Source organism: Grus americana, chromosome 18, assembly GCF_028858705.1.
Source record: "Grus americana isolate bGruAme1 chromosome 18, bGruAme1.mat, whole genome shotgun sequence".
NCBI lineage: Eukaryota > Metazoa > Chordata > Aves > Gruiformes > Gruidae > Grus > Grus americana.
The window spans coordinates 9,702,371-9,933,588 of NC_072869.1; the positions used below are offsets into that span (position 1 = coordinate 9,702,371).

At 42.8% G+C, this 231,218-nt stretch overlaps 6 protein-coding genes and 3 non-coding genes across 33 annotated transcripts; 5 read left to right on the forward strand and 4 right to left on the reverse strand.

Annotated features, from left to right (window-relative positions):
- The first annotated feature begins 92,169 nt into the window (after nt 1-92,169).
- LOC129214607 (urotensin-2 receptor-like) lies at nt 92,170-114,596 on the forward strand. Of its 5 annotated transcripts, XM_054846539.1 has the most exons (3): nt 92,170-93,370; nt 94,556-94,737; nt 95,243-97,281. In XM_054846539.1, the coding sequence occupies exon 1, from the start codon at nt 92,219-92,221 to the stop codon at nt 93,317-93,319; it is 1,101 nt and encodes a 366-aa protein (XP_054702514.1). In that variant the 5' UTR covers nt 92,170-92,218; the 3' UTR covers nt 93,320-93,370; nt 94,556-94,737; nt 95,243-97,281. The 5 variants fall into 5 exon arrangements, with proteins under 5 accessions (XP_054702514.1, XP_054702512.1, XP_054702516.1 ...); XM_054846537.1 differs by lacking the exons at nt 94,556-94,737; nt 95,243-97,281 and adding an exon at nt 114,463-114,596; XM_054846541.1 differs by lacking the exons at nt 94,556-94,737; nt 95,243-97,281 and adding an exon at nt 98,706-98,795.
- Nucleotides 110,398-159,885, reverse strand: OGFOD3 (2-oxoglutarate and iron dependent oxygenase domain containing 3). The gene is made up of 9 exons (XM_054846546.1): nt 159,767-159,885; nt 159,202-159,419; nt 151,404-151,479; nt 150,421-150,463; nt 144,018-144,082; nt 143,378-143,434; nt 135,549-135,702; nt 128,146-128,269; nt 110,398-114,644 (listed from the first exon to the last, which is right to left on the reverse strand). The coding sequence occupies exons 1-9, from the start codon at nt 159,853-159,855 to the stop codon at nt 114,508-114,510; spliced, it is 963 nt and encodes a 320-aa protein (XP_054702521.1). The 5' UTR covers nt 159,856-159,885; the 3' UTR covers nt 110,398-114,507.
- Nucleotides 159,877-169,765, forward strand: HEXD (hexosaminidase D). Of its 5 annotated transcripts, XM_054846526.1 has the most exons (13): nt 159,877-160,287; nt 160,367-160,476; nt 160,548-160,635; nt 161,092-161,256; nt 162,401-162,584; nt 163,912-163,983; nt 164,748-164,943; nt 165,614-165,696; nt 166,506-166,584; nt 166,662-166,763; nt 167,284-167,373; nt 168,175-168,304; nt 168,839-169,765. In XM_054846526.1, the coding sequence occupies exons 1-13, from the start codon at nt 159,877-159,879 to the stop codon at nt 168,998-169,000; spliced, it is 1,872 nt and encodes a 623-aa protein (XP_054702501.1). In that variant the 3' UTR covers nt 169,001-169,765. The 5 variants fall into 5 exon arrangements, with proteins under 5 accessions (XP_054702501.1, XP_054702503.1, XP_054702502.1 ...); XM_054846528.1 differs by having other exon boundaries at nt 168,175-169,765; XM_054846530.1 differs by lacking the exon at nt 160,548-160,635 and having other exon boundaries at nt 159,918-160,287.
- Nucleotides 169,766-170,055: 290 nt separating this feature from the next.
- LOC129214616 (cytochrome b-245 chaperone 1) lies at nt 170,056-183,089 on the reverse strand. Of its 2 annotated transcripts, XR_008579755.1 has the most exons (9): nt 182,936-183,089; nt 179,964-180,090; nt 178,773-178,814; nt 177,426-177,499; nt 176,300-176,396; nt 174,901-175,045; nt 173,794-174,329; nt 171,213-171,540; nt 170,056-171,132 (listed from the first exon to the last, which is right to left on the reverse strand). XR_008579755.1 is itself a non-coding variant. In XM_054846554.1 (7 exons), exons 2-7 carry the CDS (start codon nt 180,046-180,048, stop codon nt 174,200-174,202), a joined length of 573 nt encoding a protein of 190 aa, XP_054702529.1. In that variant the 5' UTR covers nt 180,049-180,090; nt 182,936-183,089; the 3' UTR covers nt 170,056-174,199. The 2 variants fall into 2 exon arrangements, 1 of the variants encoding a protein (XP_054702529.1); XM_054846554.1 differs by having other exon boundaries at nt 170,056-174,329.
- A 5,644-nt stretch (nt 183,090-188,733) lies between these two features.
- Nucleotides 188,734-209,047, forward strand: NARF (nuclear prelamin A recognition factor). Of its 3 annotated transcripts, none has more exons than XM_054846533.1 (12): nt 188,734-188,914; nt 189,596-189,684; nt 190,232-190,312; nt 191,297-191,440; nt 193,133-193,265; nt 194,556-194,690; nt 199,631-199,749; nt 200,614-200,743; nt 201,446-201,518; nt 204,088-204,225; nt 204,623-204,780; nt 205,329-209,047. In XM_054846533.1, the coding sequence occupies exons 2-12, from the start codon at nt 189,658-189,660 to the stop codon at nt 205,568-205,570; spliced, it is 1,380 nt and encodes a 459-aa protein (XP_054702508.1). In that variant the 5' UTR covers nt 188,734-188,914; nt 189,596-189,657; the 3' UTR covers nt 205,571-209,047. The 3 variants fall into 3 exon arrangements, with proteins under 3 accessions (XP_054702508.1, XP_054702506.1, XP_054702509.1); XM_054846534.1 differs by lacking the exon at nt 188,734-188,914 and adding an exon at nt 189,460-189,476; XM_054846531.1 differs by lacking the exon at nt 188,734-188,914 and having other exon boundaries at nt 189,421-189,684.
- Nucleotides 209,048-211,550: 2,503 nt separating this feature from the next.
- TRNAQ-UUG (transfer RNA glutamine (anticodon UUG)) lies at nt 211,551-211,622 on the reverse strand. The gene has a single exon. It is a non-coding gene; the product is annotated as a tRNA-Gln (tRNA).
- Nucleotides 211,623-212,281: 659 nt separating this feature from the next.
- On the reverse strand, nt 212,282-212,353 carry TRNAQ-CUG (transfer RNA glutamine (anticodon CUG)). The gene has a single exon. It is a non-coding gene; the product is annotated as a tRNA-Gln (tRNA).
- A 2,051-nt stretch (nt 212,354-214,404) lies between these two features.
- On the forward strand, nt 214,405-214,511 carry LOC129214852 (U6 spliceosomal RNA). Its single transcript, XR_008579831.1, has one exon. It is a non-coding gene; the product is annotated as a U6 spliceosomal RNA (small nuclear RNA).
- Nucleotides 214,512-219,446: 4,935 nt separating this feature from the next.
- Nucleotides 219,447-228,562, forward strand: LOC129214614 (uncharacterized). 14 transcript variants are annotated; one of them, XR_008579747.1, is made up of 8 exons: nt 220,288-220,607; nt 221,220-221,423; nt 221,523-221,648; nt 221,891-222,016; nt 222,476-222,585; nt 222,711-222,782; nt 222,878-223,075; nt 223,490-228,562. XR_008579747.1 is itself a non-coding variant. In XM_054846552.1 (6 exons), the coding sequence occupies exons 2-6, from the start codon at nt 220,456-220,458 to the stop codon at nt 225,941-225,943; spliced, it is 675 nt and encodes a 224-aa protein (XP_054702527.1). In that variant the 5' UTR covers nt 219,447-219,976; nt 220,438-220,455; the 3' UTR covers nt 225,944-228,562. The 14 variants fall into 14 exon arrangements, 1 of the variants encoding a protein (XP_054702527.1); XR_008579745.1 differs by having other exon boundaries at nt 220,283-220,607; nt 221,891-222,585; nt 225,877-228,562; XR_008579751.1 differs by having other exon boundaries at nt 220,284-220,607; nt 222,534-222,782; nt 222,875-223,075.
- Nucleotides 228,563-231,218: the final 2,656 nt, after the last annotated feature.

A 231,218-nucleotide genomic window follows, 5' to 3' on the forward strand; every position in this document is an offset into this window, starting at 1 on the left:
TGCAATAACAGCTTGATCTCCTCTACAATTGCACTGATCTATGCACAGATCTATAACAAAGATGAGAAGGTTCAGTAGAAATTATAAGATTTCTAGGACAGATCATACAGGAACTTGTTCAATTCACAAGGCTCTGGTGCCTAACGCTTAAAGAAAAATTTAAAAAAAAAAAATACAGCAGGGCCAGATACAGTCAGTAGCCAAAGTTTGGTAGACAAAGGATGTCACTAGCCTTGTGGGTGTCCTCTAGAAACCTAAGGGAAACCTACAGAAAATGCCCCTCAATGACTGGCACATATAGGGACACCCTTATTTAGATTCTGCTGTGTCTTAGTTGGGCTATGGTTGCTCCAAAAGACATCAGCTACTACTCCCAGGATGCTGCTGGAATTACCTTTTATTAGCCCCCATTGAAATAAAGCCCCAGAGCACTGAAACCAGCTCCATAGCCTGGCCTGTAACACTTGCATGAAAAATAAAGTCTGATATTAAGCTGTGGATAGACTGGAGCTCTTCTGTAGAGCAGAAGTGCTCAGCTGCATACTACGAAAGAGACCTTCAGAGTGGCCGTAGCTCTGAGCGTAACCCCACACCTTTTCAATAAAAAGGAGGAATTACAAAATGTAATGGTGTTTTTGAGCATGTACTCAGTGTTTCTGTCCCCAGACTCCGCTGGTCTCTGGACTGCCCTCAGCTGGGAATTCAACACGGAAGGGCAAGGGATGAGAGTGTTGGAACAGGAGAACTGAGTGGAGCAGCATCACTGAAAGCCAAGAGAGAACGTTGCTGTTTAGTTCAGTTTCAGAAAGTTTTGGGACAGTGTGGCTAGTGCCCTAAAAATACAACTTAAAGCTAAGTAGGACCTAGGCCACACACAGGGATTTGGGAGTTATAAGAAATGCCAAGAATTTCTCCAAAGGAAATAAAGCCAAGTCTACCCTTTCCCCCAGAACCTACAGCTGATACAGAGGCCTCATTTACCATCAACACAAAACACGCAGGCACATGAATATTCATGGTGAACCCAAAGCAAGCGTGAAGCGCTGTGCAGAACCTGCTGGGTACTGGCAGGCTGCAGTGCGATGCGGAGGTACCTGAGCTCGCAGAGGGACCAGAGTCAGTCCAGCTGTGAAACTAGGGCGAGCGCAAGCCATATGCAGACCTTCAAACTCACAGCTCATGCTTGCCCTCAGCAGATCCTCCACCCCTCCCAGCCAAGGATCCAGCCAGCCTACTTGCCTGTAAGCGCATGGATGTTAAATTCTTATTATGCGTTACAATTGCCAGTTGAGTTGCACTGAGCAGCAAGAAGTACAAAAAATCAAGCAGGACTACAGCACAGGTCATAAAAACTGAGCTCAGTAACATTTTGCATCGCAAACTAAGCAGCCTTATGGCTTCTCTCAGATTTTATCAGCCTGTTCAGGGGAACAGCAGTAGTAGTGATGTAGGAAAAATCAGGGTTAAGATTGTGCAAAGTATACGCCACCTCAAGTATCCTTGACAGCATGTTCTGAAACTATAGTAATCAGGATAGGATCTCTCAATGGACCAAGGATTTAGAACAATAGGACCCTTCAAAGTATTGTTTCCCTATTGTAAATGTATATAAAATATATCTAGCCTTGGAATAGTATCAAGAAATGATGTATCCTCAGCTAGCCTGTATTGATTATAATACTAAAATGTACACCCCTTTGCGAATAATGAGCATGCTAATTAGGAGACTTCCCCAAATGTTTGAAACAAAGTGAAATGCATATGTATGATGAGGGCAGGTGAAAGGTACGTAAGGAAGTTTAACACCACCAATCAGCTACATCTTGTTATTATAAAAAAAGGCACGCGTGGTGCACTCGGTGTGCTGGCTGCTGCTAGATGCCTGGCACCCTACTCTGTAGACTAGAAATAAAACCAGATATCTCGATTCTGTGTGTTGATTGGCTTTTTGCACACTGGGTAAAGAACCCAGATTTTGAGACAACAGTACTAGAGGTAGTTTTGATTAACTACTGTGATGTGACTCAAATGTGCAAGTGTAGAAATGCATCAGTGTGGCAATGTCAGCTCAATGGAACAATCTAAGTCTCTTTAAATGAAAGCACAAGGCATCTTCTCACACTTATTTATCTTCCTCCTTCTCTGACATGAGGATGAGAGATGGCATGAGTCAGATTTTACCTCTCCCATTTGTTCTGGTTTCTCACTGGAAAAGAATTCTCAAACAAATTCATTAAACACAGGTGAGGTGGCTCAAGAGTTGACACCTACTCATCACTCACCATGCCCCTATGCCATGAACCACCCCACGGAGGAGAATCAGCACAACAGGACCCGGGGCTGTAACTCCTCATCACTGCCCACGTGAGTAGGGTCCCTGCCTAGGACAGCCTGGGATTCTCCCAGCTCTCACCTTGCTGGGCAATAGCTCCAGACAGATGGCGGGTCTCAATCTGCTAAGCCGGAGCGGCCAGGCCTTCTGTCCCAGCCCCTGGTCCTCCAGGGCAGCTGACGTCACAGCAATCTTTTGGGTCACTCCATAAGGGTACAGTAGGTACTGTAGCAAGACGAGAGGTTTCACCTGGCACTTCAGTTTTGCTTGTAAAGGTCTGCTAAGGTCAGCCTGGGGTGAGGAATTCCTCAGTGGTGGTGGTGGTGATGATTTCAGGAGGAGTCCAGTGACTGCTATCATTAGATCAAGACTGGCTTAGCCAGCGTGGACATAACGTCCTGTGAACCTTTGTACACTGTTCCCATTGCAAAAATAACTTCATGTGGGATCGCACTTCCAGGAAGAAGTCCTGGTAACACACACAGCTCGGACAGTCCTGTCCCCGAGCTCAGTGGGGATGAGCATCCTATTGCTGCTTTTCACCGTCCCACCTCTGCTTCCCCAGGCCAGTGGGTGCTCTCTCTCAGCCATCTGCTCAACGCAGGGTAACCGGGCTCCCCGGGTCACCTCCAGCTGGTCTTTCCTTCTGCACCTCCCCTGACACAGCCAGAACAGCCATCCCTCTGCCCTCATGTCCCCGACTGAGGCAAACTCTTCATTGCACACACCATCTCAGGTTTTATGCCAATTCTTGCCTGATTCGGGAGATAGTCGCACACAGGATCCTAGCCTAAGCTCTGGGATGGATATGCTTGCTCTTACAGACATATCCAGACAAAGCACCTCGTTAATGCTGTTAATAACGTACCGAAAGGTGTCCTAGGCACTCTCCATAGAGCGCTGGTAATTAACGCGTTGCATTTCACAAGCTTCACAGAAGACATTCATGATTAACCTCTTTTTTTTCCCCCGCTGTATGATGCAAAATTGATTGTTATTCTAGTAAGAGCCCAGGAATACATATTAAGCCCTCTCAGCCAAAGCAAGGCAGAAGCAATTTAAAAGACAACAGTAGCAGGAAAGGTGAATTCTACTCTCCTTTACTCGAGACATTGCACCAAAGAACAAAACATGCCTTGACTCCCAGGCGCTACTCCAAGGGTAAGCAGCACACGAAGCCCCCTCCAGCCCACAGTGCAGCTTGGCAAGGCCTTAAATTGGAGAGAATATACCAAGACAACTGAAAACCCCGGTTATCTAGGACTGACTGTCCTTGTAATCGTTTGTTTCCAGGTTTACAGTGAAAGCTTCAGTTGTTCATGCTTTAATCTTACTAACGAAAATCTTTACTTGTTCTCCTGTGAGCCTCATCTTGCATTTTGGAATACCTGACGAGTTGAGGCAGAAGAGCTGAGTTTGCCGAGCACCGTTTCGGAGAACAGGTCAATGGCAGCGCGAGGAGGCTGCTGCTGGAGGGCAGCCCTCGGGGCGCAGCTGGGGCTGGAAAAAAAAAAAACTAGTGCCAGCCTGCAAAAGTTTTGTTTATGAAGCTTATGCTACCCACTGCACGCTTTGTGAGGAGGCACATCTGTGACCTGCAGGACACGCAGAAATCACTTTTCTTTGAGTGGCTGTGGCAGCGAAGCTATTCCCACATCCAGCGCAGACTCCTGAGTGATCGCAGGAGGTAAGAAGATGTGTCAGAGCAGAGATCTGCACTAAGCAAGAAAACACGCAGTACCTGCAGGTAAAGTACAAAATAAGAACATACACCAGCAGTGGTTAGAGGCAGTGTCGATACTGGCTGAAAGTCACGTAGAGAAACCCTCAGAGCAAACCAATACAGTCAGTCAGTAAAAGCACTAACATTTGAGATCAAAAAATAACCAGCATACTTAGCAAACATCGCACTACCAGCTACAGGGGATTTTATCTCAATCCTTGTTGCAATTGTATGAAAAAAGATATTTTTCAGTAAATCTGCTTCTAATTTATTCAAAATAACATATTTGTTTTCAAAGTAAACTGCATGCAGCATCCGGGCCAACGCCCCGCCACAAACAAGGATAAAGCTTGATATTGCTCCAGAAAGCAAAGGGGACTGTGCCACGCTCACGGCTTGCTGCACTCATTGCTGGCACTTGCCGATGCTTCCATGGTCTTAGGAGTCCGTCTGGAGTACGAAAAGGTCCAGCAGCCCCTTCGGTCATAAGTGCTGTCACCTTTCATGTCTTATAAAAGGTAGTTTTATTCAGAAGCAATTTAGGAGTTAAACAAAATACGACTCTGATATTAAAGTTGTTAGTCATACAGTGTGTAGTGAAAGGAACACTGAAGGAAATGGAGAAAATAACCAGAAAGAGAGTGAGGCTCCCTTGGTTGTCACGGGACGGGGTTTCTTGTTCTGCACCACAGATTTTCCTGGTCATCTTTGACATGATGCTCCTTCCTCTGAGCCTTCCTCCCACCCCCAAAACGAGGGAAGAAAACAAATCCAAACACCTGAAAACAGCAGCAGCAGCACAGAGAATAATAAAACCACCATAAATACTTTCTCAAATGAGAGCCACGTTCCGCTCCTGACACCGAAGACGTCTCCACAACCAGAGCACGAGCATAACCTCACTGCAGAGGTCTCTGCATGCGCTTGCAGAGCAAACCTTTGCAGTCCTGTTTTCCACCCGTCAACCCACAGCGGTCGGTGGCATCGGCGCAGGAAAGTGAAGCAACTTTTGCAAATTCACTCAAGAGGGCAGTGGCAAAGCTGAAACGGGATTCCAAGCCCCGAGTCCCAGTCCAACGCTCCAGGTACCGAGCCACGCGTTCCACCCGGTGCCAGAGGGCCGACGGGGACAGCTAGCACAGGACGCACCCTCGCTGGGAAGGGAAGCAGCATCAAGCGGTAAAAGGGTTTAATATTTCATTATCACATCATTCCCTGCAGTTTCTAATATTAAATTAATCCCTGTCTGTCCAGATCAGCTAAGTTCAGCCTCTACATAAATTAGGTCAGCAATAGCCTGAATTAAAAAAAAAGAAAATATCTCATTGAGTGGTGAAAGTTTCTGCCGTGGCTGATTACTCTATGAATTATTCATCCCAGCAGCAGCTCTGCATTGCTCAACAGAAACATTCCTATAGTCAGGAAAGCACTTCACCAGCAGAGCAGGGCAAAACAGGCCAAATTCCCCCAAAATACGCCGGCAGGGCCACACCCTGGCCCGCCATAAAGCATCCCTTGCAGGGCTGCATCCCTGCCCACCCCCCGCCTTTGCCCTGTTCAGCAAGCACAAAAGCATTTGCCTTTGAAAATTTGGCTTGCAGTTTTAAAAACAGCTAAGAAATTCCACTGTGGCTTTTTTTTTTTCATGCTACCAAGAGCGGATTGCTGCAACAGTCATTGATAAAGTGACTCAAAGCCTCTGTGCAGCTACAGAAGAAAAATGAAGAAGTAAAACCTCAGCTGTTCTGAAATCTTAAGAAGCTGCTGCGAAGACCCACGTCGAATCGTTTACTATCTGTAGTTACAGGCACTTTAGTCGGTCCTACAAGATTTTAAATGCCTCCTAATCTAGTGGTGACCCAGATTGTCTTTTTTTACCTTATAGAGACGAATTAAAAAATAATTTAGATGGCTAGGCAATTCTCTGTACCCAGATGAATGTGCCTGGAAACATGCCCTAATATTTAAAAATCACCTCTTCTGACTAACACAGACCTGGTGGGTTTAGAACTGTGCAGCTTTTGCTTTAAGTAGTAAACTATCCTCCAGGGCTTAAAACCTGCAAGTTTTAAGATAAAAAATGGTCTCAAAGATATGTTTAATTATTAGATGGAAGAATTAAAGATACTGGACAGGAGATAAGCCCTTACAGAGACAGAAGCTGTTTTCTAGTTCTAGGAGATAATAAATTGTGCTATCGGTCTGTCCCTGGGCTTTGCTGGTAACAGATCCCATGCATTTTCATGCAAGTTCAAATAACACACAGAAAAACAGCCACAAACTAGTCACGTTGCCAAAACGCATCTTAAATAACACACCAAAAACCGGCCACAAACTAGTCAGGGTGCCAAAATGCATCAAATGTTAAGCAGCCTGTGGTCTTCAGGATGTCAGGGTGAGACAGACTGTTTTGATGATGGCTTTTCAAGAGAAATTTCAGGGGTTTGCATGCCATTCCTGAAACAGCCATGCAAAAGGAAAACAGCGTTTGGTTAATAGTGATCATAATTTGCGGAGCCATTTTACAAAGCTCCCTCTGAGATGGCTGTCTTGAAAAGGGTGTAAGTGATGCAAAACATTCAGAGTTGTTACGGCTCAAAGGCAAAGAGGGCAAATGTGAGGCTGCGTGCAGCAGAAGTTGGCTTCTGCAGCATTGGTTTGGGCAGCTGCTGCCCAGACCTCTCCTCGTGGGGACAAGGGACATCAGGAGGAAACACAGGGGAAAAAAGAAAGAGGGACAAAATTATGAAATGTGGTGAAAAATAGCATCCTGGGATTAAAAATTCAGCATCTCTGAGCTGACAGCCAGCTCCGAGGGCAAGGAAGGCAGAGAAGTGAGTCGGTGTCAGGACTCAGGGACACACGGCACTGAGGAGCACAGCAGAGACCTCACACGGGAGTTAAACATCACAGAGCGGTGACCTTCAGCTGGTTCTCAATGCATCCCTTAGACCAAAGCAGACCCTTTCCCCTCTACAGTGTAAAATTGCAGCATGCCCAGGGTGGCACCGGAAAGCCAGCACCCGAGCGCGATGCGTGGTACGCAGGTGGTGCACACGTGTCACCACACGTGCCAGCACGGTCCCACCGGTGCACAGCATGCGACGCGCTTGCTTGTTCTGTAACCACAGACAAAGGGAAGAAGCATGACTAAGTCCTTGTCCAATTCAAAGGAAAACAGCAGGATCCAGCTTCAAATAACACCGGTGAGTCAGCCGTGCTAGGATGCGAGCCGGCGGCTCCGGGGGCCCTTGGTGCTTCACCCTAGGCATGGGTGATGATTGCAGCCGAGAGACTGGGAACTGGGTTGGTACCGCGACGCTGGCCTTTGCAAAAATTGTGATGCAGACAAAGAGCTGAGGGAACAGTTCGTGCCTTCACCCGCTATTTCCAGCCCTTACACAGCTCCAGAGCAGGAACTTGGTACCCAGCCCATGAGCACATAAGAGGGCTATGCTGTCACTCGGAAGGACTCATGTTACTGTAATTCTTCTGTGTTGAGAAGAGATGGAAAAATAAAACTCCATTTTCCTGAAATGATCCTCACTCTCCATACTTGCACGGTATCCGTGGCATGTGGGCACCACACCAGCTCTAACGGGGTCAAGGATACAGACTCTGACTTTGAGAGCCTTTCCCTCCTTCTGGTAAATCAATCCCAGCTTGACCTGCTAGTAAAACCAGCACGCACAAACGCACTGAGCACCAAGGGGGTGGTGGTTAGGTCAGACAGGGAGCATCATCTGCAGACTGCTTCCAGTAGCCTGCATGCACAAGCAGACAACGGATGCTGTCCCATCACTTTGCATTTTTACTTCTGTCATACCTGCAAGTTCTCAACAAAGCAAGAATAACCCAAAGGAGAAAGCGGCAGATCAGGGGATCCCTCTGCTGGTCTCTGCTGCTTTAACGTGCCACGGCATAGTCTACGCGTCTCTCCTGCTTAAACGAGCATCCCCTTTGGAAAATCAAAGGTCTCCTTAAAAGCAGCAAACAGTTATAGTATGCAACCATTTCTCCTGTTTTTAACGTGGATGCTCGGTAACAAATGTACTATCACGTGTTTTATTCCTCAGCTCTGTTTTTACTCCTCATCTCCAAGTTTAACACTCCCTGGAATTAGCAAAGCCAGAAAAATAATCACTCCACATACATCTGATTGAGAACCAGGGGGAGAGAGTGCTGACTTGTCTCAGATGTTATCAAGCACCATGGGTTCAACGCTCAGACGGAGCCAGTGGCAGGGCAAGCGGCGAGGCTGAGACAGCTACGGTACAAAAATGGGTTTGAGTTGAGCGAGAAAAAGAGCAAGATTAAAATGGAGAAAACAGGAGACAGTCAGAGAAGGAGGCCGAGGACATAGTTAACAATATGAGGAAGATAGTATCCTAAAACGTTCCTATAAAATAAGGGTCCTGTGCCTGGCAACTAGTACTCTCGAGGCGGCTGCAGCCCCCACGAAGGGGTTACAACTCTCCCTGACACACAGAACAGGGTGCCCTGGAGCTACCAAAACTTTTCACTGTAAGAGTAAGTCATCGGCTAGGAAGATAAAACCACACAAAGTGACAGTGAAAAGGTGTGAGAATCCCAGTCAATTTGACAACTCTGAAGCTGTTTCTCAGGCCCATCCTCTGAGAGTGCAGAAATTAGCTTTCCCTTTCCAGCTTATCCCCGGCGTGTCTCCACGAAGACCCCAGAGATACAGCAGGAATAGAGTTGGTCCTGTACATTTTGAGCTGCCTTTTATTTCATATTTACAACTACCTTTCTAATTCCACTAATCCCAAGGGGACTCTAAAGATCACAGCTAAGCCGTACATTAAGCTCCCTCTGCAGAGCCGTACACAGGCACAACTCCTAACTGCCGGTCTTAACTGAGCCAAGGCTCTGGAATATACTAACATTCAGTTTAACAATAAAACGGGGGAAAAAAAACCACCCCAAAACCAAAAAACAAACAAACAAAAAACCCCAAACAAACCCACACACACACACCCCCCCAAACAAACAAAAAGCCCCAAAGTTAATCCCATTCTTATTGGCTGCTTTGTGATTCATTGAGGTTTTGGTTAAACACTTGCAAGCAAAAATGAGTTGACAAAATCAATCTCTCAGCTTATCTTCATGTCAAGGTTACAAGTAGTTGCACCTAACCCAGGTCACGGATGCAGCTGGCTGCAAAGGGGACCAGGAGCCAGTTGGTCGGGCTGCCTGGTTGGTGCGTGGATGAAGACACCTGAACTTAAGGCCTTCTGTACCCTCCTATGGACGGTATCATCTAAAGAAAAAGCAGGACCTCCCTGAAGGATTCACTGCTATGTTTAATTCTCTCCAAGATAAAGCTAAAGCAAAATACTTTAAAGATTGCTCCTATTGCCAGCGCGGGCTCCAGCTCCAAGGGAAGCTCCTCACCCTCCTCCCTCCATACTAAGAAGACATCACGCCTTTTCTCCCCAGACCCGCTGCAAAAACATGCTCTCTCTCGAGTCACAGGCTGGTTTTATAAACTGCCAAATAATTGAAGAACCTTCACCTCAGACCCTTTTGCCCTCAACACGGAAGACCAGCCTCTTACAACAGATCACACCAGTTAACTCTACGGTGACAGTAAGACCTGTGACACCTTGCTGAATCTCACGGTCAGAAAATGAAAAGTCAAAATCTTCTCAAATCGTCAGGAGTCCTGCTCCAAGCATGCTACACCCAAAGGCTCAGACCAAGCTCAGGATGAGCCTCTTCTCACCCAAACATTGACCTTTCTACTCTCAGCCCTGATACAGGTCTTGTGCTTGCCCCTCTCATGCTATTTCTTAGCCAGCAGTTGCTCCTTTTCCAGCCCAGGCTCTCCAAGGTAGAAGGTTTCATATTTATTCATAAATGCAAATCATATTTCCCAGCGTGGAGCAAGCTAAGCACCCCGTTCCCATGGAAACAATTCAGATGCATTTATATGAATGGATAATTTTACAAACTGCAGAAAAATCCTTGACATCGTCACAGTCAAGGGCAGACTCAGGGACTAAACAAATGAAGTTCTTAAACCTCAGTAGCAGCTGTGGGGAAATAAATAGCCATGCAGCAGCGGCAGGCAGATAAAATGGAGTCAGAATTTCCACTGGTGCTGACTTTGAGCAGCCACAATCAGAGCAGTGGGATACAAAAGGCAAGAGTAACATAAGCTGAGGGTGGCTGGAGGGCTTCTTCACCAATAGTTTCTTCTACAGCTGATACCAGGTTTTGGACTACTGTAAGTGGCAGTGAAATCTTCCCCAGCACAGACCTACACCCACCCCCCCCCCAAAAGGTTCTCCATCACCACCAAGCAATGAGGTACTGAAGAGGGCTGATTTTCATTACGGGGTTGCAGAACCAGCACGAGGGACTGAACAGGAGAGGAAACTACAACCCAGTGAGGTCTCCCAGTGCTCAAGTCTGCTTTGGCAGAAACACTGCTGTGTGCAGGGGAAGCCTTTGCAGGAGAGCCTGACACTGACGGTCACCTGTGCTGGTCCAGCACTCAATCCAAAAACGAAGCCGGGGCTTAAGCCTTTGCGTGGTCTGTAAAGAAATTAAGACTGAAAAGAGCAAGTGCATGTTAATCAGTACACATCACTTGGTCACTAGGAGACCATTTACTGAGGACAGCAGGAACAGAAGACAGTGGTCTCAGTGCTGATGCTTGGTGGTCTTTCAGGAGTGTTAGCTACCAATATACCAAACAGCTCTGAGGCAACGACCGCATTTATAAGCTATCACTCTTAGCACTCTTTCTGCCACCTCAAAATGGGTGTCCAGTCTGCACTGGTCCTTCTGTGTGTAAGTCACCTTACCTCAGCCAACCCTGAGTTAGATATCCAGAGAAGAGGAGATGGCCTCTCTTCACCAGCTCCAGAGGACCCCAGCTGTCCCACTTATGTGCCAATCTGTCTTCACATGGCCAGATTAGATGGGGTGAACCTCACCCCAGCTCTCAGCAGAGCAGATACTGCTGATATCACATGGCTGTGAAGAGCAGGAGCACCACAAACAAGTCCAGAGACAAACTGCTCGGAAACGCACACCGGCTTTCTGCAGCGTGACACCGTCCTGCTCTCCTCTGCCATGGGCTCTCAAAGGACTCCAGTGCTGGAGAAGAGGCAGTAAAGGCCATCCTTAGCTGGGGCTGCTGAATATGCAGACTTTGCTGATGCTCTGGTCCTACAGCTCCAGATATAACTCACTACAGCTTGCATGGCCACCGTCATCACCCAGACATCCCTGCCAGCCGGGACAAAGTTGCCATGAAAGGGTTTACTAGGCAGATCCAAAGATCATGTTCCCAGTTCTCAGCTAACCCCATTCAAAATCCCTCGTACTTTGAAAAGCTCCTTAGGAGGCAGGGAGGATGGGCTCAGGAGCCTGGCTGTAAGCAGATGTCAACTCAGCCTGCCAGCTGTTTTCCTCCTTTCATTGATATATTTTATTGGGCAGTGGAACGATGAGACTGTTACTTCCTTCAGCTGGGATTTCAACAGCAACTCTGCAAATGCCATCTTATAAAACAGAGAATTTCAAAGCAACAGATTGCCAGGATTATCATATTTGGACAGCACTTGCCAAATAACACATGCAATTTTTGGAGGTCGGATTGTTCTAAGCGGGAAAACAAGTTTCAATTCTTCAGTTGGGAAAGAAAAAAGTCTTTCCTATTAGAGATAATTTCTTTATTTGCATGTTAGCTAAGGATCTTTTGACATTCATTTTAATGCTACTCCAGAAAACTCTTTTTGCTGTGAAAAATTTAAACTGGTAGCACTCCAAACTGCACGAAGAGCAGGCTGTGTCTCTGCAATGCCAGCCAGCACTAAGCAATACGGATCCAAGCTCAGGTTTTGCATATGAGCTCCTGCACTGTTTGCTCCAATTTACAAACCAGAAATTATTTTGTGAACTACTTTAAATTATATACAAGTGTCAGAACTACTTTAAATTATATACAAGCATCATTGAATTATAAATTGCTCATGGATAATTCACTACAATGAAGCAAAACTCATCATATAAATTCTGGGGCAAAAGTAATTGCTCCCATGGGTTTGCAAAGATACCGTAAGTCATGAGAACTACTAAATATGGGGCAAATTTGCACTCTGGATTAGTACCAGCCTCACCCATGGCTGTGGCTACATCAGTGGAAACCTCTTGTATTAACATGGTGAGCAATGATTTCCCAAATACTTTTGACCCAAGAGTTACCCTCAGAACTTGCACAGATCACTACGTGCTGTAAGCACCAGGCAGATTTGCAGCCCCTTTACGGGGATGTCAGAGACCACTTACAGCCCACAGTTTGGAAACCACTTGTTTGTTCCAGTAAAGCTTTTCCCCTTTGAAATCGAGGTGAGATGAGCAGCCAGTAGCTTGCAGCAGCTGACAGCAAGGCTTGGTGCTCGTCCCCACTGCCGGGTACGAAGGGTTGCTGATCCTCCTCGCCTACGCAAGCGCTTTGCCTAACACCGACCCATTTTCCATCTGAATTCCGTACAGCTCGTTTGCCACTACATCAGACCTTAATGCACCAAGTGTTCCTAATTTGGGGGGCAGGGGGACATTGGAATTAACCAAAGGCTTTAATATATGATGAAAACAATTATCAAAATGCGACAGCTAATGAACAACCCTCCGGTAATGGGGTTGATCTACAACTCCACAAGAGTTTGCCAACTTAGATTTCTGAATTTGCATTGATTGCTTTTTGCATATACCCAGAGACTCCTTCAGCTTCTCAGCTGCTGAAGCGTAACAGTTTCCCATCTCCAACGTTTCTTGGGCTTTAGACTTTTAAGGAAACAGGGTTTGCAGGGCTTTTCCAGGTAAGAGACTGTCACCTACCGTGGGGGGCAATGGAAGGAATCCCTGCAGCCACACCAGAGCCCAGCTTGCTGCTTGTGGACCGTGAATCATGATTCACATTTATTTAAAGGAAAAGGGACCAAGACATCACTCAGTGCAGCTGGAGCTAAAGGAGATGCGTTTGTTTACATCTGTGGTATATCTATTCCATACATAAAATCTATTAAATTCTTCATCAAGCTGCAGGACAGATTTCTTTAGGCACATGTTCACCAGGGAGGAAGGATTCTAGGCCCGCTGCCCAGAATGGAGGTCTGGGACTCCTCTCTCCGCTCCTTTGGGACACCAGCTCAGAGGCTGTTTGCAATGGCTGTTCCCTGCGATCTCGAACGCTAAACGGTCTCTGAAGTTGCTGCCAGGTTTCCTTTTGTAGGCTCAGACCACTCTGCTGCTGACAGCACAGCCCCTGTACAGGGCAAACTTGTTGCTACAGCTGCAAGAAGCGTCAAAAGATTCTTTTACTAAATAACACCAAACCCAAAGATTTTGAAGAATTCATCAAGCAGATTTAACCAACCTCTTCCTCCAACTATTTTATTCGTGCAGTAGAAGACACAGTTGTCTACTGCACAGGGCTCCACAGCAGAACTGGTCTGTGCTAATTGTGACTTTACTGCATGCTCAATATATGATCTTAGCTAAGACAGTCTCACTGATCTACAGTTTATCTATCCCAAACAGATGATAGGAGTCCAATAACGTGCATAAAAGCATTTATTATCGGCATTTGTATAACAATAGATTTCTGAGGCATCATTGTGTTCAGGCACTGCTCCATTAGACTGAGATGCTGATGGCAGCTGCCCTAAGAATTCATAATGGGAGAGGAGGAGAAAGTAAGCCGGTGCGTGCCCAGGTGGGGAAGCGCAGCACTGCGACCTGCTCGCGGTGGCAAAGGAGACTTGTGGCGGGGCAAGAGGTGAAGCTCTCCCATGCTCCCTTGTAATGAGACCAAGATACTCCTATGCCTAGAGATCCTTCGCTATAGAATACAATACATTCCCACATGCAAATGAGAAGCCAAATGCAACATGGAATCATCATCTTGCAATGGTTTCTTCACTGTTTGTTAAGAAGCACGCCTCTAGCTGTGATCGGACTCCTGTATTTCCCCTCCAGAGCTCCCTTACCCAGCCTTTGCCTGAAGCAAACACCCAGAGCAGCAGGGATAACCCTACAGAAGGCTGCAGCACTTGGAAATAGCAATGCCACCCCGCTGGGTGACCCCAAGGCTGCTCCTCACCAACACCACAGCAAATGGGAGCTAAATAAGACCCCTGATCCCAAACAAGCCAAACCCAGACGGTGCACGAGAAATTCACGGTGCTTGCTTTTGTTTTTCGCAAGCCGTTGCACTGGCTCTGTGGGATTCCTGAGAGCAGAGAGCGCTCTGACCTTTGTGCAGCCACTTAGCTCCCAGGTGGGGACAGTCCCCCAGGGAATCACTTTGTATAATTCAGTCTCATAAACACCTTGGTAAAAGAAAATTATCTCAGAAAACAAAACAAACAAAGCAAATGATGAAACAGCTGACATGATTCAAATTCTAAGAACAGCCTGAGATCTCAGAGAGGGGAATGTGGAGATTAAAGGCATTCCCATGAAGACAGTACTTAAACCAGGCGTGATTTCCTTCCAAATCAGGTCACTCGTCCATTATTTTCAGACTACTGCTTTGCATCTATTCCACTTGATAGGCCAATTCCTCCTCTCAACTGCATCCCTCAGGGAAGTCATAACCTTCTGTCTGCACTTTCCCTTTCTGCTTCCCTGGGAACAATATCAGCTGCAAACCCAGATTTATGACTTGGCTAAGAGACGGGAGCTAAAGAAAGCAGACAAGGAACAACTTGGTCAAACAAGATATCGCGGTGATCAGTAGCAGAAGTGCCAAGGGAAGCGCTGGGGCAGGGGAGAGACAGATCCAAATGGGCTCTGCTCAAAAACACGTGCTGATGTGTGATGCTTTGGTAGCACTGGAAAGAAATACGGAGACACGTCCAGTGAACCTCTACCCCAGCCCAGTCCAATGGCTCTAAGCACCACATCGCAATATACCACTCTAGGAAGAAAGATGACTATTTTGTGCATGTGACCCACATACTTCTGGCAGTCCCTACAGCCCAAAGCAGTGTTTTATCTCTGTGACTCCAAAAGATGTAGGCTTGGGAGGGTTTGTTGCTTTTGGTGATTTCCCTAAGCCATTCTGGCTGGTCATCCCTTGGTGGGGCTTCCTGCACTACAGCCAGCATCTTCTTTCCTTGCAACCCCAAAAAGGTGGTGATGGGGAAACCAGTCACCCACTGCACTGAAGGAACAGACCAACGCCTCTGCAGCCATTGCTCAGTAGTGCTTGTCTATATATATACACATATATATTAAGAACTATACTCTCCCATGAGCTCTACATCTCAGTCAGGAAATTGCACCGATATTTCTTTCCTACTGACATTGCCCGTATGTAAAATCCAACAGCATTTCCTACCAGCTCTGTTCCTTTGACACTTCTCTCTATCATCATCAAGGAAAGCACTTAATTGTCCTATATATTTTACACACAGCCACACACTCTCGCACACGTCCGTATCACGGCACAGACACTGTTGGTATTTTGCGATCAAGGCACAAGCTCAGGCAACATAACTGCCCACTTTCAAAATCCAGCCTGTGATGCCAAAGAGCCTACAGAGCATTCACCTTCAATTGGGTGGATGTGCATGACAAACTCAAATTTTTGACTGTATGAGACAATGATATGTAACATTTTAAAAATCCATATATTCATTTCTTTCAATATTTTTCCTCTTTAATCTCTGCTTTGAGGGACATGACATCCCAGGCTGAAGCTCCAGTTCTAGACCAGCTAAAATATCATAATCTACTCTTTTGGCTAATACACCTCGGTTCTGTTTTCCACCTGTGTGCTCTGCAGGGGCTACATTCATCCTGCTCAGCTCCAAGATCCAAGCCATGGCACGTAGTTTTGGACCACAATCACTAGGACTCACCTCAAGAAAGCCAGGGCTGACCAGGGATAAATTAAAACTTAGGGTGATTGAAGCATCCTCTGGAAGTGCTTGTCTCTCCCTTCCTTGACTAGATACAAAGCAGGAGTTTCAGATGCTGAACGTACAGGGGATAAGTCCAGGCTGCTGTGTGTGTTTGGACCCTGGATAAAATGAACCAGGCGCTTTCTGGCCGATGAGTGGCTGCCCCACCTCACAAGGTTAAGGCAAGAAAAAACAGTGGGCATTTTCACGCAGGAATGGTTTAAGAGGCCACAGGCACATTTAAGCAGCAAGATTTAAACCTCATAGCTTTCTTATGCAAAATGGCTGGAAATGCTTCTCTGACCCCAGTCGACTTCTCTCGATCAACAGCCTGTGTCACTTTTATTTTGGTTACTGTGAACGCAGTTGCTATTCTGTGCCCTGATGCAACATCACCAAGATCCAAGGAATCAAACCAGCTTGGGAAGTGGCGTGCACTTAAAAAAAAAAAATAACCAAACCAAAAAAACCTAACAGTTTAAGACTTACCAGATGAAGAATCAAAAAGGATGAAAAATACTTTGTTGGCGCTTTGAAAAGTGGGGAATGAATGGTGTCATAACTCATGACATAACCAAAACTCCAGACAGTACAGAATTAGCTCTCCGCAAGCTCAAATTAAAGCTTCTCTCTAACAAACCATGATGTGACACAGGCTGGAGGTGCCAGGAAAGCAGCAGCCCGCGCCCGCCAGCCCCTCGGCGAGCACAGCACTACACGGCCCTGGGTGCTGGCAGCCACAGGCTCTCTCTCAAAATAGCTCCTGGAGTGTGCGTTCCCAGACCATGTGGAGATGGCACGCAAAGATAAAATGTGACATTGGACCAGATCCCAGGTATCTCCTCAGCTCTGTGATTACAGTATAAATCCCATAGAATATTTATCACTTTAGAAAATTGATCACATCTGAAATTAGTTAATAGGTTTTCCCCAGGGAATAAAAGCCTCCTCCCTTTCCTGTACCACACAAGGATCCAAAAACACGACACAGCCAGAGCTCTTCATTTCAGACTATTAATTATTTTGTAGATACCCTGCGTGGACATGGAGTTAAATGGCTGTCCCTATGGAAATAATCCAGCCACTACCCAGCGGTGCGGAGGGTAATGCTGCTGGAGGAGCCCGTGCAGCCCCAGAGCTTCTCTCGGCTGCAGGATGCTCCACTTCCACAGCCAGGACACGGGCAGAGCAGTTTTAGCCAACGTGTTTCATTCCTGGGCTGAGATAGATAGGCGCAGCAGCATGGGCGTCAATCAGAGCAGCAAAGTAAAGCAGGAAATTAAAAGGAAAACAGGACTGACTTGCATTAACCCAAAACATTTCAGGGGGAGAGGAGAGCTTGAGCCAAGGCAAACCATATTTACATTCCTGTGGAACAAGTTAGGTACAGGGCATCAAGACCAAAGACAACTATTAAAAGATAATTAGTCCGGAGACTGGCAAAAATATAGCCACCTGTACTCAAGCTCTGATTAAGCACAGCTTTCTGAACTATAATCTTTGATTGAGTGCTAGTGGTTTGGGCTCAGACCCAGGGTCTTCCGTCCAAGTTCTGATTAAGTATGAATCAGAGAAAACTCACAGCAAAGCCGGCCAAACTCCCAAAACCCTTCTGACATGCTACCAGTCCGGGAGGAGAGCAGGTCGAGCACAACAAAGTGGTTTGGGGATTTCAGGTGGATTCTTTCAAATTGTTTAATTACAAGCAGAACTGATGGAGAGGGAATTTCATTTTCACTGTAGCAGGAGGTTTCAGCGAGCAAGCTGAGCAAAGGTACCGCACAGGGACAGAGCCTGACAAGAAACACTTCTTGAGCATTTCACTTTCATTCCCACCTTCTACCCACCTGTTGCTTTCTACTCCTTGTCTTGCTCTTCCTTTGTCTTTAAGGGACTTTTCAGGTGTCTGTTTTGTTCTGATTTGTAGCTCAGGTTTAACTAGGTTGTTTCTGCTCTGTGACTGCTTTCTGCATCACTGCTCTGATCCCACGGCAGACAGAAGAGCCCCGACCACAGAGTCTTACACTGCTATTAAACTCTTCTCAGCATGAAAGCTGAGAGCTTGTGCCCCTTCCTCTCCTACCCTGGGGAGACTTTTCGTCTTTGTACGTCTTTGACCTTTAAAATCATGTCACAGAGTATTTCTGTTGGGGTGCTCTTAGAGCAGCACGACCTCACGATGCTCAGCTACCTTGGAGCTACGTTTGGCAGCTCACCTCCAGCCTAGATTACGGACCACTGCCTGTCCACACCAGCTCCTCTACACCTACAGACCCTCTCTTCCTTCCCTTTCCTACTCAGGATTCAGCCCCTTCTTTGCAACGCCACGGGCAGCACATCCACCCCTCCCAAAGAAAACCAGAGAGGGCTTTGGCGCGAGCCCTCCGCCTTGCCTCATGCCTTCTCCCCGCAGGCAGCTGGCAGGCGGATCCCAGCCTCAGGCACACTACCACGCAGTCATTTTTTTTGGAGCCCAGGCTTATTTTTGCAAGAGGCCTTGCCCCATGAACGTATCTCTTGCAAACTATTTAAGAGCTTAGCATTTTCCCTGCTGAAATGACCTTCTGCCTGTTGGTTCACCTCCCAAAGCCCAACTTGGGACCCCTCTTCATGCGTACTGTTAAGTTTAACAGTTTATGTAGCAAATTTTATGATTGTGACCTCGAGCAGACTTACCGTGGCTCCCAGCACTTTATCACTCCTTGCTGCACGAATGGCACGAGCCAGCTATGCAGGGGAGTATTTAACCAAGTAACTGAAGCCATGTCCTCAGCATGGTCAGCTTGGCATAGAAAAGTGTATTTTTCTTGGTAGCAAATACCTGGCGGGCAAATCAGTTGCCATCTTACAGCTCTGTCTTGCCTCAATTACTGTCAGCAGCATCTGCTTTGTACAAAACTAGCAAAATATGACCCTGTGCATTTCTCATTCCTGCTTGTTTTGTCTCATTTACATCAAAGACTCACATGGTACTTGGATTTATACTTTTTACAATATTTTATGTCTGACAGTGCATCCTTTGCATCAATATCAGGCTCCATCGTGTGAAGTATATAATCACTTTCATAGCCCATTTCTTGGCAAGCACTGCAAATAAAATACAGAAGAGATTTTTTCAGTCTATTCCTGTCTAGTGTATTTTTCCCCACAGACATCCAAGCATTTTATAAGCCAGCAATACAGAGCAGTCAGCATGATTTTATGGCCAGGGCAAATAAAACAAAACAAAACAAGAGGCAAAGTGACTTGCAGATTTTCAGAGTCTGAATAGCCAAGTCTTCTGCATGCTGCATTAAGAAGTTTGCTATTAAATGCTACAATAACTAGACTATGAAGCAAAGCACTCCAATTTGCCACCACGGGAACACAGCTCGAGCCACCTTCTGCCCTCACCTCTGTGCACGGTGTGGCTTTCCCTGGTGACACCCCAGTCTCCTTGCTCTAGAGCTCCCCAGTAAATCCACTTAGATTGTATGGCTCAGATCCCACGCCATTCCTGCGGTCTAGCTGAATAATAAACCCTGTAAGGTTTCACTAGCATTTAAAAGACAATTCTGACCCTCTTCTCCTTCAGGTACCGTGCCTTCTCCAAAACCTCCCCAGCCAGACCCCATGCTACCACCTTCCCCTTGATCTGCTAGACCCCCCCTCAGCCACTTGAGCCTTCAAAGTTTCATCCTCCTACGCTCGTGAATCAGCTCTTTGCTACACATCCCCTCCACAGCCCTTCGTTATTAATGCCATTGCTTTTTTTGGCCTTGCAAATTTCTCTATCCCTCATTCTTTTTTGTTTTGTTTTTTCCATTTCACTTCCCTAGACATTGATATATTCCTCTCCCTCCTCCTGGAGGTTCCTATTGTAATCCACAGGTCTAGTGGTCAAAGAAGTCAAAATGCACCCTTTTTGTTACCATACTGGGGACATTTCCCAGTATTTATGGACATTTTTCCCTCCTAGGAGGTGCACAAATACAGAAAAGCTAAACACACTGAGCTCTGGAAGGGAGGAAATCCATCACAGGTCAGAAAAATCTAGAAGTGTATCTCTCCCTAGAACTGTTATCCACGTTCCTAATTGGACTTAATGTTTATAATCACTCTGTGCTTGTTGAAGGGCCCCATTAACCCACCAGAGAATCATTATGCCAAGTCACCTTCATCTTTCTCATTTATTATATTCCAAGAGATAACCAAACAAATTAGCAAAAAGCCAATTACAAAGGACAATAAGTAAGGGGGAGATGGACAATCGAGTTGGTGACAGGCAAGGACTGCACAAAGACAGATCTAGAGATGCCAGAAGGCCTCTGCCCAGTGAGGGTTTGAGAAGGGTCTGGGAGCAGGGCTGAAGCATCACCTCCCACCACCGAGGACGACCGAGCCCGCGTGCGTGCGACCTGAGGACACACGCACTGTTCCTTAAGCACGCGTGGAGATGTGATATCATGTCAGTCTGGTCAAACTGGCCCAACTCTCCGCACACAAGATTTTATACCAGTTCAGCTTAGAATAGTTTACTGAACGTTGATGTAACCAGTTATGAACAGGCACAAGTCTACAGCAAAAGCTGGAGATAAAATTGAGTTAAGTTAAATGGCAGAAGTGAGTTATTAACCTCATCACAGACCAGTAAACTCGAGCTCTCAGATGAAACACCTGATGCCAAAGGTCTTTTCTGGAAATAGACCCAATCCAAAGCTCAGCAACAAGCTCCCTTTCTTCCACGAATTCTGTTTGCGCTGGCTGCTGGCTCCAATGTACGGGAGGATGTGCAGAAGGTGAGGTGCTGCTGGGGGCATGTCTAGCTGCCCATATAGCGAAAACCTGCAGCCCTCGTGCTGCTGCTGCTCTGTCAACCCTCTGAAGACGGGTTGAGTTTTGCAGTTTGGCCTAACCTCCCCATGACACAAGACAGACTGAGACTTCTGTCTTTCTGCTGCTGATACCCAGCTGAAAATTCTCTCTTAAACAAACAAACGAATCAAACCACCACTAACAAAAAAAGTCCCAACAAACAAAAAACCACAAAAAAAGCAACACCTGAAACACTTGACATTATAAATTAACATCTCTGGGTGCTGCAGGCTCTAAGCACCACGTAAAACACTTGCCTGCTTTTTGCTGCAGGCAGATCTCCAGCAACACTGACTTGCTCCTCAAGTCCAAGGTCTTTTATTATGTGATTTTTCCCAGCTATATATAAAAAGGATCACACAAAAAGTGAGATGGTACCACACATCCTGACAGGAATACACTGAATTTTTGCATATCTAAAAGGTGGATGAGAAGTGAAAACAGTTCAAAGAACAGAAGGCTCAAAGTCAAATACCAAGAGAGGGAGATTCACGTTTTGTGTGTGTACATATACACACACAGGAATATCTACTTGGCCATGAAAAACAAGTCTTGAGTGAAGGATTTCAACTTGTACAATACATCCCAGAGTCAGAGAAACTGGACTGCTGCAGGGCTTTATTCCCCCCCTGCCCATTATCTGGACTCCGTAGGAGCACACAGAGAGGCAAGAGCAGCAGGCAGCATCTCAAATGCACCGACATCAGCCAACGTTACATGACCTTGCACCATGTACCTGGCAAGCTCAGGTGTTCTGCAAGAGCTGTCAGTGATTTCTTAAATGCCAATGAGGTGCAGTAATATTGTCTTGCCTGCCCAGCTAATGCTTCTCTGGTATCCCAAACCCAGACAGTAGTGCTTATTTGGCTAGCTGAGGATACACTGCCCAGCAAAGATAGCGATATCTCATAATATGGGAAAACTATCATCCAGAAAACAAACAAAAAATTAAAAATATGTTTGCTTACAATTTCAGATTCCATATTTCAATTAATTTAAGATAGTGTCAACATTTCTGCCCATCTAAGGACACTTTTTCTAGTAGCTCCTAGAGCTGTCTCCTCTTCCAGTTATCCCAGTCATTTAGGACCATTCCTAACAGACAATTCTTTCCATGACAAATAAATTTCTAGCAGCATCGCTGACAACTAGCTGCAGTTTTTCCACACAAGAAACAGTTGTGTAGTACAACTGCCACTTCCTATATCAGACCCAATATTTCCACAATGTGTAAGTGTTGACAGCAACATTGTCTAATGCATTTTTAATCTCATGGCTCTTAAAATGACCTAGAAGGATTTAAGTGACCAAAAAGAAACACATCTACTTTCTATTCCTGCTTATTACATATTATGAAAATGTAGCCCATACATCCCTCTATTTCTTTTAAATACTGGCCTCAGACACTCCTTCAAACCAAGACACCAAGTTTTCTCTCTGAGCAGTGAGTTTCTCATGTAAACCAAAGAGCCACTAAAATTCACACTTTTTTTTTTTTCCTTATCTGTGGATGGGTCCCAAGCTCTTCTCCACCTAAAGCCCTTCACAAGCTGCCACCCTGGGACAAAACATGTTCTCCCCAGCCCTCCCTGCAGGCTCATGGGCTATGGAGCTCACGTAGGCTTTCTTAAAAGATTTCTTATTTGTACAGTCAAAACTGTTGATATCTTTCCTCTTGTGATTAATATTAAACGATGTTTTGTCTGCATTATAAAAACATCCATTATGATAGGCTCATTAGTGCACTTCCTGACTCTTTTTGAATTAAATGGCTTATAAACTCTATTCTTTAACTTTGCCTTAGTAGAGTTGATGGATGAGCACTGTCAATGACTAAGAAGAAAACAAGCCACTGCATCTCAGCCACAGCCATGAGCAGACACAATAGCCCCGCTCTGTTTGCACAGGAAGGGCAGTGAATGCCTTTAATGCCCATGCCTTGCTGGGCTAACTAACGTCATCAAAGTAGCTTACACACAGCCCAACATCATTTCATTTAAAGAGGAAAGAAACTAATAAAACTGCAGCCTCAACGCCAGCCCATCTTCCCATGCATGCTTGTGCCTCAGTCTGATGTGCCAATCATCATGATTTTCTGGGGTTAGATATATGCAAGACATATTCGCCAAATATTAGCAACCGATTTAATTCTTTGCTATACCTTACTTTCCTTCTTGCAACCAGGCTTACACGCACATCTGCAACACGCATTTCCTCCCTCGGTGTGCACCTTTGCGCAATTTTGAGCAGCTAAGTGTCAACGATGGCAGAATGTTTTCCATACCCATATAACCTCCAGCATTTTGAAGGCTTGTAGCTCAGCTGGTTCTGAGTACTGTATGAACAATCTTCATCTCTCAAGGGGGCTGGTTGTGGCGTTTGTGTAAAACTAGACAGTATCTTCAGCATTTGCTAACCTAGGTCAGACAGTAGAAGTCAGGCTGAAGCACTTCAGAACCTTTGACTCCGTTATAGCAGATGACAAATGAGACACTACTTTTTCTGAAACACCCCAAGAGTGGTGGCTGTCCCTCAGTGAGGGACCACTATCATCTGGTAAGACAGAAGACTTGCATTTCTGTATAGTCTGAACGGCCACTGCAATTCCCAATTATTTCTAAGCAAAGGATTAGGAAGGACTCATGCTTAAATGAAAGAAACCAAAACCTGCTCCTCTCTCACCCCAGATGGTACCACAGACTCCCATCTGAACCATTTTGCAGTTCAGAAAACCACTCTGCAAAAGCCATTTAATGACCCAAACGTGCATGTGTCCAGCTGGTGGGAAGAAGCTTTGCAAATCTCTCACTTTCCATCCAGCAGCACCTGCTGTTTGTTGGCACGTTATCGGGGCCAGTGCATTAGGGAACCATATGGCATGGGGAAGGCGCTGCTGGAATGAGTCATCCTGCACTAATGAAGTAGCAGGCCATCCATGAGGACTTGGTTACACAGAAGCTGTTGAGGTCAAGAAAATGGGGTGTTTCTTAGAAAGCTGTGCAACATTTGCTGGGACTCCTTGGCAATAATCATCAGTTTTTACAATAAGGAATCATTCTTCAACTTTTAACTAAATGAAGATATCACCAAGTTGTCTCTAGGGGGTTCCATCCTCAGGCAGAGGATGGACTTTCAAAGAAACATAATGAAAAGAAGTCTGAAGCCAGAAGGTATTGCCACATTTCTGAAAGATTACTCAAGAAACATGGCTTGGTTTTAGTCTATCTTCCAGAGTCTGGGACTGTCCAATTGGGCTTTTGCTTCCCCCCATTGCAAAACTAGGTTAGATGTGAGGTCCAGTTTCAAACCCATCAGAGGCAGAGCGAGCACAACCATTCCTGGGCTGCTGCTCTCTCCCTTCAGAGGAGCACTTTGGTAAGGAAGGGGACGTGGCATTTCTGCTGTCTCTCTCCATCACTGCCAAGAACTGAATTATTTGCCAATTACATACATCAGACCTTAAAGATCTCAATTTCTGTGATCAAGTGCCTGTTATTGCCTATTAGTAACACATTGTACCTTGTTAATGGCATAAAATGAAAACTAGGAAATTCAGCATTTCCGTTGGACATAAGTGAAAGAAATAACTTCTGCAGTAAGAGATCAGTGCCTGGGATCCAACAGCCTAAAATATATTTGTGAAATGTCCATGTTTGAGGATGTAGCTTTTCAAATTACTGAAGAGGGCAGATGCCAACATCAGATCCAGATCTCAGTTCCTTGACATATAACTGGAGGTGGACTTGAATCACTGTCCCAGAGTTAACAGCACATATTACCACTGAGTTTGCTCCTCAGGGTGGATAACACATATCAGTGTGCACTGGGTGTGCAAACACAAGGTACCCAACAAGTACCTGGCCAATGCACAGCACCTGACATGCTGCAGTTCTCTCATTGTTTAGTAACTACCACGAGCAAGAAAAAAAGAAAACCACACCAACCACATGGCTAGTATTTCTGACTTGTAATTTTACATGCAATCATCTGATCGGTGTCTTATAAGGGCATATATAATCGTACAGGACTGATTTATCTAATGATAAAACTGCTACCTACTTTGAGGGAGGTTACCATTCAAGTGCATAGCAAATGATTTCTGGATCTGAGACAGAATGTGTGATTTTATCATAAAACACCAGAGCAACTTGCCTTAAAAAATGTCACTATTCTAGTTTAATATTTACCATATGTATTTTAAAATGGAAATGAGGACCAACTGTAGTGAGGTTAGTAGATTTGCCCTGGAAGTATATCAGTTTAGCCAATACAAGAGTATGTCCCCGATGACTGTTTTTTAAAAACATCAAGCAATATCTATTCATTCTACCCTCGAATCTGAGTTTCCAGAAGTGAATGTATGAATTTACACATCAGGCAGTGACAGTGAACACCTAACGTCAACCCAAAGCTGACCCCTAGAAGACCTTCATGGTTCACTTGAGTGACCACTAATGGTCATTCAGGTCTAAGAAATCGGCTTAAACCAGCTTGCAGCATGTGGTCTTCATTGCTCTTTCCTATGTAATGTCACCTCCAATACCTTACTGTTGCCAGAAAGAACAAAGTCGACACTGTTCATAAAATTTGACTAAACATATTTCAGTGTTTGTTGGGTTTGTGGGTTTTTTTTGGAAGATCATAAATCACCTAAAAGCCTCCAATTTAAAAGCCACATTTAGCGAGCAGCAGAAAGCCATGTCATAAATTAGAGGAGTTATATATAAAAACACCTAAGAATCAAACTCTATATTCCTCCTACGGAGTAGTATCACCAGTCCTTTCCCAATCTCATTCCACTGATCTCCAGAGTACACAAAAACAGAGCAGAACACAGCCACAAAACGAGCAAGTCTGAGGACACATAGTTATTTCTGAAAAAACACACACACACACAAAAATCCTACAGCTTCCTGATGATTTTCTCTGGATCTCACCACCGCTGCCCAGACATCAGCATGGAGACCCTCTCTGCGACCCCTTCTCCATCCCTGGGTTTCACTGTAGGTAAAGCAGTTGCGAGCAGAAAGGACAGTGTCACGCCTGGACCTCTCTCAAGGGCCACCTGAGCAATGGGCAGATGGAAAAAACCTCCCACATCTCAAACACAGTCACATCGCAGATGACTCGAGTAACCGCACAAGATACTCCGCACAATCTTCCTCAGCAAGCTAACTGTCCATAAAGGACAAGGAGATGCCTCAAGTCCCCATGTGGTTTGCCCCCACCTTACACCCCAGGGGTGCCTGCAAGACGAGGATGAGACGGGGGCTGAATAAAGCTGAACATGGGTTAGTGACCTTGGTGGGAGCAGATATGTCCATTCCCACCGTGAAAGCCGACGGCAAGATGTTTTATAGCTGGGATCCTCAGACAAGCAGGGCACAGGGCTGATCTCTGCTCAGGCGCTTGCCGACTGCTTTTAACTGGGCTGTTTGCTCAGTTTCTGAATACCTGGGGGCACCCTGTGCTCGGCTGATAATTTCAGAGACGCACTTGCTAGGAAGGAGCTCAGAGTTGGGAAGCAGGCAAGGTATTTATGCTGCTGAACCAAGCAATAAAAGTGAGAGGAGAAAAAACAACACATAAAAACAGGTAATGTGAGCAAAGCACATTTACATGCAGAATCCACACTTCCCTCCAGGGATTCATTAGGGAAGGAAAGGAAATTTGCTTCTGTTTGTTTGGAAAGGCAGATTTATTAGTGGCTGTGAAGAAATTAAGAATTGCTGGCATTTCCCAAGGTAATATTTATTGTAGACCAAGTCAGATCTTAGTTTAAAGGGCAAAGAGCTGATCTTCACAGTTCAAAGTGAGAAAGGGATGAGCGAAGATTCAGGCTGGCCCGAACTCTGTTTCGAAAGGGGCCATAAGCCACTACAGGACATTACCACCACTATTAAAGGGAGCTTACACCATCTGTGATTTGTTTGTTTTCTAACCAAAATATGCTCAAACTGTGATTCTTGGAGTTCAGTCTAGTTCTGGATATGAATTTCCAAAGATCCTAAACGGCGCTAAATTATTCCGAGAGAGGAACATTTAAGCCAATTCTCAATTTCCCACCTACCAAGAGATATTAGATTTGATCCACAGCTTGGGATTCATGTCCCCCAGACCCTTGGGACAACTGTACTCTTTCCCTGCAAATACTGTTTTTATGGATTGCCATACAGTTGCTCATTCCTGGGACAAGAGCAGCACAATTTTCAGCCTCTGATTTCGAGCACTTTCCCTGGGCCTGTCTGCCTCGTCTCTCAGGGCAGCACTGACCTGGTGCCTTCTCTTGCCAGGGCTGTGGTTCACCCCAAAGCTGCAATGAAGCGATGCTCAGACAGCAGTTCAGGTCCGGTGGGTGGGAGAAGATGCAGCGATTCATGAAGGTACCACAACAGACCTTCGGCAGAAAGGACAAGCAGAAGCTCCCTGGGAAAACAAACTCTCCTCCCTCACCTCACGTTGCATCTCTTAGGAATATTCACAAGAGGGAAGAATAAAAATCACTCTGCCAGAAAGAGACATGACTAGCATGGACATCAGAGCACAGGCTCAGCTCTCACTCTTTCCCCAGGAGAATAACGAGCACAAGAATTAGCAGTGAATTCACAGCCCTCACCCAGATCCATCCTCATCTGGGGCTCAGTTAGCGAGCTCACCGCTAATTGCCTGCTGCAGATTACACTTGACAAACAGCGCACCTCGTTTCTCCCAAATCCATTTCCCCATCGCTTCCCTGTACGACTCCATTCTTTCCGACCCAACCAACGAGAAGGAAATTCTCCGGTGTGTGGTCTGCTCTCCTCCCCTCCCTGAGGAGCCTCAGAGCCTCAGCTTCCTCCCACGGCACCTCCCACAAGGGGTTATCCAAAAACCTAAAAACTCCAATGAGGCTGACTGTCTCCAGGACATAGCAGCTGATAACTGTTATGGGTTTCCTGTATTTTTTTGCTTGTAATATTAAAGATTTCCATGTAAAGCCTCTCCACAAGTACCACAGCAGAAGTTTCAGGTGATGTTCACCGTGTACAACAGCACCCGTAATGCCAATCTATTCATTCTGGTGCTTGCAGAAAGAAATGGCCAAACAGTAACACTCAGCAACTCACCCATAGTTATTTTCCTCAAAGGAGGCCTGGGAAGGACTTGTACATTAGTTTTTGCTGACCATTTGGAAAACATAAATGAGCTGTTTAATAAGAAATGCTTCCTTTCCACTCTCTCATCATTATCAAATGTCTCATTGTCATTAGATCAGCTTGACTAATGGGATCCTAAATCCTAATTAGGGACTCTAGATGTGTCTTTCACGTAATATAATCATGAAATGAATGCTAGTCAAACGGGCATGAAAGTGCTTTCCATTGGAAAGTGTAATTCTGTCAGAAATTACGTCAGTGACGTGGTTTAGGCCCAGCTGGCAGCTGGGTGCCACACGCCGCTCGCTCACCCCTCCCCCGGCGGGATGGGAACAGAAAAACAACGGCAAAAGCTCGAGGGTTGGGGTAAGGGCAGGTTACTGGGACAGCAAGGGAGAGGGAAACAATCAACAACAGTACTGATAACAGATATTCACAATGGGTGAGAACAGAGAACAATTTACCGATCCCATGACCGACCGGACACTCAACCCGTCCCGGAGCCGCCGAACCCACCCACTGCCCGACTAGCCCCCTTCTATGGTGAGCATGACGTCGTGGTATGGAATAGCCCCCGGCCAGCTTGGCTCATCCGTCCTGGCTCCTTGGGAAGTTAACTCTGTCCTGGCCAGAACCAGGACAGTCAGACAAAAATTTCAGCAGGAAATGGTGTCCTGGTTCCTCAAGCCCCTCAAATCAGCTGTTAAGGAGCTATGGCACTGTGCACATCTAGAGCACGAATACTTAAACAAACATTCCTAAAATCTTACAAATAAGGGCAGCTGAAGTCTTTAAAAGAGAACAAAATTCTGTATTTCTCTCTCTGAACCAGAAACCCCTCGCTATTGTTATTTCTGTATTGGTGTAGCCCAGGTAGCTCAATTGCATCCTATTTAAAACTTCAGAGAACTTGACTGGACATCTGTGGCAGCGTAACTGTGCAATTGCAGTCTGCAATAGCAATCCAGGCTGCTCAATTGTTCCCATACACTCATCAGTCATTGAGGTGTCCATACGTTCCAATAGAGAAATATTTCAGTGGTCCAAGCTCCAACCAGAGAACTAGCAAAGAGGGATGACCTTTGCATGTCTGGAACATCTGCAGGTAGATTCTCTAAATGCACAACAGGGCTGGGAAGCTTCTGCCAAAGAGGTCATTGTTTTCTATTTCCAGGTGTGCGTCTGATCTGTTTCCCTCTGGACCCATAGCTGCATCTGTTATTGTTGTTACAGGATACTGTGCCGAGAAATGAGTATTTTTGGAGTTTGCATGAATTATTCCACTTACCAATGTGGGCAGAGTTTTTGGTCCACTGGTTTTGACAATTATCTCCATTTCTTTAAGACTGGTTGCTATTAAATCTTATAAATAATTTTGTTCCTGGTCAGAGGAGTTTCCAGCAATACAATTACCTGGGAGAAGCCAATAAAGGCCATAGCTACAGTGCAATAATGAGTTTATAAATTAAAGTTTGCTTTGCCCTTGAGTCAGCAATTAGCATCACAGGACCCTCTTGCAGAGCAGTGATGCAAGACTTCTCAGAAGCCACTTATTGTGAATGGAATCAATAGCTTACACTTGGGAGGCCATTGTGCACCTTAAACAGCAGTTTAGATAAGCTCAGGCAACAGCCACTCCAAGTAATATGATGGCTTTGGTTAACCTGGTTGCTGACAGAAGCATCACTTTAACACCTCAAAGACCTGCGAGCAAGGAGAAGTTGGGAAATGCCGTACAGCAGAGCTGTGAGCAAGGACAGCTCGGCAGGTGCAGTGCTAAGCAGAACAGCCCATATTCCAGCACTTCCCCTCTGTTCACTGCAGGCTTCAGGTTCTTCTTTCCACATATATCTTAATGAAATTGTCCAAAGTACCAGTGTCACCTCTAGCTTTGACTGTCCCCATACTTCACAATTAGCACAAGAAGTGACAAGACAAGTTATATCATGGCAGCCTAATAATTCATGAGAGTTTATATAGAGATCTGGCAACATCCTCCTCTATGCTCATCAACAGCCACCAATAAAGCCACTCCAACCAACTCCCATCCAGTCTATATATTTTTCTAGAGTGAACACAGGACCGTTATAGTGCTGCTACCCATCCAGTTTTCCTACTATGAGGGCAAAGAAGCAAACTGAGTATGACACACCACAGATTGCAAGACACCGAGGTTCTCATAAACCAAAGAGGACTTATTGCATCAACAAAAAAATGCTGAGCAACAGGAAATGAAATACACGTTCTGCCTGAATCCCCTTCCAGAATAAGATCACTGTTGCCATTGGAGACAGAGCCAAGTCAACATCAGGATCATTTGAGAGCAGTGGTTGCACAAGCCCAGCCAGAAAACAAGACTAGCAGAGAAAGTCCTCCTGACACCACCATTATGCCTCCAAGTCAAATGCCTACCAACCCGGCACGGCCATGAAATTGTCTCCACATGAGGCTCCTACATATCAGTAGATACAACTGATACTCAAGCACATGCCTAGAGCTGTGGAGACACAGACCTGGGGACGGAGATGAAGCCAGAGAAGTCAAATGAGGACTGCAAAAGCTCCACTGCTCAGAGAGAAGGAAAAAGCCAGAAGAAACTGGGACATACACTGCAACAGCAGCAACACTGAAATTCTCCAAGAGGCAGAGTCTGAATCTGGGAGATTTGTGGGGGGGGGGAGGATAATTGCAATGGCAGAATCACTTAGACCTCAAGAAGGAAACACTATTAAAACAAACACCTGCAGATCTGGATAGAAAGTAAGAAAGAAGAATGGGCTTGATTGCCAACTGGATCACAGCTCTCGATGGTAATAAGAGAGCAGATGACTGGGGAGCACATTGGGGTTTTCTAGTCTGATCGTGTTCAGCCTCACGCTAGGACTACTACTACTGCTAACGTGTACTGGAACACAGATTCAGGATCTTAAGTTAGACTTAGGACTGTTCATAGCACTGGCGACCAGACCTAGGCATGTTTCTGCAGTTCCCTAGGGTTACCTACTCCCAAAAGCGATCAGTCCTGAACCTGTTTGTTTGCGAATGCTGATAAAACTGCTAATCAGATAAAACAGATAGCACCCACAGTGCTCTAATGGAAGTTGTGTTCTTTGCTCCTGTTACATTACAAAATTCCATTCTGATAAACGCAGATACTGAGATTATTGCACAGAAAGGCATAATGGAATCAACTCCTTTAAGACTAGAAATACAACAGTTCCTCTTTTTTCTTTTTTTCTTTTCTTATTTGCTGCTAAATTTCATCACATCATTTTTACACATTCTTTGTCAAGACTAGCACCTTGACCCTGCAAACCAGGAAAAACATAGATTCCTCGCTTCTGTTCTTATGTGCAAAACCCCCAAAAGTCATATCCTTCCCATTGCAACATGATCCAAAACACACCTCCAACATCCAGCGTCATTTCCCAGGCTCAGCATGACAAAAAAAATTATTGTAATGGCTCCACTGATGCACACAAGCTTCACCCAGTCATTTTACAGCACAAAAAGTACTGTAGTGAAAACATTTTACCTCTAAAGATCAAAAGGACATGTGAAAAGGGATTTTTCCTGAAAGACCATTCCGTGGGGACCTACAAACTTCACACTATTACTGGAGTCTGAACTACTCCAACGTGCAAAATATACAATCTTGAAAAGGAATAAATTCTGGGAGATGAAGAAAAGAAGAAAATACAACTTTTGAGACTGGAGTGGTGGGTTGCTGGAGCATTGAAACTTTAATTAATGGTCTTTTCCTGACAGAACTGGAGAGAGAAAAAAATAGCTATAGCACAGCAGTAGCACAGTCATTTGCAAGTCTGCACTTCTGATTACCATACAATAGCTAGGAATAATTGTAAAGTTCCCACATATATTATAACCTTGGGAAACGCTCACTGTGCTGTGTTACTTTAAAGCGCACTACTTAGAGCACTGTTCTCTGTCAGCATTACCAGCAGAACTTAAAAGCCAGTTTTACTTTTCAGGTCTTCATGACTAAATATGGTTTTATTTCATGGCAAGAGTCAAGAGCGGTTCCCCAAAATTCTAGGAAAATAAGCCCTGCTGGAGAATTCATAACTGAGTGAGGACAAAGAACTGCTTTAAATGCGGGGGGGGTTTCCCCTCAAATGGGCAACGCGCACAACCACATACTCAGCAAATATATATCACATAGTGGTATAATGCTTTCAGAACCATTTCCAGGCCTTTTATTGTAGAATTGGTGCCCGATTGGAGGTGATGCAAAACAGGACTCACCAACAGTTATCAGTTTGAACGCTCCAGGCAGCCTCAGCATGAAATAATCACCAAGAAATATATTTATAATGACACCCAGCAACTGCAATCTATGTCCAAAAGGATCCTTATCTCCTTTTGAACACAAAATGACAAAAATTAGTATTGCTATAGCAGCATAGTAATTGGTTCAGAGGTCTCTCTATTGGTTATCCCTCATCTCACGTCCAAATTATTAATAATGACCCATCGGGAAGTCCCTAAAGGGTATCAGATCAAGTGGTAGATACTGCAGTTGAACTAGAAGTCATCTCTGCAAGAACCCTAAGGCTGAAGGAGTAAGGCTAAACTAATAAAGGAGGTACAAATTAAACAAGCAATCCTCCCCTCAGCTTGCGTCAAGCTTATTCCACCTAAGACCAGGACACAGCATAGATATGGAAAGATTTATTAAATCATCTCATGGTCTCTTCAGGTTAAGGAAATGTTTCTACCAAATACGGAACCTCTAACACATTCTTTAAAGATTATCTTCTCTTTGTTTCTTTTTCATTCTTTCCAAGCAATAAATACAGCTTAGGGTTTATGAACAATTAGTACAACTATCCCATTTGATCCTTTGGAGCAAAGCATTTGCTAAAATTTATTTTTATGTCTAAAAAAATTTGCCCAACTGATATGTTTTCTAACATCAGGAAGCAGAAAAACAGAAACATTTTGGCTGTGCTGTTTAGACTTTCGAAATAAGGCCATTAGCTTAGTTTTCAAAATGTCTAGGTATACAGCTTCACATTCACGACAGTCTTTGTAAGGGAGGATCTTTTGTGTCTTCATGACACTAGTTCTTTTTCAACCTCTTTTAGTCAAAAGTAAAAATATGGCTTTTCATCCACTTTTTTATGCTTTAGGTTGTTGATAAATGTGGAAAGCAGCATTTAGAGATCATTTTGCAGTCATCATTACAAACATAAGAGCATTCTGAAAGAAAGTCCATCAAACACGTTCAGTGAAAGAAAAAGAAAAAAAAAAAACCACAAAGGTGAACACTAAGCACGTTTTTCCACTGAGTTAGTTTCCAACTTCTTGAAATAAAAATGAAATGCTCACTTTTTAAGAAGCGATGCTTCCGAGCAGGTGACTTGTGAGATAACTTCCCTACAACAAGGGACAATAACAGGAACCCCAAGGAGCTGGGACTCTGTTTCTAGGGTGAGATTAACATACCACAAGTCTTCAATACTTTTAATTCTCATGGAGTCGTAGAAAAGCAGAAGGATGAAGGGTACATTCAAGAAAAGCTACTAAGGTCACTTGAGGTTGTTTGTTGGTGGAATTATGTTTATTCACTAAGGATGTGTCCCACTTGTATCCAAGAAAACTTCCAAAATTAATAAAGATATGTCTATATAACAACGTTCACATGAATGAGGTTGGTTGTGCTCTCAAAACAGCTACATTTAGGCTGGGCTTTTCCAGACAGCCAAAGGAAGCTTGGAGCCTAAATCCCATGGGTGCCAACCTTATTAGCATAGGCTCCTTCAAAACAGCCCAGACTTCTTACAACAGCATATATCCATTCCAGTTTTCAAAGCACGTATGCTTCTAGGGAAGAAAAACGCAGTCTTTTTGTCCCCATTCAGAAAGATCCTTGAAATGCTGAAAGGTAAACAAAGAGATCAGTTCTACCTTTTCAGAGCAAAACCAAACACTAAGCCAGGCTCCGTTTCTCCTGAGTTTGCATGGCAGGAGGAGTCCAAGCAGCAAGGACCGTGCATTTTTCAGCTCTCTCAGGGCTGAAAGCATATTCCTCTATCTGACAAAGTCTAAGAGTTAGCAATGAGCATATATATTCAGATACTAGGGGTTTTTTGCCGCCACTTTTCATCCACACAAGATTCCCCACTTAAGCTATGTAATTGTTGCCCAAAATGGCAACGCATGCTCTGCAATTATCATTAGAGTTAATTAAACCCTCTGTGCAGTAGGCAGCTTTGAATTGCTGTTTACACTCAAGTCTCTGAACATGCTGCAGGTAATTGAAAGAGAAGCGTCAACCCAATATTGTTGATTTTTTTTATTGGCAAGGGTTTGATAATTTGATTTTGGTCATCACCTATTTCTAAAAATAAAAAATTAATTTCCTCTGAAGGCTTTATTCTCCCCTTCAGCACACTCCACTAAGTTATTGTCATGTTTCTGTGGCCATTACTGTAGCGATGCTTGGAAGTTCTAAGAGAATCAGGTCAGAAAGATGATGATACACCATAAAAAAAAATCTCACGTGTATAAGGAGGAAATTCTGAAATTCTGCATTTCAGACCACTGGCAGCAGGTACCTATGCAAAGTGTATGCACCCCAGGACCTCAGCAACAATCAGAGAGGCACAGAATTTGGCAGCTCACTTGCGCAGAGTTTCACCTGAAAAACTCCAAGGTTGGACTAATTTACCACTACTTCACAGACGGAAAAGATGCAGTGCACTCCAGTTCCTCTGCATCTTCCTGGCTGACGGGCACAGTAAGTTCTGTGTCTCCACTGCACATTTAAGATTTCAGCCTCTTTTAAAGGCTGCAGTTACAGTTCCCAAGTACCAGCCCCTTTTCCCCTCTTACTCTCTAACCTAGTGGAAGACATACCTGACTGATAGTCCAATTAACATTTTCCTGATAATAGTCACCTTTTCTTTCTCAAGGGTCTTTGTAGATGTGATTCCCAGCCACTGCCCTAAGTGTGCAGCCAAGCAGACCGCTACTAGAACAGGGGCCTCATTTGTTGTGCTCCCACTCTGGACAATCAACTGAAGGCAATCAATTTTTGCAAGTCCTGAATATCCTCAGTTTCCACTGAAGCACACAAGAACAAGATATGCTCAGCACCTCTAACCATCAGGGTAAAATATTTATCATGGGCACTGAGAGAAGCAAGATTTGCCTAGAAATAGGCAATCAGGATCCCCATCCCACAACGAGGACTGATGGCTCTGGTTTCTAGTATCCCTGAAACCAGGCCCCCACCTCCCTTCTGCTTACCAGAGTATGTGCTCAGGACTCCCTGCCCTACAAAAATTGGTGGTCTGTTTCATAGGGTGACCCAGGCTGGAGGAGGGAGCACCAGTCATTTAATTTTCGCTCTGCATTGAGACTGGTCCCTGCACTGCCTTGGTTCTTCCACCAAATGAGCTGAGAAACACAGTCAAAATTGTTGTAAAGACACCTCCACAGCCTAAATGCCCTAGGTATCATTTTTAAAAGCTGACAAAACTGAAGTACACTTTCAAGTTTTGACTCACAACTTCAAAACCTGTTGTAGTCACCTGGGTGGGGGGGAACCAACACAAACCTGCAAAGCATCGCTTGAGAGCACTTACATATGTTTTCTCTGGGGATTCAGTCTTGCTCACTGTTTTCTATCTTCAGCTCCTTTCCTCCCATTATCCCCAGACAGCACACTTAAGAGCTTGGGGGGGGGAACAAACAAAAAACCAAACAAACAAAAAAACCCCCCACAACAACAAAAAACCCAACACACCAAGACCTCCTTCCACAGCTCCTCAGGAGCACAGATGTCTCTGAGTCAACCCTTCCTCTAATTCATAGAATCATAGAATGGGTTGGGTTGGAAGGGACCTCAAAGATCATGTAGTTCCACCCCCCCTGCCATGGGCAGGGACACCTTTCACTCCATTTGTGTTTATAAACTCTATATAGATGCCATACTACCCAGATTATTCATTTTGTGCCTCATTTTCCCAAAGAAACACTATTATCTTTCTTGCCTCCTGGTGAAGCGGCAGAAGGGGTACAGTTACACCAAAATTTTGCTACCAGCACTGGAAACCTGAGTGCCTATTGCAAAAATATCCAAGGTCAGTCAGCTGGCAATGAACAGAGCCCGCTGGCTCCTGTAAGTTTTAAAGCACACTCTTTGAAGTCTGGTGATGCCAACGTGCTACTGAGCACACATCTATTTTTGTGCTGAAAGGGGTCCTGCCAAGAGAACAATGGTCACTTAGCAAGAGCATGACTCCTCTGACTCCATCAGAACTCATCTCTTCTGGACATCCTGCCTTAACCTCCTCAAAATTCAAGCACGGAAGTACACAAAGAAGCCACCCTACAACATATATTATTCAGCCTGGAAGAGACAGAATTGCTGATGACAGCCTCACTGCTGTCACCCAAATGAAATGTTTCAAAAGCAGTTTTAACTAAATCCAGAGAAGATCTGGATTTAGATCTGTAAGGCTGGTGTCACCGCCTTACGATATTAAGTAATGAAGAGGGGTCTTGGCACGTGCTTAAAATAACCTCTCACCTCATCCTGGAGGTTTCCATGGCAGAGCACCCACAAAACCAGAGCTCTGAAATGCTCATGGAGGTTAAGTCCTGCTCTTACAAGCCCGAGGCAGGTGGGGGTGCTTGGCAGAAGGCTGCCCTCAGGGCTGGAGCTCCGGAGTGTGGGAAACCATCAGAAAGAGCTTTACCAGTGCAAAAACTGGAGGTTAAAGCACACAGTGTCCTGGCCAGAAAGGTCTGACCAAGTCAGCCTGGGCAACACCAAGCACACGAGTTCCTCTGAGAACTTTGCAGCTCTCCCTGCACCAGCCCTGGCAGTAACCCTCTGCTTTAGAAATGTACAGCTGAGAAGCAAACACGCTTAGTTCACCCAGCTCTCTCAACTTCAAAAAAAGGGGGAAAACTGCATTAACTCTGCTTCGGTCATTAAGGGCACAAAAGATTCAGATGTTTTCCGTGTCTCTATTAATTTCCAAAGCTGATCTTCCAAAGAGAAGCTGCAGGGAGTGACATAAAAACAAATTAATTCATAAAAAGCAGAGACGAAACATTACCTGGACACAGGAAAGCACTTCTGCAGGAAGATCAAACCCCAGATGCTGCTGAAAACCAAATGGGTTTTAAGGAACAGCAGATCTTAGGCCAGCAATAGATAATCAGAGAGATTAGTGGAAAACTGATTAGATCAAAGTCCCCGAACATGGTTTAGTCACCATGGGCATGGTCACCAAAACCTGAAGGCTGAATTCTGTGTTAAGAGAAATCTTTTTCTTTTTTTCCCCATGTGCCTTTAATCAAAGGAGGAAGAAAATCTGTCTGAAAAGCGCTCTGACAGGTGCAAGGAAGATAAGCTAGAGGCAGATCACACAGACAACAGCATTTGGAAAAGAGAAGACTGGGGATTATCACCACGAATACGCATAAGCTTCATTCTTTGTAGTCGAGCATGTTGTTAATAATAATACTACTTATCCCTCTTAGAGCATTTTAAGCTTTCGAAGTGCTATACAAATACTAATCACTAAGCGAAGGTGCCAAAGAATCCCTTCCATATCCTGCTGATTGCACAGACCGAAAGCACAATAAGTACAACATGTACAACGGCAAACACAGGCCTGAACAACCACCGTAGTTAATAATATTACAAAAAAGATTGTGTTCTAAAGGGAAAGGTATTAGCATGCATCCATTAGGAAACTATTCTCACCTAGTGCTGTGGAGGCACCGCCAGATGCAGAGGGAGCAACAGATGCTGCTGGGACAAAGATGGAGCAGACGGGACACGGAAACATCTACGGAAGATGAGGAGAAAAACGTCCACAAGAGACCTGGGAAAACTTTGCAGATGTACTGGGGAGCAAAAGGTGAAACTAGGGCAAAGATTTGAGAGCAAAAGTAATGTCATTAAATCAGCCAACAAGGAAGGTGATGGATCTTAAGCAGTTTAACTTTATCAGGAATGGGGAAAAAATCCAATAAGCAACTGGCAATCGGAAGGGCTGATCAGGACACAGGCTCATTCCTTGGCAATAGGAATGAGGAACAAATTACATTAATTTGAGGTAATGATGGGAAACTGTTGCCAAATTTGGTGAATACTGGTTAGAAAGTGCACGTGAATTAATCCTGCCTAGTCCTTGAATACTTCAGCTGTCCAGCAGCGCTTTCTGCAGAAGTGCTCAACAGAATGCATAAAAAGGCAAAGTCTGTAATTGTACGGAGTGATCCTTCATACGGCGACATAGAGAATAACCAGAATTTCCACTGCGCAAATGTTAGTTACTGCAGCTGCTGAACACCTCCCAGGAAGGACTGCAGGATCCCACCCAGCCTGTCCAGGGTCACGCTCTCGTTTTAAGTACAGGTGCTCTGCATCGAGGTGAGCTCTGCCCTAAGCACCCATGAAAACTACTGTAATTCACCAGACCACCTTAAACCATCTCTTCTACTGTGAGGGTACCATAAACCCAAGCTCTCTGACCTCAGCTTTTAGTCATATATAAATAGAAAAGAAAATCTGTTTATTGACAAATACATCTCTATTTCTGATGCGAGAAGGACACAGAGAACCACTGCTCTGTTCCTAAAACAGAAGCTATACGAGCTGCTTGAAAGGTGCAGAACAGAAACTCAAGTGCATTTTTCAGGCAAATCCTATATGGCCCGTTCACTTCCCTGCCAGATAATAGCTGTGTTGTCTCCAAGGAAACAGGAGGCAGACCTCAGTGGTGTGTTAAATGAAATTATCTCATTAACATTTATTTCCTGGTTTACTGTTTCACCAGTTAATACAGAAGATGCTACAGCCACCAGACAAAAAGATCCTCTGGTCCCTTCTGAATGGGAGAACATGCCGAGCAGTGAAGAAGAGGTCCCCAAGCTTTCCTTCCCTGAAGCTCCAGATCCTGGTTCACAGTGGGGAGAGAGATAAAAATGTAGAAAGCACAATTCACCATAAGGCATCAAGTTTTTCATACCTGTTTAATGATTCTCAGTACTTTTAATTTTTAAATATTCACACAGTCTAAGTAGTTTGACTTGCAAAAACTATCAGAGGTTGAGAGTTCTCAATGTCCTATCTCAGGGACACCCAAATAAGTAAAACAATGAGATTTGTATCTGTGGCTCCTTCTGAAAGTTTTGACATTTTTTTCCTCTTTTCAGCTAAACAAACTAAGCAGGATCTTAGCAAGAGGAGAAGAAAAGAACTGATGGCTGACAGAGAAATAACTCTTAGGAGATGCTGAAGTCTCACCCTGTCAGCTGCCTACTGCCCAAGTTTCAGCCCCATCCCACGAATGGACATGCCCAAACTCTGGTATCTCCAAGATACCACATTTGAGTCTGGGTTGTTAAAAATCAGGTTTCATTTACTGATGAAGAACCTCCAACTGACATCTTCCTCATTCACATTGCTGTTTGTATTTGAAAGATTTGCTCCAGGGGTCCAAGTCCAACACACATCAACGTCACTGGGAATACTCGCACCATCGCCGGCAGGACCCGATTACGCTTCCGCTCTTTTTCCCACATCATACTTGAAATGATCAACACATGGTAGAAGCAGCTCGCACTGTGATGGAAAGTCAAAGCAAATATCACAGGCAGCTGCCTCTCCCATTCACTCTGTCAGAAACTTGGTCAAAGGCTGCCATATTTTACAAAACGAGTATTTCTTATTTTTCTGTTTTATCTCCTTTGCTCAAGTGTTTGATCGTAATTGCTGCCTCCAGCAATTCGCTGGTTGTAGTTCTCATTCTTAAATCTGATAATATTTCCCAAATCCCTTCTTGTCAGACAGCTAGCATCTACACATTTCCGTATGTCTTCTCTGGGATTGCAGAAATACTCTTTCTCCTCCCAAAAAGCTAAACACTTCTTAGCAACAGACACTAATACCACCAAATTCCTCCAAAGCCCTTGGATGTGTTTTGGATGTTTAAAATTCAAGGGAACAGCTGTCAAGTGAGATGATAATTGTGCTGTCAGTGTACCCAAGGAGAATTAGTGAAATTACCCTCCAGCGAATGTATGCTAGATAATCTCGTAAGTAAAAAAGCTTTCCTTATCACACAGAAATGGAGAGAAGATATGAAATAAGTAACATTCATCTGAAATCGATGCTATCTGAAAGATGCAATTGTAACCAATGCGTTTCACTTTTTCTTTTTAACCATAGTGATGGGATAGATTGTGTATAGTCTTTGTAACCAGGGTGACGGGGTCAAGGTGATGAGATTATTAGCAATAGTAAGGTAATGGTCGAATGATTGTGGTGTTAGTAACCAGACTTGCTGCTATGGCCCCTGTACAGCCCCAACCTAAAAGGTAACCAGTAAGAAATGCGAAAAACATTTTAAGAATGAGAACCTGAGAGCTTGGTGGTACCATGGAGCTGATAAATTGCATGGCTGATACATGAGCCAAGTAGTATTTCATTTTCTGTCAAAACCACATCCGTTGAGTGAACTTTGTTCATTATAATCTAATTATAATACCAAAACACAGCGCCATTCTAAAAGCTACCCGCCTCCAAGGTACAAGCACCTGGGCATGCTCTCCGAAATTCTTTAAGTCTATAGCTTTAAAAGCAAAAGGAGAAAGTTTTACACCAATCGTAACAAAGTAACTATGTAACTATGTGATGGAATTGTAACTACGTGTGTTTTGAGAAAATAAATACCTGTAGGTTTGTAGGCTGGGTGGGCATGTTAGGAGGAGAGACCACGCACCCAGCGCTGAATAAACCAACGTTGGCTTTCTAAACTGCATTTCTGCTTGGGAAGTTTTTATTGCCGTTTGAGTGGTAACACAGTAACATAGCACTGCTGGAAGCTATGATAAAACAGACACACAGAAGAGGCCAGCTAACACCACGGCAGCACGATGCCATCATTTCTAGAGTCCAGACCCTCTGAGAAAGAAGGAGAAACTGCACTGTCATGGCCCTCCAAAGATCTCGTGACATTGAAAGTCACACCAGAGAGGAGCTGACTTGTATCGATATCGTTCTGGATTGCTGGATGGGGAGGAAGGACAGATGGTTCATCCTAACTCAACATGAGTGGAAAGCAGTGATTGCCACAAGCAAGGATGAGCTCGGGAAACCCCGCGCTGCCTGCCTGCTCAGTTTTAACACAAGGAGAAGGATTGCAGTAGCCTATGCTCCTGGTAGCAGGAGCCACCCTTGCTTCAGGAGCAAAACTGTCCACCATGCGCAAATCCCAGAAGTGCAACCATCTGAATATCACATTTGCACCCTGCCTGCTCCAATACATACTACCTTAATGCCCCTGAAACTCAGAATGACATTGCAGAGACTTCTAAAGAACCTGTAGATCTATTAAGCTGAGAACTGGGGACGGTTAGACTCTCATTCCCTTCTTTTTTATTCTAAATTACTTGGCACAAAGTCATCCTGGCCCATAAGAGGTAATACCACGCTCAGGTGATACCACGACACAAAAGGAATGCAAACCCCTCAGGTGGCGTTGAAAGCTTCAGGACTGATCTCTCAAGAAACACCTTGAAGGACACATCCACTTTCAGGAACAATCCCGAAAAGCTGCAGCAGAAACGAGCAGGGAATTCCTAGACTCCCACAACAAGGTGGACCCGGTGCTGAGCCAGGGTGACTGAGATAAGATAAGGATCATAGCAGCTCATTAAAAGATAAACCGCTCAAACAGGCAAACATATTGCAACACAGTCTAGCTTCAAATAAGTGATTTACCAGCTCCAACCAGAAAAAAATCATCAGCAATTTTCACATTTTTTAGAAAGCCTTTATTAGGCAAAAATGAGAAAAGCATAAAAATTGGGAAATAGCGTGTGAAATGGCTGCATTTGTCATGTGGATTTTCCAACAGCATTTGTACACAGCTGAATGCTCCCATTGCCCACCCAGGATCAAGACTCCCAGGGCAACTTTCAAGTTGATATATTCCTCATTATTCCTACTAACGCAAAGGCAGAAATCAAGCCCTAGGTTTCAGTTATTACACAGTCATTAACTGTGATTTCTGCTGCATTTCTGTTGCTTCCGCTCCCATTGAAACCACTGACCTGAAGAAAGATTTTCTCTCTCCATCGCAACTAATCAGTAATGGGACAAGAATGACCTAGAGGCATTGCAAGCTCACATGTTTCCATGTTTTCCCAAGATGCACAAGGTCTCAGGAAAGACCATAAAAAGGTCTCATACACGCTACATACGTGGACTTTAAAATGGAGAGAAACAACCATTGATGGACACAGAGACTGGCCATTGGGACAAGGGGATAATTTGCAAATTAGAAACGATAGTCAGGATGAGAAGCAGCAAAACAAGACAAATTTTCATTCTGTCTAAACCCAGCTATAAACAGAACACACCTAAATCAGCGTTAAGTGAGAAGAAGCAGTTGCCTTTTCATCAATTCAGATAACGAATTCCTTTTTTCCTCTGAAGAGATGTGGCAGGTGACAGCTAACGTTAGAAAAGCAGAGTCAGAACAAGGACCCTTACACAGTCCAAATATCACTGCCCTTATTTATTCAAAATTTCCATCACATTCAGAGAGCTTTGTCCAGAGTCAGATACCACACTTTAGCTCAGTATAAGAACTTTCATTGTCTCAACAAAAATAATGCTTTTTGAGCAAAACTGCCTTTTGATAGGAAGCTGGATTTGAATCCACTTGACTTTTTTTTTTTTTTTCCTTTTCACAAAGATGCTTTCACTTGGTTGAAAAAACTGTGGTTTCTCATTGTGGTTTTTGGAAGAAGTCAACACTTCCTGCCAGGAAAAGGGTGAGGAGGGAGATCATTTTCCAACCAGCAATAAAGCAGAAAAACAAAAGGTTGTAAGTGAAGAGCTAGAAAATGAATAATCAGGTATTACTCTGCATCTCAGGGTTTAATCAACCTAGCTTTCATTGTGTCATCCTCAGGAACACTTGACAGGTTACCTGAAAAGCCTCTTACAAGACAAGCTTCCTTTGCCCACACCAGCCGTGGAGCTCAGAAGTTGTCAGCCACGGGCAGACGCTTCTTCTGCGCGCTCGGCAGGAGGAGCAGGAAGGTGCTGGTGCCCGGACTGAGAGCACACCCGGGAGAACACCACAGACAGAGGATGCAAGGGATGCACGGTGCTGTCAGGGCACTTGAGCTGTTTCCAGATCATGGGTGGCACACTCTACCAAGATGTTACAGACTGAGCATTTATTTGTCTGTAATCTTAAGATGAAGGAGGGGAGATTTAGATTTGATATGAGGAAGAAATTCTTCCCTGTGAGGGTGGTGAGGCACTGGCACAGGTTGCCCAGAGAAGCTGGATGCCCCATCCCTGGCAGTGTTCAAGGCCAGGTTGGATGGGGCTTTGGGCAACCTGGGCTAGTGGAGGGTGTCCCTGCCCATGGCAGGGGGGTTGGAACTAGATGGCCTTTAAGGTCCCTTCCAACCCAAATCAGTCTGTGATTCTACTTACTGGCAGCAGAAAATCAGAATATATGTCATCTAAGCAATTGACCAGAAGCCTCCTAAGCAAATATTTTAGCTGAATTACTAACAAGATCATTTTGTTTCTCCAAAACGTTATTGTTAGATCACTTATCAGGGCCATTTTCCTTATTAAAGTTTCATGCAACGCAACTATGGTGCTTCGTAAAGACACGGTTTAATGCTATACCATGAATAAGTATTACATTCACAGGGCTGCTCTTATATCAGCTCAGCTGACAGTTGCCAGTATCTTTTGCTGCCTTATGAATTATTTTTTTCCAACAGGTCTTTCCATTCAGTAGAAATTCATTTCAAAGAGTTTTGCAATAATACTTTGCGCTTTCAGATTTTGAAGAATGGAAAATTTTTCATCTTTGCAAGCCTGATCTTTTACCAAAAGCACCTTGTAGACAAAAGAGAAAACAAACTGACAGATGAATAAAATACAAAGGACAAAGAAAATGGGTCTTTGGGTGTAGCTTGTTCCCAAGTAAAAATTCCTTTAAAGCTTGGCCAGATTAATTATCCTATTTGTAGTCATCAATAACTTTCCATTCATTATTACGGTTTTTCTGTATAAGACAGCTGTTATGAAAACCTGTAGAAGGAAAGCACACAGCATTAACCTGTCCTTTTTATCGCCATTTCCATGGAATAAGAGAAAGGAGAATAGAGAGGTCAGACGCAGACCGCAAGAATGCCATGGTAAAGCAGCCACTCTTAAAGAAGTTCCAGGAAGCCAAACGACCGAATGAAAAGACATATTCAGACAAACGGGTACCCAGGAGGATTTGCAGGACTGTCTACACAAATAAAACACTTATAAAACCAAAAGGTACGTTTCTGCCTCCGGAGGGGCTCAGCGTCCTCGCGCAGCTCCACACCCTGCTATCTCCCCGTTGGAAGTTCAGGGAAACGCTGCAGAGCACCATGGGGCACAACCCAGACCCTCACCGGAGAAAAAGAGGAACCAGTTTCCGAATGTGTTTGGAGCAGCCTGTGTTGACGGTCGCACACCACCTGGTCTTCACACCACCAAGGGGAAAACAGCCTACAGGTCTGGATTCTCTCTTAGCCAGAATTACGTAGCTTTTGAAGCTTGTACTGCTGAAAGGCACATATTTCTCTAATTTATCTGACATTTCTGCAGAAAGATTTTTTTTTTTTTAAATCATCATTCCACTCCAGTTTTTCTCTTCCTTATTGCTGCTCACTATAAATGTCCCAATAGGTGGCATTACAGATCGAAGCTTGCGGTCTTTCATCCACATGACCACCTGGCCAGGGAAAAGCAATCTTAGAAGAATTTATCACTCCTATCCCTTATCAGTGAAAAGCAGGTGCAAGAGAAGCATTCACAATCAGAGACGGACCTTCAATCTGGAAAACTACTGCTTCTCTCACAGCATAATTGATAACCCTTATGTCTTAGATTTGGTTACTGAAACTACTCAAATACATTTAGGGTGTTCCAGCAATATAAAAGCAGAAATTGTATATATGCGTGTCCATATGCACATCCGTGGACATATATATATATATTTTTTTTTTTTTCCTCTGGAAGTTTCTAGGCTGAGCATTAGATCAGTACATTTAACTGAGAATTTGATTTGTGGTAACTAACCCCTATCATTAACAAGAAATGTATCTATGACTGTCTAACGTATACACGGAAGATCAACAGCCCTGCAAGAGTTGCTGCAGCTGAGGAACTATTTTTACCAGGAGTCCTGAAAAAGCCTTCACCCTTAAAGCCATCAGAGACCTCCCACCCCAAAACCTGCTGAGAACAGGCAAGGTAAAGCATCAGAGGGAGGTAAGAAGAGCTGGCTCTTACAGTGACCTTTTCCCAGTGCCTGACAGGATGCAGAAGCGCTTTGGGGGGCAGCCCTTTACCTTGGGCAAGGTGCTGCCATAGGTTTTCCCAAGACTCAAAGTCACAGCCATTTTCTTCTTAACAGCTGTGTGCTAAAAAGATTCCTGTTCATAATTGCTCTTTGCTGTCTCATCCCGTAGGGAACACCGACAGCAAAAAAGTTCTCTACTTATGCAGAGAGGCTGATGATGTTAAAAATACATGGCACATCCGCACATCTCCACAAGCCCTCGCTGTCAGATGGATCTTGATTCTCTATCAATAAAACCAAAGTACTTTCTTTTCAAATCAGTCTTTCTCCTTGCTTTCCCTCCTCCCCCATGCAAACTTGGAGAGGCAACCACAGGCTGCCGCTGGCACCAGTCCTTAGCAAGGTAGAGAGATACTTATGTAAAGTAACTAAAGTACTGCCGCACCTTTCTGTAAGACATCCTAAAGGTCCTCTCTGCCAGACATCTTTAAATGCACACCCAGTCCGGTTACACTGAAGTTGGAGTCACAATTTATTTCAACACACCCAAAATCAGAGTAGTCTTTCATCATCATCTCATGCCTAATTCCTTTCCCATGTGAGTGGCACCTCCCATATTTTGTCCTATTAACATTTTATCGTGGAGCACAGAGAGAGCATTTGAGCAGCCGAAGCCAGACAAAAAGCAGGTGCATTCCAGCCAGAGAAGATGGATTATACTTCAGCATAAGGAACTGCATAACCACAATATGATTATATTTAAATACCCCTCATGTTATTACAAAAGTACTTCGATCGGCCCGAGATCCTCGCGCACTGAATGGGAGCACAGGGATCTGCACATCGTGGGACATAAGAACCATACGGCAATTAAAGTAGCGGCTACTGTAGAGCTGCAGAGTAAAGGGGGAAAGAAAAACCCACCGCCGTTATGGTAATTCCCCAGTAGCCATACAATAATCCTGTTCTCTAATTAGCAGACAAGTCAACCCCAGTAACGAACAGTATAACACTTCAAATACTTTCTTCTTGTTCTCCCAGCAGGGAGTCTCCAGGGATTGTAGATTTAAGTCATATTCGAAGATAAAGGAAAAAAAAAAATTATGCAATAACAAATTGGAGGAGATCCAGAGAAGAGAAGAGACTCAAGACCTAACCTGACAGGAGAACAAAAAAAATACTTGGCAGAGCTAAGAAGGAGGTTTGAAAAGTGAAGTGTTTAGATGGCAGAGAGGCTTAATGGATTAGATGCTCCTTCTGGGAACACGAGCTCTAGCCTGGTTAGATAACACACCTTACCCACAGCTTCATTAAAGCCAGAACTGAGCCTTTAGAGGAATAAAGGGAATCAAAATATTTGACAACAGGAAACAAATAAAGCAATGAACTGCAAGAAATCCCCATTTGTTTTCCAGTCCCAGCTGACACTCTTTCCAGAGCATCTCTGGAAGAAACTCCTCTTCCCATTTAAGTCAACAGAACCCTTTGTGCCCTCAGCTCTGTGGAGCCAGATGATCTCTGAAACAAAGCTCAGAGCCACCTGTATTGTGGCAAAGCCTCAATGCGCCAGCTGGGACACGATATATCTGTAAACTACCATCATCAGGGGAATGAGGAAACTTGATTCAGGGAGTAAACAGAATCGATTTTGCAGTGACAAGTGTCAGCTGAAAGAAAGTGGTTAAGTGTTTGGGGTTTGTTTTTGTTTGGTTTTTTTTTAAATGAAATATGCAGAAGAGAGCCATGCAACAGAACATTACCACTGGAAGGAAAAGAAAAAACAAAGAATGTCCTCCACACCCTAATGTTAATTTAAGAGTGAAAGGTTTAGGAAAATATTACAACACATGTTAGAAAAAGACTCTGAAAAAAACTCCATTGCAGATTAAGCATCAATGCACAAGAAGGAATACACCTACGATGCCAGAAACTCCAATACTAACCAACTTTGTAAAAGCTTGCAAGCTCTTCTAGGATTAATGGGCTAAGCCATTCATGGAAGTCCCCAAATTCAAAGCAGTTTGCAGACCACATGAAATCCAACCAACAGCAACAGATTCACATTGTCACCTCCAGACTTCGGTTCTAATATGCTTATTCCAATGTGGTACAGAACTATATCTGTGCCACCAGAAATATATATATTTATTAAACAAAATGATGATAGACAGTGACTTAATCAACATTATACTATGAACCTCATAAGAAATATCACCCAAGTTCCACATATTTATCCTTCTCCCTTCAGAATATGGAGAAAATAGGAACTTCAAAACATATCTCGAATGCTAACAAACTTGGGCTACTATGGACCAAAGGAAAATATCCAACTAACAGTCTCTATTCTCTTCGCTCGGTTCTTCACACCCTTCACACCATATTTTGTTGCTACAGGACTGAAACCAAAGAGAACCACGGTCCCAGGAGGAGGAACAGTACCCGGGGAGAGGCTTCAAGAGGATCTGAAAAACAAGTGAAGGGATGAGAGAGATGTGTGGGTGAGCGGCTTGGCAGAGCCCTGGGCTGAGCAACAGCTCTATGAATTGAGCTGGGCTTTTCTTCATTCTCCCTCCTGAAAACCAGCTGAGCTGGGGCTTCAAACACGACCCGTCTTGGTGGGGGAGGTGGTGGTGTTGGCTGATCAGTATCTAAACATAGCAAAAATAACAATTCTCTATTTTTATTCCAGATCCTCTTACCAATGATAAATGTGTGTTCATCCTAATAGCCTCAACGTCTTGCTGTTCTGGTAATTTAACGCACAAGATTGCTCACAAGAGCTGGGCTTCATTTTCCTGTTCATTATTGCAGGGCTCCTCAGAAATGCCGGGCTGCTGGCAGCGCCTTGTTTTGTTGTTACAAGAAGAGAAAGCACCGCATCATTTATTCTGGAAGAACAAAACACTGTCACAGAGACTTTTTTTGGCCACAATAGCTGCCCAGAAAGCTGTCAGAAGCAGCCTTTTGTCTCTTAGTTAATCTACACCGGGAAACGGAGAGGGGAGGGCAGAGTGATGAAGTTGCTGCTAATAAATAGATGAGCATCTGCCTCTCCGCAGCTGAGAAATGCTTCCCGTCAACATGTGCAGCCCAGGGCGGCGTGCTGGTCCCCAGCCCAGCCTGATTAACACCAACCCAATGCTGCAGGTGCCTCACACTGTGATTAATTAGGCATATAAGGGTTGAATTCCTGGTGCACAGTGGAGAGGGCATTAGCTGACATCACCTGTGATGCTCACAGTTGGGTCCCTGTCGCCTAATAGAGCCTCTTCTGTTCGTAAGAGCCCAGCTATTAGGAATCAGAAGATGCAGTAATTGTTTAGGGTCCAATAAGCAGGAAAATTTCATTAGTTACATAGATGCAGGCTCTTTACAGAGCCCGGGAGGAAAAAAATTCCCTGGGATTATTAAGGAACATCTAAATGTTCCTCAGACACCTCTCCAAATGGTCTTTCTGATCAAGGCGTGTAATTCAGAGATTACGATCATTAACTGCTTCCCAAAAAGGCTTCCCATAAATAGAGAGCACAGGAATTCAGGGTCATAAATTAAAAGTTTTTTCCTGAGAGGCTGCAACAGGACCCTTTGGGCACCTGAGTGCTTCTGCACAGGAGCAGGGGAGAGGAAAAGAAGGGGTTTACACGACAGGTGCCTCCCCAGGAACGTGACCAGAGAGTAAAGCCATGCGGCTGCCTGTTTGCAAGCAAGCAGAGATGCAGCCAGAAGACCTTGTGTCCTGTAGCCCCCGGGACTTTGGGTACGCAGCCTCCAATCAAGGGGCTCCATGCCTCAGTTTCCTTCATTTCTAAAACAAAGCTATATATAATTTTCTGCATTTAGAAAGTTTGCTGATATTCATAAGAGGTCTTAAATGTAAAGCAATGTATCTCTCCTAAAGTTTTTGTCTTGTATTTTTTGTAGATAAGAGTATTTGGAGCTATTTCCCTGCTCTTACAAAAATTGTGTCTCTAACTAGGTAAGACACCCTCTAACAAGTCAAGCTTTTCTGCTCTGCCACATCTCTTGTTTTTCTGTGCATGCAAATGATATTTTCTGTGTTTCCTCTGTCTGTTCCTGTACTCTGACCAGAGGGATGGGGCTTCAGTAATTCTTTTGAATGTATTCATTTTATTTTACAATTCTACTCTGTTTAAGGGCTGGTGGGGTCACCTCTCCCTCCTTGTTCCTATCTCCCATTGACGGGCACCACTCCCAAACTTGTGTTTTCTTATTCTTCCCTGTCACATCACTTGGACTCATGCAGCAGCTCCCTCTTAACCCACTCTTATTTCTTTTACTGATATAAATGAAAGGTTCACAGTTTTGTCCGGTCTGTGCCCAGAAGCTGCGGCTGGATCCATTGTACATGGAGATGCTCGATGTGGTATGAGATCCATGGTGGATGCTCCTGCGCCTTTCTCCAGCCCCCTTAAGGCTGCACTGCAAAACACTCACAGACAGGGAGCAGCCCGAATTTGGAAGACACCTGGTTGCCCTTTACCATTCTGACTGCTTGTCACTATTAAGTTCATTAGCAGAATTTTGCAAAGCTCTTTTAAAAGACCTTAAGGCACTTTGTAAGAAGATATGCCATTTTAGGCTCTTAAGCTTTTCATTACCTATAAGCTGCTCATGTAACAAAGTCACACTAGTCCCTTAAAGGAGTTTAAATCATGAAAATTTAAGCCTGTAACAAGAGAAGAAAGGAAGCCAATTTGAATTAGAGTTGCTTTTTCTTTTTGGTTCACTATTCAAAGACCAGTTGGAGGCCCCAGCATCTGAAGTCCTGCACAGACTGACTTTAGCTTGGAATTTAGCACAACTAACAAACTAGACTATCATTCAGAGACATCCAGTCCTTCGGAGAGGACTGCAATTTAAAAATAAATAAATAAAAAGAGTATAGCAAGGCAAATTCTCTGTGTAGAATAGCTCCTTTGACTTCAAAGCCAATTTACAGGAAACAAAAATCTGGCTCGTTGTTGTCTCCAATTCCAAATTCCCCAAACTTAGACTAATTATTCTCTCCAACAGGTTGTCAAAAAACCTTCCTATTTCTCCTTGCAATTACTTTTGTATGTTTTAATAACTATCTAATTTAAGTCAATTGGAGGCCCCGAGCTATTCATGCCCTGACAGCTTGCAAGTTCTGCATGGTAACAGGATGAATTTTTCTGAGAAACATAATGAAGTTCTTAGCAAGCAGCACCATGGCAATACGTGCTACGAGGAACGCACTCCACGCAGCCTCCAAAGCAAGCAGGCGGTGCTGCACCCCATCTCTAACAGCCAGCTATGAACTTGGACCCGTTATAAGTAGAGACCATCAGCAGTTTGTCAGCAATCTAAGCAGGAAAGTTAGCAGATGAAGATGGTCATTGGCTTATTACTTAGAGTTAAGACCTAGCAGCAAAGCTTGAGATGCTAGTAGCCTTGTCCTCCATTTGTGTTGCAGAGCAATCATAAATATCAGGTGGGAAACGGATTTAACTCCTCTCTGATGGGAAAGAGAAGCCAAGTGGGGCAGGGTCCGCGGTCCCACCGCAATTTCAGGTATGTGCGTGTATCATTAACAACATCCATCAGCAACTCAGTTCCTCAAGGACAGGTTAAGCCAACAGAACAAATGCCTTCCCACAACACTAACAGTCCATTTCCAAACAGTGGTGCCAGCCTTAGCCATGCTGCAACTGCCACACCATTCCCCATGGGCTTTACTGTTCTGCATCGGGGAAGTCCCGACTAAGGGGACTGGCAACAAGAATTCATCTTTTCAGCAGGTTATCAAGTTACTTGGGCATACAGCATTATTGCAGCATGCTGGAATTTTTAGCTCTCCTGTTAAGTTCAACCCTGGCTGGGTTTTGTGTTACTGTCGAGTCCAAGAGCTGAGCCTTGCCCAGAGAAAGGGTCTGACTTAACCAAAAAGTTCTGCTGGTGGCTGAGCCAGAGGGACGTAAGCAGAGCAGCATCCCTGCTGTGCCGTGGGGATGCAGCGGGAGCCCATGGAGGGGGCTCCGAGCCCGGCTGAAAGCTGCCGGCGGTGCTGGCATGGGGGCTGCGTCCCACCACGTTCTATTTAATTAACTGCCTCTTCTCCCGGGAGCACGCACGGAAATGAAGTTTCACCGACAACAGAGGATCTTTCCCAGTCAAAATGAAGAGTACTTAAGATCTACATTAGAACTAAAGATGCCTTTATTTTACAAAATATACATCCTTTGACGTGGGAGCAGCAGACAACAGTATAAACACAGGGGTAGATGGCAGGGGTGGGAACTGCTAGCAAGCATAGATTTATTTATATTTAGTTTTAGCTATGGAAAAAACCCAGACAAACATAAGTTTCCCCACGTTGTTTCACCTGCTTTAAAAATGAGACAGGAAAGCAGCCGACGGACCTGCCATGCCCATTCCCTTCACCGCCAGGACAGCTGTCCCCATGCAAACTGCAGGTCGCTCGCTCTGATTGCATCATTTGTTTATTTTGGGTGCATCGCAGCCCCCATCCAGAGCGTTGTGTGTCGGTGTAAGTCTGATGGATGTAAAATCACTGGAGTCAAGGAATAAGCACAGGAGAGTCCCCCTGTTCCTGAGCACCCTGCTCGTCTCGCAGGGTGCCCCCTCCAAAAACACCACGGCACCGAGACCTTCCAAAAGCTCCGGTGGGTTAAAGGGAGCCGCAGCCTTCAGACCTGTACTGCTAAATAAGAGACCGTCAAGGACCGAGCCCTAACTCCAAGTTAGCTCCTACTCCCTCAAGTGCCTGCTGCCTGGGGCTGTCCCATCCTACGGGAGATTTGTTTTGGGGAGACCTGGGTCAGGATACACAAAACAGCACCTGGATGTGAAATAGCAACTGAGCTGCGTGGCCAGATGTCCGTGCAAAACTGAACACACCCAAGAGAGCGTGAGCACACGGGTGGCTGCTGGAGATGGCTGATGCTGCGAGGGGAAAGGCGCAAGCCAGGAACGCAGACGTGGTTTTGGTACCTGGTGCAGCGGTGACTTCTGCTCAGGCTTGGGCTAAGTCACTTCACCGCTTTGCTCCCCAAATGTAAAATGGAGGAAAAAAAAAAGCCACTGCCTTCTCGCACAGGGAAACTATCAGGAACAATGCAACAATTATTACAAGACTGAACACGACAGAGTTTGGAAGGGTGCAATTATTTTTAAAAGGCATATGTTTTGAGGCTGAAATGGGATTTCAGAAATATTAGTGCGGAAAAGAAAAGAGCCCCTGTATGTCACTATTTTAGACTGCTTCCCAGCTTGGGGTGATGCCAACGTACCTCCCGAAAGCACCGCCGCGGTTCGCCTTTGCTTCGGCAGGCTCTGCAAGCACTCCGTTCGGTCACGCTCATCACCCGCTGGCCTTTGTAAACATGCGTACAAATTCCAATTTTTGTTTGCAAAAACGCTAGCGAAAGATGGAAACATATGCAAATATAACACATTGCCACGTAAACCTTCACGCTGGAAGCGTTAACTCCGAGGCTTTTAGAAACAAGCAGAGAAAAAGCAAGAGTGTCGGTCCAAGGGAACGCCCTGCGGCTCAGGTGGTCACTCGCAGACCACAAATAATCGTCGGCACAGTCTAAGGAGAGCAGTCTGCAAAAGCAGCTTCTCCACAGGTCTCTGGCAGAACTGCCAGGGAAAACGCTGGCAGAGCGGATCCTTGCCTTGCCAAGTCTTAGTCACTGCTGTTAGCCCCCTTCAGCCTCCTGAACACAAAGGTCACCCAAACGCTATTTCATAAAGAGCGAAATGCCAAATCAAGAGCTGTGACATATTTCATTTCATTAGGTGGAATGCATTTACCTTGGGCTTTTTGTGGGGTTTGTTGTGAGTCAGGACAGAATTGAATCCAAATAAAAATAAAGATGCCTCAAGCCCTGCTTTGAAGTTAATTGAGTAACGTGATCACCTCAAAATGTTGTGCATCAGCCTAAAAGGGGGCCTTTCTATAGAATGAGTCATTTTAGTTAAGTATAATTTCAGTATTCTCATTTAATCCCTTTTTTCTTTTTCACCACTAAGAAACGCACTTCTATTTAGAAGTAACAGCTGAGTGACAGCCTTTATCTCACCTTTCCTATCCAGTACATCGGTGACTACGCAGCAGCTCTGGAAGACATGGGGAGATGACAAATTCGGTCCTACCCAACATAAGTCACCTTTCATACCTAGTCCGCAGACACCTTTCCTGGAATCAAGTACTGCTGATTTCAGTAGCTGCAAAAACCATCCCTGATTCCTCCTGTCTCAGTTTTGAGGCTGGTCCTGCCCATACGCATCCCATACGATGAGGGATGGAAGATCCCATGGAAACCCTCCCTGGGGCAGGGAGTAAAGCGGTGGACCAAATAATTGTCCCCCAGGCTAGATACACTGATATCAGGACATTTGGAGTATTTTGGGAAGAGAGTGAGAAAAGTTAAAGATTAGTGACAGATACCCAACAGAAGCGATGAACAGATAACGTCCCCGCACCCTGCGGCACATTTTACTGCCTTCTTTTCGGGCTTCTCTAATGCAAGAAGAATTTCACTGAGGAACCAGCAGTTTGTTTCAAAGTGCAACTAAGTCATAAACTGGCCCGACTGCCTTATGCCAGATGAATTGTGACACTTTGCATTTTTGCATGTTGAAACAAACTCTTTAAAAAGCTCTGTGCTACCCATCAATCAGGAAACAAATTGAATGAAAAGCAAAGCAGCGTGCAAGAAACCTCTCATCTTCCAAGAGCGTCCAGCCCCACGAGGGCACGCGGGGAGGAACCTGACGCTGCTGCAAAGTTAAGAACGGGAGGGTACCCACTCACGTTATATCACTGCGGTTTGTGAGCCGAGAGTCTGAGGAAAGGCTCGATCACGCCTCACCTAGCTAAGGACTCCGAGCATAAAGTCTCTCCCTTGCTCATGTCTGTCTGAATAAAGTACCTGTCCAAAAGTAGACATAGCATAGAGATGATCATTCTTATTAAAGGACTGCTACTGTATTTGACCGAGGTATCACACCAAAGCAACAGTGAAAGACACGGAAGCCTTTTAAAAGTAAATGATAACACCGTCCCCCATCGGCACCCCCAAAATTCAGGGAAAACACAAAGGACCAAAGAACATTTAATTCCTTGAAAGCACTCCACCATACAGCTGCTATAGCAACAAGTGGGTTTTGTTTCAAAACAGAAGTTTCTGGAAAGAGGGACATTTAAAGACATTTTAGAATTATTTTCATATAATCTGGAAGCGATGCTGATTTTGGGTCAGATGATGTAATTTTGTGTCATTTACATTTACTCTTTCCAGATAGCTCTACTTGATTATTTTTTGTCTGAGTGCAAGCAGACACTAGCAGCATGGCATCAATAGCTGATGTCGGCAGGGATAGAGGTAGCAATTTAGGAGTTTAACTGGCTCTGCAGAAAACCAAGCATCGACAGGAAAGAGAAAAATACATCTCTGCTATATTTTTTCAACATTATCTTTCTTTCCTGTCTCTTAGTCTCCATGCGGTGCTTCCCCCAGCAGCTGTGTGGACACGCTGGTGTGATGCTTGCACTACCCCTGCCCAGAACAGATAAGGTCTCTGCAGCCTGTATTGAGTAAAGCTGCACAAGAGACATTGGAGATAAGCGGTTCTGAATCGAGTGGGCAGGGAAGGATTCAAAGAGCGGAGCAAAAATATGCCTGAATTCCCAGAGGGCTCCAAATGGTCACAAATCAAAGCAGAGTTGAATTACATCTTCACCCACAGCGGAAAAGTGACTTTGAGCAAAAACAACAACAACAAAAAAAAACCCCTACCACATTTAGAGCAAAGCCATTTGGGCAGGAAAAAAAACCGTCTCAGCTGCTCCTTTAGCACTTGAGAGCACGTAAGACTCTGTCCAAATGCACCAGAGACACCCCAGAAATCACAGAAGCCCCACAGCACGGGAATGAAAATAACACCCACAAACTCAACGCAGAAAGCTCTTCCACTGCTTGAACCAATGCCCACCAGAAGGAAGGTGATTTAAAGCAAACTGGAGAGAACCACCACAACTTGGGGATTGCGAGGAGCTAAACCACAGCGATGGGGCTACAGAAGGAAAAGAGCAGAGGAAGGAGGTGGTTTCTGGCAAGGCACCAGCCTCTCCCTCCACGCTGGCAGTCTCCACTCACCGAGACGGCGAGACACGGGCAGACTGTGGAATTCCTCCTGGCTGCCCCGCTCCAGCCTAAGCCGCCCAGTTTAAGTAGGTTTTAAGGCCAGAACGGTGGTGTTTTCATGGCAATGTAACTACTAGGCAATAGCAACCTTGCTGTTAAATCCTAGTGAAGTGAAGGCAGCTGGAGAGGGTTTCTTCTGCTTTGTCAGTAAAACACCAGTATCTTATTTCCAGTAATACAAGGGCTTTAGAACAGATTTGCCATTCTGCAAAGACCCTGTTTTTTCCAGAGTTGAAGGCAAACCTGCAGAGCAACTGCTCTTTGAGAGGTAGCATGAAGATATAAGAATAAGATGGGTTTCAGAAGAAGAGTTAAAGTAACACTTACTCATTTGGCAACCCCAGCAATCACATTCCTTCCTACCTGTGATAGTTTCCTTCTCCCAACCCCACGCTCATTCCTTCCAGCCACATCCTTTCCTCTTGCCATCATTGAAGTCAGTGTTATTAACATGAAGGCTAGTGCAGGGCACATCTTAAGCCCAAATACCTGAAAACAGAGTCCCTGTCTTAGTTCCCGTGTTGATGATGATGAAGGTGAGTTGACCATGCATAACAAATAGTCCATAGCAGGGCATGGGAATTTCAAGGCTCCCAATCAAGCGTATGAATAATACATTCAGTAAGAGTATTAATTCACAAATTTAGATACGAGGAAATTGCACTCTGCTCATATAACACACGTGGCCATAAAGCAAAGTGGCAATACTTACAGGTAATAAAACTCACTTGCTATTTGAAAACAGCTGCACAAACCACTATTTAAACTATTTTCTCTTAAAGTATTTTTCCTTCTATGGAAATAATTTTGCCTCTGATGGTCATGGCTCTCTTCTAGACTATTGCGTTTAAAGGCTTTGCAAGCTCAGAGAGGCACCGGCCCTTGTCCCTCACCCATTGCACCAGTTAAAGCCCACGTAAGGTGGAAAAGTGCTGATTTTCAGATCACTTCAGTGGGCACAAGCCCCAAGGAAGAGGGCACAGAGAGATATCTGAAGCGCCAGCAGTTTTGGGGACAACCCAGTGGCCTGTGACCCCAGTTGAGTGGGAGACAGCAGAGGCACCACAGAGCAACCGTAGATGCCCAGATGAGAGGAACCCTGAAACTCGTAGTACTACATTTAACTCGGCCAGGCAGTCCGTTCTCCCATAGGAACATGGCAGCATATTTTGCCAGTTCGTACCACGTCTAGCTTCCAGCATGCTTGGGAACACACAGCTCTTTTTAGGAAGACTGATCTGGAAATTCAGCAAACCATTTGAGAGATCTCGATGCCCTCCCAAGCTCCTTGCACAGATTCATCTCCCCCTCTTCCCCAATTAAAGAGATTTTTCTCATCACCCCATTTCTCCTGAGTTAACAATGACACTCAGTGGCCAGGAGGATTCCCTGCAGTTTACACTCATGCTACAGCATCCAACAGTTAATATTCATTGTATATTACATACAGCAAATGTCTTCCATGAGTTTCAGGATCCTAAGACAGCGCTCAAATTATACGGAAAGATCACGGAAGGAAAGGCTTAAGAAAAAGGTGAAAGAACACCATAATCTTTTTTCCAATTTGTGCAGTGACCTGGGAAATATTTTCCATCAATCCACATCCAGGCTATTAAAAAAAGCAGACCAGAAGAGGCAAAGGCAGCTCTACATCAAATTATTAAACAGGCACATTCAGAGAACACGTAGTCAAAGCAAATCACGCTGCTAACATACAAATCCAAACCACGAGCTGGAGAGTTAGGATTTACAACGTAAAAGTTTTCTTCTGTTATCCCCCCCCGCCCTGCCTCCAAGAATGGATGCAAAGCAAGAGCATAAAGTACAGCTTGAAAGTCTGTCTCTGGAGCTTTCTCCTGTTGCTTTCCTGACACAACAGAATTTTTATCTGCGCTTCAGTTCTGATAAGTCGGAGCCTGATGGATAAGTGAAAGAGGATCAAAAGAAAATGCTATTGTGCGTGGACAAATAAGTGATGAATAATTTGAGTCCATTCTCAAAGAGCATTTAATCAGAAGGTTTGAAGGTTTCCTCTACACCTCTCCAGCAATACAAATCACACTGGTATGATGCCTTTCAGTTTTGACATAGGCACAATACTACCCTTGCAATGAATTAAGCATTTGATTTACAGCATTCCTGTGCTGAAAGAAAAACAAGTGATTAGATATCACGCTTCAGCCATTGTAACATTAGGTATTTCCTAGAATCTATTTCTCATAGTAATTTTCTTCTTCCCTAAAGTGCTGTGCTTATTATTTTTCAGGAAACAGTTTGACACTTTTTTTTTCCCCAATATATCAATTCTGGACTGTATCTTAGGCAAATACACAAGAAGCAGTAATTATTCTTTCAAATTACTTTACAATGTAAAGCATGCGTAATTTTAAGTGCCCACATACACCGATGGAATCTTAAACCATGTATTTTACTCCTTCTAACAATAACTATTCTGCTCATTTAAGACTGCTCACTTCTCTTCAGACTAGAATATTAATGCACCACAAAGGAAAAGGGTTTCCATCCTATTTATTTGCAAAGGAAATTCATCTAAATGTTACGCAAGGTTTTGTTTTTTTCTCTTATCATTGTGGCATAATTGTATTTTTCATCGTTCCAGCGAGAGCATCAATAAGACATACCTTATTATTAAACGTGATCACAGCTGCCAAGTCGAACACCCAAAAGACAGGGAATGCAAGAATTCATTTGGCTCCCAGCATGTATACATTGCAATACTAACTTCATAATAAGGTCTACCTTTGAGGGCTCTGCGTTTTTTCTGCTCAGAACTACACCCACTGAGCACAATTCAGGACCCTGACCATGCCCCTGGCAATGCTCGCGTCTCTCCGTTGCCAACAAGCAGGTTCAGGGACAAACCTCACTGCACTGGAGTGACTCTTTGCGAACGTCCACCATGGACTACTGCCAAAGGAACATCAGCTAATAAGACACCAGAGGTCTCAATACAAGGATCACTGAAAACCATTTGGGAAAGGTATCATTTATGCAGTTTCTCCAGCATCACATCAGAATTCCATATAATTTGTTGGAGAACTGAACTGGCACAGGGCTCCCCGCAATGAAGCGCCCTCAAAAGTCACCCTGCAGGGATGGCCCGTGTGCCATCTAGCCCATAAGAGCCACAAAACACTCACGTACGCTTAGGGGCAGAATTTTAGAGGCATCAATGGCTGAGGTTGAAAAAGCCACGTTTAGGTTGCACGTACTCATAATAAACTAACAGAGTTCAGCAGTGACAAGCAGATTGCACGCCCTCGCAGCCGTTGGGCCTTTATTATAACTAGCTCCATCTCTTTAAGATGAATAGCAGCCCAGAAAATAGCATCCTTAATCCTTGCCCTTCCTTCCCCATTTCCTATTCTAATGATGGGGAAGTAAATTAAAATGCTTCAGTGTAAAGAAGCATGAGAGAAATAGGGGATTCTACCTCCCATAAAACATTAATCAGATTCACTGACAAAAAACCATTTCTGATTATTAAACAGACATTTAAATTACAGCTCAGAATGACTCTAGCTGCCAAAATAAGAGAACTCAATATTGCAAAGCTCCGACATTAACATAAATCCCTGTCAGATTAATCAACTAGGAAAGCCAGCGAAGTGACCCAAAGCGTGACTTTTGCCCACGGTACTCAGCTTCCCTAGTAAGAGTCGTGCAGGATTTACACCAGTCAGGAATGAAGCTTAGCAAGGAATTCAGCTTTTTACAAGGCTTTGCCGATGGAAATGCACTGCAGTTAAGGCTAATGCCTCAGTTACACAGGACGTATTAGCCAAGCACGTCACTTTATTTACATGGCAAGCACTGACCACTTAATTGCATAGCAAGACCAGGTAATTATAGGCTACCTGCCAACTAATTATTTCTTCTCTTTTTCCCATCCTCAAGCCTGCAGCTGCTACATAGCAGCGATCACACTCTGACTTTACTCAAACAACCTACCATAAATACACAATTAACCAAGAAGTCTATTTAGCAAATAATGGCTACTATTAATATGAATGACAACTACATGTGCATATTGCTGGGGAAACTGGTGCGTATGGTATTTACTTACTAAGACCTGGGAGGCTGTTGGAAAGCAAATGAAGGTCAGTCAGAGGTTAAACTTGTTACTCAGGCCTTGCTTAGCTTAGATAACCCAGCAAATGGCTGGCTCAAGCTCAGAAGGCTCTTGTACAGGTATCCCGTGAGGATTCTTTAAAAACAAGTCAAATATCCACAACAGCGAGGAGCTCCCACCGAGCTGAAGCACTACCCACATTGCAGCCCACATCTGACATGCCTCCACCATGGATTGCAATAACAGCGTCCGGCTGGTTGATAGACCCATAGTGCCAGATCTGGGGCGGTCCTACACATTGGCCAGGTGATTACAACCAAAGCCAGAGTTGCTTTCCGAAGAAGAGAAGCAAGAACACTCCCAAATCTCCTGATCTTTTTCCCCACCAGCCCTGATGCACAACATAAAGCCCAGATGCCCCATGGAGTCACGCAACCAGGGCATGGGTGGAAATTCTCTCCTTTCCCACCCCATCTTCGAGAAGCCCAATTTATTTCCTGAAAATATATCAATTTAACTCCCTCCCTTCTGAACTCTATTTGAGAATTGCACCTTGGACCTTGCACTGCATCCAAGTGAAAATAAAGGACAAGCAGAAAATAAAGAGATCATCAAAATAGTAACTACAGGGCTGAAGAGGAAAGAAAGGCATACTGTGTAACAGCAAAATAAAAATAAATTTATTCCTAGTGTTTTACCTGTAGAAATCAAAGCACTTCAGAACGGTGATAAACATTATAATCTGTTTATGGCAGAGAGACTGAGGGACAGCAAAGAATTTATCCAATATCCCGCAAACCAGTAACAGCATTAGGAATTGCACCAACATCCCTGCAGCCGCTTTAGTGCTCTGTGTCCAAGCCTGCACCACCTGAGAACAGCAAATAACTGACAGGCGACTAGGAAAATTGAAACACTGGAAATGAAGAGGAATATTGTTCAGTTACCCTGCATGACATTCAATTCCGCTAGCTTTTAAATAACTGCAGTACACACATCTTCATCAGATCTATTCAGAATGAGATTAATCAAGTCCAAGAAGTGCCTTTTTTTCTTCCCTCATTTTCAACGCAAGTTATCTGAACAGTCACACTGACGCAGACATCGACACTACAAGCGTTTAAACTTTACTGGGTGAGAGTTTTGTGCCAGACCTCTCTGTATTTCCCTATGCAATAATAATAACAAGACAATGAATACTCCTCTCAAAGTCATCCCTATTGGTACAGACAACTGGGCAAGTATTTATCCAAGCTCTAACTCCCAAACATTCATATTAGACCCACCAGGTATCCTTTTCGTATGAGTAAGTTCAACAGCAAGAAGAGGGATCTCTATAGATGAAAAAAAAATCTTATTTCTCTGGTTCCTATCAGCCAAAGTTACTTTTGGAAATAAAACATGGAAAATAGACACTTTTCAGCCAAACCCTACAAAAGGTCATTTTGGCCAAGAATAGGTTGCTGCCAATTGTCTGAGAAGAAGCTAGAAAGGTTTGGGGATGTGGATTATTTTTTGAAATAAAAAAATCCAGCATTCCATCAAAAAGCATCAACAGCTTTAATTCAGGTGAGTGCCACACGGTGCCTCCCACAGCGATGCGCTGGAAAGAAAAGCGGGACAAAGATGGGCCGGAGGTGGCCCTCACAGTGGGTCACACCACATCTGGGCAGGACACACAGTTGTCTGAGGTCCATATCCACGGGTACAAAGAAACGCCACCAACTTCTTCTCCATAGGCAACCATCTGTTCTTCAGTTTTTCTTTTTCAGTGCAAACATGAAGCAACGTGGACATTTAAAAAAAATAATGTATACATATACACACACACACAAGACCCTCTAAGTATTGAGAGCTCTTTGTTTTGCAGCGTAAACACGACGCTGTGCAGAGCACTGTGAGCTTACGCCAACCCAAAATACTTGTCCCCCAAAGCACTCTAAGGCACATCGGTGATGTCCTGCCAGCCAGTGTCACTGAGGAGTCAGGAACACTGAGACTCTGACAAACAAGTGACTCATCTCTTGGGCACCACTGAGCTTCAGTTGCTCCAACATCATCACTAGAGAGGGTGCCAAAATATGCAAACTGGCACTATACAAAGATTATTTCAAGACATTTCTGAACCATCCAAGACTGCTTTCACGCCTGTACTAGAAGTGCAGAGGAAGCTCCGTGAAGTATCACTTTACTTTTTCCTCGGGCTCACGGTGGTTAAACTGTTTTAAGCCCATTCAAGGCAAAAAGCTGTTCACACAAATGGTTCCAGCTGTAGCAACTGCCCGGATGATTATTTCACTCGGGCAGTGAGGCTGACCGGACGCTGAAGACGCGGTCCAGGCTGACCCAAATTCAGCAGCACAGCCAGCTGCCACAAACCTTTCCCAGCTCTGCTTCCTCCAGAGACGCCGCCAGAATCCCCACGATCTTGTCAGGTTCAGACACCCTGGACACCCTTATCCTATCATACAAACTTTGTGCCAGATTTTTTTACAATTTGTAGCAAAATCCTGAGTGGGGTTGCAGCAATTTGAAGCTACAAATAGAATTTGAGCAAAGGCTCAGTAGGGAAGCAAACATCAACAGAGCTTTACGGCCAACACAACAGTGACTTTTGCTATGGAGCCCAGAAAGAGTTAAACACAGTTAAGCTTTCTCGCTGCTCCCAAACCCGTAAAGTAAATAAATAGCAGGCATTTCTAGGCTGAAGCATGGTCCCATTATCAGCCTGGAGGGAATTTATATCCATGAGTGAAGCCATAAGATGACGTGCTTATGTAACAGAACGGTTTATACGGCACCAAAGGGCTCCAGGCACTGCTTTAATGCCTCATAAACTTCCAGCCTATGAGGCACTTCGGGTTTATACTCCCCCCTTCACTACCTTCAAAGTTTCCTGGGATTTTAGCATAACCCTGTTGCATTTTATTAAATAATAATAAAAAAAATACCAAAATGTCCTTCCATGGCACGTTGGCATGTGACTTCATTGCTTTGTCAAAATTAAAAAGAAATAGTCACGTTCCTGTTCACAGCCTTTAACATATATATGAAGTTTATTTTATTAAATAATACTAAGAGCTGAAAACAACAGCAATCCAGCACCACGCAGCCACGTGACGTCCCCTTGCCGCCCTGTGACGTTTTGTCATTTCATTTATTCAGACAAGCAGAAAGCACAAGGCGTAGCTGGTGCAGCACCTCGGGCTGACGAAACCCACAGCACCTCTTGGGCAAACTGCTCCCGGCCGCTGGTACATCAGCGCTCGCTCCCAGAGCATCTGACCAAAACATCCCACAAAGTCTTTTTGTTGTTCGTGATGGACTGAATTTGGAAACAATGTGCTTTCAAATGAATTCACGGCTTAGGAAATGAACCTTAGTAAGAGTGACTTATATCGTTAGGGCAGTTGGAGCTGCACAACTAACCAAGAACCTCAATTTTAACATCGATGGGCTCAACGCTTAGGGTATTTAGTCTCTGCAACTATTCAGTCTTTGACTTCTCTCCACGCAGTTTTCTCTCTACATCTCACAACTCTCATGCTGCACAGAGATAAGTTACCAAAATAACACAGATCTGCAGCCCTTGCCTTGACCATCAGCCAGCGAGGGATGAGCAAGGGGCACCCGTCTGCCTCATGCATCTCCCCTGCACTTGGCTGTCCAAGGGCCAGGTTCATTGGCACCCGCGTGGCAGCAGCAAGCCCAGACCAGCTCGGTGTTTACAAACCTACATCAGTCACTTGGGGAAGGATCTCCAAGGGCTAAATGTCGTGATGAAAAATTATTTGGTATTCATCTAAAACAAAAACACATCGGTCTCACTCAAGCCAGGACACCTCACCCTTGAATTCCCTCCAGGCACGATCAGCAGCAGATGACATAGTGTCATACTTTATAAAATGTCACATAAGAGGCCCAAAACTGCTTCTGCCTTCACCGAGTATAAAGGACAAGGGACTGCTGTGTTCATCTGCCTTGGCCTCCTGCATTACCCAAGCCAGGGAGCTCACCAGGAGTCACTCCAGGTTGAAGTTGTCAGGAATCATCTCTTTGCTACTCTGAAAAGCACATCTGTCCAAGCTGCTTTCCTTTGGAAAAGGTTGTTCTATTCATACCAGTGAAGCATTCATTTTTGCATCCCACTGAAGAGTTTCAAAAAAACCAGCATTTAAAACTGATTTTCAAAAAGCTGATGGGAGAGAGGAGGTTTTTTTTTAAAGTCATATCCTGGCTAGAGAGCACGAAAATGAGCTACTCAAGCACCTGCAGCTTTAGGATATGCCTCCACGGTTGGAGGGTTTTAATTGGAGTTGTGCATCTGAAGAAGGAAACCTGGGGTCCATCTGGGTAAGCAGGAACAGACCAGGAGCAAGCCAGGGTGGACCTCCTTTAACCCACCATGTGAAGGGACACTTCATTTCCACCTACTGGAGAAGAACCCAGACAAAAACCCAAGGTTTCTCTCCAGCCTCAGGGATTTATTATACTAGAACTGCAGAAGCCATCCAATTTTTTTTTTTTCTTCCCTGATATCTTCCCAATAAGATGTTTTTTATAGGCGTATTTCTACTAAGGCTTTAAATAATTTCAGAAGCTACACAGGGTTTAGCTACCACAGTTTTATGTACAGGTGAAAACAAGAGGTACTGTGTATGATACCGCTCTGTGTAAGTATAAGCACGGTTACCTCGTATAGATTGTGTTCAGCTATATAGATACATACACACACCCCTCAACACCCCTATATGCTAAAAGGCTCACAAAGAAGTGATTGTGGAGTTTTATATTAAGACAAGCAACAGAGATTCAGAGTTGCATGTGCAGAATTTTAATACCAATGCTATTTATTTATTATGTTAAAAAAAGTGATGTGTGTTTTTAAATTAAAACCACAGGGAAATTTTGAAGTGGCTTTTCTTTTTTTTTTTTAGGGTCAGAAACCGATCATAATGACATCCTTTATATTTATAAATGCACATGACTCATTCAAGCATCTTTGTTGAAGTGGTGGATTTCTTTCCAGTAATTTAATAGCTGAATGCGTTTATCATGAAAAAACAAACCGCCATCGTTGATATTCACACTGAGAAACCGGAGAGATTTTACAAAATCTACTTGCATTTGTCATTTCTCCCGGCTCAAGCAGCGAGTACACATTCCCCGGGACCGTTTGTTCCTGGAAAACGCAGCCCCAGCTCAACTTCATATATCAGTTTGTCTAGAACAAACATTTTGTACTTAACAAACAACGTCTTAATTGGCTAAATGAAAAAAGCGGAACGTTTGCTCCACATCGCAAGTAAGTATGCATTTTCTGCGTCTCCTGCTGTATTTCCAAACATATACATTAGGATAAGAATAAATACCTGAACACAGCAACAAATCCCTTTGTGCCAAAACTCTGCCAAGCAGTTACAGTTTTTATGCCTGGATCTCTACCCAGGTACCGATGAAACCTGACATCTTTTTCTGGCGTGAAGAAAAGAGTGCGTGTCTAGACAGACGCCTGCTGTGAATCAGACCACTGTCACTTGACTCATGGGACTCTCCAAACTGAGTTATGATCTATCGCTTATCTTCGGCTTCTTGCATATTCCTTAACCCTTTCGTATCTTCTTCATGCAAACCACAGCGTGAAGCAGATTCCTGTATTAATACTCCCAATATCTTTAATGCACTAGGCAAGTCTCTTAAAGTTTTCTCTAATCCAAAATTTTCAAAGACTGCAAATGAGTTTCCAATGATGAGGGCAAAATGATTGCTTCTCTCACCATACCTAGAAATTGTAAGTAGCTCTTATTTACTCACATCTCCCGTCAGAAGTCACAGATGTTTGAATTAATTTTTGTTAGGGATTAACAGAAGATACAAAGCATTGTTATTAAGCAGTAAAACTAATTAAATTTCAACAGACTGGAAAATCATTTCAGATTTCCAGTACAAAAAAATATTAATTCCCAAAGATTCTCGGTCCTGACCTGGCTGCTTTACACTGAAACAAGAGAGGGCAGGAGCATTACCATTAGGCACTTTTAAAGGGGAATTGGTGCTGAAGAGAAGTCCCCAGCGATCAGGCACATGAACTGAACAGGGTACAACAACAGGAGATACCTCATTCTGCAGGATACCACATATTTGGGCCCCAAAGTTAATAGTGATCCATGCAACCGAGCCCTTGCAATTTTTGTTAAAAACTATTCAAGGCAAGAAGAAAGAGTCTTTCCGCAGTCTGAGTTACCTAATTATTTTGTTTTCAAACCAGAAACTCCACTAAAACTAGATTTTCTTGCACGCACGTGTTTTCTGACCCTGGCCTGGCATTTTCAGCCGCTCCTGTGATGCTCAGTTGGACTGGGGCTGCTCAAGAAGAGCTCTCCAGTGAAGCCAGCTTTCTCCATCACCACCTGCCATCTGCCTCTCCCTGACCCACGCCGGGCACCAGCCGAGACATGGAGAGTTATTCCCAGAGCTCCGAATGCCCAGGGCAGCCCTGCCAAGAGAAGGCAAACCAGCACCACCGATGGAAGCGTCCTTGGGGCCAGCTCTGCTGTTCAACAGAGCGACTGGAGGTGGCTTCATAGAACCAAACCAGGGACAGGGTCTTGTATGGAGCCTCCTCGCTTCCTCCCTACACATTGCACCTTGTTTTTCTCCCTGCAACACCCTGAACGCCCAAATTACTCAAGGCTGACACAGAACGCTCTCAACTCACTTTTTTATACACGTGCATGCATATAATACACATGCCAACTGCTTTCCCGCCCTGATACGTCAAGCTTTCATATAATTTATTAATCAGTTCAGAATAGAGCCTCCAAGAGCCTATTCTCATGCTTACGTTGAAGCACCAAAGCTGCCAAATCCACAGAAGACTGCCGTGTCCAAACTAGCAGTTATTTTGTCAGTGTATAGAACTACATGTGATGTATCCAGCACAATAGCAAAAGCTTTATCAGCTTTTTCTGATCTTTTTGGAATGGAACAGAAGGTATTTTTCTTAAGTACGAAGTATTTAATATTGCAACAGCTGCTAAACTCGTTAAGCCAGCCCAGACAATGATCACATCATTATCATAATTCCATTTAAAGCACTTGCCTCTTTTAAGAGGACCAACACGATACAATCATTAGAACATTTTCCTGGCAGTTAGCATCCTTATTTGTTGTGAGGGTGAGAAGTGAATTGAAGCTTCCTCATTTTTTTTCATTAAGGTCTCAATTAGAAAAATCAATGACTTACTGAGGTTGCCACAACATTTCAATGTCCCAATTTTTCCACTGAAGACCACAGAAACTTCACTGAACTTCAAAAGCTGAACAAATTGAGCTCCTTGCTTGTGAACCAGCAGCAGTATGAACTTTACCAATCACCTCTGTCCTGTTTAGAATAAAATTCGTGTTTCCTGTGACTTGTGGGCGTTTTGCAAATGCAGCAAGAGAACACTAGTATGGTTTCTATAAAATGCAAATGCAGCATCTGAGAAGAGATAATCCCTTGCCACATCTCAAACCTGCATGCCCACGGGAAGGTAGAACATTCCCTAAAGAGCAGCATACAAAGGAAACGGATTGTGAAAATCCCGTTATATAGCACTGAGCAGAAATGCCAGGAAGCCACCCCCTCCTGCTGCTGCCCTCGCATCCCACCCAGCACCCGCAGGGAAGAAGTTGCTGCATAGGTGGTGAGAGGGACAAATCTTTTCTGACAGCCTGACAGCAGGCTAAAGCCACCTGAATCTGAAAATTATTGTCAGAGAACAGGCTGGTGGCCAGATATCCAGTATCAGCTGCATCTTGCATTCATTTCTGGGCTAAAAGGATGCTAAAGAGCACTTCTTCCATTAAGGATGGCGTGCTCACATTGTAAAGCTGACAGGTGAAGGATATAGATAGGATAACTTCATGTCAGTGGGATAAGTGGTTTTCCACAAACCACTGCCTTCCCAACTATTCACCGTTTCCTGCAATTCATGAACTAGAGAACATCAAGTGAAACTACAAGGCACCAGGTTTTAAACAAAGATGTGGCAATATTTTCTACCCACAATCAAGTAATTAAACTGGGGAATGGTCTGCCCCGGCATGATGTGGCCACAAGCCAGTAAGGAGCCACCACTGCCCGTGCCCACATCACCCCCTTTCTGACGGTCACTGTACGCAGCGAGGGGTTTTTTCTCTCTTACTCTTGAAGATGTGTACGAGGAGATCATTAGCAGCTTGAGGTGATTTCGTCAAGATCCTACAGCAGCAAATCCAAGAACAAGATGAACTGTAGCAATACGAGATCTCCCAGTTTTCATTCTTTGGTTTTTTTTCATGTTAGCTATTTTTCTTTCCTCTCACACAAGAGTCAGAGCAAGAATTGTAGACTACAGCTAGAGATAACACGGCTCAAGTCAGCTCATATAATCACAGACAGAACAAGCTACCAAGCCGTCCTGTGCATAACTATAACACACAGCCTATGAGTTGCAGGAACTCATGTGGGCAAATGTTTTTGAATATCATCAGGAGCTAGAGCAAGTCTTTAATCACATGGACATCCTTACACTCCTCTGATTTCAGACTACTGGAGCTTGGATTCAGGCTGACATAGGAGATGCAAGCAACAGCACAGGAAGAAATGCAATTAGTGAGCTGGACAGGCACTGGGAGCAGCACGAGTGAAGTGTTAAGGAAGCAATGCAGTCCTAAAATCAGGAGAAAAAGACTAAAAAAAAAGAAAAAGTATTGTTTGCAGAATAAATGGTCTATACTGTTAAAGTAAAAAAGTCTTTCCAATATTGCCAAAAGTTATAAACCCTCATTTGCAATGGACCTGTGAGTCATATCTGAGAGCGTTTATACAGAATGATGCTGCAGCTGCTGTGCCAGGGTCCTCCTTACTACACGCCAGAGAATCCAAAGAGGAGTGAGTCCCTACCTTGTCCCAGATAATGTTTTGTGCCTTCTGCTGCGACAAACACCTGCTGAAGCTTTTCTGCACCTGGGGGATTGATAACGCCTCCATCCTTTGTAGATCCCTGCAAGCCTAGCAAAATCCTGGACTCACACCTTCTTTCCCTCCATGGGTCCTCTAATTGGATTTTCCTCAACTGCTATTTTTTTTTACAAACCTTGCATTTCTGAAATTTTTGTTCGCTTTACCTGAAAATGGCCAACGCACTCAAAATTTACAGCAGGAACTGTCAGAAAGGCTGCATACAACTGTAAAAGATTCCTTTTCTTATGAAACAAGGCTAAAATGTGCCATTTTTCTGGCAGAAGCGAGAATGTGTCATTTCAAGGAGGAGACGCACAATTAGTGATTTGAGATTCTACATTCTGGTTCTTTTCCTTCTGGGCTGCAAGTCTGGATAGCTTCAGACAGAGAAAGTGAAAACTGTGATAACAAGTAATCTGTCCTGGGTGTGCTGCCTCCTGCCTGTGCCAGCAGCCTGGGAGCACCTGCTGCCAGAGGAATTTTTTTTATTAATTTTTATATGTGTGTATATATATATATTTAAGAATCAGAATCCCTAAACTTCTTCCAGAATGCACAAATCTCTACTTTGCACCGCTCCTCACTGAAAAGTCTTTCCCCCATCCCTCCATTCCAGCTATAAATTTAAAGGTTGTAGCGGGACTGTCAGCAACAGTGAAACACAGGCTATGTCAAACCATCTTCAGATTTAAAAGAACCAAAGAAAAAAATGACTGATACCTTCCCGTACCCTCTAGTAAGATATTTTGGTACTAAAACATAAGAACCAAAGTTATACTAAAAGCAACTCAGGCGCTGGGGAAACGTGGGAGTTTGTTGCCTCATTTACTATGAATAGATGAGCATTTATATAGCATCCACGATACGCATCCGTGTCTGTAGCAACAGGGGGAGTTAAGGGGAAATCAGCAATTTCAGCAAAAACTGATGTCTTATTTGATAACAAATATGCAAAAGAGATTGCAGGGCACTTTACATGCTTGGGCAGGTGTTATTCCCACACCCCAGTGCTCCTGCTTGGTTTTTTTCATACCCTAAACCAGGCTGAGTTAGTCTTTACCCAGAGCCTTTACTGAAGTTTCCCAGGGAAAAAGCATTGGCACCACTGTGGCACACTGAGATTCTGGGCTTTCTGCACAGAAAAGGGGATGAAGTACTTTTCCTCCAGTTTTAGCGTGAATTTTAATGCAGGAGTGAAGCATTAGCTGGGTACCTCCTGCTGGCTTCCCTTCAAGATCCCTCCAGAACACAGTAACTTTTAAAAGATGTTTTGCTCCCCAAACAGGAGTCCAAAATGAGTGGAAGAGAGAAAAGCAGATGAATTTAACATAAAAAGGAAATAAAAAGAACCTAAGGCACAGGTCCCTCTCCACAGGAAGGAAAGGACGAGGGAATGGACAGCTCTGCACGCTCCGGTAGATGAAGGACATCCCGGGGTCTTCAGGTAGGAAAAGCAAAGCCGGTCCAGTGCGAATTGCACAGGCTCTTTGCACAAATCTCAAAGCACTCCAAAAAGCAGAGTTTCAGCAAAATACGTGCTTATTGGCTTTAGAATTTATAGTTCCCTTCTCTGGCCAGAGAATCTTGCCTGAATGGTATGCTACCAGAGCTCCTCAGACTGCAACACGGACACCCACTAATATTTAAGTGACGAGCTAATGATGTAGTTAATGAAAACTGCCAGATTTCACAATCCTCACTATATGCCTTAAGTTTTTGATGACTAACCTGAAATGCCTATTAAAATGAGGCATTTCTGAATGTCAGTGCTGCACGTTTTCTGATGACAACTCTTTAAATTTGGGCTAGCCAAAATACAGACTTTCAGGCTTAGTCAACTTCTATTTGTTCTCCTGAACTGGCAAAAGACAGAAAAAGGTGGGGGGGAAGACAAAATAAAGCTATGATTTCTTGCAATATTTTAATTTTCCTAAAGAGAGTTTTACTTTGAAATTTTGGTCTTAATATCTTTATTTCCTGCTAGCACATCAGATCAAAATGATATTGTCTAAACTAATTACATTTAAAAATTCCCTCAGACAGCTCAGATGGAAATCTGTGTCCCTGCAAAACACTTGGATTTTTCTGAGCAAGCATTTCCCAAAAGAAAACAGTTTCTCCAGACAATTTTCAAACAGATTTTCAAAATCTTTCAAATTTGCCACCTAGAAACAAGAACGCAAAAGCCTCTAGATGTTTCTTTTATATTTGGGCATTGACACACAGACAAGCAGCAGCACATACCAAACTTTCTTCCCTTATTGATCCTGTCTCTATATTAAAAGCTGCTGTACAGTGAAAAAGAATGATCCAAGCAAGTCTGAAGTGTGAATTAGAAGTAAACTGAATAAGATTTCTCACGAGAACAAAACTGTTAAATCTACTCCTCCATTTAGTAAAGATCAGATTAAAACCAACAACGCTGCAGCATAATTTCTGTCTTCGCCCTCTTGATCTGATGAGCAAAGAGACAATTTAACACATTTCCCAGGAATCTCGCTGCCTGGAATGGGAGTACAAAAAGAATCATTTTGATTCTTTCAGCTGTCAAAAAAGAGCATGTCCATCAAAAATGGTCCATTGGGTCAGAGGGAGAATTGGATTTAAGAGATTATCAGTGTATTGGCACATTATGCTCGTAGTAGTCCCACTACGATAAGCAGTACTTTAAATAACAGTGAGAATTACATGTGTCATTTCAATTATTCGTACAGCAAATTTTGTGCTGAGGTAAGTTGCTCTATAACGCATCCTAGCGAAGGACTAGTGAGCATAGGGGTGCCACCTTGCCCCAAGCCCACCTTATGTCCTCAGGAGACCCAAGGACCTGGCCCAATCCAGCCCAAAGCCTGAAATTTAGTTCTTGGCCCCATCTGCATTAGACAAGCTCTCCTACTGCTGCTTTAAACGTACACCAATCTCTTGTCCTGCAGAGACAGCGTATGGCAGTAAGCGATGATTTACACCAGAGTGCCAAATAAAAATCTGTCACGCTCACAAAATTATCGTTGCCACTGCAGCCACGGGCACAGGGAGGGTTTGCTAACCTTCACCTGGTCCCGAGATCCTCTGCTCTTCCAACTCCTAACAGACACACTTAACGCAAACAAACCGTACTCCTGGTAAAGTTAGCACGCTCCCGGCATGACTTCCCCGCCCCCGCTTCAAGATTTCCTACCAGAGCAAGGCCACCATCAGCACATCCATCTCGAACCCTTCTTGCCCTCAATAAATAAAGCCAGAGAGAATCCCGTCTTTGCAGGATGCTACAGATGCACTGCTGACAGTGACCTTTCTCGGGCAGATTCTCTCATTACTCCACGATGATAAAAAGAGAAGAAGGGAGGATGAGAAATTAAGCAATTCTTTGTTGGTTTTCCCCAATTACTGTGATAATTGCTAGAGTGGAAAGATCAAAAACAAGCATTCCTGTTCCATCACAATACATCCCCTTCCCCCAAACAATCCCCACTTCAATGATCACGTAACATTTCTTGACACTGATGTCTAGAAACGTAACACCAAATATCCACTTCTAAAATGTCTGTTTAAGTTCCAAGCACATCGCACACGCCGATGTCAAGGACAGAAAATTTAAAAAAAAAAAAAAAAAAAAGCAAAAACCCAAACCCTAGGCAAATTAAAGGTCACGACACTTTCAGATGTATCGGTGGTGATGACCACGTAGGGTGCTGGTTCATCTGTCTACCTGCGTCACTGTGCAACGGTGGTGCAGAGCTCTCTGCAGACCTTCAAAATAATTAACATGGGCTCTTATCCATGAAAAGGTGCATCATATTTCTTTAAAAAAAAATTCATGAGGAGCTATAACCCAAAATGGATCACATTTCTCAGCAACTGGCATCCTCTTTTGCTGACAGGGGAAAACATAATCAGCACTAACATTTTGTTTCTGAAACACGGCTGCTATTGTCATCACATTTTGACTCACCAGCACATAGTATCAGCCTGTAGTTGGCAGTTTTAATTTCCTGCTAGTGCAAACACGTGGCCCTGTTCCAAGCCCACAACTTGTCTACCAACGTAACACGTGAAGCGTCATAAGCAGAGAATCTGGACTATTGATTTGAGATGTAAGCTTTCGAGAACCACGAACAAAGCAATATCCCTGAGCTAAGTTCTTCATTTTATCACACTGAAAGGTAAGGTAAAATACAAAATGGTGATGTTACAAATTCCATTTTATCGCTCTCTTTTTAAGACACATGACAGGCAGAAGAAACATAAATCCAGAAGATATTCGGGATGCTTGCAAAACTGCTGCATCGACACATTTATTTACATGCTGCTGCCACTTGTGCAACAATATTGCAGGTCCTGTATTTTAATAGCAATAGAAAAACTGCCCTAAATTCATCAGCCCGGTAGAACTAACTTGCAGCGACGGCTGCCAGCAGCTTTTCACTGCGCTAATCAGGAATTGACACTGTTTCTCCGTAAGAGGAGCTCAGAGTGCTAGAGGTTAAGTTTTAAAACAATTGCCTAAATTACTAGAGATTACATGCTAACATCACCAACATAAAGGCCTGACCCCTCAAAACCTGGTCTAATTAGCGCAGACAGAGAGCAGGGAAATGGTTGGAGGGGGCAAGATCACCTCCTGCTGAAAAGAAAGGAGGATCTGGGTTTCTGCACCAGTGAGATGCTCAAGCTGCTTTTATACTTCCAGATATTGTCTGCTGCATTTCCCAGGACGCTTGGGTGCCCTCTGCAAGGAGAGGGGGTCAGGAGCAGCTTTCACTCGCCGGTGGCTGCTGCTTGGTGGGCTGCGTCAGGCAGGAAGGTGTCCTTCCTCTTCTTCTGTCCTTTCTCCAGCATCGCCAGCACAAGGCCAGCCAGCGGGATGGCATCCCACGTAGAGCTGCCTTCAGTTTTGGGAGACTCCTCATGGGCTACAATTAAAAATGGGTTGGCACGAAGCTTTTCGCACCACCTAGAAGTTTGTAACCAGCCCCCCAGGAAAGCTTTCTGGTGTGTCAAGGCAGGTATTTCCCTCTTGGTGCTGCTAGGAGGCTTTTCGTGCTTTTGAATCGCTAGGCGTGGGTTGCAGGAAGGAGCACAAGATCTGCGCAGAAGAGGCTCTTTGGTTCTAGCTTTGTAGATCACGCAACACTTTGTGGTCCTTGTTTGTCTCCAAATTGTGTGGTGGGGCAGGGACAACAGGTTAAAGACAGGTTGGTACCTTTGTAACCACGCTTCAGGCTCTAGCCTGGCCTTTGGTGACATGGCCCTGTGAGAAAACCTCCTATTTTCTCTCTCTCAGTATTGTTTTCTGCAAAACAAATAACGTCACTGCAGTAGAGGAAATATTCGTGCTCACGTATCAAAAGGCAGTGCATTGAGATGAAGGACTTTTCACACTGCCATGCAACCCACAAATGCTCTGTGCCTACAGCTGCTTGGAAACATCACTCCAGCAACCCAGAGAGCGCACACACACAAAAAAACCCCAAAAAACCTGCATCAGTTAATGTTCTTCCTAATGTTTATACAAATCTGGAAAGATTTGGAAGGTTGAGCTTTTTGATCATAATATACACTCAAGAGCCAAGAGAGAGGATTACCCCTTCAAATACCGAGAAAATGAAGATTTTCTTCACCCTTTTTTCCTTCACCCTGGAAGTCTCTCTAAGAGTTCAAGCAGCTAAAGAGGTAAACAATTTGTCCTCAAAGAAGGACAAAGCAATAATTAATCAGTAAAAGACTTTATCTTTACTGTAGAGTGATTCTACCTATTGAATTTCAAAAGTTAAAATCCATTTCACTGGAGAGCTGTATGCAGTCTAATTAAAACCACTTCCTCAGTTACTTAACACAGTGCACAGGGATAGAATAACACCACTTTGAGACGTCTGCAAGCTGCGGACTTGTGCTGGTTTTACTGGGTTTGCGAAGCTGCCACGGACAGGCCATCACGTCTGTGGAGCAACATGGATGATGCTTGGTCACATATGTTGGATAATCCAGTTATTTGGGAATCAGCTGCACTGTGTTGGCTTATTCTGTTGTGCTGTTTAAAAATGCAAAGGACACAGCACTTCAATATCACTTCACGTGCTGCCACCAGATCAGCTCTAGAATCATTTGCCATCTCCTGGAAGACCCCACCACGTCTCTGCACATCACGGTAGGGTTTGACAGAGAATCGGAGCAGATCCGCACTCGCACAGGAACACCTCGCACGCAGGTCACTGAGCGTTGCATCACGTACATACATACTTTCTTTGTGTTTAGCAATGCCTCTAAGGGAAAAAACTAGGAGCAAAAGAGGAGGTGAGTACCCCTTCGTGTTCACAGTGGTGTTGTAAGGAGACAGGCATGTGAGAGACCAAGAGACTCCTGCAACATCTGAGAAAGGATCTTGTGCCCCAAGCGGGTTGATAGACATTCCAGGGAGGAAGAGGAAGACGTGGGGAGTGCTGGAAGAAGCCACCAGGAAAGAAGAGGTGTTTCCTTAAGATTTATGGTTATCATTTCTTTTACTTTCCAGTCCCTCTCTCCCTATAACGTTTTGGCTTTGAAGGGGTTGTCTGGCTCTTGCTAATATCCCCCTAACACAAGGAGCCTTGTTGGAGAGAACTAGGGGATTTAGTAGCCTCTTTTAATACACGAGGGGCAATTTCCAAATGCTCCTCCAGGCAAGGGAAGTTCAAACACTGCTAGCCCTGTAATAAAAACAACCGGCCATCAGCTCAGATTGGATTTGGTCTTCAGAGTGGACTCCAAGAGAGGTGAGATTTTACACCCCCTTAACAACACCTCTCCCTCTCTTGTCTTCAACACAAAACAACAAAAAGAAATTTAAAAATAATCTTTTTTTTTTTCCCCTTTCCTTCCAAAACAAAATTCTTTCACAAAGCATTTCGAGTGTCAAAGGACACCACAACCCAACAGCCTGGTTTCAGAGCGTTTACTAACAAGCTTCCATGCCCGTTTGCAGTCGGTGTTCTGGAAACCTGCCGTGACTGAGAGACTGGCTCCTGAGACCCAAGGTCTAAAATTCTCCAATTCAGACCACCACAGAGCTGCATTATCTAATAACAAGCAACTACAAACTGCAGCTTACCACAAAACCTCAGCGAGCTCTTACCTGGCTTCCACTGTTCCTTTACTGCATTGATAAAAATTTGAGAACACTCATGTTTTACAGTTTAAACATTAACATTTCTACGATTCAGACGGTCACAGTAAGGCTTTCATACCTCGGCTAAAGAGAAAATAATCTTATAATTAATTAACTGTAGTTTGTAATTAAAATTAAGAACTCAAATAGTTATTTCTAATTGCTTTACTCCAGTATATCAGTGTTTCTATGGTACAACTATGATTTTATGAAGCTACTAGACATTGCTTGACTTTTTTATTTTTATGCCCAGACATTCTTCCATCAGAAAGATGTGGTTTTAGTAAAATAAATGTTTTTATATGGAAAATACCATTTGAAAGGACACTAAAGCTGTATTTTTAATAAATTAACCTTCACAGAAAACTGAACAAACTTCTGTTTTTAATCTGAGAACATAAGCACTCCCTTGGGGAAAAGGGAAGAAACTTAAAAGGTAAAAGGAAACAAAATCCAGAGAATGAAAATGGAAAACTCAATACTTGAGTTGCCAAAGTGGCACTGGAAATTTATAGCAAGCGTGCTTTTGTTTAGGAACTGCTCCGGGAAGCACACAAGGTGGAAGCGGTTGCTCCAAGTTTGCGCAGTAAGTCAGAGGATCAAAACCTGGGACTGCTCAGCTCCGACCGTTTACAGCTCCCTTTCTCTGGCAACAGCCACCAGAAGGAACCGGCCTCAGAGCAGCCAAGGTTTGGAGCCAAAAGTGGTTTCTCCGACTCCGTGCAGGGCTGTTTCACATCAAAACTTGTAGGCACAGACTCCGTCGTTGTAGTGGTATCACGCACGTTCCCCCAGCTGTAAACACTCATTCACTCGTGCAAGTTGGGAGAGAAATTTCAAGATGGTTTTAAACCCCAAAATGAAAGGCGAGGAGGCAAAGTGCACCGATACCAGCCTCCTCGATGCGCAGAGGCAGCAATACAGAAAATATTCAGACCTGGGCTGCAGGTTTTTTTCTCATTTCTTTGAAGGCTCATTTAGGCTGGGTATCATTACCGAGCTTGGTTCATGAAGAGTCAAGCCTTTACCTCCACGCTCAACTGCATTTTGAAGATTGTTCATGGGAACAGTCTGCTTCAAAGTAGGGCTGTACTTTGAAAAGCACCAGAATGCAAAACATCCCCATGGGCTGCCTTTGTTTATCACCTCTCACGGGCTCCAGAACATACTGGCTAAGTCAACAAGAGAGAGCGTTACAAGCAACAACCTTTTTCTTCCAGCTCTGACATCTTTGCGGCATCTGCAACCCAAGCTCTGTCCTCCCTTGTTCCTAGAATAAAGCCACAAGAGGGACAAGACAGATGTGTTCTAAATACACCTAAATTAACATCAAAATCCAACCTTGTGAGGTCAAAGATGCTCCCAGTGAGACTAAATCAGTCAGGTTTCCTCAATTTGCAAGCCAGGCAATCCAAAGGTGATTTTTGTTTGTACACAGTGAGACAGCAGCAGCAGTCAAGCACAATTCTTGAACTGCGATCACTCTTTCCAAGGCAAAACCACACCAATTTCTACATAATGATGATTCTTCCATTCATTGAAGCTCATTCATCCCACATGACAGCATTGAGAATAGCTGTAAATCTTGATACTTCTCCCAGAAATGACTACACTTACAGAAGAGCACACAGAAGTGAAAGGATATGGTATTTTTCCTCTTTTTCTTAGGATTCCTTTCTGGCTCATCCCTTCCAGGACCACGTTTCAACAAATGCAAGAATTCCTGACATTGCAATAGCTCATTTTCTAGCCCTGCTCTCAAGTTCCCACTGAGGGTTTCATGACAACCTCTGTCCTCCCAGTCTTACTTCTCAAGTTTCAAGAATTTGAATGGAGGTGTTTAAATACACAACTGTTGGAAGGGGCTGGAGGGGGAAAAAAAACCCACAGAGTTATCTGCTCTACCATTCTGTTTCATTCAGAGGCACTTTGCAAGAGATAATGAATTTTGAGTATCAGTAAGACTGCATAATCCAGCCACCCACTATCAGGCTGCTTAGCACAAATTTGGCTATATTTTTTCCCCTTGCCAAACTGTTCCTGCAGCAGGCCCCTCACTTGGCAGAAACGCTGCTGCTATTCTGGCTGTAGAACACATCTAAGGGGAACACACTGTTCCACTATGTCAAATTTATTCTCAGGAAACTCTTCCTTCCTGCACATGGCACTCCATACTCCGGAAAATGCCACCGACACCAGAGCAGCCCCAGCTCATCCGTAGCCCAACTCCACAGCTCCACCGCCAACATCTTTTGTTGGGAGTCTTGAACAAGCGTCCAAGTCCTGTTGATGGAACCACTGATCCTGAAATAACTCCTCCCAATGGGCAGCACGAAAAACACTCAGCACAGGACTCATTTCATATGGAGTGGCAGGAGCCCCGTGTAGAGGCTGATCTCCAGCCCAAGCTTGGGTTTCTTTACAACCGTGACAGAGTCATGTGTCTTTCTTGTGCCTCAGTTCTCTCCATACAAACCACACAAAAATCCCTAAGAAAGAGGCTGCTGGACACAATTAATGCAGAGTTTCTTCTCTCCCCCCACCAGCTCATCAGGCCTGGACACTGCTGTAGCAACCTACTCTTCTCCTTGTCCAAGTGATCATCATCTCCATTGAGACGCAGCGACTAAAAAGGCAGTGGGAGGTGTTTTGAGCCCACACCTCTGAAAGGGACAGAGTCAAGACTTTTGTGGGTGTTGTGGGTTTTTTTTGACTTGGGAGAAGTACCCATTTCATTCCACCTAGGAATCAGTGAAGTTGCACGTTATTGCTAAAACAAAGCTAGAAGGCAAAAGCTTAAATACCTAAATGCCGGTATCATGTTGCAGGTCTCTAAAACGTCCAGCAGAAAAAGTACAGTTACGGACTCTGCTCCCAAACTCAGAGCTCTTTTACGAGACAAAAACTTGCATTGAAATGAAAGAAACAGATGTGCATTGCCACAGAAAATGGAGTAACACAACTTGTAACGTTAGCAGTGCTTATATCTAGCTTTCCTTTAAAATCATTAACCTTTTTATAGCTTGCTTTCTGGCTGAGCACTTTCTATGCCACATGATGTTCTTCTGAACAGAAAAGCACTCAAGTGAATTTAGCCTAATGAGAGGAGTCTATGACAACATTTAACATTATCCATTTATCTTTTTAAAAGAAACAGCATAAGTACACTCCCCATACTCACAAATTTGCTTCAAGTTTGTTCTCTTTGGTGAATTTAATCCCAGGCCATTAACTTTGACCTTGGTGGGTTTATGTTGTGCTCAGTTGTTCTCTGGGAAGTGGTTTGAGCTCCACCAACAGCTTCCACCCCAGAGCTGTGGGAGAGTAATTAACTCAGGGTTAACATCAGCTGGGTTCACAAATGAACGAGGGATGCAAAGGTCAAAGGCTCCACATCAATTCCCCAGATATATCCACGCAGAGACTGCCTTAAAGTAATTTGCAGTGATTGATACGTGTTACGAGCTGGCAGAACCTGGTACAGGCACACGCCAGAATTACACTTTGATGGGAGAGAGAAGGACGCTGCTGTCAAGGAGAGACCTCCCTGCTCAAAGCATATAAAAATATAACTATTTTACTACATCATCCCTACATTTTCTGAGCCTCGAAGAATGCAACCAGCCAGCCTGATGTCTCTAAGCCAAAAACCTACTGAGGATGCAGAATGATGTTTGGCTTCTGCAGTGGTCAACTATTTAACACCTCCATCATTTCTACATTTGTATTACTTAGGTGAACATTACACTTGTTGCTGCTCCTGAATCTACCATCCGGACTGGGTTTTGTTCAGAGCTATCTAAATCATATTTTTAGTAAAATGGCTTTTTTTTTTCTTGTCAATATACAGCAATAAATCTTACTGTTAGGAATAGGAAATTTGTATTTCTCTGTTGAGAAATAGCATGATTAGGAAAAAAAAACAGCATCAAATGGATTATCTAGCCTTCATATTCCTAGCTATTAGGAGGAAGAAGAAAAAAAAAACAAACAGAGAGACACAGTAACTTGAAAGGAAGCACAGAGCCATCCTGGCAAACAAACATCTTGACTTGAAAAATTAGAATAATTACTAGTACTCTCTTACCTTGTTGATGAAGTCTCAAGTGAGCTTCAGACCTAAATTGTCCTATAAATGCAGCACAGCTAGAGCTCAGACAAGCACCTTAGGAAAACACCTTGAGAAGTGCTCAAACTTAGTTTCACTACCTATCACTGACAATGATTTGGGTTGATTGGTTTCTGAATGAAACCAAATGAGCTGAAATCCATTTAAGGTATCACCAGCTCCAGAAATTAAAGGTAAAGACCCTGAAAATCAGTGAGCTTGGTTCCTAAAAGTGAGGGTGAAGAAAGTAAGCAGAAGAGGGGGAAGTAAAACTCTGTCTCAATGCTGGAACCCTTATGTGGTGCAACAAGTAACTGGAGAAGTTGCACTTTAAAAAGTTGATAATTTAGCAAGGCACAAATGTATGTATTCCTCATAAGTTTCAGCCCAGTCATGGGTTGTATGGAGTTTGGGGACATTTCTAGTGAGACCAAATGCATCAGAGCTTGGTAACTATAGAAACTATTTAGAAGTATTAAAGAAATGTCCATATACACAGCAGAGGTTGCATGACAACCCTTAATTCTGTCACCATCTAACTTTTGACTTGCGACTCACAGAATTTGTGTAGAAAAGATATTTGCTACATTTTTTCTTAACTTAAAAAAAAAAAAAATAGAAAAAATGGAGAGGAGAATAATTAAACAAGCGACCACAGAGCCCCCCACACCGGCTGTCTGCAGGACCCAGCCCAGGGAAGCTCTGGTTGAAGCCCAGGGATAACCACATCTCAGGCATCAGCTGTGCTCCCCGCAGGCAGCAGCGAGCCAAGGGGAACGGGGAGGCTCCTCTCCGGGGGGCTCTGCAGCTCTTCATGGCCACGTGCCGAAGGCAGGGGTGCGGCACTCCTGGATTAGGAGCCAGATGCTGGGGGTGAACGTGCCTCGGGAGCTGCAGACCCTTTTGGGGAGCTGTTGGGATTGGCACTAACGCTACACCAGACCTCGTTACCCTATTCCTAATTGCACAGCACATCAGTTCTTAATTACCTCCCTCATCCTTCCTGCTCTTCTTCCTTGTGGGCCCCAGCACCTCAGCTGGCTTTGCCCTCCTCTTTTTTTTTTCTGGCGGGGGGGAGCAGCACAGGAGCACTAAGACCCCAGCACCGCAGATGCTCCTGGGGAGCGAGGTGGGCTGATCTGGGGAAATTCCCAGCTGGGCGTCTCAGCCCTGGTCCTGCCCTAGCCTCAGCGCAGGCAAAACCTTCCCGGTGTGTAGGATGGAGGTGTCTGATGCGCTGGAGCCCAGCGCGAGTGGGTGGGCGCAGGAACAGGGGTGTACCTCCTGCACCGCAGGGTGTCCTGGCCAAATCCTGCTCAGTCAAAACAACTCTTTAATTAGCCTGTTTATTCACAGAAGAAATGGCTTCCAAGGCAAAACACAATCAAAACCAAACACCCAGCATGGCAAAAGTCTGGAAAAGACCCCCGCAAGCTAAACCCCAGATCTCGTGGGAAGTGCTGAGCCATCTCAACCATCTCACCTCCACCTGTAGCTACACTCCTCTCTGCTTCTCCACTTCCCCAACTTCGTCGTGCCGCTGCCCTCTGCTACCCCACGCGTCCTTAGGCACTGAGGACGCACGTGCTGCCCTTGGTCCTCGGTGAGCGCAGCCACCGCTGTCAGGGTGACCAGTGACATCTTTATCTTCACTTCAGCGCCCTGCTTGGCTGCACGCTACAAGCCTTTCACTTTGCTCGTTATCAGTTTACAGTAGGCAGCAGCCAGCACGTTCGGCTAATTTAGCTTGGACTTGTCCGCCCTCTCCCCGGCCTATCGCACAACTCTCAACTTGCAGCAGAAACTTATAGCAGAGACAGAGCGCACAAAAGCCTGTTTACCTCTCTGGCAACAGCAACTCTGAACATTTCTTAAATCAGAAGTATCAAATGCTCTCAGCTCTGCGTGGACTTTGATTCACTTCAGCAGAGTTTCTGAAGCCTGCAGATAAAGCGATGTAAGATATCCTGCCAGAGGCATAAAGCTTCAAACTATACAAAGAAAGATGACTGGTTTTCGGCAGCCTATCTGGATCGCCCGGATGGATTAAGCACGAGTAAACTCCTCTACCTTGCAGGGTAAGACTTAATGAATTTGCACATTTTCTGGTGGCTGAAACACGAGCCAGCCCGGTGTGAACAGCTGGAAGCATTAATGTGCAATAATGTAAAAGTAGGCAAATATATTATAATGACTGTCACTCAGTCAGCAGTAGGTGTGTAATATGAAGAAGGAACACATTAAATCTGTTCTAAATAATTGGCACTGTGTTTATGTAGGACTAGGGCTGCATATTAAAACACACCTGATTTATTCTTCATAAGCAATGATTATTTACTACATCTGTGATAGCTGTATAGATTCGAACCTCATTTTTTAAAAATGATTAATTGGTATTTAATTAGCATGCATTACCATACTAGTTATATACATCCCAGTTGTGAATGCAAATATAATTCTAATAATTACACAACTAGCTATGCTTTCAAGAGCCTAATACATAATGCAGTACAGACAGCTTCCCTTGCCAGAGGAAAATAGCACATAACACATTTAAAAAAATGCTTAAATCCTCCTTTCAAAATGGACTTGGGTTTAAATCAAGAATTCTTAGGCACTTGGTTCTTTCTAGTGCTCGAGTACAAAATTTATGTGCCACTGGCGTTCTCAAACCCAACTACACAACCCCAGAAGCATTCTCGTCCCTGCTGGCTGGCACACGCAAGGCCACGTCAGACCAGCAGACAGCTAACGAGCTGGTCGGTGCCGTACCTCCAGCTGATCCCACGAGGATCCAAGGTGGGATCCCTCACCCAAGCAATCCTGTTGGCAGTTTCCAGGTGAGCGCGTGCAGCCTGGGGCAGGTCGGACCATCCAGCCCACCTGGCTCAAACTCTTCCTTAGGCTGTTTGCCACTCTGCTCGCTCCCCTCTGGGTCCTTGTAACGGCAAGGGGAAACTAAGATGTGGGATCCCGGCAGCAGATCCAGCTGTGACAGCGAATAACAAGGGGTTTCACAGCTGACTAGCCTGAGCAGAGGGAACTACCACAAGCAGTGAGCTTCCCTGGCATCGGCAGCTCCTTTTTCAGCCACTTTCTGCAATACGTGCACAAACCCGCACCCACGTGGCAGTTGTCTGATGAGCCTGAGCACTGAACAAGGAGCTGGGAGCTGCACGGGGACACTGGAGGGTTGCGCTCTGCATTTGTTTTACAGCTTGGACCCTCAAAGCTGTTTTGGTGCCTAAATCCCAGTGATTTTCAATCAAATGTATGATTCTACATCTCTAAGTCCTTTAGAAAAATAAGATATAGTCTTTTAAAAGCACATTAGGCAGTTTGGAAGGACCTTTATATTGGCATCCTTTCTAGGAGTAGTGATATTGCCTATTTGAGAACCATCACAGGGGTTGGAAGAGGCTCTTCCCTTTGCTAAGATATGCCTTTGTAACACCAGTTGTAAAGCAGCTGCTTCTTTCAAATGCTCAATCAATATGTGAAGCTCTGGAGATGCGTCCTTGAATCTCAGCTGAGTAGCAGTGCTGTGACACATCAAGGACTGAGCAGAGGTGGCACCTTCAAACGATGCACTAGGACAACTGCCAAACGTGAGCCAACGTCTCAGCACTTCTCTAGGAGACAAATACCCTCATAGTCTCCTTCCCTTTGGTGGCGTGCTAGTGCAAAGCGGCAGTGCAGAGAACATTCATCATTTTACCAATATCTAAGAAAAGTCTCTAAAACCCACCCCAAAACCCAGTGGTTCTGTCAGATACTCTCCTACCTTCTTTCAACTCCACGCTACCAACAGGGAGACGTTTCTGAACAGGTTCGGAAGGGGTAGGGGGCTCTCCGTGTCTCTCCGTGTCTCTCATCGGAAGCCTACAAAACCAAATTGCTGTTCCTTAGGCCAAAGACAGGCGGCCTCCTCTCAACCTCCCCGCTGTTAGGTGTGAGCTCGCGGCTTGGCGAGAGGAAGAGGGTACGGGAGCCACCGTCCTCAGTGCACCCCAGAGCATCCTACAGCTGCAGCTAATGGGGGCGAGAAGGCTGCATTTGTCAGTCTGACAAAAACAACCTCGAGATGCGGCTTCTTCTCCGGGTTCAATGACTCCCCACGCGGAGCTTCCTCTCCCCCAAGCGACGCTCCCGCAACCCTTTATCTGGATCTCTCTGCTTTCCACCAACAGGAACAAAAAGCCCGAAGCCATTCAGCTGTGCTGACCAGGCTTTCCCTCCCCGGACTCTGCCTGCGAGATGTTTATCTTTCATTTCTCCTGTTGAGCCCAGCGCAGGAAAATCCCACTGAAGATAAATCCTCTCTTTTTTTAAACATTAAATTTTAATGGAAGTAGTATTTAGTCGAAGATTTGCTGATCATTCATGGTGAATAATAAAGCCTTGGGTTTATAAACAATTGCGCTTGTACCGCCTGGTCTCTCTTTTTGTCATGCCTCGCTCTTTATCTTGGAGAGGTTACCGAAGTGGGTTCAGACAGTTAGTGCTCAAAAGACCCGTTTGCTTGCGCTTGTTCAATGCAGCCACACATCTCTCTGTCATCACTGCCGGAGTCGCCCTGACGGTCATTACCAAATCAATGCCTGACCATCACAAGCAGTACCAAATTTACCGAGGGAAGGACGACGGAAGGTAGAAGAGCTCTTTATGGGTCCCACATTAGCACCGTACCTGTCGCCCAAATGGGACAAAAGAGGTTTCACCCTATTTTGGCGTCGCTGCGCGAGTGCGGCTGACCCTGCAAATACCGACTTACACCTGGAGACACACTCCTCACATCAAACCCACTGCCTGGGGGAGCGTGCATCAACAAAGTGTCTCTTCTGGAGATGCCTAGACAATGGCAGTGCCCAGGACTAGCAACCCCCCATCTTCACCAATCCTAGGTACATTTTATATTTAAAGGAAGCATTAACATTGCATGTTTCGAGAGCAAATACGTATGAATTGTTGCAGACAGTTAAAGCAAAGGCGCGAATTCCCATCAGGAAGCAAGGAACAGTTTTTATGGCCGTGAAGCTTTGTGGAGTCAGGAAGATGCCCACTGCAAGGGGAGCCGATCATATGGCGCAGCAGATTTTGATGTTCTCTTTGCCGTATGTCACGTACTTCAGAGCTTTCGTGCAAACTGCCAGGAGACAAGAAAAACATACTATTACTGGGGGAAAATGAAATCTTCCGTTTTCTAGACAAACCATAGGGGCCGGATCTCTGGGCTGTCTTCAGTAATAAAAGCATTAGCGTTTTTACATAAATATGCTGGTGTAGTCCCAGGCCGATTAGTAAAGAATTGTAAATGTACCTGGCTATCCGCAGCCTGCAGAGAAAAAGCTATGCTCCTACTGGTTAGTTCTTAAATCTCTGAGTTTCTGAACACTGATTTTCTGATTGTCTACAAGTTGCCATGAAATTAAGAACACGGGTCCAAACCCTCCTCCAATAAACAAACAGACCCCCCGTGGTTGCTTTATCACTGTTCCTCTCCGGTGCTTCTGTTTATCCTCATCATCCACCAGCCGGCACGGTGACACGCAGGAGAGAGTCCCTGGGGAACAAACCTCTCCGGGTCGGTGTGACCGAGGAGCCGGCAGCAGCTGGTGGCACACGGTCACGGCATCACGCAGCTTCTCCAGGCATGGTCGGAACAATCCCCTCCACCCCGGGAGCCCGGCTCAGACAGCACATGGCTGCAGCAGCCCTGGGTGCAAAAGTTATCATTTCAGGACAGGAAGTAGAGGACACGGAGTAAATCCTCTGCTCCGTTCAGTCAAGGCTTTTAAAATCGAGTTTAACGCAGATCTGAAGTGAGACAAAGTCTGATCCAAAGGCAATGGAAAAACTGGAACAAAGAGGACTTCGTTGCTCTCACTAAAGCCTATGTAAGTACCCACCCAGCTGGAGTTTTCACCGGCTGAAATCCCCTTTCAGCAGCAACATCTGACAGTGATAGACTCTGACACATACCCTCGAATAATTAAGCCAGAGAAACATTAGAATCAAAATATAATAAATGGTTCTCGGCTCCCCAGAGGCACTACAATCTGGAGGCAAAAGTCAGCTTACAGATAAAACCGGCAGCAACAAGAGTCCCTGGCTGGTGCTGCTGCACAGTCTCCTTTTCTGTGTAACATACACACCTGCACAGAGCGTCTCTCTGAGGAGTTTAGGAGGAAGAAATCTATAGGTGGAGGTAGATAATGAGGAGAGAAATGACTAAGCGGAGGCGAGCGGGTTTGAGTCACACACACAGCTATCACCCTCACCCCGAGAGCTGTGCCAGGAGTCAAAGCGCTACCCGAGAGCTCTCGGCGCTGCTCTGTGATGCTCTGGGAGTGGTTACTGCTAGAAGAGGTTTAAATAATCCACCCTAAAAAGGATGCTGCGCTGCCAACCTCCGAGGCGGAATCACCGCTCGGTTCAAACATCCCCAAAGCCGGACCCAGCTCTGGTCTGAACCCCTGTTCGGAGGAAGGGATCCGAGTTCTTGTTTGGTTTTTAATCACCGGCTTCCTCCAAATCCCACTGAAATCCAGGGAAAAGCTCCCGCTGACTCCAGTGAGCTCTGACCCAGACACTGAGCACGAGGCTCGACTGGGAATTGTTTCTTTGGCAAAAGGAGATTCCTCGGGCTTCTAGTCTTTTCTCACATCTGTCAAGAGTTTTTACATAATTCTTATAAACCCGAGATGAAAAACCATCCATTTTCCTATTAACCGTTCCTCCAAAACAGAGTGGGAACCCACGCAGGGTGCACGGTCCTGGCAGCAGCCGGCTGCTCCCCATCAGCTCCTCTTGCGGGCGTTCTTATGAAACGCAAATGCTTCACCTGAAGGTAATTTCTCTGTGTGGACAGAGAAATATTACAGAAGCCAGGAAATAAAAGAGAGTTTCCAGTATCTGAAGCCCTTTATTAACAAGAGGTTGAGGTGCGGTGATGAAAGCCTGCCGTAGGTTTTTGCACGTTCCTTTGAGTGGAGTTTAGACTGTAGAAAAAGACGATCTTTTTGGGGGGAGAAATGCGCAGATACAACTGCTATGATTTTTCCATCAGTAGACTGGGGTATTTAACGGGACTAAAAGCCTTCCTACCTTGAACAAAAACAATTCAAGCACCAAAAGCAACACTGCACTGAGCACGTGACTTCCAGGGCTTCTTCAGCTACACAAAAGGTAACTCAGATTGCCAAATCAAAGCTGCCGCTGGCCCCGCCAATACCCCGCGCTCTTGGGGTCAGATCTCTGCCAGCTGTTTGGCACCATCGCTGCAGCGCAGATGCTGTGCGTACAATAACAAAAAACCTCTCTGGGAGCCAGTACTGTCTCCTTTGTAGTCATGTACGTGGTCAAGGAGGATGATTTTCAGTGTCTTTTAGGTGGGGGGGGAGAAAGAGTTCAAACCTAAGGGTAACAGTGGTTTGAGTTTCCACAGGAAATGACTTGGGGTTATTAACATGTATATTTTCCATTGTAAAATGATCTTTTCTCAAGTGCTGTAACACAAGGAGAAGATCCTAAAAAATCCTGCCAGAGCCCTGACTGCTCAAAGTCACTATAACAGCACACAATTTACACTCTACTGCAAAAACCAAGGACAAAGCCTTTGATGTCCTGTCTTTTCTCGTGGCCTGCTGTAGTCTCTGCCAGGTATAACCTTCAGTGCTGAAGATCTCAGGCTTATTACGGCACTCTGAAGGAGCTTTGACATCTTTGGGTACAAGAGGTGAGAAGCAGATTTTTCTGGACTCAACTCTATGATATGGTTGCTTGCAATTACATGGACTGGGACTCAGCAACCCTGCTGGTGCCTTCCTGTAGAAAGCCTGCAGCGTGCCTCCAAAGGTGGCCAGCACCACCCGCCACATTCTCCGCAGGTGCAAAGCCATGCGGCGGGCGTCTCAGATCTTACGCTGCTGGTGACACTGCTGGTGACTCTACTCATGACTCTACTCTTCACACGTGGCAGCAGGAAGGAGAGAGCAAAGCGCTTGCTCATGAGCACTGTGATTAAGAGGTACAAAAGCAAGTCCCTCCTATGCTCTTTATATCTGGGAGGGCTTTTAAAAACCCACTGAATTACATTCCTGAAATAATGCTGCCTGAAACCTGCTACGCAGTCTTCTTTAGAGATCCCGGAGAGGGTTCAGATTCTCTCCAGTCACTCCTGCAGCACTAGGACGCTTGCCTCTTAAATATCTGAGTGGGGAGAGACAGGTCTAACTTCAACATAAAGTATACCTGTGAACTTAAATTTAGGGGCATGCTCAACTGTATAAGACATGTAAACATAAGTATTAAAGACAAGCTTTCAGAAGCGGTGGATCAAATTTGCGCTTGCTTATAGCTTTGCAGATCGGGAGTGCCCCACCACGATCAGTGGGTTATGCTGTGCACGGTCCGTGGCTTTAAATAATCCTTTGCACCTGAGTGACCATTCTGGTTCAGAAACAATTTCACAGACAGATGAAGCCCCATGCACGTTACTGCAGAGCGTAAACATTGTTCCAATGAGATTCAATTGCCAACTGCAGAGAGTATATATTCGTGTATTAGTAACTTGAGAAAAGGTTCTGTATGGCGTAGGCTATTGAGTTAAGCAATGCGGCCAAATCAGTCTCCGGGCATCCCGTGGGATATTATGCTGCAGTTGCTTTCGATACCTCTTTGTCATCCGCTTCGACTACAACATTACATTCCATTTACAGGCTCTGAACTAACAGATGATAACTTTGAGCCTCTAAGTTTAGGATTAAGAAATTAATGTATGGATCTCATCTGACAGCACGTGTTTGGGATTTAACAAACCTCACCCTCGGGCTTCTCCAGAGCCGTCCGCGATCTCAGCCTTTCTCACGTGGATGCTGTATCAGGACCTCTTTGAACTTGGCAAAAGCTAACTACTTTCCTGATGCTTTGCCAAGTGATCAGTTAAGTCTTTTCACTTCCTGCTGAGTAGGAATTCGACTGGAAGAGCAGCAGCCACATGGTGACAGGGCACAAGAACATCACAAGAAACAGCAGTGCTCACCTGGCCAGGCAGAATTAGTTCAACTAAAAGCAATCCCAGCCAATGGCTGGATCCGTGCACCACGGCATCGGTACACCCAGAGCCGATGGATGCTGAGAAGGAGGCAAAGGCGGCATTTCACGTGTTCCCTACCCCGCACTGCAAAAATTCACTCTCAACAATAAAATTCCACCAGGACGGCACTTCGGGAGGACAATGCTGACAGTCCCTAACGGCGAGCCTCTGCTTCCAAACGCTCCTGCCTCCCTTTTGGCCAGCCAGCAGTTAGCTTGGAAGCCTGTCGCAGCTGAACGGAGCAACGAGAGCCGCCTTTCAGTTTGCTGCGACTACGGCTTTCAGCTGCCCACCATGTATACTCTGACCTTCAGAACCAGACAAAGGAGTACCAGCTATTCACAGAGTAAACCAAGGGGTTTATAAAAAAGACATTGGACATGCCTACTCAAACAGCCCTCATCATGTAGACTGCTATTATCTACTTCCTAATAAGTAGACAATTTTGTTAGGAAATTCTAAAATTAGGCACTAAGCACCTGAAAAAATTTCCTATTCAAAACAGACAAGAAAATACCAAATGGAGCTATCTTTTAAGATGGCTGGATATGTTTTTGTGCATTAGCACAAATGCCTCCGGAGGGGAAATTTTTCACATGAAGTACATTATTAATCATTTTCATATCAGTACTTTTTAGGATATTACAAGAAAAAAACACATGGGGATTAACAGATTTTGAGCTTCATGAAAGACAATTTGATCCTTGATGACTTGGGTTTGTGTGCAATATGTCCCTGAGGACTTATTCTGACAGTAATTCTGCACTGAGCTCCATATTTCGATTTGATTAAAATACATCTTCCAGAAAGGCACTTGCAGTCCTTACTCAGACATCTGGAGAAATGGCAAATTCACCACTTCTTCTGGTAGCTTGTCACCCACACTTCTAAAAAATGTGTATATCTTGTGTACACACACAAATGAGAAACATCACTATTCCGGACTCCTGTATCCATCCCCTTTCTAATTCTGATCGATTACGGCTGTCATATGCTCCAGGCCCAATTCCACCAGGCATCGAGCGCTACGTCAATTCTTGTGGGCGTGCAGAAGACCTGGTGCATGGCAAGAGCAGAGCATCAGAGGAGAGAAGTGCCTCTTGCTCCAAGAACAGGCTTTGCTCTGCTGCAGAACGACTTCAGGCAGCAAACTGTTTTTTAAGAGTTTAATAGGAGGAAGTTCCCATGGATACATGTGAGTATCCTACATGTTTAAGAAAACAAGTGTCTCACGGACTCACTAATGCTAAGCATTGCTCAATTAAATATTCTTCTACTGGAAGGAAAAAAAGGAAGTTGAAATTAGGTGTTGACTAAACAGATTAAGTATTTCTTAATGCGTCACTCTGCTTATCTCTACCATCCTGTGTGATCACCCCAAACAAATCAGGTAACGTGGCAGACAACAAAATACCTACTCTGTTCTCTTTTGGCCCTCTGTCCTGGCCAGAAAACAAAACAGCGCAGAGAACAGCTTCAAAACAAAAAGGAGACGGGACTGCAAAAGTTGCGTGCAACCTCATTCTCAGAGATGAGCTATTTATGCCAAACCCGGCTCTTACTTGGAGTCTGTGGCAGTCAATCCCCTTGACTGCCATGCAGGCAGGATTTGGCCCCGGTAAAGTATCCGCCTGCATTCCCAGCTGCTGGGTCCAGCTGCCGCAGAGGAATGCAGGGCTGCCGAGGGCGCTGGCATGGGATGGAGTCCAAACTTCCAGTGAAAAAAAAAAAAAAAAAAAATCTCCATCTCAGCGCCTGGATCTAAACTTTGCGGTGCGATAGCTGAATCTGATAAAACAAACCCCTGCCTCACAATAATTCAATTTAAATTCTTCTCCCTCACCAGCATTCTAATCATGTTTGAACCAGCTACTTTATTGAAAATAGCTTTAAGCATCTGGAGAGCTTTGGAAAGAGACACGTACGTTCACGAGCAGTACGGGGTAGGAAAGCAGAGTTACGTGTGTGTGTGTGTGTGTGTGTGTGTGTTAACTTTGCAGCAAATTAAAACTGAGCATTCAATACAATATTTTTATAAGGTTGAATCCTACTCCTACGAGTCAACAAGAGTTGCACCACTTTGTAGCGTGCCACAGAGAATTAGATGACAGTTTGCACAAAAACACTTTGAGGAGGGATTAAAACAAGCAAATAACCACATAGCAGTCCTTTTAGCACTCTGGATGCAAGCAGAAATGTTTGAAGGCGTAAAAGCCAGTTAATTCCAATTGGAAATCAATGGGAGCTGAAGAAGTACAGCACTCTTGTACCCCTGGAAAGCTGTCCTTTGACTATGGATTGCCCTCATCTCTGCTTTCTCTAAAATAAGATCAAAAAGTAAGGCGCTCATCGATTCTGCAACTGTCCCCAGATTTCCTGTCTTTCTGGAAAAGTTGCCTCTCTAAACTTCATTCATCACACTCTGTACTTCACCCTCTCCAGGTGAACCAGCTGTCACTAAAGCTCAAATTTAAATCTTGCTACAACATTGCCGTGCCAGTCAGAGTAAAATTCAAAATATTTCCACGAAAAAAAAAAAAATAGAGGCTATTTCAGCCCCGGGTTTGTATCCACCTCCATCTAAGTGCATCTCGGAATCTCTCTGAACCACTATGTGCTGTCTACCAGGGAAACACCCGGGGTATCTCCGGCTCTCCCTATTGCGCGCAGAGATTTCGTTGCCTGATGAAGCAAAAGCAACGAGCTCCTGTCGCCAAAGAGCAAACCCAAATTACAGCAGGGTGGCCGGGAAACTCTGGAGGAAGCTCCCACCGCCGACATCTGCCTGGCGGCTTTTCTCTCCCGGGGGCACGGAGCGCTCCACCTTTGCTCCCAGCTCGGGGACCCCCCCCGCTGCCTCCCCCCCCCCGCTCGCTCCGGACCCTCCGCGCCGTCCCCGGCTGCCGCCTCTCCCGCCCGCGGGGGCCCCGCACGGAGCCGCCTTCTCCGGGACGGCACCTGCCCGGCCGCTCCGCTCCGCGCTGCCGGCTCCGCACCGGGCGGGAAGGCGGCGGCGGGGTGGGGGGGAGGGGTCCCCGCTCTCCCTCCGGACGCGGAGAGGGGGAGCCCCGGCGCGGCGGGAGCCCTTCCCCCCGGGGCAGCCCCGCGGGCGGCCCGGTACCGCCCTGTCTCCCGCGGGGGGCGGAGCGGCCGGCGGCGGGGCCGGGAGCTCCGGGGCCGGTGCGACGCTGCGGGGCCGCCGCCGCCGCCCATGGAGCCCAACGGGACGGCGGCGGCGGGGGGCAACGCCTCGGCGGCGGCGGCGGGCAGCGGCGGTGCCCCCGGGGGCGGCCCCCTGCTCATCCCCTCGGCCTTCGGGACGGTGCTGTCGGTGATGTACGTGGCCGGGGTGGCGGGCAACGTCTACACGCTGGTGGTGATGTGCCACTCGGCGCGCTGCGCCGCCCCCATGTACAGCTCCATCGTCAGCCTGGCCCTGGCCGACCTGCTCTACCTCTCCACCATCCCCTTCATCGTCTGCACCTACCTGGCCCAGGACTGGTACTTCGGGGACCTGGGGTGCCGCATCCTGCTCAGCCTGGACCTGCTCACCATGCACGCCAGCATCTTCACCCTCACCCTCATGTGCACCGAGCGCTACCTGGCCGTCACCCGGCCCCTGGACACCCTGAAGCGGTCGCGCGGCTACCGGAAGGTCACGGCGGGGGCCGTCTGGTCGGTCTCGCTGCTCCTTACTCTGCCCATGATGCTGATGGTCACCCTGACCGAGGGCGGCAAGGCAGAGGGCAAGGTGAAGAGGATGTGTGCGCCCACCTGGAGCGTGGACGCCTACCGGACCTACCTGACGGTGCTCTTCAGCACTAGCATCATGGCCCCAGGAATCATCATTGGCTTCCTCTACACGCGCCTGGCCAGGACCTACCTGGAGTCCCAGAGGAATCCCCCCCACAAGGAGAAGAGCAAGAGATCCCCCCGGCAGAAGGTCCTCATCATGATTTTCAGCATCGTGCTGGTTTTCTGGGCCTGCTTCCTGCCGTTTTGGATCTGGCAGTTGGTGCGACTCTACAGCAGCTCCCTGCAGCTCACCACCCAAACCCAAAAGTGCATTAACTACCTGGTGACCTGCCTGACCTACAGCAACAGCTGCATCAACCCCTTCCTCTACACCCTGCTCACCAAAAACTACCGGGAATACCTGCGCAACAGGCACCGCAACTTTTACAGGTTCACATCCTCCTTTCGCAAGAGGGGCTCCAACCTGCAGTGCTCCTGGGGACGGTCCATGTCCTCCAGCAACCAGTACGACTACAGCTCGGAGGCCCTGGGCATGGCCACGCTGAAGGACAAGTGAGGAAGAGGAGGCCCTCCGGAGACACCAGGACCAGCAGAGCGTCTGGCCAAGGTAGGGCTTTGGGACCCCTTAGCCCTGCAGGGTCCCAAAAACTTATTTTTGGTGGTCACTCTAGTTAGGGGCAAGAAGTTGCCTGAACTCAAGTACTGTGAGATGTGTTTGAATTCCCGGCTGGCTTAGAGCTGTCAGGGGGGGTCCTGCCGGGAGCCAGCAGCCAGCCAGGACAAATCCTCCTGGGTTTTGGGTGCAGAAGATGAGGTGGATACTTTGTTCAGTTCTGCCACAAACTCTTTGCATGCTTTGCTGAGTTTTGCCCAGCTCCGGCTCTGCACCGTTTCTCCTCTGTGGTTTCTCAGTGCTATCCTCAGGCTACAGCTGGGTCAGATCTGCAGAAATCTGAAATTGTCCTGGTATTGCCTAATTTAGCTGCAAGCCCGATATGTTACCGTTGTCTGTTTCTAGAGTGTGTCAAGAGACCTTTAAGCCCCTTTTCCTATTTCCTGTTACATTTTAGTGCACTACAGTTTCATCAAGCTTAAAATATCTATTTTAAAATTCATTGCAGCAGCACTTCAAACTCCAAGCATTCAAAAACCACAAGGTAAGCTGTCAGAAACCACAGGATTACTTAAAAAAAAAAAAACAACTTGTAATTTTTTAAGGTTTCTACCTAAGGTGATTTGAATTTGCCACTGATTTTTTTTTAAAGTTGGTCCTTTTCTCAACAGTCAATGGGGTTGGAAAAACTGAAAATTTACCTGGGAAAGAGAGAAAAATGTCTTATAATCCTATCACTCAAAGACCTGAGGCTCTAAGAAAAATGACTGAAACCTGTATCATGAGACTTATCATAAAAGGGACAAATTTATTCAAGACATTTAATCAAAAGCATTTTGCCTCAATGTATTCTGCTCATTTTCTCCCCACTTAGCATCTCATAGTAAACCTTCACCACAGATACTAGAGATGCCTTTAAGCATCTAAACGATTGTAAAACCTCACTTTATAAAATAAATGCTGATTAAAAAGTGGACCAGCATCAGGTTTCCCCTCGCATGGTCTCTTCAGCCAGCTCAGGGGGGTGTATTTACCAGGGGAGAGGCTGCTGTCCCCAGCTGGTCTCTGAAGAGCTCACGTATGTGGGGATGAAGTTGGGTGCAGTATTCCTCTTTCCTGCTCTGGGACAGACTCTGGGGATAAGGAAAGCACAGTACGAGTTGCATGAACTATTGTCAGCAGGTAGCGATGCCCAGGGACTGCTGAAACAGAGGGGAGTTGCTTAAGGAACAGTCGCTTCCACTTTCTTACGGCATACCCCAACGCGCATCCACTTGAGAGGAGTCCCGATCCAGCCCGGCAGCGTTACTGGGTTCCTGTGTCCTTGGGTGATCCTCTCGTGTCACATGCCAGACTTTAGGGTATGTTTGTGCTAAAGCAGAGACGCCGCAGCCAAGGATTGGGAGCAGAGAATAGAGACAGCGACATGCTGGATTTTATGCACTCGACTAACAGCAGAAAAATAAAACCGTCGGGGCACGTGTTGGATGAAGACCAGGGAAGCACGTTCCTGTGCCGGGAGTCAGGCGTTCTTACAGATGCGGTTGTTGGGGTGCTTTTCAGGGAGGGGGAAAGAAGTAACTCACCTTAGAATCGCTTGTATTGCTTTTCACCACTGTCTTCGAAACACCAGGGACCACTTTGTCATGCTCCAGTGCTGCGTAGCCTACGGCGCTGGGCAGTATAAATAGACCCGATGGTGCCCGATTCCTCATGAAACAGGGGGACTAACACACAGTCCATGTCGGGAACTGGCAGGGAATTGGCTTCAACAGTTTTTAGGAACAACTCTTCAGGAACTAACTCATTTTTTTAGTTATTCACTCTGAAGTCATTGTTACTTTTCCTTTGCTTCCCATTTCCGAGGCTGGAAGTCGCTCCCGTAGGAGAATAGCAAAGATAAGACGTAACCAAGAGGCAGTGTGGGAAGGCTGGAGGACGTGCGTCATCTGCGAGGTGTACTGTGCCGTCCTGCTCTCGGGGAGCATAACGGTGCAGCCGGACAGACATCCCTGCAGAGCCCAGCATGGCTGCATCCCATCCAGGTGTTGCACGCGCCATTTGCCCACTTCCGTGAAAAAAAAAATAAAAAAAAAAGTATTTCCCTAGGGCTATAGAAAGAAAAACCCACCCTAATTTGGGTCCTGACCTGACACCGTACTGATGTGTCTCGATTTCCGTTGCTTGGCCTGAGAAGAAGGCTGTTGGAAGGCCACTCACCCACCACCGTGTTACCAGGCTGCTACAGGACGGATCATTACCGTGCATGAAATAGTTGCAAGGCTTAGTGTATACGTGTTAACGGGGGTGTAAGGGGAAGCTGATGATGCAAGAGCTGTACAGGTATCAAAAGCAATATTAGGGAATACACTTTCTGCTTTAAAACCCCCACAGTTAAACATCTAAAGGCAAACAGTCTAAAAGCATAGTTGTTAATAAGAAGGGGAAGCTGAGGAGTCGTGCCCAGAAAAAAATGGGATGAAAATGCAGAGCAGATGAGATCTACGCTTGTAACATAATGTGGGGCTAAGCAAACAGAAGGGTTTGATTTGGGGGACACTTGCAGGGCGTCCCATCAGTCCCCAGAAGGAATTCTGCTACTGTGCTCAGCGTCACGAACGGCGCGTAGGGGACGTGGTTTCTGTGCCGCATCGGCAGTGCGTTAACCATCAAAGGGTTGATGGAAGAGAGTCCAGATGAAATGCAAAATATTGGATTTTTGTCACTCATCAGGTTTTTCAACCAGTCTGTGCTTCAGCCCAGTCCCATCCCAGCGCTGCTCCTGTCTCCCAACGGGCTCTGATAAACCCGTACGAGATTATTTTAACGAGAGAACCAGTAAATTTGATGACTCCCACAAAGCACGTCCTTGGGGCAGAGGAGAGCCTGCTTAACACGCAGAACTGGCCAGCAATCAGGAGACGCTGCCGCGCGTGATGAATGACGGCTCTCCAGCGGCGCGGGAAGCACGACACGGTGCAGACCTTCACAAACACGACTCCTCGGGAGCCTCTCGTACTCCTGGGGATCGGAGCGCCGTTTAAAAGATGAATTACATAAACAACATCCCTCTTATTGTCCCATCCGACCGGTTAAACTGCCAAAAGTCAGGAGGTTTGACCCACTTCATAAATATCCCGCAAGAGCAGATGTTTTAACTGAGTTCCTCTTGTCTGTAGTTGGGCAAGCGTTGACTCTCCCGTTTTGGAAACGAGGAGACGGTCTTCGTGTATCTTCCTTTAACAACAAACCCAAATGAATCTGGGAGGCCGCGTTGGAAGGGGGTTGCTGCAGGGTCCTGTCCGGGGCTGACTCGACCTTTACATTTCCCATAAGGGGTGGCTTTGCCTGCGGCTGCCCCAGAGGATTTCGGCGAGGATGGTGGTTTGGGTTTGGTGGGATCTGAGTATTCGTAAGCACATCTCCCTGCGCGCAGGCCACGCAACACTGCGGTAAAGCAGCTCGGGCTATTTGCTGCGTGAGGGAGAGGTATTACCTGTCCTCAGCGCTAAAACAGATGAGTCAGGACTCCCAAAATCCTGAGATGAAACCCACACCTTCTCTCCACAACCGCAGAGGCTGTGAAAGCGTATGAAAACTGAGACAGACGCATAACCAGAACCCAGATGCAAACTCTGTGTATCTTACCACTGCGGGTAAATCCGAAGCATCTCGGGCCAGGGCTGAAGTAACAACAGGAAAGTCAGTCGGGCTGTAACTGAGCAAAATCTGGTGATTTCCTTGAAAACAATTTTACTTTGGCTATTCTCCTACATTCCAAGGTGGCAAGCAGTGTGTGCCCTGGGATCATTTATCATACCCAAGTCATTGTAATCCTGTGGCATTTAATGTGGGGGTTTTTTATTAGAAATGAAATTTTGCTGCAGGTTTAGTGACACAGCTAGTTCTTCAGCAAAATGGGAAATGGTAATTTTAGGGAAGGCAAAAGCATTTTTGTTGTTGGGGCAGAGGTTGTCCCTGTAAAACTCCATACGTGCTTTACAAGAAAGAAAATAGTTTAATCACCAGAAACTCTTTTCCAACACCCCTCAGGGTTTAGGGGTTTAGGACCAAAAAAAAAAAACCCCACCCACAAACCAAACAGCCCAGACAGTGAAAGAAATGCAGTTTCATCCCGAGTGCTCTTTCCTTCCTTTAATCCAAGGTACTATCTACTGCAGCAATGGCAGTTTTTCTCCTTTCACTTGAACGGAGAAAACGCTGGTTCTTTGTGGGACAAGTGAGAACGGTTGTTTTCCCAAGACATGGGAGAATCCGTTTGAACCTTCCTGAATTTTTGAAGACTTTACCTTCAATCACGCATTCTTTATCATCCTTCTCCTCGCTTTTTAAACCCAAATTTGCACCGGATGCTCAGAAGCTCTACATTACAATTTAACCACGAGTGTGAGCAAATCATTAACATTTTAACTCCCATTTTAGCAGTCATTTTTGGTGCTCAGCGTGTGATTGAATACCGGGGAAGCCAGTGAAATAGAGGTGATTTTAGGAGCGTTTCGTACCTTGCGCGGTACAAAACGTGCGGCTTGCTGCCCAGTTGCGTTAACCGAGGAGAATGGGCAGGATGACTAAGTTCATCGTCTGTTCCCCCGTCAGCACGATGAGAGGAGAAGGGGCACAAACCTCATATCTGAGCCCAGCCCTCAAGCCCTGGGGAGCAGATAATGCAGCGCCTGAGAAATCCTCAGAAAGTCTTTGCCGGGAAGTTTGGCCGGTTCGGGGCCGCTCGGCTCTTACCGTCGTATTTCTGAGTCCCTCTGGTGGCAGCAGCAATCTTCCATCCTGAGGTCTCAGGAAAAAAAATTTGCTTTTTATTTTAGGCTTTAAAACAGCGGTTGCACACCAGCAGGGCACAACTTACCTATATAATAACATTTAATATCTTTAAAGGATAATGTCACTACAGCGTCCGAAGGGGAAAAGTCTGGTGCGAAGAGAAATCCTGTTTCCAAGCCCTAACTTTCCGCTCTCACGTTTCTTTCTATTCCGAACCCAGAGTGACTTTATTCCTGTCATTTTGCACAGCATCCTCACTGCCGGCACCCACGGAAACACCCAGAGCTGGTGACTAACTACAGTTTAGCCCAGCTGGAGTATTTTTTGCCTTATAATATCGGTTCTTACCAATTCTTATTGGTTCAAGTTTTTTCTGGGGAATTGGAGAGACGTGGAGTTAATTGCTGTGGCTTATAAGAAATATATTGCTTTGTCTTGGAAATTGTAGCAGCGGCTTCGCAGGATGGAAATACCCTTTAAAGTGATAACACAAGCTTTTTTGCCCTTGTTTGGGAACGTATCTAAAACACAGCGGCGAGGAAGGAGGCGTTGGTAGCAAAGGATCCGGAGGGTTTGGATGGTCCGGGTTGAGTTTTGTGAAAGCGGAAGAAGGAGCTCGCTGCTGGCTCGCTCAGCCAAACCTCCGGGATGCAACGAGCTTCCGCCAGACACCCACCATTGAAAGAAGTTGTCGAGGTATATTAAAACCCTAAATAGGACATACATTAAAAGTTATTAAAAATTATTATTTGTGCTCAGGAATCCAGGTTTCTGCCCGCACCAAGCTTCTCGTGTGCTGTGTAGCACTTTTGGGGAGACTAACTGCATCCTAGCTCAGTCACGGCTGAGCTTTGCGGTCTGCGGTCCCAACTAGAGCCTTCCTGTCCCCAAAGAAAAGGTCCCCGATGGGATAAACCAAAGCAAAAATTGCTGCAACGTTTTCCTTTTTTTGCCCCCATCCAAGAAAGGGACAATTAAAAGAGGAAAGGGAGAAATGAATCCTGAGGAATTCTTCTGGCATTCAGGCTCGGCTTTTCTAGTTCTCTCCATTTGTAATTTAAATTTTAATTTAAACGAAATATTTTTGTGAACACTAGGACTACTTCTACAGTGAGAAACAAGGTGACTAGTTAGGAAAGTAGTAAATAAGTTTGTGCCAAATATTAGCTGTGCTTGGCAGAGGACACAATTCTAAAACCAAAGCGGTGCTGATGCTGGAGAAGTAAAATCTGCTGAGTTTGTTTGAGCTTGTTTAGGCCAGTGTCCGTCTGAGATGTCGTTAGCCTTTCCTCGTGCGTTCCCATTAGCATCTTGAATTCAGCTCCTGAATTCTTAACTAAAACCAAACATGATTTCATCCAAACAAAGCAAGGGAGATTCCTGAAGGTAAATGTGGTGTGTCCATAAACACGGCCTTTTGGAGACGGTTACCGCTTCATATATGGGCTCCTGCAAACCTCACCAGGGGCATCCATCAAATTCACAACACTTTGATGCCTTTTTTTTTTTTTCTTTTTTTTTTAATATCAGCTTGACATTTGAGAGCCACAAGGCTGGCTCTTGCAAGAAGCCTCCCAGGAAAAGGCACTACACAGCAATTAACTTCTCAGGCTACATCGAACTTATCTTTCAAAAACCTGGAGGATGGAGAAGGTAAATTAACTGTAACGGAGTAACGCTAAAAGGGGAGAGACAGCAGCACCCTCGAAGACACACGTAGAGAGAGAACACCTAAACCTTCAGGGCCAGGCAGGTCCCACCAGACAAGCTGTGCCCAGTACCAGCTCGCGTGCTGAGCTCCTGCAGCATCGTCCCTTTGGGGAGCGGGGGCTGACAGCAGCTCCCAGTGTTCTGCTACTCAAAATCCCAGTAACCCCACTGATGTAAACTGAGTTTCTGCTTTTTCTCTGTAACAGATTTTTTTTTTTTCCCTTTCATTTAAAACTGTAGAAGGGAAAATCTTACAGGAATGGCATTATTCTAAAATCAGCTGGAGCCCTAGTTGCCTCCAGCCAGCGCATTTTGAAAGCAGCTTTCTGCCCCTGGGCGGCGTTCAGACTAAAGAGCCATAGCAGGGCGACACGGGGAGCCTGCAGCACCCACCCGCCTCGTGCCTCGCGGTAGCAGCGGATATCTGATCCCACTCGAGCGTATATATTTCTCTTCCTTCACATCATCCGCTGGTGGGGACTCGCAGGCCGTTCATCCCACGAGCACTACTGCTGTTAATAGGTAACGCAGGCAGCCCTACAGCAAGGTGGTGAATAAAATCCAGAAAAGATTTACAAGGGGTTTGACGCTGGAGATGCCTATCGAGGCAGCACTCGCCATCGGAGCTGAAGAGAGAGATTATCTGAAACGGGGGGAGGTCCCAAGGCCTGGCTTCTCGTACAAAGTCACCGCTGACTTGCACCGTGAGCTCGGGGAAGTCACCTATGCTTGTGCTGCTGGTCATTAACTGCCTAGAAAACAGCGACGCCATTTCTGTCACCTGCACAAGTGTTTTAAGACATCACTGACGCGCGTGAAATGTTTTAAGATCCTTGGATGAGAGGTGCTACGTACAGAAGGGAAAAGCTCTCCTTGTAGGGGTAACGTAGCGTTGGGGTTAGCTATTAACGGTTGAACAGAGAAGGCGCTTGCGTACCAGACGAACGTCTCTGGTTTTGATTCGTGGCAGCCGGTGGGTGAAGATGATCCCATAGCCCTCAGCAACAGCAGCTGCGCTCCGCTGGCTTGGCTGGGAACGCGAGTCTTCTGATAAAACCATCGTCAGTTCAGTGCATCAATACCCTCTCTAAAGTGAGAGACAAGAGCAGGAGACACGGCAGGGAAGCAAAATCTTTCCCCTTGACCTCCTGGCAGCCTCTTCGTCCCCACGTTATGGGTCGGGAGCACTGGGGCAGTGGAGGTAAAGGCAGGGCATCCCTCCTGGGCAGATCCCGTGCCGCAGCCTGCTCCAACGGCAGGATCACGGTGCAGAGGAGGCTGAATCGAAAGAATTAGCCCAGTGCTCGTCACCAATTGCTAAACGCAGCAGAGCTTCCCTGTCATTTTATTGTTGGCATCTTCCCTGTCATTTTATTGTTGGTTCAGAATGATTACATCTGTTGAGGAACCTCCACCTGCCTGAGGCGCAGCACGAGTAGTTCCCAACAACAGAAGCAGAGGAGGTAACAACCGAGTAACTTTACTTGGCTGTTCTCATTTGTTTTGTTTTTTTTTTTTTTGTTTTAATAGAAAGGTGAGGTTATTATGGCAAACATCTCTCAAACTTCAAAGCGCTGCCTCCATCTTTGCAGCAGCTTCTCTTGGGCTGGATGAGGAAGTGAAGCTCCACAGCCTCTGGTGCCCAGCGTTAGGGGAAAAACTCCTCACGGAGCTGCCTTAAAGGGGAGGGGACCACAGTGGAGGGATGGGGACAGAGCTGGAGCATCACTTGTTTTACCTCTGTCCATCATAAGTTAATATTTTCTTTACCAGGCATTGTGTGCCCTGGGTATTGACTATCTATCTTTCTAATTCAGAAGAAAAAAAACCTGTAAGAAGTCTTGGGTTTAGTCAATAAAAGACAAAAAAAAAAAAAAAGCTTTAAATCTATAACTTCACAGCCTCGGGAAACTGGTTGTGTCCCCCCCCGACTCAAGTCCACGGTCCTGGGGAGAAGGGCGTAGGCAACTACATGACCTGCAAAACGCAAAAGGGAAATAGTTAATATGTCACACTGAATTACTCATTAATCTTAACGAGAGCACAGAGAAATTGCTTTAGGCTGAGGGGAGGCTTAGGAAGGCAATACTACATCAGCTTCACGCCTTTACACCCGGTGTGAAAACAGGACGGGGAGGAGATGGGCGCCCTGAGCGGGCTCCAGAGGAGAACACGTGCCCAGGCACCGGCAGCTGCCCGAGACTTACGGTTTCCTGAAATCTCATCAGTCTCAGGATCCCGGTGCAGAACCGGCATTTGGTCTGACAGCCACGTGCCCCATTCAAGACGCAGCCAAGTCCCAGCTGGACTTCCTTGCAGGTCCTCCTCTCTTCTTGCCCCATTTACCACGCTCGCAAGCAAACCCGGTACGGGAGCCTCCGATCTCTGCTACAAGCGCCAAGCCCTCGCCATGCAGGGTGAGGACCCCCAGAGACAGCATGGGGCAACAGGAGTGGGACGTCTCTGCCGCTCCGGTAGCATCAGGGCACAGAAAGAGAGAAGCTCGCTGGCATGAGCATGTTAGCTTAGATCTCAAAAAAAAAAAAAAAAAAGCATCAAAGCAGCATCTTAACAGGCATTTTTGTCTTCTGTCACATTCCTCAGGAACTGTTTCTCTCCGAGAACTCTGAGGCATGTGTTTGAGACTCAGCCTGGGGAGGGTTTCTGTCTAATTACAGACTTCATCCCAGGACCTGCCTTAACGATGCGCATTCCCGTCGCTCACCATAGACGGAATCTCCTGCCCGCGTTGAAGAGAGCTTTAACAGAAAGATCATGGATCAAACGTGACTGTTTAGGTTATTTGTTCAGTAGAAAGATGTGCTTGTTTTTAGCATGTTGCTGTCTTTGGTGTTCTTACTTTAATCTTATGATTTTTTTTTTTTCTGTCGCTGCATGTTCTGTCCTTTCTTTGTGTTACTTTTCCTTCTCAGCACCAAGTTGCAGCCTCTCCCAGAGCCCTCTGCTTCCGCCCTCGCTTTGCTCCGTAGCTAAAACGGCCACCCATCAGACTCTGTAATGCTCCCTGTAAAACCGGGAGAGGTTCAAGGCTGTGGGGAAAATCTCCTTCCTCTTGAATTTCAAATCCGTGGTTTCAGGTTGCCTGCAGAGAAGGCAGAAGTCTCTATGGATTTCCACAAGCTAATCAGAAAGCAGGCTGGTTTCTGCAAGCGGCATTGCTATAAGCAAATCCTTCAACTACATTAGAGAAGTTATGTCGGCATAGCTAGGAGTATAATTTGACAAGTGTTTACTGTTGCTCCAGCTTCACCCTCCTCTGTCCCCTCATTTAGGCTGGTACATCTGGTTTTGCAGCCTTGTGGTTTTAAAGGATTAAGCCATTTGACTTGATAGGGTTGGGTGTTTCCCCCCCCCCCCCAAGTCAAGCCAAAAATAATTATTTCTTGTCCCGATCAGATTCGCTGTCTGCCCCCAGGCAGCTAAACCAATACAACTGATGGGCCATGAAAAGAACTGCTCGTGAAACAACATCTTCAATTCTGTTTTAAAAATCACGGGTGAAAAGCTTCAATGCACTTGAGCTTGTTCTTGTTTAAATTATTGCTCAGACCAGTAAGTGGCTGAATTCACAACCCAACAACTTTTATCCCGCTGCAACTAGAAATATCTTTAAGACTTGTGTTCTCAGGGGATTTGGGCTTTACCTTCTGTTTTCTCCTTTCCGGTCAGCGAGCAAGGCAGTGCCTTCCCTCCTAGACATGCACATTGGACCCCAGGGAGGCTTTGTAAAGCCTTGTGAGGCAGAAAAAAAAAAACAATCAGGAACCTTTATATCTTTGCCAGAGCACCCATGAAAACAGTACCGCAGCTTCGATCCACGCTAGTAATTCTCATGATAGACCTTCAGTCTGGAGGGGACCACACACTTGAGGACTCGGCGTGGGGCAGCGGTTTTCCTTGCGTTACCTCTGAACCTGTGGGTTTTTTTTTTCCTGTTCAGTTTTCAATTATTTGACTCACACTTCGCAGGCTTCATTTCCCGGCACATTAACAGCTGGGGGTTTCGAAGGCTGCAGTCTGGCGAGGGCAGTGCCTGGAATAGATAGTAATTACTTGCTGAGCTCATTATAATTGTTCAGTTATTGAATAATTTGGAACAGCAAGCAGGGGGAATATTTGGTTAATTAAGAACTCATTTAATCATTGCTAAATTTAGCCTTCCAAAACCGTGCTCACCTTCCCTGGATTTGAAAACCTGTGCTTACGCCCGGGGGCGGGGGGAGCAGGAACGCTTTCTCTCCAGTCTTTGACTTCAGTCATCGAGACGGCACTTGCTCTTCACCTTGCGGTGTCCTGGTCTTGGTCCTTAGTCCCACCTAGCTCCGACCCTCCCATGTTTAGCTTCCTGGGCATTAAGATCTCTCTGAAGCTGCCAGTCTCCAGTGAGATGTTTAATTACAGACAATTAATGTAAGCGCTCGGGCACTTTTGGGACTGAATTCTCATCCGAGGCAAAAAAAAAAAAAAAAAAAAGACATTACAGACAGAATAGCAAAGTATGAGCATTTACTAGAGCCCAGTAAGTGCAAGCAGGAGAAGAGCTTTCGAGGCCTTGTCATGTTTCTCTTGCTGCTGATCTAACACAGTTGCTGGGCACGTGTTTCTTCTGTTTGAGGTTTTTGATAATTTAAGGCTTAGGCAGCAAGTTTATCACCCAGAGGATGCTTTCTGGAGCCTGGACTAACTTCCAGGGGCTGCAAGGCACTGCTCAGGACAAAAAAAAAGCATTTACAACTTATTGTCATGTCTTTAGTGTTGCACCAAGAACGTCAAGTATCTGTATGAGAATTCAGGCAGGCTTGTAACTGAAAGCATTTTATTTGAGGGCTTTTGGGGAGAGCTTTGAGGGAAAGACTTAAATGGGAAGTAGCATTTGACTTGAGGAGTACAACTTAATTATAAACAAATAATGAACAGATTTTTTTTTTTGCGCTTTAGGCATTTAACCTTTGTTCTAGATTAATTTAACACATGATATTCTTCATGCACCGTATCAGTCAGGTGTAACTACCACCGCAGATACGCCCATGGGATTTGGCTGTCAGGCAGCACATACTGGTGAAAAGGGTACCGTCCTCCCAGCGTGGAATTCAACCGCAGATGTTCAGAAAAAAAGAAAAAGCAAAGGCTTGAAACCCCTGCTGACCACAGGCAGATTTATCCCCTTTGCACTTCCAAAGTGAAAAATGTTTAGAGCCTCCAAGAGCTAGCGGTTCTTCTGATCCCGTGTGTAGGACACCCAAAACAACAAGGAAGAAGAGCCTGTGCTGAACCTCATCCTTCACAACACACTTCAGATTGAAGTAAGCTTATTTTTTCTGTTAGGGAGAAGACATTAGAATAAGCCAGATCTTGTATGGCTGGAGACATACCGGTCTTTTACAAAGGCATCCATGAACTTCTTGGATTTTGCTTTTAGTTTAAATGCTGGGGGGGGGGGGGAAAGGAAGAAAATTAAACAGGTTTTTCAGAGCAAACTCTGCAGAGTAAATTCTGCAAAACAGAAGAGCCAAAGCAGGTTGATTTTAAAACCCGACAACCTTGACAGCCTCCTTGCAGCAGCACGAAGCTACGTCATTTCTGCAGTTACCCCTGGTTACAAAATTGTTGAATGAAAAGGAATCCAAACGTGTCAAGGGTTGTAACTCTCACACAGACAGAACAAATGACCTGGAATGATAAATAGTCGATTACTCCACTGGGTCTTTAATTGAATATTTTGCCAAATTGCTCCCAATTAATGGAGCTCATCCATTCTGAGTCAGGGCTGCTGAGGAGATCAGGAAGCTCATGGTGGGATCTAGTTGATTTTAAATAGTCCCTTTCTTTTCCCCCCCACAAGATTGGAAGGCATAAGGCAGCTCTTCAACAGACCCTGTGATTTCCAGTAGAGAAGTGTTACAGGATATTCTGTCCCTGCCCCCAAGGAGAAAGAATCAAGTTAACATACAGGCTAGAATTAGTGTTTTCTCTTCAATTAGTAATTTCTTCTAAATGAATAAGGCTGAGACATCTACTTTAGCAAAACAATTAAATAGTACATCAATAAAGCAGCTGCCTTAAACCAGGCAAGTGACTTTGCTTCATTCCCCGCCTTTATTTTCATCATACATTCTGGAGGGTTAACGTTTGGGGCCACTTCCACTCCCGGGGCAGTGATTTTTAGGAAGAGCACGGCTGGGCTCCGGGCTGGCTGGGCACACAGGCAGGCGTCCTGCAGGCAGCTCAGCCCGGGGACACCGCGCGGCTTCAGTCACGCTGCCAGACAGTCACCGATCCCATCCCTTCTCCTGCGTAGCTTGCCAAGGCAGTGGTATTTAATCAAAATGGTTCCTTAACTAAAGTTTTTTCTAACTCTTCTTCCTGAAACACCCTGCTTTAAAGTAAGGCTTTATGCAAAACATTTCTGCAAATTAGCTTATCAAGTTCCAGAAGAGCTTTAATTTAAAAAAAAAAAATCTGTTTTAATCATTCAGTCTTGCCTTTGTGCTTTCTAGCTGCTCCTGCTGAGCATCGCTCAGGTTTCTGTGGACGTACACCACTGAGGCAGCCACACGCTGCTTCTGTTGCCGAAGTTTTCTGCTGGATTTGGGAGGTACTATACTGGGAAGAGGATGACAGCAATGCTGTCAGGATCTTTTCTTCCTGCTAAGCATCCCTGTCAAAGCATCTTTCTGTAGCACACCAGGAACTTTCTGCCTCTCCAGCCAGCCTCCTTTCCTTACTGGTACCCAAGAAGCTACAAAAAGTCAACAACTACAGGGTCCTGTTGGCAAAGGATGGCTGGAGAAGTGCTGCAAATTGATCTTGACTCTCAATACTAAGTGAAATGTCTGTAAAAAACTATTTCTGTCTCTTCTTGTGAAGGGATCCCACACTCTGCTGAAGTCCCTGGGCCGTCAGTTAGTTTTACCTTTCCCCATCACATGTACCCACGTGATACCAATCCCCGTCAAGGGTCATTTGGGTTGTTAGACCTTGGTGGTCAGCACTAGCCATTACCTGGATTTAGCATTTGCTCCTTCTCAGCACCTCTTCAGCAGCAGAAAGATGGGTCTCACCCTGCCCATCATCTGTATTATCCTGCTGAGTCCCACAAAGAACCCAAGTATTCTCTCCCATTCCCCCACAGACTCTATTTTGCTGCCACCATCTCCTTGAAGTCTCCCAATCTGGCAGATGTGCCCTCCCCATCCCAGCAGCTGACTGAATTTTGCACTTGACAGCCAGAGCACACCGTCCAGCCTCCACCATACCCTGAACCTCCTCCTGGGGTGGTCTCTACCGCCCACCTTGTGAGGGGCCAAGGGACACAAGGGCTTTCTTGGCTTCCTACGCCAGAGCGTGTGCAGTCAGAATTCTTGTAAGCATCAGTTTTACTGCCTCTTCCCAACATAAACTGGACAAATTGATGGAGTCCTGGCCCCAAGGATAAACACGATCTCCGCTGTTTAGAGTAACCGTCTCCTGAAAGGAGAAACGTGCAGCTGAGCCGACACGCCAGCAGCTGCTGGGGACCTACATCGGGGTACGGGAGGTGCCTGCAGGCTGGTGGCACTACCCCAGCAGAAACCTTCCGCTGCTATCAGACATGAACAGGAACAATCTGCAAGGAGGATTAAGACTAGAAAAAGGCTGCAGTTAACTCGGGTACCGTAATAACAATCTTGAACTTATTTTGCAGAACTACAGAGGACTCGCAATCTTCACCCTTGTCACTCGTACAAATCTCCGCCGAGGGCTGGTTTAAGCCTGTGCCCAAATACAGAGGTTGGCTTTTAGATGCAATACATCAGTGTTGCAAAATGCTTCGTTTTATGGAGTTTTCGTATTTCAGATTAGTTTCAGCTTTTTAGCTGTTTAGGAATTCTAAATCCTCATGTGGTTAGGAAGCATTCTTGGATACTATCTCTAAAAAGAGCTTACCTTAATATTTATGGGCAGGCTAGTACTTTGAAGGAGACTGAGATCAGAAAAGCTCGTTAAGTCAAGCATTCTTTCCACACCTGCGTTCTTCCCAACAAAATAATATTTCTCCATTTCAAGGCAGCTAATTTAGAGATGGATGTTACCTGTCACACTGATAGGAACCTGAATCACTGGCATGTGCCATGAGTAAAGCTGGCTCAGATGTACGTATGCCGTCCTCACCTTTCAGAGCCTTGAACACAACTGGAAAATACTTGTCTCCTAAGCGATACAGTCTGGTGCAGCAAGCATGCCATCACTATTAGAGAACTAAAATCTTATTCATTTAAAAAGATTCTGCAATGTCCTCATCCTGTTCCCACCTTTGTCTTCTCCATACCACAAACAAGTCCTCACCAGCGCTTAGGGTGTCTAGAGCAAGTAGTGGCTGCAGCCTTAGGAGACAGGTTAAAAACCCAGCTGAGCCTTCTCCCCTGCTGCACGTCCATCGCCTGCAGGTCCGTCCACAACTAGAAGGAAAGAAAACTAAAGTTCAATAACCCTGTTCAGCTGCTGGGTAATGACATTTACTTTTAAGTTAATCAATCCACTTACTCATTCACTCCATTTCATTTGTTAAAAACAAGGCTTTGAGGTTCAAAGCTTTCTAGTTTTGTTGGGTTTTTTTTTTCTCCAATTCTATCAAATGGTCTAATAAGAGGCTATTCCTGTTCCTTATGACCCTTGCCATGTTTGTAACTTTAATATATAAGCCCTTTAAGTGTACACACAGTTACAGTACTACTACACCTCCTACTCCAGGCGAGTCAGGCAAACAGCGCAGCTGCTCAGACCCCTTCACTTCTGCCTCGCTCGGGATGCTGCAAATCAAAGCTGGTCTGCCCAGAAGACAGAATAATTTAGACCTGAACATCTCAAAAATATCTCCCTGTACAACTCAGCTACGGAAAGGCTTTTGATTACTGCCTGTCTGTGCATGCTTTATGGCTGAAATATTTAATTAAAGGGGAATGATTAGGAAGAGGACAAGTTTTAATGGCCTGCTCCAAAGCCTAGGTAAGTCTTAGCTACAGAGTTGAAACATGCTTAACTTGTATTGAAAGTGATAATTTCTGCAGCATGCTGGAACTCAGTGACTCACAAGCCATCTGGAGGTGCTAAAAGCATTTAGAAAACAAAGTCAAGAGGTCTCAAGTGCCAGTTGTTGAGACGAAAATACCAAGGCTCAAAGGTAGCAGGCAGTCAGCTGCGAAGACAGAAGACTTCAAGGCTCTTGGCGCTAGTGTGACATGAGCGAGCACCTTCATCGCCTCCTGAGCTGTGTGCTTTCAGCTGGGTACTCAGAAATCCACGTGCATTCATTTTGTGCCTGTGGTGAGGCAGAGAAATAAGATTCTTCCTGCCTGCATGTGTTCTGAATGGAGGAAGATCTCCAACAAAACGTGCATGTCACTGGAAAGGGAAAGCGAGCAAGGAGAGGGCTAGACTTCCAGATATTGTGCAAGCATGAAAAAGCAGAGTAGAACCTCAATAGAAGGTACTGAGGAACAGGCGCATATCTCCTACACTGCAACTAAAGGATTACAAAATGAATAAAACTTTGTCCTTTCTTATGGTTCAAAAAAAAATCTTATAAATTGACCAACGCTTGACAGTCCCGCTGCCATTAGAAATTCTTCTTAGATTAATACACTGCATGGGCTAAAAGGGTTACAGGGGAAACGCTAGTTCCTTTTCAGTTCTAGCAAGCCAGTCTACAAATAAACAATGAACTGAGCTTATATACCCTACTCAACATATGCTACAGGTATGTGGGACAGTAGTGAGAGAGGAAATAAGTGATTTGAGGGGAGATGATGGACTGAATCAGAGAAAGATGTGCAGTTTGGAAATAGGACAGAGTTATTTTCATTGGACAGTCCATCCTGAAAAGTTTTAGTACAAGCCACTAACACTCATGTGGAAGGTAAGAAGTACCTACAGAGATACTATAGAGGTAACTGGATAGTCATTAAGCGAGTGTTGACTGGCAGGTTTCAGCAAACATGACATAAAATTAGCTTTCAGCTGCTTAAGAAGGTTTACAAAAACAGAGACAAAGCAGAGTATGCTATAGCTCTTCATGGTGTTTTACAAGGAGCAATAGACACTTACCGCTTTACGATGGCTCGTACCCGGATTTCCTGAGGAGTCTGCCTTTCTGAGAGAGGCCGAGATGATCGATGCATGCCAGAGCCATCTGCGGTTCAGAAAGGAAATAACTCTGCTGCTGTTCTTGGAATGTTTGGTTGGATTTCCGCATAAGAGACTCAAAAAGGAGACAGGAATTGGGATTCCCCCCCCCTCCCTTGAGGGAGGGAAGAGGAGGAGGGTGGTTGGTTGTATTTCCCCCCCCGCACACCCCTTCGAAGAGTCCTGACCTCCAGCAACATTTCCTGGTTTTATTCCTAGAATTTAGACAAGCCAAACACTGCACAAAGCTACACATGTACATGTTAGATTCAATTCACATGTAAACACTGTGTAAGGATATCTGGATTATAGAAAGAATGTGAGGAACTATATTAAAACCAAAACCATCTTTATTTACTGGGGAAAGGAAAACTATAAAGGAGAAATTCAAATGTACAAAGAATTGCAACTGAAGAAGAAACAAACCCAGATTTTCTTGACAGCATAGTCATTATCAATGCCATTTCAGCTATACTTTTATTGTAAAGTGCACATCATTATGTGCTACAGCCTCGGAAAGTATCCTATTGAGATAGATATTGACCTTAAAAATAAGACATGAAACTAAATTTCTGCTATAAATCCAAATTAAAAATCATTTTGTAAATAGAGTATCCTGGGAAACATTTCTGGACTTGAAATTCATTAGATGGAGCTTAGAATATTTCAGATGGACAACACATATTCAGGAAAATCTCAACACAAACGTACCCTTCCAAACCTTCAGTTGATTTATGAGGAATTAAAAAAACACAATGGCTCCACAACTGCTTACACAATGAAAATTTTACATGTGAGAAATACCAAGAAATGCACTCTGAGTTCCTAGAATCCTATCATAGGAGAAAAAATTAAAATCAAATGCATGCTACAGGATTGAAAACTAGTTTCATACTAAAAACCTAATCTGATCACCTACGTGTTAATTTTACAAAAGTTCCTGATATTCCCCAAAACCTTTGACTGGAAAGATAGTTTTAAGAGTAGTACAATTTCACAGAAGTCTTCAGGAAGCTTCACTCAATCTCTTAGTAGTGATTCAAACTCTGACTTGCTCTCCTGCTGTGTTTTCTAGCTCACCCTGGGACTTTTCACACCAGGAGGCTTTACCTTTCCTTACAAATAGTTTTCTTTCAAAAAAAAAGTCAACATTTCCCAAATGCTTGTAACAAGTATGCTTTCAGGTACAAGGCTGTAAATTTACTGTCAGGACTTAGCCCCAACTCACAGTGAACATGTACTGACCTTTCTTTACTTTCTTTGAACCACGAGGGTTCTTTACAAAGGTTCTCACACAACTGGGAAACATCAAGCCAAATTCTGCCATCACAGTGTGTTCAATTAAGAACACTTGTCTGCAGCAGCATGGCATCAGACTAACAGAACAAATCCTGTCCTCGGCATAATCGGAGTTCTAAGAAACAAAGCACTGTATTTCCCAATAGCAACAGGCAGGCTGAACCTGAAAGAGGACAGACAGTAATTGAAGCATTTCAAATTCAGAATGATCTGTCAAGAACTGGGAAGAGATACCCTTAATAAAAAGTTATTCAGGATATTTAAGTGGACTAAAATAAATTAAGCCAAGTTTATTCCTAATGATCAGTGAATTCTGCAAATTCCACTCTGGCCCAGGAGCATCAGCCTTTCTGCAGTTACTGTTTTCCTGCTGGAGGCTATGTTCAGCGTCTTTTAGATTGCTCTGTACTTCCTCATTTGCTATTTAATTTCTTCATAGATCTACATACTGCTTTTAGTAGTCCAGATACTGAAGCTTCAAATACAAAAATCTTGGTTGGTACTAAAATATAGAGCATATTGAATTATTATACTTCTTTCAAAAGATTAATTCTCTTACCAGGTACTAGCACACTTTTTTTTCCCACAAATTATATCTGACAGGTTTGGTCATCATATTGAACACATTACTGAAGCTTAAAAACTCCAAAGGACAAATACCAACTTGATTTTATTTCTGAACAACAGTCAATTCATAGCATGAGAGATGCACCATGTTGGGGAGATATTATAATACACAGGATCTTCAAAGATGAAAATCCAAGAGCAGATTAGCTGAGACTTCCCCTATGGTCCAACATGATCTTGTTGAGGGCAGCTTGGAAAGTGCCATTTTCATTTCATGCAACTCAAAGCCTGCATGACAGACAGAAGCGACTAACACTTTTAAAAGTAGCAAAGCAATTTATACAACAGTGTTGCAGAGCAGTGATAGGACTTACAGTGAAGTTAAGAATTTTGGAACATAGGACCTCAACCTGGAGAATCCCAACCCAAATCCACACAGGTCCATTCATACTTAGATTCCACTGCTATCAGGTATTTTTGTGAAAAAGACTCTACATTTAAATCTCAAAGTAACATTAGGAATTATATTTTAAACCAGTAGTTGCTGGTGATCTTGGTCTGCCTTCACATCAACTTACAACATGGGTGTAATGCAGATTTCTTGGAATTAACAGGCCTTGAGACAAGTATTTAGACATGGAACCCAACTGACTTTATTATTTCCTAGCATCCAGCCATTTTTAACAATTCTTCCTTGTTAGCATGGACAAGGAAGCCTTTTTCAGGTTTGAAAACAAAGAAATTAAATTACAGAAGGCTAATCTTGCTGGTGCGTCAAATGAGAACACTCACAATAGAACAAATCCAAGCGTCCTGTCATCATTCCTCTTTATATTGATCTTCAGTGTAACGCCCCCAATACCCATTATTCCCATAAAAGGGGAGATTAGAACAAAAGTGAAAACTGTATGCATTAAAATTAGAAATAATCAAAGCACACTTCCAGATTTTCAAAGTGTTTCACAGAAATTACACAGACTATTAATAAAACAATTCAACATGTTTGCTTCAGAATTTGATTGAGAAAAAAAATTAGGGTTTCCTACCATTTATTTATGAATGTGCTGACCTGCAAAAATCTTTGCTTGTAATAAGAAAGCAAAGTAGTTGGCAAGATCACACATTTATTTGTTACTTCATCTGTACTGCAATGCAATCATCCCCTCTTCTCTGAAGTCCTCACAATTTATTATTCAAGGAACATCACAGACCAGTGGTCCTAGTTAATAGGAAAAAGTCTTCATACTAAACTGAAAAAAAGAGAAGTTCAAAAAGAGCCATTGAGGAACTTTCTGAAACAGATAAAACATTGTTTTGGACAAGATAAAACACAGTATTTCACAACACAAGATTTAGTTGCATCAACAATAAAAAACCCTGAACTTCCTTCAGCTTGGTCTTAAGATTACATTGAAAACATGAATTTATTGGGCCCAAAAGTGTTTTATTATCGAGTTCCAGCTCAAGACCGTACTAACTTAAAATGTAGGTGGACACCAGTTTCCTCTCAGACCCCTCATGCTGCAATCTGCTGGTCCACATGGTTTTGTTAGCCAGCCTTCCAAGAGCAAGCCAAAGTTTACAGGATTGAGTCTAAGGAGGCCAGAACTGGCATATGGAAAACCATGTCAAAACTAGCTTTTTTTCCTCAGCTGTTCCCCTCCCAAATCCTACTGCCCTACTTGGGAATTAGGTATAGATGAATGCTCAGATGAAGCCTGATTACCTCTGCCCAGCTCTCCTTTTTGGTATTTACTTATGTTACAGGGTTATGTGGTCAAGCCATCTCCACAAAGAGCTCTTAACCTTAACGCTGGGCTGCCAACGGGAAGACTGATTATTTTCATTATGATTCAAAGAAAATGAGGCAAACTGAGAACACTGCATTCTGATCAGAGGGATCTAATGCCATGACACTCCCTAGCACACCAAAGCATTTGTAATTCAAGAAGTTACATGTTTGCTGGCTAACCAGAGAATTGCATTTCTGACTTTGTATTAACTAGTCCCAGTTTGTAGCAGAAAATATCTGTAGTAATTCAATCAAAAAAAGTTCAAGTAAGTCCCAGTAATCAAACCACAGGTGTATTGCCCACTAATGCCCATGCTAAGGAGAATATATTCCTCTCAACAGAAGGTATGTTCAAAAGAGTAACACTCATCTTGCTCTAACTTAGGTCAAGCTTTCTACACCCCATTAGTAACTCAAGAGACTAATTAAACAACAGGTAACAGCAGCGTGGGGAGTCATATCAAGACTTGTCAAAAAGATAGTTTGTCTCAAACTGGAGAATTGAAAAAAAATACAAAAAATAGAGAGCCTACTCCAGGACTCTTTGTAGCCTGTCCCTTTACAACATGAAGACATTTTCAGAATATACCAAATTTTAGATGATCTTTAAGGCAACGTTTATCGAAAAAAGGCATGTGAAATCAAAACATATTACAATATCTTAATACAGCTGGGAAAATCTAATTGAATGTGAGGTTACAAGAGATGTTATTTCCCTCTTTCCTCTCTCCTCTTGCAGGGCTTCTCTCATTCCATTTGACCTCATGTTCCATCCCCAGAGGAATTACGGCAAGACTGGATCCCCAATGCCATGGTCTGGGTTGCAAGTGAAGGAGATGGTGATGGCATAGCGAGTGCCCCAGTGAACCTTTTCCACCCGATGAAGGTTCTCCGATCCAGAGGTGAAAAAGGAAACCCGGCCTGTAAAGACAAAGTATTTAATCAGCAACATTGAGTTTGCCACTCAGCTATCAGCTCTCTACACAGTTTTTGCTGTTGTCTCAGTCCAACTGTTCCCTAGCTACCTGAGAGCCCATAGGTCATCACAAAGACAAACTGTTATGAGCTTATGCTGCACTCTGACAGCTTTATGTACTGTTTAAAACATACTTTATTCCTTTGCGCTACAAAGCTGGAGACGTAATTCCACCATATCTCATAGTTTATAAAAAGCAGGAGGCAGCCAAGAACATCTAAAGCCAGTTCTTAGTTGCCTCAAAATAAAAAAAAAAAAGGCAACTCTAGTGACTAGCAGCAAAGTGTATTGACTTCCTCCGTGATCCCTTTCTAGTCTGGGCTCTAATTTTAGACCAAAGAAGGAGGAAGTACTGCAAAGGTGGCAAAAAGTCTTCAGTGAAAAAACGCTCGGCAGGTTTACAAGCAGCTGCGGCAGCTTATCAGCCTTGTACCAAGTATTTGCTACAGCTTTTTGTGCACAGTCTGATCACTCACTGTTCAGCCAGGTTAGAAAGCTATATATCAGTCATATACAAATTAAATTTTCCTTAGAAAGAGCCATTCCATCAATGCATTGGCTTGGAAATTGTTTTATAGATCCAAGTGCTTACTCCTGTGCTTCATCATGTCCGAGCTTTGACCACCACTCTGCCTTGGGGTTCTCCAGGCCTTAAGTGGCATCGAGGTGAAAGGCAGTTACTTTGCTAAGGACAGCAGAGGTATATTAGCATCCCACTTGATGAGACAGCAGAATGGAGCCCTCTGCAATTTCACATTATTAAACTGCTCTGAGAAGACAGAATTTCGATGTTTAGCAAGTAACTCAGAACTGACACAACTCTGTAGGACTGCTCAAGTTCTCCTGAGCAAGCTAGTAATACTCATATGCACAGCCCTTCTATCCCAGTAGCATGTGGTTTCCCCACTCAGGCTTTTCTTCCCCTGTTCAAATTAGCTTAAAGTTTGTTAAAGAGCTTATCACAGGGAACTCATTGACAATCTAACCCTGCCTGGGATTCATTCACAATCAGGTAAAATGAAACACTTAATACCTACTTAAAATTTGCACAAGATAAACTATTCCAACCATTATAGAATCTCCACCGCAGAAATGGGTACCAGACAACATAGCTGGTTTTCCCTTCTAACTAAAAGCGATCCAAAAGATGCAAATGTTATTTTGCTTGCACACTCCTAAGCAGCATATATGGGACGTGAACAAAACTAGACTGGCCTCATGGAGCTTGATTTACCCACTAATGTCTGAAGTCTGAGTAGCCTCTGAGTCCCTTGCACATTCAGTTACAGTTTAATTTAGTCACATTTAATCTTTCATAGTTCACATAGTCTTTCATAACTGCCAAGCAGAAGTCATATCATACTCTACTCTGCCTGTGGCTGCACATCAGTAATTGGTAAAGCTATGTACCTATAAAAAAATAGATTAATTCGTATGCACAGCTCATTTACACCTTGGTGTCCTGCTTTTCTGTATCAAAGACTAAATGAAGGCAACGTACTCCTATGAATGTTGCAATGAACAGCGCTACCCTCAAGGATTTCATACAAAGTCCCTGTGCCATGAAATTTGTTTTCTTTTAAATCTTATTTCAACATCATTCAAGTAGTTTATTATCAGTCCCGCACCTACTCACCCAAAGCTTGCCTTCAAATGATTTTCAAGCTTTTTTGTTTGATCTCTTATTAGAAGTAATAATAATTCAGTTAGACAAGTTTCAGTGTATTGTTTAAGCCAGTTAAACTGGATTTTTTGGCTATACAGAATGTCTTTTAATTGCTTCCTTTAATAAATATGTCTTCATATATGGTATCTTATTGGTCCTTGTGCGTCTGGTCCCATATCTGTCAACCGGGGTCTCCGAATCACTGAACAAGCCTATAGTCAGTATTCAAACATACTTCCTCCCCACTTGGGAAGAATTTCTTTTAAACTAACTTCCATTGCAAAACTTTGAAGCAAAAGCACACTCTCTCCATGGTACACTATTTTTAATAGTATAAATGTTCAAAAAGAGGGTAAAGAATATTAATTCCCATTCCATCTGACAAAGCCTTCTGGGAATATACGGCAAAATCATCATCCGGAGACTCATGGGCAAAGACACAAGATAAAATAAAGCAGTACCATTACCGGATAGGATGACTTCTAGGACTTTCAAGCACACTGGAGACAGGATCCTTCATAATCTTGCTTCAATACACAGTATATTGAAACGACTTCAAAAATTAAATTACTACAAGCAAGCAGGTCAGGACTACACAAGTCCCTTAAAGCATGGCCCTACTCCTGGGTTATAACCTGTCCTTGCTCTAGCTATTTTTTTTTTCCCCATCAATTTGGAGTTAAAATTTTAAACCCCAAAGTTCCAAACTATGAACTATATTAGCAAGTTAGTAGGATCACATGCAATACAAATCTGGTTTTAGCTGTGAGACTGCATTCAAAGTGTTTAAAGTACTTTTTTTAAAGTATTACATGCTGCCAAAACTAATGTAGCTGTGATGGGATTTCACTCATGGTGAATGGTGAGGAAGACATGCATAAGGCAGTTCCACTAAGCTCTACAGACTATGAAATATTGATAGAGTGAATGCTGAGCTTCATGACAGATTAGTGTTGTACTACAAATGCAAAGAATGGCTATGCAACTACTCATTGCAGATAAAAATACATATGCACTTAAAATTTCCTGGTGAAACATTTTTGAGCAACAAAAAGCTCAGGAGAAAGCGCGTCAAATTCTGATCTCGTTTCCTTTGTCCTTTTCTTTCGTTATTTAACAATGGCCTACAAATTGGTCTTTTTATTTTCTCCCCTCCTTTGACCTGCCTGTGCAGATTTCTTTCCAACATGCTTTTCTGCTCCACTAAAGAAATCTTGACTACTACCTCCTGGCACATAATTCCGGTTTGATTTATGAACACTTACTGTTAAAAGTGTAAGCTTTTTTGAGATCACAAGCTACTACTCAATCCAATTTTATAGCGTATTACCTAAGCAAAAAAGGGAAAATGTTTAATCCCTGGTCCTTAAGGGATGAACTTTTAGAGAAGAAGAAACAGCAAAGGGATCATCTCCTGTTTTGAGGTCCAGGCTTCTAAGCTTTCAGAAAGAGGCCTGTCTCTGAGCTGTGTTCTGAAGGATGAAGATTGGAATGGAAGTGTCCTGGGGTTAGAAGTGATGCCAAGGGTAAAAACCAAAGGATTTGTTTTTCTTCCACTGAGATAAATCTATAGTCTGGAAAGTATTTCATCCTGATTGTGAACAATTGACTCATTTTCCCCCATTGCTGCAAGATGCCATAAGCTCCATTGCTTCTTTACTTTCATGATGCTTTGACCAGTACATCAGCCTCAGGGAAGAGTTTTGGATCTGTAAGTTACAGGGAACTGTGGGCTGTCCTCTCACATCTACCATCATCTCCTCACCTCCACTTGCCACTCCACAGTAAGTCAGTCAGGTAGAGCACACCACAGCAATTAGTGCAGTACACCAGAGCATTTAGTGCTTTTAACACTTGGGCATGCAGCTTCCATATTAGATAAAAATATATTTTCTAAGCACTTCTATCCATGCTTTCCTCTTTTCTGCCCACAAACACTTAAAGTTTCTTTATAGCTGTTCCCAAATGGCTTCAAGATTTCCATCACTACTAATAGTGGCATGAGCTGTACTCCAGCCTAGTTCCCATGGAAGAATGCAGCAATGGACTGGAGGAAGTTCCTCCCACACAAATGCACTTGTTCTCACCTTCCTTATTCGAAGAGCAAAAAACCAAAGAATTGGAAAGATTTGTGGTAATCTCAAGACAAGCAGGAGCCTGTTTCTAAATTATTAGCTTGCCTGCATATCTCTACAGGAACAGAAAGAATCAATCCTTGCCTTTGGTCTCTATTTGACAACAATACCTGAATCTACAGCTTGCTTTCTCCTCCTTCCCATGTTTTCCCTACTTTCCAGCATTAAGTGTTAGAAAGTGTGTTTCAAGATGGAGTTTTGTCCAAAAAAAGCCTAGCTGATGAGCTTCTGTTCCTTGCAGATTGCAGAAAGTATTTTTGTGATGCAGTCGCTCCCCTTTCTCCTTCACAGATAACACCTCCAGCTCTGCTTCTATACTAAGATTAGTCAAGAGTTTCAACCGCAGGTGGACCTGCTTCTCAATCCCTTCTTTCAGTGGCCCTTAAGCACCCACCCAAGTTTTAAAAACTTAAGAGTAAGCAAAGGATAAATTGTATTGGGGATAAAAGAACTAATACCATGGAAAACTCAGGTGCGAACTCATTTAAATCATGCCACTCTCTCACACTGACTTAGACAAGGGACTGCTAACAAGCTCAGTGCCACAGCATCCATCAAAACTGAGCCCGCTCTTTGGTGTCACTGACAAGTCAAGCTCTTAAATGGTGTCAGGCTGAGAAAAGCTTGTGATGTGAAAAAACAGGAAAGGTCTTGCTCCCTGTAGGAGCAATAGCTTATTTGTATTAGAGGTAACCACTTATTCTCCTGATTTTGAGAATCAATTTTTGCACTGATCCACAGGAATCATTATTTATGAAGACATGCAAGTACCAGTCACAAGCTCCACTGCTATGAATTTTATGTGATCCTAATTTAGATGAAGCAACACCGCTATTTTCAGGAATAAGACTTAACGAGCAGCAAAACCAATGGCTATTTCACTATGCAGCAATTATGTCCCATTTAATTACTCAAACAAAACCACCAGAGGAAGATATGTATTACCTATGAGCCTTTGCATTCCCCTGTTTTTGCTTTCCCAGGTTTTAATCACATTCATAATTGTCCCTTAGCAATGAATTCTTTTTGGATGCACTCAGAAAATATAACCACTGCAAGAAGCAGCATAGAGGTGAGAAAGAATTATGCATTCAGCTATATATCACAGTAAAAACATAAGTACTCCCATAGGGCTCACTCTCACAAGATTTTATCTGTGTTGAATTTTAACATTCAGTTGCACTTCCATAAACAAGCTGCCTATCATTTGCTACCTAACCTCTGTACCGTGAGGTAACGTAGAGTGGAGGAATATATAAAGGAAGCAATTTTCAATGACAGCTATACCCTTGACATGTAACTGTGACTTCAACCAAACCACTTACTCTCTCATTCGTTTCCTTGTCTCTAAAATGAAGCTAGTGCTGACCTGTTCTAACAGGGTTACTGTGAAAATTAATTAGTAAATACCAATACAATACTTTGCAGTTGACACATGTTCTGTTTTACAAGTATTATAAAAAAACCTTCCTCTGTTGTTCTTATTCTGGCAAGAGAAATAGTAGTAAGGCATGCCAGATTACATTATAACAAGATGTAGGGAATATATGAAAGGACTTTGAGAACCATACAAATATTAACATACCACAATGCTCATAAGAAAAAATACAAGATTATTATGCCTCTAATATTACAAATTTATTGCATAACTTAGGTTGGAAGAGACCTTGGGAGGTCATCTGGTCCAATTCCCTTTCTCAAATAAAGGCCAACTTCTAAATTATATCCAACTTCTGAGTTCCATCAGGTTGCTCAGGGTCATATCATTAGCACACATGAGTGCAGCATTCAGACACTGACATTTCCCAGGTATGTCTCAGGCACACATATTCTCCTACCCCCATGTCTTCTGCGCTTGATTTGTGAGCAGGGCCATGGAGTAGATGGCCTCCAGAGGTCTCTTCCAACCTCAGTTATTCCGATTACACATGGAACAGGCCATTCACATTGATATCAACTTTGGCAATCAGTTTTTATTTGCAGCATGCCTGCTTTGCCACTGGATTCCAAGCCCCTTCGTGCTCCCATCCTTCACATGGGACTACAACTTCTGCTTCCTCGGCAGCATCCTTCTAGCCCTTCTAGTTTAATTCACTGCCAAATTTCCTTGTAAACTCCTTGAGTCATGAGAACATCAAGGAGAAACCGCAAATTATATGTTAGGTTGTCTCAACCAACACTCACTCATGTAAGCAAGGGGATGGTAACTGTCCCCTCACTCTCCTCCTTGGTCTGCTTAAACCGTGGCTGGACACCAGGGAAGGGATGCAAAGTAGGGCTGGGGCAATGGAAGAGGTCTCGCCTCCATCCACTGCCCATGGCAGTTGGTTGGGAGCCCTGGAAAGACTGAGCTGCTGCTCAGGAGGAAATGAAGCAACTTATCTGCCTGATTAAAGGGAAGCAGGAACAGTTTGTTTGGCACTACAAATCTATTCAACATCTTTCATCTTATGCACTGACAGCTTTGACTGTCTGCTTAACATTTACCAGCTCTAAGTGTTCCTTGGGAAAAAAGGAAAAACTGCATCTCATCTGCTGAATGACATCAAGACAGAAGCACTGCCGGGGAAACTGCACAAACACAATTGTGTTCTCATCCTTGTCATCTGCTTAGCATTAATCACTAATTCATTCTCATGTTACATGTCCAAGAAAAAACACCATATCATTAGGCAAGTAACTTCTTAATATTTTCTGTAATCACACAACAAAACTTATTTAACAAATATACTTATTCAATTACTTCTAAATATTGAATGGGGAGAGCTTTAAGCCAGTCCTTACCTAAACCCCACTAAAGTAACGTGGAATGACAGCATCTGTGAGTGCTCTGATTTGGGGTGAAGACAGGACACAGCTTCTCTAAACAATTTCACTACACATATGCCAAGCACAGAAACATAAAGAAGCCTATGGCCTAAAACCCAATAAAACTGCAACGGGTGTCTAATGAAGCCTAGTTACGAACTTGTCCCAAATGTTTACTAGACAGAAATTACCTGCTGTTATAAAATCACTGATTCACATAGTGAGCTCTCCTACAGCCAGCTGGTAACTTGCAGAAGTGTTATCAATACTTCTAAAAGTACTTGCTTCTATTTTAAATTCAGAAGCACCTGGACTGAAAGTTTCAAAATTACAAGTTTTGAAAGAAAATAAGTGAACTTAATTATTTCCAACTAAAAGTACATGAGCATTTTTAGACTTCAGAATCCCTGCCTGCTTCTCTCCTATCAGCACAGTTGGTTGCTGAAAGTAACAGGAGTTTCCACTCTCTGCATTATGTCTGAAGGTGTGACAACCTAGTGAAGTATTGAGAAGTGAAAACTCTGTTCTCTCCAAGTCACAGTTACTGAGTCTCACTAAGGCCTTTTGGCTCTATTTCTTCTCCCTACTGCCAAGAGAAGGACAGGCATATCACCTCTGCTCTGCCTTCCAGTTCTCTGCATTGGTACCCAACCTCACCCATGCCAAGTCTGCTCTGTTCTCCCATGTTAGAGCACTCTGGGCAGCAGCAGAAGGTTTCAAGATTGGAGTCCTACAAAGAGTTCTCACCAAGAGCAGCCTCTAAGAACAAAGTGTTGTAATTTCAATCACATTAAATAGCTCTGGGTCATCTATTTTACTTTTCTTGACCTTGCTAAATATGACATTTAGTAGAGCTGGGGTCAAATCACATGGATGGTAGAGTTCTAGGTTTTGGACTTCTGATAGAGGAGGAGTTCATCCTTTCATTTAAGTAAATCACTAAAGCATAAACACAAGGGTAACTTCTGCTGTTCATTTCTTATTCAAAAAAATGGCCTTTAAACAAAAAGACTTCATGATAGCACCTATGGCATATAACATTAGCACTTAAAGCTTAGGAACCAAGAAATGAAACGTCATTACTGAACACAGCTGAACCTGCAATTAATTTGGTATTTTGTTCTACTTTACCTGTTACATTACCTAAATTTCATCAACTAACTGGTTGAAGCTGATTTTACTCTGCTCTCTCTATGCCTTCAGCTTTGCTGCATACTTGTCTAGCAGTATCAAATCAGACTCAGGAAATACTGGCCCACATATGCACTACATAAAACAAAGTCCCATGCAGCAAGCAATGGAGAGCACACATGGTGCATACTGCATATGTTCATTTATAACTAAGTATTTTATACCAGGGAAAAAAGCCTTAGAGGCCAATTCTCAAAATTGACAGTGCTTTGCAATGCTCTGTGGAACACTGTAACGTAAGACATCTATTTAGTAACCCCTGTCCCCCCAGCACTCCTCCATCCTTACAATGGTCCAGCTAGTATAAAGTGACCATTACCATGCTCAGTAACAGATGCCCTCAACAAGACAGTGTATTTTATATGAAGTAATATAAGGACCATGTTAAGTGCAGGTCTGACTTGTGTCTCCCAGGTACCTATTGCTTTATGGGCCCAATTAAAATATTTCATTTAACACCATCATAAACCTATCATTGAGCACCGCTGGAATACAAAACAAGAGTCTGGAAGACTTATCCTTCCACAGAAAACAAAACAGAAAGCAAGAGAAAAATCTTCAGAGTTCTACAAAGAAATGAGGAGCTATTTTCTATACGTTTGTCACAATTGCAGCAGATCCTCCTTTTTCTACCATTTCTCCCTGCAATCATCTTACCAGTTGCAGGTGCAATTTGTGATTAGTATTGCATATCAGTAAGAATTGCTGTCCTACAATCTATGAGCTTCACGTAGCTGGTTATTACTGCAGCTGCTAATGTCAGCTCCATTTATTATTCTCTAGGACTGACAGCTGCTTCTGTGGATTTTAAATCATTCTCAACTTTCACTTGTTACTGATTTAACATCAAGATGTGCTCCTGTTTTACTGATTGGAGCAAAACTAAAGCTAGGAACACCAGAATATTATCATGATCAAGACTGAATCTGGATGATGCTGACTGAATGTGGAGAAATATCAGACTACCTATGCTCAGTGGGGAAAAAATTAAATCCACTATTCTATGATACAAGAAGGATTACTAACTATATGATTTAAAGACAGCTTTCACACCTTGTGTTAAGGTTGTGGGACTTCTGAATCTGGAAATCTTACTTCTCATATCATTGCACTTTCTGTCACTATGCTGCATTTCCTCAACCTTCAGTAGTGAATTCCTCCAAACTGATTTTTTAAAGAGCATAATAAAATAAAGACATGACAAATTCCCACCACTTCACTTGGAGTACTGCACTTATTCTCATGATTACAGGATCTGACAAGTCATGCAATATCTAACCACTGCAATAAAGCTGTATTTCTCAGTGAATGTACACACAGACACCCTGAAGCCCATTCCTGCACTATGAGAAAGCTACGTATGCATTCTTAAATGTATGCGTTTCCTTACCTGAGCAGAAACACTGATGGCTCAGACTTTGAGCACATACTTTTCCATTCTAGATGAAGAAGAATCCAGCTTCATGAGTCCCTAAATAGCTCATACCTTCATCTCAAATATTTTTACACTTTCAGAAACATACACTTCTGACAGCTCTGAGAATATGCTACGTTTGATATTCAAGAAAGTCACATTTCACTCTCCAATGCACAGGATTCATTTTGCACCACAGATTGTTTCCTTCCACAAACGTACAGAAGACGTGATTGCAACTTTTTCTTCTACCTTTATGTAATAAGCAACTTGTAGACAGAAGACACTCCTTTGTAAGCTGAAAATAAGTGCAGCAAAGCTGACCTTAAAACCAGAAAAGTACATGCAAATACGGAACAAACAACTGGTACAGATGTTTCATTCCAACTCCACGGTTTTATCTACACTTTATCATAAAGTGAAGTTTGTGACCTGTCCCCAAATTCACAAAAGACTCTTCAGAATTATGAAATATAATATGGTTTACACTGACAAATTTAGTAGAAAACATACCAATTTAGCAGAAAACATACCAATTTTATTAAAAAAGAATGCCTTTGTCTGCCTTTTATTCTTAATCCTTCTGTATCTGTTGAAGATTACTGAAACAGGTCTCTGGCCAGCAAAGGAAAGTTAATGTTGAAAGGGCTGTTGGCTTCATTTTGAAGAACCTCATTCTACCCGTTGCTCTATTTCATTTTGTCTCTTGACCAGAGCTACCCCTGGTGCAAAGGATGAAAAAAGCCAATATGTCAATTTTGGAAACAGTATTAATGTAGCCATTTATAAGCAAGAGTTACTACTTTAGAACTGTTTCTTAGTCCAAAAAAATGTTGGTTTTTTTTTTTTCTCAAAGTAGTATTTTACTTGGCACTAAGCACTCTCTTACTCATGGTACAGTGAGTTTCTTGCAGTGGACAGAGGTCCTGACTTACGTCAAGAGACACATACATACTTCAAGCCCATCACGGCACAAGAAAGATGTGTTCCTTAATGCCACATTTGGTTATGAATTAGCCAGAGGTCTGTACATGTGAATTGGCACCACAGTGGTGACTTGTTCATGTCCATTAAAAAAAAATCTCCAGAGCCTCTAGGTTAATAAGTTTAATTCCTTCATAAAGCTAGAGGTGTTTGTCAATAATTGAACTTGGCAAAGTTATAGACCATGCTACAAATTAGATTGAAAGTCTCACTCAAATATGTGAGAATTGGGACTTATAGACTTCTTATACAATCCACCAGTTATATATACTTAGAGAAGTGATAAGTGGTTTAAAGTTAGGCTCCACTTCTAACAAAGCAGTTTTCCCTGTCCCTAATTGTGTAGCTAAGACTGATCCTTAAACACTAAGTGCTGTGAAAGCATTTGAAGCAGCAGTGGGACTTGCCCAGGCAGCACTCCTAAACACAGGGAATCCCACTATGTTTTATTTTAATTGTCTTTTTTGTATTTCAAATTACTGCTTTTCTGCTCTGCTGCATCAGTAACAATGCCTTTCTGCTCCCTACTGTAAAGCCCGACACTAACAAATTACTCTCACAGAAAAATGAATGTGCTCATTTTGGCACATGATACCAGGTTCCCAAAATGCAGAGTAACTTTGAGACGACAATTAGTGCCAGGTTTTGGAAATAAAATGCCATTAGCAATAGAGAGAAGGTGAATTAGGTGTCATGCACTAAAACTGAACTGGCAATTGTGACAGTCATCTCAAACCGCCTGAATCTCCTAAATGAAAAAGCATAAAACCTTACCAACACATGATTTTAAAAGTTGAATTGAAATGACAAGAGAAGCACAAAAGATCAAAACAAGCATAAAACTAAAAACCCAGTGGAGGGAAGGAGAGAAAAAAACACTGCAAAGGAACATTCTGAACATGAAAAATACATCAACTTGTGCCAGGAACAGAAAACACCCTGGGGTCATTCCCCCCTTCTCATTCTCTCACAAGCTGCACTTTATCAGCAAGAGGAAAACTAAGTGCACTTGCCTTCACATTGTGCTTCGCCTCTAAAGCTTTTCCTCCTTCTCACAGGATGTTAGTCGTTATTTAGATTACACCATAGGTAGTGACACAATTACAGAACCCCTGACAACTCTGTCTAAATAGAGGTGTTAAACTTAATTTTCTGTTGTGTACATGGAGCACACTTGATCTTTCAGAAAAGGCCATTCCCTACAAGTTTTGCATTGTTTTGTTTTAAAAGGCATGTTTGACCAGTTCTGTGGCACACATACTATCGCCAGTGAAGGGGAATGGCCAAAACCATTTTATTAAAAAAATCTTTCTGTACTTCATCTGCTCCCCCTTCCTCCCCAAGAAGGAAATAAAAAGCCTGAAAATTAACTAAATGGAGCTAAGTGGAAGCAATTTCACAGTTGCAGACTTTTCAAAATTAAGTCGGGGGCACATTGCATACAGCAATTGGACTGAATGCCTCTACACTGTGCAACGAGACAGCTCTCCTCCCAGCTACATAAAATTCAACTATGATTTCTACAGCTCTAAAAACATGTTAATCTTAGAATTGCATCTGAAAATGAAATAGTTTAATGCGTTCCCTTTCAAATTACTGGTGGCAGTGTTTTGCCAAAGATGATACTTCCAGTTTAGCATTTATTTCCAACCACAAAAGCCAAAATAATCAAACATACAATTCTTGATACCAAACACAGAATGCAGATTATCTCAGAGTTTATCTAAGCTGGCATTACTGCTGGTGAGTGGATCACTATGATCTATAAATCAAAAAAACCCCACACCCATCCCCATTTGCAGGTAGCAATAGTCAGAAGTCAGTTCTGCTTGGGGAAATGACTGTCAGCAGACAACTACTGATGCTGTCTTTAAATGAGTAAATTTCCATCTTTTCTCTCTTGGAAAAAAAAAAAGAACGCAGTAGGAATAAAGGTGTCCTTGATTTTTTTTTCCTGCAAAAGTGTGACTGGTCCTGCATTATAAAAGGTTACACTGCTGTAAGCTCAGTATTCACCTGCCAGACAGATGAGTTTGTAACCATGGGATAGGGGCCGTGAAACAGAAACTATAGAATCAGGTTGAGATAATTAGTTTGTAACCAAGGTAATAGGTCATGAAGCTCACTGACCATGGCAAGGTACAGTGCTGCTATGTTCCATGTACAGTCCCTACCAAACTGAACAATAGGTTTGGAGATATTAATCTTATGAAGTAAGTCGTTATGGACAGTGGCATCCACAGCAAGGATACTGCGCATGCCTGCAAGAAGAGGGTCACGCAGCGGACATGGGTGCGAGACCACTGATGACCACCAGAGACCCTGAGGACCACTGACTCAAATCACTGAGCATGCGTGATGGGGAGGAGAATATGGAAATGGATTCCAAGAAATGATTATCATAGGACTGCCCTTTCTGAGAAAAACAATGAATATGTATGTTTTGATCCTACATAACCTGTGTGTTGGTGATCACCTGGCATGCAGGTTGGGTGGAGCTATCCCCCGTGCATCCAGCGCTGCAATAAAGAATGCCTGCCTTTTAACACTACCTTGGTGTTACGAGGTTTATTCCCAGATTTCAGTGACAAGTTGAGGCTGAGCTCTTTCTTCCCAGGCATATTGCCCCAAAGTAATTCCAATTTCAAATGATCCACATATTAGAAAAATCTTAAGCCAGCCATAAAGGCTTTTTTTTTTTTCAGGTTTAACTGACAGCCATCAGAATGCTCATCCTTGTTAGATCTACCAAAAGCAGCTATGGACTTACAACCAAGTTAACTATGGTTCATCATGTTACTGCAGGTTAGCAGAGCTGGTGGTAACTAATCATCTTCACACCCAGCCCACAGCAATTACAGGGTATTAAGCCCTATCTTGAACAGCAAAGGAATTTCAGGCCAGACAGTCTAAAATAAATTGCTTTATTTTGGATTTGCTGTAGTCACATAGTTATCTTTGCTCTTGATGCATAGTGACCTGCTAAGCTGCCATAACTGAATTGTAGTTCTGTGCTCTACTGCTTTTGAGACAGTCACTTTGTGTGGCTTAACTCCAGGTACTTCAAACAGTGGCCACATCTTAACCTCGTTAATCTTTGTCTTCAGATTGATTACATTAAAAGTGCTACATTATACCACCACAGTTACTACTGACACAAAACAGAAGTCTCACTACATCCACCAACCCACTTGTTAATAAATGGCACAATTTGGCCTGCTTCAATGCAGGCAAGTCAAGACTCTTACCTACGCGGGGCTCTATCGTCTTGTTGGAGCTTGCATCCATAAAGACAAACTGTCCACCACCAAAGTCTTCAGCGTAGTCAGAAAGATAGAGCAGTGAAGTATAGTCAAAAGAGCCGTAAGTTACCTAGGAGTAAGACAACATTACCAAAAATTACCAAATTCTGCTCTCATCTCTGCAGAGCACAAATAATTAAGCAGATGGATCTGATAGATTTTTCTAATTTTTCAGTTTTCACATATTTAATAAAGCAGTCTCAAAAGCTGAGAACATTCTTTTCTAGAAATGATATGTATTTATTAGCCTATCCTGTTATGCCTACACACACTGCATACAGGACTAGCATGTTGTGTTTATGATTTCTATTACTACAGTTTCCACAATTAAAGAAGTGCTCCTATTGATTTCCATCATCCTGAGTCATCTAAACAGCTAGCAAAACACAGTCAGAAGTTACACCTCTGCATTGTATCCAAAAAATAGGAGGGCTCAGATCTATTTCTACTATTTCAAGATAAAATTTCAGCATAAGGTTAATGAGACCCAAGAACAGCCTATTATCTAATCATGGTTATCTAATCATAGGTTTCTGGAAACATCACTTTTTACTCTTTCACCAGCTACCATACAGGAACTTCATAGTAACAGTGAATCAGACCTTCCAGGTAAACACACATTTGTTGCACAGAAAAAAGAAGAAACTCCTCCGGGTTTGGTTTAAAAACCTTCAAACATGACTTTTAATGTCTCTGCTTCTCAGCCTACACACCAAACACCCCATTTTTAATTATAACAAGGTGATTTTCCTTCCTTTTAAAGTATTATTTTTGCTCAATATGTATGTTGAAGATGGAGAAAAGAAATACTCTATATTAATGCTCAGCATGAAGCTATCTAAATATTTAACACTGAGTTTAGCTGATTCTGAAAATATTTCCTTTTCATAGCTACATGTCACCAACAATTAAAAATGTACTTAAAATCAATGGCTGTATTCTCCAATTTCTTTACAGTGCATCACAACTCAATCAAGTTCTGCATTACACTGTCAAACAGTGAAATGTGCAGCACAGTAGTACTGTATAAATATATGGCATTTGCAGAGTGTTTTGACTGACCTGGTGACTGTTAGAGGTAGGTGCTACTTCCAAACTTAGAAGTTTTCTAAATATTTTCAATTTTGTTTGAAGTTACATTCATTAGTGCCAGTTAAATTTTGGCTCAACAGTAGTTGTACATATTATTCTGTAAGGGCAATGACTAAAGAGAACATAGAAGCAGATGGAATAGGAAGACATTTTCATTCTTACTTATTTTATTATTTTGACCATAAGGGTTTAACGGAAAAAAGCCAAATCCAGTGATACACTGCACTAAACAGTCCAAATCACAAGAATGAGAAAAACATGTTGGTGATCCCCTTCTCCCCATATTTACCCAAACCTTAGTAGCAATACAAGGCAATAAATGGGAATTAACGAGCATGTGGTACCACAGCACCTGAAAACAGCCATTTGACAGCCCTCCTCATGCAATAGCTTTGCAAAGCTATTGTCACCTTCACTGATCTGGTGATAAAACTTCCAGTCAGTGAAGAAGTTCATTCAACTCACACTTGCAAGACTAATGCATTAAAATTGTTTTATGAACTCTTCAGTGGTGCAGCAATCTTTGCTCCATCAGTGCACTCCCCATCTTCTCCAAGGTGGTTTTACCAATTCTGAACTTTTAAGAGCTGACTAGAAACCATTTTAGCCTAACCAAACACATCTGATTTCTATAGATGACTGATTTGGGGAACCAAGTATGCAATGGAAAATGGCTTTTCTGTTCTTGTTCATTACTAACTCTCAGAAGGCAGCCAGGCCTGAGAAATGCAATACTATGGAAACAAAGCACTAAATTATACTAAGTTACTTAAAATGCCAAAAGTCCCCCATGTATATCAAATGTATTTATTACCCTGGCAATAATTTCCAATACCAGAAAGGTTAATAACTGAACCAGAAGTTCAAACTATGTGAGAAAAGCTCTCATTAAGCCAGGTGATAAGCCACACAGGCACACTGCAGCAAATCAAATTGCTACAGCTCCTTATGAACAATTCCATAGCAAAGATGCAGGCATTTCCATTTGGCCTGATGCTTCGTACAGTTAGTGCGCTCTTTTTGAGTATCCTTTACCCAAATAAGTCAAACACAGCTAATATTTAATGGTACATGCCCATAATGATATTGATATGATACTTCTTTAAAGGCTATTCTTAAAAATACAACTAATTGTCAGAATTAGCCAGCCACAGTCTGCAGTGTGGCAGCCTTGGATTTTTGAGGGACACACATTTAAATGCAACTAAACAGCTGTAAGAACATGTGACAGGCCTGCAGTTAACTAAGAAAGATATATAGCACAGCATCCTCTACCTTCCATTGCCAAAAAAACCCCACAAACATGTATTTACTTTCCAATCAGCATAGGTCTAGCATGGTATCTTGCAGAAGTGAGTCAAAAACTGCTCTTTTCCTGTAAGCCTCTATGGGCAGATAATCACAAACATGGTCTTGACAGCTGCTTCTAATGCTCTATATACTGGTAGCATCTATTATTAGACAATGTAAAACACCAAACAGCATGTCTCAATTACAAGGGGCTGTAGGTGAGCTGAGGTTTGAGCAGACACAAGAATAAGCTTCCTTGGATTTCAAAGACAATGCTATCCTAAAGCAGAAGTAAGATCTTCTGATGTATTTCATTAAATGTCTAACAACATCAGGGGAAGAAAAAGAAGAGTGAAAAGTCTGCTATAACAGATAGCAGCTGCTCTCAGTGACATCTTCAACAGCCAGAAGAGAGCTGCTAGAAGGGTTAGGCAGATGGAGAGCATATTGCAGGTAAGGAGACTTTAAGGTTTGGCTTGTTCAGCTTAGAGAAAGAAAGGGTGAAAAGGGATATGACTGCTACCTAAAAATACATGGGGATGAGAGGAGGTGGGGAAAAAATAGCTATAAGCTGATCATGAACAAGTTTAGGCTAAAAAACCCAAGAAAATTTGCACTGAAGTCCTGGAATAGCTCCAGCAGGAGAAATTCAAGGAAAACAAACCAAAACTGATCTTATGGCAGAGCCTGACAATTTTGTGAAGGATGAGAGGATCCTTGCCCAGTCAGGGGACTGCAGAAATCTTCGAGTCCCATCTCACTTCTATTAGAGAACATTATAAGACTATTCTGCTGTGCGAGTATGCAACAGCAATTCCATTATAAATCAGACATTTGATGTTTGAAAGGCTCAGCTCCAAACAAATTCCATCCAAGATGAAACTCCACATCTTAAGCCAACATTCTCTTTATTTGATTTAGCTGCTTATAAATTCAACAAGATTAAATTAGTCATTTGGGTGATTTCAGGGTTTCTATTCATGTTTAACCAAAAACCAAATACATTTTAGGAAAAAAAGAAAACAAAGCCTCATACAGACACAATAGATCTGTGCTATTCCATTATGCAGTCAAAATCTTCCAAACCAAGGATATTCAGATTGAGAAATATAATTGCAACAGACACAGCAATACAGGGAAAAAGGCAAGAGAAGTGTTTGCATACTCCAAGAGGCCAACATCTTTGAACCAACAGTATCAGACTTTGAAACAAAAAATGTGTCAGATTCATTTTTTTCAAGGGCTTGATTTTACCTTTCTTTCAGAAAGGGGCAGGGAAAAAGAATCCTGAAGTCTTCTAGGGGCAACCTTCACCATTTAATTATTATGCAGAAATATATAAAGTGATTTGCTCTATTCTAAGGGGAAAGCATAAATATGGATACCACACAAGAGTATCCAACAAACTGGCAAAATTTTTTAACGTGCTGAGTTTTGTTCATCTTTCTTCAGCTCCTCAGTATTCACACTTATTTTGCAGGCACATAAGAATACTCCTCAGATGAGAGCAGTAGTATTTCCTGCCTTGGATGAATAGCAATGCTTCCCCCACCCCCGCCCCCCACCTTGCTTTCAAGTGTAGTCTGGAAGCGGTAAGTGAAACTTAGTTTGTTGGAGAAATTAAAATACAAGGCAGGCTGACTGCAGTGAAGACAACTTATGAAGCTATACAACTTGTCTCTCCTATTTAGCCTTCTCTGAAATATTTTCTGACCTTCTATTTGAATTCAGTCTCCTGCATAGCCAGATCAGCTATAAATACTTTTATCTCTTTCTAAACACATAACATAGCTATGAATATACATAATGTACACCTATAATAGGCTAAAATTATATGCAGACATATTCTACACACACTGTAACATTCAGTAAATTATAATCTGGCAAATATGTACATGAATGCTATATCCAGACAGCTCTGTTCCAATTGCACTTAAAGGGAAAATTATACCAGATCAGATCTTTTGACACACAAACAGAAGTTAGAGGAATTAGAGGCTTGTTTGTGCAGCAAGGAAAGGATTCAAATTAATCCTCTGATGCCAATTCAAGTGAACGATGTACCAGAAGTGAAGGCAGCCAGTATCCAGTAGCAATGATATGTGATGTAATTTGGACTTTCATGATGGACATGAAGTGAACAGGATCAAGGATTTATCTCCATCAGACCCTATTTAAGGCATCACAAGCCCAGTTCAAACTCTGAATTTTCAACTAGGCAATGCAAACTGCTATCACTTAAACCATAGAAGTAACTGTATTATCTGGCAATAGCTGAAGTCCTTTACCCTAGAGAAGGGATAAACCACTGAGCTGGGGCAGTTTCCAGAAGAATGACCCCTGTCTCTCTCTCCAACATCTGCTCTAGGTCTCCATTCCTCAGTACCCACAAAGCCCATTTCCCTGGCCCCCAGCCACAGTGAGTTTTGTTCCCTTGTGCTCCCCCAAAAAATGAAAGGGAACTAAGGCTCCCAGCTTAGCATGCAACGTTGCTGTCACAACAGCACAGACAGTGAGCCAACTCCGACATAGTCACATGCAATCCTTACTGCAAGAATGCTCTGGAACAAGAATGTCAATAATCACATTAAAATATATTCAAGCAAACCTACAACATAAGTTTAAGGCACAGACAAAAAGCACTTTGATGGTTCGAATGCTTTAGTTTTCCCTATACAGACAACTTACTGCAGAAGTCAGCTGCTACAGAAGTGAAAAAATGTTCAAATTACTTATATAGAATAAACAGGACAAACTACAGTTTTAAGTCCCAGTGTTATCTAAACAATACTTCTCAGAAAATACCTTGAAATTTAGCATAAGTCACATTTTCATATTTTACAGCAGGTATGCTGGTTTTCGGGGCCCAAATTCTACATGATTGTGAACAAGGTGCTTGGTAACCGCTCCAACTGGGTAATTATTTCTTCATTGCTGTTATAAATCAGACTATCCAATTATTCAGTATAGAAACTATTAAGGTTTAGGTTATGCATAGCAAGTTTAAGACCACATTTTGTGTTTGTTTTGGGTTTTTTTTTCAAGCTGGGAGTGGGTTAGAAAACGCCAAAGCCAATCAGTTGGTGTCTCTGCTCCCTGAATAGACAGCCTGCAAGATAAACAAAATGTGGACAAAACAGATGGATAAAACCAGCAAAACATCTAGCCTGCTGTCCATCATGCACAGGCACTGTCAGGATGCCATAACAGAGAAGCAGCTTCTACAAAGAAAACAAAATTCTCTTTGTGGAAACAGATTTGCTTCTATGACAAAATAACTCATACATTATAGAAGAGATTTAGGTAGAAACACTTAATTGTGAGATTATCTAACCAACGCAACTTATTCATTTACCAATGCAAAACACATGCAGAAAAGAATAAAGAGAATATTGGCAAGCCTAATGCTTGTGCAGACACAAATCTCATTATAGTAATAAATCAGAGTCTGAAATTCTAATACACTTTTTTGGGCTGAAAGAAAACAGTGGAGAAAATAGCCATCAGCTATTGAAATTTACTGCTTTCTCTTCCCTTGTGGCAGTCAAATTCTATTCTCTGAAAGTGTGAAAAAACTATGAGGAACCTATGAATTTATTGCAGTTCACACAGCCAGAATCACTAGTTTATTTGGTGTCTCTTGGAAGTGAGCGCAGTATGTGACAGAATTCCTGTGAACCCCACCAGCACAATTTGCTCCCTACAATGAGTTCCTATCAGCACTAGTCAAAATAATCTGCACCTCAAAGTCGTCCCTACCACCTCTGGTCCTAGGTCTACTCCTATTCAATGGTTACATCGCAGCTTTTTATACAAGAAGCATCCACAAGCTGGTCTTGTCTTTGCTGTATCAGTGACTGCAAATTCCACCCTGCGTTATTTTCTTCTTTCGAAGAGCAGCTATATCAGTTATCATCACTGTCACCATGTTCTCTAAATTGAAGCTGCTTCTGCCTACATGACAAGAAAGGGCACAGGAACTTACACTAACATTGTAAGCAACAACAGACATGATACTTCCTTCAGCCTGGCGTTTTCTGGGAAATATTTTCAAGGCAAGGAATATTTCTCTGATTTTTATGTTAGATGTTTCAGTCCATAGACTTCCAGGTACACTATCCACACACACAGACTCTAGCACTGAGGCACAACTTAGATTTTGATGGGTTAAGTTTTATGTGGTTCCATCTTGGGTGATCCATGACTCTAGAGTGACTAATTTTCAATCCTGAAGACATGAAATGTGGGTATTCTAGGGGTTTTTTTTGGTGGGATTTTTTTTATTTGATTCTTCCATTGTTACTTTGTATTCTGCTATGCTGAACCTTTGAACTCCATTAAATTCAGAAATAAACTCAATACCAATTCCAAATCATTTAAGTCCATTGAGAAGTGCAAAGTATTAAGCTATGAGCCTACAGGTAGAGGACTATACAGTTCAGAAAGTCACAATACTTCCATTCTAAAATGAACAAAACATCAAATTATTAAAAGAGGGTACCATATCCCCATTGAAGAACATGCACTAAAAAAGCCTCAATTCACATATAACTGAAATGTGATGTTAAGCATTTCTCAAGAGTCTCAGATCAACTAACAACAGTGATTGACTCCCACTAGACCTGGCTGAAAGAGTGAGACCCTAACTGGAAATGCAAGTTTGATGAAACTGAAACACTTTGTAGGTGCAGGTCAATTTAATCAATGTTTCTGACAAGAGATTCCTGAGTAGTCATTCACATAATTTATTAATTCTAGCAGAACTAAAGTACAGAAAGTAAAATAAAAAGGAATGTACTGGTCGATGTTTCTAAAACTCACTTATCCTTCCATTAGGTTCATCCCCCCAAGGATTTTTTACAAGCACCAGTTTTCAAACATGTTTGACTGATTGTTTAATACAAAATGACTTTAAAGGGATCTAATAATAACAGGAAACATTTGCATCCCAGCTGCCTCCTACTTACCTTGTCAACATGTGGGTGCCAGTATTCATCGTGTGTTGTCTTTGCTTCCGTGTTGTTTATTCTCGAGAAGAACGTTGGCTTAGTCAGGTACATAGAAGCAGAGTGGATACCAAACGCCTGAGCAATCCTTTGCTGAACTCTCCGTCTCACATCACTGCAAAGAACACAACACACTAAAGTGACACACACCTCTCCTTCACTCACTGTCATTGCTTCTTTAGAGCTAAGCTTCTTCCTCAGCTGATAAATCACAGGGAACTTACACCCATACTTTCTGTTATTTTTCCTTAACTATACAAGATCTACTACATCAAGAAGAGACACCCTGTGTTTTAGGTTGGGAGTTGTTGGTTTGGGTTTTTTTAATTCTCAGAATATCAACAAAAAGAAACCATTTGTCTCCTGTGGCCTAGGTTTTAAAGTTTCTTTGTGTAAGCAGTCTGTTTTCCTGAAAAAAAATCCATACATATCTCAGTGTTTATTAACTACTACTAAGATTAATGTCTTTCACATATGTATTTTTAATCCAAAGCAGACAAATAGAGAGTTGTATCTTCATAAAGGATTGCCTCTGAAGAACCTTCTATTTTTACACTAATTTTAAACTAACTGATAAAGTCCCCAGTACCATGAAACTCAGTCATCTCAAACATCTGTATTGGTATCATGACCACATTTTCCTTAAATATGAATGCAAGATGTCTTTCCCAACTGTTTTCAAAGATTTAACCAAACTATTTCTACTTTGACTATTCCTGTGATTCTTGGGAGACAGGAAGAACAGAACAGGATTTTTATTTTTGTTTTTAAGATTAGGAAAAAAGAAGACTAATAATCACACATGTGTTACTATACAGAACTGCTTATATAGCAGCATCCATCTTTCAGGCCAGATATCGCTACATACAGTGCTAGAATGGGGCCATCTAGAACTGCCAGCCTTACTTCAGTCAACAGCACTTTTAAAGAGAAGAGATCTGTGATTAACAAGGAATAACACTGGCAAATCCAGCTACTATTTAACTTTGAGTAAATTTAAAAACCAGACAAGAGCGCAATAACACAATGAGATTAAATGAAAACATTGGAGTTTAAGATGTAATCCTCTACGCTTCTTAAAGTCTCTATATTCTTCCTTCCCAATGTTAACGTGTTCTTAGCTATTGTATTAATCTACCTTTTCTTCTTAAGTGCTTCAAAAGCAGCACACAAACAAGATACTCTGAGTAAACACTTCTGAAGTTGTACATGGTACTACATTTGTAGTTTTGCATCTTTGCTCCACTGGGTAGTACTGAACTTCAGCATAATTTTCAAGAAAGTTTTTCCCCCAAGTATTTCTCTAGGGAACTTAAACAGTGACTAAAAGGAAGTGACAACTAAAACCAGACCTACAGTGTTAGGTTGTGAAAGTCAGTTCTTAAAAACTATTTCTACAAGTACTAAAAAAATCCTAAGTATTCGTGCTGTTCACATCTTGTCCCTCACCAAAAGTAAAAATAAAAAAACACATACCGATTTGATTTTTAACTTGTCTCACTTTACATTTTTAGGGATCTAAGCTTTAAGGGTCAATTCAAGCTATTTTACATGTGAAATATCAAACCATCAAGTGAAGTCAGAGCTCAGATTTCCAGGTATTTATACGGGTGCATGAACTGAAGTTTCAAGTTGAGAGCTACACAGTGGTAGAGTTTGCAAAACTGACATCAGGAGAGGATCTACAGGTCCTTCCTCTCATGCCTGTGGGAGCTTGATCTTTCCATCTGTTTTCTTTCCAAGAAGTAGGACTTCAGCAGACTCTGCCTTATGTTTCCCAAAAAGCATTAAATGTAATTACTCATTTGACTTCATCATGAATAGAAGGCAGTTGGCACTTCGAACAACCCAACACAAGAATTAATAGCCTAACCCACAAATACTAAAGCAGCATATTCCCTGGCTGACCCTGGGTGGCCAGTTGCATCAGCCAGCTGGAATGTATCTACTCTGAAGTAGTTAGGCCACAGTCTTGACATAACTTTAAATCTCCAGTAGTTGTATTGCTATAAGCAGTACTACTTCCTCTTTCAGGCTGATTCCTTTTCCACTTTTAAAAGCTTTCTATTAAGATTTGCTGCCTAGTGTTTATAAGGCTCCGTTAAAGCTTCGCTCCTCTTTGAGGCTTACGTGCAATGGCTTTGGGCAAGACCACGTGTTTTACAAACCAAAACAACCAACCTTCCGAAACAACAACCACAAGTCTACCTGGTTTGGACCAATAGGTTATCAAAAGAAAGGAAAATAAACTCAACAGTTTAAGTATGCTGCAAAGAGAAAATAAGTGTATTTTTCAGAAGATAAGGGGGTTTTCCTGTTTATAAATCAAGTAGGCAGGAGAAGCCATGAATAGGAAAACAGAGTATGAAGCAGTTGAGGTGGCAGGTCTAAAAGCATGACTATAGGTGCTATCCTGGTCTCATGGAAGCAGCTGCCTTCAGCTGACCTATGCAGCTGGTTTTGGGGTGTGTAAGCATACTGCTGGCTCCTTATTTCCCTGGGTGCTATTGGCTTCAAGTATTACTTTTAATCGCAGTAGCTTCTTCAAGCGCATGAGCTGACAAGTGCCGCCAACCTTGCATTTCTTCAGTTGACTTCTGTTCTCCTGCCTTTTGCTTCCCAGCGAGCTCTCATCCTACATAGCACAGCATCACTCAAAACTTAATCAAGACAATCATGGTGTATTTAGCAGGCTAACATGAATTTTAGGCATACAAGCAATTTGCTGTTCAACAAAACAAATAGTACGCTATCAGAAAGTCCCACTGGTTGTAATAGATCTTGGACCAGGCTTCAAAAAACAGGTATTTACCCTTCGCATTTGCAGCCATGCTAACACGTAGTACAGACACACCATCATGTCATGTGTCCAGGGAGCAAGTTTAGAGCAACAGCCTTCCTTCAAGAAAGAGCTCACCAGGCAAAAAAATACTGACTATTCACATCAGAGCTCCATGAGCAAGAGGGGTTCACTTGCCTATAATAAAAAGTTAAAAATAACAAAGCAGAAGTAACTTTGCTTGATATGCAGGCTGCAAAGTTGTAAAAAAGTTAAGTCTCATGGGGAGAGGACACTTAATCTTCTAGCCTTCAGTGCTCTCAGATGTATTTGTGATAGCTGGGGGAACAACCAAATTATTTTTTAGGGCCTAATCCAGCACATGCTGAAATTAGTAGGAAGTCATTTATTAATTTCAATGAACTTCAAATCTAACATTGGGTTAGTTTGCTTGGGTTTTTTCTCCAAACACATGTGTAGTGGTCACTGGAAACAAGACTCCTTTCCAGCATGCTTTGCTCATAAAAAAAGCCCTTCACAGGATGACCTTTGTAAAAAGAAACAGTAGGGACAGAAAGGAAATACTCAAGACTGGATTTTTTTTTTCTTCCCCAGTGTACACACATGACAAAAATACATGTAATCTACACTGCTGCAAATCGGGCATTCTCAGAGTTCAGGGTTGAATTTAAGAGGTACAACAGAAACCTATGTAACATATGACAGAGCAAAGAGTGACAGGACGTCTCAGCTTCTCTATTTCTTCACATCCTGTGGATGCTCTTAAGTTTTGAAGCATAAAACACTATCCTGATACACAAAGTGTCATCTGATACACCTCCAACAAATGCCCGAGCAGTTTATATTCAATGCAAACTATTAAACTGGGAAAACTGTGCCTACAAATATGAACATTTATTGCACTATAATGCAGTGCAATAAGTAATCCAATTAGAAAGAATCAACAAGAAAAACTAAAAAAAAATAAAATTGCACATCAGTCATGATTAAGCTGCAGGTTTCCACTGATGTTTCAATGAATAACCCATATGGCAAAGATTTGCTGAAAAAGAGCAAACACCTTTGAGTGCCTAAATGCTTTTTCTTGTTTGACTATGTACCATACTGCTCAAAAGTTACAGACACTCCATGAAATTCCTAGTTGAGCCAGCAGATAAATATTATTTCTACACATAGATAGTGTTTAATAACTACTTTCTAATAATGTGGCAGTCAAATCAAATACATAGGCACTATAAGAAGAATATGGAAAAAATGCAAGAGAAGACTTTCTCAATGCATGCGAACAACAACCAGAACTTCTCACTTTGTCATATTTAAGTGGCTGCAGTTCAAAATAAGTTTAAGCAAGCCACAAAGTATGAAGAACTTAATGCTTAATGTAGGGGGTGGGGGAGAATTAAGATGCAGAATACTGATCTTACTAGAAAACACTGCATTGCACTGTTGTAACTAATGACAAGAAGATCTTAGCTTGTAGTGATGTCAGAATGTGTAAAAACCCATTCATTTCAAGTTTGGTGCCAAAGATAACAGCATGCTGCAGGAGGTATGTTTTTTGGGGTGCTTTGTGATAATCTTGGTTACCCTTCGTTCCACAGTCACATTTACCCCACTGCAGGAGTCATCAACAGGTTGACAAACTTGTCAGTGCAAACATGACCTCTGCTTCAAATTTCATAAGGTATCTCGTGTCCCTCTTTATGATAGCAAATTAAACACTATACATGGGAATCAAATGTTTACCTTGCAGTAGGAGCAAAGGCATGACTTCTTTTAGAGATCAAAGTGTTCCCTATAATTCTATAAAGCACGTATCTGAACACATGCATCTGTGTACTTCAGCTCATTCTGTGCCCAGTGTATGCCAAATACAGCACGTAGCTGTTTTCAAAAGTAGTATAAGTCACTTCTTAGCCTATAAAAAAACCCTCTTCCATACAGTCTGCTTTCCACTAACCTGGCCATTTCAACATTTATCAATAACATGACTGCAAGTTTTTCTTTCCATTCCCTTCCCTGTAATTCCAGATGCAGCCTATATAGGCTATTGGTAAAACACTTAATGACAAATGCATTGTACTTCATGTACAAAACGTACACAATCACCTGACAAGATAAGCCAGATTTCAGCTTAGAAAGTGCTCTCAAGGAAGCAATGAATGAGCTCAGAGATTCTGGCTACCTTGCATCTGGTACGGTAAGAGCCACATTGTTCCCTCAGCCACTTCTCAAGTGTGCCAGAAGAAGTAGGAGCCTCCCCTCCCTTCTTGATCCTGGCCCACGCATTCTTCATACATTTTCCTCTGTCTCCCATATATCAAAAACTGCTGGGAGAACTCTGGTGTACTATAGCCACAAAGAAAATACTTCTTTATGCTGGAGACTGTAAGCATTCATTTTCATAAGCACAGCAACTATTCTATCATTCAAACTGCTTAGAGAGTACCCTGGCTCTGATCAGATGCACTAAATAGAGCTCTGCTTTGGCAATAAATGTAGGAGTACAGCATCCAGTCAACAATTTAAGTAACAAGTGAATCCCTCCCAGAATTTGTCAGCAGCAGTGCCTGTACATTTGCACTGAGTCACTGGATAATATCAAAATGCACAGACCATGCTCAGGGAAAGGCAGAACAGAACTCACTGAACAGAGCACATCACCACCTTCTATAAAAGCAGTTACTGAAATCTATTTTGGACTCAGGGCAATGAGGAAGAAAAAAGCCAAAGTAGCTAGAAGTCTAAAGAACATACAAGTTAAGAGAAAGGATGTTCACTAGGTTGTAAAGTTGCCAGCTTAATGTATCAGCAGCAGCATAAAGGACTGAGTAAAAGAACTTAAAGTTTCTGTAAGCTACAAGCTCTGCCAGACCAGCAAAAAAATGCACTGTTAGGAATCACTGTAAGTGCGATTCAAGTACAGTGACAGGAACACTCAAAGCTTTGCAAAACTATACAGCTTCTCTAGCCCACTTGTCAACATCCCCACACTGCTCCCCGTGAAAAGCCCCAAAGGCAGCACAGGCAATGCTCTTCTGCAGTCAGAGAGTTTTAACAGAAGTCACACATTCTGCAGAATGAAGGAAGGAAGAAAGCATGCTATCAGCTCTCCCTCTGGTCATTCTGTCTCTACCTTAAGTTGTAAGATTTTTGGAATAAATCTTTGATGGTGCCATTTTCTGCTGAAGTCACAACCTTTAAACCAAGCATCCAGATTTAAAGGTCTCTCTTCTGGATAAAGATCCGTTATGTGAAACAAAAGGAATATGCTTGGCAGATGGTGGTTAAAGCATCAGCCTAGAAACCATAATTGACTCTGAAGCAAAGTAATTTTGACAGAGACAGTTCAGAAACCAGCCTCCTGGCTCAGAACGCCTACTCAGATTTGTTATCGTTGCAATCAGTGATACTTAGACATGAATTACATTTAGTTATTTCTCTCAAGAGTGGATTTTTAAGTGGACCTTCATAGGTAAGTGAAAGTAATGAAGATAAATACTCCCAAGAATAGCATAAAAATAATTTAAGGACATAAGGTACTACAATCTGTGTTGAAGCACTGCCATTAATATGAACAGAAGCATTTAATAATATATTTTATATCAGATTCGTATCCAGCAGACTGAAACATCCCTATATTGGCATGCAAATACCAATGGAATATTGATATTCCCTAGCAGCTGTCATCTCAGTGTAAGAATCTGAAACATTCCATTTTTCAATAATTTTCATTAATTTCTGTTTATGTGAAACAGAAGTATTCTGGGGTAAGACACCCCCTCCATATACTCATGTTATTTCTACAGATTTTTTTTTATCTTCTACAGAATGAAAGGCAAAACAAAGACTATTTTCAAAATATTCCCCACTATTTTGGTGGCAGAAACTGTGTTTTCTTTATACATTCAGAGTTCAACAGTACTCAAAAAAAATCTTATTTTTGTGATTTTTGGGGGTAGAAGTAAACACATTTTAAAGTTCAACTATAAAGACAAAGTATCTAAAAACAGTTGTCAAACAAATAAGCTTTAAGTGGTTAATATTTTAAGATAAATAAAATTACTAATAAAACTAATAAACCTATTTGGCTACTTAATACTACTTCCACCACTAGAGGGAGGTCATATTCCTTCACAAAGGCAAGAAAAAAGACAAAAAGAGTTAAAATGTTCAAGCCAGGTACATTATAAGTTATGAGAAAGCAACCTAAATGCATAGCTAAAGATTTATTGTGTCTAGTCAACAAAGAATGCTTGTTCCTAAACTTTGGCCACACACCTTCACAGACACATGGAACTTGTTACGTTTGTTGTCTTCGTTAAGTATATGAACAGGTCTACAGGAAAGCTAAAAGCATCAGATGCCAAAGCTATTACATTATAGCACTATTTCATATTCTGGCTTCTTAGGGGGAAAGTACACTGTGCTTCTCTAGCCAGAAGATTAGCAATTTGAAATCCTTCCACTTCCTGCTTTACCACTTTTAATCTTTTGCCACATTTCACCCAAAACCCCCAAGTTACTAAGATAATAATAGGATTGGATTGTCTTTATCATCTAACACAACACCTCTTGGATAATGTGTGTGACATAGGAGTTAATGCTAACAGATTTTACATCCCAGCTATACTGTTCTAGCAAACAGCCACAGAACTCGGATGAAGCAGCTCTCTGTGCTGGCATCAGCCCCTTACACAGAAAGGGAAAGGTGTGGTGCTGCCATCACTCTGATTACATTTGCACCATCAATACTGTCCTGACACTGGTAATGCAGCTAAGTTCAAAGCAGCAGATGTTATTTATCAGGCAGTCACCAAAAGTTTTTACTTGTTTTCCTCAAGGCATCTTAATTCTCAGAGATTACTATTTTAGCTGCAAATTCAATTGTATGTCTGAATCCAAAGGGCAATCCCTACCCAACTTGTACTCTACAAAAAATATCAAGTTATGTTTTGTAGTTCATTCAGCAATTATTGAAAATCTTTACCGATATAATGCAAAATCCTCTTCTGTGAAGATGTCTTGAATTTTGTCCCCAAAGTACCTGAAAAGTAAAAAACAACAGTCTAAAAGAGGAGTTGCTGAATCAGACTGCTCAAGTAATACCAAGATGCATTCTCACCTCCATCCATGCTTTACCCACAATCAATAAGTGAAAACAATACCAAAGAAGTCCTACAATGCTTTTGAGTGTCATGTTCCCAAAGCATTGCTCAAAGATTGTTAAAAGATGAAAGGATCAAGGTGCAGCAACTGATAATGGAATTCCCCAGGCATGAAGAGAGTCCCCCTCCCACACAATGAAATAAGCACATGGATTTAAGTCTTTAAGAGTTCAAACTACTTGATTTCTTCTACTGCTGACAAACTAGACTATAACTGTGGAAAAAATACCATTATTCACCCGTGCAAAGGTAATGGTAGCTTTCAAAGAGCCCAGCTCAACAAAAGATCAGTTTTCATGCCACAAAAGCTGTTTAACTGGTCATGGAAACTGTGGTGATCTGACCAACTTCTACAGTTTGTCATTACTAACCTCAGCCCGCAGGGCTTAAGAAGTTTGAAATGGCAATGAGCACTGAAGTATAGGATGACAAAAGAGGCAGCGAGCCACAGTCCCATTTTACCTGTACAGATTAACAAAATGCTTCCCCAGTGAAAGAGCTCCAGAGTGCAAGTCCAGAATTGATGCCTGGGAAAGGAAACAAAAAAGTAGGAAAAAGAGCATGAAAAGGTTTTATCATTATTTAACTATGGCCTTTAATAACTGTCCCAAGTTGGCTCTCACTTCCCACAGCCTCTCAAGTAAAAAATACTAGTTTCTAGCATTTGGGGTCACAATACTAATGGTTGCTTTACAAGTACAAACCTCCCTCAGTTTGCTGTGTAGATACACAAAATATTAATGTATTACAAATAAAGCATAGGACTGCTATTCCCGAGATTCAAGTCTGACACACAAATCTGACACAGAATTGCATGGGCTTCCTCCATGGGCTAGGAGTAGGACACCATGTTACTAGATCCCTTCTTGAAGATGTCCTCCCTTCCACACAAAGATGACTAATTTTCCAATATTTGTGAAGCGCTCAAATAGCAGCACTAATATTTATCTTGCCCAACGTTTGTTATTAAAACTTCTCCTCCACCATGAGTTCCTGTATACTTCTCATATTTAATATGGCCATAAAAGTATGTTTAAAAGAACAATTACAATTCTAAGGCTTACTAGAGCCAAACTTTCTTCTCCCCAATTTCTAAACTGCTGAAAAAAAACCCAAAGAGTAAAAGGTTTTTACATATGAAAAGTCAATCCATTTTTTCATCTGATTCAAGCCAAACACTTCTGCTGAGCTCCAGACCAAGCTAAAAAGATTAGTATTCAGATTTGCCAGGATCGAGAGCTACCTCTCAGGACTCTAAATTATTTCTCTAGCTTGAATAAAGTACACTTTTGTATGTCCCTTGCTGTCCACAAAATACATGTTTGTTTTGTATCAGTTAAACAGCGTTTAAAAATATGACTCCTTAATAGTAGTCTTACTTTTTTACACTGGAAATATCAAGTAGCAACAGTTAATTAACCTGACCAGCACTAAAGTAATTACATCTTTGATATACAATATCCAGGCAAAAGCACTCATCTTGGAATTTGGCATTTCTTGATACACCACATACCATTCACATTATTCTAACAAAATCCAAACAATAATACCACTAGGTGAGCTGCCTGGAAAGAATGATAACTTCCATCTTACCAGCAACAAGAATTTCTGGGCATGGTTGGAACAGTACCCTTTGAAACCACTTTGTATCTTTACCCAAATGCAGACAGGCTGAGGAATGAGCAGCAGCAAATCATCAGCGCAGATGTGTCAGAGCTGCAGTGCCAGGCTAGCAATACAGCTTCACCTTCACCCCTAGTCCCAAAGCACTTTTCTCCCTCCTCCTCTGGATCATGCTGGAAGAAGACAGCCATGACAATCTCTCAGCAGAAGATGATCTCTGCAGGCTCAATTGCTCTGAGCTTCAGAGATGAACCAGAGAAACTCCAGCAGAGTCTCCTTTTAACAGAGATAGTAGCAACCTTCATTTAATAAATCCACCCAAATCATTTTATTTGTTCCTTTAAAAAAATATATAAAGTAACAAGCTATTCAAGTGGACACAGTATGAGCTTTTTAGACCTCCCCTTCTCACAGTTCTCCAAAAGGTTCAGAGGGCTGTTATGGAAACAAACAATTTCACACTCATGCAAGAGCAGCTCTCCTAATAAGCTTTACTCAAGCTTCAGAAACAAAATATTTTCATTTATTGGTTTCTGGTTCTGTACAATAATCTAAGCTATAGCTAGAAGTAGTAAAACTGCTCCCATGTAGCTTCAAAAATATGCTTGTGATCATGCTGAAATGGATTATCAGGAGAAGTAGCGGGACACATCTGAAAAGAGGAATTTCATTTAAAAAAAATTGCTGCTCAAATACTTTCAACATGCTTTCCAAATGTACACATTTCTTCTCACTCTTCGAGCTCCAGATGATTACAGTTGGGAAGATCCAAAATGACCAAATGAATCCATAAAGGGCACCCCCAAGAACTGTAGGTATTCATAGCTGAAAAGCTAATAGCTACGATACAAAGCCTAGAAAAGCCAGATGGAGACAACTGAAAAGGGAATCTGAAAATGAAAGAATGGTCTTCAGGGTTGTTTCAGACAGAGGAAAACAACCCTGAAGACCAGACATAGACAGGGACTTGATTACACATAAGCACAGAGCTATTTGTTTAACAGCTACCTTGGAAAGCAACTGAAACACATTTATTTTGGCCTCTGCTATTTCAGAACATTAAACGTTTTCAGCATCAATTCCTACACTGAGAATACCTTGGTGGACACCTGTGTCAATACCGTTACTTCAAGTTCAGCTATCTGATCGGGGGTCAGCCTGCAGTTCAGGTCAGCGTTCCCACACTGAAAGCTCTACAAAGTTTATCTAAAGACAGCAGGAACACCACAAACACACTGCAAACACACACACCCACACACTTATTTCTGAGAGATTGTTTAAATGAGGGTATTGGGGTACTTCTGTTACAGAAGAAAAATGTTTCTGTTGTAGAAAGGAAATTGAGCTTCCTTTTAAAAAAAAGCACAAGTACATGTTTTTGTACTTTCAGTATTATTAGTCTCACATTCTCCACCCTCTCACTGCTAAAAGGATTCAAAAAGAACATGCAAGTACCCACTGTTTCTCAGTATACAGCAAAAAGGCTCAATTTCCCCATCTTGCAAGGCATGATAGGCCCTGCGCCTTTGATCCTCACTAACACGGATTGCCAACTGTTAAATATACATTCACTGCTACAGTATTTCCACATTCTTCCTCCACCCCTTAAAAAGCTTTTAGTGAGATTTTTAAAGAAAACAGCAGACACTGCCCAAAACCAAAAAACGTAAAACTTGCTTCTACTTGTCTACAGAGAACCTAGTGGAGCTCAAAAAAAACCCCTAACGTTCCCCACTCCTCCTGTGGAAATGCTCACACACTCGAAGAGTGAAGAGCAACAGAGGTTCTATGTGGCCACCAACTCCTGGGCAGCATCAAACTTGCTGTCACTGTGGACACCCTTATGCAGCCCCTCAAAACATGACCAGCTTTAAATACCCTTCCCTACTTGAATCTTGAGATTACAGGGACCAGGGTTACATTCTTCAGGTAATGCCTCCTAAAAGTTACACTGATTAGTTATGACACAAGTATAATCAATCTAATTTATATATCAATGAGACTGGAGGTACAGATTATTACTGTGGAAATTAAATGCAATATTTTGCTATGGTGTCCAGTACAAGTTTACACTAGATACAGATTAGGAAGCTGGAGAGCAACTGCTTGTGTCTAGAGTTAAGCCCAGCTACCCACACCAAGACAGAGCTGTAGGCAGCGTGTCTTTCACTTTACTAAGTAGATCTTTCTCTCCTCACAGGTATGTGTTTCCCATGTGCTATCAGGAGACTAATTACGAAGGAAGAAAGCCATGTGGCCTGTAGTAGAAGTAAGAGATAGGACAAGTACTATGGAGGGGCTTTATCCTCTCCCTGGAAAATGGAGAGCTGACAGCATTTTCAGGACTTCAGAGTTTGGTTGGGAAGGCTGAAAGCAGAATAAGCAGGGATAAATCCTGCAGAAACACTGTTCTGTGCATGGGTTGGCGGGCCCACATCAAAACCCTTGTTTGGCATCACAGCTACACAGGCTGCTTGCTTCTCCTAATGATTCAGAAATTTAATTTTCCCCTGCAAAAGGGAGGGGTGGGCGGCTGCTGCTGCCAGTCTTGGTGCAACACAGGAAAGAAACTGCAGCTGACTGGCTGCACCAAGGGATTTCTTTTCTGGGGCCTCTAAATAAATGCCAATAGATCTGATAGTAAATGAGTCGTTTCATTTACACTGGAGAGATGTAATGACGGCAGCACCTACAACGATGTGAATGAGTCATGACTAGAGGGATAATGCAAGCAGGGGTAGCGTGCAAGAAAACATTAGGTAGGGAAGAAAGGGAAAGGTCATTATCTTTGCAAAGAATAAAAAACTAAGCTGAGGCAAACATCGAGAGAACTAATGCAATTCACATCTTATCAGCGAGGAACAGAGTATAGAACTATTTTACAGAGACATACAAGGGAAAGCAGCATACCGGTGGAGAAGATGCTCCTGTTTGGATTCCATTGAAAGTTAGACTAGAAGATTACAGTGGCCTCTGCTAGCCTCACTCCGTGTGTGTACATAAAAAATAAATTTAGGAAAAATTACAAAGGAAGATAAGAAAGAAAACTCAGCATGACAACTGGGGCATGACTCCTGGGAGATTGCAATATTCAAATGTTTGCTAGGACTTTCTCAACACAAAAGATGGAAATAGAAACAAGTTTCTGTGCTGTAATTCAGTCCTCCAAGGAAGCAGAAAGGTCAGCAAACAAAGGGAGGAGAGAATTGACAGTCAAACTGCAAGTTTAGGTCTTTAAATTATATGCAGACACAAATCCATTTCTTTGAATTCAAAATATGAGGAGTATGACAGACAAAAAAAAAGTCAGACATGTTGCTTAAAAAGGGGTTAAGAAGAAATCAGAGAGAATGAAAATGCAGTCTGCATCCCAGTAGAAATCTGAAGGAGTTTTATTTGGAATAGTGGAGAGATCAAAGTGGCTGAAGAATTATACAGAAACAAGGAATTATTTAAGGAATTTTTAAGAAAAAAGTCTTAGAACAACAGACATAATTGGATAGAATTATCCAAACACTCTAAAGCCTAAGAAATTTAAAATAACAAAGCCAGGCTTGAAGCTTGAGAGGCATACAGGCAAAGCAGCTAGAGGAAGTAAGACTGGAAATTGGACTTTGTATGCTATGTGGGTAAGAAATCTGAAAAGATAAAAGGCTCAAATGAAGAAAGACAGTTTCATCTATACATCATCACCACATATTCATCAGTATTTAATGATGTCTGGGAGCCAAGATAGCACCATCGGGGAAAAAATTCACTCCATGACATGGGGAATACAAGCATGCACATTGAAAAAGAAGAGGAAAACAGCAGAACAGGGGAGAAAGAGGCATAAGAGAAATGAGGTAAAGAGATTGTATTTAAAGGCTTCTCCTAAATATGATCTCCCAGAAACACTGGTCAGCTCTTGGTTTTAGCATCTTTCAGGGTTTATCCACTATTTTGGATAAGGCCTCAATGCAATACTACACAACTTGTTGCACCTTTCCCTAAGGACTAACAGCATGCAATAACCTTCCCATGTTTACAGATTATGTGAAATGTGAGAAGGCTTGGATCAGAGCCCAGACCTTGCAATGGACATCAGATTTCTTAACAGACATACGTCATTGCAGCCACAGAATCTTCTTTTTCCCTCCGCTTTAAAGAAAACTATAATGCTCCCAAAATGATGTAGATGATGGATTTATATTTGTCTGATAGTCTGGCTTGTTGTCCAAATAAGCCAGCTCTGAACTCCTGCCCAGCTCTGCATTGGGCAGCAAGCTTGTCTCCCCTCATGTCTCTTCCAAGCTTTCTCTGCCTCAGTTTCCCCAGTTCCTGCCCCCCAGTTGGACATTAGCTTTCTGTGGTCCAAATCCACAAAGATGCCCGTGTTATACACTGCCATTCTAATCCCTCTTTGTGGAAAATTAATGAAAAATTAGATGTAGGTCCCGAAAACAGGCTAGGAAACCCACTTCACAGCACTAATGACAGGAGTTAAGCCGTAGGTCCCAATAGGCAGAGTAATCTATGTAAAGTGGCAAATTATGCAACCACAGTACTGAAAAAAAATCCAAAGAATTCTGACAGAACCTATCAGAGAATGTTAAATCTTTTAAATATATTGTTTCAGATGGGCAGCACTGCTTAAGTTTCTTGGGTTATATTTTTGCAGGTCTTTCTCGGCAATCACAAGGACAATAGAATCTTATTTTTTCATTGAAATCCTTCTCCTTTTCTGCTAATATATGCCCTAATTCAGAGGCCTAAAGTGGTTGTGTTTACAAATACTCAAGAAACAGTTTCTGTTCATACACAAAAATCATCCTGAGAACAAAGATGGGGAAAGACATTAAAATAAACATGCTTGTTAGAGAAGTGGATTTGTTTTATTTTTTAAAAAACTATTACTCAAAGTTCTATTTAAGACATTACATGGTACGTTTTGTCACTACAGAAAACCAATTTTTATGTGACACTGAACCACTGTAATTTAGTTTCAGAAGTCAAACTTGTGCAGGTCTGCTATAGTAACTGTTTCCAGATGGAGAAGACAAAAATCAGTTTGAGAGGTGTGCTAGAAATAACTAAGCTGAATAATAGGAAGTGTCAACTGTATTGCAGAAGTCTTTCCAACAAATTTTTTTCCAAATCTGAATGGAAAGAAAAATTCTGCATCTCCTCAAGCCCCAAAAATGCATTTATGATCTTCCCTTGGCAGTAAGAAGAATGTAAAAAGTAACAGGACACTGCTCACCCCTCCATCAGATCCTCCCAAGGACAGTCCCCTCTCTGCTATTCTGCAGGCAAAACAATAACCTCAGATGAGAACTGACGTCTGATTACTTTGTCCTTTAATGTCATTATTTACAACATGTAACTCTTCAGTAAGTGTTATTTGATGCATCAGATATAACCCGATTGAGTTGAGATGAGAAGCTGCCATTTATTTGAAACTCAATCTTGCAGCCTGTCATGAAAATAAATATCTAGGTTGTAGAACATTTCTGAGCTTGTAAGCCCCATTCCATAAATCCCCCAAACCCCCCCCAAACCCACTGTCTTTCAAATACATGCTGGCCAAGTAAGATTAAACATAAAAACCAGATCTTGATTCTTGCAATACAAGTAAACCTGTACTATGCAGAAACGCTGTATCAAAATCAGGAACCCAACTGAATCTGGAATCACAGAGTCACCAGCCTGACTAGGGAACAAAGCACTTAACACCAGCTGCACATTGCTTGGAGCATTACAGTGATATTCCCCATTTACATGATTATCAAGTGCAAATCACACTCCAAGAGGCTGATAACTTTTCTAACTGCATAATTTGACAGTGTCCCCTACTATTTGATTAAAACTCACCACTTAGTGTTCATAGAGGACTATAGGGTCAGCACTAGCTCGTAATTATCCAGAAAGACTCAGCTGAAAGGAGGCTTATGTTGTTTTGTTCTGGTTTTAAAGGCCAACTGGAACAGAAGGCCAAGTGAGAATCCTTTTAAATTATTTAATTTATTTTCCTTCTTTCTCTACAACACATGCCCCACGGAGCTAGGCAGACTGTATGAAAGAACTGCCTCTACTACAGCAAAAAATGGCTTTTTTGAAAAAAGTGTAATGTTTTAACCAGTTTAACCCATCCTCTTCCAGCTAATGAGCTTTGCACTACACCTTAAATACTGGCACACTGTCATTAAAGTGCTTATAAAAGTTAAGAGCTAAAAGAAAAGTTACCTACGGATTCTTTCAGCTTCTTCCCTCGTGATTATAGCATCAGTCACACCTCTTCCACACTTTCGAGGAGTGCACCCTGGAACAAAGAGGAAGAGGAAAAAAGAAGAGATCATTTTTCAAAAAAGATTCAAAACCAATCTCTACTAATATTCTCCTACTCCCCTTTGCCAATGTCCCTTCTGAATGTTGTGAAGCTGAATCTCAGAATATTTTAGATCACTTGGACTACAGAAGGTTATATCTCCATTTTGATGTGTTTTGTACCACAATCATCAGAAAGAAGACAAGCCAGCCAGTGTCACTGCCTCTTCTGCACAGATTCAAGTCCCCAGGACTCATCTAAGCACCACCACTTTCCCTGCTATGGCTGGCTATGGTATAATTCAGGGGAATGACACCAACTAAGCTGACAAGTTATTTCCTGCTACGTCCATAAATCATCTCCATTGTGTTGAATGGAATGAATCTCAACACCCAAAGCAGGAGAGCCACTGGAGATGCAGCTGTCATGCATGACCCAGAGCCGCCAGTGCTTAGGTTAAGCAAAAGGCACAGTACAAACTACTCTTCCTGTTGATCTGAAAATAATTCTTAGAAAACTTAAGTTTGTTACAAACTTTGGGATTAAAACTGACTTACTGATGTCCCTTTGCATATCTACCACTTCAAGCTAGAGAAGATGGCCTTTGTTTAGTAAGGCAGTACAAGAGATGCATCTGCATGCAGCAAGATAAATAGATCCAGTGATTTTCCCCTTCTTCCCAAGTGCAGTAGTGAAAACAAAAGTTCCTGTTTATATAACTGGTCTCTGAAATGAAAGTCATCTTAGATGATTTCATCTTACGCACTGTCCCAAAACCAAACAGTCTCAACAGGATAAAGAAACTCAATTGTCCTGGAGAAAGTGAGATACAGAAGACAAAACATACTTGGATGCAGACTGCAGTGGACACAACACCAGCGCACTCCCATGTTAATAACAGAAAAGAGAATGCCTCAGACAGGAGCGAAATCACTGCTAGACACAAGAAAAACTGAAAAAATTAGACTACAAACAGTTCAAGCCATGAAGAAGACACTACTAATCACAAGGGTTCCTGAATAGGTATAGGATCTTTGTGTAGTATCAATACATGCTAGTTCATGTATTAACACAAAGAACTAAGTTTAACTTATGTTTTGGTATTCAACCCTAAATCATACAGTTTATTAATAGAGATTCCTGTAGTCAAGCACTGAGAACCTTTGCATTCGTCCAGTGGACGTCACAGGAAAAGCAATAGCAATGTAAAAAAAGCAGTGAATTTGAATGTTCCAACCATACTGCCAGGAGAATAAAAGCAGCATATTTCAGATTTGCTCAACCTCCTTCCTCCCCCATACACGAGTCAAAAGGAAGTAACATTCTGTATAGGGTGTCTATACAAATATACCTCAAGTGGCAGCTTTTTAAATGAGACTTTGCACAAAAGTGTCTTGAAGCACACAGCTTGGACATATGATAAAAAAGTCTCTTAAAATTCATTGCTAAGAAATCTAATATTAAATTTTAAAAGCTCATAGAAAAAAGCCAACAGAGTTCCAGGTGAAGAATATATGAAAGGTCTATGAAATGAGAGGTCTGGTCCACAACAGCCTTCAGGCATGAAGAAATAAAATCAATTCTTGAGGCACCAGAAACCTTGGGCTGTCACACTTGGCACTTTACTGGGGAAAATCCACATATAGATGTAAAGCCACAGAAAAATTGGGATGACTATTTTCTGACATCTGCCAATATGCTTATTGTTGCTGAACTGAGCTCCTCTTCAAGGATTATTCACTCATCAGAACACAAGGGGCAGGGGGGAACTCCTGGAAAGAAACCAATCAATTCACCCATGCAAGTCATAAGCATCAGTCTGCTCTGATCAAAAGCAACTACTGATAACAATGACCACAGACTGGCAGAAAGAGAAGTTTTGCCACAACATGAGTGGTTTGTGGGAATTTCCACTCCATCTTACTGGATATAACCTGCCTATGTCTTGGGTCCACTGCAAAGCCTTCCAATTACACCAGCATATCAAGAAGAGGGAAGCAATGAGAAAAATGTGTGGGCGAATAAGCTGAGTACTGACAGCATACCAAATTATACACACTGTTTCCTTGCTTGGGAAAAGAAAAATCCCTTGTTTGACACATCTTTAAATTGAAGTCAAAGGCACCCATACCAAGCAGACCATATAAACACGGATCAAGGTCAGGAAACCAACTGGATTACAACCAAGATAATTCATTGCATTTTCTGACTGCCCAGCAACAATTCACTGAAGTTGGCTCAAGATTCAGATTCCAGGAAGCACACACTAAGTTATTTGAAGATGACCTAGGAAACTAGCAGTCAAATAATGCTAGTATTACAGTATTAAGCATCCATTTATCAATGCCAGCACAGAACCCAGCACTGTGACAAGAATGAACCAGAACCACTGCTCCCCTAGCTCATTTCTCTCCACTTCTCTCCATGAGCTGAAGAAACAAGTAGAATCGAAATATACCATTCATCATAAACCATAGTGCTGTGATATAAAAAAAAGAACAAAAAAAATTTAAAAATTCTGGCAGCAACCCAAAGGTGCTTTGCATATTAAAGAATACCACTTTGCACTACAGCACCAGCCCAAAACATACAGAATTCAAACCAACAACAACCCACAAGGGCTTTATAGGTGGAAAGTTGTTCTAAGTTACAAGTTTGGGAGGGGAAGGAGTAGAGAGAGGGGGAGCTTCTGTGCCATGTTTCAGGCACATGGTAAATATCCCCTCTGCAACCAGAAAGGCTAGGCACAGGTTTTGTGGAAATTCTTGCATTTTTCAATCTCAATTCCAGGAACCAAGAATTTGCAAGTTAAACACGGCAGATCTTGCAATAAAAATGCAAGCACTGGAAACACTGTATTCCTTTGGAGCATATCACCTAGCAGTTCCAAAAAGCAACAAGTAGCAGCCAGCAAACACTGCAAACTATTTCTTGTCTGCCCTAACAAAAAGCACCTATTTTATGTTGCTGTACCTTAAAGGCTTCATCATACATTCAGCAGTGGCAGACTGAAATCAGTTATTCACTTTTGAATGCCAGGCTGAAAAGCATCTCAGAAGCCAATTGACAGGGATGAGACATCCCTGCCTCCAGGCTAGCAAATACTCACCCAAAGAGTGAGACAGATGGCTGAGGCAGTAACAGCTTCCAGCACCCAATTTTAAACTCGGATGCATGTAAAAAAACAGCCAAAGAGGAACCAATTTGGGTTCCCAGAACTGAAAAACACAAAAAACCAAACCAACTTACCAAACATTCAGTTAATAAGCATTAATCCACTGGAAGATTTGCAGAACAGTAATTAATCACAAATCATATACTCCACACTGTACTCAACATTCTATTGGGTATAGAGATGTCAACAACTCTATAAAGCACAAGTTTGGATGTTGGCAATATACTTTTTTAGTCCTGTTACAAAACAAGATTAAAAAAGGCTGAGGTAACAGGCTGACAGAAAGATGAGATTAAGGAGTTAGGGAGAAAGAACAGAAAAACAAGGAAGCTCTCTTGGCTACTAGAGACAAGAAAAGGGGAATGACTTTCCTTCTGCCATTGAAGAGGTCTCTAATGCTCAAAAGACAAAGAAAATTGTCTTAGACATAAGGGAAAGATGATGTTCAAGGAGAGAAGAAGTGGGAAAGAGTAAGTTCAAAGGAGAATTTCAATACTCAAGGACAAACCTGTTTAAATAGAGTTTTCTTTGTATGACATTCTGCAAAAAGGGCACTAGCAAAGATACCTGATTTCAGAAGAAAAAAAAACCAGCACAGATCTTACCCTTTTGGAAAGGCTGGAACAGGAGAATCCAGATTTGGCAAAACTACAAGGTTACCTAGGACAATTGTTACATATTTAGGGTCTCTGACAAAGACACTACTGGAAGCAGGAGGTATTCTGAAAGTAACAGCAGAAGCTTTTCCAAACCAAGAAGAAAAACAAGAAAAAAAATCATGCAGCCATAAAGTCAGTCAGGTACCAACAGTGAGGAACAGACACTGGATGAAAGCTAAGGAAAAATCAGACCAGTCTCTCTGAAAACAATTTTAGCATTAAGAAATGTGTCATCTTTGTCTAAGAGGCCATGGGACATCGTGTTAAAAGCATACTTGGAGAATCTACCCTCAGGAGAAACTCGGTGTAGTATTACTAAGCACCCAGTAGCTTCCACAGATTTGTGCCTAGTAGGCAAAGTCATTCGCTTATTAGATAAGGCACTCAGCTCTGGATCTAAGAGTTGTATTTTTTTCAGTCAAGGTAAAGGAGGAGCATACCAAAACACAAGTACTCCCCATGGCCCCTGTTCCTACTCAGTACACAGAAAACAGAATGTAACACAGGGGTCCAATGCCTAAACTGCAGCTTTGTCTTCTACTTAAAGTGGTACTTTGCCCAACACCATACACTGCTGAGACCAGGATGATTCTCAAGAGAAAAAAGCCCCATCATAATGCTCCCCTAATGTAAGCCATCTCAAAGCAGGACAAGAGGAGACAAAGATTTATTGGACGCCATCCCCACAACCAGACCAGCAGTCTAGGTGCTGGACTTTCTCCTCCACTGCTCAGACTTCCCTGCTTTCCACATCCACCGATCTAGTCCCTGGAAAAGCACATCTCTTAAAGCTGTCTCCTGGGCAGTGACCATGGATAATCTGTACACTGACACAATATGTCAATACACATGAGAGACTGCACAGGAATTTCATCAGACACACTAGTAGCCACAGTAGTTTTAAGTAGTTGACCATGTCTCAAGACAGCAGAAATAGCCAAGATCTGGGTTCAGAATGCAGATGAGACTGTGCTCACAGAACACCCCATCTTCTGCAAATGTAATAAGTTAAGTGCTTGGCCTCTGAAAAATAACACGTTTAATTCCTGTATGAAGCATGTTTACTGGCAGGCAGTGCTATGGAAATAAAACCACTGCTCTGTCACACCAACTACCACATCATTTGAAGCAAAGTAGAAGCTCAGTTGCACTAGTTCAGTTTGAAGCAGGCACAGGTGCATGAATAAAAAGCTCATCTCAGCTGTGGAAACTTTACAGCTCAGCCTCAGACACCAAGTGATGATAGGAATGTGCCTCCCTCTGACAGAGCCAGCAGCTGCGGATGTCAAGCCAGAGTAAAGACAGAGAATGAAAAGCTATTGAGTGATAGAAAGCTATTTCCAACATAGTGACTAAAGCTCCGGAGCTGAATCCGGTTTGGCAGAGAACCCTAATCCGCATTTACTGCCTCACTAAGCTATCAGTAACACACGGGTGGAGCAAGGAGCCAGCTTCGACGGGACAGCAAGGCTCAGCAGCTCACCACCACCCTCTTGCGGGCACTGAGCAAGAAACAAGCGATAAAAACCGAGTGAAGTTCATTATCACAGCATGGCTTCAATTAACCACTTAACAAAACAGATGTTCACACATTTCTAATACCACTGATCTCTTTCTGAAATCCTAATACAGGGGAACACATGTAAAAACATCTGCTAAAACCCAAAATCAATCACATAAGTTAAAAAGCAAACATCTAATTAGCAAGCTGGAATACAAACACACACAAAATGACTCCCTTGTATTCCTCCTGGGTGGATGCCAACCATGTCAACCATGCACAAAGCCAAGAGAGGTCACACTTCACCCTGCAGTCAGTATTTGCAGAGCTTGCTCCCCATGACATCACAAGAATAGAGAACACAGCCATTCCTCTTCCCAGGCAGAGATAAGCCTTCAAGTTCCTGCCTGCCTTATGATGGAAAGAATAACTGATGGGCTTGCCAAGACCACAAGTCCACAGCTCAGAAAATTCCTCTTGTAAACCAGGGAAGGGAAAAAATAAGGTTTTGTTGGTTTGAGGGGGTTCTTTTGATAAGCAAAAGCCCTAGTAGCAGAATGCAGACAGTTTTAGCCTTCGTTCAATCATAACTACCAAATCTGTGGCAATACCAGCTGCAAAGTTTTCTCTGGCCTTGGCACTATGCAAATAAAGCCAGCAGCAGTTTCTCCTTATAGTAACTATGGAAAGTTAAAACAGAACATGTGTTTTCATGTGCTCAATCAAAAAACCCACTGAGAAAGTTTTCTTGCTGGTAGCTTCCTGACTGCAGTTTTCTTTGCCTCAGTAACATTTGGGATGAACCCTCCAAAACCGTATCAAGCAAGATGCTACAATAGCAGCACTGACGAAAAACCTATCTGTCCACAGACTACACAAACTTTTGTTTTTGTTACAAGCCTTTCGACCAACAGCACCAGCCACCTGAAGAAGACAGGGGAAATTACCTCCACATCTTTGGGGTACTACATCCAGACTGCAGTTTGAACACTTTCTACCTGAATTGGCATTGGAAGAAAGTTAGAAGTCATAGAATCATACAACAGCTCATGTTGGAAGGAACCTCAACAGATCACCTGCTCCAGCCTTTTATAATACAGGGAGCCTGGATGAGATTATCTAGCACCCTCTTCAGTCACATCTTGAAAACCTCCAGTGATGGAGACTCTATACATCCCTGGGATGTTGTTCCAGTTATTGACTGTTCCCTCTGTAAACTATTTCTTTCTTCTATCATGAGGAAACCCTGCCTAGTGCAACTTGGACCCATTGCCCCTTGCCTTCTCCATGTGGCTCCTTGTGCAGGTCAAGCCTCCCTCTGTGTAGCTGCCCTTTAAGTACTAGAATATTGTGATGTGGCCCCCCTGAGCCTTCTCTTCTCCAGGGAGACTCGGTTCCTCCAGTCTTTCCTCCAAGGGCAGGTTCTCCAGCCCTTCGATCATCTTTGTTCTTCCTCAGCTCCAAGCAGCTTCTTCTAGCCTCCACACTGCCTCCAGCTTTGTGTCAGCAAATATTTTGTCAGCCACGTAATGAACCAGATCAGACAACTGATTTGGCTAAAAACTAACTGAAATATTTATTTTTTTTAATGCAATAGCTTATCAGTCAATGCACAGATAGACACACAGGTAGGCTGACAAAAAGTAAGAGCAGAGCTGCTCTCTGGCAGCGGCACCAGCTCAAAATGCCCCTCAAGATATACTTTGCAAATCTAAAAGAACATAAGCATAGCTCATCTGTGCAAACTGCAAGTTCACTTGCACTGCTCTTCATCAGAGAAGATGAAAATCTTCTATTTCTCTAGAAGATCCAACATCAAAACTCCAAAAAATAACTGACAGGGGAAACAAATACTAATTTGACAGACAACAGGCACAGCTGAAAGACATCAGGATAGAGGAGAAGTGCTTTGCAGGCAGCACTAAAAGCTGCTGTCACACACACCCCTCTCAAAACAAGTGTATCAGAAGCTGGCATTTGTGCCATTACCACAAGCCAGTGGCACAGACAATATCCTAAACCAGTTCCATTCCATACCCTGTACGGTATTTACCAGTAACAAACTCACCCACAAGCCTATTACAGGAATCAGAGTATAAAGAGACACTAGAAACAGATTTAGCAAAAGGTTTATTTCACACAGCCTAAGCAAAGTAGTTTCAGAAGAGAATTATGGAGGAATAACAGAAAAACCCCTCAGGTGCAACAGTTTCTGAGCTGGCCCAAGAGACATGAACATTTGGCGATTTAAACAACACACACACAGTGACCAGGTGTTTGCTAGAGTTTTGCAGAACAGATTTGCTTTAACTGACTTCAACAGCAGTCAGCCCGTTATGGTCAACTGCATCATCCCACTTCAGACAACCCTATCCAAATACCTTCAAATCTTTTGTGGCCGTCGTAGTCCTCAGAGCAGGGGATCTCAATGAACTTGTCCTGCAGGTTCTCGCTGTGACGGGCCAGCACCTCTGTGACCCCATCCTCGGTGCCCAGGTAGCTCCAGCTCAGGAGGCCACCGATGGCAGCAGCAGAGAGCAGGAACGCTGCCTTCAGCCACCCCCACCGTGGCTCTTGCTGGCCTCTGCTCTTCTTGGCGCTGAGGAGGGAGCACAGCCACAGCCCCATATAAGCGAACGGAGCCGGTGAGGAAGCGCTTTGGCCGCTACCCCACCCGATACCGGGGAGACCCGGTTAAGGGCCGGTACCCCGACTGACCCCTGGCTTTGAGCATACACATACATCTTTAAAACACACGCCCTTTCTAGCCCTCTGTCAAGCCCGACGGTTACAGGCCGCCCTCCCACAGGAGCCGGCGGCGCTGCCGCAGGCCGCTCCCCTCAGCCGCCGGGCCTGGGCGCCGCCACCCCCGGGGACAGCGGCCGCCGCTGCCGGCGGGAGGTGCCAGCCGGTAACCGCAGCCCCTCACCCAGCCCCGCCGGGTACCTGCTGTGGCGGCGGCCCCCGCGGTCCGGCCCCGCCACCATCCCGCCGTTCTCGGGGCCCCGCGGAGCCGCCCGCCGCTGGGGAGCCATCGCGCCCGCCGACACAGAGCGATGCGCTCGGCCCGCCTCTTCCGCCTGCCAGGGGAAAGCAATCGGCCGCCGAGCAGAAACGCTTCAGACAAGCGGGCAGGGAACGTCCATTACAGAACCGCGAGGAGCAGCAGTAGGCCTCACCGAGGTAGAGAGGCGACAGCTAGACAGCGTCGAGACGCCGGAACCGGGGCAGAAGGATGCGGTCAAGCGCTTTATACCGGTGTATCGCCGCGGCGGCGGCAGGCCAAAGCAATCGATGCAGACCGGCGGTGCCGCGGCCAGCTTCGAGCGCGCAGTCGGGAGCAATCGAGGCCGGAGCGGCGGCATGCGGCGGGCATGGAGGCGGGCATGGAGGCGGGCGGGCCGCGGCGGCGCCTGGTGCACCTGGACCTGAAGGGCGCCCCGCCCCGCGCCTCCTACCTGGCGGAGGTAAGGCGGCGGGGACACCCCGGCCCCCCGGCCCCCCGGCCCGGTCCCACCCACCCGCTGTCCCCTCCCGGTCCCGCAGGTGCTGCCGCTGCTCCGCGCCCTGGGCGCCACCGGGCTGCTGCTGGAGTACGAGGACACCTTCCCCTACGCGGGGCCGCTGGAGCCGCTGCGGGCCCCGCACGCCTACAGGTACCGCCCGGGGAGGGCCCGGGGAGGCAGCGCTGCCGGCCCGGGCCCTGACGCCTTGCTCTCCCCCGTAGCCCCGGGGAGGTGAGGGCGGTGCTGAGCCAGGCGAGGGCCCAGGGGCTGGAGGTGGTGCCGCTGGTGCAGACCTTCGGGCACATGGAGGTGAGCACCGGGCGGGCGGCGGCGCGTCTTCGACGCCTGGGAAGGCGGCGTTGGGTGAGCAGTGGCGAGCAGCTCCGGCTCGGCCTTGGCCCTGGCCCTGGCGTGGGGGTGGCTTTCTGGGGAAATCCTCACTGTAACTCCCAGCGCTCCGGTTATCCGGCTCCCAGCAGCCGCACGCCTCAGGCACCAGGGTGACATTGCACTGACCACCCCGTTTCCGTCACCCAGTGAGGTGCTTCGTGGTCGGAGACCCCCCCCCAGCTCTGTGGAGCAGCGGCCGTGCCCCTCCTGCCTGTGCCACCCCTGGCCGGAGGCCTCCTGCCGACCCCTGCGCTCACACACAGCCGAAACCCGGGTTTTAGCAGGACAATTGTTAGCAGAGTCCTGGTGACGCAAGGGGACACTGCTGTCCCCTTCGTTTTGTGGTTGTTCCCCAAGCTCTCCTTTCTCTTGCAGTTTGTGCTGAAGCACAGAGAGTTTGCTCATCTCCGGGAGGTGAAAGCGTTTCCCAACGCCCTCAACCCACACAAGGAGGAGTCGCGGGCGCTGGTCAAAGCCATGATTGACCAGGTCATGGCACTCCATGAAGACTTAAAATGGTTTCACATCGGATGTGATGAGGTGGGACTTCTCCTGAGCCAAGAATATTTTTGTTTGTGAGGAATGATGGTAAGGGCCAAAGCTTCTGCATTTCAGTGGTGCCTAGGCCACGTTTGGGTGGGATTTTGGGGACAGAAAACACCAATTCATACCAGTGTAGAAAAGTTGTTTTGACAAGAAATGATTCCAGTAGCATAGGATGTCATTTCTATTGGTCTGGGTATAATATTGGAAGTATTGAAAGCAGTTTCTTAAAGCTAACTCAGTATTTGGTTTTAGGTCAAATCAGTATTCAAAGTGAGATATCAGTTGGAGGTATTCCTTAAGAATCGTGTGAGTTTTGATGTAAGATGTTGGCTCATCGTTCTGGCCATTATTCAAAGTAAGCTCTTTTGTGGTGGGAAGTGTTGGGTTTTTTCCTCTTGGTAGTTTGTCTCCTTGAGGACGAGAACCTTGAGTTTTCTCCTTTCTCAGGGTTTCTTAAAACCAGCCCTGTGGCACGCAGATCCCTGAAATTCGTCGTGATCACCTTTACTGTACTGAGTTTAGCATTTTGAATCCTGTTGTTTTGGAACAAATGGCAAGGTTAGATAGGGACTTGCAAGTTTTTATAAAGCAAAATACTATTTATATAGAAAAAACATGTTTTAGATAAAACCTGCTCTAAAATGACAAAGAGTTTAAACGTGTATCCAGCTTAACCAGCCCAAATCCACTCTCTGAATAGGACCAGGTATGTTGGGGCCACTCTTGGACATTGCCCCCAAGTCACTTGTGGATTCACGTACAAATGATCTCCTTCCCTAAGACAAGAACCTCATTTTATGTACTTGTGGACCTTACGGGTTATTAGATTTGAACTGAGTAAAACCGGTGAGAGCTACTTCCACAGGCAAATACAGCATGCCTTAATTATTCTTTAGGTATTTCAGTTCCCATAGGAAAATTCTTTCATGTGATGCATTTAGTCAGGGCCACAGCCTCCTGCAGACTGACAGAAACGCTTGCAGTGTCTTCAACACTGAGACGTGCTTTTAAATCTGTCCACTGAGCGTGTCATATCTTTGCAACAGGTTTTGAATATTGTATGACTTCATGACACTGTGTCAAACTCGCTCCCCCTATTCCTATAAAAGAAGTCAGGATTATTTGTTTGATGTTTCAGGTCTACTACCTCGGCGAAGGAGAGGAATCAAAGCAGTGGCTGCAGCAACAAGACAACACTCCGGAGAAGCTGTGGTTATCCCATATAAAAGCAGTAGCAACTTGTGTGGCCTCGTCTTACCCCTCTGTGACGCCCATCGTGTGGGATGACATGCTCAGAGGGATCGGTGAGGAAACATTGGCAGGTGTGTGACCAGTGACGGGGTGAGTCATATTTTGTAGCATACAAAAAAGTTTACACAACTAGTTAAAACAGATTTGTTGGCAGGTGAAAGTAATGAAAACAAGAAATCTGAGAATAGTTGAGATATGATCCATTAGAGAGTCGAGACATTTAGTCCTTGGCTATGTCACAGACTTTATGACTGCAGGCAAGTCTCAACGCATACACTTCAATTTTCCATCTGGTAATACAGAGTGACAAAGAAAACAGTCATCGTGCCGTGGTTGCCAAAAATTCTTTCTTTACACATTAAAAAAAAAGCCTATTAGCATTTGCGGTCTCAGCCTCACTTTCTGTGCCTTTCACCACCAAAAGCAACAACGTCAGTTGTTGCTCTGTGCAGCATCTCGTTCCAGTGGTGCAGACTCACACAGAGAAGCTGCAACCCGGTGAGCGTCTTTGACAGTGTAGGTGATCACACTGCATGTCATGAGGAACTCTGATACTGAATTGTGGGATAGCTCCAAGACCATGACGTCACGAGCCTTGTTTGTTGAAAAATATGAAACCAGTCCTAAATTTTGAGTAGTCCTAGCATAGACGGAGTTCCAGCATTTTCAGAGCCACCTTATGCGTCTGCTCTAAACAGATTTAGACAATACCACGAAGAGCTCCTCCAGCAGTGACTGTCCTATTCCTGGCTTTAATAGTGCAAAATCATCCCAAAAAATGCAAGTAGGCCCCACGCAGTTTCCACAAGAGCAGCACAGCGTCTAGCTAAGTGCGCTGTACTGCCCCAGGCAATCACAGACTACACAAATTAAAATGGGAAGCAGCTCAAATATTGAATTGCTGTATAATTTACTGCGGTTTCTCTAAGGGTCAGTTTCTCATGTTTAAAATTAGTCAGGGAGCTGATTATAAAGGGGGTTGATGCTAAACCTGTATCTTTATTTGTACTTCAAAGGCATCTTGACAAGCTAAGTTCTGTGCAAACACAGCTCAGACAGTCTCTAACTTAAAGGGCGAATATTTCCTTTGAATTTAGCTGAAATCTTGTGTGTACAGTTTGCAGCTCCACCAGTTCAACCCTGATGGACTCAAGGGACTAAGAGTGAGATGGGCTTGGGATGAATGGGATCTCTGATGAATTGTCACTGCTGGTCCGTATTAGTGGTTTGAAAATGTCTGAGGACTTAGTGGCCCCTGGCACGTGAACCAGCGTGTTCAACTGTAAATGAAGAATTCTAGTGACAAGCCATAGTTCTAGTCACGTGTTGCTGCACCAGTAGTATGTACTTTTTTAGTTGGCTGTTGTCCATTACTTAGAAGAGCTCTGTTCCTTGCAGAGTCTGGGGTCCCGCAGCTTGTGCAGCCGATGATCTGGGACTATGCAGCAGACCTCGACGTGGAGGGCAAAGGTCTGTACTTCTCTGCTGAGCTGCTTGTAAGCAAAGAGCTCTGTTACCTGTTAAGCAAAATAGTATAACTTAGTTGGACACCAAAAAATTCTATTTTTGTTAAATTGCTTTTTATTGCTTTAGTAGCATAATTATAGCCCTTGTTTGATTTCACGTAATAGTTGCTATTATTTATTTTCTTTTTCTATTTACACTTCTATGAAGGACTTGCATTGTCGGCTGCTTAATTCTTTTCAAGAGGGCTATGGAATCACTGATGGGAGATCGAGAGGTTTTCCACAAGTGCTGTTACATTAACTCTCCTTGCATTAAAAGCAGTGGGAGCAGATAACTCCTTATTGAACAGCTCTACAAAAGAAGCTTCAAGGCTTCGTACATCTATAGAATTCAAAGGAAAAAATCCTAAATGCTCCAGTCAGGCATCTAACATGCATACAAATATTTCTTTATTGAAAGAAGAATCAGTTGTCGGATGCTGCGCATGCTCGTTACACGCCTGTGGTCCTTAGCATTAAAGCAATTTAGCAGTTCAAGGGAATGGAACATAGTAACTGGGCACGTGAGACTAGGAGGGCAGTCACCGAAACAGGTTGCTCCAAGAACGTGTCAAATGTCCTGTCCTTGCCGATGCTCAAAACTTGATGGGACGAGGCTCAGCAGCCTGTTGTAACTGGACCTGGGTTCCTGTTCATTGGAGCATTACAGTCAGTGCTGAAAATGGAGAAAAACTTGTCCTGTGAGTGTTCTTTTGTGTCTTATTTCAGTGCAGCTCATAGAGAAGTATCGTAGATGTGGCTTCTCCAAGGTGTGGTTTGCTAGTGCTTTTAAAGGAGCTACAGGAGTGAATCAGTCTCTAACGCTTATCGGACACCATTTGAAAAACCATCTTCAATGGCTGAAAGTGGCGAGCAATAGCCCCGCCGATGTCCTCGAAGGTATCGCGCTGACTGGCTGGCAAAGGTAAGGAAAGTCTTTTTAAATGGTTCCGAGGATGCCATGGAAGCAAACTTCCACCCAACCCCCCCCAGGACGTACAAGGAGGCTGGGGATTTAGAAGGGAACTTTGCAACCCTGCAATCCTTCCTGCGCTGGCCCTCGCCCAACTGACTGTGAAGGGTGGATTTCAGAGTTCCAGTCACCCGCTGCAGCATTAGTCAGCAGGAGCAATTGTTTTGGCAGACACCAACAGTAACAGATTGGATTTGAAGGCCTGAATGTATTTTGTGCCACTTTGAACTGTTTATGGACAGCAGAGTTAATGCATGCTGTATGTCTGAATGGCTAATGTGAATTCAAATAGAATGAAGTTGCGTTAAGGGAGAAGAATTTGTTAATGTAATGAAGGAGTAAAAGTTTTTTATGCAAGTCAGGAGGTGTAAGGGAATACCAGACAGCTGAATTCCAATTCCTAACCCTAATTTGGTTTGAGACAGTAATTTGGTTTGTATCTGTTCTTATTAGTAAAACAAGAATACTTAGCATTTCAGAGATAGAATGTCCCTTCTCTGAGACAGAAACTGATGTTTCTAAAGCTCTTTGAATTTTACTGATAGAAATACTAACACTTCCCACTTGTTTTGTATGTTCTAATGGTAAAATGTCAAATTAACAAATGTGGTTTTTTATTTAGGTATGATCACTTCTCTGTTTTGTGTGAGCTTCTCCCTGTGGCAATTCCATCAGTGGCTGTCTGTCTGCAGGCACTAAAGAATGGTACGATGACAACTTTATTCTCTCTCAGCTAATGCCTAGCACAAGAGTGCAGTGACCTTGCCCTGAGGCTGGCACGGCCTTGTTCTGTTTTGAGGTGGTTTGACTATCTGATCGTGGTCTGAACAATAGGAACGGTAAATTATACACATTGCATGTTTGCGATACGGGAGCAGAGAAGCCTCTTGGCCTGAGTATTCAAATAGCCATAGTATACTCATCATTTATTACGTTTTAACCTGGAAATGGTCACAGACTTCTTCATGCTTCCCCTAAAAAAAATTTAAGAAGCTGAATTGCTTTTGAAACTGATTTGAAACACTACTGGTATATAGATGAGACTAATTTAATTTAGATTTTGCTTACATGTAAAAGTTGTTTTAACTAATCAATTTTCTAAAAATTTATCTAGGTAGTACACTGTCTGGTAAAATACTTCCTGTAGTTTCTGATTTCTTCAGAGGCAGTTTCCGATAGAAATTTTATTTTTGTCTTCCAGCATTTCTTATTTTCAAAATAAAAAACCCCACGACCTACCTGTTTTTAACTAAGGTACTAAAACTATTCAGCACCCTGAACAGAAGGCTCATAGTTAAGACACACTTCACCTAGCACAAGACAATTGTGTGAGGACAATGTACTCCTCCCACCCCCAAGTTTCTTGCCTTGTTCCATTTCCGTTTGACCTTTGAAAAAAATCTTCATCCAAGGAGAACTACTAAGCCAACACAGAGTACTCCAGAAAAACCCACTTTTGTGAACATTTTGGTTATTTAGGTTCTTTTTTACTTATTTCCACTGTCTTCTGCCAGGTGGCTATTCTGAAAAGATTAAAGAAAATGTGGAAAAGCTCCTGGGAATGTCCAACCTGGAAACTGATACTTTCATGAGGTAAATTTCCAGCTGCGGGGTTCAGATCCTTCTTGTTGGACGGTAAGTTCAGAAACTAACGGATCCTCTTTGGCCAGCACAAGTCTGGGGACCTTTCCTGGGAGCAATATCCTTACGCTTGTGACGCAAGTTAGTTTCTACCTCAAGTCATCAGTGGATGAACTTCTCGAAAGGAACAGGTAAGAAGGTTTATGTTGTCATTCTCTGGCTGTCTGCAGGAGTATGGGGGCTGTATCATCTCAACATGGGGCATAACTTCAGCAAAGCAATTTAAACATCAAGCTCTACATTTCAGGCATCACATCCCTATATATTGACACCTCAGCAGAACATAATATTTAGATGCAAATTTAAAGCAGAATTCCTAAATACTATGCGCTGCCTTATTTCAAGAATCAAGTTCTTTCCTGAATTAAATCTTACTGTTATTTAAAGTTAAAATGAAATTATTTTAATGGTATGGTTACAAAAAAAGGAGCTTGAAATGAAACTTAAATCGCAACATATGATCAGTTATTCTCAGCTGCCAGGAACAGTCTTTTACAAGCTAGCTCCAAAGATAGTAGACTTAAATTTACTTACTCCTTAAGCATTGTCTCTATTTGTGCAGGAGAAATCCAGCTAAAGCCCCATCACCTCCCTACAAACACATACGTCACTGCTGTTTCACAAACTGCTCGCTCTAACGCTCATTTTCAGATACGTCACAGGCTGGTTCAGCCCCTACCACAGAAAAAGGAAGATTATTCATCCCATAATAATGCATCACTTTCAGCCAGATGCAGTAAGGTAACACCACTTATTTTGTGTTACAGGGGAAATAAAAGTCTGTCATGCTTGGGGCATGCAAGTCCATATAGATCTGAGTCCTTGCCTCTTTCTGTAATTATTTCAGAAGCATCAGTGGAAAACAAACAATATGAAGCATTCATAATATGGTTTTAAATGAAAGAACATGTTTATCTTTGCCTTCTGTTGAACAAGTTCTTTGAATAGAAGTACAAAATTGGTCTCCAAAAACCTCTCCCTTGTCTGTGGAGTTACTCCTATCAGCTGTGCTGCATTTTACAGCAGTTGTTAGCCTCAGAGTAGGAGCCCACCCCAGGCCAGGTTCCAGGAAGGGCTTGGGATAAAACCAGACCCCTTTCCCCTCCTCCCTGTCACTCTATGTGCTTTTATATATGCTAAAGGACTAATTTATACTTCTGGGGTTTTTTTCTCCCCTGTGAATATCGAACTGCATCTACTCTTCCTGATAAAAAACCAGAATTAAATTCCCAATAAGTCTCACAGTGAGTTTCAGTTACACTTAAAATGTGTCTTGTGGGTTTTTTTTGAGCTCACATTTCTGTACTTTAAAAGTCATGGCATAAGAAAAGTGCCAAGATTAATGGTACTTAAACACAAACAGCATCAACCTTTGCCATCTGCACAAAATCAAATCCTTTGAGCCCTTGTAATAGATGCTTCTTTTCCTGTAAAGTCAATTTAAGGACTGTAGTGCCTTGAAAAGGCCCAGTCAGCTGGCCCTCCCTTGGGACAGAGCCCAGCTGCAAATGTGATTGTTTCTTCCTTCCGATTTCTGCTTAGTCTTCTCTCCAAGTGGAATGCTGTGGTGCAAGACCTCCAAGCAGCCATGGAGCAAGTTTTCCACGAGTGTACTGTAGAAGAGTGGATGGAGGAGAACGTCCACCCCAGCCTACAGAAGCTGCAGCAAGTGGTAGATGATTTAGATAAAGCAATAAAAGCACAAAATTAGGGGCATTTCAATTAGCCTGACTTATTCCATGGGAAAGCATGGCTAGTGGAAATCTGCAACTAGTCATATAGGCTGGAGTTTGTCGTCTTAAGAGTTGAAGCAAGAACTGTGATTTAAACAAAAGTGACCTGAAGGCATTAAGGAGTTTATTAGTGTAAAAGGCTTCAACTCTATTTTAATTTTCCTGTCTTAAGGCTCAACAATGCATTAAGTCACCTGCCCTGTATGTCAGATTTGCTCCCCTTGCATAGCAGAATGCAGGAGTGAGAACTCAGCTCTATTACAAGGCAGGAGAAAAAACCCCATTTCTTCCAAACTCAGTATTTGTGGTAGACCTTTGTTACACAACAATGACCTGGAAAAGTTCCACAAGTTCTACTCCAGTCAGTAGCCAGCATGTCCTCCCTTTGCAATTTCCATAAAAACACAGATTTGGGGTACTTTAAACCTGCTTGAGGTCCTTATGGTCTGTACTGTGACTCATTCCTCTTCTAGGTATGTTCAGAGGTGTGTCCTCCCATTCCACCACCACAAGTCCTTCCACAGCATACAGCAGTTGATTTGTTCACTTCTCTTTTGGACTTTTTTCAGTCTTTGAATGAGAAAAAAACATTGGTCTTAAATCCAGCTTTGATTAGCTTCAGATCAGGAAATTAACATCCTGGGCTTTGCAGAAGTCTGAGCAAGGAACTGCTGTCTAGATGCTCCCTAGGTTACAGCAGATGCACAAAGAACATGTACCATCACAGCACAGAGCAAGAAGGAGCTTGTTACCAGTAGTGAAGGTGATTTGGGGGTTTTTGAGGGAAAAAAATGCCTTAATGCATTGGGCTTCTTGACTTTTTATCAAAGCATCATCTAAGCTAAGCCTAGTTTCAGAAAAGCACCATCCCAGTCACTATAAAGCATCTGCTTAGCTATGTGAAACCTGACTGAGACTGCAGGTTCATCCAAATTTGAAGCACAGCTCAAGTCTACTGAATACAAGGGAAAAATGCTAAATTGTATTCTGCTTTCATGTTGAACTTTGAATAATGTATAGCAATATATTGTGGGCTTAACTGGAGCATTAAGATAATCACAATGGAAAATAATTCAAAAGTCTGGTACACTACCATGAATATTCAAAATACTCTTTACTTGTTTGCTTCATTTATTGCTTTCTTGAAAGCCTTATTTTGGAAGTGCAGGTATTGAAATTTTCTTGGAACAAACTATTAAAGAGTCTAGCTCTAGATACAGAAAGTACAAGTACAGCATTAAGACAAATTAACTTATTTGATGAGAGCTACAGGAATTAGGTCCACATGCAGATTTTTATCTAAAAAGAACCAATTGCTATGTATACCTCCATTACAAAAGTCACATACCTTGAACTAAAGATCTTAATTTATTTTCCTTTAATAAATCCTTTGATACTCAGAACATTTGTAGAAACTTGCCTTTATTTTGCATGTGGCATGTTGGTTTAGATTAAAGTGGGGGAAAAACGCAAATATATTCACCAGTGGAGAGTCAGTTGTATCAGCTTAGATGAAGTTGGAAGCTGGACTACTGTAAAAGTGACAGCAGGGTCAGTAAGGAGCTTCCTATACTCTGTCCCCTCCCCATTAACTCCTTCAGTAGGTCTGTGCCAACTGATTTAGACAGCCATTAATATTCTTATACATTTTAAATAAAAGCAATTAAAAAAAGACTACAATGACACAAAACAAGTTATCAAAGTTGATTTTATCAATGGATTTTTTTTTTAAAAAAAGACAGTATACAAGGCTTTGCTGAAATTCTACTTGCAATTTTAAAGTAGAAAAGCAATTTCTAAACGTTTCCAGAAGTATTTTTGCGCCTCTCAGCAATTACTACAGTGTCAGAACTAGCACTCTTTATTTACTATGTAAGCCAGCTTAGGTTTTGGTATCTGCGTAACTTCATAAATACAGCACAAGAGTCAAGATCCCAGCTAGACAGTATAAATACTTGGATTTTCTTTGAGACTTGCACAATTGATCCTATTACTGCAATATCTCATTGTGTGAAATATCAGAGTATTAGATTATAGCTTAGATTATGCAACCTTTTCCCTTTCTACAACATGCAGTCTAGCTTTTGTTCACTAGGACAGCTAAGGCCATGAAGTTACATGCAAATAATTTCAAATGTGCTACTCAAGTTTAAGCCGAAGCATCTGCCAAATGGCACTTAGGATACGGTTATATTAAAGGACACAATAGAAAGTGTTGGCTTATGGAGGAAGGGGTTAGATCTAACTTAAGATTTTTATGCAGGCTTTTAAATCATTTGTAAGTCAAACTACAGCTTGCTAGTCTCAAGTTATTAGACAGCCCAAAATGCAAAAATCTTAACAAATACATCTCTAATACTCTTCTAGGAGTATCTAATTTCCTAAGCAAAACTAGCCTTTCACATCATTCCTTTTAGTACAAGCCACTTTATATCAGGCACACGTAAGGCCCAAGAGAAGTGAGGAAAGCTATCCAAAAAAAGCCTTCAGCAAAGTGGTGAAAAGTGGCAAGAAAAGAGGATCAGAGAAAGGACTAGTGGAAAGGGAAGAACAGAACCTGTCCTGAGTTAGCACCTGCTGTTCTCAACAGCCCCTTCAAGCTGCACCACATCTCTGAGGAGCCCACAGGCACTGCCATAACCAAATCCATGCTAATGGTGATTTGCAAATTAATTTTCCATGCACAATTACTGCAAAACATGAACATCTGCGTATGTCTTCCAAGTACAAAAGACAAATAGTTTTTTGAAGACGAGAAGGTCAAAACCTGGATCAAGAGAAATACATGTCAGCCTGTGATACACATTCATGTACAGCAGCCAAGAGCCAAGTTGTGACACCCTTTACCTGCGCTGTAGGTCAGTGACACAAACTCCCAGTTGTACATCACCCAGCAGTGCCCAACGTACAGCCCACAGGCAGAACCTGCGGCACATGAAGAATTTACTCAGTCCCCCTTCACAGTGGTTCCCAATTGAAGCTGTAGGAGTTTGTACGGCAACAGAGCCGCCAAACACAAAATGGACACTGCACGAGAGGATTACACCAGCTGTTCTACAGGAAAGGCTGAGGAGTCAAAACATTCCTCCTAGGTGCAGAGTGCGTGGCAGCAGTCATCCCTCTCCAGCCGACCATCAGCAGGACACTGAGGTGGGAAGGGAACGCTAGAGAACATCTTTAAAGAGATAATCACTGGAATCAGCTCAAAACGCAACTTACTCCACAGAATTAATTTCAAGCTACATTATGCCTTACTATAGGCCATTCCCCTTTCCAGGGATTCTGAATGTTCCTTACAGTGTTTTAGTCTTTGTATAATGATACTGCATAGTCTGTAAGTATATACATTACTAACATCAAGAATGTACAGCAAGCTAGATGCACAAAAGAGCTCCGCAGAATCAGGACACATGATGCAGCATGAGATGTACCGTTTTAAAGCTGATTTTTAACTGGAAAACCAGTGTGGTTTGTATCTGACATGGAATGTTAGCTCTCATGGAAATACAAAAGAAACTCAGTATAGATTGAGTGCAGGCAGTTTTGTCCCGTTTCATCCACAGTGAAATGTGTGGGCTCAGAAATGCAGTGCACATCTGCACCAGGTACTCCCGCTGAATATCCTGCCTACAGAACAGTGGGTATCTGCATGTTGAGCCCTTTTGCTTACATTACAGCATTAAATACTCTAGTTTTTTCAGTATTTCTTACTGGAAGTCCTTAAAACACTTGACAGTCATTTCACACAGTGGGGAAAAAAAAGTTCTCCAAATTAATTTTGGAGAGAGGAGAATGAGATTGGGCATGTTACCTAGGGTATATATTAGAGTGCATTTAAATGAACATCTCTCCAAAGTGTTACATCCTGCAATAATTTTTTTTTTTTAAACAGGTTTGATGATTATTCTTAGCTTACAGCTGTGCTTCAGAATAAAGGCCAAATTTAGCTAATTGCCTGCAACCTAATTTCCCACATTCATACATAGCAGCTTCCCAATTCCAGCGATGTGAGGTAGAGATTGAAAGCCACATGATGAACCCGCCAAATCAGAGGATTTCACAAGCACATCTATTGGCAGAGGTCTGCTTTGATACCTGATGGGATTACAAGTTTCTTTTCTTATTGACTAGTAACAGACACAGTTCTGTGCTGCAGTCAAGCTGCACCAACAGCTATCTCCCTGCTAGTTTGATGACCCTTTCAAACTGACAGGAAGAGCACATTTGTCTCACAGCTCAAGTCCGAGATCTAAATGGCCGGAAGTGAAATCTTAATAGAACCTGTTCTTTGGTCAGATAAGTACGGGCTTAGTTTCAGATTAGCTGGAACACACAACAGGACATAGCTTCTGCTGAAATCTTTTCACAGCATTCTCTTCTGTAGAGGTAGAGTGCTTTGAAAGAAGAATGCAGATTCTTTTAAGTCCTGAAGAAACTGCTGCCAGAAGACATTTACTGCCAGCCAAATGTGAAAGCAGACCACACAGTTACCCTGTACCCCGTTCAGATCTCCTAGAAGTACCTGTGTTAAATATTTTCTAATTCAGGTCTTGCCACTATACAATTCTTAAATAAAGCCCAATGAACTTTAATACAAGCTGTTTTAGCGTGTTGAAGGAACTTTCAGCTCTTTACAACTTTTTTCTTGTATGGACTTCTTGATGTAGGCATGAGGAAATTTTAATTCTAGACAGAACATGTTGACTAACAGAGGTAGCTTTTACTTCAAAAAAAAAATCTTCGAAAATTCCTATTTTAACCATTTGTGAAACCATTGGTCAGAACAGAGGACACTACACACACCTGGAGTAAAATGTGGGTGCAAGTCAAACATTGGATCTACTCCAGCTACCTTAAAAAAAACTAAGTTATTATTTAGCACTTCGGTATCATTTCAAGTGAGAACATACAAAACAAATCTAGGCTGCCATGTTGTTTGACATCAGTCTTCTCCCTACCTAAAGTAACAGATGTGCTTTTCATCCTTTCTAAATACACAGTTAAAATAGTAAGTGTTGAGGTCTAGAAAAGGTTATTCTATCTTGGGATAGTCTACGCCCAGAAGTTAAGCAGAACAGGATTAAGCTAGAACATCCCAAAGATGTTGAATGATCAGCATGATCATTTTTTGTTTACTATTTATGGCTCCTTGGCAAGTCCAAGAGAATACAGTGTAACAAGTTGATCAGCCTCTTGTTTCCAACTCCAAGACAGTCGCTCAAAGGTTAATTTCCACTGGTATCTATGTAACAGCAAGTCAGTAGTAGAGAATATAAAAATGCCACTATCCTGCATCTCCTAATTGCATATATTAAGCTGCTTAAAACCAATTTAGCAATATATTCAGTCACTTAAAACACTTCAAGAAAAACCTCAAAGCATCATGTTATGACTTACAAATTCAGCTCTTACATTTCGTATACTGTACCTGCAGCAGATGTTTGCAGTAAGTGGAAGTTTACATCTGTATCTCCACTTCATTAATGGGAACGCAATAAATGATTTCAAACGAATTCATTAATAAATAACTATTCCTAGACAAGTTTGATGAGCTGACAAAGTTCAAAAGCCAGCAATGTCCACATGCACAAACTAAATCAAAGGAGCAAATAAAAGAAAATTTGCTTTGGACTCTACAACAGCAATACTGGGAATGTGGATCTTGAAGCAGTTTAGCACTAAAAAAGGTGCCCTAAGACAGACTACTCCCATTGTAAATGCACATGTAGAGAAATGCTCAGGTCAAGATTGTGAGGGATTTCTTTTTTGATGGATGATCAAGTATATTTTCCAGATGTTTGAAAGCATTTGCTTTCTTCAGCTCATGATGACTATTAATATTTATCCTGTGGTTCATCAGCATCACTAGCCTCCGTTTCACTGCTCTGCGAGAGATCTTGTTGGCTCTCTACTCTGTCCAGCTCCAGAAAACTAGTAATGAGTTTGGCAACTGCTTCCACATCACTGTGGAAAGGAAGAAACAATGTAAGAGTTAGTGGAATTGTGGTGTTGACAAGAACAGGCACTTATTCTTGAGAATAACGGTTTGAAGGGCAAGTCAACATATGGCAGAGTATGACTGACAGCACCCCACTTGTGAAGGCATATCAAGCCAAACCATTGCTTCCACATCAGAACGTATCAATCCTTTTCCCGCAGTCCCTGTTGCAAGATTCCTTCTTATCGATGCTTAAAACAAATCCTCTGTTAATTGATAAATACACTGAATGTTTGCAAAAATAGAATTAATCCCCTCTGTCACTGTACAGCCAAACTAGTGAAGGTGACTGCAACAGTCATGGAGCACTAAAGGTATCTTAAATATCTAAATATGATGAGTATCCTAATGGGAAAAATTACCTAAATGTCTGCAGCTGAAAGCATTAAAGGGTTTAAAAAACTTAAACCAAATTCCACAAGGCATATCAGTAAGTACGAAAATGGAACTAAGGAGTCTCAATGGTTGGCAATTCCTGACCCATGTGACTGGCATTTCCCACCTTACACATTCTAACTAAAAAAGTCCACACTGTACCTTCTACAGCCCAACACTGCGCTCTGAGTCAGAGGGTGTGAAAATCCAGTGACAAATCGTAGCACAACCAGGTAACCCTTCCCAAAATACCGCACAGTCTCCTCTTCCACGTTCACATCTCGGATCTCATGCAGCAGAGCCACTACTGTAAACAGATGTGGAAAGCAGAGTAGTCTATTAGCACGACAGTAATTACAGCACTGCTACTAGCTACTTGGTGACTGAGACTCCATGCTCTTGAGCACTACTGCTTTGATCCCATACAACCAGGGCAGTCCTGCAGTAGCAAACAACTGCTGAGCTATTCAGGCAAAACAAACAAGGAGAGACTACAGCACGTACTAGCTGGTATAGGCCCTAAGGCACAATATACACTGCCTCCCAGGAACTGGGGACCATTAGTTTATTACTTAAATTTCCCACTTTAAGGCTATTTTTCTGTACAGAGTAGGCAAACAGGTGTTAAGTTTAGTGACGTTGAACAAATACTCAAAGATTTAACTGTTCAGAGCAAATGCTGATCTCTGCTTCCCCACATCAACAGTACTTGAAACAGATATTACCAAATAACCCCTCAGGAAGAGATGTGCTTAGCTCCCCAACATCTATCTAAACATACCCTAAAGAAAAGTTCAGAAACACTAAACATCCTCCTCTCCACTTCTCTTATCTTCCATCTCCAGAATCAACTGTTTAAAAACCAATCCAACTTAAGGACATTCCAAGTTTTGTCAGTTTTCTAAGCATATTCAGAGTTGGTTTGATTTAGACTAGCAAGTAGAATAAAAATGTCTGACACTGAAGAGTGCCCTACTTTAGTTTGCAATGGAGCTCCTGTCTCACACGGACTCAATCACATCACATACTATACTTCAACTTCTGTTACTCTGACAGGAAAGCTCAAAAGAAATGAGACACTGCATTAAGCTGAGCCTACTGAATATGCTGGTTTAAATGCATATTATATATCTGCAAGATATAATGTGCCTGCTTCCATATATCTAAAGATTTGCCTGCTACCGAAACCACATTAGAATATAGAAATCTCAAGTCCTGGATCCAAAGTGTAAGTTTTTCACCAGTCCCAGCTGCAAAGCAGGCTAACCAAGGGAAATACAAACTTGCACGTTAACATCCCAAAGGAATGGCTAAGACCATTATGGAAAGTAATGTGTAAACCTAGTTAACTTGGGTTAAAATAACAAGATGCATTCAGCACCCTAACCTGAAAAAGCATTCGGGTTCCAAGAAGCAAATTATTACATCTGCAGCTTGGGAACAAAACAGATCTGGAAACAGATGTGACTAATTTGAGTCCAGAACTCCAGAGAAGCTTATTAAATGGCATGCATGCACTCCTGTCTGCCCACCACATTTGCTACCACAGATACTTTCTCACCTTGTTCATTGCCTCCTTTTGAGAAGGTCAGTAGTTTTTTGTAAAGACTGAATGTTTTTAGGCAGACTGTTCCCCTGTTCTTATCAAATACAGCTTCCTGTAAAATTGAAAAACAAAAATCAAGATTTTCTTAAAACCACCATCAGTAGCTATGCTTCAAAGTCAAATAAAAAGTTATATGGGAAAATAATCTTGGTAACACAGGAAAATACATAGCTATTTTAGAGACATTCCTCTATTATTAGACTGCAATAATCACAATCTTGCTCTTGGCTTTAACAGAGACTTCACCGTATCTCCTGTGTTACTTCTAGAAGTTAAAGCACATTTCATTGCCCCTCTTGCCACATTCCTTGTATAATAAAAACTCTGCCTGGAATCAAGTTTGAACACTTACTTGGAACTCCTGTAATTTTCACTTTTGGTGTATGTGTTTGGTCTACAGTGTAGGCAGACAGTGAACATAAGTGCTAGTTACACTTTTCACTACCACAGTCACTAAATTTTAGTGTTGTGCTATATGGGCCAGGCTTACACTAGATTTAAAAATCAGATGATTTTTCAATCGATGAAAAGAGGACATCTCATATGTGTGGGTTGCTTATTCTAGTAACAACTCCAGTCAGTAAGGTGACAAGCCTACACAATGGGTTATTGCTCTCAGTCCAACTCCCAAGAAATCAACATCCACAAGATTATAAACCAATTCAAACACCACTCTTTTCCCAGTAGAAAACAGCAGAGTAGCCCAGAAGGTTGGAGCTACCCTATTTAATGGTTGTTCTGTCATTAGCTGGAACAGTAAGTACAAAATCACGTTTGTAGCAGCTGAATGTGCTGTTCTTCTTCCCTCTTCTATAAGAGAGGGAGAGAAAGCCACAAAAACAGTTTGGGGCAAATCTCCCCTTAAAAAACACTTATGTGTAGCTTCATATTTTCATGCTTGTGTAGTGAAAGAATTATTGCCCTAATTCTAGTGCTAGTTTAGCAGCCCTGAGGGGTTTCCTCAAAACCAGAAGCATAACTTGTCTGTTTGGACCGAGCAAGTGCAGAGCGCTGCTGAAATCAGCATCTGCCAACCATTCCTACACTAGTACAACCTCACTTCCCGAGTTCAGCATCTTACCTCCCACTGCTCCAGATTCTGTGCTGCCACAAAGAAACACCCAGCCATATAAAAGAGCTTCCATGCCAAGCTGTCTGAACAATGCAAAAAAAAGCACAAATTTAGGGTTTTTCTTCCTTATTTGGTATTGAAACAGTTAGTTTTAAAAGCAACATGCTCCCTTTAAAGGCAACAAAAGAAAAAAGGTTTCTTCAATACAACATTGTTGCCTTTAATTATAATGCAAGCTATTTTACAGCTCTCTCCCAGGATAAAAACACAGAAACTCTTCCCATATTTTTCAAAGACTCCATCTACACTGGGCTCCAAACCATGCAGAATTATAAGTGTATGTATTATTGGCAAGGTTGTAACATCACTACATATCTTTCTCTTCCCTAAAAGCAAAAGCATCTTAAAAGGCATCGACAAAACTCTCAACTACCAAATATTTGTGCTGCAGAGGACAAGGGTGAGGGACAATGGAAATTCACTGAAGCAAACATGTTTCTTCATAAAAGGAAGCAGTCAGCCCTCTTGACAAACAAACATTTGCATTTTATGTCCTGGAAATGTTTACATACAGCAGCCTAAGCAATTTGCTTACTCAGGCTTTTACTGAAAGCAAAGTAGAACTGTGCTCAGTATTGTTTCAGAAAACTTTGTTGCAATGTTTTAAGAAAAAAAGGCTGATATAGCTGGAGTCTCAAGCACGTTTCACTGGACTTTGCTCTTAAAATAAAAAATACATTGATTATATTGGTAGTATATACAGACTATTAAGTTTTAAATTTTGATGTTAACATAATGCAGCAAAAGGACAGCCTGCAGGATAAATTCCATAGATGGAAGGATACCTGGCATTTGGTGCCGTCTGCTTGATTGCAGGGGGAGGAAAGAAAGCAGCAGTAGCTGGCTGTTCTCTAAAGGTGTTTTTATGAGTAATTTCTGACAGTGATGAGTTAACAGTTTCCAGAGAAAGAGAGTACTTCCATCAAAGGCAAGGTAATCATTTCATTATGGTGGCAAACAATCATTATATGTCTTCTCAGGAGAGCTGTGAGGACCAGCTAATCACATTTATAAAATACACTGAAAGTACAAAATGCCACAAAGTACTAAATATCTTCATTAAAATTACTCTTGCAAATGGAAAGGGAGGCTGAGTAAGAAATAGAGCATTAAAGCACAGTAAGTCATACACTGGCAACAACTGTTATTGGATTTTAATATTCACACCACAAAGTGTGATAGGTACCTATACTGCCTTCTTTCTAAGGACAGACAGAAGCTGCAGAGAGGAGTCATCAGCATGAAAAACAAATCAACATGAAATAAACAATTCTTAAAAAAGGGATAGGCCATTACCTGCACTATAATAAGCAGCAGCCAAACCTATGGAGGCTATTCCTAGAATAAGAGGAGAGAGAATTAGGACAAACAAGCAGCTCAAACCATCTAAAATGATCTGATGAAAAACATATGAATATTCACAAGTTCATCTATTTTCAAAATAGGCACAAATGTGATTGCAACATTGATCATTACATGAAAGAGTTAGTTAATTTACTCTGAACCATTCTGCACAGACACCAAAGAGCACAGGGGCTGAGGCCAGAAATAAAAAGTCATGACAGAATCAGGAACAAAACTTCAGAGGGACTCTCAAACTAACCATTACACCATACTTCCTCTCAAGCGCAGTACAACTTTGAGCATGCTAACATAAGCACTACAGCGGTTATTTTTCCCCTCTAAGTGCTCTGTGGAGCCAAAAGAAAACTTCTGCAATGAGACTGTGTCAGAAGCTGCCAGCTCCTTTCTCCCATTGAGGAGGAAGCAGTAGAAAAGTGCCTCATGCCCCAGAGCACAACTGCAGAGATCTTGTCTCAATGAGTTTGACAAGATGACATCACTGAAAGCAGTGACAACATTGTAGTGTTACTGCCATGGAATCTACTGAGCTGGAAAGCAGGATGAGCCACATTTTCCCCACCAGCTCTCTGTGTGGTCCTAAGAAGTACCACTCCATTTATTTTTTTTCTGCATATTCAGTGGTGTTTAAAAACAGATGCCTTTCAGAACATCCTGTATAACTTCCTATTTCATACCCACAGTGCCGTTAAGAGCTCACTGTCAACCACACACAAGATCTAACCCCAGCATCGCCTCACTGCAGATTTTTCCATTTCTGAAAACCTAGATGTTTTTCAATGTAAGTATGTATCCCCTTCAGAAGTTTCACATTTATACTGCTACATAGCATACAATAAACTCGGGGCTCCTTTAAAATTCTGTCCATGAGCCTCTGAGGTTCTGCAGATGACAGATTGAAAAATTATCAGTCTCACAGTGAAGGTACCACACTGAGGAGGAGACTTCAGACTCATTTAGTGGCTACGCTAAAGGAGAAGTTGAAAGCATGATGATTCTTCTTCTTGAAAGAAAAATGCCTGAAAGACAGGCATCTCTTGTTAGAGGCTCTTTCAGGAATTTATTCTGTGTTCCCTTTCCCTTAAAGCAAGTTCTGAAATAAACGGAGGAATATTATGGTCTTACCAACAAAGAGAGACCAAGATCGGATGCCAGGTGACCTCTTCAGATGAAGATAGGAACTTGTACGGTGTTCAACCAACATGTACATCTTCAGAAGAAAGTCTCAGCAGCCCAGTCTGACTCATGAAACCTCAACAGACAAAAAGATAAGTAAGAATTTAAAATCATTGCTGACTCCAACACTCTCCCTTCTTAGCATTTGTCAGGACTTATCAAGTCTTAATCTAGACTTTGAAGGACATCCAGGGTAAGAACATAGTCTTTTTCTCACAAGAGCAATATACACACTTTAAAAAAGCTGCAAAGAAAAACTGTCATGTGGACACTTGCATAACAACAGGAATCTGAACTCTTCAAGAAACTTCTCATTTTGGGGGTAAAAGTCTTTTCCTTTCTATCACAACCAGATTCCTGGAGAAAATGTGAAAAACAAGAACCTGGAACAACGTTGTTGTCCATTCATGCAGCACTTCAAACAAATAAAGCAGCAAGAGCAATATAAAGTTATTTGACAGCATCTCTCCTGCTAAGTGCCAAGGCTGCTGTGAGGGACCAGCCTGGTAGCTGAAGCAGGACAGCACAGCCTTCTGCACCACAGATGATGGGTCCCTCCATCCCCGAGGACAGACCTGCAAGGGTTACAGCCTCAGCCTAGCCAGAGTGCCAGAGTCACAAAGCCCTCTCTGGCATTCCCATTTTTCAAGACAACTCAAGGAAAAACCCAGGAGTTTCCAACCAGTATGTTTGTCTCTCCCCAGGACGACCATGCCTTCAACCTAGACAGAAAGTAACAGTACAGATTAAAAAAGACAGGTACTAATTAAAACCAGTATGAGCTGGGCAATCCCATTGCAGCATTTTCAGAATGTTTTTACTATTTACAGCATAAAATTGTTTGAATTCTGGCACGATTGTGAGCTCCAGTGCAAAAACCAATCCTACACTAATACTGTCAGCACAAGCATAAAGACTGATTTGTACGAGATACAAGAGGCATACAAGGACCCGGCTGATCTTTTAGAATTGTCACCAGAGAAAGGACAAGCAGCTTACTGCTTCTCCTGCACAAGTAAGCAGAGATGCATGCTGTTATTATGAGGACCACAATCCAGTAAAAGTAAATGGGAAATGAATACACATGCTAAGCATTGTGTCATAACATTAGCTGGTCTTAATCAAGGGTATCTTCCATTTTGCTCTTGTGCAACAACCTTGACACCACTTAAGGTAGGGGGTTTTAAGCAGACTTCCCCAAAAAGGATTTCTAAAAAAGATAGCTACTTTTCTGATTAGCATGACGAAGCTCAGTATCTGTGAAGCATTCTGCAGACCGCAGGAGCATTAAACAGCTTGCTTACTGTTGAAGAAAATAAGCACCAACTCCTTCTATTGACTTGGTATTTTAATCATTCAATCCCCAACTCTTCTGCCCACAGACTCAGTTTGTAGGAGGCTGGCATCAAGCTGTTTTTAGCTGCCCATGATAACAGGCTTCCAGAAGAATGCCGAACACTCAATGGGTTATTTAATAACCATGAAAAACACTTAAAGAGAGTAGGCCCAAGCACATCCAGGTTCTTACAGAAGAAAAGTATGCAATTTTTAGTCCTCTAGTTATCTGGCTGTTCCTAGGTACTACATGATGCTCCCGCAATTCTGTACAGACTGGCTAGTTTATATACAAAGTTCCAGGGGATTTACCACCCCCCCCCCCATTTAATAAAGTAGATTTAGCTGAGTCTTTTCAGTTAAATAAAAAGCACATATGACTTTGATTTTAATCTCTTAGCAACACATCTAAGAGAATCTGAAACTGAGACAAAACCACTTATGCATAAGACACACTCCATCTCCTCCGGATGTCAAGCATCAAATCTTAATTTTCAAATGACTCCTGTGAGTTGCTCCCAATACACTGGAAAATATTTCTGCACGTACAAAGCCTTCTCCTGCCCATAACTTAAAAAAGTCAATAAGATGTTAAATACATAAACATCTCTGCAGAAACCTGGCTGTATTTCACAAACAACACACCCTACTTAAAAGATAATTCACATATGTACCAGTCAAATCCATTAATGCAAACTTCAATATCTTCCCCCCCATATTCATTCAGCAAAGTCAAATCATGCAAATGCCAGTGTCAGCTTAATGTTGGACACTCGAAGTCAATGGCATCATCTCTGAGGCAGCTGCTTGCAGGATAGCTACCTCCAGGAATAAAAAGCACCAAAGCAGCTTCTTAAAGTTACACTTAATAAAATAAGTTATAAACATGCCTTTAAGTGAACATAGAAGTTTTACTATGACAATTTTATGATTATAGAGAGAGATATATGTATTTTGGGGTTGTTAATTCTGCTCGAATCTGTTGGGTTTGCCGTGAAACTCATGTTCAGCACCAAGATAAACACTCGTACACATCCTCCAAGCCCTGCGGCGCGGTGAGCTGCCAGGAGCCACCCCAGGCAGCACCTGGGAGGCGCAGCAGGGGCCGGTGTCAGGCCCAAACCCCGGGCGGGGCTTTCCTCACCTCCGGGTCCCGCACCTGCCTCCCCCGGGAGGCCCACGCACTACCCGGCCTCCCCCTCACTGAGCATCCAGTTCGGGAAGGGAACCGCAGCATGCTGCCGGAGCCACAGCAACCCTCGGGTTTTCACCCCCTACGCGTGGGTAACACACGACCTTTAGCGGGGACTGGCCCGCAGCGGCCCCCGCCGCACCTCAGTCGGGCTGACGGCGGAGCACGCTCCTGGCCGACGCCACCGCCCGCGTCCCGCTCCTCAGGCGCCTTCCCGAGCGGCGGCAGCCCGCGGGGCCCAGGGCGGGCAGCCCACGGCTCCCTGAGGGGCGGTGCAGCGCGGCTCTCCACGGGGGCTCCTGCTCGCCGGGCCCGCACCGCAGTCGTTCATCCCCCCCACCGCACCTTCCCTCTGTACCTCAGCCCGCCCCGACACCCCTTCAGCCGCCTGTACCTGCCCGGGCGCGCAGCAGCACACCCGCACGGACGCGCTTTGAATGGGACGCCCGGCACCTCCGCTTCCTGCAGCTCCGCCACCCCAAACCATAGAGCATAACCAGAGTAGCCACTAGGGCGCGCGGGCGCGGCGCCCGGCTTAAGAAGGATCGATGCCGCAGCGGCCATTTTGGGTGAGGGCGAAGGGGTGGGTAAATAAACCACCTCTCCGCGCTGGCAGGCGTGTGAGTGGGAAAGGAAGAACCTCGCCCAAGATGGCGGTATGCTGCCCGTAGTAAAGATGGTAGCTAGGCGTGTGGTTGCTGTTTTAAGAGTGTTGATGTTTCCTCAGGTTATATGGCTTTAATTGCGTTTAAAAAAGAGCAAGAAAAATTCATGCGTTGGTAGAAGAGGGAAGCAAAACGTTGTAGGGGGAGGTTAGGTGTGTGGAAGAGCTTTACTAGGCACAGTTGGTGGTGGTTTGCTAGGCCTGCTCTGGGTGAGGTGGATATGGCCCCTTACACAACATGGTCTGGTGGGGCTGTTGCTGCTTCAGGCTGAAAGGCCAGGAAGGGTGAATGGAGTCCCTCTGTAATGGGGAGCTTCTCTTGGCTGCCCCCCATGCCTGGCTGGCCCTGGTGCCTATAGCTACCATCTGGCCTCTTGATGGCAGCTGGTGTATACTCCACACTTGGTGGCTATGATACAGTGCACATGCTGTGTGGTAGCCATTACTTGCTAGTACCTCATGTCTGTGTTGTATGGGCAGGTGGCCGTGGTGAGGTTTGCAAGTGATTTGTCAGTGTCACAAACCTGTCTCAAGACAGCTGTCAAGAGAAGACCTGTTGCTGGGACTTTGATTCCCTGTTGCAGCAGCTAAAAGCTGTTGCTTCTCTGTACTGAGTGTGGTTTTGTGTATGTGTGTCTTTATGGGTGTTAGCCCTGCAAATAACTACACACATGCAAGCAGAGAGCTGACTTCTTTGTTTAAAGTTTCCCATTCTTTCAAATATCACTCTTGATACTTGTGAGGGGTTTTGCTGCTGTTTTTTTCCCAGTAGTAAATTATATCAGTATTACCAATTGATGTTGTTTTGTTGCAGCTCTTGTAATACTTGGTATTTTTTAAGCTTTAGCTTTCAGCATTGATAAGTTATTATTATAATAATTGAATGCAATGGATTTTTGGATAGTTGTTATAACTATGAACTGTGAAAAACTTAATGCTGGTGCTCAAAAACTGAGGGGGGGATTGCAAAACAGAAATACCAGTGATAATCTTATGGGTTTAATGTTGATGTTGTAAATTTTTGTGAATCATATGTCAACTGAAGGCTTAATTTTGGAAAATCCGTTATTTGGGGAGGAAAGTATATAATTTGCTTGAAATACTGAGTGACTTTCCTGTTGTGGACAGTAGGTTACATTTGAAAAATCCTTTGTGTTTCTAGTTCAGTTAAACATCATTCACATGTGAAAGTTGTTCCTGTTCAAACCAGTAGAGCAACTGCTCATGTCACCTTTGGGACAAAATGGGTAAAATGCAGACATCTGCAGTTTAGCTTAACTTCTTAAATTCTGTTTATGTAAGCCAATGTGTAACTTCACCTATAAATTATATTTGGTCCTCTCTGTTGCACAGGAATGTAGTCCTTCCTGAATGATGTACTCAATTTTTGGCTTTTTTCCTAACATGAATCCAGATATTGCAGTGTTTGCTCAAGGCTATAACATGGTAGAAGTTTGTTCTGCTGCTCTTGAACATCATTGTTGGTGAACAGTAATTGACATTTTGATCAGACAGTAGTTTTTGTAACAGTCCAGAGTGAACTATTTGAAGACGGGGGAAAAAACCCCTCAGACTCCACGATTTAGACTTAACTGACTGTAAGTGGTAGAAAATACAAACTGATCTGTAATTTTTGTGTCACTGTCTTAATGGGAAAAGGCTATGAGTAATTGCAAGAATGAATTGGCATGCTTGTGAGTCATGAGGTACCAGCTGCTGGATTTAGATGGAAAATGGGAAGTAATAAGTATCACGTGTTCTCACCCCAAACAAGCAGCTGACTGAGTCCTCTGAAAAGAAATTTATGTATAAGCAGTTGTCAGTCAGCATTTATAAGCAACCAGTTTCTCCAGAAACTAAATGTTAAGCCATTTTGAGTGATACAAAAGATTTTTGTGTCTAGAGTAGAGTGAAATAAGAAACTCATCTGTTCCCTCCACTCAATATAAACCACACAGCATTCTTGTGTTACTCTCTGCAAAAATACTAGCAACTATATAGTCTCCAGTTCTGCAAAGACCACAGTAGGATAACCTGATATGACTTAATTTAATTATGAAGTTAGAGAGAAATTATTTCAACTATGGGAAATACCATACAAGCACTTGTCCAAACTGGAATATGGCAAGGATCCTTGTAAGCTTCTGGTATTGATTAATGATTCTTACAACATTTTTTTTTTTTTGCAATCCCATGGGGATTTTACACCAGCACTTTGAAGTAGGTAAGTGGTGTTATGCCTACCAATAAAAAAAGGAAGAAGAAACACATTTTGGAAGCCTGATCTTGGACTTAAAGAACAGCATGAATTCCAAAACATGCTGCTGCAGAAAGAAAAACTGTTTGCCAGAAGAAACATTCAGAAATATCTAATTGACTATTTGTAGACTTCTTGATTGATAATATAAAAATAGATTTTTGTAAGGCATTGTATAGAAAATACAGTTGTAACTTTTAAGTCATTGAGCTAAATACAAGAACATGCAGATATAACAGAACTGGCCTTTATTTTGCATTAGTTTGACACTACCTATATTTCTGGTCCTTTTTCCTAATTTCAGACCATTTTTTTAAATATGCTTTTCTAGCCCCTTTTTTCCCCCTGAGGTCTTAGAAATTCACCAGTGCAAGAAGCATGTGATCTTATTAATGTGCTTGGATAAAATTCCTAGTGTGCTTGATTTTAAACACATGGTTGGAAACGGTCACCACAGCAGTGTTGTTTTGCAGCTGGACTGCAGTGGCTTTAAGTCCCTGTTATAAATGAGATCATCCCATTGAGCTCTGTGTGGTGCCCCACTGACCTCTATGGGAACAGTGTGTATAAAGCCTGGGGAGTAATGATTCCATGGAATACATGTTTACCAGCTGTAATGAAGATTTATTGCCTAATTCTGACAGCTGTTGAGTGGCATATGCTGTCACGAACTTGAGGAGGCGTTTACAGCTTGCAATGTCTTGCAGGTCTGATGCATGAAGCACCAGTCTTTAAAGCTTTCTGAAGCTGCTTGCAGCATACTGTTTTCATTGAGAAATATTTTGTTTTCTATTTCATTCTTGGTGTAAATGCTTAGGTGCAGGTATAAATGTTAAATGGAGCAATGGAGGCCAAATATATCAAGAGAGGCCATAAAAGCAAGTCATGATCTTAAGTGCTGCCTACTGTTGACATAGGAAAGCTTTTATATTTGTGAGGGTTTGTTGTTTGGGGTTTTTTTTGAAGTAGCTTTGCAGCGGTTGCAAAGGTAGTAACCGTTACCTCCCCCGTGGCAGATTAAAACAGGATGGTGCTTTCTTTTTTCAGGTTGTCAGGCATGGTGCTGATGGTAATTGATCTGATGTTCTGTGGGGAAAATGGCATAAATAGCTAATGGAAAGCAGAAATTGCTCTTGGCAATAAAATAAATGGGACATCTAATTATCTAATGATTACACAACTAGAATCTTACACGATGCATTGGAACATTGATTCCTTGCACACTCTTCAGTTTGTACAAGTTTCTGCTCTTTTTTGTTTGAATTCTTAAATTGAAATTAATTCAGTGCAGGTTATTCCTAAGCCAGAGGATGAAGTAGATATGTTTAAGAAGTTCTCAGTGTTTCAGTGTTTCTGTAAATATTTCAACTTTCATGTAGTTATGTTTCATTGCAAATATAAAGAAATATGGGGGGAAATAATGTTTAAAATATTTTTTAGCTGTGCAGTTACAGGAGTATCCAAAACTGTCATGTCTTTTGAAGAATCACTATATCGAGTTTGGATAATAAATGTAAGCATAATCATCAAAGTGTGAAACAGAAGGATTTTAGTGATGCCTTTAAGTGCAAATCTCAACACATTCCTAATTTAGAGCTTTCCTCTGTGCTATCACTATATTTGTCAATGCAACTATGGCTATTGTATCCTTGTAGAATAAATTGCGAGATTGGCACAGCTTTTCAGTATGAAAATATTCATCCAAAGGAACAGGGAGCAAGATGTCAGCAGGGAGCAATTGCGTTCCAGCCATTCTGTAGGAAATGCAAATTCTTAAGTTGCTCTAGAGTGATTGTAGTGCTTTTAAAAAACCCTTGTGTTAATACACTAAGATGAAATGTGAAAGCATTTTGAATGAAGATAGCAGAAGCACAGAAAATGAAAACCAAAGCTATTACAATTTTCACCTCATGCTAGGATCAGTGATATTTTTCCAGGGTATATGTAAAGCAGTATCAGCTTATTTTTCTTTAAATGGACAGTAAGAAAGTGTTTGTCTCTGCTTTCATTATGGAAAAGCTAAGGAATTCCTGATTTCCTTGACCTCAATGGTAAGTCACCTATAGTCTGTAAATTAAATATTTGTTTCACTGCAACTATCTGTAAAAGACATCACAATCCAGAGAAGCAAATGTTTGAGTTTGGCTGTTTAGGATTGCACAAATTACTGTTTTAAAGGTAATCCCAGAGCAGAATGTTAAAAAAAAAAAAAAAAAAAGCCTTTTTTTGAGAGAGTTCTGTTGCTGGGTGACAAACTTCTGCAGCCAAGGCTGTCTCTGGTTCCTGTACAGCATTGCATTTGTGCTTAACAGAATCGTTGTCTGAGGATTAAAGCATTCGACCTTGTAATGGGAGGGGGTTTACCCAGTGTGCTTGATAAATGAAAGTTGCTGTTTAGACAGGAAATTGCATCTTTGTTGGAAGTTCTGTGGTTTAATTTCTAAAATGTCATTTTATTCTTAAACTTCTCTGTGCAGCTGTAGGTATATGCTTATACACGTCTGTTCAAATGGGGGGGTTAAGAGGAGCAAAATGTGAATTGAACCTTTCTGTTGAAATGTTACAACCTGAGGTTTAGAAAGACAACTGCTCTGACATAAATTGTAAGTATCTTAATTGATACTTTGGGGCCTATGAGGTTGTGGAAGGCTGATGTCTATGTTCAGTAATGCTATGTGTAAGGATCCGTGATACCTCCTGGGAACAGGATCACTACTACTTGTATTTTGTTACAGAAATGGGAGATCATATTGTATTAGTTAAATAAAATAGTAATCATGTTGTATTAGTAACTTCCATGGTGTTTTTTCATTTAAAAGGGACTGAGAGAAAACAAAAATCGGGAAAAAAAACAACCCAACTGCAGAGTATGGTTTTAAAAATACGCGAAGCAGCAAACCTTTGAGAAAAGCTGCACCGAACTGCCCTCAGTCGCATGACTCACTACCCTCAGAGAGGCTGGGCTGGGCTGGGAGGCCGCCGCGCATCACCGCCGGCTGTGCAGCCTGGCAGCGCGGCAGGAGGTGCCGGTGGCGTGCTCGGTTGTCCCCGCCGGGCCCCGGGGCCGCCCGCTCCCGGGCAGGTGCCTGGCTGGTCACACGTGCCCGCTCCCCGTTTTCCTGCCGGGGTCGGATTTAACGGCCGGGAGAAGGGGGGGGGAGACACACGACACACGCGGACGCGCAGCGCGAGCGCGCGGCAGGCTCCCTCCGTGCCCGCCCCGCGGCGGGGACGCGCGGAGGCGCGCTGCCGTCGGCGGCTACGTGACGACGCTCAGGTCCACAATGAGCCCCGCCGCGCGGGGGGGGCGGGGAGGCGGCGGGCCCAGCCGGGAACCTGCCGGCGACACAGCGGTGGGAGAGGCGCTGCCTGCCCCGCCTGCCGCTGCGGCCAGCCTCGGCGGCCCGCCCCCGCCTCCTCCTGCCGGGGACGCAACCCACCGCGGCGGCGAGGTACGGTGCCCGGTTCGTCGTCTTTCCACTCCCTTTTTGGGTTGTTTTAGGGTTGGTTTGTGGGGTTTTGTTGTCCCCGTTCCCCCCCCCCCCCCCCGTGGAGCGGACCAGCTGCAGCTCGCGGCCGCCCGCCCGCTCTCCCCTCACCTCTGTGTCGGTGGCGGTGAGGGGGTGCGGCGGCAGAGCTGCCCGGGCTGTGGGCGGGGGAGCCCCGCTCTGCTTGCGGAAACAAGGCCGTGCTGCGGAGCAGCTTCCGCGCTTGCCGGGGGCACCTTTCCCCGCGGGGGCCCGTTTCTGTCGCCGAGTGATTTTTACCCCAAAAAAATTCTCGGTGCCCCCTCGCTCCGCGTAACGGGCTGGGGCGATAGGAGCCCGCGGGGGAGGGACGGCGCCGTTTGTTGCTTAATTACAGCCTAGGAAATTGCGGAGCACGTGAGGGGCGCGGCGGGGCCGCCCCCGCCCCGGGGGCCGTATTGGCTGCGGGCGGGCGGCCCGCCTCGACGGCGGGGCAGCATGGCTGCGGGGACCGCCCGGCGGGGGCGATAAGAGGGGCAGGAGGCGGGTACGGTAACAAAGGGCGACGGGGACGGGAGGGAACGAGCGGAGGAAGGAGGGCTGGCAGCGGCCGCTGCTTGTGCGCGGGGGCTCACCGGCCTGCCCCGCTCTGCCCCTGTCCTGCAGCCCCGGCGGCGAGGAGCGCTCGGCAGCCGCGTCAGGGCCGGGGTGCGCCGGCGGGATCGCAAATGAAGTGCGAGAACTGCACCAAAAAGGTGAGTGCGGCGGCGGCTGGGCCCTGCCCGCGCCCCTCAGCCGGGGGACGTCGTCTCAGGGGGGCGGGCAAGTCGGTGGAGGTCCCGTTGCCCCTTCCCCCGGCGAGGCGGTGGCGTCCCGGTTTGCCCCGTGCGGCGGAGCGGCGTTTGGCTGCTGGCTCCAAGGTCACCGGCCTCGCCGGCACCTGCACCGCAGCCCCGCGGTGATAGCGCCCGGAGGGCGGGAGCTCCCGGCAAGGTACCGAGCAGCGTTATCGTCGGGACACACGGTCGCGACGTTGGCACACAGCTTCTCCCGTGCTCGGTTTGATCTTCCTCTCGGGATTAAAGAAAACCACTCAGAACTGTAAAACTGATAAAGCAAGTGAATTTCTGAGGAATTATTTCCACCGTAGCAAAGGCACTTCAAAAACAAAGCATTGCGTGTAAGGATCTAGATCTCATACTGCCAAAAAACTGTAAAATAACTAGTTTAGGTTTTAGTGATACAGACAGTTCTGCAAAGATGTTTTTACTGAATGGTGAACGTGTATTTTTTTTGTTTCAGGAATGCAGTAAAAAACAGAAAAATGATGATACGCAAAGTACATCTGTTGATGCATTGAGTTCAAATGATGGTTTTGAAGAGGTAATGTTCCTCCTAAAAATTGTGATATGCTCTTATTTGTATTTTTTTTGTTGTCTACCCCAAAGGAGGTTATAAGTAGAGAACTTTCAAGTACTAAATATAACACTAATCAACAAGCAGTTGTAAGCAATTATGAGTACTTCTAGACATCTCATAACAAGTGAATCAAGAATCTTTTAAAAAGATGAAATTTAAAAAAAAAAAAAAGCCTTACTATGCAAACACAAACCCGAAATTGAAGTTCTAAAAAAAATTTTTTGAGTGTCAAAAATCTTACATCAAGTCTTCAGAACAGAGGCAGAGCTTGTAAGGATAATAGAGGGGTTTTGAGAGTACAAGTGCACAAAAGTCTTATTTTTTTATATCAGACAGATAACTGTTTCCCTGGAAATGGGGTCTTAATTGAGGGATTTTTGTTCCCTTTTTTTGCAAGTAGTCTGATTATGTTGCGCTTCTATCCAAGTATTCCCTCTTCCTACAGATGAGCTGCCAACGGTATTGTAGCCAGAAGCGGGAAACTTTCGATCTTACAGTATATGGTCGGTGTAATTGTAGGACTGCATTCTGTTTGGTTTACCTCGTGGTGAAAAGCCAAAGCCATCGTGCTGTTAGAGAGGCACCTGGCTGTTAAAGACGTTTAGTAGTTCAAGTAAAAGTTTTCTCGGTTGCTTGGTAAGTTGATGGGGACTGTCAGCTCTGAAATGCAATGCAAATGAAGTTACTAGAACATAGACTACAGGCTAAATTTAGATCTATGTTTACACTTAAACATTTTGCAGTTTCACAGTAAAAATAGCAGAGCCATGAAGAAGGATGGAACAAATTATTTTGATTACTTCTAAATAATCTTGGATGTCATGCAAGTGTTGTGGATTGTCTTCTTTTAAATAAAACAGAGCATGTTTGCTCTTCAGCTGGGTCATTGCAGGGGTCTTGAAAATTGGTTGATCATTATTAAATACTAGTTTACTTTTTTTTCTGCAGAAAAATGAGTTTCATACATTGGCTAATGCTAAAATACTCCTTAGTGACTGCCTAGCTTGTGATAATTGTATGACATCAGAAGAAGGAGCCAGAGTTTTCCAACAGAATCAGAAGGAGCTCTTTCGTATTCTTAACCTTAACAAGGTAAAGTGACACAAACACTAACATGCTGTTTTCTGTGAGGAGGAGGAAATTACAGAATGACTAAGCAGCTTGGTTTCCCAAGGCAGATAATGTGAAGATTTATCAGGATATACTTTGTCCAAAGAGGAAGTGAAAACTTCAGGCAAGATGAACATTAAAGTACTTTAACTAATTTTGCACTAGAGATGCAAGATTGTGGCACTTAACATAAATACTAGGGGAACGTTACTGCACCTGCAGAAGTCAAATCTTTGGAAAAATGTAACTACCTCATTACTGTAATAACAAATTAGTCTGTGATTCAGTGTTTATAAATACTCATACCTTCGTTACTAGGACTGTTCTGGATGCTTTTGATGCCAATGTATCTGCATAATACAAAGTTAACAAGGCATGGTTTTGAAGTAGAATTGTTTTTAATCTATATTCAAGCTGACTATATTTGGAACAGAATTTTTTGTCTGCATTCTTAGCAAAACTTATAAACGTGTTCTATTGCTGTCTTATTTTCTGCTGAGATCTGGATTTCCTGGAAGCTAGTTGCTATGTGTGGTGCTCAGATCTTTAGATCTTGGTACTGAATTAATGATTCTAGTTCTGCTCCAGACTTTTGTGTCCTTACTTGGTATGCAACAGCTACCAGAATTGATGATTTTTCTTAATCTGCACGTAAGTGTCATAAATACGAGGATCCATTACATAGTGATTCAATTTTCTTGGAACTAGTTTAACTCTCCATACAGTATGATGTTGTTGTATGTGAGAAAAAGAGAAGAAAGCGGGGGGAGAGGGAATCTTTTGGGTCACATGGGTCCTATTAAGAGAGCTTGAAGTCCACAACAGGGAGGCAGCCAGGTGCCTTGATCAGAACTTCAGGGGTCCAAAAGAGAACAGTGAGCAAGAGAGATGCTTTCCAGGCAGTCATGAGCTCTATTTGAAGGGTCGTTGTGCAGCATTTAGGGTACAAGCTATGCTCTCTAACCTTTGTAGGGTGCGATTTGTCTGTGGCATAGTCCTGGTCTGTCTTTCAAGGGTTCCACTGGTATGGAAAATGCTCCAACTGAAACACAAGGTTCATCTTCAAACAAACGTCCTGGTCATCAGAGCTTTACAATTGCATGCCATCTTGGGTATTTTCCAAGGGTTCTTCAGTGCCTGCAAACACTGATTTGTTGAGGGTCCTACCTTGCCGGTGTTCCTCAACAACTTCACTGATTGAGACACAGGAGCCTTAACAAAGGGTCGGATCTGTAATTTGCTGGGTTGGATTTGTAACTTAAAATGCCCATACTCCTGTAAACATTAGTTTATTTATTAATGTTTAAACATATGGGGGGTTTTTTTTCATACTTGCTAGAATGTTTCATATTGCCAGACCATCATAGGTGCTGAATGTCTTAACTTTTCTTATGCCATTAGGAGACCAAGCACAGAATTGTCCTAGGAGGGATGGATTTCCATGAGTTATATAAAAGAAACATCTACAGATGATTAGGGATGAACACCGACAGGACATCCTGTCCTGCCCTCAGGAAACTTGATAGTTGTTTCATAGGGTTTTTAATGATATGTCCCACTGAAGCATAGGACATGGAGGAATAACTCCAGGAGTGGAAAAGGGAAGGAAAGTAGGAAGTCTTACCTTGTTGTAATTGCGTACCTTTTTTTCTTTGTTTTTGTTTTGTTTACCAGAAATGTGATACCTCAAAACACAAAGTGTTGGCAGTGTCTATATGCCCTCAGTCATTGCCTTATTTTGCTGCTAAATTCAGTATCTCTGTGAATGATGCAGCCAAGAGACTCTGTGGTTTCCTCAAAAGTCTCGGTAAGTTTGGGTTTGTTACGATGGGGGAGCAGAAATGGGAGATTATTTTAAGTTTTTTGCTTCTTCAGCAGAATTGTTTGTTATGCAGTCATAAAGTGCCATTGCACAATCTGGTTTAGAGTTCGAAATGTGCACTCTGAGATATTAATGACGGTGCACCAGTATGACAGACCAGTTTCAGAAATGGATTGGTGGAGGTGCTACCACATTGATAGTAAAGGTCACAGAATAGAAGGACACTACAGAGCTGTCTTCAAAACTGTCACTACCAAGAAATTGGGGAGGATTTGGTCATGAGCTTCAATAAGATTTCCCCTTATTTTGTAACTCGAGGGAGGAGGGAATTGTTATCCTAAATGCCTTCCAGTCCTGTTGACACATTATATCTCTAGAAGATTCTCAGTTCTGTTTTTTCTGTAACTTGAAATTACATACAAGAACTGCTGAATCTGCCTATTTTATGTTAAAGCTATATTTCCTTTGCCCTTTGTGCTACATATACAAAGTTTTTTTTAAACAATAAAAAAAACTATGCCTATAGTTTTCGGTGGTTTTTATGTATGAGAGGGAGGAATGAAAAGGATAGTAATAAACCTTTAAACTGTTTCTTCCCTTATATTTTTTGCATGTTTCATAGCGTTTATGCATCTCTGTACCCAGTATATTTTCTTAATCTAAAAGGAATGTGAAGTTCTGGTGGGCCCCAGTTTTCTTAGAATGCGTTAATTATCTACACCTCACTTGCTGCGGGGACACACTCCGTACAATGTAGGCATATAGGGAGTATGTTGCTAAATAAGCAGACAGAAGGTCTCTGCTATGTTGGTGATAGGCTCGTGTACCTTTGCAGACAGCTTCAGCAATGGAAGATATGCCTCTTAACTGGATGTGGTTTTTTGTGGAGAAAGATACGTGACTTCAGCATGTTTTGAAAAGAATGCTTCTTTTCAGGAGTCACTGCATATAGCCCAGGAGTTGCAAAATCCCATTCAATTAAACAAAAAGCAAATATATGCAGAATGGCAAGCTTCTCGTAAGGAAGCAGACCACTATGTGAAGTGTTGCTAGTCAGCATTAGCAAGTTGATGGTCCTTTAAAATTCGTGACATAGAAGATAGTTTTTCAATGTGTGGCTTTTATTTTTGACTCTACTATTTGTGAAAGTTTGGAGAGGGAAAAGAATATACTTACTCATCCTCCAAGATTTTCTGTAGACCTGGAACTTGGAAAGAAGCCTGCGAGATGGAAATCATTCTAGTAATTCACTTTCCTTACTGCTTTCTCTCATAGGGGTGCATTATGTATTTGACACCACTATAGCTGCTGATTTCAGTATCCTGGAGAGCCAGAGGGAATTTGTGCAGCGGTATCAACGGAGGAACCAGGAGGAGCATGCCTTACCAATGTTTGCCTCTGCTTGCCCCGGTGAGAACTGATTTCTCCAACCTTCCTGCACTTCAGCCTAGTCTCCTTGGAACTACCAGGGAACTAAGGAAAGGGTGGTTTCATTTGGGAGCCTTAGATAACTTAGAGTGTTTTGGCTTTGCTTTTGAGAGATACCAAATATCACACATGCTACTTGTTACTAGTAGCGCTGATAATCCTTAGTGCGTTTCAGTGCCTTGCTACACGGGCTTTTTTTTCACAGGCTGTTGGGAGAGCAGAATTTGTTTCCAACAGGCATCATCAGCTTTCCCATATAGAAAAGCCACAGTCATAAATGTGAACCATGCAGACAAAGAACAGGTGTGATCGTGCTGGATAAGGCATGTGCTAATTCAGTGTAGGGCCTTACACAGTCAAATATAAAGGTTGCAATAAATTCCCTACCTGCATCTTAGAGTTGTCTTCTGTTGGAACTCTGTATAAAGTGAGGAGTGTAAATTCTATTGTTGCTCTTAAACCAACCTTGCTGTAGTCCACAGCTTCTGATTATACAAAGAACCTGAGCTTTTCCTTTCCTGTGCTAGTGTTTATATGTGGTATTCATTAGTCAGTTGTATTTTCCATCACTTCTATTAAAGAAGCATAGATGATGTATGAACCTCTGGATAATGAAACTGGGTAGAGAAGCACTGCGGGTTTTAGTGCTTTGTGTACGACCTTAGGAGAAATTAATCAGAACTGGAATTGAGGAGTTAGTGGCTGCTGCTTGCATGTCCAGACCACAAAGTTTAACATGGCATTTCCTTATTGAAAAAAATCTTCAAGGAACTTTGCTAACTGATATCATTAAACCACAACCTCTGTTATCTTAAGCAAAGTTTTGAACTTGCCACTTAAGCCTAGGAGAAAGTAGCAAGTGACATTACTCTTAATGACTGTGAGATGATTATGTCTAACACTTACAAAATAATTCCCACTTGAAATGTCACAGACTTGACTCACTCAGTGTCTCACTTCTGAGAATTTTGCTCCTGAGAACTTGTTCTGTTATGAAAAGAACCTGTGCTTAACACAACTGAAAAGCTGCAGATCATTCAGTCATTGTTTACTTTTTGCATTTGTTAGCACACCATCATTCAGTTTAAGTAGGATAAGTCACGTTCCTAAAAAAGAAGTATCAAAAAGGAGTTAAAACAACTCCTTTGCCTAACTCCTGCCTCAACTCCACCCTAAAGTATGGTGGTGTTTTTCAAAGGCTAATAAAAATACAAAAGTATTTCTTTCTAGCTTTGAAATAACTTGTGGATTGCATTCTTTAAAGAAATGTTACAGTGACAAGAGAGTGAGTTAGAGTTGTGTTTGGTGATCCCCAGAATCTGCTGTTGTCACTGGTTTAAAGTTTAAATACTGCTATTTGAATTATACTTGCACTTTTTTTTGTTCTTTGTATTCTGTAGTGGAAGTATCTGGGTTACACTTTAGGAATTACATATATGTATTAAAAGAAAAGTCTCTTTTTGTTATCTTAGTGTTACCTCATATCTTTGGGAGCAGACATACTATATGTTGCTTTTTTTTTTCCCCATGTAAGACCTGTGAAGTTGAAACAACCCCCATTTGTCTTGTTGCACATGGTTTATTTAAAATTCAAAACCTGAGGATTTCTTTTAGAACTACTTCTGAGATAATTTTAATTTTCTTCATCTAGAAACAGAGCTCAGATTATCTGCTGCTCTCATTGGAAATATTCTGAAATACTTAATGGAGCACTCTTCTTGTCCTTGTCTGTTCTACAAAAGATTGTTTCTGTTTTCAGCACCAGTTAGCTGTCTGCTGTGGTGTAGATGTTAGCAGAAGCATGGGTGCTTTCCATTTCTGGAAAACCGAACCAAAATATCACTGTAGACCCATTCTGAAAGCATATGGTATTTCATTCCTATTGACAGCAATTACGGGGGGGTGGTGGTGGTGTGTGGGAAGTCATGATTGGTCACCTTTAAAGGTTGTTCACTATGTTTCCTGACTTTGAGTGCATTTTCTGTTCCTCATTCTCCTTCCTCTCTCTACTCCCAGACTATATAAATTTGTTCCAGAAATGTTGTTTACTGAGTGTGTTTATCACAAAAAGTTTTTTATATAGCTCTGTAGATATAAGGTCAATGTGAACTCAAGTATAACTGCTTTACTCTTATTTATCTTTGGCTATAACTTTCCACAGAAATACCACCCTCTGCAGGAGTGGTCTGTGGTATAAAATCTACCATGAGCAGAGGAGCATAGCCCCTGTAGTCTCAGAACCTGACAACAGGGCATTTTATTGTTTCTATCTTAATTGTTCTTACCTCCTCCTACTGCTCTTTTTAAAGAAAATGAGATAATTTGGGGGGTTAGGGGGGGTTCCTGTTGAAAGTACAACAGTATAACTACTGATTGTATATCTAATATCCTACAAGTAGTCAGTTCTCTTCCTTAATTTACCAAACTGGTAAGCAACATGAAGGTCTTGCTCTGGGAACCAGTCAGCATTTTTAATGCATTGCCAACCTCTGTGAACTCCTAGAATGTGTCAAGGAGGCAGGCTTACAGCATAAGTAGGAAGAGCATAACTATTGAGAATTCAAATGCTTTTGTCCCAGTCAACTAAACTAATTTCCTTTTACAGGAGTGGGGTTTTACCATAGCAAAAGTTTTCTTAGTTTTTCTGCACTTTATACTGATGTATAGACATTTACAGCGTGCATCTTTGTGATCTACTCACAATAAACCACTAAAAATAACGTGTTCTGAAGTACATCTGTAAGAACTTATACAGTTATTTGCAGGGGTTTCTTGTTGTTCTTTGATGCTAATGCAAGCCACCAAATGGCCCAGAATCTGAATGAATTTCTGAAGGGTATAGGTCTGTATGGGTACAGATGTACATTGATATAAGAACTGGGTATCTTAGGCTTCCTGTAACTGTGGGTCTGGAATTCAGCCCTGCTGACGAGTAGGCAGAAACAACTAGTGCGTATGTGAAGTGCAGATAAACACCTCGTGTTGCTCATTCACCAAGGCTGCTTGTATAATTAAACAGTGACTAATGGTCATTGTGGAGCTGGAACTACTAAGACACTTGTTCCATCTACTGCAAGGGAAGAAACAATTTAAGAAATTGCTTTGGGCAATACCTGCCAGAAGTCTCTTGGGACTTAGTGAAATTTTCTTACCGTTCATGACTACAATATCTAAAACTTTCAAGTTCTGAAAACTAGCCTCATAGCAGGAATGCTCTGGTGATTAATGGTAGTCATAGTTGCAGTATAAGGGAAATACCTTTCAGAAATGCTGCTAAAGTACAAGGCAGAATGTTTTTAAAAACTGTACTTTTTTATTTTGACACTTGATACTAGAGCCATTTAAGAAATAGGATATAGTTATTGTGCACAATATGCTAATATGGCCTTTGTAACAAGCACCAAAAAATTAAGTCCTTTGTTGCAGGTAATGTCTTGGATTTGAAGTCCTGGTTGAAGTTGGACATTAAGCAAACTTCCTATACAGAGTCTAGCAATCCAGCAGGGTCCTGAAATGTAAAGCTACAATCCCTAGCCTTTTCTACAACTGAAATGAATGCTCGTTGACAGCATCTTTGAGATTTTCCATGGAGACCAGTATCTGTTAATCTCGAAGTCTGTACTTAAACAAGAATTGGGAATATTAAACAACTGGAGGATCCTCATGTTTCCCCAATACTTATACTTTCTCATTTTCATCAGTAAAATTTTATTACACTGGGAAAACCACTTCTCTGCCATACAGTGCCAAACTATCTGAATACCACTGAATTCCAGTTCTGTTGTTGGCCTTTGTGGCAGTGTCCTGACTTGCACATTTGTGTGACACCTGGTAATGTGGAATTATAGTTAATAAGAATTAACCTGCAGGTTTTACCTTTCCTGGGCAGCATGTACTTCACAGCAATTTTTCTCTTTTATGTAAACACTAATCTGTTTGAAGATAAAAGACTTAAGTTTTCTATTTTTCACTATTTCTTAGCACCAAAAGCAACACACTTCCATAGAAGGCAGGGTCTAACACTTCTGTACAATTTAGGTATCTGGTTCTCAGTTCATGTAGCTGAAGGAAAAAGTTCTGAATCCTTGCTGTGAAAGATTCCGGACTGTTGTTTTCAGTAAGAGTAACAGTGCCTAACAAAGAATTGCACACCCTAAATATCTTAATCTGCTCATTTGTCAGTTCCTGTTTTGGAAGGTAGGGAATAATAGAACTGCTGTGGGGTGGTGTGGATATACATAGCCTGTCATAGCTAAGTGCTGAAGGAGCCTGGTGAAAGGGAGGGGGACTTTTGAGTAAGTTAAGACAGAATGTTGAATACAGAGAGATTTCAGTTGATTACTCTGTGTGTGGTTAAGCGTGTGGGTGTTTCTAAAGAAGGTGTGGCTACTCTAACAATAGTAAAAGAAGCCATTTTTTTCCAGGCTTAATCCATGTGCATCTTGTGATAATGCTTTCATGTGACTCTTCTGTTCTAGAGGTGGCAAGCTGGGTACGTGGATATTAAATCTCACGAAACAGAAGGTTACAGTTAAGCAGCTGAACAGAGTACATTTGTTGTAGTATCTGGTGATCTGAGGGCTGAGGTCTAGAAAGTCAACTTACTCTTTGTTAGCTGGGGTCCTGTTCTTTCGGCTGTGTTAAATCTGCGTATTAGAAAGGCTGTAATAGGTCATGAGGTTCATGGTGGCTTCTAGGCCTGGAATTAATGACACAGTGAATTATTGGTAGCCAACTGTAAAGCATTATTACTAGAGCCTTGAGGTTTCCTACAGTTCCCAAGGTGGGGCTTCCAGCCTACACAGAAATGTCCTACCTACTGTGAAGGTGCCTTCGTTTTTAAGAGCTGTTCTATAACTGCTGCCACTTTGCCATGCTTATGTGCTGCTTCACTATCTAACTGTGATTTTCTGTCATTCTAGGTTGGATCCGGTATGCTGAAAGGGTACTTACCAATCTTGTGACCTCTCACATTTGCACTGCAAAGTCTCCACAGCAGATCATGGGCTCCCTGGTGAAGGGCTACTTTGCCAGGCAGCAGGTAAGTAACTGTGATTTACTTTTACCATTTTGCTCTTATAAAAAGATGGACTAGTAGGTTTTAATACTGAAATACAGATCTTAGTATATTATAAAGTCATAAAGCATATTCCTGAATTGTTTGTCCTTTACTTGAAGAATAAATGGTGCTCTGCTGCTATACAAGTGCCCACGATAAGAAGAATGTACAAAGAGCCTCATTTCATGCAATGCAGTGTGAGCTGGCAGCAATCCTTGTGCTCCCAAGTGCAACACGGAGTTAGATATTTATGGATAAAACTAAATACAGGGTAGCTAAGGAGATTCTTGTTAAATGCTGCCTGTGTAGGTCTATAGCACAACCAAAACAGGAGCAGAGGGGAATAATGTAGAAATTGCCCTGTTAACTGGGATCAATAAAAGCACTGTATCCTAGAAACTAACCTTAATTGTCTGTTTCGTATGTTGAAAATGTTGCTGTTCTTTTTACATATTCCTAAATTTAACTGCATCCATATTAGAGGAAAGTATTGCTGTCTTCACATAGATGGAGAAATATTGATGGACTTGCTGTGGATGAAAGTGAATGAGTGACAGCTAGAAAACAGAATTCTCAAGTCCTGACTTGCATTCGCTATCTAGGGCAATCAAAAGCCACAGAAAATGTGGTCTGAAGGAATAAGTAAAAATTTCAGCCAGAAGACTGACTCTGGATGTCTGTTGTTGATGCTTTATAACATCTGGTAAATCACTTCCATCTGTGTGCAGCAGTCTTTAATTGCTAGTATTACCTGCATAGAGTTTATGATGCTATTTTCATCCTTCTCATCCTTCACGCTGTCTTTTGCTTTTCGTGTTCACATGTGCTCTCTCCTATGTTCCACAGAACTTGTCTCCTGATAAAATTTTCCATGTAATTGTGGCGCCTTGTTACGACAAAAAGCTGGAAGCTTTGCGGGAAGATTTCTACACTGCCTTGTATAATTCGCAGGAAGTTGATTGTGTTCTGACATCAGGTTAAATCTTCTTTAAACTTACTATTTATAAAGATTTAAGTGAATCACAATTGTTAGAATAGCCTCTATGCCAGACACTGCTTTTTTTCAAGTCCGCTTTAGTTGTAAGGTTGGCTTTTTTCTGCTTTAAAAAAATCAGTACAGAGTTTTGTGCTACTGGTAGTATAGGTATTGTATAGGGAAGGCAAAGTGAAAAATGCCTGCCTTCTAAGTTGGTATTCATCTGAAAACAAGTTTCATGTATTTGTTTTTCCCAGCCTCTTGAGAAAGGTAAGAGTTATGCAAATCCATATTAAAAATCATTGTCTTGCTTGTCTGTGGTCATTAATTAATCTCCACTGGGATTATTCATATCATTCCAAATGCATGGCACCAGTGGCTCTTTGGTGTGGCTCTTGTCTTTAGGCTTAATTCCAAATTACCTATCCACCTTTTTCCCCTGTGGTGTAGAAGCATCTTTGAAACTTCACCGAACAGAAAAGCTCAGGATAGCATTATGCAAAGCTTGGAGCAAGGCGAAGGCCCTTTTCTTCAGGGCTGGATGTGCCAGGCTCCTCAGTTACTGGAGGGAGCTGACTCTAGTAAGAATTGCAGAATGTGACTGTAAGCACGTACAGGTGTTGGGATACTGATCTCTTAAACGGGCACAGCATGTGCATTTTGCTTTGTGTTAGAAGTAAAATGTCATATGTTTTCCTACAGGTGAAATTGTCCAAATAATGGAACAGAAAAATGTGTCTATGAAAGATGTGACTGAAGTAGCTGTAGATAGTTTGTAAGTAGTTTTTTTGTGGATTACTTCGTTATTTTGATGACAAATGACAACACATTTGAGCATTTTCAACATAAAACTTCTCAAAAGAGTTTTTTCTTTTTAAAGGAAGAAAGCCTCTATCAAAGCCTGAGTATACTAAAGCCTCATCCTTTATATAGTGGCCAAAAAACCCCAAAGTACTCTTAGATGTTCATTGCTATATATAAAAGTAATATGAAATAGATAATAGAAAACTCTACGTACTGTCTAAATACAAAGCACAGAATTTGAGGTAATGACCCCTATCTGGTGACTCCTTTAAAATTTATGACTTTTGAAGGTTTGTGTAGCTCCTTATTTGTATTTTAATGCAGTAATATTAGATTTGACTGTATCAAGTTCAGGACTTGCTAGTAAGTGACTGTCTCAGGGTGTTGACCACATTCAGAGTTCTCCTCTGCTTGAGCTTGTATAAAGCTGAACAGTCTCATCTCCCCCCTCCAATTGTCTGGCCTCACACAAAGATGCCGGGATGTAATCATGGGGTTGACCATCTGTTCTGTGCTTCCCTCATTCAGAGCAGCATCTTGACAGTAAATTTCCACTTCCCCTAATATTTGAATGTAGAATTGGTAGAAGTAGCACCCTTTCAGGAAATGGTAATTATTTTTTTTTATTCTGAAAGGAGCGGTTTTCAGTATTAGGTAAAATCAAAACATGCTTTACATGAAAATCACAGAAAGCATTGAGGAGATTTTGTTTACTCACTGTATGACTGGCTCAGAAAGCAGCATGCATGTTGTTTTAATTCTCAGGCTTAGTTACAAAGGCTGGTCTCACTGCTCACTGATCTTTGTTCAAGTGTGACAGATGTTACTTGGTATCTTTCCAAAGTGCTGGTAGTGGACCAATAAACATGCTTTCTTCCACAAAATAGAAAGCTCTGGAAATTTTTTAAAATCCTTTTCACTTTGAGTTAGTATCCTGTTTGGACCTTGTCTAGACTGGAGAAATTTAAGTGGTACAGTGGTAACAGTTTGAGCTGTGTTTGTAGTGTAGTTCCTATGATTACTTCTACCAGAGATTGCTACACAAAATGAGAATTACATAAATAAAGATCTTACAGATGTAATCATATAGACATGGTCATTAATTTCTTAATGAGCTTGTACAATGAAAGAACAAGCTGTTATTCAGAATATACCTGGTTTATTGCATCAATTTATGTTGAAAATAATGGTAATTTTTCAAAGGACTAATCTGATAATACTGGTTCAAGCTGTGCGACCTGATGATAGAAATTTTTGCTCTTCTGGGGTCTTAAGAGTAGATTTTGCAGAGAAATTTTATGTAATTTGAACTCCTCCTCTTAAAACAAGCGCCAGCACAGCAGCAATTTGAGTTCTCAACTTGCCTTTGTACTTAGAGAATGCTAACAAATAGCAGTTGGCTAAAACTAGGAGACATACCATGAAACAAAATCACCCAAGTTTATTAAAAAAATAATAATTAAAAATTGCAGTAGTTTCTTAAGTAAATGCAATGGCATGCCATAGAGGGGACAGACATACTAAATTCGTAAACCTCAGCTCTTTACTGATTAAAGTACTTGTCTGTCATTATTACAACTTCAGCATTTTTTGTTAGGAAGGTGTTTGCTGTGGTAATTTTTCACTTTGGTTTTGTGGTTGAACATTGTGCTCAGGCCGCTGCTAGCAGCGTAGGCCAGGAAAGGTCATTTCTGGATGTTCTGGGAAGAAGGTAATTAGACTGTATCTAGAGAGGCTTTTACATGTAAGAGCAAAGGACGTAATCAGTCTGCTGATCTGAAGACTAATACCTCTTCCTGAAACTAGCATTACCACACCCCCCTATTGATTTCTGCTTCACCAGAAAGGAACGTGAGCCTGTAGAGCTGCAGTCTTTGGCGATCACCAGCAGTTCATATGACAGCGGCGTGTGCTGACCAGTGCTCTGTTTTTAATAGAGGGAGAGGTGAACCTCCAGGTGAATGCTATGCCTGTTGGATACCATCTCACTAATTTTCTTTCCTGAACTATAGTGTAGTGCTCATCTGAAAGGGACAAAGCCTGGTCGTAACTGTACTGATTCAGTGTTATTTTAGCAGTACAGTGTTACAGACTGTGACAAACAGTTCCTGGAGACAGGAGAATTGTTTGTGAGCAAAGCCTTGTCACTTCTGAAGTACTTTTACATTCTCAGAGGCTAAACATTATTTTTTATTTTTTTCCCCAAAAATGTTGCCTGAACAGTGAATGGCCATTAACCAAGTCTTTCGGATGTGCTGAATGTGTGTTCTTAGAAATTGCTATTGCTTAAGGTTTCTGAACATGGAAAGCCTTGCATCCTTTTATAATTTTTTCAATTTTTTTTTCCACCATCTTACTGCTGTCCCTAACAGTTTGTTGGGTTTTTTTTTAAATTGTAATAAATAAAAATGTCAATATGTTTTTACTCACTTCTATAATACTCTTTTTGTGGGGGGGGAGGCAGAGAAGGGGAAAAACATACTACTTTATTGAAGTGAAGGAATGAAATTTTAGAGTTGATCTTTCTGTTGTTTTCTAAGGTTTGATGAAATAAAGGAGGGAGATGTGGTAAGGCATGATGGGAAGAGATCAGATGGTTACCTGGAGCACATTTTTAAACATGCTGCGAAGGAGCTTTTTGGCATGGATATCAAAGAAATCACCTACAAAGCATTAAAGTAAGCTAGAGTTTTGTATCCTTGTTATGTAGGATAGGCTAGTTGGTACTACAGTGAACCCAAATGCAGTTACTGCTAACCTGGATCATTCACTGATCAGCAGTTACATATTATAAACCTGTACATTTGTTCCTATAAATTAGCTCCTGCTAGCTTCAACTTTATTAATAAACTTAATTAATATTAACAATAACCTACCCTTAAAAATTAAGTATAATTCTATTCTGAAAATTCCACCCAACTTCTACTTAATTCTGTTTAGAAACTGGAAGAGTTCACCTTAATCTTGCGTTACCCTGGTTCTGTTCTCTTTAGAGCATCTGATTATAAACTGACACAGTTGGATCATCCCTTTGGTAGTGCAGGGGTTTACAATGTTCTCTTTCTATCTTTATAGAAACAAGGACTTTCAAGAAGTTACCCTTGAAAAGGATGGTGAGACAGTGCTGCGTTTTGCAGCAGCTTATGGCTTTAGAAATATCCAGAACATGGTTCTGAAGTTGAAAAAAGGAAAGTTTTTATACCATTTTGTAGAAGTCCTTGCTTGCCCAGGAGGTAAGAATAATTGTGGATCCACAGTTGTTCCACACACTATCTTGAATCTCAAAGGAAGGTTGTCTTACAGGCAGGCACTTAATTTCATTCCCTCTTAATTCTCTTCTTTATCTAAAATGCTTACTATTTAGTGAATGGTCCGGAACACCAATTACATGTGCAGGGTTGGCTCAGAAATTGATTGAGTTTTCTAAAATTAACCACAATGTTATTTGTTCTCTTCTGACCTATAAATAAGAGATAGCATGGTTTTTGTGATTATTTCAAACCTCAGAGGAAATACTCTGAAATGGTGGTTGTCAAGGGCAAGGAAAGACAAGGAACATAATTAAGATCATAAAACCATGGAGAAGGCAGAGAAAGATTGTTGATATGGTAAACCTCATTTACATTAAAATGTTGTTGATATGGGAGTCACTTCAAGTAAATACAAATTCTAGCAGCGTGCAGAGGATAGTTTATGTAGAGAGAGAACTTTTTTCTTTAGAGAAGTTCGAAAAAAAATTTCAAAGTTAATCTAAATTTTCTCTTCCCCCCCCCCCCCCAAGGGTGCCTAAATGGAAAAGGTCAGGCCCAAACTGAAGATGGAAAACCAGATAAAGCACTGCTTAACCAGATGGAAGAAGTGTATGCTGCAATACCTGTTAGACTTCCAGAAACCAACATGCATGTACAAAAGCTGTACCAGGACTGGCTGGAAGGCATGGACTCTAAGAAGGTCCAGGAAACTTTGCACACCAAATACAGTGCAGTAAATCAAACAGCAAGCAATCTGGATATCAAATGGTAATGAATCAAACTTGCAAAAGATTTGCTTAGGTTAGTTACAGATTCAGCACTGGAAACATTCTATGCAATCGCAGATGCTATGCACTAGCCGAGTGTATGAATGAGACGCTTCCTAATTGCGGATTATTTGTGAAGAACCATTGCTTTTTAAAAACAGAGAAGTCTTCAAAAGCCCTGGTTCCTGCCATTGTCATTTAACTTTTACTGTGTGTAATCTCCTGCATATAATGGATTTCTTTATTCAAAAACTTGATCTTGCAAGGTACATAAGCACTTTCTGCCAGGTGCAGGGAGTGTAATTCCTGATGAAGCTACTCTCTTGAAGTGAAGGCTTCCCTTCACAAAATGGGCTCCCCCAAGAAGGCAAGATTATTTTACTCCTAGGTATGCAGTCCCTTTCATCGTGGGAAAACAGTCATGAATTTTACTATTTTTGCAGTTGTTGTGAAGTAACTTGGGATTTACTTGCCTTGCTAACAAAAAAAAACCTTTACAGGGACAAATGTGTATATGGAGAAGTGTAATGAATTTATGTATGCCTTCTATCCATATTTTAACAATTACTCAGTTCCAAACTAGTCACAGTTCCTTACTGATGTAATATTTGGTAAGGAACAGAATGCTTCATATAAACTGAACTTGGGAAACAAATGCTAGATGGTTATAATGCAATCGTTCATTAAGAATAGTCCCACATAGGTTGGTTGGTACAAAAAGAGAACTTTTCTTTCCTTTTAAGTTTTCTTAGAAACTTGCAGCTAGGAAGAGTGGTGCTGCTTACTTTGTCTGGCTTCTTTATGAGAGTGAAACATGCATATGCACTGTCACATGAGCACGCGTACTACAATTCTGCTAGATGTGCTGAGCCAGACTTAGAGCACTTTTATTCTCTCATGTTTTGGTATAGAGAATACCAGATTGTTTTTTTTCCTTTATCTTCATGTTGTCAGACTTCTGTAAGAATAACTTCATGGAGTGCCTCTGAAAAAATATTTAGCAATGCTTGTGAGCTCATCAAAGTTACTCTACATTGGCATCATGAATTTTGGTGCATTTTTTTTTTTAAGTATGCTGTAGAGGTTTTGTTTAACAGACATCTTAAAGTGGTATTTGCATGCAAGCTTTTCTGCAACTTCATGAGTTGTCAGAGGGTTAGTTATTCACGAATGAAACTACTGCCAAACTCATTCAGGTTTTCCTAGTAGCATCAACCTTGTTCACGATTAATGGCTGTTTGAAGCTAGCCAAGTTTCAGCTCTCCTTTTCCAGTCTGAAAGTGTGGATGGGCTTTTAAAATCATTTCAGGAAGTGTTCGAATGAATCTTCTTGTAAATTTCTTAATATTACAACCGCTTGTATGAGTAAGATCTAATACTGCAAAAACCTGTGTATATTTGAAATCTGCATTTAACTTGAACACAGTGGATGGGATAAAGGCATCCGTGAAGTCAAGGCGAGTTCTTGCATTTGCTAAATAAGAGGTTCAAAAGGAGAGTATGTAAGGAGAGTAAGTATGTTACCCTGATGACGAGATAGTTCTCCTAATGTGAAGCTGTTAGTAGGGCTACAGCTTTCAGTTGGACCTCCACCTAAATAACAAAACATTTCACTTTGAGGGATGTTTTCTTTCAAGTGCAAATGATTTGATTACTGTGCTACCTGAATGCACACAATGAGATTATACCCATAAATTAACCTTTGTTAGTTGTTCCTTGTTGTAATAAAAACATTATACTTACATGGTGCAATATCAGAACATCTACAGAAATCTACCTCTGTACAGGAAGGGAGTCCAGAAATTGTGGGAAGACCTACGTATAGCCGAAACTTTAATAAATGTCTGCTAAAGAAAGATAGTGGGGTTGCATGAAATTTCTGAACAGATTACTTCTAGAAGCAACATCCAGCTCCTTTGGTCTGATTTTCTTTCTCTGTCATGATTTCTTCCAAAAACTTCAACAAAATTATCTTGTAATAAAGTGGTCTTGTTCTGTTTGTATAGGCATATGTTTCTATGTATATATGGTTTATAGCTTGATGGCATGTTTAAATTATATTGCTTCTGTTCTTTGTATAGTATGCTTATTTTTTTAATGTGTGTATACCGGATGAAATGGTACGAAAAACTTGTTTGCTTTTCTGATGAAATCTTCACTGAACTACACAAGAACTGCCTTGCTGTTCTGAAAGGATACTCTTGAACTGTTTGTACGACTCAGAATCATCTTGTGTAGGTGGCACTGGTGTACATCTTCTCTTTTGCCGTTACGCTTGCCTGTTGCACTGAAGAGCCTCACTTCCCATACTGGTGGGAGACCCCAGGGGTGGGCCAGTAGGTCAAATAAATCTGTCTACAGTATACTGTGCTGTGTTCCCACTACAAGGGAAATTGGTGGCCCTGTGCATAAAATAAACTATTTTCAGTTGAATCCACCATTTCTTCCATCTACTCAAGTATTTTAACCTATTGAGATAGTAGCAATGTAAAAATCTAGTAGATTATTTGTCTGCCACAGTAGTCTTCAAAAAACGAGGAAGGCATTTAACTGGGCAGCTTTTAGTGGCTAGGTGGAATGTATGTATTATAACTATTGACTTACAGTGACTGATACTTGTCTTTTTTGTCAGCTTTTGTTTTATAAGACTTTTTGGAGTAAAATTGATTTTAAGCTTTTAAAGCCCTTTTCTTTAAAGTGCCAGTTTAAAAGACAATAAAGATTTTTCCCTTAACTGTAATAAGTCCTTCCCCCTCCACCTTCTTTTACTGAAATTTTAACATATATGGGAAGACCTTGTTGCAACTTCATATATAGTGAAATACTTGCCTAAGATTTGATTCTGGCTTTTAAATCTATAGTTGGGAAGTCTGTCATTGTTCACAATACGTGTTTCTAGCCACACTTTCTGAAACTACAGCATTATTTAGTTCCCTGATATGATTTTGGCAACTAATAATTTTCATTGCTACTGCCTTTTCAGCAATGGGAAAAGTTCCTAGTGTGGTCACAGCCATAGTGCTTTACTTCTCAGTTGAATGTTGTGCTGAGACAATCTTGTCTCTAGATGATTTTTAGAAAATACTAAATTGGAGGGATTGTGGAAAAGTAACTGGAAATGTTAAATTAATTTGGAAATTGTCTTGGGGTATTATTGGCTTGAGTATATCAAGTGCTAGATACCTTGGGTTATAGTACTTCATTGTGAGACTGCTACAGCAAGGGATATGCATTGTGAAGTACTTTTGCTATGCCTTCTCCAGTAAGTTTGCCTCAGCCACAGCACCTTGTGTTTGTCCACTATAGCTAATGAACATGGACAGACGTGGGCTATGCTATCACTTAGAATAACGGATATATCTGTTTGCAGCAGTCTCAACTGGATTATATTTGAATAATGTTCAGTTACCTAGATTTTGGTGCTTTGTATTCAAATGGAGCATGACCATGACTTGTCCTAAATAAATCTTGATACTGAAATACGTATTGATTCTGTCTTATTTCATATAAAAGCTTAACTCTTTAAGTACACTTTGTTCTAACATATGTGGTTGTCTGATGAATACTTAATAAGTCTGTAACAGTAATACTGTATCAGCTATTTATGAGTATTCCAGATCACAGCTACGCTTCAAATTGTGATGGAGGAGAAAGTTCTGGATAGCAGTAGGAGATGGTAGTTTGCTCTCTAGAATTGTAAAATAATATATTGGATCATTGCAAGGCAGACAAGCATTTAGTGGCTTTAAAGTTCTCTTATCTGGCAAGCATGATGTTGCTGGATGAAGCCAATCTGTGATAGTTTACCAGTTATGATGAAGTTTACTATATATAGTTATTTAAAACACAGGTGCACAAGGAATGGTAAAGGTACGTGAGTGTAGCCTGATACTAATAAGCGTAGTTGGGGAAAGGATGAAAATTAGCGCTGACACAGAAGAGGGCGGTATTTTTTTCATCAACAGGTTGTGCAAAAATTTCTTCAAGGAGTTTAACAAACATTTTCATAAATTCACTTGAAGAGTTAGCACCCTAACTTCCACAAAATAATAACTAGACCTGAAGGTGGCCTGCATGTTTTTCAAGGGCCAGTAAGGAGTGGTTACCTGGCCAGAGGAAAAGGAGGAGGAGCTGATCTTCGGTTTGGCACAGAACAGACATGTTCCTGTTGCTGAGTAAACAAAGGACTAGTAAAAACAGGTTTGGGGAAGGGGAGCCAAGATGTTAAGATGTCCGTAGCTATTCTTGAAATGAAAAGTAAATAAGGAGGATTTGTGTCAGCAAAGCAGAAGTAATATCCATTTAAATTGTGCAGGGTTTAATCTGTGAGATTATGCCCACTCTGAAATTGCTGCATTTCTGTCCCTATCTTGCAAGCAAATAGTTGGGTGCACCTGAAAAATAATGTCCAAATTCTGCACGCTTATCTACTGAAAATCAGATTTTCCTCAGTGTGAATGACTTTTTTTTCCCTCAAAAAAAGACTTAATATACATATAAACCAACATTAAAACATAATGAAAGATGTTGTTAAATTGTAGTAAGAACTATTGGAAAAAATAAAGTCTTATTTGATCTCTTTGTCAAACGTATAGCTGTTTATTCAATTTAAGAAAATCAGAAGTAGTGTGATATCGTGCAGGTCAAGGAAAACCCTTTGGCATTCAGCTCCTGGGATTTTACACCTATTTTGGTCTGTACCCTGCTGTGCTGCACTTTGTTTTTCACTGTGAGGGGTGGTTATATATGCTGTCCGTGCAAAATTTAGCTCTTCTATAGGCACATACGTTCACCTGTGTTGGGTTTGCATGGCAAGGTTTTGGTAGTGGGGGGGTCTACAGGGGTGGCTTCTGTGAGAAGCTGCTAGAAGCTTCCCCTGTGTCTGATAGAGCCAATGCCAGCCGGCTCCAAGACGGACCCGCCGCTGGCCAAGGCCAAGCCAATCAGCACCTCTGTGATAACGTATTTAAGAAGGGAAAAAAAAAACAACAGAGCTTTTGCAGCCGGAGAGAGGAGTGAGAAGATGTAAGAAACTCTGCAGACACCCAGGTCAGTGCAGAAGGAGGGGCAGGAGGTGCTCCAGGCGCCGGAGCAGAGATCCCCCTGCAGCCCGTGGTGAAGACCATGGTGAAGCAGGCTGTCCCCCTGCAGCCCATGGAGGAAGGATGAGGGGGTGTAGAGATTCCACCTGCAGCCCGTGGAGGACCCCACGCCAGAGCAGGTGGAGGCACCTGAAGGAGGCTGTGGCCCGTGGGAAGCCCACGCTGGAGCAAGCTCCTGGCAGGACCTGTGGACCCATGCAGAGGGGAGCCCACGCCAGGGCAGGTTTGCTGGCAGGACTTGTGACCCCGTGGGGGACCCACACTGGAGCAGTTTGCTCCTGAAGGTCTGCACCCCCATGGAAGAGACCACGCTGGAGCAGTTCATGAAGGACTGTAGCCCGTGGGAGAGACTCATGTTGGAGCAGGGGAACGATGAGAGGAGTCCTCCCCCTGAGGATGAAGAAGTGGCAGAAACAACATGTGATGAACTGACCACAACCCCCATTCCCCGCCCCCCTGTGCCGCTGAGGGGGGTGGAGGTTGAAGCCGGGAGTGAAGTTGAGCCCGGGAAGATGGGAGGGGTGGGGGGAGGTGTTTTAAGATTTGATTTTATTTCTCATTCCTCTACTCTGTTTTGCTTAGTAATAAATTAGATGAATTCCCTCTCTAAGTTCGGTCTGTTTTGCTTGTGACGATAATTAGTGAGTGATCTCTCCCTGTCCTTATCTCGACCCACAAGCATTTCGTTACACCTTTTCTCCCCTGTTTAGTGAAGGAGGGGAGTGAGAGAGCGGCTCTGGTGGGCACCTGGCCCCCAGCCAGGGTCAACCCACCACAACACCCAAGCTGCCCTTGCCGTGAGCGGCGGTACCGGCGCTCTGGAAGTCGCGCAACGTTCCGTGAGGGGCCGCTGATGGCGAGGAAAAAGGGAGAGCCGTGCTTCAGGTTCTACCGAGATTTGAACTCGGATCGCTGGATTCAAAGTCCAGAGTGCTAACCATTACACCATAGAACCGCTTGGTGGCACTCGCCTCCGCGAGGCCGGAGAATAAATCTATAGTAAACAAATCCCGTTGTAAAAATTCCCGCTGCCCTTTCTCTTTTGCATCTTAAATTAAATGCAACCTAAATATTCATATTTATTCTGCCTTTCTGCAATATTCGTTGTCTCCGTAGTATAATGATCGCTAAACTAGAACTTGCCGACAAAGATGCAATGTCAGAAAGCAAACACGAGCAGTAGAACATCTTTTTTCAGGTACATAAATCGAATCCTCATACCTGCACCGGAGTTCAGCAGACTGCGTCGTGCTTTTCTAATGCATAATTTATAATTGTGTTTCCACACAGGTTGTTCACAGTGTAGAAATAAAAAGAATTACTTACGTTTCAGTATACTATGGCATGTCTGAAATTTTTTGGATAATTAGTGTAAGAATTGACTAACCTAGCTGGAATAAATAATAAATATGAAAGAAAATCAGGAAAATTCTATGGGCTTTTTTCTCTTTCTCTTTCACTTCGAAAACGTTTTTCAGGTAGCACGGCATGTCAGTAGTTTATGGCATTCTAAAAGCGCAATGAAAACCACTGTTTCCCTTAAACTCATTTTGCCTCAAACTCATTTTCCACGATAATGACCAGTAAAGAAATCTGCTCCGGGATAAAACTTTTAGGTTCCACCGAGATTTGAACTCGGATCGCTGGATTCAGAGTCCAGAGTGCTAACCATTACACCATGGAACCGCTGAAAACAGGGCCCCGAGCCACTCCTATTGAGGGAAACTTGAAAAAAGACAATACTCTTTATGGGTTCATTACTACAATCTTTGCTTTGTTTCTCTTCCGTGTATTCTGCATGTATTCACTCTATGTAAGAATTCCACTATTCATTTATCGCAACATTTTACAGCATTGAAAATAATGCACACTTAGAAGCACCCTAGCATTAAACAAGATCACTAGGCCATTTCTCAGATCATGCGATTTAAAGCTTGAATATAGACTTTCAATACCATGTGCACTAACTTTTACTTCACATGCATTTTGGGCTGAGTATTTGCTTGCTATACTTGAGAAGAAGCAGGGACCATGGCCACAACTATTCAGTTTGCCAGGTTTTTACCTCTCTCAGTATTAATTGACCAGTGGATAGGTAACAGAAAATTTCATTTAAATGAGCGAGACATGGAAAACTACAAACGCATACAACGAGCTTTTTATGTGTAATTAAAGACATGGACCTGTTGGAGTGGGTGCAAAGGAGGACCAGGAGTATGATCAGAGGGCTGGAGCACCTCTCCTACGAGGACAGGCTGAGAGAGTTGGGGTCGTTCAGCCTGGAGAAGTGAAGGCTCCGACACCTTCTCACAGCCTTTCAATACTTAAAGGGTGCTTATAAGAAATTTGGGGACAGAGTTTTTAGTAGGGCCTGTAGTGATAGGACAAGGGGTAATGGTTTTAAACTAAAAGAGGGGAGATTCAGACAAGATATAAGGAAGGAAATTGTTACTATGAGGGTGGTGAAACACTTGATAGAGGTTGCCCCATCCCTGGAAACATTCAAGGTCAGGCTGGACAGGGCTCTCAGCAACCTGATCTAGTTGAAGATGTCCCTGGTCACTGCAGGGGGGGTTGGACTAGATGACGTTTAATGGTCCCTTCCAACCCAAACCATTCTGTGATTCTATGAAATCATCAAACTGCTCTAGAAGGAAAGGTTACAGGCATTGTACCATGGTGTGCTCTGTCTTTCCTTTACCCACACCCACTACACTACCTGTTGTCAAGATGGTCTAAAAAAACCAATGATACTCGCAGCACCAACCAACCCCGCTCCTATAAATAAACCGCACTGCAGAGAGACAGACGTGGGTCGCTGCGCCCCGTGATACGGGACCACCAGTGAACCCAGAGATCCCACCGGCAGGGTCTGTTCTGCACTAGTGGAAAAAGACAAAAAGCTAGCAGAGGATGGTTTCGATCCATCGACCTCTGGGTTATGGGCCCAGCACGCTTCCGCTGCGCCACTCTGCTGCTGCTACACATGCTACTTCCCGTCTGCCTTTAGAGCGGGCCGCACCGCCCTGCCGCCGCCGTGGACACACCGCGCCCGCCCCATGCACACTGCCACAGCTCCGGCCGCGCTGCAGCCGCTCCGCCCGCCCCGGAGGAAACCGGCTGCACGGCAGCCCTTCCCCTGCCAGGTAGGAACGTGTTCCCGCTCAGCGTTCCCTACAATTAAGGGGTCCCCTATTATAGCTCCTGTGTGCTTGAAAGATACTTGAAATAACAACGAATGCTTTAAATTACCAGTATATTACCCCACATAATTGATATTAAACCAATTTAAGTTAAAACTACTAATATATTACCACAGAAAATAGTAATATTACTGCGAAGAACTGAATACTGCTGCCCTTAAAGTCCTCTCAAAGTTATTTTTAAAGACACGAACCCCCGACAAGGCCACAGGGTGCCGCACTCCCCCGACCCCCCGCCGCGGAGTAGCGCGGCCCCGAGAAGCGGCAGCCAGGGCGCGCGGACCGCCCCCCACCCCAGAGGGCTTTGCGCGTATTTGCATAGAGCCGCGCGCCCGCCGCACGGTTCGTTTCTCCCCTCTCGCGCCCGCCGCCTGCCGCCCCCCCGCCCAGCCCCGGCACCGGAGCCATGGCAGAACGGCGGCACACAGCCTGCTCAGACAGTCTGTGTCTACGCTTCAGACACGCAGGCTCACCCTAATCAGACAGACTCCAAATCTCGGGGGTATAAATACCCGCGGAGGTCAAGCAACAATCGTGCTCGCTTCGGCAGCACATATACTAAAATTGGAACGATACAGAGAAGATTAGCATGGCCCCTGCGCAAGGATGACACGCAAATTCGTGAAGCGTTCCATATTTTTTTTTTCTCCCCCTCTGGCCCTCCAAGCCCCCCCAGGCACTCAGCCAGGTCCTGGCACCCCTGTAGACGTGGCCAGCATGCGGGACTGGCCCCGGTGTCTCGTTCCTTCCATACTCCCTGTGACACCACACACTGACCTCAGAGGCACAAGGATGGGACCTGAGGTCTGAGTGCCCCGGTGAGGACAGCTTACCTGGCTCAAACTCCTCCCTGGCCTGTGCATGGGGCTTCTTCTCACACTAAGACCCAGAACCCTCAGGCTTATACACACAAGCTGGGTCCAGAAGTGTTCTTTAATACCACTTATTAAATTTACTATGGTTGCTGCAGAGAAATGACTCACAAAATGAGGTCTGTCCTGAGTTTTGCCCTGCAGGGACTTGCCTCAGGACTCAAATTATAGAGTCACCACTGGCCAGTACCTTTTTGTATTTTACCTTCTCAATTTTGTTTCCCATGTTTCATCTGCTCTCCTCATGATCTCATTTTCTCTGGACATGGTACAGTGTGGGTTCTGGCATTGAAGCGGCTCTCCCGATCGTTGCATGTCATGCATTTAAATGAAGAGCATTCTCTATTTCCCACTCCTATCATTACAGTCCTTCGCTGGATTCAGTTCTGACTCTGCTCATGTTGTCCGTGAGAAAAACTGTGTCACTCTCCACATCAATGCATGCTCTGTTCTATTTCTCATAAAACTTCTTTTAAATAATTGAAGGCCTCTTCCCATCTGCCTCATTGAATGAATTCGGACACAGAGTAAGAACATACACCCCTACTGCTGCATTATCTTGGCAGATCGGTATATTTTTTTATATAACAGCTGCAAAATTCACGTCAGTCCTTTCTGCCTTCTCTGCTGCGGCACCTCTGCTGTTCCCTCTCTGATGCTGCTCCCCTTGACTGCGGAGCCCTGTTGAGGAGATGCGTTTCGGGGACAGACACCGGAGCCCGTCGAGCGCAGAGAAGTCTCCGCCCTGAGGGAGCGTCCGCAGTTCCAGCGGCACAGCTCGGGCGGGGCGGGGCGGGGCAGGGCAGGGCAGGGCAGGGCAGGGCCGGGCCGGGCCCGTCCCGGAGAGCTCGGCCATTAGCCGCCGCCTCAGCCCTGTCAGGCGAACGGCCCCTCCCGCCTCAGGCGGCGGTTAAGGGCAGCGGCTTTGTAGCGTCATCAGCCTTGCGCCTGCTCCCGGGTCACGTGGTGGGGGTGGCCTTCCCCGTGAGCGCGGGAAGGGGCGGCTCAGAGGTGCGTGCGGCGCTGCCGCCGTCCCGTCCCGTCCCGTCCCGTCTCGTCTCGTCTCTTCGCTAGGAGCTCTCCTTTCCTCTCCTCACCGCTCCGCCGGGGTCTCGGCGAGGACCGTGGGGTCCGGGGAGCGGATCCCGGTGCGAGGCTGCCGCCCCGCGCGGTTTGGGGGCCTCCACCGGCGGAGCTGCAGACTCTTCAGGCGCTGCTGAGCGTCCTTGTGAGGATTTTCTCCCCGAAACGTTTTTATTTTCATGCAGATCTTTTTAAGCAGAGCAAGCTGGGTTGCTGTCTTAAATGTTTCACCAGAAGTGGTAGTTCAGTGACATTTGGAGTAGATTTCCAGCTCAATGTGATCAGCAGAGTTAACTGTGTAATCTCTGCTCAGGTTTTGACCTAAGTGGGATTCTACTCCATCAGCTAGCGGTGCGTCAGCATTAAACCACGTGGAAGTATTGCGTTGGTGCAGTAAATAGTACTTTTAGTTAAAAATGTTATAAAAACAGCCAAAAAAAAGTGTACGTGTACTTGAGCTGCTTGCAGAGAGATGAACCGAGGCGGCTTGTCCGGACTGGCAGGGCTCGTTGGGCCCAGGCTGTCCCCTCAGCCCGGCCTTAGGTGACTTCCATGACTGGAAGGAGTAGTTCTTTCTCTTGCTGAAGAATACTGAAAGTAGCTGAAATTCTTGAGTGTTCTGTAATTCACCCTGTTTCTCTGCGCTACGATAGCTCACTTTTGTGGGATTTAGTACTGGTTACCAAAAGAACAGGGGAAGATTTGGCAAAAATGGCAGCACTGAAGGCAGAGGTACAATCCAAAGGTACTGATGGCCAAAAACCTCAACTTCCTTTGTTTAGAAGGCTTGAGTAGCAAAGCATTGAATCAATATGACTGCTTATCTTCAAGATCAAAAATTATTATAAGAAAAAGGAGAATTATTTTTAGAAGGCTTTTTATGAATAGGTAGTGCTTTTTTGGCTTTGGTATTGGGAATTTTGTTTCTATTCAGTCTGAATTCTGTGGGATAAATGAAGCTAAATGAGGTGGATGCTTTTTGGAAGAAAAAACAGAGGCAGATGGTGAGGGGGAGAAAATAAAAATAGGAAACATGAAGCAAATGTATTGTTAGAGATGCTGTTTTCTCTAGTGAAAATGCACTAGCTTATTGGTTTGATTACTCTGCTTGTTCAACTTTTTTTTAATTGCATGTTAGGAACTACACAGTATAATTTAGTTGCTTTTTAATATAAAAAATTATTAATTCTTTGCATATATGACTGATAACTTAGATGAAAGATAGGAAGCTCATGTTAAAGACTTTAAATGTGATGAATCATCCTCAGCAACGATCAATAAAACATAGGAAATTCTACTTTTTTATTACTGATTTTACATGGATCAAGATGCAATGAGAATGCAGGTCTTGCTAGGCTTCTGTACAGCTATTTTTTCTTAAAATCTCTTAGAATATAGTAGTTCCTGTTTTGTATCACAAAGGTCCAAATGACTGGGAGCTCGATTTTGAAAATGAGTGTGCTTTCTGAAAGTCTTAAACCTTTCTGTCAATCTGTCTTTTTTTATACTGTTTTTAAAAAAAAAAAGGTTCTGAAAGTATTAAAGGTTTTAATGCAAGCAAAGATTCTTGCTGGAATGAATTGTGTGGTGATAATCCTTGTGGTTTTCAACTTTATTGTTAGTTCTCTTTATTAAATAGTTGCCATTGATTCTGTTTCAGGTTAGAAGGGAAACAGACTGGTTAATGCTATTGATGATGAGAGAGTTGGCCTTGTGAGGGGCCAATTAATATCAATACTGTGATGTATTTTTAATGGGGTATCAGTATAGAACTGAAACATGGAAGTACAACTTTGTGCTAGTGTCATAAATCACTTGTGTAGGAATAACACTTGTGTAGCAAAGGGCTCAAAAAACAAAGTGAAGAATTGCTCCAGTAGGATATTATGAAGCCCAAAATATTAAGTGGGGTCTGAAAGGGATTCAGTTAATGGAGCACAGGTCTTTCCATGTCTGCTTAATGTAATGGTTTGAATTCACCCCCTTGTCTTAAAATCCTTAAATCACTGATAACTGGAAACTGGGAGAATATACCAGATAAAGGATCGAGTATCCGCATGCATTCTGAAAATAGGCTACTTAGCTAGCTAAACTTGGTCTCTGCGTGGTTTTTATTCTATTACATAGATAAATTACTTGCTGTATGAAGAAGTTTGCATTAGTATTTCCAGGGAACAGTTTCTTAATCCTGTCTCACAAATATATATAAAACATTAAATAAATGAGGTATTTAAACATATTGCTAGGTTTACTGATTGCTCGTGTAGCAATATAGGGCATTTTATATTGAAAAACACATGCTTCAGGAGACAGTGGGCTTCATAATTTTGTAAGGTACATTATTGCTGTATTCTTACATTTGGAAGCTAAATATGCAGGCGCTCCAAGAGAAGATGTTTGCTCTGGAAACTAATGAAGCATAGTACAAATATTTATCAGCAGAAAGGTGATAGTATAGCCAGGATTTTCAGTGATACGTTGATGGTAAGAGGAAAGAGTTAGTTGAAGTAATCTACTGGAGAGACTGCTATGAGCTATATAAACCTCTGAAATTCTTTCCTGCACGGCTGCAGTTGTGGCTGCACCTGGTGCCCTCAGTTACATTTCTCTGCATTGCTGTGGAGGAAAATGAACCTTAACCTTTGCTGAGCCTGGGGTATCGGCTTTGAAATTGCATTCCGAAGTGGCAGCTGCCGCGGCTTTATAACATACACTGCATTGTATGAGGAATGCATGTTTATTAAAGGGCTTGTGTGAAAACAGTGCAGGGGCAAAATATAAAGCTTACTGACATGGACATCCAAGTGGTAAAATCAGCATTAACATAAATATTGGTGGGATTAAAAGCATTCCCTTGCCTGTGTCTGTCACACAGCCAGGATCAGCTGAGAAATTAACACTGGCTAGCAGACCTCCTTAATGAGAGGAACAGAAAAAAACCCACACATACAGCAAGATACATTAACCTAAAAGCTTCAATTTTTTTTTATCTATTAATTCATTACTGAGAACACAGACACGCGTTTTTATTTTTAAATGCTATTTTCAACTTTACAAGCACGTGTAAAGGAAGTAGCTTGCTTAATTTACTAACTTAGCATAAAAGATGAATCGCTGCATAGTTGCTTTTGTTTGAAAATTACTTGGTAGAAGTAAATGTTGTTAGTATCCCCTTGCTTCTCCCAGCAGCTTTCTGATTTCAAGATAAACAGGAACTTAGCAGCACACAACAGCTTTTAGTGGTTAAAACAGTTCCGTTATTTGGAATGTAAATCTGTTTATACAGACAATAACTGTATTTGTGAAGGCAATCAGAAGAAATAAGTATGAAAAGCTTCTTAAATAGTTGTATTTACGTGGAAACAGCATCACTAAGTATGTATTTTACAGAAATAATGGTGATAGAGGAATTATCTCATATTTTATATGAAAAGGGTAAAACCAAGGGATTAGCTTTATATACATGTATCACTGAAATTTTGTGCTGTTTTGAGAGAACCTATAATTATGCTAATTATTTTAAAACTTTTAACTCACAATAAAATGTGTCATGAAAATCTGCTCACATACTGTTGTTGTAAATGATAAAAAATAGAGAAATATATTTCAGGACATGAAGGCTTTTTTTTTCTTCCTTCAGTTCTTTATTTTCGAATTATGTAAATGTTGGACAAAAACCAAAGAAAAGATTTTATTTCAGTGAAGTTATGCAGCTGATTCAGCGGATGCAAATAAATGTTTCTATAAGCCTTCAGTCATCTACTAGTTCTTGAGCTAAATTGTTTGACTTGTTACTGTGAGTCCACCAAAATTGACAGTAGAAATAATAAAAAATAAATTGGCAGGTATGATTGTCCCTCTTGTTTAGATAAAATTATCCAGAAATATTGCTAGCTAACTTGTTCTGCGGTTTTAGTCATTTATTTAAAAATGCAGTACATGTAAGCAGAAGTGCGTGAAGGGCTAAGAAAGTGGTAGAATGCATGCTGTTACAGTACATTGTGACAACATAGATTCCAAATTTATGTTGCATCTTCTTTTTTTTTCCCTTGTGTCGGTATTTCCCTTTCAACAGGTAAATCAAATTTCAAACACTTTCTGCTCTTCAGAGGAAGATTCTAGCTTTGTCTCTGAATCTGGCTTTTCAGAAGGTAAAATAATGATACAGTGTTTTTGAAATTCATATTGGGAATTGTTGCTTGGCAAACAAGTCTTTTTTATTGTGTGTGACACATTTACTGAAGTTTGTTATTAAATGAGTATTAAAAATATGTTGTGGTACCTGCTTCCTCTCAGCTTCAGTAACGGGCAGATACCAGTTTTTAGCTCAGTATCCTTAAATGTCCTTTCAGTAGATGCGATTGTAGTTAATTGCCTGTTTTAACGTTTTAAAAAAGGCTTTTAACCAGTTTTCTTAAACCCGGTACTCGACCTTTACAAAACGAGCCTTGCTTACATCTTGTGACGCATTAAGGAGCGTTCCGCGAGGCCTTGTGTTGCGTGGGACAGGACTAAGCTCTAACACCGGGTAGATTCAGTTCTGAGGAACGGGAGGGGAAAGCCCGCCCGGCGCTGCCGGTGCACATTAACCTAATTAGCTCTCGGTCACTAGGCGGATGCGCCGTGCGCGATGTGGCCGGAGCCGCGTTTACCCGAGTTCCGCCTTCTGCCCCGTAAGCGGCCGCCAGCATCGTACGGGAGCTCGGATACAGCCCGGGGAGCGCTGCGTTCGTACCGAGCGCAACGGCCGGGGCCGCCGGTCACTCTCCGCCCCGCCCTCACGTGAGCTGCGCGTCATCAGCGCGCGCCGCCCCCCGTCGGTCCCGTGCTCCGTGTTTATCTCCGTCGCAGGCGTTGTCGCGCGGTGGCGGCGGGGCTGTGGCGTCGTGGGTCGGTCGGTGGGTGACCCCAGCGGCTTCCCCGGGGGGGGCCCGGGGGCGGCGGGGGCCCGGCCCGCGGGGATCGGGACGCGGCGGGGAGGGGCTCTCCCCCTCAGGGACAGCGTGAGGCGGGGCCGTCCCGGGGCCCGTCGCCGTGGCCTGACTGGAAACGGCCGCGTTCCCAGCCGCCGCCCCCGAGAGACGGGGCGAAGGGGGGCGGTAACAGTTGCCGCGGCGCCTTCCTTCAGCCGGGGCGGGGGTCGCGGCTGGGAGCCGCCCATGCGGGGCTGCGCGCCCATCGGCCGGCGGGCTCTCACCGCTTCGGTCGGTGGAACGGCGGGTGCGCGTCTGCTGGGTGCCGCTTTCGTTTATAGCGGTGTGGGGCCTTAAATTCATAGGAGTAGGCGGCTTGTGCTGTTTCGCAGTCAGTTTGTGCTGGGATGATCCAGGACGCTGAGGTATAATCGGTTGCTCGGAGCTACTTCTCGCTAAGTAATCTTTCCTTTGTTTCTAGGCTTACAATGTCGGTTCCGGCAAAGAGGTGTGGAAGGCCCCCGGTGTTGTCTTTTCTGGAAAAGAAAAAAAGAAAGCAAAGTCTTGATAGAAGAAGGGGGAAAACAAGGATTTATGTGGGAAATCACATTGACCGATGGTTGACACTTAAAGAAAAGTTGGATTTCAGAAATGATGCAGAAGTTGCAGGGTTTTTACTGGACTTGTGAGTAGACTGTCACAATAATCCTCTGTTTCCTAATACCAAGTAAATAATTCTTTGTGTTAATATCAACTGTGTATTAACTGTGTATTTTCTTTCTAGGTATGACAGCTACGACCCGTTGTCAAAAGCTCCGATCTGTTCCCTCCCTGAGGGCGTGGGAAGAATTGCTTTGAAAGAAGAGCGAGCATTGTCAGGCAGCACTTCTTTGATAGCAGCTGATGGAACGTTAGTAGTGTACTCTCTTTATATGTGAAGGGCAGATTAAATGTTTTTCTTCATAGAACTTGAAAGACCATAGCTGACATTTAAAATAAGTTTTATTAAAATGGAAGATTTTTTGATATCCTTTGTAGAACAGGATTGTTTTGTTGTTTGTGTCATTGAGCACATACTAGTCTAGATGAAATTGAAACAAAGCTTTTTTGCAGAAGAAATGTTTCACTTAACAATTTGGGTTGTATTTGCAGGTATGACAATGATGACCAGTTGTCTAAAGAATCTGCTTGTTCTGAACTTGGAGATGTGAAAATTGTAACTGTGAAAGAAGAGAGAGAGATGCGGCGTGACTGCTTGTCAACAGAGACAGATGACACGTTAGTGATACTATGGTTTTGTGCATGTTTTGCATATGAAAATATTTTGCATTGATTTTATTATCACTTCTAATTTTCTCTATTAGAAACTCACATCATTCATGATCTGATTCATTATCTAAAAACATCTTGGTACATAATGGTTGGTCCAGTCCTTGTGAGGCAAGAATCTGAGAGAGATTTTGGAAAAGTTGTAAGACTCTTAGAGTACACACAGCAAACCTGCTTGTTCAGTGACTGCCTTCCTTAATTGTGTACAAGATTCATGAGTGCAACAAGAAAATAGCTAGTACTTTACATGTATCCTAGTCACTTTAGTAAGCAGTTAGATTTTTACAGTAGTACAGTCTCCAGGCAAGTGCAATTGCGCGTGCTTTAACCTTTCTCAAAAGAAAAACGTTTCATTGTCGACCGAGTGATATTACATACAAAGTGACATGTTAACCTATCTAAAAATAGTGCCGTGCTCAACGAGGCAACCACACCATCAGTCGGCTGCTGATTTCTTTTACTGCAGTGTCATCAGTAACTGAGGCATTCACAGTTGAGATCAGAGGAGCCTCAAATAGGTATGCTTGTCCATTACTCTTTATTTAGGTTTCAATTATCCACAGCAGTGTTACTGAATAATTGTAATTTCATCCATGTCTTAGTTATCTGACCTTTAAAAAAATGTATTTTTTAATGTGTGCAGGGGGACACTGAGAACCTAGGACATTACATTGGCATTGCATGGTGTGTCCAAACCCCTCGCTAATATGGTGAAGTATGTAACGCATGTAGCGTGTTTGTCTGAATCTCGTTTTCCAGTGTGGTTTTGCTTGTGACTTTCCTAATTCTTCTTACTTTTGATTTTAGTAGGTGAACAAGTTGGGGTTCTGAAAGCAATTTCTGTGGCACAGAAGAATTCTTGGAAGCTAGGTCAGGAGAAAATAAATACCAGTGCTGATGAAGCTGACAAATTCAAGTACAGTCTTCAAAATAGCATTTGTTCTCTGGCAATATAATTTTAGTTTGGAGTACAGCAATAATTGAATTCCTGGGACTGATATGATACAGGTGAGACAGAGGGTTTGTTCTTAATTGATTGCTTATTACAGCCTTCTGAGATGTGAGAAATATTGTGAAAAGTTGTTTGGTATGAGAAAAACTTTCTGTTACCCTACAAGGTAAGGTATATGATGTTTTGTTACAGTCTCATGATACCTATGTGAAGTTGCTGGATGAATGATCAGGCATGTATGCAGTGGTAATTGTATAAAGCTAAGAAATGACAGCTGTCTAAGAATAAAGAGATTCAAAAATAAGAGCTTTATCGGACAGACATCCTAGGGCATACTATGTTATTCTAGGGAATATTTACCTACCAGGAGTAGTTGTATAGCCTTTCTATGAGGAAAATAATTGTTTTGTATGGCAGTGTCTGAACACCACATGAGTGGTAATGGTTTTGGGTTTGTTTTTCATTCACAGTATAGCAGAAGAGGTGGAGTGATGATGATGTTGAGGGATTCTTACTAGCTGTGGTCAAGTGGTCCATACAACGGTCAAGTGATTTGCCCAAATTCATGTTGGTAGCTGAACCTGGGTCTTAAAAGTAAGACTAAACTCAATTACTAACTCAGTGGTTTTAGATAGGTGGGCAAAATTCTTAATTGTGGAAAATAGTGGTTTTCCTTCAGAAAGGAACAGCAGTTATGTTAATGTATACCTTTTTTTTCTTTTTGTTTTTAAAGGTGTGGTACTGCACTTCCTATTGAAGGGTGGAGATGAAGGCAGGTATTTCCTGCTTTCCAGGCATTTGGGTGTTATGTTTTCCTGTTGCTCTTACTGGTTTGGGCCTTATGGAGTATGTCTCTTCATTCTATGCTGCTATATAAGGGCCAGGAAAAGAACAAGGTCTTGTTGAAGGGGCTTTATTAACAAATTCTGAATTAACAGTCATAAAGCAGCTGTTGTATTCTCGGCCTTTTACTATCTAGTCTAGTTTTAGGTTGGCTAAACTCTAACTGATAAGGAACTGGAAATATCAAAGATAATGGAGCAAGAACATTTACTCACTTTATCAGTGGCTTGAATGTTTGGTTTGTGGCTTGTTTATGGAGTCTTGCCTGATGATGGTAGCTTTCAGAGGTTGCTGTTGTTGTAGACAATTAAATTCATGGATAAACAGTGAGGGAGTCAAGTAGCAGGGATTTCAAGATTCTTGCCAGGTGGAATGGTGGTTTTTTGATTTTTTTTTTTTTTTTGAGTTCTGGCTTTTGTGAAGAGTTGGAATGTTGAAATAACATGGGAAGAAAAGAATGTACATAAATCTCATTTAAAGTGTTATTAGCAAGTTATAGCCAGAGAGAAGTGTTACTGAACCATGTCCCGTTAGGTTCCTGAATACATTCAGTTCTTCTCTAATGTTTCTTCTGTTACTAACTTCCAACTTTAACATTTAGAATACTAACCAAGCTAGATTCAAATTATTTTTCTGGTTTACGTGTAACAAGTATAAAACTGTCAAAGCAGATAATAAACAATTTACTGTTTTTTCTTTAATCTTTGTTACTGACTGATGTTAAAATTGAAGAATGATGGTTCAAAGTAGTTGAACAGGGGTTTTTTTGAGGAAGCTTTGGGGGATTTGGGATTCTTTTACTTCTGCAATATTTGAGTGATAGAGATTCAAAGACTCCTTTACCTGGACCTTTATTAATGAGACAAATTCTCATGATAGAACTGACTTTCCTGGGATTAGATTATGGAATATATCTTTTCTTGCCTCGATTCACTAAGAAATGAAACAGAACACAAATACAAAATAAATACTCAAAGTGTCACGGCAGTTTGGTGAGGAAGACTGAAACCTGTAGGATGAGTTGGTGTCAGTCATTAGTAACTGATTAGTTGGGAAGCCCCGACTTTGAAGGTAGGCTTCAGCTTCAGTTCCTGTCTCTCCTAAAATGGTAGTGGCAACTCCTTTGATAACAATTTTTGCTACATAACTTTTCTCACAATCATGAGACCTTGCAAGAGTCTGTATTGCAGACCGTCTCTTTATCTTAACCTGTTGTCTGAAAAATTGTATGATTACTATCCAGACAAGGATAATTCCCTAACTTGGAAAGAAAATAAACAATCCTGAGGTAATGTCTAGCAAGGTGTTAATGCTGAAGACTTACCATGGTACCAGCATGAACAGCTGAGGAGTTTCTTAGCAAGCAGGAAAGTAAAACTTAAATTACATTTAAAAGAAAGAAAAAAGAAAAAAAAATAATCTCCTTAGTGGGACAGGTTCCTGTGCTCTACCAACAAATTGATTTTCGATGCTTTGTTTTGACTAGTCTGCATTCAGACTCTTTAAGTCTGGCCAAAATATAAAATAATTCTTAATTGAACTAAAAGACTCCGCATGTATTGGTTTTGGTCTCTAGTGTTCACAGTTTGTTTTTAATTAAAAAAAACCCCAAAACACCCCTCCCATCCTCCCCCCAAACCACAATCTGTGGTTATTTCACTAATGTAACTTGAAAGTGAATGTGTAACGCTGCTTTTCCTTACAGAAAATTAAGATTGAGTCGTTAGTCTAAGACAATTTATTTTATTGTAATGCTAAATGTTGATCTGTATTTCACTATAGTGAAACCTATGTATATACATCAGATAATCAGACCAACATCTTATGTTTTTATGTACTGCACATACAATCATTCCATTTGTGCTTTTGTAATATTGTCCATTATTTCCAAGTTAGAAGATTCTATTAAGGGAAGGTACTTGCCTAGACATACTTTGTGAAACAATACAAACATATTTCATATTTAGATATTTGAATGTCCCATTGTAACTATTATCATTGTGTTACTTTTCAGGGTGACCAGCCAGAAGAAAATCAAGCTCTTGCATAACAGTATTGGGGCAGGTTTTGGCCCATTTTGATTTTGCTGTGAGGGTATTGTGAACTATAAAGAATTACTGTAAGTTGTAGCATGAAATTCCATGTTACTTGTTGAAAAGCACATTAAACTTAATTACCTAAAGTTTTATTGTGTTATGTTAACATTAATAAAGTGTGTGGAGTGGATTAGTTCACTGTGAGAGTCTGTACATAGTTCTCTGAAGGGCAACCAGAAATGAGCCAAAATGCCAATAGGTGTTGCTTGAGCTTATTCAGAATGTATTAACTTTCTATAGGTTGTGTTAATGAAAAAGTTCCTCCCATTTTATGTAAAACTCCAAGGGTTAAAATAGAAAAAACATTCTTGTAGCAGTTGCAGCATCAAGCACACTTCCATCCTGAATGCGTTTCTTGAAATGCTTTTTCTTAGGGAACAAATTTAACATATCCCACGTAATGGAAGGTATTCTTGCAGGTTGTTGATGCACTTAAAAATGATGGGTAAAAACACTGGACTATATAGCGTGTTGTGCTAGTGCCTTCTACAAAATGCATAATCAAGAGAGCTACTATGTCATTTAGCTAAATATATTTTGTTACTGAATAATTTGATCTCTTGTTTTGGCTTTTGATACTATGAAAGCTGATTTATGATGCCTCTTAATTATTCTCTTCTCTAACAAAGATGAAATAAGTGTGAAGTACTTCAGTAACTGAAGTTCAACAGAATGGCATTGGTAGTTCTGAATTTCTTTTGTTGTTACTAAGTATGAGTAATCCTGGAAAGTTTTTAACTGAGAAACTGTGAAATTAGTATGATTGTATTCAATATATGTCAGAACGACAGAAACTCCCAGTCTTCTGATTCTTGTTTTTTTTTTTTTTAACTGCATACTTTCGTAAGTGGTTAGGTCTTGATCTTACCGTATTGAAGCCAGCTGGGTTTTCCCATCAACTTACATTAGAACAGCCTCTGTGTATGGAGAAATTCCCCTAATTAGGTCATTACACTCAACATTCCGTTTTTTTAATGACCTATTTCACTTTACCTGATAAAAGAATCTGCTGCTCTTAAATAGTTTTTGTTGCTTTTGAAGTATAAAAATTCAACATTACCTTATTAACAATTTCTCTCTTGCCAAATGCTGCGCACGTAGGTTGTCTTTTTTTTTTTTAATAAAACAGAGAAGATCATTTGTTGAAGCTTTCTCAAAATGAAAATGCCACTTCCCATGTCTTTTTTTGTTCTCTGTTTTCTCTGCACCTTCCAAATTTTTCATTGACTACCAAGCAGTCATTCATGTAAATGACTCAGTTTGGCTCACAGAAAAAGTATGACTAGTGACACTAGGCCTCACTGAAGTGTCTTTCAGCACTCTCAGATTTTCTATTGTCAATGACATCACAGTGAAAAGGGAAGAGGACTTCTTCAGAAAAATCAGTTACGTTTTCCTCCAAAGTCTACAAGATCAGCAGAAGAATCTGCAACTGCAGGAACTTATTTCAGTCAGGAGCTCTGCCCTTCTGTGGCATTTGAGCACCATCTTGTCAGCCTGTTCAGCCTAGTTCTTGTGCCTTTATAAATGCATGCTAAAAATTTATATTATTTAACAACTTATTCTTTGAGGTACACTTACTACATAAAATTACTGGTATAATGATTATTCTGGTGCGTAGTACTTGAATATAGTATGAGTCAGTCCATACTCATGTGTTTCCCCCAACACCACCGTTAGACTAGCACTTCATGTTGGTGAAAAGTCAAGAGAAAAGTAGACTTAAATTTCCTTTTGTAATATTATAATATGCATGGATGATATATTTTGGGTTGTTATATCAACATATGCTTTTGACTATTCCGCTCTACAGAAGTCAGAGATTATTGTTAGTATTTGCCAGTAAATTTTGCAGAATAGTGAAGGGTAACAATTCTGAAACAAGATTCTCGCTTCTGCCGAGGACGTGATGAGCAATGGCTATGCTTTTGTCAATACAGCTGAGTAAGTTTTTCTGCACCAACAGGTCTATGGGAATTGCTGAACTTGAATATGTTCAAATGTCAGAACTAAATCTATAAAAATTGTTTACGCTGTTTTTCCAATGGTATGTTAAGAATATACACATAGAAGAATCACTCTAAGCAAAATAGTTGGGATCTTGGCAATACTGAGTATAGGTTTCTGACTGAAGTGCTGTGAAAAAGAGGAAGTTTTCTGTATGGCTTTATAGTGAAAGGCAAACAGTGGCTGTAAAAACACTGATTATTGTTTTGTTTTGTGTTTGTAATGGGGCTTTACTGTCCCAGTGGGTTTCCTTAGAACTGTGGATCTATCAAATCTCTTGAAATGTATTTAAGTATGTAAACTGGGAAATTTCTATCCAAATAAGAACAGGTTCTGTGTTGGAACTTACATTTCAAACCATTTGCTAAAGAACGTGAGTTCTAATGCACCAGTTTCCATACTACTAACCTTGTATTCCATTATTTTGCATTTGCAGTAAGTAATTTTCTAAAATCACAATAATTATGATTGTGCTCTTAGCTCAATTAACTTAGTATTACGTGAAAACTTTGTATGTTTTGTTCAGGAAAGGTGAACTGTTCTGTGTTGTGATTTACCTTTGTAGTAAAAAAACCTGCAAAACTTGTCACAAAATTATTTAAAACGGCTCTTGCAGCTTTCTTTGTGAAATAAGTAGTTTTGTAGATCTACACAGACACCACTTGACAGGGGGTAGAACTGGGGTGAGACAGATTGAAGTAGGTTACTCTAGAAGATAATAGTGTTTCAATACCCTCTTTTCTTACTGTTTAGAATGGCTGGGTAATTCTTCAGGTCTTTCCTTATTTTGAATGCCTGTCTATAAGGATTGATGATACGGGCCAAAGTTCAGGAGGAAGCAGGGTGCTGCACCTAGACACATTATTTAAGAATGTAACAGGGATGCAGGAATCTGGTTTTACTCTGAATTCTTCAGGCTTAGTGGATCATCTTGTTCAAGTTGCTTCTCTTTCCTCTTTTTTTATCTTGTGGGGGAAATAGGAGTAAATTCCAAATGTAACTTTTAAAAGGCATGATCGCTTGTCTGTAAGAAAGATTTAATAGTATGAAATGTGTGATGATACTTGTCATTACTTTCTTAAGAAATTTTCACATCCTGTGTTAGAGACATGTCTTTTGGGCTTTTAAATCAAGGCATCCCAAACGAGTTTCAACAACGTGTCATGTTAAGCACATTCTCATGAGTCACTGCTGAAAATACTGCTCAGTGGATGGCAGAAGGGAAACAGCATCAAAGGAGGAATTCCGAAGGTAGGAGTAGTGGAGTTTCGGTTTGAGATGTGTAAATGAAATGTGGGTTAGAGTGGAATGGTGAACCTGAATGTTTGTTGTTGGTTTTTTGTTTTTTTTTTTTTTTTTTTTTTTGTGGTTTGAGTGGTTACCTGTCTCAGGACAAACCTGCTTCCTCTCTTTTCTCATGTCTCAGCAGAAGCAATTAATATTTCATCCCTTTATAATTCCAGAGAGATTCCTCACCACTACGGGAGTGAAAGCTTAGGGTAGTGAGGATTGTGTTCTCATGAAGCTGAGGATTTAACAGATAAATTGGACACTTCTGAGATCAGATAGAGCTGATAAGCATGAGAAGTCTTACTCCTTTGCCACCTCTCTTAGGTCATAAAGCAATACTTTCTTCTGTACTTCTCATATATAAATGTAAAGTTGATGTGTATTTAAGATAGCAAAATCAGTCTGCCACTCTGATGTTTGTAATCTTGCTTTACGTGCAGTACTCAGTGTAGTTTTAACTATAGACTGGCTAGGGTATCTAGAAAGAAAGAGGGCAAGTGTGTTTGTGAGTAGGTATGTGTATACAAACCCACTCCCACTCTCCATTTTATTTTCTAAAATCATAAACTAACGTGGATTGGAAGGGACCTCTGAAGGTCACCTCATCCAACCTTCTGTGCAGACAGGGTTGACTTCAGGTTTGGATCAGGTTACTTGGGGCCTTGGCTAGCTGAGTTTTGAAAATCTCCGAGTATTTTATAGAATTTTATAGAAGTGGTGTTTAAAAGAATGTAGGATCCAGAATGTAAGATTCATCTTGCATTACTGCTTTTCATTTTTTCTTTTTTTTTTTTTAACTGTTATTGTAGTAGTCAAAGTCCTGATTCATGTTTTTTTAAGGTATGTGACCCGACAGTATGGGAATACTTAATATATTTATGCGGACACCTGAATTATACAACTGCAGCCAATTACTGATTTTAATAGCTTTGTCTGTACTAAATAGAAGCGTGTGTATGCAGAGAACGTTTATAACATGTATTACAAAGACCTTACTTTCTCTGTCTTTAACAGAGGATATGGTCTGAAGTGAGATAACCGACCGTAGATACTGTGTTAAGTATTCTTTCTTCTATGATTACTATTATGTATGGTGTTTGTAAAGTAATTGTTTTTCAAGATGGGCTGTTCTACTTTTCTGAAGTTAGTGTGTTTTCCTGTTCTTTATCTCCACTCTCAGTAGTAAATGATCTGTGGATGTCTTCGAAATTTTCAAATGGGAGGAACCTCACCAGCTTAAATGATGGGCTAAGTTTAGGGTCTGGAACTAAACCAGAGTGGAGAAGCTCTTCTGTAATACATGATAGCTCCTATTTTCTCAAAATGCCTTTTGACAGACCCAACTTAACATGTGCGTCATTATTAAGACTTACCTTTGCATCATAAATTGCCAACTAATCCATATGTGTTTGAGCAACCAGGATCACCAGCAAGTCAGTTACTGACCCTCTCAAAGTCATTTGTGTTGTTCCAGGGCAAAATAGAGGAGGGGAGAGCAAAGGAGAGAACAAAGGCTGAATGGTGTTTAAACCACTGGAAAAACTTCCAGTGCTTTTAAATCAGTTTTTCTTATTCTTCATGGTCTTTTCACAAATTTCTTTGCTATCCTATATGCTCTCCTTGGATGGTCAGCCTTGTTGCAAACATTAGAAGACATTCCAGCTGAAGGATTTTATCAGTGTTTGTAAGCTTTGTTTAAACAATCATTTTAAAACAGTTCTTGAAGTGACTTATTTTTCAAATGAAAGCATTCTGTAACACTAAGACAGGAGGTGCTATATACAGTAATAAAAACTAAAATAAAATCCTATTGCAGTAGGATTTTATTATAGTTTAAAAAAAATCCATCATACGATAAACTCAGCCTAGCTTTGAATATAGTACAGTATCTTGTGATTCAGCTGGTGATCTGGGATGACTTAAACAGAATCTGTACAGGGCAGCTCTGATTCTTCTTGTGCCA

Excerpts from the sequence above, each read along its gene's own strand:
- LOC129214607 (XM_054846537.1), top strand. The coding sequence starts at position 92,219 with ATGGAGCCCAACGGGACGGCGGCGGCGGGGGGCAACGCCTCGGCGGCG.
- OGFOD3 (XM_054846546.1), bottom strand. The coding sequence starts at position 159,855 with ATGGCTCCCCAGCGGCGGGCGGCTCCGCGGGGCCCCGAGAACGGCGGG. Across the intron at positions 159,420-159,766 it reads GGGGGCCGCCGCCACAGCAG|CGCCAAGAAGAGCAGAGGCC; the intron begins GTACCCGGCGGG and ends CTCCCTCCTCAG. Across the intron at positions 114,645-128,145 it reads GACGATAGAGCCCCGCGTAG|GCCGGGTTTCCTTTTTCACC; the intron begins GTAAGAGTCTTG and ends TTGTCTTTACAG.
- HEXD (XM_054846526.1), top strand. The coding sequence starts at position 159,877 with ATGCGCTCGGCCCGCCTCTTCCGCCTGCCAGGGGAAAGCAATCGGCCG. Across the intron at positions 160,636-161,091 it reads AGACCTTCGGGCACATGGAG|TTTGTGCTGAAGCACAGAGA; the intron begins GTGAGCACCGGG and ends TTTCTCTTGCAG. Across the intron at positions 163,984-164,747 it reads CCTCGACGTGGAGGGCAAAG|TGCAGCTCATAGAGAAGTAT; the intron begins GTCTGTACTTCT and ends GTCTTATTTCAG.
- LOC129214616 (XM_054846554.1), bottom strand. The coding sequence starts at position 180,048 with ATGTACATGTTGGTTGAACACCGTACAAGTTCCTATCTTCATCTGAAG. Across the intron at positions 176,397-177,425 it reads AGAATCTGGAGCAGTGGGAG|GAAGCTGTATTTGATAAGAA; the intron begins GTAAGATGCTGA and ends TCAATTTTACAG. Across the intron at positions 175,046-176,299 it reads AAAAGGAGGCAATGAACAAG|TAGTGGCTCTGCTGCATGAG; the intron begins GTGAGAAAGTAT and ends ATCTGTTTACAG.
- NARF (XM_054846533.1), top strand. The coding sequence starts at position 189,658 with ATGAAGTGCGAGAACTGCACCAAAAAG. Across the intron at positions 189,685-190,231 it reads GCGAGAACTGCACCAAAAAG|GAATGCAGTAAAAAACAGAA; the intron begins GTGAGTGCGGCG and ends TTTTTGTTTCAG. Across the intron at positions 193,266-194,555 it reads TGGTTTCCTCAAAAGTCTCG|GGGTGCATTATGTATTTGAC; the intron begins GTAAGTTTGGGT and ends TTTCTCTCATAG.
- LOC129214614 (XM_054846552.1), top strand. The coding sequence starts at position 220,456 with ATGTGGCCGGAGCCGCGTTTACCCGAGTTCCGCCTTCTGCCCCGTAAG. Across the intron at positions 221,424-221,522 it reads GCAGGGTTTTTACTGGACTT|GTATGACAGCTACGACCCGT; the intron begins GTGAGTAGACTG and ends TTTTCTTTCTAG. Across the intron at positions 221,649-221,890 it reads TTGATAGCAGCTGATGGAAC|GTATGACAATGATGACCAGT; the intron begins GTTAGTAGTGTA and ends TTGTATTTGCAG.